The sequence below is a fragment of the Phyllobates terribilis genome, unplaced genomic scaffold (genome assembly GCF_046119375.1).
Source record: "Phyllobates terribilis strain yellow unplaced genomic scaffold, ASM4611937v1 Scaffold_5__5_contigs__length_657084704, whole genome shotgun sequence".
Lineage (NCBI taxonomy): Eukaryota > Metazoa > Chordata > Amphibia > Anura > Dendrobatidae > Phyllobates > Phyllobates terribilis.
Genome location: NW_027362765.1, coordinates 113,280,025 through 113,568,382, shown reverse-complemented (window position 1 = coordinate 113,568,382; position 288,358 = coordinate 113,280,025). Strand labels below are relative to the sequence as shown.

General features: G+C 46.1%; 2 protein-coding genes across 2 annotated transcripts; one reads left to right on the top strand and one right to left on the bottom strand.

Moving 5' to 3' along the window:
• Positions 1-11,447: 11,447 nt before the first annotated feature.
• Positions 11,448-17,927, bottom strand: MC3R (melanocortin 3 receptor). The gene has a single exon (XM_073682764.1). It carries the CDS (start codon positions 17,500-17,502, stop codon positions 16,531-16,533), a length of 972 nt encoding a protein of 323 aa, XP_073538865.1. The 5' UTR covers positions 17,503-17,927; the 3' UTR covers positions 11,448-16,530.
• An 84,784-nt stretch (positions 17,928-102,711) lies between these two features.
• Positions 102,712-259,886, top strand: LOC141272245 (uncharacterized). The gene is made up of 17 exons (XM_073682763.1): positions 102,712-103,348; positions 152,240-152,335; positions 157,274-157,357; positions 158,733-158,906; positions 181,142-181,290; positions 189,765-189,923; positions 193,547-193,982; positions 207,537-207,696; positions 208,802-208,913; positions 213,013-213,103; positions 213,810-213,896; positions 214,820-214,972; positions 224,707-224,836; positions 224,939-224,971; positions 252,934-253,037; positions 255,361-255,444; positions 259,504-259,886. The coding sequence occupies exons 1-17, from the start codon at positions 102,761-102,763 to the stop codon at positions 259,612-259,614; spliced, it is 2,751 nt and encodes a 916-aa protein (XP_073538864.1). The 5' UTR covers positions 102,712-102,760; the 3' UTR covers positions 259,615-259,886.
• Positions 259,887-288,358: the final 28,472 nt, after the last annotated feature.

Sequence of the window (288,358 nt, the reverse complement as noted above, 5' to 3'; positions counted from 1 at the left end):
GGTTTCTGCTGCTGGGTGTATATCAGTCCCCACAGCCTCGGACTCCTGGGTCCAGCTTTAGTATCTTCGTCCAGGGCGAACTCTGCTCAGCTCCAGCCCCTGGACTTCTGCTACTGCTCCTACAGAGCTCCTGTTCTTGTTTTCCCTGTGTCTGGAACTGTCTGCAGCTCCACTCTGACTCTGACTCTGTCTGCTCTAATCCCGCCCCAGACCCAGTTTAAAAGGGCAGATTCCTCCCCTCCCAGGTCTGGGCGGACCGTGTTGCATGCTTAGGGATCCTGACCAGAGAAACCTCCCACTTGCTCTCAGACATAATATCTCTATTACTGTGGCAACCAGACCCCTGGGGTGTCACAATTGCATGGCCTATAAGTCTAATTACACTGGCATGTCACTCTCCATAAGGAGAGACATTACCCCCACATAAGGAGAGAAACCCTGTCAATCACAGCAAATACTGCCCATAAATCCTTCAAGGTGGCTTCTAGAAATATAAGCGGTATCTAAATGCATTGAACTTGAATAGTTTAATAAGTAATGCTACAAGTCTGTAATCATGGAGACCAACCCCCAGAAGAATTTTAAAAAAGTAATATTTTTAGAACAATGGCCCTCATTTACTAATTCGGTCTAATAGACAATGAAAACTGATACCTGGTAATTATAAGAGTCACCAAATTCATCACAAGGTGCCTGCTGTGTGAGATTAACACATCTTGCAGAATGTTTGACACTTTCTCTAATTTATGACAACACTTTGCTTTACTTTAGACAATTAATTTACACCTAAAGACTGGCGCGTGGCAATCATAAATCGGACACACTTTTAGACTCTCCTAATCCATCAACGTTTTTCTAGCCACATTTGTAAAGTATCTAGTGAGAAGCAGACATCTGCTCTGTTTGGTGCAAATCAGTTATACATTTGTTTAAACTAAAATGTTGCAAATTACACCAGATTTATGATAAATGTGACCAATGTATAAGATGATATACAGGCTTTTATAGCACTCTTATGAAACTTGTAATAAAAATTAGTACTAGTCTAGCATGTATAAAAATTAAAAACATGAAAGAGGTACAAAGTTTTTTTTAATTTTTATAAAGAGTGATAAAATTCTGTATATCCTGCGGGGAGGAAGATGTGTGCTCTTTGGACATTCGCAAAACATATAATGAGGGCTGACAAGGTCTCCTAATGGCAGGGTTATATTGTATGTACTTTATTGTACAAAGTATGTCTGTATTATTATTTTCAGACCAATTGGGTTTTATTCCTGTTTGATGTTATTCCTTTGTGTGTATTATTATTAACAAATATTTTGATATTTGAAAGAGCACCTAAGGTATAAGTTTAAATCTATCATGTGCTATTTATTTATTTTATTTCTTTTTTTAACATATTGTATACTGTATAATCAAGTGAGCGAATCTTTGGAAATTTACCAAATTGTCCCATAAAATTCCATTGGCATTGAATACATTTTACATGAATTGCAATATTAAAAAGCCACATGGCATGAGAGAGTAGGGCGAATCTAGATTTTCCAGCGCCTGGTACAAAAATTCAGTGGGGTGACACCCTCCTATACACAGCTTAAGCAGTTTGAGTAGTCGTCATGTGACTGCTCATATGCGATTTGCACACTTGCAGTCACGTGCCGACTAGCTTCTCTTCCTGATTATCTTAATGTTCAGTGATAAACTACAGACCCTGCTTCACTCAGAGACCGCTGGAACTGGTAATCAGAGCCAACCCCCTGCCCATACTGTCTCCTCACACACATTCCCCTCCACCCATCAATATGCAGACAGTTCTCACAAATTACCTCCCCTGCCAATACTATATCCTCACACATTCTCGCCCCCCTGCCCATACTGTCTCCTAACACATTCCCCCTGCCCATACTGCCTTCTCATACATTTCCCATGCTTATACTATCTCCTCACACATTCCCAGCCCACTTGCCCATATTGTCTCCCCTGCCCATAATTTCCCCCTGCCCATACTGTCTACTCATACATTTCCCCTTGCCCATGCTGTCTCATCACACATTCACAGCCCACCTGCCCATACTATATTCTAACGCATTTCCAGCATCTCGCCCATACTGTCACCTCACAAATTCCCAGCCTCCTCCTGTGCCTACTGTCTCCTACCAAATTCTCCCTGCCTGTCCGGTCTCATCAAACATTCTCCCCTGCCTATATGGTCTCATCACACATTCACCCCCACCCATACTATCTCTTCACACATTTACAGCCCCCCTGCCCATACTGTCTCCTCATACATTCCCAGCCCCCCTGCCCATACTGCCTCCTCACACAATCCCAGCCCTCCTACCCATACTGTCTACTCACACAATCTCAGCCTTCCCTGCCCATACTGTTTCCTCACACATTCTCAGCCCCCTTGCCCATACTTTTTCCTTACACATAACCAGCCCCACCATCCATACTGTCTCCTAACACATTCCCCCTGCCCATATTGTTTCCTCACACATTCTCATACCCCTCCCCACACTGTCTCCTCACACAATCCCAGCCCCCTTCCCATTTTGTCTTTTCACATATCCCACCCTACCCCCTTAAGGCCATACTATCTTCTCACATATTCCACCCACCCCCTCTTGCCTATACTGTCTCTTGTCATACTCACCTTGCCACCAAACATGTTTTCTGTGATGCAAGAGTAATGTCAGTTGACTTTGGAAGTGTGGTCAGGAATTCAATTGTACTCATGCCGGAAAGACGCGAGTAGAATTGAATACTGGGAGCTAACGTTTTGTACCTTCTCTGAGCCAGCTGTCAGCTTGACAGCCGGCTCGAAGAATGGTAGAATCCCACGAATCCCACTCCAGGTGGGGGGGGTGGAAAAATGCCATCGCCTGAGAGACACTTTAGAACATCGCATCAGGGGGCTTCACAGTGCACCCGTGCTGACTACGCTAGGGGCAAATGTCCCACCTGCCCCCCCTTCCCCAGATATGACCCTGGAGAGAGAACGATAATATTTTTGCCACCCTCATGAATCAAATTGCAAAGTATGCAAATTAACAAGGACCTATGATTTTTTTTTTTTTTTTAGGAAATTTGACTCGAAGTTGATCCTCTGCAGATTGATCCACTCATCTCTATCGAGTGAACATCATTTTTGGTATTTGGCTGGCTTTTTATAGCCTTTGTAAATTCAGCTACAGGAGTCCACTCTACTCAGCCAAAAATTAAAGAGGCATATAATGAAAAGGGTTCAATGGTTCAACACTTCCCTGTTCTGATGATTCCTAGATCTCATCGGAGGTTGGGTGAGGGTTGCGGCTCTGCCCTTTTCTATAGGTGTGCGGGAGCAAAAGGAACACCGGGGCCCTCTAGTGGCTACCTAATGCTTGTGAACAGAGCTATTTTTACCATTAAAATATCTTTTGGCTGAATGTGAAAATTATCACCCTTGCAGTGATCAAGCAGATATACGAGGGTGAGCATGAATACAACTTATGGTCCTTTTAACACTAAGGACTTTTTTCTGTAAAGGCATCAAGCCAATTTATTTTGTGTTATAAAAATACTGAAGTTATCAGAGGAGGAAAGAAAACAAGAAATCCAATAAACAGGCAATTTCTTCAGTCCCTTAATTTCTCTGTCCCTGCGCTGTCACGCCACAAGATGAAGGAAAGGCTCTAGATCGGAGATGAGGTCAGATGGAGTCTCAGCCTCAATGTTTAAGCAAACCATAATGCATCAGACTGAGCACATCTGCAAACAGATGCCAAATGATAGAACGTAATTAATTTCCCCGAACACTGCAATTATTTTCACTTGATTCCTGCGTGTTAACACCACTGTTTGGGCATCATGATCATTTACAAAATAAATGAGACTGTTTTTAAATGCTTTTGGCCATCTGCATAAATTCAATACTCAAGCCCTCCAATTATTTTGTATCCTGTAATTGTGGATTTTTTGGTCATGCGTGAAAGGTATTTCTGAAAGTACATTGCGTCACGTGTCCAAATATATACACCGTCTAATACATTGGCCCCTGACAATTCAAAAAGCAGTTTGTCAGTTTTCTAGCGTAAAAACTGCTTGAATTATCGCAAAACGTTTGTGCAATCTTTAGCTGGGCAAAAATTTTGCAACTTTTGTATGCCAATCCCGGCCAGCAGTGCCAATTTGTTGAAAAGTGGTCAGACCTCTGGTGGAAGAGGGTAGGTCTGAGCAAATTCATCAGAATTTGCGCCAGAAAAAGTGTACCATAAATGATGGCAAAAAATGATGGTAAATTTTGTTACATTTTCAAAATGATGGTATATTTTTTACCATAAATTACAACATACATATCTTGCTGGAAAATATAACATGCTCCAAGTTCATTAATAGGCGAACGCCTCCTAAAGAATTTAGCTCAACTTACTCCACCGGACACTTCATCAAGATTGGCGGACAAAACGCCAGCCATGATGGATTGGGGCCATTATTTGGTTTTCATTATAACTTGTGTTATTCCTATGATAATGTGAAGGTATACAATGTATACAATTACAGCTAACAGCTTAAAGGCTTACATTATATTCAGTGATATCAGTAACAAGAAATGGGGCTGTGACAACCTCAGACATGACATAGCGCCTAGTTGTCAGCCGTAATAGTTGTTACTGTAGGGTAAGGCGTGAGAGCCTCATGTCTGATCACAGTGTAAGTAAATTACCATTATATTATATCACATCAATGATGTCAGTAACCAGGGACAGGGCTCTGACAACCTGTCAGACATGATATAGGTAATTTAGGTGGATATCTGTTGAGTTTGCGTTTCATGTCTGATCACAATGTAATTATATTATAGTATTACTAGAGATGAGCGAATAGATTTGACTGGAATTGGATTCTGCCCTAATATCATAAAAATTAGCTTTCGGGTAATTGCTGAATTTTTGTAATTCGCTTCTGCGAAGATTCAGCAAAATGACGTCCGCTGGCCAACAAAAGGTTAAAAAAACACTAATACTTAGCTCACCGCTGACCTCTCCGGCCACTCAGCTCCTCACAATCATTCGTCTGGTCCAACGTGCATTTTCTTATCATCACCACCAAGTGTGGAACCTCTGGCCTCTTCACACTAGGCCACGACTTCCAGCCCTGATGAGGCCAGGTATGTTACAGCACATACGGGTGCAGGGTCACAGAGCAATTTATGACATCATGACATTGCGCGTCCTTGCGCAAGAATATCCTGAGCCTCATCAGGGCTGCAAATTCCGGCCTAATGTGAAGAGGTCCGAGGATGCAGTGCTCCTTGGTGATAAAGAATTGAGCGGATGATGGTGAGGAGCGGAGGGGCCAGAGAGGTGAGCATAAGTGTTTTTTTTATTTTACATCTTACATTTATTGTACTCTAAGATTTGTAGAGTCTCAAGAGCATAATAAGGGACATTCATTTAGATAAGAATAACTTCTCTGTGTATCGAATTTCCTGGGAAAATCTGCGCGAACAGACAAATTAAGCTCATCTCTAGTGATGTCAGTAATAAGAGGCAGAGCTGTGACAACCTCTCAGACATGATATACTGTAAATGCTGGTTGTCAGCATTAACTTCATGAATACTTTATATGAAGTGGACCCTGGCAAGGAACTAACACAATAGCAGGTCTCCCGTGCCCCCAGAACCACCAGCAGTTGGGTCTGCATATATAAACACCCTGCCTAACAGTCCCTGTATTACATTGCACATATAATCAGATCTTTATAAAAAGTATGTCTAAAGTCCATTTGATATGCAAATGAGGCCTTTGACTAGTTGATGGGGCGTTAGTGACCCCAGACTAGTCGGACCACTTAGCATGTTATCACACCCCACCCCTGTCATCACCAGCGTTATACATTCCCGGTGCATGCACGCGGCTTCTTTCCCTCATTGCATTGATCCTCTGAAGCCGGGTGTATGCGTGTCGGCTTCACAGAGGTGCACTGGACATGATCGGAAGTACAGAAGACTTCCGATTATGCGCAGTGCGCCTCTCTGAGTCTGGCACGCATAAACCTGGCTTCAGAGGATCAATGCAGTGAGGGAAAGAAGCCGCGTGCATGCACCGGGAATGTATAACGCTGGTGATGACAGGGGTGGGGTGTGATAACATGCTAAGTGGTCCGACTAGTCTGGGGTCACTAACGCCCCATCAACTAGTCAAAGGCCTCATTTACATATCAAACGGACTTTAGACATACTTTTCATAAAGATCTGATTATGTATGTAATGTTATACAGGGACTGTTAGGCAAGGTGGTTAGCTATGTAGACACAACTGCTGGTGGTTCTGGGGACACAAGGGGTGGGGGGGGGGAGGACCTGACAGGTTCCCTTTAAAATGGACATGCCCTTTACAAAAACGGCAATACTATTTTGTATTCTTTTGCCGTTTTGAGTAGTTGTTTTTTTATTTTTTTTTTTACCATCTGTGAAGCTGCAGCAGAAACAATGTCCGCTCCGACAATGTGGAAAACTACTCCGCTTTTTGGAATTGCATGAACATGAAAAGTTCTAGAGAATTAACTCGATGTCAGGGCTCGATTTAGAAGTAATGATTTTGTTGTGCTGTAGCTTTGTAGTCTGTTCTTCGCCACTGATCTTTGAACTGGAACGCTGCGACTTACATTAGAGAAACGAGGATACGATTCAGAGTAATGGCTCAAAATACTGCGCAGACCGCACACCATCTGCAAACCCAATAACGGTAACTGCAAGGTTTTCTGTGTTTGCGTTACCTGGAGATTTTTTTTCTGTGTGCTGATCACAGCTAGAAGTCTATGCACGGAGGCAGTGCCAGGCAAATCTGGTGAAATACCAAAACACTATGGGCTTAAAGGGAATCAGTCAGTAAGATCAACCCTCAGAAGCCATGTATATAGTCACTAGCTATTGAGCCCATTCTACGCCCAGGTGGTGAGCATTTTTATTGGTATATGGTCTCCCATCCTGGTATTTGTGCTACCCCTCATCCCTATCCTGGTATGCATGGCCCCTCATATGAATCCTGGTATGAAAGGCACTCCTCATCCCCCAATCCTGGTATGCATGGTACCCCTCATCCCCCAATCCTGGTATGCATGGTACCCCTCATCCCCCAATCCTGGTATGCGTGGCCCCCTCATCCCTCAATTCTGGTATGCATGGTCCCCTCATCCCCCATTCCTGGTATGCATGGTCCCCTCATCTCTCAATCCTGGTATGCATGGTCCCCTCACTCCAACCAATCCTGGTATGCATGGTCCCCTCACCCCCCATTCCTGGTATGCATGTTCCGTTCATCCCCCCCATCCTGGTATGCGTGGCCCCCTCATCCCCCAATCCTGGTATGTATGGTACCCCTCATCCCCCAATCCTGGTATGTATGGTACCCCTCATCCCCCAATCCTGGTATCTGTGCTACCCCTCATCCCCCAATCCTGGTATGTGTGCTACCCCTCATCTCCCAATCCTGGTATGCGTGCTACCCCTCATCCCCCCCAATCCTGGTATGCATGGTACTCCTCATCCCCCAATCCTGGTATGTGTGTTACCCCTCATCCCCCAATCCTGGTATGCGTGCTACCCCTCATCCCCCAATCCTGGTATGTGTGCTACCCCTCATCCCCCAATCCTGGTATGCATGGTACCCTTCACCCACCAATCCTGGTATGCATGGTACCCCTCACCCACCAATCCTCGTATGCATGGCCCCCCCAGATCCCTATCCTGGTATGCATGGTACCCCTCATCCCCCAATCCTGGTATGCATTGTACCCCTCACCCCTCAATCCTTGTATGCATGGTACCCCTCACCCACCAATCCTAGTATGCATGGTACCCCTCACCCACCAATCCTGGTATGCATGGTACCCCTCATACCCCAATCCTGGTATGCATGGTACCCCTCATCCCCCAATCCTGGTATGCGTGGTACCCCTCATCCCCCTCATCCTGGTATGCATGGTATCCTCTGCACACATACAAAAAAAATAAACATTTATACTCACCTTTCTTCCCTGTACTCCAACACTTCTGTGTCCTCTTCTGCCAGAGGCCGAGGGAGGAGTGCGGCGCCGGAGCACCGCGCTGTCCGGCGCCATTTTGCTGAAGACACACTGTAAATATGTTTTCAGTAAAATGGCGCTGGATAGCGCTATACGCATGCGCCAATTTCGACACCTTCACTCCGCCCCCGGTCTCCGGCCAGAAGAGAGGCGCCGTGGCAACGCTCCTCTCGGTCAGGTATGTAAGTATGGTGCTGGAGATCGCGGTATGCGTTCAGTGTCTACGCACACCGCAATCTCCAGCGCCATACACTCCTCTTACCTGTAACGGCTCCATGTGTTCTTCTGTCTGGAGCCAGACTGCGCGTCGCGCATGTGCAGTCTATAGAGACTTCAGACAGAGGGACGCTTGGCCGGTTACATTATAGATGTAGGTAATAGAAAGCTGAATAAAATGATACCTTGATATCTGTGATCCGATGTCTTATTTCAGAAATATCCCCATGTTTTTATTAATATGTAAATGAACTGTTAAGATCTATGGGCTGAACATGGATCTCTCTGACAATTTACCTCCAGAGTTTTTTTTATATGAAAGAGGGAGTTCCCAGTGTGAGACATGTAGAACAGGAGAGCAGACTGTCAGTCATTACATGTCTCACACTGGTAATGCCTCCTTTCATTTAAAATAAGCTTTGACATTTTGCCATAGGTGCTGAGTGGGAAAGAAATGATCTGTCTATAAGGACAAAAGTAGAAAATGTGCTGTCTTTGTCATTCAGAACGTGGCTCTGTGGTTTTTCCTTGTCGCCTTGACACAAGCCTCCAGTTGTCAGCTGGTTTCTGATAAGTAACCCAGATTCCTATTGGTGCCAATCTTTGCTTTAAAAAACCAAAAGGACTCAATAATTTATTGCCCACTCGTTCCATTTTTCATCTCCTTCTAAAATTTGAGGAAACATTGACAAATGTAACAATGATTAAAAGAACAGTGACTTTATGGAGAAGCTCATACATGGATCACATACATAACAGACGCCGGATGCTACAGGGGGTCACATACTGGGCTCCTGAATGCAACCCTTCTGAGAATGTAGATATTAACACAGAGAAAAGTAATCATTTTTTTTTTAAATATTGTAATATAATAAAGGCCACTGTGGCTCAAGTCCTATACAGACATCACAAGTGGAGGGCAGCACAAACTTCACAAAAAAGCAAGAAAATATCGTAAAAGAAACACATATAGACAAGTGTGTACAAAGAGGTTGTAATTAAAACAGGCTCTCCCTGATGTTGTTTAACCCCTTTTACCACCTTGACCCTCTTTTTCTCTTTTTATTCGCTAACACGGCTGATCCTTACCAAGGTTTGCCCCACCCATGAGGAGCCAAGATAAGAATAAACTAAGGTTTTGTCTGCCATTGTAAAGCAGCAGTCTAAACTTTAAATGATCTTTCAAACGAGATGGAACAAAGATGAAAAATAAGGAAAAATAACTTGCAGGAAAATAGTGTAATGTGTCAGATATAACCGGGAGAAAGCTTTTATACAGCAATTTACCTGTAATTAGATACTAATTGCTTTAATGAACAGACTTGAAAGGATCTTGTGTTTTAAAATAGAATCTTCAGGTTTTTTTTGGTAAAGATTTCCATATTTCCAATCATCGCTGACATTACAATTACAGGAACAATAGACACTTATCTGTATTGAGTCTGCCGAATATCCTAGTATTATACATACTTCAGACTGTTCAACTGTTACATTTTGGCTCAATTTACATCCAAAAACACATCTGCTGAAAATACTCTGTGCTGCAGATATTCAGTTTGTTAGCAAGATTTCAAAAGGTATTCAACCTTCAGCTAATTCACCAATGTGGATATTACTTCTGGAATTGAAAGTACCTTACATAAATGATATTTATTTATATACACTGTGTTCCAAATTATTATGCAAATAATATTTTCTCAGATTTTCACAAATTACCTATATGAATTGCAGTCATTGTAATTTTCCAGTCAAATAACTATTAGAGTACAATTGAAAGGTTTTTGTACAAACTGCCTATGATAACAGGATATTTTTTAAAAAATAAAACACTCAAACTGCATTTTAATAAAGAACAAAAAAATGGTCATTTTTGAAATTATAAGCATTAGCAGGTTATTACAAACTGAAATCAAACAGTTTTCAACTCAAAACTTTATTCTAGGTGATGTTACATTTGCACATAGGACCCCTTGTTCGAAAGGAGCTTCTGAACTCTCTCGTCCATTGAATTTGTCAGGTTTTGGATGGTTTCTGCTTCAATTGTTTTGCATGAGGACAGAATACCCTCCCAGAGCTGTTGCTTAGATGTGAACTGCCTCCCACCATCATAGACACTCCTTTTGATGATGCTCCAGAGATTCTCAATGGGGTTGAGGTCAGGGGAGCATGGGGGCCACACCATAAGTTTGTCCCCTTTTATGCCCATAGCAGCCAGAGATGCAGATTTGTTATGTGCAGCATGAGACGGGGCATTATCATGCATGAAAATGATCTTGCTGCGGATTGCACGGTTCTTCTTATTGAGCCATGGAAGGAAGTGCTGTTTGAGAAACTCAACATACATTATGGAGTTCATATTTACCCCTTCAGGGATCCTAAAAGGGCCTACAATCTCTTTCCCCATGATTCCAGCCCAAAACATTACTCCACCTCCTCCTTGTTAGCGCCGTAGCGGTGTTTGCATGGGGTGTCCATCAACCAGCCATCCTCCACTCCATCCATCTGGACCATCGAGATCATTTCATGCATGATAATGCCCCATCTCATGCTGCACATAACACATCTGCATCTCTGGCTGCTATGGGCATAAAAGGGGACAAACTTATGGTGTGACCCCCATGCTCCCCTGACCTCAACCCCATTGAGAACCTCTGGAGCATCATTAAAAGGAGTGTCTATGATGGCGGGAGGCAGTTCACATCTAAGCAACAGCTCTGGGAGGGTATTCTGTCCTCATGCAAAACAATTGAAGCAGGAACCATCCAAAACCTGACAAATTCAATGGACGAGAGAGTTCAGAAGCTCCTTTCGAACAAGGGGTCCTATGTGAAAATGTAACATCACCTAGAATAAAGTTTTGAGTTGAAAACTGTTTGATTTCAGTTTGTAATAACCTGCTAATGCTTATAATTTCAAAAATGACCATTTTTTTGTTCTTTATTAAAATGAAAAGGTTGAAAACTCTGCTGTGCATAATAATTTGGAACATGCATTTTGAGTGCAGTTTGAGTTTTTTATTTTTTTTAAAATATACTGTTATCATAGGCAGTTTGTACAAAAACCTTTCAATTGTACTCTAATAGTTATTTGACTGGAAAATTACAATGACTGCAATTCATATAGGTAATTTGGGAAAATCTGAGAAAATATTATTTGCATAATAATTTGGAACACAGTGTAGATGTAGCAGAGTTGAGTTTGGGGTGGTGATATCAAACTACAGTAGCTGTTATTTTTCTGATAAATTATTGCAACTCAGGAAGTTTGCATGGAGCAAAAAAAATTAAAATAACAAATTCAGCTCTGCTACATCTAACCTTGACCCATTTAGATCCTACTGATCGATAGCTAAACCTTATTTATCCAAACTTAAAGGGGTTACCCAGGATTAGAAAAAACATAGCTGCTTTTTTTTCAGCGCTACAACAGGTTTATGGGTTGTGTCTAGTTTTGCAGTTCAACTCCACTGAAGTGCAGTGGCTGAACTGCAATACCTGGCACAACCTTTGGACATGTGTGGTGCTGTTTTTGGATGAAAACTGCCATGTTTTCCTAATCCTGTACAAACTCCTTTGATTCTGTCCATTGAAAGGATCCACAAAGAAGATGGGTAAACAAAATGACAAAACCATCTTTGCTGGGTGGAGATGACTTATAAGGACCTCAAGAATTTCTTATTAGTGTTGACTACATATGTGCTTTTGTATTGTTCATAATGGCGACTCCAAGTACAGGAAATTTTTCACATTATTTAACCATTCACATTTTTTTTTTACCTGTAATACCATGTGTGAACACATGTTGTGCTGTTGAGATATTAAGGGCCACAAAGGGAACAAAGTGCTTTCATTCAGGCACATGTAGTACATTACATTAAAGCTCCACCTAGTGGTAGAGATATGAAGTGCAGCTTTTTACATTTTTTCTGCAAAAACACAAATTACAGTAGAAGCTGTGATTAATTCCTTTTACAAAAATGTTGAGGTGAGTTGATGCATGTTACAAATGTGTATATACATAAATCCATAAATATATAGAATCGATTTAATTGGCTTTGCCCTTTTTTTGTAAACATAAATATAAATGTATTTATCCTGTTTCTTCTTTCCTTGTCATTTATCAAAATATTACAGTTTTCAGTCCAGGAGCCATATTTAAAAAAAATCCAACATTTCCAATGGTGGATTGGGTGGCAGTAGTAGATGCTGGTTCTTCTGGCTGTAAAAGGTCCACTCTTCCATTTAGTCCAGAATCCATCTACTTGCTATAGTGCATTAAACAGATGATGATAAGGTATATCACTTAGTTGTAACTTTGGAGGTCTGTAAAGAGATTCTTCGCCTCCTTTGCTGCCATCTATCACTTTTTCTGAAGATTTCTCTAGTTTTAGAGTCTACTGGTCCATAACTTTCTTTAGAGTCCCCACTTTCAATGCAAGTTTGTATATACCGTAATGATTTTATCTGTAGATGGTCAAAGTTTGTAGGACACTTTCTTCAGCACAGTGATATTTTGATAGTCATCCACTTATTTCACTCCATGGACTTCCCTTCCATTAGGAAAAAAAAATGAGTCTCTTCGGCAAAGAACCCATCAGTTATCCCCCTAATGAAACTTTTAGTCCTATGGTCAAATTCACACTTGAAGTTGTAAAGAGGTTCTTCTACTCCCTCGCTGACATCTATCACTTTTTTTTTCTGGAGATTTCTCTAGTTTTGGAGTCTACTGGTCCATAACTTTCTTTAGAGTCCCCACTTTCAATGCAAGTTTGTAGATAATGATTTTATCTGTAGGTGTTCAACACTTGTTGAACACCATCTTGAGCACAGGGATATTTTGATAATCATACATTTATTTCACTCCATTGACTTTCCATCAATTAGAAAAGACACGAGTTTCTTTGGCCAAGAATCCTTCAGTTTAACCCCTCATGAGACTTTTAGTCCTATGGTCAAATTCACACCTTGAGCTGGATACAGAAGACATATTACTTCCCAAGAACTTTCCAACCCAGCAATTTATTTGTAAGGCTTTTTCTTGACAAGTCCATGAAGGTGTGAGAGGTTATTATAGCCTGCAGCTCCCTGTTTCCAGTCATACAGAATTTTTTTTTTATACTTTCCCATATGATAATGTATTCCGAGAACCTTCTTTAAAGATGTGCAAGTTCCAGCATAAAATGCTATTCCCATATACTGTATGTATATATCAGTATTCCGGATCCATCGGAGGTCACCTCTATAGTGTGTAATTAACGGCTCATAGACCGGGGGGCTCGCCCATGTCAGGCACTTTTGCATTGGTAATCCTGCCTTATAAATATTTGAGTTGAGCATCAGCCTTACAAGTAGTTTATGAGCTCTGACTTGCCAGATACTATAGGCATGATAATATGCAATCACCAGGGAAAGATGTCTCCAGCGATTCAGTCTTTGCTTGATGAATAGGATTCAGATTCCTTAGAAAAGTGGAATTCGGGAGGGTGGCGGGTTAACTATCTAAGAAACAGTCTGCAAAATGTTTCCGAAAAGGCATTGGATGTTTCTTAGACAGAAGAAGAATTTCTTAAAGGGACACTAAATTCAAATTTATGAGGGTGCAATATATTGTTCCCTGTTATCAGCCTAGGGAAAGGCTATACATGGAGTTAAGCGTGAGGCTCATCTAAGGCAGGGTTCCCCAACTCCAGTCCTCAAGGCCCACCATGTTTTCAGGATTTCCTTAGTATTGCACAGGTGATGGAATTATTGCCTGTGCAGGTGATGGAATTATCACCTGTGCAATACTAAGGAAATCCTGAAAACATGACCTGTTGGTGGGCCTTGAGGACTGGAGTTGGGGAACCCTGATCTAAGGGGTCAGAATAAAGAGGCAAACATTTTTTGCTCACTTTGCCATATTTCCTTCATTTTGGGTTCAAACTCTCTATGATGTATCAGAAGAAAACTAAATGTAGAATTCCCCTTTAAAATAACTACATTAAATACTACAAAAAAGTACTGCCGAAAACCCTAGGACAGTGAATCATATAACCAAAGGCACTAGAAATTATTTTTAAATTCTTAGACCACTACTGGAGAGGAATCCTGAGATATTATCTCACAGCACTGACTATCTTCGAGCCCTATTACATTACCTAGAAGCACTGATATATTATCCCAGTGTGTGAAATGATAAGCCAGAGCTATGAGATAATAGTTTAGAAACTGAACCATATCATATCTTTATATTATTTTATCAGATCAAGCAATGTTGTCTCATAGCGCTGACCTAATATATTTAAGCTCTGAAATATCATCTCAATCTGACTTATTATCTCATAGTCTTAAATATTACCTAATAGCACTGATTTAACATCTCAAAGTCAAATATCTCAATGTACCGATCTGATTTAATATCTCAAAGTCAGTATCAGAGAACTGAAACAGTATCTCAGTTATTAACCTAGAGTCTAAAATATTAGCACATACTTATTGTCATTACCATAGCACTGACTTATTTTCTCAGAATCAGATATATCAAATCATGTCTCTTTATTTAAGCACTTTCACAGAACTGGCTTATTATCTGAGACCACATAATAAGATCTCATTGTCTGAGCTATTGTGTCAGACTCAGAAATATTATCTCATATCACAGTCTTATCACTTAGTTATATTATATTCTCATGGCACTCAAAAGATATGACTAACTGTCTCAGAGGACAGACTTATTGGCTCAAATCCTGTAATATTATCTAATAACGCTCATTTTGGATATAAAAGGGTTGAAATTTTCTGAATGTCTGATATCTCAAACTCTAAAATATTATTTCATAGAACATTTTATCTCAGAAGTTCAAATGTTATCTGGTGTAATATCAGAACTGACTTATCTTGGATCATGTAATATGTCGGAAAACTGATTTAAAATATCAAAGAACAGAAATATTATCTCACTATCTTACTTATTATCCCAGAGGCTTAAGTATCAAATAGCTCTGAGTTATCTTAGAGTCAGGTATAATTTCTCACACTGACTTATTATCTCATCGTAAGTCGTGACATATTATATCATTGCACTGATTTATTAACTCAAAGTCCAATATTATATCACTATCTGACTTATTATCTCATTGTATAAAATATTATTTTATAGCACTAACATTTCTCCTCAGCTCAATTATTAACTCATAGCAATGAATTACTGGTCCTGGAGCAGAAATATTACCATATCAGTGATTTATAGCAGAACCTGAAATATATTACAGCACTGAGCTATTATCTCAGAGTCAAATAGTTTCTTAATGTCAGACTTATCTCACAGCCTGTAATATTTTATTACAACGCTTGTTTAGCATTTCAGTCCTGACATATCTCACAGCATGACTTATTTCAGTACTTTATATATCTCACAACTTGGACTTATTATTTTACAGTGAAATAGTATCTCATTGCCTGACTTATTATCTCATAGCCTGCAATATTATATATTTCAGCATTAGTTTAGAATATCAGACCTAACATATCATCTTGCAGAACCTGATATATCTCACAGCAAGGACTTATTATCCCAGAGTCAAATATTATCTTAATATCAGACTTATTATCTCACAGCCTCCAATATTATCTCATAGCAATTGTTTAGAATATCAGACCAGATATACTATCTCACAGCATGGCGTATGTCAGAATCTGATATATATGACAGTAAGTACTTGTTATCTTAGAGTCAAGTACTTTTCAAATATCTGACTTATTATCTCACAGTTTGACATATTAATTCAGTATAATAATTAGAAAATATTAAAAACTGTGGACCTATTTTCTTACAGTCTTACTTATCTCTGAACCTTAAATATCTCAGCACTGAGTTACTATCTCAGCTTCAAACATATTTTGCACTGACTTACTATCTCATAGATGGAAATGTTGTTTCATTTTTTACTCGAAGATAGATTAAAAATGACAGTTTTATAAGATAAAATCTCAAGGTTCACTTTTTTAACTACTGAGCAGATATTCTGGAGGGATGTTTAATTACATCAAGCTGTGACCTAATAATATATAATGGCTGACTAGGAGCATTGATGATAGAACTTATCATGGGCAGGGAGTGGGTACAGGAGTCAGGTTTTCACAAAAAGTTCCAATTCCCCCCCTCTGTCTGCCCATTTTGTGTGTGTACTATAGCAAAGCAGCATTGAATAACATGAACTTCTGCCTAATGTGTTGTTACCAATGAGCTTTGTGAAACGTGTTGGGTTCAGCCACATTTTCCAAAATTCATCCCATAGCAGCAAATAATCTCCTTGAAAGTTTTGCGCATCTCGAGGCTGCGGAAAGCGTAGATCAGAGGGTCAATGACGGAGTTGCACATGATGAGGATTAGGTAAGTGTTAAAGTAGGCACCGTAGCAGACGCAGTAGGAGTTGGCAGGACAGGAGATGATAAGGATGAGGTGAAGGAAAAACGGCGCCCAACACACGACAAATACCCCCAAAAGAATGGTGATGGTGATGGCGCCTTTCATGCACGTCCGCTGCTGCACCACGCCATCCACCGGCAGTGCCGCAATCCGCTTTACATGGAGACGCGCGAAGAGGAACATGTGGACGTACATGGTGGCCATGAGGACAAGCATGGTGAAGAACATGGTGATGAGACACACAATGACCGTTTTGCTCTCGGAATAGACAATAAATACGATACCGCATATGATGCAGGACACCCAGATGACCATGATCAAGGCTAAGGCTTTCTTGACCGTCATGATGCTATGGTAGCGTAAAGCGTAAAATATGGTGATGTATCGGTCAATGGCAATAACCAAGAGGTTGCAGATAGAAGCTACCAGAGATATACAGATCAAAGAATCAAACACGTCATCCAACTGCTGCAGCAGCTTGTCCCCTATATCTAGATACTTATTCTGCACCGCAATGACAATAGTTTCCAAGGCATTCGAGACGCTGACCAACATGTCTGCAACTGCCAAACTGCAGAGGAAAAAGTACATGGGGGAGTGAAGGTTTTTGTTCTTCAGAATGGCCAGGATGACCAGGATGTTTTCCAGCAGGCTGATAATCCCCAGAGTCAAGAAAACCTCCGTCTTAATGAAGACCTGCTCGCAGAACCCAATGGTGCTTAGGTTGTTGGGCAGCAGGGTCTCATTGAAGTCCAGCGTCCCATTGAGCTGGAGGGAATGAATGAAGAACAGGTCATTGGACGCATTCATGTCTCAGGCTTTGTGAAGGGGCTCAAATAGCGTAGCACTGGGGGTGGTCACCTCCTCTCTTTCAGACAGATGAGCCTTCTTGTAGATAGTCCTACATCATCTCTCATTAGGATGGGACTCACACCTTGACTTTTCAAAGAGTTTGGTCAGAGGGACCCCCGACATGAAGACCAGGTAGCTTATCCTTCTAGATTTTCAGCTGCCTCCTTGGGTTTGCCTGCTTGTAGATGTTGGAGCACCTGCCTGCGCTTTGCTCTGCTTGCTGCAAGTCATCTGGACTTGATCAGTGTGTGGCAGCCGATATAAGGCAATCCTCGGATGGTTTGCATTCATTGATAGTTGCGACTCCTCCTCATTCTTCAGCATACCAGACTATCCACTTATAGAACAGGTACAGGGATGACTGACAGCCCTAGCTTCACTATGCACAGCAGCAGGTGGTATCGGAAAGTGCGGTGTCGGAGAATTAAGTGATATGGCGCCCTCCAATGGCAAGAGAGGGTAATAACACATCTATAATCGTGGGTTTATAAAATGCATTTCAGCTGCTGCAGAACCTCCTTTTAAAGAGAAAAGATTAACTTCTTGTCATCCATTGACATATTAATAGGAAATGGTTTCATGTTTTAGGAAAAAAAAATGGTCTGCAGCAGCTGAGGTCTGTGTTATGAGGTTCTGCAGCAGTTATTATGAGTATTTTCAGGTTGGACAGCAGCTGAGGAGTGCATTATGAGGCTCTTCAGCAGCTGTAATGTGTCTTATGTTGTTCTGCAGCAGTTGAGGTGTATGTTGTGAGGTTCTGCAGCAGCTAAGGTGTGTATTTTGAGGTTCTTACAGCAGCTGAGGTTTTGTATGATGAGGTTCTGCAGCAACTGAAGTGTGTAATACTATAGCACACAGCAGCTAAGGTGTGTTGCGATGTTCTGCAGCAGGTGTGGTGAGTATTATGATGTTCTGCAGCAGCTGATGTGTATTCTGAGGTTCTGCAGCAGCTAAGGTGCATATTATGAGGCTCTGAAGTAAGTGATGTACCTCTGGTAATGTTGATCAGCAGCTTGAGTTGTGTATTATGATTATGTATTGCAGGTAATATGTATATTATGAGGTTCTGCAGCAGCTGAGGTACAGTGCATGTACTGTGATGATGACGACTATCTATGAGGAAACAGAGGTGACACAAAAGGTAAAAAGTGCTTGTATTGTATGATCTAGCCATCAATTAAATAAATAAATGTATTCCTGTAAAGCTGCATGCAACGGTCACCCGCCAGTATATCTGTATTTCCAGATAAAGAAAAGTGCTACTGACTGCATGGAGGGTGGGGGGACAGATGATAGAAAGGACCAGGAGGAAAAATGTAGGGAGGGAGAGCAGACAGCAGTCAGATTAGTGAGGTGAGATGACAGACCTGCCTAAAGAGATGTGCTTTTAGTGTATACAATGTATTTCTCACTGTGTGTGTGCGGAGTCACAGGCTTCATGGCCGCAGCTAATACATCTGACAACAGGCAGCAGCAGCAGCTTCAGAAATGGCGTACAGATATACACACACACACATACAGTAGATAAAGAAAGGAAGAACAAAAACAATCAAACAATCCCAAATTATAGCATTTAATATACAAAACTTTATTCAATTTTTTTTAAAAAAAATATGTGTAAATGGAGGGAAGTGACAGGTAACTGTACATGTTGGAAAAAGAGACTTGAGTCCCACATAGGATAGAATCACATAATGCTATATATCACACAGAATATAGGCACCAAAATGTACCCCGAATCTAGTTTTGCCTTTTTGCAACAACCCATTTGGCCTAAAGGTATAAGCATAGTATTAGCATGATTTCATACCTAAGCATTTTGTCTAATCATAACTACCATTCAATAGTCGTACATCAAGAGCAGGTTTGTGCCTACAAAAAAGTCAAACCAAGGGGGCAAAAGATTCCCAGGATGGGCGCATGTCCTCCCCAACGCGCGTTTCAAGGGAGTCTTCTTCAGGCTATACATACAGATGTATAGACATGCACATATATAATATGTACACAAACTAAATATATATAAATATATAACAAGTATACAAGCAAAGAAACAATATATACATAAATAAGACACAGTGCACACATGTACATATATAATATGCTGACTATACATATAAAGCCAGAATGGTGACTCAGTGGTTAGCATTGGAGCCTTGCAGCGCTGGGGTCCTGGTATCAAGTCCCACCAAAGACAACATCTGCAAGGAGTTTGTATATTCTCCCTGTGTTTGCGTGGGTTTCCTCCGGATTGTCTGGTTTCCTCCCATACGCCAAATGCATACTGATAGGGAATTTAGATTGTGAGCACAAATGGGGACAATAGCTGTAAAGCGCTGTGGAATACCATGGTGCTCTAAAAGTAACCATAATAAAACTGTGGACACTGGGAACCAACGAGACTGTCTGCGGTAGTGCATTCCAGGAATCTGGTGCAGAATGAGAGACATTTTGGAGACGGAAGTGTGAGATTTGGATTATAGGGGATGTTAGTCTTGGATTATTAGTAGAATGGATAACATAGATAGGGGGGTAAACAGAGATAAGGGAGGAGATGTAGGGCGGTGGAGAGCTTTGTGGGTGAGCTTGATAAGTTTATGTTGTACTCTATAATACATGTGTTACCAGTTCAATGACTGGCACAGGATGGAGGCATCGGTGTATCAGTTGAACAGAAATACAACCCTGGCTGCTGCATTCAGGATGAATTGGAGAGGAGAAAGTTTGGTTAGAGGGAGGCCGTTCAGTAGAGTTGCAGTAGTCCAGACGACAATGAATAAGAGACAGTAAGAATTTTTGTAGTTTCAAAAGGTAAGAAAAAAGCGGATTGTGGAGATGTTTTGAGGTACATGTGTCATATGCAAGCGAGTGATTGGAATGGATATAGGGAGTGAGATACATGAAAAAACACTGCCACCTAGCTGTCAATTACGTAATATGAATGTACTGAAGAGCTGTTTAGTGGTAATACAGACAAAAATGAAAAATATTGGAGGGAATTTATCAAGAAGAGCCTTTTTTTAAGCTGTTTGATAAATTTGGTGCATCTTTAAATGTAAGACTCCTGTATAGAACTGATTCTCCAGTTTTTACACCAACCCCCTACTGGAATGATTTTATGACATTTTCAATGACATTTAAAAAAAAAAAAAAAAGCCTCCTTTGGCGAGTTCAAAATAAAAATGATGGACTTCTAAAAAGGCACACAACTTTTATAAATGTGTCTAACAACTAAAAAGTTGCATAAAATGGTCCAACATTCTGTTGCAAAACATGATAAGCTCCAACAACTGTAACCAGAGCAGATAATAAATATACAATGAAAAATTGTGTTTTCGTTTTAGACCAATTACGCCACCTAGTGGTCAAATATTCAATTGAAGGAGTTTTCTAGGAGTTTAATATTGATAATCTCGTCTTAAAGTGAGACATCAATATCAGATCAGTGGTGGGCCAACTCACAACACCTCCACTGATCAGCTGATTAGAGGCGCTGTGGCGTTTCTATAAATCCATTCAAACAGAGTCCAACACCCCCACTGCCACCTAGTGGACAGATGTTTTATGCTGCTTATGTGTCTGTATACCCTCTCTGTAGGAAGACATACAAGTAGAGATCATCCATTGAATATACAGAGATCTCTGCTAAGTAAATGTTATGTGACTTTTCTTTCAAAAACACCCAGAACCTTTCACAGATAAAAAATCTGCAGCATGAAAGGACGAGCTCCTGGGTATTCTTCGTGGACTGAGGACTGAATCCATAGGAGATTTGCTGTATTGATCCTGATTATGGAAATATATATTATTTATGGCTCCTCAAAGACAGCAGTGCCAGTTTCAACAAACTGAAGTGTAAGCCATTATAGCTATACCCACTGATTGCCCAATGGCTGCCCAGAATCACCACTAAGGCAATAAATGGGTACAAGTAGGGTTGGGTGGGTGATTTTTGGGTTTAGACATATCCATGTAACAAAAGACCAGTGCATTGGAAGTCATACTTTACCTACATATTCAGACCTGCTGCTATTTATTTAGCTACCGCCCCCCTCTCCCCTCCCCCCTTGGTATTATTATGGAGCTTGATAAGGATCACCCTTACAGCAAAACCAGTGGTGCCCCATGTAAACTTGTGCCCTTTTCCATTTCCAAAAATGCCTATATTTTATACAGCGCTTTTCCTGCTGGCACAATTCTGCTGCAAATCTTGATGTGTTGGCAGGAAAAACGCTGTATAAGGCTGTGTGCCCACTATGTGTTTTTTAAGCGTTTCTGCAACGGCAATTCCGCCGCAGAAACGCTTGGTAGAAGGCCTGCCATGTTCCCCAATGATAATCCGCACATGCTGTGCACATGCTGCGGAAATTTCCGCTGCGGATTATTATTGAGGAAAAATACGCAGCACTACCAATTATTTTGCGTAATCGCGGCGTTTTCGCCGCCATTGACTTGCATTGAATCGCTTAATATCCGCATGACTACATGTGCACATGCGGATATTAAGCGATTCAATGTGCGGATGGTACCCGGGTCTGGAGAAGAGAAGACTCTCCTCCAGACCCGGGTACCATTGTACCTGTAAAAAAAAAAGAATTTAAAATAAAAAAATACATTATACTCACCTTCTGATGGTCCCCGGTCTCCATATTGATGTGTCCGGGCTTCCCTGCGGCTCGCAATGGTCTAAAAGGACCTTCCATGACGTCATTTAGACATGTGACAGGTCATGCAACCGCTGACGTCGGTGGTCGCGTGACCTGTCACATGACTAAATGACGTCATGGAAGGTCCTTTTAGACCACCGCGAGCCGCCCAACACACCAGATGCACCGGAGGAGACCGGGGGCCATCGGAGGGTGAGTATAATGTTTATTTTTTACCATTCTTTTACTATAACTTGGTCACACTATATAAATCCATGCTGGTTGCATGAATTTATATAGTGTGACCAAGTTGTCAAGCACTTTTCCAAGTGATGCTAAAATCGATTGGAAAGCGCTTGTCAACCCGCATGCGGAAATGCATGTGTAGAACGCTTCACATCCGCATGTCCCTGGCAGGAAAACGCATGTACAATCCGCATGTACAATCCGCATGTACAATCCGCATGTACAATCCGCATGCGTTTTTTCTGCCAGGGAGATGCTCAGGAAAAAATCCGGAGCATTTCTGCATCGTGGGCACATAGCCTGAGACTTCAGGAATCTCCTTCAGTTTGCTGATGCTAGGAAATCCTTCAGGTTTTATGACAAAACTGCACACAAAAAAACGAAATGTGTGCACAGACCCTTAGAGTGAAAGCTAGAAAGCCTTACTTTCAGTGTCCTACAACAGCTTTTAGCCTTTTAAGAGTACTAGCCAACATAAGTGTGAAAACCAGTTCCCTATACCAGTGCATGCCTCATAACAGTCTCCTCCATTAACTGTGCCTCCATAGCAATCCCACTATTATACCCCATAAAAGTGCCGTCATAAGAGCCTTATAAGTTTCTCATCAGAGCCCCATCATTATATTACATAACAGTCCCATAGTAATTCCCCCATGACAATGCCCTCCTAAGACTCCCATAATATTGCTCCATAGCAGTGATCGGAATGCGATTGCAGGCTGATACATTGTAACAGCCCATCAGCTGTGTGAGCTGGATAGTTTCTACATTATATATATGGGCAGATTTACAGTTATACCGAGGATAAACCAGGTACGGACAGATCTTTGCAATCAGAGGAGGATGACGTACATACTTTTTTCAGAACTGACATAAATCAATGCAGACTGTTGGTGGATTAGGCCCCTGTCGGTTTGCGTTACGCAGGACGGAGCGCGGGGATTCTCCGCTGTGATTACGCCGTCTGCGGCATTCACATTCCTCCCAGCGACACTGAAATGTGTGCGGCTGAGGAAGCCATTTACATAGATTTCCTGTTAACGCGTCTCCTAAGCTAATAACAATGTCAATGATTGTATAAAACTCCGTATACGGTCGATTCCTGGAGACTGTAGTGTTATAGTCATATGAATGGATAATCTTACGGTCAACACTTGGTTTTATGCCCCCTCTTCACCATCATTGTGTGCTCTGCAGCGTTCTTTGTGTGGCTTCCTAGATCATGAATGCAATGCTAGAACTACAGTAAATACTGACAAAGAATGTAATCATCTAAACATTGCCACATTTATGAGCTAAATAGACACAAAGGCCAGAAGAGCCAATGAACTATTTATTTCCCTTGATATAGTGGGGAATTGTGGTAGTTACAGCAACAGTTAAAACAATATGAAACGGAATAATCAAAAGTGAATTATACAATACAGAATTCACTCTCAAACGTTATGGAAGTCTCCTGTCAGGGGCGGACATACCATTGGTGCAACCTGTGCAGTCACAGAGGGGCCCAAGGGTTACGGGGGCACATTTTGACCTCCAAAACATTTAGAAATGTGCGTTATAATGAGCTATTGGACTGCAAAGGGCCCATTCATTGTTCTTGCACCTCTTCTGTCTTGTCCACCAGTGTCTTCTGTTGATTGTTCTCTTAACCCTCTAACAAGGGTTGTACACAGGGGAGCTAACATGCTGGCTTCTCCTCTGGTAATAGTCCCAGCAGGGGTCGCAGGTTCCTCTCACTAGGCTCCAAATCTTCCTAACAAAGTCTAAAAGGACACGTTTGGCCTCCTTCACTTCAATCGACCCCCACCCTATCTGTTGTCCTAGCCCAGACCAACCCCTGCACCTTACGTCAGTGCTGGAAGCGATGGCCTGGCTCACTTGTGTCTCCTGTTCACTACCGCAGGTGCCTTCTTCTGGGCAGAGTCTCTTCACAGATCTTCGGTGCTTGACCAACAACGAGTGTCTCCCAGGTCTGGGGAAAAGAGGGCCGGGCTCTGGCTCCTGACTGGTGTGGCCTGGGCTCTGGGTCTTGACTGACACAGGTCTGGGATTTGGGCCTTGACTGGCGCAGGTCTTGGATTCGGGTCTTGACTACTGTGGTCTTTGCTCTGGGTCTTGATTGGCGTAGGTCTGGGATTCGGGCCTTGACGGGCGTAGTCTGGGCTTTGGATCTGACCTGGTGCCACTGGGGTCCTGTTTGTAACCCGTCAGCAGCCCGCTGGCACATGCTTCCTAATGAGGCCTGTCACTCCGGCTGCAGCGTCTACTCCTGTGCACGTCTGGCCCACTCTCTCCTGTGGCTCCATAAGCCTCTCCTGTGGCTCCATAAGCCGCTCCTGTTTGGCTTGCAGATCTTTTATACTGAAGAACTCCATCATCAATGGCACCTGACTAGGTATTACATCCAAACCCGTCCCTCCTTCACCTCTTCCTCTTCCAGTTAGCGCCGCATGGTCCCATCTGAATTGTAGATGGTAGCCTTAGTATTAGGAGTATTGTCACCTCCTCTTACACTGCAATTTTTTTCTCACGGACAGTCAAACCGAGAGAGAAATCGTTCATCTAGACAGCACTGTTGTATAACATGGGTCACGGTTCTGTCAGTGAGCTTTCCGATCTAGATTCGGACAGCAAAAATCTGATTTATATACTTCTCAGCATGAGGTCTTAGGCTGATGGGTAGAGCGCTCAGCCAAATAGGAGGCAGTCACCACCTATGTAATAGTGGGGAAGGATGCAGCCTTCCTTTGGCACTGAAGTAGTTAAAGAGAGTGTTCCTGTAGTCAGACCTCTCTGAACTGTTGGTAGGTCAAGCTAAGGGGTTAGCTTCAGTGGTCCAGTCAGTAGAGTAGAAGGGGAACTTAGTGCTCTGATCAAGCCTTGAGTGTTATAGAGCTTGTTCCTGGCATAATTCCTTGTGGGCTGCAGTACCTGTAACCATCCACAAGATGCCACTGTCCAGGGTGCAGATGTTAGGTTGGGTCTGCTAGCAGTGTTACAGACAGTGATGGGGTTAATGCTATGTGATGGCAGCCCACAGAGGGTGGGCACATTAGGAAAATCCCTGCTTAGTTTCCAGAAGCAGGAAGTGATGAATAGTAAGAGATAGGACTGTGAACTGTACAGGCAGCCTGTCTATATGGTGGCTGCTAGGGTAGACAGGAGCTCCATACCCTCAGACAGTGGGATCACCAGTGCAAAGGTCTCCCTGCGCAAAAGTCCTGTTAGCCGGCCGGAGAAACTCAATGGAGATATTGAGGACCCGGGGCACTTCTAGTCTACAGGAAGCAGAGGAAGATAAATAGGACTCCAGGCTAAGACGTGGGGGAGATATCAGATCCGGAACACTGTTGGTATTGCAGAAGAGTCTCTTGGGCTAGAGATAGAGTCACAGAGATGCTTCACTCAAAGAGGAAACCAGGGCTGTGAGTGAGATAATAACCTGTCGGGCCTTATCCATTATATCTGCCTATAAATATTGTACATATTCCTCTTCCCCAAGTAAAGTCCAAGTTCTGGTTAAGAACCTCGTGTCCTCTGAATTTATTGCTGCCCTGGTCCCAGAAGAGAAATGCCTGGAGACAGCCGCGATCGAATGGTTTGAAGTAAGTGGAGAACACCACATACACAGCCACACATCAGAGAGAGGACACGTATTGTCTGTAGGGTGTCAGAGCGAGCAATGGCTACAGCTCGCCCACGACTACCTCGCTGAGGCACCTTACACCTACAATAGTATACTACACAAAAAAAACTGACCAGCACCACCTGAATCCTACATGCCCTTTAAATTTGTAGGATTTTGTTCTGGGAGAGGCAGGTTTGATACATATTAGGTTTGGGGTCCCATCTTAGAAAGGTCACCTTGTATATTCTATATAGCAGTAATGCAGTCCAAATTTTATATATTCAATGTTTGCACATTACTTAGGCCACCTTCACATGTCCGTATAATAACGGTACTTGGAAAAAACAGTACTGGTATTATCAGTATTTTGGATCAGTGTGCCATTTGTTTTTTTCCAGTATGGCTTAAGAAAAATCAATTCCAAAGTTTCTCCTATGCTTTGCAATGTTAAACATGTACAGCACACGGATGACACATGGATGCCCATAGACTTGTATTGGCCCCTGTCATCTCTGCGGCTGGAAAAAATGGACATGTGAAGCTCACCAAACATAGGTTTTAATAGTTTACGTGTTGATATGTGTCTCCTGTTCATGTAAAAACGGATGACACATGTACCGGAAACCCGTACATGTGAAGGTGGCCTAAGCGCCTACAGATACTCTTTATCTATTTATCTATTTTTTTAAGATGTGGCTATGTGAACACCTTTATCTAACGAACTGTGCAGGACTGAGCAATTGCCTTGGTAGGGTAAGTTCACACAGTGCTCTTTTGCAAAGTTACAATACGCATGATTTTGATGCATTTTTAATGAGTTTTTTTATACATTTAATTGAATGGGTAAAAAAAATACAGCAAAAACATTTAAAAAATTGACATACTGCGTATTTTAAAAAAAAAGCACCGCAGCTCAAACAACGCAAAGAAAAAATAATGCACTGCGTGAAAGAGATTTTAGAAATTTATTTTATTTTGCTGCTACTGTAAAGTGCTGCATTTTTCCAATGCACATAAATACGCAGCAAAAATGCTATGTGTGAACCTACAATAACTGTCATGATATGTTATGTGTTTATAGGTAAGCTGCACTGCTTGTGTACATGAGAGATTGGGGATGTGTGCACCAATATATTTTGTGAAATTAATGTCCAGGATCTAACATTGGGCGGGTGACACTGAGCAGCAGACTGTAATGTCGAAAGTGATGAGTTCAGAACACAATGAGTTAACACACAGACCTGCTTGTGAAATACTGAAGGTATAAGCTGATCTGCCCAAGCCTTCTGAATGTGCACAGAGTGAGTTCTCATGTCCTGTGTTTTGCTTTTGATCTGAAGGATTTGCAGACAAACTGTAGGCAGAAGGAAAAGAGAAATACAGTGCCATGTTGGGCCAACCTAAGGAACTAGTTATTGCTAAAGTGGAGCATGTAGGAAGCTCCATCCAGCCCTGCAGTATTTGTAGTCTGACCTAGGAGGAAGAGATTAGCTGTCCTTGAATGAGAGATCCACTATTACAGATAGGTGAAGATTATACATAGAACGGGAGAATTGCCCCCACAGATGGGAGCTCAGAGGCTTATTATTGACTGTGAGGAGTGTAGGGGATCAGCCCTTACCAGACATTGAATACACTGTGGCTTTAAAGAAACCATGCTCCCCTCTGGGTTTTCTGCTTGTGGACTAGCCGCCCCCCACCTGCTTCTTGGTCTGTGCTGGGAGAGGGAAATGAACCAGGAAGCAGAGGGACCTCATGTGTGTGTGTGTCTGAGGGAACAGAGAGGCTCCTGCCTGTTCCTGATAAAGCGAGACTATAAAAAGCAACTGTAAAGGCCCCGTCACACTTAGCGACGCTGCAACGATCCCGACAACGATACGACCTGTCAGGGATCGTTGCTGCGTCGCTATGTGGTCGCTGGTGAGCTGTCAAACAGGCAGGCTCACCAACGATCAGGGGAGCAGCGACATCGTGGAAAGAATCTTTCCACGATGTCCTGCTCCTGGTTACGAGCCTGCTGAAGCAGGAGCAGGCTGGTAACTATGGTAAACATCGGGTTACTAGGGGCACACGCGCACCTAGTAACCCGCTATTTATCATGGTTACCACTCTGCTACAGTGAGCGGGAGGTTACCGCTCACTTTAGCAGGCTCGTAACCATGATAAACAACGGGTTACTAGGTGTGCGTGTGCCCCTAGTAACCCGATGTTTATCATGGTTACCAGCCTGATCGCTGCTCCCGCTGGTCACACACAGCGATGTGTGCTGACCAGCGGGAGAGCAACGACCAAAAAATGGTCCAGGACACTTTGCAGCGATCAGCGACCTCACAGCAGGGGCCTGATCGTTGCAAAGTGTCACACATAGCGACATCGCTGGTGAGGTCGCTGTTGCGTGACCAAAACCGTGACACAGCAGCAATCTCGCTAGCGATCTCGCTATGTGAGACGGGGGCTTAAATCTCTGGAAAGATAAGAGTGGTGGCTTTATCAAGATTTGTTGTCAGGACTGTGTCAAGAGTGGAGAAATCCTTCCCTTTTTGAAGAACGTTTTCCTTAAAGGCTGCTGACCTAAGGTAATACACAACACAGAGTACCAGCCATTTTACCTCAGTGAAAGTGAAGCAAGGTTTGCCTGCCTGCAGAAGATAGAGATCCAATATACAAATTAAAGGTCTCAAGTGACGTGATACTGTTCGGTTACACCATGAACAAGGCGGCCGCCATCTGCATCTGATTTGCACAACAGTGAGTGACGCACTGGTGGTGAACTGTGCTAGGGTTTAGTGTAGTTTTCTTTAGATAGGACGCTGTAACAGTGTGGCCCGATTAGCGGAAAGCCAGATAGGGAACTAGCCTAGAGTAGTATGTGGAACTTGATGTGTACTTTTGTATTTAGCTTTCATTGCCATAGCTGGAGCATAGCTTTGTGATTCGCTTCAGCTATTTCTTCCTGTATTCATGTTATTGATATTGTCATTGTAAATACTGTTATTCTCACTTCCTGGCATATAATCCCTTTGTACATAATAAAGCCGGAGTTTTGTTTCAGCCTTCTCGTCTACTGTGCTGTACTTGCTGTTCTTTGGACACTGCTACAGGAGTTCCACACATGAAGTGTCTGAGTGTTGAATCCTTAGTTGATACATCAGAGACAACCAGAGACAAGTGTCTTTGTGCAAGGAAATGTGACACAGTAATAAAGGAATAGGCCACAAAAGTGTGCAAATTACCATACAAAACCTACTGCAGCGTGCCCCTGACAAGAGAAGTGACTGTGAGAAGGGGCACATGACATGTACTATGGATGTGGGCTGCACTATACTGTGCAGAACACAAAGAGGATGTGTGCGTGTGAAGGAAGTGCTGCTGAAGTATTTACCAGCATACTGTCTCCATATATATGAGGAAAGTTTTGTTAGTGTCTGCTTCTTGCTGGATACAAACCTGCTACCGCGTTTGAAGACTGTTAAAGAGACTTTGTAATAATCAAGCACATTGTGTCCTATCTATTTAATTTACAGTCAAAGTGGTGGTCGCAAGTAAAACAATTGGGCACATTTTACAGCTCGTGGCCTTTTTCCTCTCTACACTTTTAAAAGACGTCCAGCAAGCAGTCAACATTTGTTGTTTTTTTGGCTCAAATTATTAATATGTCTATAATGATTTGCAACATAATTTGGGATCAAAATTGATAGTAAATTAGCACTACTGACTAGAAGAAGCACGACAATCACCTGCACTGAGAAAGTGTAGATAAAAACCCATCACCCTTATGTATTGTAAAAATTGTGAAAGAGAAATCTTATTCGGAAACTTCCAGAGATTAAATGACTCACTAATCTAAATCATAATGGACCCTAATTATTCAACTACTGTTAGTTTATAAAGCTTTGAGACCTTAAAAATGAATGGTTCATCTGTGTGATTAATAGGTCCAGCTTTAGAAATAACATTGGAAGCAATTTATCTTGCCTTTTGTATGTTTCCACCACTATCATAGCCTTAGCAGCTGCTGCCTGACACTGAGCACGATTCCTACTTTCCATTAGTAACATAGTAACATAGTCTTCCTTCAACCTTAAAAACTATGTTACTAAGTCCATCTAGTTCAACCCATAGCCTTACATGTTGATCCAGAGGAAGGCAAGAAAACCCCATGTGGCAAACACTAAGCTCCACATTGGGGAAAAAAATTCCTTCCTGACTCCATACGACAATCAGACTAGTTCCCTGGATCAACGCCCTATCAAGGAATCTAGTATATATAACCTGTAATATTATACTTTTGAAGAAAGGCATCCATGCCCTTCTTAAATTTTAGTAGTGAATCACTCATTACAACATCATGCGGCAGAGAGTTCCATAGTCTCACTGCTCTTACAGTAAAGAATCCGCGTCTGTGATTATGATTAAACCTTCTTTCCTCCAGACGTAGAAGTGACGCGCCCCCTGGGCCAGTGTTGTTTGGGGGATACCCGGAGCCGGATCAGATGGGGGTTGTAGTCTCCGAGTGGCGGTGACCCGGTCCGTGCCCAGGGTGTCAAGCTCAGTGTGTGGCAGTCCTACAGATGTTGCTGGATGTTCTTTAATGTCGACTACGCCACCCGTTGATTTGCGGTCACTACGGCCGCCGCTGCAGCAGGGTCCGCTGAGGCTGGTGGTGTGTGTGCAGCTCAGGTAGTATAACCCCCAACGGGAGGGGTATAGCCTCAGGGGGTCAGTTGCAGAGGATGGTGGTTGTGGTGGTGCAGTGAGAGTGGTAATAAGACTCCGAGTCGGCTTGTGCAGTTCAGGGTTTTACTTACTGCTTTTGTGTTGGTCACTCCGGCCTTGAGTGACCACCCGAGCCGTGCTGCGTCCACCAGGTCCTGGACTCGGCCAACCCCCAGGTGATTCTGGAGCGTGGTCCTGAGCTCCCTTTCTGACTTGTCCTTCTCTCTGGCCTTCCCCACCAGGGATCCACCTAAGTCCGGCTCCCTCGGGCCTCTTGTTGGTAAACCCTTGTCTCTGGGTTCCCTGACCCTATTCTTGGTGTGCCTTCCGGGTGGATTTAGTGGGTGGTCGTGGCAGATCCTGCCCACGACCTCCGGTCTTTGGCTAAAGATTAGGGCCCTCCACCAGCTTGGGATCCGGTACCCTTGTGCCAACTCTTCACCCTCTGGTCTAATTTTGGGTTCTTGGAGTTCCCTCTTCTTCCCACTACTGGGATGTTCCACCCCCCTCCCACTCCAGCCAGGGACAGACACTGTCGTACCTGCACATTTCTCTAGTGGGAGTACCATTGGTCTGTCCCCCGGAAATGGGATGTGTGTAGTGCATGCAGCCTACTGAGCTCAGTTCCACACTCCATCCTTACCCGGGAGTGGAATATCACACCTCTGGCTTGAGGTGCAATACCCCTGTAGCAGCCGAATCCTCAGGGTGCTACATTCCCCCCTGGTAAATCACAGCACGTCCTCGGGCTGTAAGATATAAAAACATCCAAAACATACATTTTTTTTTTTTTTTCATAAGACATAAACATATAAAACATCACATATATTATCAGCAATAACTTTTCATAAATAACCTCCTTGTAAACACTCTTGCTCCTCCGGCCACGGTGCAACTTGTGACCGGGAAAAGTGCGACAGTCTCTTCAAGAAAAACAACAGTTTCCTATAAAACCGGTAGGGGACGCCTTAGGAAGCGCAACTATATACAGGGGGAATATGGCCGCTCTCAGTCCTCGGCCAGGTAATGGGAATAGGGACACACGGGTTAACAGTTCACTCTTGTCCCAACGGGGACTTATTTAAGGCAGCAACAGTTCACTGTACCCCGATGGGTAACTATTTACAGTCTCTTTACCGTACTTTAACGACGGCGTCCTCCTGCTCCTCCTCACACCGCAACTCCTCCTCCGTCAGGCGATGTACATGGAGGGCGTAGGGTCCTTTGGCACACTTGTGCCGGGTGAAGGTGACCTCGTCCCCTACATACAGGTCACGACCTCTGTGTCCCTCCGGCAGATGGCTTTCTACGTCTCTGCGTGTGACAAAGACGTCGCCGGGGGTATGATGGTCTTTTATGAAGCCCCACCCATGCTGCAGATTGAATTTAATCACAGTCCCGGTGGTATGGGGACCATGAGCTGCACGGGGGTTCCTCCTGGTCCGGCTCTTCTGCTCCGCGCTCCTTATCTGTGCTTGCTGTTCCCGGACCCGCCTCTCTCTCCGCTCCTTCTCGAAGACCTCGAGCTGCTGGCGGCAGCACTCTGCACGCTCCGCTGCGGCCGCCCGAGTCTCCTGAGTGAACCCCATGAGGTCTTCTCCGGTGGGGTCCCACTCAAACTGTGCCTCCTCTAGCGGGGGCTGGGTCCTCCTGACGGGCTTCGGAACCGGAATCAGGGGTTCATCTAGGGGTCTTTCTTTCCGGAGTCGGGGATGGTGAAACTCCGGTGGCCATATGAAGGGCTGCCCATCCGGGCACGTATGCTGGGCGAACAGGTCCTCACCCAGGTGCGGTACTTTAGGTGTTATGGGCGCTGTGGTGGTAGCGGCGCCCGGGTTGACCAGGCCTTGTGACCAGGCTTGTGGCACGCTAAAGGAAAATGGCACCGTAAGAACGGCGGCGCCCGTGGTTACTCGGCCCTGCGACCAGGCTGGTGGCTCCGCGGAGGTAGGGGGCGCTGTTGGAATGGCGGCGCCCGGGTGTACTAGGCCTTGCGACCAGGCCGATGGTATTTCCTGCTTTGCCGCGCTCAGGGTCGAAGCGCGTGACGTCACAGGGGTCGCGGCCGCGGTTTCCGGTTGAGGCCTAGTCTGCGGCGGTGACGATGCAGCGACGGGCACGGCAGGGGGAATTTCGGGCTCTGCGAAGGGGAGCTGGGGCAGGTACGCGGTTTCCCGGCTCGGGGTAGAGACGTCCCCTTTACCTGCCTCCATTCGTTCGGCTCCCTTCTCGGCGCCGTCTCCGGCCTTGAGTCCTCCTGCACCATCCTCAGAGGCGGTCTGTCTCCTCGTCTCGGGTGGCGTGCTCCGCTGACGGGTTTCGGTCTGCTGGGCCATCTCTCGGCTCCACTCCGCCAACGTCTCTCGCTGCACCCGGGCCATCCTCCGTGCGAGGCCCTCCAGCGCAGTCTGTGCACACTCCCGGTCTCGGGGAAGCTGTGCCAGGACCTCCACTAAGCCTAGTGGGGTTGTGGCTTGTAGCAGGCTCCTGACCACTGGGTCGGTGCTGCCTGACTCTCCCTCCATCTCCGGGTAGGCTCTCTCTGGACTCCTCTCCAGACTTCTTGTCTCCGGGTGCGCTCTCTCCAGACTGCTCCAGGCGACACCCATCTTTGTTCTCTTGTTCTGTCTCCGCCCACATTGAAGGTGGTCCCGGGGCAACTTTGTGATTGTCAGTTCCAGGGGCAGTTCTCTCACGCTGATGGACACTTCCAGCATCACAGTCTCTGTTGGTGGGCGCGGTTTCCGCTTTTGGCGCCATTCTTCGACCTGGCCCACGATGGGAGGTGACTTCTTGCCACCCTCTGGCACGCCCATAATGGCGTCCGCTCTTCCAAGGCGGGAAATCTTTGGAAATGGCGGGAATCGTCTCCCAGTGGCGGGAAACTCCACGGATGGCGGGAAAAAGCTGCAAATGGCGGACAACCGGCGGGAAACGACCTGTGATGGGGTCCGTTGGCGGGGACCCTCCGGAACCGGCGGGAGACTTCTTTTTAAGGTAACGGTGAACTTTTCTTCAGGCACGCAGTACCCGGTTGTTGCGGGCACGTTATCCTGCCGACTACGCCAAAGTTGACGCGCCCCCTGGGCCAGTGTTGTTTGGGGGATACCCGGAGCCGGATCAGATGGGGGTTGTAGTCTCCGAGTGGCGGTGACCCGGTCCGTGCCCAGGGTGTCATGCTCAGTGTGTGGCAGTCCTACAGATGTTGCTGGATGTTCTTTAATGTCGACTACGCCACCCGTTGATTTGCGGTCACTACGGCCGCCGCTGCAGCAGGGTCCGCTGAGGCTGGTGGTGTGTGTGCAGCTCAGGTAGTATAACCCCCAACGGGAGGGGTATAGCCTCAGGGGGTCAGTTGCAGAGGATGGTGGTTGTGGTGGTGCAGTGAGAGTGGTAATAAGACTCCGAGTCGGCTTGTGCAGTTCAGGGTTTTACTTACTGCTTTTGTGTTGGTCACTCCGGCCTTGAGTGACCACCCGAGCCGTGCTGCGTCCACCAGGTCCTGGACTCGGCCAACCCCCAGGTGATTCTGGAGCGTGGTCCTGAGCTCCCTTTCTGACTTGTCCTTCTCTCTGGCCTTCCCCACCAGGGATCCACCTAAGTCCGGCTCCCTCGGGCCTCTTGTTGGTAAACCCTTGTCTCTGGGTTCCCTGACCCTATTCTTGGTGTGCCTTCCGGGTGGATTTAGTGGGTGGTCGTGGCAGATCCTGCCCACGACCTCCGGTCTCTGGCTAAGGATTAGGGCCCTCCACCAGCTTGGGATCCGGTACCCTTGTGCCAACTCTTCACCCTCTGGTCTAATTTTGGGTTCTTGGAGTTCCCTCTTCTCCCCCTCTGGGTCCTTCTTTCTCCTCTCTCTCTCTTTTGGCCTTGGGGCTGGCTGAGCTGCTCTGCTTCTCTGACTCAACTCTGACAGACTGACCCTGTTCTAAGATGGTTCCCACCTTATATACTCCCTCTATGTGTGAGCTCAGGTGACCAGCACCCAATGAGCTCCTAGCTTTACCCAGACTGCTCCCCCTATCTGCCCCTACACTACTGGGATGTTCCACCCCCCTCCCACTCCAGCCAGGGACAGACACTGTCGTACCTGCACATTTCTCTAGTGGGAGTACCATTGGTCTGTCCCCCGGAAATGGGATGTGTGTAGTGCATGCAGCCTACTGAGCTCAGTTCCACACTCCATCCTTACCCGGGAGTGGAATATCACACCTCTGGCTTGAGGTGCAATACCCCTGTAGCAGCCGAATCCTCAGGGTGCTACAGAAGATTCCCCCATTGTCCCCGTCTCTGGCCTCAGAGTAAAAAAGATAAGTAGAAAGGTCTTTGTACTGTCCCCTCATATACTTGTACATAGTATATGAGACCCCTAAGCCTTCATTTTTCTAAAGTAAATAACCCCAAGTGTAATAACCTGTCTTGGTATTGCAGACCCCCCAGTCCTCTAATAACCTTGGTCACTCTTCTCTGCACTCGCTCTAGTTCAGCTACAGTGCTGGCCAAAATTATTGGCACCCCTGCGATTCTGTCAGATAATACTGAGTTTCTTCCTGAAAATGATTGCAATCACAAATTCTTTGTTATTATTCTCTTCATTTAATTTGTCAATGAAAAAAACGCAAAAAGAATTGTCCTAAAGCCAAATTGGATATAATTCCACACCAAACCTAAAAAAGGGGGTGGACAAAAGTATTGGCACCCTTTGAAAAATCATGTGATGCTTCTCTAATTCGTGTAATTAACAGCACCTGTAACTTACCTGTGGCACCTAACAGGTGTTGGCAATAACTAAATCACACTTGCAGCCAGTTAACATGGATTAAAGTTGACTCAACCTCTGTCCTGTGTCCTTGTTTGTACCACATTGAGCATGGAGAAAAGAAAGAAGACCAAAGAACTGTCTGAGGACTTGAGAAACCAAATTGTGAGGAAGCATGAGCAATCTCAAGGCTACAAGTCCATCTCCAAAGACCTGAATGTTCCCGTGTCTTCCGTGCGCAGTGTCATCAAGAAGTTTAAAGCCCATGGCACTGTGGCTAACCCCCCTAGATGTGGATGGAAAAGAAAAATTGACGAGAGATTTCAACGCAAGATTGTGCGGATGGTGGATAAAGAACCTCGACTAACATCCAAACAAGTTCAAGCTGCCCTGCAGTCCGAGGGTACAACAGTGTCAACCCGTACTATCCGTCGGCGTCTGAATGAAAAGGGACTGTATGGTAGGATACCCAGGAAGACCCCACTTCTTACCCCGAGACATAAAAAAGCCAGGCTGGAGTTTGCCAAAACTTACCTGAGAAAGCCTAAAACGTTTTGGAAGAATGTTCTCTGGTCAGATGAGACAAAAGTAGAGCTTTTTGGGAAAAAGCATCAACATAGAGTGTACAGGAAAAAAAAAGAGGCATTCAAAGAAAAGAACACGGTCCCTACAGTCAAACATGTCGGAGGTTCCCTGATGTTTTGGGGTTGCTTTGCTGCCTCTGGCACTGGACTGCTTGACCGCGTGCATGGCATTATGAAGTCTGAAGACTACCAACAAATTTTGCAGCATAATGTAGGGCCCAGTGTGAGAAAGCTGGGTCTCCCTCAGAGGTCATGGGTCTTCCAGCAGGACAAGGACCCAAAACACACTTCCAAAAGCACTATAAAATGGTTTGAGAGAAAGCACTGGAGACTTCTAAGGTGGCCAGCAATGAGTCCAGACCTGAATCCCATAGAACACCTGTGGAGAGATCTCAACATGGCAGTTTGGAGAAGGCACCCTTCAAATATCAGGGACCTGGAGCAGTTTGCCAAAGAAGAATGGTCTACAATTCCAGCAGAGCATTGTAAAAAACTCATTGATGGTTACCGGAAGCGGTTGTTCGCAGTTATTTTGGCTAAAGGTTGTGCAACCAAGTATTAGGCTGAGGGTGCCAATACTTTTGTCTGGCCCATTTTTGGAGTTTTGTGTGAAATGATCAATGATTTGATTTTTGCTTCATTCTCTTTTGTGTTTTTTCCTTGCAAGCAAATTAAATGAAGATAATAATACCAAAGAATTTGTGATTGCAATCATTTTCAGGAAGAAACTGAGTATTATCTGACAGAACTGCAGGGGTGCCAATACTTTTGGCCAGCACTGTATATTTTCCCTTATCCCCATTGTTCTAATTTTATGTATCAACCTTTTGTGTGGAACCGTATCAAAAGCTTTTGAAAAGTCCATATACACAACATCCACTGCATTTCCTTGGTCCAGTCCGGAACTTGCCTCCTCATAAAAGCTGATCAGATTAGTTTGACAGGAACGGTCCCTCGTAAACCCATGTTGATATTGGGTCATGAGGTTATTCTTCTTCAGATACTCTAGTATAGCATCTCTTAGGAAACCCTCCAGGATTTTACCCACAGTAGAGGTTAAACTTACTGGCCTATAATTTCCAAGTTCAGTTTTTGTCCCCTTTTTGAATATTGGCACCACATTTGCTATACGCCAGTCCTGTGGTACAGACCCTGTTATTATGGAATCTTTAAAGATTAAAAATTATGGTCTATCTATGACGTTACTTAATTTCTGCAGTACTCGCAGGTGTATCCCATCCGGGCCCGGGGATTTGTCAACTTTAGTGATTTTTAGATGCCGCCGTACTTTCTGCTGGGTTAAGTAAGTGACATTTAATGGAGAATTTTTGTTATCACTAATTATGTTTTCTGTCAGGCGATTTTCTTGTGTAAATACGGTTGAAAAAAAATCATTTAGTATATTGGCTTTTTCCTCATCCTCATCCACCATTTCACCCAGACTATTTTTAAGGGGGTGAACACTATCATTTTTTAGTTTTTTACTATTTATGTAGTTAAAGAATATTTTGGGATTATTTTTACTTTCTCTGGCAATGAGTCTCTCTGTCTCAATCTTTGCTGCCTTGATTTGGTTTTTACAGAATTTATTTAATTTTCTGTATTTATTTAATGCCTCATCACTACCTACTTGCTTTAGTTCTCTAAATGCTTTCTTTTTGGCACTTATTGCGCCCCTTATAGCTCTATTTAGCCATAGTGGTTTCCTCCTATTTCTAGCATGTTTATTCCCATAGGGTATATATTGTGCACAGGTCCTATTCAGGATGCTAATAAATGTCTCCCATTTGCTTTGTGCAGTTTTATGTCTCAGGATATCGTCCCAGTTAATTGCACTAAGATCATTTCTCAACCGTTGGAAATTTGCCTTCCTGAAGTTTAGTATCCTTGTAACCCCTCTACTACACATCTTATTAAAGGATACATGAAAAGTGATCACTATTACCCAAGTGACCCCCAACTCATATATTTGATATGCGGTCTGGCCTGTTGGTTAATATTAGGTCTAGCAGTGCCCCCCTTCTTGTTGGGTCTCGAACCAGTTGTGAAAGTTAATTGTCTCTCATAGTTGTAAAAAACCTATTACCTTTGCTTGAACTACAGGTTTCTGTTCCCCAATGTATTTCAGGGTAGTTGAAGTCCCCCATAATAATGATCACTGCTTCATCTATTTGCTTTATGAGGATATTCTCCGCTGCTTCCATTATTTTTGGAGACTTATAACAAACCCCTATCAGTAATTTTTTTTTTTCCCCTCCCCTTATCTCCACCCACAGGGACTCTACATTTTCATTAGATTCACATATATTCTCACGCAAGACAGGTTTTAAGGATGATTTTACATATAAACACCCCCCCTCGCTTGTTTGTACGGTCATTTCTTAACAGACTATAGCCCTGTAAATTAACTGCCTGGTCATGGCTCTCGTACAGCCATGTCTCAGATATCCCCACCATGTCATAATTATTTTCCAACAAAATTAATTCTAATACCTCCATTTTGTTGGTAAGGCTTCTGGCATTAGTGTACATGCATTTTATGTATCTCTCTAACTCTATTCCTTCTTACTATATTGACTGTTCTAACCCCACTCCCAATTTCTTTATTTGTGCCCAGGTCACTATCTGCACTATCTTCCCCACCTATAAAATGAATACCCTCCCCCCCAAACCCTAGTTTAAACACTCCTCCAACCTTCTAGCCATTTTCTCCCCCAGCACAGCTGCATTCTCCCCATTGAGGTGCAGCCCATCCCTAGCGTAGAACCTGTCGCCAACTGAAAAGTCGGCCTAGTTCTCCAGGAACCCAAACCCCTCCTTCCTACACCAATTCCTGAGCCACTTATTTATCTCCCTAATCTCCCGTTGCCTCTCTGGCGTGGCACGTGGTACAGGCAGTATTTCAGAGAATACCACCTTGGAGGTCCTTGCTTTAAGCTTGCAGCCTAATTCCCTGAAATCATCTTTAAGGACCTTCCACCTACCTCTAACTTTTAATTTGTGCCAATGTGCACCATGACCGCTGGGTCCTCACCAGCCCCTCCCAGTAATCTGTCAACCCGATCAGCGATGTGCCGGACTCAAGCGCCAGGTAGGCAGCACACTGTTCGACGATACCTGTCTTTGTGACAGATTGCCCTATCTGTTCCCCTAATAATTGAGTTCCCCACTACCAGCACCTGCCTGGCCTGCCCTACTCTCCTATTTCCCCCCTTACTGGAGCTGACACTCCTCCGGCTTTCAGAGGACATGCCATGCTGCAGCAGTGCTACCTCTGTACCGACACCCCCCTCATCTGCCAACTTTGCAAACTTATTGGGGTGTGCCAGATCAGGACTATCCTCCCTGGCACTCTTCCCTATACCGCCCCTTCTAACTGTCACCCAGCTAGCTGCCTCACTGTCCTGCAGCTCCCGACTACCACCCTCCCCCACATCTACCCCAGTGAGCAGCAGACTCCTTTCCATATTGTCAATGGATCTCAGTGTTGCCAGCTGCTCATTTAGATCCAGTACCTGGGCTTCCAAATGCACAATGTGCACACATCTCGCACAGCAGTATGCACCCACGACCGGCTGTTCAAGGATTGCATGCATGTGGCAAGATGTACAATGGATAGCATTGTTAATAATGGAGCTCATTTCCTAATGGGGATTGCACTAGACAGAAATGTTAAGTAAAAAGAAATGTAAAGAATTAATAAAATACAGACAGCAATTCAGTCCAAATTCCTCCCTTCCAAACTCCCTGAATCCAAGTCACTGAAACACAAGTCACACACTTACTTCCGTTTGCACTTACGCTTCGGTCACACTCGCTAAGGAAGAAGATTTAAAGAGGTTTTTGTTTTTTTCCCTTTTAGCAGCAATCCAACCTACAGCTCAATGCACTTCCAAAAATTAGTGGCTCTGTAATCTATTGAGAATGTTATAAGAAATGTCTTAAAATGACAATGATGTATAAAATACATTAGTTCACATTTGGAAGAATTCTGGCTATGATGTATGTGTCTATGTTATTACTCCTCCGGTCGAAATAATATCTGCAGTCCAGGGTTTTTTCTGATGAGCAATAGGAAAAACGAATTTTTAGCAGATACAATCATCCAAGTTCTGCTTCACAATAATGAATTAATACATCAAAACAAAGACAACATAAGAACCAGAATAGAAATCATTCATCCTCCACTTCTCCCGAGAACAATACTATAATTTATAAACCTATTTGTCATGTTCTAGACACTGTGCTGACATATAATGTGTCACCTGAATTGATTATGACACAGTGTTAATGGTGGCAACAACTTACCGGTAACAGATTATTCCTGATCATTTATAATTCACAATCTTATTATTTTTTTTATATTAGTCTCGTTATCGGAGGGCTCATTTCCCTCAAGTTTCGATTTCAATAAGATGGGTGCGGCTTAGGGGAAAGAAGACTGGCTCTCCATAAAGTTTATCCAAGAATGTAATAAAATGGACCCTGTCACTTAATTGTCTGTATGCACGCTCATAGAGGAGCACTAATTTGTGCAATGAGTAAGGGGTCTCAGGATCCGGACCTCCACCAATCCGCAGGACATGTTCTGATGGGAGTAGATAGTAAATAAATAATAAAATCAGTGTCTTTGAACATGAAACTTCTATACATATTCTGTGCAGTGTGGGATCTCCTGTGTGATACAAGCACACGTCCCTTACCGCCTGACAGCTCCCTGGTGCCTCCTGTGTTGGGCAGCCAGTGATGGGAGACATGACAGGTCCAGGACCAGTGATGTTTTGTCAGGTTCTGCTATTCCTCATGAGTCTCTCCCTCTGTAGTTTGTGTATGATGGAAGATTGTCATGAACTGAGGCCATGAAATTCGGAGGCTGCGGCTCTTATTCTGCGCATTACTAAGCACAACCCTATATTAGGACCGCAGGGGTAAGGTAATTATTTCATCATGTCCAACGAAGTCATCTACTCCGTACAGGAAGTCACTGCAAGAAAATATCTACCTAGCAAAGGCAGTATCACACACGATGGGCTTAGATACGCATTTTAGTGGACTATAAAACCGATAATAGGCTAAGATACATCAATTCAGCGGATAGTATCACACAGGATTAACTTAGATACACATCTCAGGAAACCATACCACACATAACAGGCTTAGATACATCAAGTCAGCAGACAGTATCACACATGATTACTTAGATACACATTTCAGCAAACCATGCAACATAATAGGCTTAGATACATAAGCTCAGCAGACACTATCACACATGATTGGCTTAGGTACAACTATATCACACTTGACATGCTTAGATACATCAGCTCAGCAGCACTGTCTCTAGACATGGTGTTATGAACTACCGTGACATTACATGATGGGGGAATATTGTGCTGGAGGAGAAGTTCTGGTAAATGTTCCTCTTTCTATAATGAATGCTCTGAGCGCTTATTACGCCATCGATATTGTATATGATCCTGTATGAGCAGGTGGTGGCTGGGGTTTGTGGAGAGCTGTAATAATGTCTGTGCAGTGATCTCAGGCTCATTATGTGCTATTCATTTCCCTGTGAGAAATCCTTGAATGTACACAGTGCTCAGCAACTGGTAATAGCCCTGATCTATGAGCCGCATATGTAGATTCAGCAAGTACAGGATAAGGAGCAGTGGGGGCGTCCTTCAGATAGTCAAGGTTCCAGATGTAACCGTATAGATGCCAGGCATCCACCCTGATAACACAATCTCGTCCAATCAGTGGAAACCTCTCGTACGACCACAAAAGAAGATATTCAGTACATTATGAATTACGCACAAAATGCATTCATTTAAGAGATTAGCAGCTTCTCTAGTGCTGGCTCAGCTCATTTAACTCGCAAATTCACAATATTCCTGTTAACAGTATCACTGCACGCTGTAGAATGCCTGCTATGCTGACATCTAGTGGCCAATTTTTCTAATTTTTGTTTATTTTTTTTAAATCTTTAAGTGGTTCTCCAGGGATGTGATGAACATGGCCACAGTCACACATTTCAAACTGCAACTCACCCTAATCATGTGTCAGTGAGCAGATCAGGTATGTTTGTTCACGATCCTGCTCCTCTGACAGAGACATACAGGTGCATCTCACTAAATTAGAATATCATCAAAAAGTTAATTTATTTTAGTTCTTCAACACAAAAAGTGAAACTCATATATTATATAGAGTCATTACAAACAGAGTGATCTATTTCAAGTGTTTATTTCTGTTAATGTTGATGATTATGGCTTACAGCCAATGAAAACACAAAAGTCATTATCTCAGTAAATTAGAATACTTTATAACGAGCTTGAAAAATGTTTTTAAAATCTAAAATGTTGGCCTACTGAAATGTATGTTCAGTAAATGCACTCAATACTTGGTCGGGGCTCCTTTTGCATCAATTACTGCATCAATGCGGCGTGGCATGGAGGCGATCAGCCTGTGGCACTGCTGAGGTGTTATGGAAGCCCAGGTTGCTTTGATAGTAGCCTTCAGCTCATCTGCATTGTTGGGTCTGGTATCTCTCATCTTCCTCTTGACAATACCCCATAGATTGTCTATGGGGTTAAGGTCAGGCGAGTTTGCTGGCCAATCAAGCACAGTGATACCATTGTTTTTAAACCAGGCATTGGTACTTTTGGCAGTGTGGACAGGTGCCAAGTCCTGCTAGAGAATGAAATTTCCATCTCCAAAAAGCTTGTCGGCAGAGGGAAGCATGAAGTGCTCTAAAATTTCCTGGTAGACGGCTGCACTGACTTTGGTCTTGATAAAACACAGTGGACCTACACCAGCAGATAACATGGCTCCCCAAACCATCACTGATTGTGGAAACTTCACACTAGACCTCAAGCAGCTTGGATTGTGGCCTCTCCACTCTTCCTCCAGACTCTGGGACCTTGATTTCCAAATGAAATGCAAAATTTACTTTGCATTTACTTAGTGTCAATGACTGCCTTCTGGACATCTGTCAAGTCAGCAGTCTTCCCCATGATTGTGGAGCCTACTGAAACAGACTAAGGGACTTTTTTAAATGCTTAGGAAGCCTTTGCAGGTTTTTTTGTTAATTATTCCAATTTACTGAGATAATGACTTTTGTGTTTTCATTGGCTGTAAGCCATAATCATCAACACTAACAGAAATAAACACTGGAAATAGATCACTCTGTTTGTAATGACTCTATATAATATATGAGTTTCACCTTTTGTATTGAAGAACTGAAATAAATTAACTTTTTGATGATATTCTAATTTATTGAGATGCACCTGTACAGTATGTCTGGAGTTGAGTTTCTTCAAGTTGCAAACTGTCCTGACACTCGAGTAGAACAGGTTGCAGCTTGAAATATGTGATGGCGGCCATTTTTATCATGTTCTCGGAAAACCCCTTTGAAAGTTAACTTGTTGTCAGCATAAGCCCTCTTTCGGATAAGGCACTTTGTAAGAGGGACAAAAGTGGGTTTCCAACTGAACCTCATTGTTATGTGCTGAACTGTCAAGGACTAAGGTATCCTTTTATGGTAACTTTAGATTACAGATGCTATACATGTATTGTACCATCAATGTACTGTTGCTACATGGTATTATGTTTATGTCAGTTATATACACTAGGCTGTTATATTGCTACTAGATGGTGGCCCGATTCTAACGCATCGGGTATTCTAGAATATGTATGCGGCCGAACGGCCGCAATCAGCAGAGCGGTGTTTAAATTTGGTGCCAATATCGCTGATTGGTCGCGGCCGCGACCAATCAGTGAATCGTATTAGTGAGGACCGGGGAGCGGCGCTGCTTGTGCGGGTACTTCCGCTGCGAGCAACCGGGAGATGACCGACTGCTCGCAGCAGAAGTATCCCGTTTGCGGCAGCGCTCCTCGGTCCTCCCTTCACACTTGCCTTCGGGAGATCCGCGGCCCTAGCCGCTGATCTCCCGACGGTAGCCGCATGGAGGTCAGCGCCGCCGCCGGTCGGGGTACTTATGCTGCGAACAGCCGGGAAATCTGCATCGCCGCTGACCTCTGTGCGGCAGATGAGCCGCTAACGGCCGCCATCTTTTTCTGAAATCCCGCGGCGCTGATTGGCCGTGGCCGGACCAATCAGCGACGCGGGATTTCCTGGACAGAAGGACAGACAGACGGGATAAGACGATTATATATATTAGATGTGAGTTCTGCGACAAATGCAACAGATGTACCAAATGGGAGAATGCTTAAGCAAGATGGCACTGAGTAGTAGTGGTGTAATCTGAAGTGCAGCTAGGAGCGATTGTTGCGCTGCATTCTTTAAAGGGAACCTGTCGTGTTGAAAATGGCATCTGATCTCCAGGCCAGATTTTATACTGTAGAGCAGGAGGAGCAGGTCAGATTGATAGACATTTTTTGGAAAAGTTTCAGTAAAACTTGGATTATAGTCAATGAAATCCATGGTGTTTGTATGCATGAGTCTAGTGGGTGATCCTATTAAGTGCAAGGGAGTGTGTAGAGCTCATTAAAGATTCCCATTCCCCCCCCAGTATAGGTTAGACACAGCAGAGGGGATAGCAGAGTTGTGGAGCATAACAGATAAAGCCTGCATCACAGCTGTCTAGTAGTTGGGGTTGAGTAACACTTGCTGTTAAGATAAAATTTTAATGTAAGATGTAAAGAGCTGCTTGATGGTATAATTTGTATTACACAAAACTATAAGCAAGTACCCTGCAATAAGTAATTATTTGTACATGTAAATAACATAGTATCACCTATCTTATTCTTATTCACCTGTGGCTACATCCTCCTTGCACCCAACAGTACTGGGCAACTCTACTTAGACAGATACTGACTGATGACCATCTCATGCAGCTTTATATGAAAACCCCTATTTATTATGATGATGGCTGGACCGTACATGACAAGCACTTTCTACTTATTGTGCCCCCCTCCCCCATTTCCTTATTCATTGCAAGCCTGCGAGCTTAAATTATTATTATTTTAATAAAAAATAATGTAAAAGCCATTTCACAGTGGCAAGGTGTACCCAATCAGGATGGCCCCTAACTTTAGTACCTCACCTCTCTATGTGCCAGCAGGTCTCAAAATAGATGGGAATAGAGCAGGACCTAGACCTGACTATTGTGCACCTTCCCGTGGAAGGCCATTGTTGTGGTAGCCCTTCCAAGAAGAGCTAATTTGGATTGAGATATAATTATGTCCAATTCTGTCTGCCATTTTTGGTTCAAATAAATAAATACGATGCATCGGAGAAAGAAAATAACACACAGCCAGTGTCTGAGTGTACAATTCTTGTCTGCCCCCAGATGCCTGGTCGCAAGTTTTTATTACAAACCACAAAGACAAGGAAAATGGGAGTGGCTTATATTACGCTACCTAAAAAGGGAGATAAGTTGGGAACAACAAGTTCATAAATCATGGAAACTGTTAAATTCCTTGAAAATTGGTTCTACCCAGCTTTCTATGCCTTTTCTAACAAAGAAATTTAATACAAAGACATCTCTATATCAGACTTATAAAGCTTATATTAAAATACAAACTTATCAAAGATATATTGTCTAAAATAACAAAGCAAAGTATAATTTACCATAACACCATATAGACAAGATGCACAGCCCAAAATGGCCACTGTGAGAATGTGCACTTACACTTGTTTCTAATTTTTTCGGTTTTGCTGCAATTTGTACTAGGTAGATGAGATGAGCCCACCTACATGAGGGTACTGCCTTTACTGAGAGAGGGTCAGTAAGAGGCTTACTTCAGTAAGTGCATCAGTCATTAGAGCAAAGTTTAGTTACCAGAGGCTTTTCAAAAGCAGATGTAGGCTTATTCCTGACTATAGGAGTCTGAAGGCTGATGCCTGAGTGTAAAGACTAGGATTGCTCCACTACCTGGACAACTGCCTTTTAAATGAAGTAGTCGCCCTTATAAAAAAAAAAGACAACTTTACTCACAGGGAGGCATCTAGCTTGATGGTTGCAGAGTCTTACATTAGGCAAAAGACTTGAAAAAGGTAGACAACTAATCTCCAAGAAGAAGAAAGCTGACTCCAGCATCTAACTTAGCTCAGACAAATAACGCTGGAGTGCGTTCGAAACGCGTCGCTATTTTTACTCTGTGATATGGAATCCAATTTTATCCTTGCTCTTGCTTTTTAAGGAGTGGAATCTACTTTTCTTCTTCTTCAGGGATATACATTTGGTCACAACGAAATTCCCTGCTCCTAAACGCCTTGAGCAGGAACGGTGAGCTGGTTTCAAAAAACACTTTTCTTTTTTCGATATTTAGTCAACTAATAAATAGCAATGAGCTGACACTTGGCAGGCAATACAGGTAATCTAACCAAAACAAACTTAAAGGGGTCGTCCACTACCTAGACAACCCCTTTGTAAATGAAGTAGTCCTCCTTGTAAAATATAAAAAACAGATCATCACCTCTGGCACCGGGACCGTTCCAGCAATGTCGGACCTCGAATCTCCTGGGGTTCATGTAACAGTGTTATGCCTCATGAGAACTGCAGCAAATCAGTGGTCGCTATTGGTCTACGTTCTCACTTCCCGTGGATGAACCTCGGACAAGTGGAAGAAGTGTGAGCATATTTTCTGCAGGGCTCAATTGGCATAATTTTAGATACAGAAGACAAACGATGGCACACTTTCCTTGGCTTTTATCCTTATGTCCAGAACAGAACATATTGAATTTTTAATTGCATTCTTTCTGCACACAGTGTGCATCCGTGCCAAAATATTATCGGTATGAACTTTCTGATACAAATGACCGCCATAGTTTTCCAGATGTTCTACTCTCCAACTAACGACTGCAGTGATTAATTAACGAGTTCCATCTTAAAAGAAGTCAATGTCTTTTCTGCGGGAACATTGAAACATCTGCGCTTCCCGGCAGCTCCATAAGTGTAAGTCATGTGGTTCCCTATGGAGAAATCAAGAGCCAGATGACACAGGGAATGTGACTCACGGCATAAATGGGAATAGCCACAGGCTGCGTACCACAGGTGTGGCTTAAAGGGATGTGTTGTCAGAGTAAGATCTCAGAGATTCTGGCTAACTGCTTGTAGTAGGTGCCTCTTCAATATAATGCACTCATATAGCAATTAAGTGGTGCCCCTAGTGGCCAATTTCTAGCAGTATTTTTTTTTCTTTTCTTCAGACTACAATACTGAAAAGAGCCTCTATCAAGATAAGCAGAGATGTTTATATTGCAGCTGCTATGTGACACCTGGAGACATGGATCCTCGAAGCAATTGGTCTGGATGAGCAATTATATAGCTCAGACAGATAGCTTTGGTGCAGAAGGGCAACCCACAGAATAATTAAAGTAGGTTTGCTAGGAATGCAACAATAGTGACAGGTGCAGCAGAGCTGGGTTTGCAATAGAGTTCAGTAGCAAACCTGACATAATGATATGACAGGACTGAATAAGCAATGAAGAATGAGAGTACCAGAGCTGAGTCAGCAACAAATCCAGTGTATCAGAGCTGGCACAGTGAGGTAGCAAGACTAACTCAGTGCTAAAGAACCTAAATAGTAGAGCTGAGCTTCACAAAAGGTTCCAAGTTGCAGAGCTGGGGCAGTTATGTAGCAGAGCTAACTCATTGATGAAGAACCAGAGTAGCAGAGCCGAGTTAAAAAGTCCAATGTATTAGCGCTGGCTCAGTAATGCAGCCAAGAAATGTAAAAGCATCCTGTGTCAGGAGATCGGGCACTAAGGTATTTACCCCAACCCATTCTACTGCTTGTCTATGGTGTTTGTTGTTGGATTGAAAATGAACTGACACACAGCATGGTCTGACAAGCACATTGCAAACTCTGTGGGTCAGAGCACAGTCTCCAACACCATAGGAGATAAGCATTTTTTTGCAGTGCCATTTTTGGACACATTAATATACAGCTACAATGAATACACTCCCCATCGCCTGGTCCTCACAGTAAGGCCAAGTTCACACGACAGTACTTTCAGTCAGAGTGAGGTTAGTGAAAAAACTGACAACACTTGGACCAATGTTATTTAATAGGGCTGTTTTCTTTGTGGACCGAATCTGCACGTGAAAAGAAATCTCGACATGCACTAGTCTCCAGATGAGACTATGGAAGTGTAAGGTGCCCAAAATGAGGTAGTCGTGGGCAAGCTGTAGCCCCAGCTCGCTTTGGCACCCTACAGACAAAGTGTGTCCTCGCTCTTGTGTACTGCGGTGTATGTGGTGCTTCCCACTTACTTCTGGCCACCCGACCTCTTCTGACTCCAGGAATTCCTCTTCTGGAACCAGGGCAGCTATCAATTCAGAAGACACAGAGTTCTTAAAAACAATCAGAACTTTACTTGGTAACTGGCAGAATTTACAGTATTTACAGGCAGGTATAAAGGATAAGGCCCAACGTGTTGTCATCTTTCCCACAGGTACCAGATACAACTTCAGTCCTGGTTCCCGATCTAGATAAAGCATCTCTGTTACTTTCTTCTCTAGCCCTAGAGAATCTTCCTCACCAATGACAGTATATCTATATCCCAATTCACTCCACCTCCTAGAGCTTGAGTCCTGACTTCTTCTGCAGCCTCGCAGACAGAATGTGCCCCCAGGCACCTGATGTCTTTCTCGAGATTCCCAGGATGGTGAAGGGGACTCTTGTGGAGGGATTCTCTGGCGATCCACTGTCTGGGATACTAGGCTCTCGTCTACCCTAGCAGCCTTTACAGAGCCTGCTAACTTTCTGCAGTACTGCACACTATTCACTGAACTCTACTTCCTATTCCTGACTCTAACCAGAAATTCTCAAAGTGCCCACCCACTAGGGGCTGTCCTCACACTTAATTAACTCTTACACTGTCTCTGCAGGCGGTGTTACCGGGCAAAACGTCACCTTTCACCTATATTCTAGACAGTGACTTCTTGTGACCGTTAGCTAATACGACAGCACACAAGGAAACATTTCAGGAACAAAACATTATTCACATTCTATACTACAGCAACATTGATGTCTTCAGGGGGAATATGGCAGTTTGTCCATCTGCATACAGATAAACTATATAACATTAGATTTTTACGGATACCTTGCAATACTTAACATAGGAAACCATGGGCGTATCCAGGATCAAAACTAGGGGGGGGGGCAAGCCATGGTCATAGATATCGAAAAGAAATATATATATAGTACAATGCAAAGATTTCACTTCTTATATTACATGAGTGATATCTATTGTATATTCCACAATAGCTCAGAAACCAGCGAATCGCTCCACACAGTATACTGGCCCCTATAAAATGCTCCATACAGGATACTGGTCCCCATATAACGCTCCATACAGGATACTGGCCCCCATATAACGCTCCATACAGGATACTGGCCCCCATATAACGCTCCATACAGAATACTGGCCCCCATATAATGCTCCATACAGGATACTGGCCCCTATATAACGCTCCATACAGAATACTCGCCCCCATATAACGCTCCATGCAGGATACTGGCCCCCATATAACGCTCCATGCAGGATACTGGCCCCCATATAGCGCTCCATACAGAATACTGACCCCCATAAAATGCTCCATGCAGGCTGTTCCCCACACATAATGCCTCATGCAGGCTGTTCCCCCCACATAATGCCCCACGCAGGCTGTTCCCCCCACATAATGCCCCATGCAGGCTGTTCCCCCCCATATAATGCCCCATGTAGGATGTCACCCCCCCCTTATAATGCCCCATGCAGGATGACACCCCCCTTCCTTATAATGACTCATGCAGGATGTCACACACCCCCCTCCCTTATAATGCCCCATGCAGGATGTCACCCCCCCTCCCTTATAATGCCCCATGCAGGATGTCACACCCCCCCCTCCCTTATAATGCCCCATGCAGGATGTCACCCCCCCTCCCTTAAAATGCCCCATGCAGGATGTCACCCCTCCTTATAATGCCCCATGCAGGATGTCACCCCCCCCCCTTATAATGCCCCATGCAGGATGTCACCCCCCCTTATAATGCCCCATGCAGGATGTCACACCCCCCTCCCTTATAATGCCCCATGCAGGATGTCACACCCCCCCTCACTTATAATGCCCCATGCAGGATGTCACACCCTCCCTCCCTTATAATGCCCCATGCAGGATGTCACACACACCCCCCTCCCTTATAATGCCCCATGCAGGATGTCACCCCCCCTTATAATGCCCCATGCAGGATGTCACCCCCCCTTATAATGCCCCATGCAGGATGTCACCCCCCCTCCTTATAATGCCCCATGCAGGATGTCACCCCCCCTTATAATGCCCCATGCAGGATGTCACCCCCCCTCCTTATAATGCCCCATGCAGGATGTCACAAACCCCCACCTCACCCCCCTCCCTTATACTGCCACAGGCCTCCATACGATAAAAAAAAAAATCAAATACTCACCTCACGTCTCACCTGCTGCCGCTGCTCTGGACTCCAGCGTCGCCGGCGTCATCCTGCTCTGCACTGTGACTGCTCAGGAGAGAGCGCGGTGTAAAGACGTCACAGCGCCCTCTGACCTGAGACATCACAGTGCAGCAGCCGCGGAGGATGCAGGAGCTGCTGCGGAGGCACGGGGAGGGGTAAGTATTGTGCCGGGTGCCGGGGCCCTGAGCAAGCGGGGGGGAGTGAGCGCTGACACTGCTCACCTCCGCTCACGGGTCCCATAGCGCGCGGGGTGCCCGATGGTGAGGGGCCCCCCCGCCTGCTCAGGGCCCCGGCATTTGCCCGGGTGCTGACGCCGGCCCTGGTGTGCGGCGTGCGTCCCTGCTTCTAGGGGGGGAGGGGCAGCAGCCCCCCCTGCCCCACGGTGCGTACGCCCATGTAGGAAACTGTATTTGGCCTTTGCTGATGTATAAAAACAGATGCCAGGCGGATTACAATACAGAAGAAAATTGCCCCTTTTTTTCTGAATGAAAATCAAATGATTTTTAATACGCTCCTGTGTACTTAGCCTGAGAGTTCAATCACATGTTAATTTTTTATGGACGAGTGATAGCTGTATTTTTTAAGGATAGGACTCATACCTATAATAGCGAATGCGGCTATTCACATGTCTGTGATTTTTCACAGACTAAACGGTCTATATGAAATCGCGGAGATGATTATGTCTAATATTCATCCGAGTGTAGGACCAGAATCAACAAGGCAAGTCTATTAGTCTGTGGAAAAAAAAACAGAACGCACTAGGATGCCATCCAAATGCGGTCTGATTTTCACGGACTGTTACATAGGAAAAGGTGGAGAATTTTTTATTTTATTTTCACGTATGAAAAGAACGAATGGAACTCTTAGCAAACTCTGATAAAACTCTGTACAAAATCACTGATGAAACTTGGTCAGTTTTTCTCGTATGAGCCCTAATTGTGAGATTCCGAGTCTTTCTACAAAGAAGAAAAAAGTCAATCAAGGAGATAATTAATGGTTCTTATGTTCTGTACTTAGATAATACCGACCAATTAATACCGCGCTTCTCCCTAAAGACGAGTAGCAAGGACGTAAGTGCACTCAGCTGAGGTAGAGGTCTGGTATAGTTTTAACCTAATTTTGCATGGATGTAGGAGCGGGGAAGGTATCACTGCACTCAGCAATCAGGAATGCTGGGTGATATCCCCCACAAGAGCTGCAATGGTGGTCCTTTAATTGTCATGCAGCTTTCCCACTGTGCAGTGTCTATAAAAGTTTGAAGGTGTCCAAACTTTATCTCTTGTTTTATTTGAAACTCAGACTGCTGCAGTGTTTATCCTCCATGTTTTATACTGCAACTTTGCTCCATTACTAAAAGTACAGTCAAGGCCAAAAGTTTTGAGAATGACACCAAAATTATATTTTCACATGATCTGCTGGCCTCTGGTTTTTATTAGTGTTTGTCTGATGTTTATATCACATACAGAAATATAATTGCAATCATATTATGAGTACCAATAGGTTATATTGACAGTTAGAATGAGTTAATGCAGCAAGTCAATATTTGCAGTGTTGCCCCTTCTTCTTCAAGACCTCTGTAATTCTCCCTGGCATGCTCTCAATCAACTTTTGGACCAAATCCTGACTGATAGCAGTCCATTCTTGCATAATCAATGCTTGCATTTTGCCAGAATTTGTTGGTTTTTGTTTGTCCACCCGTCTCTTGATGATTGACCACAAGTTCTCAATGTGATTAAGATCTGGGGAGTTTCCAGGCCATGGACCCAAAATCTCTATGTTTTGTTCCATGAGCCATTTAGTTATCACCTTTGCTTTATGGCAAGGTGCTCCATCATGCTGGAAAAGGCATTGTTGGGCGCCAAACTGCTCTTGGACGGTTGGGAGAAGTTGCTCTTGGAGGACATTCTGGTACCATTCTTTATTCATGGCTGTGTTTTTAGGCAAGACTGTGAGTGAGCCGATTCCCTTGGCTGAGAAGCAACCCCACACATAAATGGTTTCAGGATGCTTTACAGTTGGCATGAGACAAGACTGGTGGTAGCGCTCACCTCTTCTTCTCCGAATAAGCTGTTTTCCAGATGTCCCAAACAATCAAAAAGGGGATTCATCAGAGAAAATGACTTTGCCCCAGTCCTCAGCAGTCCACTCCCTGTACCTTTTGCAGAATATCAGTCGGTCCCTGATGTTTTTTCTGGAGAGAAGTGGCTTCTTTGCTGCCCTCCTTGAAACCAGCCCTTGCTCAAAGAGTCTCCGCCTCACAGTGCGTGCAGAAGCACTCACACCAGCCTGCTGCCATTCCTGAGCAAGCTCGGCACTGCTGGTAGTCCGATCCCGCAGCTGAAACAGTTTTAAGATACGGTCCTGGCGCTTACTGGTCTTTCTTGGGCGCCCTGGAGCCTTTTTGACAACAATGGAAGCTCTCTCCTTGAAGTTCTTGATGATGCGATAGATTGTTGACTGAGGTGCAATCTTTGTAGCTGCGATACTCTTCCCTGTTAGGCCATTTTTGTGCAGTGCAATGATGGCTGCACGTGTTTCTTTAGAGATAACCATGGTTAACTGAAGAGAAACAATGATACTAAGAACCAGCCTCCTTTTAAAGTGTCCAGTGATGTCATTCTTACTTAATCATGACTGATTGATCGCCAGCCCTGTCCTCATCAACACCCACACCTGTGTTAATGGATCAATCACTAAAACGATGTTAGCTGCTCCTTTTAAGGCAGAACTGCAATGATGTTGAAATGTGTTTTGGGGGTTAAAGTTCATTTTCTGGGCAAATATTGACTTTGCAAATACAGTAATTGCTGTTAAGCTGATCACTCTTTGACATTCAGGAGTATATGCAAATTGCCATTACAAAAAATGAAGCAGTAAACTTTGGAAAAATTACTATTTGTCTCATTCTCAATACTTTTGGCCATGACTGTAGTTGCAATCAGAAGTTTTCATCCCCCCTTCCATCCATTGCAAATTTTGGGTTATTAGTAATAATTACAAACTTTCAGTTGCTAAAAGAAACTAAAGAACAATGTAAATAGCTCAGCCTACTGCAAAGATTTTCCTCCATGTTTTACACTGCAGCTCTGCTTTATTAAGGCATAGCAGCTTGTCAACAGTGATTCCAACTTAGCAACATTGTCTATTGAAGTCTGAGCTAGTCTGGTCTTCGCTTCCTATCACATCAGAAGTTTAAGTTTTTACTTTATTCTTTTCCTCATGCTTTATACTGCAGCTCTGCTCCATTAGGACATAGTGATGACTAGTTAAATCAGTTTAGTAATAACACTGAAGCTGAAGGGCTGGATCTGTTTAGTGAGTATAGCCATATTTTTGGAGTCGCTATCCTTTCAAGAAAACAAAAAAGAAAAATCAGAGCTGCAATACTAAACAGTGATCTTACTGGATGTAATGGCGTCAGATGAGATGAAGGCACCGGTGGTTGTTCAGCATGGAGAGTCCAGATGAGTCCCATCTGTAGTCAAGCACGGACTCCATAGATCATGCGGAGATGTGGAGGAAACGCTGTCTGCCCCTGGTGGCCTCTACCATTAGTGCAGAAATAGGGTCCAACGTAAAACAGGGATCAATGGATTTGTGCAGCAACGAGAAACCTGAAAACAATCATCTGATGTAAAACTGGGTTATCTGCAGAACCTTACTGCATCAGTGTGACTGAGGACACAATCCTTTCCTGAAATACAGTCATGGCCAAAAGTTTTGAGAATGACACCAAAATTATATTTTCACATGATCTGCTGGCCTCTGGTTTTTATTAGTGTTTGTCTGATGTTTAAATCACATACAGAAATATAATTGCAATCATATTATGAGTACCAATAGGTTATATTGACAGTTAGAATGAGTTAATGCAGCAAGTCAATATTTGCAGTGTTGCCCCTTCTTCTTCAAGACCTCTGTAATTCTCCCTGGCATGCTCTCAATCAACTTTTGGACCAAATCCTGACTGATAGCAGTCCATTCTTGCATAATCAATGCTTGCATTTTGCCAGAATTTGTTGGTTTTTGTTTGTCCACCCGTCTCTTGATGATTGACCACAAGTTCTCAATGGGATTAAGATCTGGGGAGTTTCCAGGCCATGGACCCAAAATCTCTATGTTTTGTTCCATGAGCCATTTAGTTACCACCTTTGCTTTATGGCAAGGTGCTCCATCATGCTGGAAAAGGCATTTTTGGGCGCCAAACTGCTCTTGGACGGTTGGGAGAAGTTGCTCTTGGAGGACATTCTGGTACCATTCTTTATTCATGGCTGTGTTTTTAGGCAAGACTGTGAGTGAGCCGATTCCCTTGGCTGAGAAGCAACCCCACACATGAATGGTTTCAGGATGCTTTACAGTTAGTTGGCATGAGACAAGACTGGTGGTAGCGCTCACCTCTTCTTCTCCGAATAAGCTGTTTTCCAGATGTCCCAAACAATCGAAAAGGGGATTCATCAGAGAAAATGACTTTGCCCCAGTCCTCAGCAGTCCACTCCCTGTACCTTTTGCAGAATATCAGTCGGTCCCTGATGTTTTTTCTGGAGAGAAGTGGCTTCTTTGCTGCCCTCCTTGAAACCAGCCCTTGCTCAAAGAGTCTCCGCCTCACAGTGCGTGCAGAAGCACTCACACCAGCCTGCTGCCATTCCTGAGCAAGCTCGGCACTGCTGGTAGTCCGATCCCGCAGCTGAAACAGTTTTAAGATACGGTCCTGGTGCTTGCTGGTCTTTCTTGGGCGCCCTGGAGCCTTTCAAAAGTCTCCTTAATTCCATACATATTAAAGACCCTTGTATAAAAGAAGCACTTCTACCTCTTATATCACTCCTCATGTCATGTCATTACTGACAGATTGTAAGATCTTGTGATCAGGGACGCCATTCTCAGTTTGAAAAAATATTCCTTTTCTTGAATTGAATAGAATTATGGAATAAGTTGTATGAAAATTATTATTATATTATTTTGTCTCACTCAAGATCAGAACTAGCGTCAAGCAAATCTGCCAAAATTCAAAATCGCTCTAATTAGACCGGGAAATTTAATTCACATTGACGTTATTTGATGTAAATCGAATGATTCTTATTGTGCTCTGAAGTGTTTCAAGATCCCAGAAAATAATAAACATAGTGTAAAAGATTAATATTCATATCTTTTCATCTCTGTCGCTCCTTCCCATCCAGTCCTCTTTTCTGGCATCTTTGGTTGGCTCCTACAGCTCTGACTTGATGACATCGCTGAGTGATGCACATTATGACGTTACAAGGCCTAGTAAGATATACTGAAGATGTTGGAAGAGAAGATTGGTCTGGAGGAAGCGACAGGTATACATGAAGAACGTAATTAACGGAAAGGTGCGGCAAGATGCATGAAGTGAAGAGCAGACCAGAGGAAGGCGACAGACTATGAATAAGAACTACCCAGTTCGAAACGCGTCATATCTACTGGAGTAACAGGGTACAGTTCCCGGGGACTGTCCCAATTTTTTCCTTTTTGCCTTTTAATGAATTTATAATAAAAAAATGTTGTTTTTAATCACACTCTCCCGGACTTGTTGCTGGATATTCACCTCTATTGCTTAGTCCTGCTGCCGACACAGCTGAATCCTTGCACTGCCGGAGGGCTCCTTTCACATTGGTGAGCTGGAAAAACTTTTTTCTTTGACAGAGGAAGCGACAGGTATACATGAAGAGAAGAGCAGACCAGAGGGAGCAACAGGATACATGAAGAGAAGAGTGGACCGGTGAAAGCAACAGAACACATGAAGAGAAGAGTGGACTGGAGGTAGCAGCATGCTGCATGAATAAAAGACACAAGAAGAGAAGAGCGGACCAGCAGGAGTGACATGACACATGAAGAGAAGAGCGGAGCGTCATCAGGACGCATGAAGAAAAGAGTGGACCAGTGAAAGCAACAGAACACATGAAGAGAAGAGTGGACCGGAGAGAGGGACACGACACATGAAGAGAAGAATGGACCGGTGGAAGCAACAGAACACAAGTAGAAAAGAGCGGACCAGAGGGAGCGACACAACACATGAGGAGAAGACCGGATTGGAGGGAGTGACAGGACACATGAAGAGAAGAGCGGACCGGAGTAAGCAACCGGACACATGAGGAGAAGAGCAGACTGGAGGAAGCGACTGGACACAAGGCAAGAAGACCGGATTGGAGAGAGTGACAGGACACATGAAGAGTGGACCGGAGTAAGCAACCGGACACATGAGGAGAAGAGCAGACTGGAGGAAGCGACTGGACACATGAGGAGAAGTCCAGATTGGAGGGAGTGACAGGACACATGAAGAGATGAGCGGACTGGAGTAAGCAACTGGACACATGAGGAGAAGAGCAGACTGGAGGAAGCGACCGGACACATGAGGAGAAGAGCAGACTGGAGGAAGCAACCAGACACATGAGGAGAAGAGCAGACTGGAGGAAGCGACTGGACACATGAGGAGAAGAGCAGATTGGAGGGAGTGACAGGACACATGAAGAGAAGAGCGGACCGGAGTAAGCAACCGGACACATGAGGAGAAGAGCAGACTGGAGGAAGCGACTGGACACATGAGGAGAAGTCCGGATTGGAGGAAGTGACAGGACTAGTGTTGAGCATTCCGATACTGAAATATCGGGTATCGGCCGATATTCGCGGTATCGGAATTCCGATACTTAATTCCGATACTATTGCAATATCGTATACCGGAATCGGAAGTTCCCATAATGCAATGAGACATTTTCATTTTATTCAGCCAATGAGGATCCTAAGAAGTGTGGGCACATCCTGTTAGGCATGTAGGCATCTTAACTAATGGCATGGCTGTGATTGGCTGCTGAAATGATGTCATGATGCACTATAAAAGCCACCGCCGCCATTTTGAGCTCACTCTGCTGTGAATTCAGTTAGGGATAGGACGCTGTTGTTCTGAGGGACAGTTTTAGCTACCTATTTGCTCTATACTGCTTTACCCAAGCTACTTTCTAAATCACTGTGCCTTGCAGTGCTAGTGCACAGTTCCCTGTGCTGTTCACCGCTATCTGCAAGGTCTGTGTGTGTGAGTGCAGCTCACCCTGTAGTGTGTGCTTCAGCCAAGTCTGGTTGTAGTGCACTCAGTGTGTGTCACTGCCTCATACATTGTCCTTTTTTGCCAATTCATAATTTTTCCTGATATCTCCTATTAGTGTGGTGGTTCCATCTGTATTCAGCTAAATTGGTTCCAAACACACTATATAGGAGTAGATAGAGAAATTTTTTTCCGTCTTGCAGCACTAGTGCACAGTGCTCTGCATCTGTACTGTTCACCGCTGTCTGCAAGGTCTGGTGTGTGAGTGCAGCTCACCCTGTAGTGTGTGCTTCAACCCCGTCTGGTTGTAGTGCACTCAGTGTGTGTCACTGCCTCATACATTGTCCTTTATTGCCAATTCATAATTTTTCCTGATATCTCCTATTAGTGTGGTGGTTCCATCTGTATTCAGCTAAATTGGTTCCAAACACACTATATAGGAGTAGATAGAGAATTTTTTTTCCGTCTTGCAGCACTAGTGCACAGTGCTCTGCATCTGTACTGTTCACCGCTGTCTGCAAGGTCTGGTGTGTGAGTGCAGCTCACCCTGTAGTGTGTGCTTCAACCCCGTCTGGTTGTAGTGCACTCAGTGTGTGTCACTGCCTCATACATTGTCCTTTATTGCCAATTCATAATTTTTCCTGATATCTCCTATTAGTGTGGTGGTTCCATCCATATTCAGCTAAATTGATTCCAAACACACTATATAGGAGTAGATAGAGGAGCCTTTCTGCAGCATTGGGCCCTGCAGCCCCAGCCAGATTAGTATTAGCCTATTTTTTGCAGCCTCATCTATTGCATTGTAGGTTACCTTCCTACATTGTAATAGCTACAAAAAGTTTGTGATACTATCGTTATTACATCTTTAGGCACATCCAGTGTCTTTTTGTGACAAAAAAAACCTAAATAAAGTTCACCAAACACTCCACTTTACAGTTGTGTAGGCCACATTAGCTCATATTAAAGTCTAGTCCACACTTTATAAAATTAGTGTTTCTTATACCTGTTAGCAGCTGTTCAGGAATAAGCACACTAAGCCCTTAGTACTTTTCTGCCTATCTTTATCAGTCTACCAAGATGAAGAAGGCAGGGAGTAAGGCATGTGGTCGTGGTCGTGGGCGTGGGCGTGGAGTTTCTGCAGGGAGAGGACGTGAGGATTCTGTGCCTGCAGGGAGAGGACGTGGGGATTCTGTGCCTGCTGCGGGCACCAGTGACTCAGCATCCCCCAGTTTTACCAGGGAACAGTCCTTTATGCGCAGCTTTGTAGGAGCTAGCCGTACCCCACTGCTGCGCGAGGACCAAATTGAAGCCGTTGTCGGATGGATGGCAGCTAACGCATCGACTTCAATTAGTTCCAGATCCTCTCAGGTCCTGAGCACTGAAGAGCACCCATCTGTCTCTTCACCACCTGCCAAATTGCCCAGGCAGTCAGAGAGCCCTGGACAGGAGCCATCTCTACTTCTGTTCTCTGAATCTCTTGGCTTGGAAAGAGGGGGCCAGCCAAGCAGAATTCGAGAATTTGAAGAAGAGGTAGTATGCAGTGATGCGCAACCGTTTTGTCTCTCTGAATCTGAAGAGGCGGGTGGGCCAGTGCCTATGGTCAGCAGCACACCTCAGTACGCATCTGATGATGAGACTCAGGTGCCACTTTCTGGTGCGTACTGTGCTGTCGAGACTACCCAGGAGAAGCAGTTGTTTGAAGAGGGTGGTGTAGATGATGAGGTCCTTGACCCATCATGGCGTGAGGGACAGGAAGGTGGTGGGAGCAGCTCTGAGGAAGAGATTCCCCGAACGGCCCAAAAAGGAGGGAGAGGGAGGGGGCAGACTTGGTTGCCTGTAGCCTCCACTTCGGCACCCATTAGGAGCATGGCTCTTCCAAAATCCAAAGCGGGCGCTCCCAAGACTTGCAGTGCCTGGTCCTTTTTTGACACAGTTGCAGATGACATTTGCTTTGTCAAATGCAAGCTGTGTAATCAGAAGGTGAAAAGAGGGAAAAGTGTCAGCAACCTCAATACCACAAATATGTGGAAACATGTGCGGACCAAGCACGTGGTGGAGTTACACAAACACACTGAAGACCTAGGCCAACCTACAGCGCCACCTACCACCTCTTCAGCTCGTGTTGTAGCCTCTTCCTCCAGCTCACACACAGCTGGTTCGGCTTCCTCACAGGATCGCCATGGAAGAATCTCTGGCACTGTTGTACAGAGACACAGTGTAATTCCACCCACAGCACCACTTTCCCAGTCATCCTCACACTCCCAGGCCAGTCTACAGCCATCGTTAGCACAGGCATGGGAGAAAAGGCGCCCATACTCGGCAAACCACCCCCGAGCACAGGCTCTGAATGCTGGCATTGCTAAACTACTGGCCCTTGAAATGCTATCATTCAGGCTGGTGGAGACTGACACATTCCGTAACTTTATGGCATTGGCAGTCCCACAATACAACGTGCCCAGCCGCTTTTATTTCAGCAGGCAAGCCGTCCCTGCCCTGCAACATCATGTGGAGGGAAAAATTAAACATGCGCTACAAAACGCCGTCAGTAGCAAGGTCCACCTGACCACTGATGCGTGGACCAGTAAGCATGGACAGGGACGATACCTTTCCCTCACTGCCCATTGGGTAAATGTTGTGGAGCCGGGTACAGATCTTGAGAGTGGCGCTGTACGTGTTCTGCCAACTCCAAGGATTGCAGGAATCCAGTCTGTACACATTGACTCCTCCTCATACTCCAGTTCCTCTGAATCAGCGCTGCAGGAGCCGTCACGGTCTACCTCCACATCGACCCGTGAACGGTTACCTGTTATGATGACCGATATGAGCACAGCCGTGGCCAAACGTCAACAGGCCGTATTAAAATTAATTTCTTTGGGGAATCGAAGCCACACAGCGCAGGAGCTCTGGAATGCCATCAAGCAGCAGAGTGACGTGTGGTTTGTGCCAGCGAATCTCCAGCCAGGCATGGTAGTGTGTGACAATGGCCGAAATCTGGTGGCAGCTCTGGGCCTAGGCAACCTCACTCACATCCCATGTCTGGCACATGTGCTCAACTTGGTCGTGCAGAGTTTTTTGAGGGACTATCCGGATCTTGATGCACTGCTTCACAAGGTCCGCATAGAGTGCGCTCACTTGCGGCGTTCCAGCAATGCAAGATCACGCATTGCAGCTCTGCAGCGCCGATTATGTCTTCCGGAACATCGCATCATATGTGACCTACCCACCAGGTGGAATTCAACGTTACATATGTTGGAGAGGTTGTGTGAGCAGCAGGCAGCAGTAATGGAGTACCAGCTGCAGCAGGCGCAAACAAGTCGCAGTGCGCGCCGTTCACACTTCACCACCACTGAGTGGGCCTCTATGAAGGACATTTGCCACGTTTTGCGTGCCTTCGATTATTCCACGCGGATGGCGAGTGCAGATGATGCACTAGTCAGCATGACTATCCCCCTTATCTGCCTGCTTGAAAAAACACTGCAAGCACTAAGGGACGAGGTTTTGGAAGAGGTGGAGGATGAGGAGTCACAAATGCCATCTGCTTCTCTACAGTCTGCGCAACGTGGTTCCTCACAAAGGCCTAGGCAGGGGACACTTTGTGAGGAGGATGAGGAGGAGTCAATGGATGAGGAAGACATCTGTCCAGAGGAGGGAGGTACACAATGCTCTAGTAGTCAGTATCTAGAGCGAGGGTGGGGTGATGCAGAGCAGGCAGAGATCACGCCTCAAGCAGGGGACAGCGTTTCTTGGCCAGTTGGCAGTCTGCAGCACATGGTTGATTTCATGCTGCAGTGCCTCAGAAACGACCGCCGCATCGCCCACATTCTCAACACGGCTGATTATTGGGTGTCCACCCTCCTAGATCCTCGCTACCGGGACAACTTACAAAGCCTCATAACACCATTGAACCGGGAGCGTAAAATGCGGAAGTACCAAGACGCACTGGTGCATTCCATCATGTTCTCCATTCCAACCGAGAGCAGTGCTGCTAGTGCTTTACAAAGCAGCTCAGTGCGTCGAGGCAGTGGAGGAAGCTCTGCACAAAGAGGGAGCAGAAGCAGCGCCTCAGCACAAGGCAAGACCAGTATGGCCGAAATGTGGCAAAGTTTTGTGTCCCCGCCGCCACAAATGTCTACACCATCACAGACAGCTCCAGTCAGCAGGAGGCAACGTTTCCGTCAGATGGTGACAGACTACATGTCTTGCCCTCTTAGTGTACTCCCAGACGGCTCTTCTCCCTTCAAGTTTTGGGTCTGTAAGCTGGATACATGGCCAGAGCTTAGTCAGTATGCACTGGAGGTGCTAGCTTGCCCTGCTGCTAGTGTATTATCGGAACGCGTCTTTAGTGCCGCAGGTGGTGTACTAACAGACCGTCGCATGCGACTATCCTCCGATAACGTTGACCGGCTTACTTTTCTCAAAATGAACAAGGCCTGGATCTCTCATGAATTTGCCAGTCCTCTTCCAGAATAAATAATTGGTTGGCAACAGTATCCAGGTCTCCTGTTCTGTTCATGTTTCTACCACCTGAACTGTAATCCCTGAGCTCCAACACCGCCAGTTGGCGCTCGGAAGTGCCGTCTGCACAGTCAACACTTGCTGCCGTGTTATTGGGGTTCAGTAACGTCAGCTGTTCTCCTGCTGTGCGGACGGCAATTTCTCCTGATTTGTCCACATCCACTGTACTACACATTTTAAAGTTGCTCCAATTACTCCTCTGGCTCCTCTGTTTTCATTCTTATCCCTGGGCTCCAGCACCGCCAGTTGGCGCTCGGAAGTGCTGTCTGCACAGTCAACACTTGCTGCCGTGTTATTGGGGTTCAGTAACGTCAGCTGTTCCCCTGCTGTGCGGACGGCAATTTCTCCTGCTCTGTCCACATTCTCACTACTACAGATTTTAAAGTTGCTCCAATTACACCTCTGGCTCCTCTGTTTTCATTCTTATCCCTGGGCTCCAGCACCGCCAGTTGGCGCTCGGAAGTGCTGTCTGCACAGTCAACACTTGCTACCATGTTATTGGGGTTCAGTAACGTCAGCTGTTCCCCTGCTGTGCGGACGGCAATTTCTCCTGCTCTGTCCACATTCTCACTACTACAGATTTTAAAGTTGCTCCAATTACACCTCTGGCTCCTCTATTTTCAGTATTATCCCTGAGCTCCAACACCGCCAGTTGGCGCACGGAAGTGCCGTCTGCACAGTCAACACTTGCTGCCGTGTTATTGGGGTTCAGTAACGTCAGCTGTTCTCCTGCTGTGCGGACGGCAATTTCTCCTGCTTTGTCCAAATCCACTGTACTACACATTTTAAAGTTGCTCGAATTACACCTCTGGCTCCTCTGTTTTCATTCTTATCCCTGGGCTCCAGCACCGCCAGTTGGCGCTCGGAAGTGCCGTCTGCACAGTCAACACTTGCTACCATGTTATTGGGGTTCAGTAACGTCAGCTGTTCCCCTGCTGTGTTCACGGCAATTTCTCCTGCTCTGTCCATATTCACTGTGCTACTTATTTAAAACTTGCTCCAATTACACCTCTGGCTCCTCCGTTTTTAGTATTTACCCTGGGCTCCAACACCGCCAGTTGGCGCTCGGAAGTGCTGTCTGCACAGTCAACACTTGCTGCCGTGTTATTGGGGTTCAGTAACGTCAGCTGTTCCCCTGCTGTGCGGACGGCAATTTCTCCTGCTCTGTCCACATTCTCACTACTACAGATTTTAAAGTTGCTCGAATTACACCTCTGGCTCCTCTGTTTTCATTCTTATCCCTGGGCTCCAGCACCGCCATTTGGCGCTCGGAAGTGCTGTCTGCACAGTCAACACTTGCTACCATGTTATTGGGGTTCAGAAACGTCAGCTGTTCCCCTGCTGTGCGGACGGCAATTTCTCCTGCTCTGTCCACATTCTCACTACTACAGATTTTAAAGTTGCTCCAATTACACCTCTGGCTCCTCTGTTTTCATTCTTATCCCTGGGCTCCAGCACCGCCAGTTGGCGCTCGGAAGTGCCGTCTGCACAGTCAACACTTGCTGCGGTGTTATTGGGGTTCGGTAACGTCAGCTGTTCCCCTGCTGTGTTCACGGCAATTTCTCCTGCTCTGTCCATATTCACTGTGCTACTTATTTAAAACTTGCTCCAATTACACCTCTGGCTCCTCCGTTTTTAGTATTTACCCTGGGCTCCAATACCGCTAGTTGCTGCTCAGAAGTGCCGTCTGCACAGTCAACGCTTGCTCCAGTGTTATTGGGATTCAGTAACGTCAGCTGATCCCCAGCTGTGTGTCCGGCAAATTCTCCTGCTTTGTCCACATCCACTGTAGTACGGATTTAAAACCTCCTCCAAATACACCTCTGGCTCTTCTGTTTTTAGTATTTACCCTGGGCTCCAGCACCGCCAGCTGGTTCTCGGCAGTTCCATTGGCTCTTGTACCTTCTGCTACCCATCCGGGTTCCAGTACCGTCAGCTGGTTCTCGGCAGTGTCTTTGGCACGGGTACTCCCTCCTGCCCAGCCTGGTTCCAGCACGCCAGCTGTTTCCGGGTAGTGTCAACGTCACTTTGCCTCCAATGCGTTGTCCTGTCGTGTTGCGGTCGGGTTAGCCGACTCTATGGTGCCTGCAGTTTAGGTGACTCCTATGTGGGCTGCGGGATCTGGCAATGAAGGCTGGTTCCATAGTGCCAATAGGACAAGCACCCTCTGTAGGACTGTGGGTTTTGGTAACTGCGGCCGGCTCGCGGCCTTGAACTTTTTTTTTACATGGGTACCTTCTGCTACCCATCCGGGTTCCAGTACCGTCAGCTGGTTCTCGGCAGTGCCTTTGGATTAGGTGCCTCCTTCTCGGTATCCAAGTTCCACCAACGTCTGCTGGTCCTTGGTAGTGCTTTCTGGCACAGGTACCTCCTGCTTAGTAACCGAGTTCCAGTAACATCAGCTGGTCCTCGGTAGTTCCATTGGCTCTTGTACCTTCTGCTACCCATCCGGGTTCCAGTACCGTCAGCTGGTCCTCGGTAGTTCCATTTGCTCTTGTATCTTCTGCTACCCATCCGGGTTCCAGTACCGTCAGCTGGTTCTCGGCAGTGTCTTTGGCACGGGTACTCCCTCCTGCCCAGCCTGGTTCCAGCACGCCAGCTGTTTCCGGGTAGTGTCAACGTCACTTTGCCTCCAATGCGTTGTCCTGTCGTGTTGCGGTCGGGTTAGCCGACTCTATGGTGCCTGCAGTTTAGGTGACTCCTATGTGGGCTGCGGGATCTGGCAATGAAGGCTGGTTCCATAGTGCCAATAGGACAAGCACCCTCTGTAGGACTGTGGGTTTTGGTAACTGCGGCCGGCTCGCGGCCTTGAACTTTTTTTTTACATGGGTACCTTCTGCTACCCATCCGGGTTCCAGTACCGTCAGCTGGTTCTCGGCAGTGCCTTTGGATTAGGTGCCTCCTTCTCGGTATCCAAGTTCCACCAACGTCTGCTGGTCCTTGGTAGTGCTTTCTGGCACAGGTACCTCCTGCTTAGTAACCGAGTTCCAGTAACATCAGCTGGTCCTCGGTAGTTCCATTGGCTCTTGTACCTTCTGCTACCCATCCGGGTTCCAGTAACATCAGCTGGTCCTCGGTAGTTCCATTGGCTCTTGTACCTTCTGCTACCCATCCGGGTTCCAGTACCGTCAGCTGGTTCTCGGCAGTGCCTTTGGATTAGGTGCCTCCTTCTCGGTATCCAAGTTCCACCAACGTCTGCTGGTCCTTGGTAGTGCTTTCTGGCACAGGTACCTCCTGCTTAGTAACCGAGTTCCAGTAACATCAGCTGGTCCTCGGTAGTTCCATTGGCTCTTGTACCTTCTGCTATCCATCCGGGTTCCAGTACCGTCAGCTGGTCCTCGGTAGTTCCTCAGCTTTCTTGTACCTTCTGCTACATTTCCAAGTTCAAGCTTTTTGAAATGGTTCTTGGTAATCACTCTGGATCTCCCTGACGAGGACCCTGAAGACGAGGACCCTGAAGACCAACCCTAAGAAGACGAGGACCCCGAAGACAATGACCCTGAAGACGAGGACCCTGAAGACCACCCCGAAGAAGACGAGGACCCTGAAGACCACCCCGAAGAAGACGAGGACCCTGAAGACCACCCCGAAGAAGACGAGGACCCCGAAGACGAGGACCCAGAAGACCAACCCGAAGAAGACGAGGACCCCGAAGACGAGGACCCCCGAAGACGACGACCCTGAAGACCACCCCGAAGAAGACCAAGAAGATGACCCTGAAGAAGTTGACCAAGAAGACAAAGAAGAGAAGACAAGCACCAAGATACAGAAAAACAAGAGACAGAAAACCAAGAAGCAGAAATACAAGAAGCTGCAGAACAAAAAGCGGAAGAACATTAAGCATAAGACTAAAAATCAGAGCAAAAGATAATATCTAAATTATAAGCAGAAGATGACTAAGCAGTGTATGGGGGTGAGTCCGTTCCTCCTCGTGGTGCCCCTGGAAAAGACCTGCTGCTGCAGGCCAAACTGAACGCGGACAAATCCTGTTGTAAATCTTTTGTGACGGGCAGAACGAAAGGTGTAATGTCCAACCTTTTATAGATAACAACTACAGGAATGCCTGTCACAAATAAGAATATGATGAAGAAGAAGAATATGAAGAAGATGAAGAAGTAGAATATGAAGAATGTAAAAAAAAGAATAATACGAAGAAGGTGAAGAAGAAGAAGGTGAAGAAGAAGTGGATGAAAAAGATGCTGAGGATGATGAAGGAGAAAGTGTGGGAGAAGTAAAAAAGAAGGTGAAGAGCATGGAAGTAGTGAAACATAAATATCTGACAAAATATAAAAATACTTAACATAGTTAATATTTCCGTAACTCAGAACATAATAAAAAAATATTAATTCCTGCTATTCCATTTGACTGGGCTAAACCTCTATGCCTTTATTGTCTCCCCCACCTCCCCCAATACATTCTACATTATTCTTAGTTGTTTTCCTTCATGTAGAAATAACCTACAAGGAAAGAAAGGGTTTATTTTAATTCCGATATTTATGTCCCATTGACTTGCATTGGTTTCCGGTATCGGAATCGGCGATATCCGATACTTTTTCGGTATCGGTCCGATCCAATCCGATCCGATATTTCCCGATATCGGAAGGTATCGCTCAACACTAGACAGGACACATGAAGAGATGAGCGGACCGGAGTAAGCAACTGGACACATGAGGAGAAGAGCAGACTGGAGGAAGCGACCGGACACGAGGAGAAGAGCAGACTGGAGGAAGCAACTAGACACATGAGGAGAAGAGCAGACTGGAGGAAACGACTGGACACATAAGGAGAAGACCGGATTGGAGTAAGCGACCAGACACATGAGGAGAAGACCAGAGGAAGCGACCAGACACGAGGAGAAGACCAGAGGAAGCGACCAGACACATGAAGAGAAGACCGGACCGGAGGGAGCGATAGGACACAAGAAGAGAAGAGCAGACCAGAGGGAGTGACCAGACACATGAAGAGAAGAGCAATGAAGACGACAGGTGAGAGCCAGAAAGAGGTATTATTTATTTTTTTTACCCCTTCCCGCACCTTAGAATCCGGCAAAATGGTTGTCAGACACTGTTTTTCTGGATTCATGAGAAGCAAATTACTGATTATTTGTATTCTGAATAATCCATTTTTTTATGAACTTTAAGGAGAATTCAATTAACATCAAATCAATTCTCTCATCTCTGAGCAGCACACTCCTCTTCAAAAATATTTTCTGTTATTGGGAACCCTGCCCCCAGTAAGGCTCTTCTGGTCCGTTTGCATCACATGTGTGACAGATCCATACTTCGCATGAATTCTATTTCCCTGGTCCTTGAATGGAACAAAGAAATGGAATTACAAAACGTAGCCTATGCGTCTGTTCACACTGAGTTTTCTTTTTTTTAATTGGATGTCTGTTTATGGAATAGTGCAACACACTATGCTATGACATATATTAATAAGTACTATACAAGCTATCCTGACATATACAAGCTGACAGGAGCCAAGAGTTCATTCCTTTGCTCTCTATAGTGTGTATGAGGCCCTTCTGGTGCATAAGCCACATGGACTGAGAAATGAGAAGTACTTACTGTAGGAGACTTACTTCATTGATTGCGCAGACTTTCCACCTGTTAGGTATATATGCGGGATGAAATTAGCATTGTCTGATTGAGGTTAATGTGACATTTTACTGTTATCCAGTGAAGTTTGTCTATTATACAGTTTATTGTTGTAGCTGAGCTTAATACATGGTAAATGGCGCCATCTTCTGTTCCTTGCTAGAATTGCATGACATCCATAAACCCCCATAAAATTTGTTTTAAATAAAACTTTCCTCTAAAAAAACCCCTTTATTTTTAGTGCTATTTCTGAAATTTCTATAGTGTCTAATTGAAGCAGTGCAAATTCTCCACTGCTGCTCGATTCACAAGGTGGTTGTGCTAGTATGGAGGAACTAGGGTCTAGTGATTTAGGGAGGATCCCAATGGTGCAGCAGCGATCAAACATATATTATCAATTCTATGGATGGATTATACAGTATATTAGATGTATGGGGAAAAAATGTTTTATGGGAAAACGCAAAAAAAGTCTTCACTAGTATTTCTGTCTTCTCTATTCTAATTATTTAAAAAAAATCCCTTTTATATATTTTTTGATTTTTGAGCTGTTTTTCACATTTTAAAAAGTGGTACTAGGGTTGTATACATGTTTCTTCAGTGTACATGAACCATCTCGCAGGAGCAGTACCTGCAGTTTCCATAGATTACCACCAGATGTCACTAAAACACTACACATTTTCCTTTTCAGAGATTGACTCAATTTTGTCTCTTGTTGGCAACTGCCATATTGAATTCCTTTTAAGTCCTGTCTGTATGGGAATAATGCTCTGTTTACATCAATGTTGTCGTTTCCAGTTACAAAGGAAGCAACTATGCTGTGCTAGATCAGATTGGCAACGCTGATGTCTGATAAACCCTATTGGCTTAAAGGGAATCTGTCAGTAGGATCAACCCCACTAAGCTGTCTATATAGGCATGTAGGTCATAGAAAGTTGATCTGTGATCTGATGTCTGATTCCAGACAAATCCACATTTTTCTTAACATGTAAATAAGCTGTTAAGATCTATGAGCCGGACATAGATCTCCCCGAGAATCTGCCTCCAGAGCTTATATTTCCAGTGTGAGACATGTAATGATGGACATTGCTCTCCTGATCTCACTGCAGAGCTGATTGTGATTACAACTCACACAGTACAGCAGAGCTGAGCTTCGGCTCACGTAGAGAGACAGCTGGAAAAATCCTGGATGGGAGATATGTGTCACCAAGTTAACTAGCCTCGGTGATGTAGGTCCCAGACACGAAGGCTCCAGCAGCAGTAACTTGCTGAGAGGTTTTTTTTTAATGGGCCTAGATTTTTGGTTCCGGGTTTTAGGAGCGACCAGAAGAGCTGGGTGGGACTGGCCACTCCCAAACCTACATACCAGGTTTTGATGGGACTATTTAAGGCAAATGAGCTGCCTCAGTGCTGTCTGTGGGCATACAACAGGAAAGACCTGTTGTATGCTGGTCAGTCTTTGCTAAAAACTAACTGAAAGTGGACAGTATGTTAAATGGGTGAATGCATTATCTGGTACAGATAACTGTTTATTTTTACCTTTGTGCCGAGGAAAGGCTGTTTTGTTTTCTTTGTGAGCTGTGACTGGTTATGGACACTTTAATAAACTGTTCACTGTTTAAATACAAGAACCGAATACTTGTGTGTTCTCTGACAGCTACCAAGGAGTGTGAATGCATACACTCAATACAAACAGCAACTGCAGCTGCAGTTGTCCTTTCACTGTGCTTCAGCTTCCATCTCACAGGCAGCAAGTGTGTGGGAAGGGCAGTACAGCAGAGTAGTGTTGAGCCACCCCCGTAGTGTTCGAGTTCGGTTCGGTTCGTCGAACACCCGTGTGTTCGCCGAACTGTTCGTCGAACTGTTCGTCGAACACCTTTGAACACCGTTAAAACCAATGGCAGGCAAACAAAAACACATAGAAACACATAGAAAACACCTTCAAAGGTGTCCAAAAGCTGACAAACTGCTCAGAAGACATAACTAACACATGGAAAAGTGACAAGTACATATAGTCATGCGAAAATAAAAGAGGTGGAGGAGTAAAAGGAGGGGGAGACACAGATATAGGCATGTCATGCCCTTCTAAAATCCAAAAAGTGAGAAGCCGACACGGCCAGTCCGCTCCTGCCCGTGCCACCTCCGTGTCGCCGGGTTTGTGCCAGAGCCGCGGTGAACCCTGATGGCCAGCCCCCCTCTCCCAATACTGGTGCCTGTCCGCTGGTGGGTCGAGCGAGCCCCCCTGTGGTGGAGGCAGCTCTAAGCTTTTTAATTTAAATTGTCTCTCTAATTTGAATGAATACACTTTAAATCCATTTACAAGGATCTATTGGAGGGCAAGTCTCATGCCAGCAGCCGCGTAATTCCAGCTCCAGTAGCGTCCACTAAAGCTGCTGCAGTTAAAAAGCTTTTATAAGGATCGAGCTCGGCTGTCCACCGCAAGGCATCCTACTGCCAGTCCCAGCCCCTATGCCTTGGGGTGCCTCCTGATGCTCTTCACTGAGTATCCCATGGTCCCGAAGCATTTCCTTTGAAAAAATTAAGTGTCTAAACTACAGGTGGTGTAGCTTGCTTAACAGCCGGGATAATCCGCTGACTAGCAGACACTGCTACTAGGCACAAAGTATTTCCTGGGCTAGATGCAGTTAAAAATTTGTAATTAGATACTCTCGTTGGATGCTGAGAAAGCATTCCATAGAGTCTCCTGGCACGCCATATATGATTCTCTTAAAAAGCTTGGGGTAGGGGTCTAGGGGACCCTTTTATAGCCAAAATCACGGCCCTGTATCACAATACGTCACCTAGGCTGAAGATAAATGGAACTGTAGCACCCTGAGGGCTCGGTTGCTACAGAGGTATTGCACCTCACCCAGAGGTGTGATATCTCACTCTCAGGTAAGGATGGAGTGTGGATCAGGACCCGACACCTGCATGCATTACACCACATTGCCTTGGGGCAGGGCGACCAATATGCCTCTGAGATGGGCACGACAGTCCCTGTCCCTGGCTGGAGTGGGGGGAGGGAACACTGAGGAAGGGGAACCCTGTAGTGCAGGAGCAGGGAGGAAGCAGTTCCTGGGTGCATTGAGAAGGGAGTATAAAAGGTGGGCACCATCTTAGTTCAGTGCAGAGAAGTCTGAGCAGAAGTGGCAGGGAGCAGGGGCTCTGCATGAGCTCTGCTCCGGAGGCGGGCCTAGTAACAGAGGCCCAGGCCTGGAAGAGGGAGAAGGAAGGAAGAGGAGCGGAGAAGGCTCCAGGAACGAGGAATGAAGGGATCCCAGGGGTGCGGACGGGCGAGTCGCCACCGCACGCCCGAATCCACCTGCGTGGAGGGGTCAGGCCAAAGGGGGAGACCGGTCCCCGAAACTAGTGGAGGCAGGAAACGACCCTCAGCTAGAAACCGGAGGCTGTGACATTTTATGTGGCGCAGCCCCTCGCTACACCCGCTAGGAAGGCACCACATAGGGTCAGGGAAACTGGCGCCAAGTTTACCAAGAGGAGGCCCGAGGCAGCCGGACAGAAGGGTTGGTAAGAAAGGCCAGACAAAGGACACACAAAGGGGGTCCTGTGAAGCGCTCCAAAGTTATCTGGGAGTTGTCTGAGCCCCTCACCTGGTGAGCACAGTACGACTTGGGCAGCCGTTACCTGCAGACGTGGTCTGGATAATAAGAACTGTGAGTAAAGGCCCTGGACTGCATCACTGACTCCGTGTCGTTACTGCTGCTGCCCTGCACCATCACCCCCATCCTCCGCATACACTGCCCTGAGGCTATACTCCTCCCGTGGGGAGTTATGCTACGCTCTGCTGCACCCACAACACCAGCCTCAGCGGTCTGCCCTGCAGCGGCGGTTCACTCTGACCGCAATCCACGGGTGGCGTAGTCGGACATTTAAACATCAAAACCACATAAATAGTTCCGCCACTGGTTTGACCACCCTGAGCCACGGAACCGGGTCGCCGCCACAAAGACTACAACCACCAGCATCCACCAAAAAGGGTCCGGCTCCGGGTGTCCCAAGGCCCAGGGGGTGCATCAGAACATTTTCATCACCTTTCACAATCACCAATGGGAAAAGGCAGGGATGTCCTCTGTCCCCTCTCTTATACATCCTAGTGACGGAGCACCTGCTCTCATCAATTCGCCATAACCCCAATATTAGGTGGATTGAGGTGGGAGGCACCGAGTACAAGTGCTCTCTATTTGCTGATGATGTCCTAGTATATATCACTCAATCACATATATCCATCCATGCTGTTATGGCTGAAATAGATCACTTTGTTACATGGTCAAATTTTAAAATCAATGCAGCGAAGTCTGAGGCCCTCGATGTCTCCCTCCCCAAATCCATATAGGATTCCATCCAGTCCAACTTTCCCTTTGCCTGGCCCTCACAGGGTATCAAATACTTAGGAATTCCTATTCATAGAGACCTCTCCCATCTATGTTATCTTAATTTTGGGCCCTTTATTGAACAACTCCATACAGACCACGGTTGGCAAGTTAGAACTGTAAGATTCACTACGTGAACCACTGGTGTTTTGTGGAAAAGCACATGTACACTGCGTTCAAAATTATTATGCAAAAAGTGTTTAGGAGTGATAAGGGAAGAATTTGTTTGTTTGTCAGTTAAACTCATTGATGGTGATGTGTGTCAGGGCTCTTTATATCACTGTAAGCAATTGCAGACACCTGTGCTAATTAGTTTGGCAGGTGTGTCCAATGAAAGGCAAGACTACTTAAGAAGGCTGTCTCACATTATTAAGCAGCCTACATTTTCTGCCAAAATGGGAAAGAAAAAGGATGTGTCGGCTGCTGAGAAGCAACAAATTGTGGAGTGTTTAGGTCAAGGCATGACTACAATCAACATTGTGCGATGATCAGGATGAAGTGTCTTGGCAATCAAGAAGTATGTAGCTGATTCACAGTACACACGTACACACGTGTGCGTGCTGATAAGGGCAAATTGAGGACTCTTTCCTACAGGCAATTACGTCAGGTTGAAAGAGCAGCGGCAAAAAAGCCTTGTCATAGCAGCAGACAAGTTTTTGAAGCTGCTTGTGCCTCCAACGTCCCCCGAACAACAAGATGCAGGGTCCTTCAGAGGTTTGCAGCTGTGCATACGCCATCCTGTCGACCTCCTCTATCCACTTCACACAAGCAGAAACGGCTCCAGTGGGCCAAACATTACATGAAGACTGATTTCAAAACTGTTTTGTTCACGGATGAGTGCCGTGCAGCGCTCGATGGTCCAGATGGATGGAGTGGAGGATGGCTGGTTGATGGACACCCCACGCAAACACGGCTACAGCGCCAACAAGGAGGAGGTGGAGTAATGTTTTGGGCTGGAATCATGGGGAGAGAGATTGTCGGCCCCTTTAGGATCCCTGAAGGCGCTAAAGATGAACTCCATAATGTATGTGGATTTTCTCAAACAGCACTTCCTGCCATGGTTCAAGAAGAAGAACCGTGTATTTCACAGCAAGATCATTTTTCTGCATGATAATGCACCATCTCATGCTGCACATAAAACATCTGCATCTCTGGCTGATATGGGCATAAAAGGGGACAAACTTATGGTGTGACCCCCATGCTCCTCTGACCTGTACCCCATTCAGAACCTTTGGAGCATCATTAAAAGGAGTGTCTATGATGGCGGGAGGCAGTTCACATCTAAGCAACAGCTCTGGGAGGGTATTCTGTCCTCATGCAAAACAATTGAAGCAGAAACCATCCAAAACCTGACAAATTCAATGGACGAGAGAGTTCAGAAGCTCCTTTCGAACAAGGGGTCCTATGTGAAAATGTGACATCACCTAGAATAAAGTTTTGAGTTGAAAACTGTTTGATTTCAGTTTCTAACAACCTGCTAATGCTTATAATTTCAAAAATGACCATTTTTTTGGTCTTTATTAAAATGAAAAGGTTGATCGAAAAGTTTGGGGGATCTAAGAGTGTGGCAATATGAGGGTCATGCTGCAGGTAGTGCAGCAAGAAGGCACTTATGTGTCTTGCGCATCTCGGAGCCCCAAAATTATTTTCCGGGCTAGATGCAGCTAAAAATTATTTTTAATTTTAAATCTGGTGAAGCTTTAGTATAGATGGCCTAATAGGATCAGTGCTGCACACTGCTACAAAGCCCAAATTATTTTCCAGCCAAGATACAGATAAACATGATTAGTAATTTGAAAGCTTAAAACGGTTGGTAGGGTGATTTTAACCAATCATCAAGCTTTTACTCTCCCCAGGATGACACAGGGGTAGAAAAGTCGTTTCGGATCCATGATTTGTTCATCTTTATGAACGTGAGTCTGTCTACATTATCAGTGGAGAGCCGCGTGCGCTTATCTGTCAGCACACCACCAGCAGCGCTGAACACACGTTCAGACAGAACGCTGGCTGCGGGGCATGACAAGATCTCCAAGGCGTAAGTGGCTAGCTCCGGCCATTTATCCAGATTGGAAGCCCAAAAAGAGCAAGGGTCCAGTGACACAGTCGTGGCTTCAATGTTTACTTGGAGATACTCCTGTACCATCGTCTCTAGGCGTTGACTATGTGTCAGACTTCTTGTCTCCTGTGGCCTTGCAAAGGATGGGCTAAAAAAGTGGTGAAATGATTCCGCAAAATTGATGTTACCAGCAGATACTGTGGTTCTGTTACGGTTTGAGTGCTGAACACTTGACGGTCCCACGGTTGGCAAGTTGGAACTGTGAGATTCACTACGTGCACCACTGGTATTTTGTGGAAAAGCACATGTAAGATTCTGCAACAGTCTCTGCTGATACTCCTGCATGCGTGCATCCCTTTCTATGGCAGGAATAATTTCTGCAAATTTACTTTTGTACCGGGGATCTAATAGTGTGGCAACCCAGTAGTCAGGATTATTTCTAATTCTCACAATTCGAGGGTCATGTTGCAGGTAGTGCAGCAAGAAGGCACTCATGTGTGTTGCGCATCCAGGAGCACCAAGTCCCTGTTGTGTTGGTGGCGAGGTAACAATCATGCTTCCTTCCTCTGTCCTCTGCCCCCAACCTCGCACACCAGAAATGTGATCAAGGTCTCCCTCATCTGATGAGTCTTCCATCAGTTCGTCCTCCACTTCTTCCTGGGCTCCTGCACCTTCCTCACTAGTTTGGCTGCTACCATGCGCCCTGGTAAAACCATCTCCCCCACCCTCACATGCCTGCCGCCTCGGTGCTGCCGACCGTCTGGACCTTGCAGATGTTAGCCCTTCCGCGTACAACTCCTCCTCCTCTACTTCCTCCACCTCCTCTTGTGCCACCACCTGACTCCGAATTCTGTTTAACATGTGCTCCAGCATGTAAATCACCGGAATAGTCATGCTGATAATGGCATCGTCAGCACTAAACATCTTCGTCGCCATTTCAAAACTGTGCAGAAGGGTGCATAGGTCCCTGATCTGAGACCACTCCTCCAGCGTGATTTGCCCCACCTCTGAATCTCGTTGGCCCAGGCTATACGTCAGAACGTATTGCACCAGGGCTTGTCGGTGCTGCCACAGTCGCTGCAACATGTGCAGAGTTGAATTCCACAGGGTAGGCACATCATATTTTAGCCGGTGAAGTGGCAGGCCCAACGACTTCTGTAGAGATGTAAGTCGCTGAGCTGCGGGATGCGAACGGCGGAAGTGAGCACACAGCGACCGTGCCCTCTGCAGAAGGCCATCTAGTCTGGGATAGTGGGCTAAAAATTGCTGGACAACCAGGTTCAACACGTGAGCCATACAAGGCACGTGTGTGACACTGCCCCGGCGAAGGGCCGCACCCAGGTTTGCAGCATTGTCGCACACGGCCTTCCCTGGTTTCAGGTCCAGTGGAGACAACCATTCATGAAATTGGTTCTCCAGAGCTGACCACAACTCCTCAGCTGTGTGACTCACATTTCCCAGACATTTCAATGTAAAAACCGCCTGATGACGTTGAGCCCTACTGCCAGCATAGTAAGGAGGTGTGCAGGATCCCTTCTGCGCAGTTAGAAAGCTTGTGGCATGACCAGACAGGCTTTGGGTGCAGGTGGAAGACCGAGAGGAGGTTGAGGAGGCAGAAGCAGTGGAGGAACTTTGACATAAAGAGGATTGACGCACAACTCGTGGGGACGGCAAGACTTGGACAACAGCCCCTTGTCCTGCTGTCACCATAGTTACCCAGTGCCCAGTCAGCGACATGTAACGCCCCTGTCCATGCCTACTCGTCCAAGTGTCTGTGGTGAAATGCACCCTGTCACACACAGAGTTTCTCAAAGAAGCGGTGATGTTGTGTGCGACATGCTGGTGGAGCGCAGGCACACCTTTCTTTGAGAAGTAGTGCCGACTGGGCATCTGGTACTGGGGCACTGCGACGGACATAAGGTCTCGAAAATCCTCTGTGTCCACCAGGCGGAAAGGCAGCATTTCTGTAGCCAAGAGCTTGCAGATGGTGAAATTCAACCTCTTAGCTTTCTCATGGCTAGGAGGAAATGGTCTTTTACTTGTCCACATCTGAGGGACCGAGGGCTGGCTATTGTGCTTAGACGGGGTTGATAAGGGTGTCCCCGGCAAACTGCCGGTCTGTGAGGAAGATGCAGGCGGACATGTTAGGTTGCCTTGATCCAAAGGTGGTGCTATCGATGTCGGACAGCGCTCAACACCAGCTGGTGTTACCACCTCCAAAGAAAATGATGACCTGCCAATCACGCTGGCTGTTGCGGGTAAAGAGGTGGCAGGTCTGCGCCCCAAAACAGGTGTGACTGCTGTCCCCCCAGTCACAGAGGATGAAGAGGCCGCGGATGCACAAGATATGGCAGACGGTGGTTGGCCCGGCCGGCTAGGCCGCATTGTAGCACACTGAGCTTCCCACTGCAACTTATGCTTCATGTCCATGTGCCGGTTCATGCATGAAGTACTCAAACTATGTATTTTTTGGCCTCTACTTAGCTTTTGCTGACAAATGTTACAGATAACACGAGTTGGGTCATCTTTATCGATCTGAAAAAATGCCCAGGCTATGCAAGGCTTAGCACCCATGCGACCTGAAGAGCCACCACGACTTGTGGTGAGAGGCAGAGTTGTGTTTGAGGATGCAGTTGTTGACGTGCTTCCAGTACTATGTCTCTGTCCAGGAAGGCGCAACCTGACCTCGTCGTCACTAGCATCTTCCTCCACCTCCTCTGCTGACCTCATCTCTTGGCTGACTGTGGGTTGACAGTAAGTGGGATCTCCGACCTCATCATCATCACCCTGTGCGTTATCACACCCGTCGTCCTCAGAGCCAACCTGTTCCTGCCCTGACAAAAAACTAAAGTTGTCGCTCCAATCAGGTATTTGAGTCTTATCATCGTCTTCCTCATTGTCTCCACCAACAGGAGTTACAGTTTGGGAATGAGGGTCTACATTATGGTCAGAACCTTCTGCGTCTGGTCCTGGATCCGACTCATAAAGATTCTGGGCATCAGTGCAGATCATTTCCTCGTCTGGATTCACAGAAGCGCTGGAGTCGACCTCTGATTCCCAGGCTATAGTATGAGTAAACAGCTCTGCAGACTCAACCATCTGTTCTACCTCATACTCAGAGGGGCAGCTGGAGATTTGGGAGCTGTGAGGAAGCAAGTGCGATTGGGGTGACACCTTTGAGGACTGGAGTATTTGTGATGTTGAAGTTGATGTGGAGGAGAGCCCACTTAAAGGAGCACTTGATATCCGTTGAAGCACCTGCTGTTTTTGTGCCTCATCTGGAATTTGTAGCGATTGGCGTGGCCGTAAGAAAGGGATCTTATCACATTGTCCGCTAAAAGAAGTAGACATTTTAGTTTGGCTGGAAGATGGTCTTTCTTCTGCAGATGTTACTGTTGCTTTAACACCTACCCCACGGACACAACCTTTTTTCCCCTTCCCAACACGCCTATTCCCCTTTCCACCAGCAGCAGGCCTTTTTCCACTCATTTTGGTGGTTAACTAATTCACAACTCTGGAGTTGTTTGCACAAAAAAACAATGGATGGGAACCGAGCAGAGCTGAGTGGCCAAACTGTGGTATTAGGCCAAAACTATTGGCTGGGTTAGATGCAGAAAAAAATTATATTCAATTTGCAACCTGATGGAGGTCTGTATAGATGGATTAATAGAACAAGTCCCACACACAGCTAGAAGCCCAATATTTTTTCAGAGGTAGATGCAGAAAAAAATATATTCAGTTTGCAACCTGATGGAGGTCAGTATAGATGGACTAATACAACAAGTCCCACACACAGCTAGAAGCCCAATATTTTTTCAGAGGTAGATGCAGAAAAAAATATATTCAGTTTGCAACCTGATGGAGGTCTGTATGGATGGATTAATAGAACAATTCCCACACACAGCTAGACGCCCAATATTTTTTCAGAGGTAGATGCAGAAAAAAATATATTCAGTTTGCAACCTGATGGAGGTCTGTATAGATGGATTAATAGAACAAGTCCCACACACAGCTAGAAGCCCAATATTTTTTCAGAGGTAGATGCAGAAAAAAATATATTCAGTTTGCAACCTGATGGAGGTCTGTATAGATGGATTAATAGAACAAGTCCCACACACAGCTAGAAGCCCAATATTTTTTCAGAGGTAGATGAAGAAAAAAATATATTCAGTTTGCAACCTGATGGAGGTCAGTATAGATGGACTAATACAACAAGTCCCACACACAGCTAGAAGCCCAATATTTTTTCAGAGGTAGATGCAGAAAAAAATATATTCAGTTTGCAACCTGATGGAGGTCAGTATAGATGGACTAATACAACAAGTCCCACACACAGCTAGAAGCCCAATATTTTTTCAGAGGTAGATGCAGAAAAAAATATATTCAGTTTGCAACCTGATGGAGGTCTGTATAGATGGATTAATAGAACAAGTCCCACACACAGCTAGAAGCCCAATATTTTTTCAGAGGTAGATGCAGAAAAAAATATATTCAGTTTGCAACCTGATGGAGGTCTGTATAGATGGATTAATAGAACAAGTCCCACACACAGCTAGAAGCCCAATATTTTTTCAGAGGTAGATGCAGAAAAAAATATATTCAGTTTGCAACCTGATGGAGGTCTGTATAGATGGATTAATAGAACAAGTCCCACACACAGCTAGAAGCCCAATATTTTTTCAGAGGTAGATGCAGAAAAAAATATATTCAGTTTGCAACCTGATGGAGGTCTGTATAGATGGATTAATAGAACAAGTCCCACACACAGCTAGAAGCCCAATATTTTTTCAGAGGTAGATGCAGAAAAAAATATATTCAGTTTGCAACCTGATGGAGGTCTGTATAGATGGATTAATAGAACAAGTCCCACACACAGCTAGAAGCCCAATATTTTTTCAGAGCTAGATGCAGAAAAAAATTATATTCAATTTGCAACCTGATGGAGGTCAGTATAGATGGACTAATAGAATGATGCTATGCCCAAAAGATTTTACTTCACTAGGTGCAGTAAAAAAATTGGTATTCTATACACAGGTGGTGTAGCTTGCAACACAGATAGGCTACTCCACTGACTAACACACTCTGCAATAGGCCAAAAAGGATTAGCTTTGCTAGATTCAGCCAAATGCTGTGAAAAAAAGTTGCACAGCACTGGCACAGACCTGCCTGGCAAAAACTGATAGGAACTGATGTAACCTAGTCCTGAAAAGGACTCCAATTACAATTAGTCTTTACTCCCACAATCTATCTATTTAAGAGCACAGACCTCCCTGATAAAAGTCGTAGGAAATGCTGTAACCTAGTCCTTAAAAGGACTGCAATCACAACTATTCCCTACTCCCAAGCTATCTGTAGATTTGTGCGAAAATTGGCTTGAAATTAACAAGGTATAGCGCACACAGGAACAGCGGTGCCGTCTAACACGCAGCTGCAACAGTGAGAAAATGGTGGCGACGGGGAAAATGGCTTGGTCTTATAGGGCAAGGACATGTGACATACACTGCCAATGACACATGCCCTTGCTTGTGTGAAAAAAAGCACTTCGCTCCGTGTGTGCGCTGCTGATAGGCTGACAGATTGCACCTCCCCACTGCAAATGCGGGAAAGAGAAAAAAAAATGGAGATCTTCATTGTTCCTGCAGAGATCCATCCCCCGCCCCTCCCCCCACCCCGCTGTACACTCAAACTGCGTATTAACATTAATTTTCATCATTACTGAGAAAAAATCCAGTTATGATTTTGGTGCACGAACAGTTATCGAACATAACCTCGAACAGCCGAATTTTTCTCAAATCGTTCGTGTTCGCCGAACGGCTCGAACACCGCCCAAAACAGCTCGAATTTGAGATTGGCGAACAGTTCGAGTAGAACAACGCTCATCTCTACAGCAGAGCAGAGCTGACAGGACTATGCCAGGACAACTGCAACTGTGTTTGCAATGAGACAAAGTTCAACTTTTTTTTTTACTCTGCCCCTTTTTGTTACTTATTGACTGCAGCATAAATGTAAAACTAACTTTAAACCTGAGCCCGTGCTCTGTAAATCGAGAGTGACTACTCGGGTGTGGAGGGGAGGGGCGTGTAAATTCCCCTGGAAAAATCCTCCCTCCCATTAAGTATGCATGTCTCATTGGGCATGAGTGACATGATTGCAAGTCCACGAAAAAATCAGACTGCACCCGGATGATGTCCAAGTGTCGTCCGATTTTCATGGACTGTCAGAAAGAAGAAGGTGGAGAAACTTTTTTTTAAATTTCTCCACGTATGAGAATAACGGATGACACTATGATCAAAGTCTGATCAGAATAATTGGTCCGTTTTTCTCGTACGTGTAAAAATCTGATGTGTGAATAAGGCCTAATTGTGTCACTGTAATCTGAGCTCTCACATTGCACTGCTTGCTGTAACAGGAAACCGACTTGATTTTGAATGCAGCTTTGGTCATGAATAGAGAAGAAATCCTTATAGCAGAAATTGAGATTTGGCTCCAGGTTTAAAGACGAACTGTCACTTGCAATAAATGTCATTTTTTTATTAATGTGGTGTAAATGCCGCTGTTCTCCTGAATCTGGTGATGTTCTTCTTTTCTTCCTGCGCATCTCCGATCCTGAGATACAGCTCATTCTTCCCTGTATATAAATCTAGTCTTTTCAGCCAACTGGGCATTGTCCTCAAAAACGACATCACAGGGTCATGTGTGGCGCCCCTGAGGGTTCGACCGCCACAGGGATGCTGCACTTCTCTAAATGGAGTGTGGTGTTCCTCCTCTGAGGTAAGAACAGTGTGATGGCCAGGACCCTACCTCCACATCCAACACCACACTTCTCCCACCAGAGGGGGCTAGAAGGCACTAGGTGCTGCCCCTACTGGCATTTGGGAGACTGGGGAACCAAAAGAGAGAGGAACCAGTTAGTGGGTGAGGGTCGAGGACTCACATTATAGTGACACCTTAAATTTCATATTTAATACACTGCCATCTTGGTTCTGGGTCTCTTGTATCGTGATTTCCCTCCCTGAGCGTGGATCCTGTGTGGACCTGCAGAGGATGGAGACACGGCCCACGTACCCTGGCCTTGGGACGAGGGGCAGGTTGCAGATAATGTATGTCTCAGCCCGGTCAAGGACCATGACCAAGAAGGCCCGGAGCCTAGGAGTGTAGCTCCACCACAAATGGGTCCCGGGGAGTATGCAGATGGAGCGGTATACGCCACCTGTCCTCGCTGTTATGTTCTGCTACCAGAGCTAAGGAAAGATAGGAGATCTGTCCCTACGATAGAACTCAGCTGAATCCCTACGATGTAACAGGGAACCTGATCCTGCGATCAGACCTGCTAAAGTCCTAAGCTAGTCTGTACGGAGACCTATAGATGTGGGGAAGGAATCCCTACAAGTACTAAGGACTGGGAGGAAAATGGGACACCTCCTAACAGAAATAGTAGCAGACAGACGAACAAACAAAATATATAGAACAAAGAGGCCCGTAGACCAAGCAAACTAACAGAGTTAGATACAGAGCACAGGCTAGCTAGAAAGTAGTTAAACAATGAAGTCCAGCAAAGCCAGAAGGGTGGAGCAGGATTAAATAGGCCAACAAGGTCATGTGACCAGCAAAGGAAAAAAAACCTAAGAGCAAGGTTCTAACAGTACCCCCCCTTCTAAGAGGATACTCCGGATCCCCTAGGACCAGGCTTATCAGGAAATCTCCTGTGAAACGCTCTGATAAGTCTGGACGCGGAAACATCATCCGACCTCACCCAAGAGTTATCCTCGGGTCCGAAACCTTTCCAGGCCACAAGAAACTGCAAACTACCTCTATACAGTCTAGAGTTAAGGATGCGAGAAATTTCATATTCCCCGTCCTCCACCACCGGAGGAACAGAGGCAGAGGCGTCACAATCCGATACAACAGCTTTTTTCAACAGAGAGACATGAAATACCGGATTAATTCTCCAGGAGGTAGGAACCTCCAACCTAACAGCAGATTGGTTGACAACCTGAAGCACCTTAAAGGGCCCTACAAACTTGGGACCCAATTTCTTAGAAGGAATCCTCAACCGCAGATTCCTAGAGGACAACCAAACCATGTCACCAACAGCGAACAATACCTCCTGTCGTTTCCTATCAAAGTAGTCCTTAGATTTTCTGTTGGCCTCCTGAAGATTACCACGCACATCCGTCCAAACTCTCTCCAAATCACCGGAAAAATTCTCCTCCTCAGGCACGGCAGATCCCAACTTGGAGAACGACCCAAACGACGGATGTCTCCCAGAACAACAAAAAAAAGGCGAACAACCAGCAGAAGAAGATGTATGATTGTTCAGAGCAAATTCAGCAAGTGGCAGAAACTCAGACCACCCCTCTTGATTGTCTGCCACAAAACAACGCAAGAACTGCTCAACATCCTGGTTTTTCCTTTCTGTCTGGCCATTAGATTCAGGATGATATCCGGACGAGAACGATAAATGAACTCCCAACCTGTCACAAAAGGCACGCCAAAAACGAGCCACGAACTGAGGACCCCTATCAGAAACAATGTCAGTAGGAACGCCATGAAGTCTGACAATTTCCTTGACAAAGGCCTTAGCGAGAGTTTTAGCGCAGGGCAGTTTGACGAAGGGAACCAAGTGACACATCTTGCTAAAACGGTCCACGACCACCCAGATGACAGTAAAACCCTCAGAGGGGGGAAGGTCAGTTATAAAGTCCATAGCCAAATGTGTCCAAGGAGCACTGGGAACCTCCAAAGGACAAAGCAACCCCGCAGCAGGAGTATGCGAGGACTTAGATCTAGCACATATAGTACATTGACGCACCCACTTAATGACTTCCTTCTGCCATCCAGGCCACCAAAAACTGCGACCCACCAGTCTCTTGGTCTCAGAGATTCCGGGATGACCTGCCAGCCGAGATTCGTGACACTCAACAAACAAATCTCTCCTAAAGGTCCCAGGCACAAACAACCTCCCATGAGGAGTGTTAGATGGGGCATTCTCCTGTGCTTTAAGAATCTCATCTTCCAAAACGGAGTCCAAAGCAGCTATCACAACACCTTCTTGTAAAATGTTCTCCTCTTTCTCAGCACCGACTATGGGAGAAAAACTGCGAGACAAGGCATCCGCCTTAACATTCTTAGTACCAGGGATGTAAGTAACGGAGAAATTAAACCGCGAGAAAAACAGTGCCCACCTAGCCTGACGGGCATTCAGGCGCTTGGCAGCATCAAGATATATCAGATTTTTATGATCCGTAAGAACCTGAACGGGAAATTCCGCACCTTCCAAGAAGTGGCGCCAGTGTTCAAATGCGAGTTTAATAGCCAATAATTCCCGATTACCAATATCGTAATTCAGTTCAGTCTCCGAAAATTTTTTTGAAAAAAAAGGCACAGGGATGTAATCCATCCCCGTTATCCTGAGACAATACTGCGCCAACCCCCACAGAGGAAGCATCAACCTCAACCAAAAACGGCTTAGTCACATCAGGCTGCATAAGGATGGGAGCAGAGGTGAACCTCTCCTTGAGATACACAAAAGCTTCAATGGCCTCAGAAGACCACTGAACCGCATCAGCACCTTTCCTGGTGAGATCGGTCAGCGGTTTGACAATACTAGAAAAAATTTTTATGAATTTTCTGTAATAATTGGCGAAACCTAAAAACCTCTGTATCGATTTCAAACCAATAGGCCTAGGCCATTCCTGTACAGCTTGAACTTTAACCGGGTCCATCTCAAAACCTTCGCTGGAGATAATGTAACCCAAAAAACTAATTCTCTGTACAGCGAACTCACATTTCTCCAGCTTAGCAAAAAGCGAATTGTCCATTAATAACTGTAATACCTCACGTACGCTCCGCCAATGAGACTCCAGATTCGGCGAATAAATCAAAATGTCATCCAAATACACAACCACATTTTTGCCGATCAAAGGTCTAAGGATGTCATTAATAAGATTCTGAAAAAATGCAGGAGCATTAGTAAGACCAAAGGGCATAACCAGATTCTCAAAATGACCCACAGGAGTGTTAAAAGCAGTCTTCCATTCGTCACCCTCCTTCATGCGCAACAGATTGTATGCCCCCTTAAGGTCAATTTTAGAGAACCACTTGGCCCCCATTAACTGGTTAAACAGATCAGGAATCAATGGCAGTGGGTAAGGATTGCGTACAGTAATTTTGTTAATCTCACGAAAATCCAGACAAGGACGTAAACCGCCGTCCTTTTTTTTTTACAAAAAAAAATCCAACCGCCACAGGAGACTTAGAAGGCCTAATGTGACCGGCGGCCAAGCTTGTCTGTATGTATTCCTCCAAAGCCTTCCTCTCAGGAATAGTAAGGTTAAATAAACGACTTTTAGGAAGAGTCGCTCCAGGGACAAATTCAATAGAACAATCATAGTCTCTATGGGGAGGCAAAACCTGCAATTCCTTAAACAATGAAGTCCAGCAAAGCCAGAAGGGCGGAGCAGGATTAAATAGGCCAACAAGGTCATGTGACCAGCAAAGGAAAAAAAACCTAAGAGCAAGGTTCTAACACTCGCCTACCTGATCTATTCAGAGGGATTCCGGCTGCAAGAGGGGTACCGGCCCCCGACACCTGACCTTGCTACTCTACGTCCTGGTCAGGGAAGCCCGGTAGGTCCTGAGGATCCCACCGGGTAACGGAGGGAATGGCGCTGCCACCCGTTCCCTTTTTCTGAGTGAAGTTCAGAGGGAGACCCGGCCTAACTACACACACACAGACAGGAAAGGACCCGGTCTGAAGTCTAGGAACACTCTGGTGCGGGGTCCTGATTTAACACTGGACTTACTCGGAGGTTGTCGGACCCCCTCGTCTCTGGTGACCGCAGAACTCCGCGAGGAGCAGGGAGAAGCCTTCCTACTGCCATCTCCATTGTGAGTAAACACCCTGGAAGTTAACCCCTATGGCCTCCGGACTCTTTATTCTGCACTACACTGCACTACGCATTTTCAGACCTCCTAGACTACTACCCCCTCCATCCTGCCCCTCTGCCCTGAGGCCCTGCTCCGCCTGTGGGGAGCAGTAACAACGACGGCTGCCATAACACCATGCCTCAGCGGACTGCAGCAGCACTGGTGGCCTTCACCAGGTGCCACAGGTGGCGTAGTCGAGATCAGCCACTCAACCCGGATAAGCCCGTCCCATCCTTTTTAATGTGACGGCCCTGGGCACGGAGCGGGTCCGGGCCACGGCTGCACCCCATCTACAACATCGGGACCCGGCTCCGAGTCCTCCATCTCCCAGGGTAGGGCTTCCGAACGCGAGGCGTCACACATGCCCACTTGGACAACAAGCCCAAGTTTACATGTAGAGAAGAGGGGGCTATATCTCAGGAACGGAGAGGCGCAGGAAGAAAAGAAGAACAATGCCGGATTCAGGAGAACAACAGCTTTTACACCAGGTAAAAATAATAGGATTTTTTGCATGTGACAGGTCCTCTTTAAAGAGGTTTTCATAAGCTTTAAAATTTATTCTCATGGGCCCCGAGTGGAGTAATAAAGATCCTATACTCACCTCCCTGACCATTGCTGATCATCTGCATTCTCTGTGTCCCCTGCCAGTCTTGGGATATCAACATTTGCAACCCTATGTAACTTTATTAACTGGTCTGTTATTTCCCCACTTCTATGGGCACACAAGGAGAATATACCACAGGTATTTTTCACGCAAAGGTTCAGGTTCACCAAAAAATTCACAATGTGACCCATATAAAGAGGGCGTGATCTCTGCAGGGAGGTAGTCAGTGCTCTGCAGTCATGCAGAACAGGATTTGTAACCCTGGAGAATTAGACCTAAGACAACAGGAATCAACCGCAGAGACAGTGCATAACCATACATACACCATGGAAAATACTTACGTAGCAATTTCCTAATATACTTTTTGAACCCAATTACTTGCTTTGTAGTGGTAAGAATCAAATGATAAATTAGGAAAAATTTTCCTTTGTGAAAAAAAAAACACTGTAGCTTCCCTATAGCCTGTGAGCAGATGTAGGATCTTAATTATTTTTCAATTTTTTTTTTAAGTCACTTTTCTTTTTTTGCCTTATATTTGCTAACATTTTTTCAGCAAAATCATCAAAAAGACGCACGCGGTTCATGAATTTTGCGCAAAATAAAAAATGCTCGTTATTTCTGTCTTTAACCTTTTCAATACAAAGAGCTGACTATTCCGCTAAAATGTTGTAAAATTTGCGCCAAAATTTTAAGTTTATGTAAAATCACTCCAAGGTGGAGGGGAAGACTGGAGGACATTTTTCAAAAATAATAATAAATGATGAATCAGTTTCAAACATCAGGAAAAACCCAAACTCTGCCCACAATAGCGAACCAAAAAAAACCCCAAAAGCAAGTAAAAAGAAAGCGCATAACACCAAAAACAGGCACAAATGAATTAAGAACGCCAAGCACAAAGGATAACAACAATAAAAAACCCAAACAGTTAAACTTATAATAAAGTGACTTTAAAAAAAGACGAAAATGGAAAGATGAATATGGTGCTAATGAAAAAAAAAACACAAAACCAGAAACTCGACTAAAACAGGCACAAATGCAATAATGAATTGGGAACTCCATACATAGTGGCAAACATAAAAATAGACCAACGTATAGAAAAAAGGTTCTTTAAAAAAAAAAAGCAAATGAAAAGAAGAATATGGTATATGTAACAAAAAGGCACAAAACACTAAAAACTCGCCACAAATGTAATATTGAACTATAGTTTATTTTATGACAACCAACAGGCTGCCATAGACAGCAGTTATTCTGCTAACAGATCCAGGCTGGATTTCCTCCACCCTTCAGCAGAATCTTTGCTGGGTCAGGCATGTAGACACAGGACTAGGGGCTCAAACTGAATAAAGAAAGACTGGCTACAGATCATTTCATTATGGAATTGCTATTCATGCGATTTCCCAGTTTATAGGTGCATGTCTCTTTAAAGCCTCCCCAGGTGCTCGGATTCTGCAGGTATTTTCTTTTGTGTGTGGGAAAGAAGAAACAAGGAAGTTGTTCTAGGAGGAAGTGCCCGACACAGAACCCTCCGTGTAACCGCTGCTCCTGATATGAGCTTCTAACCCATCTCCAGATCTCCAGGGTGTTGGGCGAGTGGACCGGTCATTGGGGTCATGGCTGACCATAAGAAACATCTGCCCACCCAGGTAAGTGCCCGTCCGCTGATCCCATCTCTGGGGTGTGGGGGGCAAAGTAACAGGTCAGAGGAAGATGAGGAATCTGAGCCTTCATTTGTGCCTTATTACTTCTGTATAACGCAATCGCATGGTTAGCAATTGCTCAATCCTCCCACTATAGATGTAGCCAAAGATGTAGCCAAAAGGGGATTGTCAAAGCTCATAAAGGCTATACACAACTACTTATCATCACTTCTCCCTACGCTGCCGGTATCATCACCAGCTGCTGTGGAGGGCATTTATTATTTTGGGAGTTGTTATTTTAGCCATTGACAACTCAGTGTTACATATTAAATGATATTCATCAGGAGTAGATGAAGATGGGAGGAAACAAGGATGTTTCCGATTACTGACAGAAAACTGAGATCTCGAAAATTATATGAATAATCCCTCACTGACTCCAACTCTACACACCATTTATCCAATCTGTAAATAGCACCTGGCAGCAGTTACCTAAAACTCGTCCTGGACATGGCATTGTCTCTCATACAATGTAAAGGTTACTATTATAACATGGTTTTATTAAGAGCACTTTAAAAGGGAGAATGTTTATTCAGGTGTGAGCAGGGGTGTCTGGCAATCCTGATCTCCACAGATCACTCCCCTCACTCTGTATGTAGAAATTACCTGATGATGATGATGATTGGAAGGAGATAGACATACTGCCCACAATCATCCTTAGAAGACATGAGAACTGTTATGATGAATAATGTGTGGTATGTGTTATTAGTGTTGGTGTTGTAATCTGCCCAGCAACAGGTAGTGAGCAGGCATCGATAGTTAAGAGTAGGGACTAGCCCAGAGAGGGAGGGACCATGTAACAAGTTTGGAGAGGACTTCTTGGTAGTGAGTTAGATACTGCACGCTGGGCCCTAAAAGCAGACCTATGGTCTGCCTAGTTAGTAGAGCCGCATGATGTGGGTGTCCCTGATGTGAGTGGAGACTGAGGCAGTGGATAGCGTGATTCTGAGTAAAGAGAGAAAGAATTAAGTGACCGAAGGACAGATCAATGCAATGGAGATGTACGGCCCAGAGTTTATAACTCAGAGAGGTAACTGACCAGGTTGGAATAGGGAACGTGAGATGAAGAGAATGCCTCGAGTGGGAGTTCCAAGGTGTCAGCAAGCTGAGAAGCTAAGGACCGACCATGTTGGCAAACTAGTTCTCTTAAGTGGGAAGAGGATGTACAACTGCGGGTTGAGAGTAGGACTCTTACTCATTGGACCGTAGTAATGTGCTGTGTTGTGGTGGAGGCAGGTGACCTAATGGAGACAGAAAACAAGTGAGTTAAGAGAAAGGAATTGAGACTGTGTGTGAAAATGCTCCGTGTGTTGAAGGAAATGTTCATTTAGCTGTGTACCCGCTATCTTTTGTACATAATCGCCACCAAATTATCATTCAGTAAAAAGTTTATTTTTGACTGGTGGTCTCTCTCATTGAAGTCCTCAACATCTGGTCCTGGCCTTCCAAAATCATCGGTAACATGCGGCCTGCAAGGATGTAGCGCGCCCATAGATGAAGTCCACACATCCAGCCAGGACCCACACCTTCAATGTGCCAGGGCATATAAGACGAGTACCTTGACCTCGACTACTGCCCGGTGCCACATTGCATGATGACTATCTCATTTGTGGTTTACAAATCATTCTGGAAAAGAGGAACTGTAGTGTAAGGCATGGAGAAGACCCTAAAGCTGGCCATAATAAAAATATAATACAACAACAATTGCGGAACGATCTTTTGGCCAACTGCTTTCTCTTTCATATAGGCTCTGGCAAAAATTAAGAGACCACTGCAAAATTTTCATTTTCTCTGATTTTTCTCTTTATAGGTATATTTTTGAGTAAAATGTACATTGTTGTTTTATTCTATAAACTACTGACAACGTGTCTCTGAAATTCAAAGCTAAAAATTTTGTATTTATTTGCAGCAAATGAGAAATCGTCAAAATAATAAAAAAGAAACATTGCTTTCAGACCTCAAATAATGCAAAGAAAACAAGTTCTTATTCATTTAGAAACAACAATACTCATGTTTTAACTCAGGAAGAGTTCAGAAATCAATATTTGGTGGAATAACCATGATTTTTAATCACAGCTTTCACGCGTCTTGGCATGATTTCCACCAGTCTTTCACACTGCTTTTGGGTGACCTTATGCCACTCCTGGCACAAAAATGTAAGCAGTTCTTCTTTGTTTGATGGCTTGTGACTATCCATCTTCCTCTTGATTTCATTCCAGAGGTTTTCAATGGGGTTCAGGTCTGGAGATTGATCTGGCCATGATAGGGTCTTCATGTGGTGCTCCTTCATCCACACATTGATTGACCTAGGTGTGTCATGGGGCATTGTCCTGCTGAAAAAAACAGTCCTCAGAGTTTGGGAACATTGCCTGAGCAGAAGGAAGCAAGTGTTTTTCAAGGATAACCTTGTATGCGGCTTGATTCATACGTCCGTCGCAAAGATTAACCAGCCCATTTCCAGCCTTGCTGAAGCATCCCCAGATCATCACCGATCCTCCACCAAATTTCACAGTGGGTGCAAGACACTGTGGCTTGTATGCCTCTCCAGGTCTCTGTCTATCCATTAGATGACCAGGTGTTGGGCAAAGCTGAAAATTAGACTCATCAGAGAACATTACCTTAGTCCAGTCCTCTATGGTCCAATCCTTATGGTCTTTGGCAAACTTCAGCCTGGCTCTCCTTTGCTTCTCATTGATGAAAGGCTTTTTTTCCAGCTTTACATGACTTGAGGCCTGCCTCTAGGAGCCTGTTACGAACTGTTCTTGCCATGCACTTCACGCCAGCTGCCATTTGCCATTCCTTTTGTAGGTCACTTGATGTCATCCTGTGGTTGCTGAGTGACATTCGAATAAGATGACGGTCATCCTGGTCAGTGGAGAGTCGCTTTCGCCTTCTGCCGGTCTGTAGCTTTGTTGTCCCCAATGTCTACTGCTTGACCATGTTGTAATGGACTGGCGTCTTCGAAATTTTAAGGATGGAGGCAACATGACTCTCACTGTATCCCTCTGCTAGTAAAGCCAGAATTGAGCCCTTCTTTTCCTCACTCAAGACTTTTCTTTTCAACTCCTTTGCCATGGATAAAAGTTATTTTTTCATTTAAATTACTTTTGGGCTATTCCTAGCACTTGTTTTGCCATCCAGCTTGTCCTATTGCAAGAGGATTGTGAAGGCCACAGCAGTGTTTTTTATACTTTCCCTGGTTACATAAGATTTGGTTCAGGTGATCACCTAATCACAAGCACATTAAGTAGAATGAGGTGGACTTTGGTTGGAATTCATCTGACACTGGAATGGAATGGCTGTCAGACATGTAGAGATGGTGATTTTTAGAAAACTGTGCAGTGGTCTCTTAATTTTTGCCAGAGCTGTACATGTATGTTAATCTCATGCACATACACCTAATGTAGCCATAGATGTGAACAGAGCTTTACTATCATTATTGTAATGTAAGAGAATAGAGCTACAGTGTAAAGCAAAGGTGGAGGGTAGCATCTGAAGCTTTTGCTGGGGCAGGAGTTGGATTTAAGACTCTCTTAGGAATTGCATTTAAGCTTGAGCCACTGACTACACTTATGCCAAAAGGAGCCTGAACAAATGGTTGTCACTTTGGTACATAACCCCTTGGAAGAGGGGGATGGACACGAGCATGTCTCATAGCAAAAAACAATCTGTTAGCACTTCCTGATGCTGGTTAACACCATGCCATAACTGAAGGGTCCACCACACTCCCATTGCATCTTTTAGGAGAGAAATGTGTGAACCTTGTAATGAATCAGGAAGCAGGGGTGGTGCTAACCTTCCTATGGGTCCCACCACAAAACGAGACCCATGAGAAGAAGGAAAATGTACAAATCCTGGTAATGGTTCTCGTAACTAAAACACACCAGGGCACCAATTTGCAGTTTTATCCTTTGTAGGAAAGGAGGAGGTATGTCCATCTGCAAGGTTAACCCCACCCATAAGGAAAGGGGTTCATGGTCATCCCACCCACTGGGAGCTTCAATGTTGCATGACTTTGCAAATGTCGGTGAGCTTTCTTGAAAAAAAAATATGTCTTTAATATTTCCTAGCTTCTCGGCCAAGGAAAAAAAAATTGAAACATTTGCAGAATCTTAAGCTTTCCTGATTGATTTGCGCAGAGATAATAATTGTATAATATGATTAATACCGAGGACGGAGTGCAAGACGTGGCCAAGCTTAATATTACAGTCTGGCAGCGGCCAAAGGGGAAATCTTCAAACTCTGAGACAGAAATGAGCCACAGTAAAGAGACTGGGCTTCTGCATGTGTAATTAGGGACTAAGGGGGAGGTGGTGATATACAAAGTCTCCATTGTCAAGGTCCAATCTGTCCTCCACTCTAAATGCTTTATTCAGTGACACAACTGTGGCACCCCAGGAGTCCAGTTGCCACAGTGGCATTGCCTCCCTCACAAGGGGTGATGCGATGCCTGGAAGCAAGGAGGGGTCCCCTAATCAGGTATACCAGCATACAACACTTTCCTGGCTCCAGACCAGAAAGGGGAGCTCCTCACCTTAACAACAGGAATCTGGAGGCGGGGTTAGTAAGAGTGAGTTGAAGAGAAGTTGGAGTCAGGCAGCGACGAGGAATCACCTGGGGAAGGGAGCTGTGTACAAGCTCGCCCCAGAGGAGAGAAGCGCAAGTGAATCGGACACCGGAGTCCGAGGTTGTTGGGCACTGAAGGCCCAGCAGCTAAATCCAGAGGGCAGGAGACTGCAGGTCTCCTGGCCCCACTAGACGCCAGGTGGCACAGCAGCACCATAGAGCCCAGCACCACCACGTGGGAGTGACACTTGAGGAAGGCCCGAGCTGCCTGCCATATGGGTGAGGAAAAAGACGTTTTACTCAGGGACGAGGGCCGCAGCATTGCTACAAGCAGCAGGGCCAAAGAGAATAGCGCAGAGGGAAGGCCTACAACTCCACCTGGCAAGGTGGATCCCCAACTTGCTTCTAGGTCGCCCGGACCTCTACTACCAGCTAGTACCCGTGCCCCGGTCTGCTCTGCCAAACCACAAGTAAATCTAAGAGGAAACCGCTATTAATGTGTTGTCTGTTCATTACCTGCGCCCTCAGCCCTGCACGACACTGCCCCGGAGCTTAGCTCAGCCTCTGGAGAGCTGAACCAACTCTGCTGCGTCACCATCAGCTCCAGGGGATGTGCACCGCAGCGGCGGCCCCTTATAGCCGCATATCACAGGTGGCGTCACAAACATTGTCTCTAAAAACTTTATTCCCCTATTACTTTCCCTTTAATTGAGGGGGTCACGGACCGGGTCACTGCCACCGTGACATCCCCCAGCATCGACCGGCCTGGCCACCGAGTACCCCACGACCCAGGAGGAGCGTCACAACCATTATAAAGCATCTGAGAGTTGCTGAGTCTTCTGGGAAATCTCTAAGATTTTTTTGAGTGATCTTGATTTCAAGTTTGCGTTCGCCACTAAAACTGCCCACAGTGGTGAACACCCAGCTTTCCACGGAAAATCTATTTGGTTAATCCCTTCTCTCTATATCATTGAATGTGTCAGTCTTCACTCTACTTCTGGTAATTTAATTGAATGCTGCCATGTATAGACTTGTGTGAAGGCAAAAAAAAAATATTTATTTGCTAATGTCATTTTCAACTTTTGAGTCTTACTTGATTAACATCCCAAACTGCATACATAATTTTGCATGCAGAATCTTTTCAAACAGTGGCTGTGGATGATGGTGGTGGGCCCCCTAAGGTATACAATTTGTTGTAGTGACAGTCGATCCACACTAAAGTATATACAAGTGCTTCTCACAAAATTTTAATATCATCAAAAATTTTATTTATTTCAGTTCTTCAATACAAAAAGTGAAACTCATATATTATATAGAGTCATTACAGACAGTGATCTATTTCAAGTGTTTATTTCTGTTAATGTTGATGATTATGGCTTACAGCCAATGAAAACACAAAAGTCATTATCTCAGTAAATTAGAATAATTAACCAAAAAACACCTGCAAAGGCTTCCTAAGCATTTAAAAAGGTCCCCTAGTCTGTTTCAGTAGGCTCCACAATCATGGGGAAGACTGCTGACTTGATAGATGTCCAGAAGGCAGTCATTGACACACTTCACAAGGAGGGTAAGCCACAAAAAGTCATTGGTAAAGAAATTGGCTGTTCAGAGTGCTGTATCCAAGCATAGTTACATAGTTACATAGTTACATAGTTTATAAGGCCAAAAAAAGACAAGCGTCCATCCAGTTCAGCCTATTTCTTGTGCACTGCAGCTATTCCGCAGCGTTGATCCAGGGGAAGGCAACAAAAAAACATGCGGTATAGGCCAATTTACATCATTGAGGAAAAATTCACTTCCCGACACCAATCTGGCAGTCAGATTAAATCCCTGGATTAATTAACTAAGCATAAGATGTAATTTTATTGTTCTCAAGAAAGGCGTCCAGGCCTCTCTTGAACTCATTAAGTGAGTTGGGCATCACCACTTCCTCTCCCAGAGAGTTCCAGAGTCTCAGGGCTCTGACCGTAAAGAATCCCCTTCTATGCTGGTGCAGGAACCTCCTTTCCTCCAGACGCATAGTGTGCCCCCTCGTCTTTGTCACCATCCTTGGTATAAACAGGTCTTGGGAGAGATCTCTGTACTGCCCCCTGATGTATTTATACATGTTTATGAGGTCTCCCCTAAGCCTTCTCTTTTCCAATGTAAATAGGCCTAATTTTGACAACCTCTCTGGGTATTCTAGTCCCTCCATTCCCTTTATTACCTTAGTCGCCCTCCTTTGTACCCTCTCTAGCTCCAATATGTCTTTCCTGAGCACCGGAGCCCAGAACTGTGCACAATATTCTAAGTGCGGCCTTACCAGCGCTTTATACAGAGGAAGAACAATGTTCTCATCATATGCCCCTATTCCTCTTCTGATGCATGCCATGACTCTATTTGCCTTCGCAGCTGCTGCCTGACACTGGGCACTCCAATTTAATATGCTATTAACCAAGACGCCCAGGTCCTTCTCCATGTCAGATTTCCCCAACGGTTTCCCATTTAATATGTATGGGTGACTGCTGTTTTTCTTTCCCATGTGCATGACCTTACATTTATCGGCATTGAACCCCATTTGCCATTTTTTGGCCCAACTCCCCAATTTATCTAAATCCTCCTGTAGCTGTGCCCTATCCTCATCTGTATTAACTACTTTACAAAGTTTAGTATCATCTGCAAATATTGCTATTTTACTATGCAACCCTTCCACTAGATCATTAATAAGTATATTAAATAATATAGGGCCCAAGACAGACCCTTGAGGCACCCCGCTAGTAACCCTGACACACCCTGAGCTTACTCCATTGATAACCACCCTCTGCTTTCTATCACTCAGCCAGCTACTTACCCACTTGCACACATTATCCCCCAGACCAAGCATTCTCATTTTATATACCAACCTTTTGTGTGGCACGGTATCAAACGCTTTGGAGAAGTCAAGGTATACAACATCCACTGACTCACCCCGGTCCAGCTGTGAGCTCACCTCCTCGTAGAAGGCGATCAGGTTTGTTTGGCAGGAGCGATCCCTCATGAATCCATGTTGATATGGAGTTAGACAGTTATTATCATTAAGATATTCTACAATAGCATCTCTAAGAAATCCTTCAAACAATTTACCCACAACAGACGTTAAGCTTACTGGTCTATAGTTCCCAGGGTCGCTTTTAGACCCCTTTTTGAATATTGGTACCACATTTGCTTGGCGCCAGTCTAGTGGGACAGTCCCTGTCCATAAAGAGTGCTTGAATATAAGATACAGCGGCCTGTCTATCACATTACTTAATTCTTTTAGAACCCGTGGGTGTATGCCATCTGGGCCTGGTGACTTGTCTATTTTGATATTATTTAGGCGTTTCTGAACTTCCTCCTGGGTTAGGAGGGTGATATTTAGCGGAGGGTTTACTTTATCACTCTGCATTTCCTCCGATAAATTGTTTTCTTTTGTGAAAACAGTGGAGAAGAAGCTATTGAGTAGGTTTGCTTTACCCTCATCGCCCTCTATGATTTTACCCAGGTTATTTTTCAATGGGCCAACTCCATCAGTTTTAATACTTTTACTGTTTATATAGTTAAAGAACAGTTTGGGATTCGTTTTACTTTCCTTGGCAATTAGTCTCTCTGTCTCCTCTTTTGCTATTCTTATTTGTTTCTTACAGATTTTGTTTTTTTCCCTATTAGATATTAGCGCTTCCTCGCTGCCTTCTTGTTTAAGTTTACCGAAAGCCCTTTTTTTGTTTTTCATTGCCCTCTTGACTTCCTTATTTAGCCACATTGGCTTCCTCCTATTCCTAGCCCTTTTATTCCCATAAGGTATGTACCTTCTACAGTGACTATGTAGGACTGTTTTGAAAATTTCCCATTTTCTATCCGTGCTCCTATTACTGAAGATACTATCCCAGTCTATAAGGTGAAGGGCATCTCTTAGCTGATCAAACTTTGCCCTCCTGAAGTTCAGTGTTTTTGTGACTCCCTTGCTGGGCACCCTACTGAAGCACATGTGGAATTGTATAATGTTGTGGTCACTATTTCCCAGGTGCCCCCCGACCTGCACCTCAGTTATTCTGTCTGGCCTGTTAGTTAATATTAAGTCTAAAAGGGCCGTCCCTCTAGTTGGTTCCTGCACAAGTTGTGACAAATAATTGTCTTTGATAATTGACAGAAACCTGTTTCCTTTCTGAGATCTACAGCTTTCGGTTTCCCAGTCTATATCGGGGTAGTTGAAGTCCCCCATAATAATCACCTCGTTATTTTTTGCTACTTCGTCTATTTGTCTCATTAATAGACTTTCCGTGGCTTCTGCTATATTTGGTGGTTTATAACAGACTCCTATGATAATTTTATTATTGTTTTTTGCCCCATGTATTTCCACCCATAAGGACTCGACCTCCTCATTTCCCTCCCATACATCCTCCCGTATTGTAGGCTTTAGACACGTCTTTACATATAGACAGACTCCACCCCCTTTCCGACTTCTTCGATCCCTTCTAAACAGACTGTAACCCTGTAAGTTAACTGCCCAGTCATAGCTTTCATCTAGCCATGTCTCGGTTATTCCCACTATGTCATAGTTACCTGTAGATATGTAGCATATTAATGGAAAGTTTAGTGGAAGGAAAAAGTGTGGTAGAAAGAGGTGCACAAGCAATCGGGATAACAGCAGCCTTGAAAGGATTGTTAAAAAAGGCCATTGAAAAATTTGGGGGAGATTCACAAGGAGTGGACCGCTGCTGGAGTCATTGTTTCAAGCGCCTCCACACACAGACATATCCAGGACATGGGCTACAAGTGTCGCATTCCTTGTGTCAAGCCACTCATGACCAATAGACAACACGAGAAGTGTTTTACATGGGCCAAGGAGAAAAAGACCTGGACTGTTGCTCAGTGGTCCAAGGTGTTTTCAGATGAAAGTAAATTTTGCATTTCTTTTGGAAATCAAGGTCCCAGAGTCTGAAGGAAGTGTGGAGAGTCACACAATCCAAACTGCTTGAGGTCTAGTGTGAAGTTTCCACAATCAGTGATGGTTTGGGGAGCCATGTCATCTGCTGATGTAGTGTAGTAGTAGAAAAAAAGCCTTCAGAAGAATTCTTGCAGGATGTGTCAAAGATGAGGAGAGATTCCATATGCTGGTCAGACACAATCAAACGGAACCAAGATATGTTAGAAAAGTTGAAGGGGGAGCAGATTTAGATGCTGGACCCGGTCAGATGACTTCCCGGAAGGATTTCCCGCATATAAAAGTCCAGCGCGCCAAGCCGGAGGCAGGATTGGCACCAAGCTGTAGAGAGGAGCAGACGTGCTCCCGATGTGCTGAGAAGCCCAGCGTGGCAGGCCTGAGCCAGAGGCCTGCAACACCTAACAGTCGGACGCCGGTGGATGAACTCTGGATTCCCCACAGAGGTGCCTCGAGTGCTGTGCCTGCTGAGGAGAGTCGAGACCTGTTTGCGGTGCTGAGTGAGTTTGCAAGACAGGACGTTGCCCACCAACAGACGATGTCTGGATCCCCCTACCCAAGGCTTGAGAGACTGCCTCCAACGGCCAAGCAAAGATTTGCTGGGAGAAGGCTGCGCCAAGAGAGTCACGCCAGCGGAAGCAGAGGAGCTGCACAAGTGAACAGGGCCGTCACTTCCACTGTTCACCTATGGTACCAGGGGAAGCTGGGTTTAGGATCTCAGGTTGGTAGGGGACCGGTTGGGGCAGGAGAACCTAAACTTGATTTGATAGACTTTGTCCGGAAAAGACTTGTGGCCTAGCGGGAATAACCGGTGACCCCCGCTAGAGCCATATACAGAGTTAAAGAACTAACATGGTGACTCCCACAATTGGGTGCATCACACTACCTTGAGAGACTTTGCATTATTACTTCAAATTACCCTTTGTTATCCCTGTTACCATTCCCTTGTTGAGAAAACCTGTTGCACATATATATAAACTGTTTATATTCATCCCTGACTGTCCTCGCCTTGTGTCTCTGTGCGTTATATTCCGGCACCTGCATTACAGTAGGTCCACTGTGTTTTATCAAGACCAAAGTCAGCGCAGCCGTCTACCAGGTAATTTTAGAGCACTTCATGCTTCCCTCTGCCGACAACTTTTTGGAGAAGGATATTTCATTCTTCAGCAGGACTTGGCCCCTGTCCACACTGCCAAAAGTACCAATACCTGGTTTACAAACAACAGTGTCACTGTGCTTGATTGGCCAGCAAACTTGCCTGACCTTAACCCCATAGAGAATCTATGGGGTATTGTCAAGAGGAAGATGAGAGACACCAGACCCAACAATGCAGACGAGCTGAAGGCTGCTATCAAAGCAACCTGGGCTTCCATAACACTTCAGCAGTGCCACAGGCTGATCGCCTCCATGCCACGCTGCATTGATGCAGTAATTGAAGCAAAACAAACCCCGACCAAGTATTGAGTGCATTTACTGAACATACATTTCAGTAGGCCAACATTTCGGATTTTAAAAACATTTTTCAAGCTGTTGTTATAAAGTATTCTAATTTACTGAGATAATGACTTTTGTGTTTTCATTGGCTGTAAGCCATAATCATCAACATTAACAGAAATAAACACTTGAAATAGATCACTCTGTTTGTAATGACTCTATATAATATGAGCTTCACTTTTTGCATTGAAGAACTGAAATAAATTACATTTTTGAGGATATTCGAATTTTGTGAGAAGCACCTGTAGTTGTACATAGATGTTGGTGCACTAATTTTACTCACAAGGAGGCGATGAGCTTGCTGGTTTCACAGTCTAGTCAAATAAAAAAGGTTGACTTGAACAGTGGTAGAAAGATGATGCAACAATTGGTTTACACTTATAAGGGCTCATGTGACGTCTGTGAAACTCGATATGAACTTGGACTGCAATCTATGGGCTGGCCACGAGTCTGCTGACCCAAACTCAGCAGCCTCATATACGCATATGAAGCTGCTGAATTTTGGTCAGTAGACCCTTGATCAGCCCTTGAATTGCGGTCCAAGTTTGAACCGAGATCCACAGACGTTTTGCATGAGCCTTAATTCTTGGCTGACACATGTTATGGTGACTCTTGTGATAGTCTGCTGGTTTTATCAGTACCGCCTCTGTCACTTTACGCCAGGTATTGCGTGCTACTTTTTTTCACCAGCTCTCTCAGTTCCTTGGAGCATCAGTTTGCCATGGCAACCTGATGCGTACTTCCACATCATTATCTCAGGCCTTTAAATATAGGTTAATTTGAAGAAATCTTGCCTGTGTATTCAGGTAGTTGGCGTGCGTGCTGATACCGTGGACTGCCTTCCTAGAGCCTACTGAGGCTCTGTGACAAATCCAGATCTGCTTCATCGCTGAGTAACTTTGTTAAACCACTGTTCAAATCAGCCTTAATCTGTGTGACAACTCTAGCTCTACTATGGGTAAATCTTCTACACTGCTACCCAGTTCTGCCTTTGACTGTGTGACCAACCTAGCTCTACTACTTTTGTTAACTTACAACCAGATCAACAGTGTGAGAAACCCAGCCCTATATTACTACTGAGTCTAATCTGTTGTACGGAGCCAAATTTGCATTGAACTGCATGACAAACTTAGTTCTGTTACATTACTGACTCAACTCTGCTGTACCACTATCAATTCTGCCTGGGACTTTGTGACAAACTCAACCTTGTTATATCATTTAGTCAGCTCAGCTTGTTTGTAACTCCACTTGTTCCTCATCACTGAGTGTTCTCTGCATCCTTATGGATTATAACTCTTTTATACCTACCTGCTGCCATAATCTCAATTTTGTTTCATCAGATCCCTAGATTCCTATTTGCTCCTCTGGTTGGCATTCTGCTACAATGACTTTGGTTCCTTCTGGATCTCTCAGCTGACTGCAGATCAGGCTGACACTTCTTTATCCTCTTCTGTGGGCTTCACAAATCCCTAGGGTGGCACAACTTAAAATATTGAGTGCTACTCATTCCCACTTGATAGCAAGCTATTGCGCAGGTGTTTCTCTTTGTGCTGTGCCACTTCACCTCAAGTAGAAATCAGACACAATCTGACAGCACCTGTCCATGATTTGTGTGTGTGTGTCTTAATGCATTGATTAGAGGTAGAATGAATGTATGTGCAGCCTAGAAAAGTCAACAACAACTCAGTGCACATTAACATTTATCAATTAGTGTAAAACACTTATTCCTATTAAAGGGTCTCTGTCAGCACAGAGTGACTATTCAAACCAAGTACAGGTGCATCATGGCGGGGCCAAACATTTAAATGCACCTTCCGGCCTTTTTGTTTTTTCAACTATCTCCACCTTTCTCTGGCTCTATGAAGCCAGAGCTGTCAGTCAAAGGGGGGAGGCGGAGATAAAGGGTAAAACAAGTAGGTGGGGAGGTGCACTTAAATGATTGACCCCGCCATGATGCACCGAGCGCCGGTACTTGGTTTGAATATTCGTGCTGTGCTTACATAGACCCTTTAATGGTAACTCATCATAACCACTACTTAGTATGGTATACTGCCTGGTGTAACACTACATCTCCAACAATGCAACACAGCACAGCATGTTTACACAGGAAAAGAAAAATGCACTGTATTTTAGAAAAATCTCATTTATTTTGCACCATGAAAAAAAACGCAGCAAAAGTGCTGTGTGAACAAGCCCTTATCCTGCTTGTGTAAAAGGGAACACTGTTATCTTTAACTCTTTTACAGCATGTGGTTGTCAGGAGGAAGCGCTGCATATTTTTACAATTTATTGCTTGCAAAGTAAATTTACACTAGGTCTAAAGTAATCATTATAAATTCTGTCACGCATCCAAGAATGACGCAGATTTCACAACTTATTGATACGGAGAGATTTTTAGAGATGGAGTGGTGCATTCCCATGTAAATCCCCGAACACCAACTGCTCGTATCACAATACAACCTTATAATCCAAAAATGTGTATCTAAGCCTGTTCTGGGTGATACGGTCTGCCGATCATCCATGTTTAAGCCTTTCATGTTGGATACGATCTGCTGAGTTGATGTATCTAAGCCTGTTATGACTTAGCTCCAGGAAATTTGGGTGGAATCCTGGAACTTGTAATGATAGTTTTAGGCATTAAAGTTTGTATTTGAGGGGCAGTGATGTCATCTAGTAAAAGTGTCACATAATGGCATGTATAGCTGTCAGTATGGGAGCATTATGGGACAACACCGCATGTTCTCCGCTGAATGTGACCGTCGCCTGGAATCTACTGAATATCTTAGTCTTTTACATCAGACGCATTTCAAGTCTTCAGAGAAAGTTGCCTCGAATGCAGAGAATTGATCCAAAGGCTGAAATGTTAGGTGTGAACTTATAACCTGAAGGTATTATGCTAAAAAGAGAGAAGGAGTATTACTACTTTTAAAGGGACAGTGACACTATTACTACGACACTAAAGCTGCACTTACACTGCAAGATAATTGTGAATGAGTGTTGCTAAAAACGCTGGTCTCACTAATATCTTACCACGAAAGCAGACTGCCGATCACCGATGAACAAAACGCTTGATATGATCTTCTGCACAGTGCAAAAACTCATCGTTCTAGGCCGTGCACCGACCTGTGTAAACAAGGCTTGCACTGCTGACAATGTGGACCGAGATCGCTCAGTCCACATTGTTTACTTCGGTGCCTGTGTAAGCATGCATATAAATGACCACCAATCAGTAAAAGTTTTGGCAGTCGTATTGTGCTGACGGTCGGTCCATTTAAACAGACTTTACGATATGCTAATACATATAGTGATTTATTTTGCAACAATGGACCAAATCACAAAAGAATGTAAGACTTGTAATAATAACCCCACCCAAAAGTAGGTGTTTTGGGTTGTACCTGATTGGGCTCTTAAATGGGCTGATTTTCTAAAAATGTATGTAAAATTTGTACAGGATAAGTAATGTAATGTACAGGATGTTCATAGTGATTCCACCAGCAGAATAGTGAGTGCAGCTCTGGAGTATAATACAGGATGTAACTCAGGATCAGTACAGGATAAGTAATGTAATGTATGTACACAGTGACTGCACCAGCAGAATAGAGAGTGCTGCTCTGGAGTATAATTCAGGATGTAACTCAGGATCAGTACAGGATAAGTAATGTAATGTTTATACACTGTGACTCCACCAGCAGAATAGTGAGTGCAGCTGTGGAGTATAATACAGGATGTAACTCGGGATAAGTGCAGGATAGGTAATGTAATGTATGTACACAGTGACTCCACCAGCAGAATAGTGAGTGCAGCTCTGGAGTATAATACAGGATGTAACTCAGGATCAGTACAGGATAAGTAATGTAATGTATGTGCACAGTGACTGCACCAGCATCATACTGGGTGCAGCTCTGATCAGCTGCTAGTCAGTGTGCTGATTACGGGTGTGGTGGCTGCAGATCCTGCTGTGAGCTCCTGATCTCTGAGAAACCAACACCTCTCCACCTGGGGACCTGCTCTCTCTCTTTCCCAGGGAGGGAGCTGGTTTCTGGGATGAGTGATGGAGCCAAGTCCCAGGCTTCTGCTTCCCGAACCAGGCCGGCGGGGGGCAGAAGAAACCAGCAACTGGCCTGCACATCAGAGGACTCGGGGGTGAGACGCTGCACCAGGAGTCGCAGCAATGTGGCTCCTACTCCCCCCGGGATTGTGGAGACCCCCAGAAGCCGCAAGGCTTCCAGCATGGAGGAAAAGCCTGACAGCGGCGTGCAAGATGGCGCTCCTTCCGGAGGAAAGCTGAGTGCTCACGGAGGTGAGGCCGACCTCCCTGAGGGGGAATGGGCGCTGCAGCGAACCCGGGAGTCTGTGTCCACCTATGCCTCCCGGGTCATGATCCGCCTCCGTGAGTATGAAGATGCCAGTAAGCTCATCAGGAGGCTCCGGGAGGAGCTGCGCTGCACAAGCGCCAAAGCTGCGGGGGCCTCCAAACCAAGGAAGGCAAAACTCCAAGCCGAGGTAAAAAGACTGAGCAGTGAAATTCAACGCCTGGAACTTAGGAAAGCCACCATCAGGGAGCAGAGTGGTCCTTTCAAAGAAAAACTTATAAATGAAGACCGCTACAGAGAAATGGCTGATACCAGAGAGCAAAGGCAGATGGGGCTGCAGCCTGAGAGCCAGGTGGATGATGAGAGTGATGATGACCAGCAGCAAGCCCCACCTGGCAGCCTGCAAAGTCACCCGCAGGCCACGTGCAGCGAGCTCCCTGCAGGACAAGCGACAGTGACATCCGGTCGCAGTTCTGCTGGCTCTGGGGAGGACAGTGACAGCAGCGGCCAGGGAGGGGCGCTAATGGCGGAGATTAAGCTCCTGGAGTCCCCAGTGTGCCTCCAAAACTTCCATCTTGGTGACGATCTACCAGAAGAGGCACCTGGGGGCCACAAAAAGGCAAAGAAGACCAAGCCAAAGCTGCAGGAAGCGGTAAGATACGTATATGCCCCCCTCCCTGTACCCCCTGAGTCGGCGGCAGGCTCAGCTCGCTGTATAAGCCCCGTTGCCCAGCCCAGCCCGGGTTCTGCTGTGGATCCGGTGCAAAGGCACGGGGAGATTACAGAGCGCGGTAGTGAGGCGCAGAGCTCCGTCTCTGCTTGTAGTAGTGGGGACGTAGCAGGAGGTGCATCAGCCGAGAGGCTGGACAGTGAGGGCGGCCCGGCGGCGGGCGTTCCATCAGGCCACGATGCTGTGGTGCGCTCCTCAGTGGGAGGGGGGAGCAGCCCGGTGTCGGGGGCAGCTCCGGTAGCCTCGGCGCCTCTGAATGCTGTTGCCGCTGATCACTTAGTTGAGAAGCGGCGGCAGTGTGAGGGGGCAGTTGGGGCTGAGCATTCCGGTCCTCCCACCAAAGTGCTATTTTGTGTTGGCGTCGCTGGTCCGGAAGATCCTGATGCTAAAGATCAGCGGCGCCTAACTGCAGCTAGAGATCAGCGGCACATTATACCAAATGCCAAACAGCGGAAATTACCGACCGATTATGTGGAGGGCACACATAAGACCGGGGGTGAGGTCGCCTCCTGTTCTATGGAGGTGACTGAGCCCCTTGTGCCTGATGCGGAGGTCAAAATGTCATCCGCCATTGTTACTGGTCCAGCAGGAATGAATGTGGTGGTGGGGGTGAATGAGGCTAATTCATTGTCTAGTGGTGTGGTTGCTGGTTTGGTGGAGGGTGAGATGGAGGTGGGTAATGGTGATACTGTTGGGGCTGATGTGGTCACTGGTCCGGTTGCCCCCCCGGGGGTGGCAACACCTGTCCAGAGTTATGCCAGTGTCACCTCCGGGGCAAATAGGGCATCCTCCTCGTCTCCGGGCTTTGGGGACGGCATGTTGCAACGGCGCCTTCTGGAGGCTCTAAAGAAGGGGGAGAGATCACTAATGGTAGAGGGTCGAGAGGTTGATCTATCCTTCTGGATAGAGAGGCATGGCCTCTGGGCCTTCCGAGAGCAAAAAGGGGGAGATACAGTGTGGTCCCTCCCAACAGCCGGGCCAGGCAGTGTGCGTAGGAATGTGGTCCGTCTTCGGTGGAGGGGCAGTGATGCATGTCCGCCAAGGTCTAAAGTTGTGGAGCTCCTGCTGAGGATGGGCTTCAAGGCGATTGACATCTACGCCTTGATACATCCCTATTCCACGCCTGAGTTTGATGTCAGCTTTGTTCGGCCGGAGGGGCTTGAGCTCTTCTGGGCGAATTATGAGTTGGCAAAAAATGAGCCCGGCTGGCGAGACTTTGCCGTTCAGGCAGTGTCTCGCCAAAACCAGATCAAGAAAGTGACCGTGATGACTCGTAACGAGTCGCTTTCTTGCTATGACATCATGACGTGGCTTGGTCGGTATGGAGAGGTGGTGGAGATGCCAAAGAAAAACCGCGACGAGTTTGGTATCTGGTCAGGGGCCTGGACGTTTATGGTAAAACTTAAGCCTTCAGGTGGTACGGTTGCCCACATTCCATCGTCTGCCTTCCTGGGTAGGGATCGTATCCTGGTCTTCTACCAGGGGCAACCGAAGCTCTGTCACAGGTGCGGCGACCCCACACACTTCAGTGCAAACTGCACCGTGCAGAAATGCGCGTTGTGTGGGGGTGTCGGCCATCTTGCCGCCTCTTGTGTGGAGATTAGGTGCCACCTGTGTGGTGAGTTAGGCCACCCATTCAGCCGTTGTCCTCGCTCCTTCGCTAATGCAGTCGAGACCCCGGTGGGAGTAAGCCGTGAGGCCGATTCTGCTGGAGAGGGGACTAGCAGGGGTGGGGGAGCTGAGGGGCCAGGGAAGAAAAGCAATAAAAAGACGCCTGCCCAGCTGAGGCGTCTAGACAAGCGCAGACAGGAGAGGGAGCGGGGCGAGCCCCAGACTACCGGGGCAGCCCCTGTCCTGGATGCCAGTGTTGCTGCTGAGGCCCCGAGGGATGATGAGTTGGATGAGGAGGTCAGGAGGATACACAGGGAGGAAACTGCCTCTGCTTCAGAATCCTCCCATTATGAAAGTATGGATGAGGATAATAAGCGGTGGCTAGAGCACAAGCGTAAGCTCGGCACCAAAAAGAGAAAGAAGGGAGATAAAACATCTTCTCCCGCTCTGACCAAGGTACCTAAGGAAGGTAAAACCGACTCCCCTCTAGTTGGTCTTTCTAACCAGTTCCAAGCCCTTGATAACATCTCTTCCTCTGAGTAGGAGGCTGAGGGTGAGGTTCCGGCTTCAGCGGAGCTTACAGGGGGCGCCGAGTCTCCTTCTCCTGGGGATGCAAGGTCCTTGGGGGGAGGGACTGGCCCAGAGTCCGGAGACGAGGACGAAAAAAGAAGGAAAAGTGTGGGAATGGACACCTCTGTGTCATTAAAGAGGGGGAAGGATTCCTCCTCTGAGGCAGAGGATAAGGGGAGTGGGAAGAAGAAAGCCATCTAACTCAATCACCAATGATGGCGGTACCCACTCCGTTGACGCTGGCGTCCATTAATGTCGCCAGCATTAAGTCAAACATGGCTAGATTTGCGGCCTTTGATTTTCTCAGCCGGGTTGAAGCTGACATTTTCTTTTTGCAAGAGACCAGGCTGCCAAATATGGCAGAGGTGTTTATAGCTAAGAGGGAGTGGAGACTCGGGCCCTCCTATTGGTCTCTTGCGGCCGAGCCGTATAGCGGAGTGGCGGTCCTTTTTACCGCACCGGTAGAATGCTGACGGGTTATGGAGTTAGAAATGGGGAGGTGCCTGATATTAGATGTCCTCATGAAGGGACAAGAGCTTCGGCTCATTAACATCTATGGTCCCCAATCTAAGTGGGACTGGAAGTGTCTCTTTACGAGGATCAAGCCCTACCTTTTTACGAGTCGGCAGGTCATCTTTGGAGGGGACTTCAACACTGTCACGAGGCCCCGGGATAGAGGAGGTTCCAGAGACAAGCTGACTTATGATAGCGTCGCCCTTAATAGTATAGCTAGTGAGGCTCGCCTGGTGGATGTCCACATCCGGCACACCGCAGGCCACGAGGGGTTCACCTATCATAGAGGTAACTGTAGGTCCAGGATAGACAGGTTTTATTGAAAGGAGGAAGCCGTGTCTTCAGCAGTATCTGTTGTTGAGGTGGAGTTCTCCGATCACTGTTTGATTTTGTTTTCCCTGAATGTTACAGAGACCCCCCGGATGGGAAGAGGCTTTTGGAGGCTCAATTCGTCTCTCTTGGAAGAAGCGGAGATAAGACAGTCCTTTGAGGATTTTCTTCAGAGCCAGGTACCCTTACTGGATCTTTGTAGTAGTAAGTCAGAGTGGTGGGAGATGTTTAAGAAAAGGGTGGCGAGATTCTTCCGCCAGCTCTCGAGCCTCAGGAGCCTGGACAGGTACCGCCTGTATCAGGGCCTGAGGAGGAAACTCGAGCATCTTGTCTCAACTGGAGGTAGCCACGAGGAGATCTCCAGAGTGAAATCTTTGCTAATGAGGTGTCAGTATGATAGACACGCATCTTTGGTTTTTGAGAGGGATTACGGGAAGTACCGCTCGCCCGACCCTTATAGAAACTGCAAGATGTCAGTGAATAGTAAAGTTGTTACAGGACTGGTTGACACTGCGGGGTCTCTGAAAAGATCCAGATCAGGGATCCTGGAGGTCGTCAGATCCTTCTACTTGCACCTCTTGGGGAAGAGGGATCTGGATTGGGATGAGATGTCGGCTTTTCTGGCTGAAGCCGTCCCCGAACCAGGGGTAGACCCCTCTCTTGGCGTTTTGACAGAGATGATCAGGGAAGAGGAAGTTAAGTTGGCGATTGAAGGGCTTGCCCTGAAGAAATCTCCCGGTCCGGATGGCTTAACATCTGAATTCTATAAGACCTTTAAGGACGCCTTGGTTCCCCTCTTGACTGAGGTATTCAATGAGTGTCTTTCCTCGGGCACTCTACCAAAGTCAATGAGGAGGTCTGCCCTGATCATCTTGTCAAAGGGTAAGGACCCATCTTGCATTGAGAATTGGCGTCCCATAGCGCTTCTCAATGCAGACAGGAAGGTTTTGGCAAAGGTGCTGTTTAATCGGCTGGTGAAATTTGCACCCCAGCTCCTTTCGGGGGCCCAGCATTGCTCTGTTCCGGGCCGCAGTACAATTAGTGCTGTACTCTGTGTCCGAGAGGCGGTGGAGCAGGGTAGGGCTGGCCGCTGGAAGGGGTACATGCTGTCATTGGACCAGGCAAAAGCGTTTGATCGGGTTAATCATGAGTACCTCTGGTCTGTCCTTCTGAGGTATGGCCTGCCGGGGGGGTTTGTTGATTGGCTTAAGACCTTGTACTCTGGGGCAGAGAGTTTCCCGCTTGTGAATGGTTGGATTGGCAGCTCTTTTGAGGTTGGGTGTGGTGTTCGCCAGGGTTGTCCCTTGAGCCCGCTACTGTACGTGTTTGCGATTGATCCACTTCTTAGGAGGGTGGAGCGTGGACCGTTGGCTGGGATCGGGATGGACCGGGCAGCACCGGAAGCCACTCTGAGAGTGGTGGCGTATGCCGATGACGTCACCGTTTTTGTTTCCTCTGATGGGGAGGCAGAATGGCTGATGTCAGAGGTAAATCGCTACTCGGAGGCATCCGGGTCTAAGATCAACCGGGATAAGTGTGAGAGTCTGGGAGGAGGAGATCCTGGTTTTGATCTCCCGGACACCCTTCCAGAACCCAAAGTCTCTGCAAAAGTTCTTGGCATCGAATTTGGCCAGGGGGATTACCCCAAACAAAATTGGGACAGCAGGCTAGAGATCGCCACTCAGAAGGTGAACCAATGGAAGGGTTGGTCTTTGACCCTAAGGGAAAGGGTAAACCTGATCAAAACTTACCTGCTCCCTTTGTTGATCTATCTGGGCAGTGTGTGCATCTTGCCAGAGCCTCTCTGGACTTGGGTCTACAGTTTGTTCTTTCAACTGTTATGGGGGAATAGACTGAACCTGGTCAAGAGGGAGGTTACTTACCGTACGAGGAGACTAGGAGGGTTGGGTATGGTCAACCCTGTGGTATTCCTTGTGAATACCTTCATTAAGATCAATATTGCAAACCTCTGGAAAGAGAGGGCTCCTCCGTGGGTATTCTCCTGTAAGGGATGGTTTCAGCCTTTCATCCAGGAATGGGAGACAGGAGGGCAAGTGAAGGATCTCAGCACACCGCATGGACATCTCCCGGCTTACGCTACCGTGGTTCTGAAGGTAATTCGCCGGTGGGGTCTGGGAATGTGGGAGGTCAGGACTCTGCCAAGGAAGCTCCTTGACAAAAGGGTTCTGTTGACCCATTTTCAGAGGCCTCTAGCGCTCAGGGATTGCCCAAGTCGGGATCTTGGGGTGGGTCTGCATCTTTTGAATTCTATCAGGATCCCCTCGAAGGTTTGGGACTTGGCTTGGCACTGCTTCCATGGGAAACTGTGTGTGAGGGACAATCTGAAGTGTAGGAGCTCTGAGGACAGGAACTGTCCTCGGGAGCATTGTGGTACCATGCTTGAAAGCATGGACCACTTCCTGCTTCGTTGTCCCTTTAACACAGAGGTGTACAACAGGGTGGGCGCCTCCATTGGCTGGCCCCGGCTGGCCGGTCTCTCTTATGTGGAATGAGCCTATGGAGCATTCGGGGACCTGGGTGGTCGGGACCGCTGCACCTTATTTCTAGTTAGCGCAGTGGTTAGGTATCACACGTGGAATGCACGGTGCTTAGTATCGACGCAGCGGAAAATCCTCCCAGTGGACGATGTGTTTAGGACCATACTCGGTGACCTGGTGAAGGTGCGTTCTCTGGAGTATGAGAGACTGGGTACACGGAGGGCCGCTCTCCTCTGGAGGGGCTTTTCTTTTAGTGTGCCCTAGTCTGGTCATCTCCTCTCCTGGTGGTGGGCTGCTGCTGACACCATAGATTTTTGTTTTATTGATCAGTAGACAGTGATGTAGGGCTGCAGGCGCCGAACTTGGGCTTTGTCAGTTGTGGTTATTGTATTGTTTGTTTCTGTATATATTGTATATATGGGTTTGGGTGTAGGTGTTAGGTTGGGTGGAGGGAAAAGGGGGGAGGTGGGTTCATCTTGTGGGACACTGGTTATTTGGGTGAATAACTGGCACTGCCTGATCTGGCCTATGGACGTTGGACATGGACTGAGGCATGAGACGCAGGACCAGCTCTCAGGTCAGTGCCGGGGAGGGACTGGTGGGCTCGAATGTGGGGGGTTTTGTTTTGTCTTGTATATATTTGTATAGTTAGTATTTATTTTATTTAAAAAAAAAAAAAAAAAAAGAATGTATATATTAGTTTGTATATAATTTGTCGGTTATTGTTTATTATATTGTTATTATTTGTTTGGTAACCGGACCAGATGTCATGGTGTAGGTAGTTATTATTGTGTATATATGTATAATATGTGTGTGAGGAGAGAGGGAGCGGCTGGACCAGTTTCATTACATTGTTTATTTTCTGGTTATTAATTTTGTTATGTTTATGTTATTATTATTGTTATGTTTTTCATTTTTATAATAAAAGATCTACAGGATGTAACTCAGGATCAGTACAGGATAAGTAATGTAATGTATGTACACAGTGACTGCACCAGCAGAATAGTGAGTGCAGCTCTGTAGTATAATACAGGATGTAACTCAGGATCAGTAGGATAAGTAATGTAATGTATGTACACAGTGACTCCACCAGCAGAATAGTGAGCGCAGTTCTGGAGTATAATACAGGATGTAACTCAGTATCAGTACAGGATAAGTAATGTAATGTATGTACACAGTGTCTCCACCAGCAGAATAGTGAGTGCAGCTCTGGAGTATAATACAGGATATAACTCAGGATCAGTACAGGATAAGTAATGTAATGTGTGTACACAGTGACTCCACCAGCAGAATAGTGAGTACAGCTCTGGAGTATAATACAGGATGTAACTCAGGATCAGTACAGGATAAGTAATGTAATGTATGTACACAGTGAATCCACCAGCAGAATAGTGAGTGCAGCTCTGGAGTATAATACAGGATATAACTCAGGATCAGTACAGGATAAGTAATGTAATGTATGTACACAGTGACTCCACCAGCATAATAGTGAGTGCAGCTCTGGAGTATAATACAGGATGTAACTCCGGATCAGTACAGGATAACTAATGTAATGTATGTACACAGTGACTCCACCAGCATAATAGTGAGTGCAGCTCTGGAGTATAATACAGGATGTAACTCCGGATCAGTACAGGATAAGTAATGTAATGTATGTATGACGCGCCCCCTGGGCCTGTGCTGCTGCTGCTGTGCAGGGGGAATACCCGGAGCCGGATCGCTGGGGGTTGTAGTTCTCCGTGGCGGTGACCCGGTCCGTGCCCAGGTCGGTCAAACCAGTGGCAGTCTAAATGTTGTAATAAGTGTCCGACTACGCCACCCGTGGATTGCGGTCAGTGGGGACCGCCGCTGCGCTGCCGACCGCTGAGGCTGATGTTGGTTGCGCAGCCGAGTATGGGATAACTCCCCACGGGAGGAGTATTGCCTCAGGGCAGCTAATGTGAGAGATGATGGGAGTGATGGTGTGAGCGTCCCAGTACTAATGGTGCTGGTGCGGCAAGGAATCACAGAGACGTGTGGTGCAGTTCAGGGTCTTTACTGATGGTACAAGGCAGACCCTCTCGGGAGTACTGGCTAGTATAAGGGGCCTGGTCAGTCTGCGAGCAAGCAGGAGTTCCCCTGGCCAGGTGGAGTTGTAGGCCTCCCCGTTTATCTGCACTCTTCCTGGCTACCTTGCTGTCAGCGGTTACAAGTAGCCCACGTCCCTGAGTATACCGTGTGGTGCTCACCCGTATGGCTGGTGACTTGGGGCCTTCTGTTAGCCTCCGCTCCTGGATGGCGGCGCTGGTCCCTTCTTTGTGACTGAGCCTCCGGGCTTCTATGGCCAGAGGACCTGGAATCCCCTGCCGGCTGGTTTCTGCTGCTGGGTGTATATCAGTCCCCACAGCTTCGGACTCCTGTGTCCGGCTTTAGTGTCTTCGTCCAGGGCGAACTCTGCTCAGCTCCAGCCCCTGGACTTCTGCTACTGCTCCTACAGAGCTCCTGTTCTTGCTTTCCCTGTGTCTGGAACTGTCTGCAGCTCCACTCTGACTCTGACTGCTCTAATCCCGCCCCAGACCCAGTTTATAAGGGCAGATTCCTCCCCTCCCAGGTCTGGGCGGACCGTGTTGCATGTTTAGGGATCCTGACCAGAGAAACCTCCCACTTGCTCTCAGACATAATATCTCTATTACTGTGGCAACCAGACCCCTGGGGTGTCACATTCCCCCCTAGTAAATTTTAGTACTCCGGGACTAAACACATTTTTTTAAAGAAACATAAATACAAGGTATAACAATAACAAGACAACATATTTACAAGAAGCTTTAGTCTGTAGAGGTCACGGCGTTTCCGTGACCGGGTGTCCATATCACCCAAGGTGAAGTTTATGAAACAAAGGGGGTGTCCATGTCACCCAACAAGGCGAAGTCTCGGCACAGAATAGGGGACCTGTCCAAAGCAAACCCCTTGCGTTGTCCTTGGGCATGGCTGCAAGGGTATACTAACTACTTTGGGCCGCAAGGAGGCCACGCCAGACAGGTTTTCTCTTCCGCAGCCGTCTTCACAAGAGGCACCAAGGTGCAACTATCTACAAAACTGTTCCGGTTATCCAGTGTCCATAACCTGTTAGTCCAAATAAATCTGCAGGGTAACTGAGAAACATAATTAATAACAGGCAACAAACATAAACCATAAACATTTTTCAATAAACAGTCAACTTTACAGTGCTCTGGTTTAGATTCTCCAGCGAGCGGGCATCTGACCTCTAGTGACTCTAGTGGACCTACGGAGCTCACTAACTGGTTCTGCACTACAGGGTGTAGGAGGTGTTATGGGCAAGCTGGGCAGCTTTCTGCGCACTCTTTGGCTCACTAGGGGCAAGGCAGGCTCACTACTAGCAGAGGGTTGATCCTCCTGTACTGCTGGTGTGGACTCTTCTGCCTCTTGGGCCGGCTGCTCTTCCAGCTCTACCTCTGTAGGCACTTGCGGGGCTGGCTGGAGAAAGGTGAGGACGGGTACCACGACAGCGCCGTTTACTTGTGTCCAAGACCGGGGGAAGTCTCCGAGTACGGTACTGATCATTTCTTCCCTTTCCTCTGCGGGTTGAGGGTTTTCTTGATCTTCTTCAGGGCTTTGCAGCTGCTCGGGACACTTCTTCAGGTGGTCTCTGTAGACAATGGCTGTGGTTTCTCCTCCATCCTTACTGATTACGCAGATTTTTGGGTTCTCATGGCTTGATGGCAGTACGGTGTACAGGTCCTTCTCCCACTGGTCGTCCAACTTGTGGAGCCGCCTCTTCCTCTTCAAGACCTGCTCTCCAGGTACCAGGGGAACAGCGGGAGCATACTGGTTATAAGCCTTCTCTTGCCTTTCTCTAGCTTGAGACAGACTTCGCTCGTCGCTCTCCTGTACTTCCGATACTGCTGCTGCCGTTCTGTATCCCAGTCTGCCTCTGGCGAGGTGTCCTCAGGCGTCAGGACTCCCATATCCAGGTCAATAGGCAGCTTACCAGGTCTTGCTCTCATTAGGTAAGCCGGGGTACAGTTGGTGGAACCTACAGGGATGTGGTTATACAGGTCCACCAGATCTGGCAGTTTCTCAGGCCACAGACTGCGTTCTTCCAGGGGCAATGTTTTTAGCAGATGTATCACCACCTGGTTCATCTTCTCGCAGAGTCCATTGGTTTGAGGGTGATAGGGCGTTGTTCTTATCTTCTTGCAGCCATACAGGTTGCAGAACTCCTGGAAGACCTCCGCTTTAAAGGCTGGTCCTTGGTCTGTCAACACTTGGTCCGGGTACCCGTGTGGATGGCAGAAGTGCTGCTGGAAGGCTCTAGCTGCTGTTTGAGACGTTAAGTCCTTGACCGGGACCACCACCAGGAACCGGGAGTAATGATCTACGATTGTGAGGGCGTAGACATACCCAGATCTGCTTGGAGCCAGTTTCACATGGTCCAGGGCTACCAGTTCCAGTGGCTGTCTGGTGATGATGGGCTGCAAGGGAGTCTTCTGGCTGGCACGGTCCTTTCTTCTCAGGTGGCACGGGCCACAGTCTCTGCACCACCTCTCGATGGCTCCTCTCATGCCTACCCAGTAGAACCGTTCACGCAACAAGAACTCCAGCTTCTTCCATCCGAAGTGTCCTGCTCCGTTGTGGTATGCCTCCAGAACCATAGCCGTGTCTCGTCTTGGGACCACTACCTGCCAGGTCAACTCATGTGTTCGAGAGTTAACCATTCTCCGGCACAGCTTCTCCCTGTAGAGGAACAGCTTACTTTTCTCCTTCCACAGTTGCTTGGTCTCCTCCGGAGCGTCTGGGTCAAGACAGGCATCGGCTTGGGTCAGCATTTCCTTCACCAAATGGACTGCGGGATCACTGTCTTGCGTCTCCGCCCAGTTGTAGTGGGGCAAGGGACTGAACGTCACGGAGCGCCTGTCCTTCACACGGTGGGAATACAGGGTAATCCCATGACGGTGGAACACAGGGAGCTCAACTTCTTCCAGATCTTCTGGATCTTCCCCTACGTCTGGTAAGTTCGGCATTCTAGACAGGGCATCCGCGTTGGCATTTCAGCGTCCTGCCCGGTATTTGATGGTGAATTCAAAGTTGGACAGGCGGGCCATCCATCTCTGTTCCAGGGCACCGAGCCTTGCAGTGTCCAGGTGTGTCAACGGGTTGTTATCCGTGTACACGGTAAATTTGGAGGAGGCAAGGTAATGCTTGAAACGTTCGGTCACTGCCCACACTACTGCCAGGAACTCCAGCTTGAATGAGCTATAATTCTCAGGGTTCCTCTCCGTGGGCCGTAGCTTTCGGCTGGCGTAAGCGATTACCCATTCTTTCCCCTGCTGGATCTGGGACAGTACGGCTCCTAGCCCGATGTTGCTTGCGTCCGTGTGGAGGATAAAGGGCTGGCTGTAGTCTGGATATGCCAGGATTTCATCCCCCGTGAGGGCCATCTTCAGCTGGCAAAAGGACTCCTCTTCCAGCTTTTCCCACCTGAAGGGCGGCTTCTGGTTTTTGGCTTTCCGAGATTGACTTATCAGGAGGTCCTGCATAGGGGCTGCCATTTTGGTGAAACCGGGAATGAATCTTCGGTAGTAGCCTACCAACCCGAGGAACTGCCGCACTTCCTTTATGCTGGAGGGTCTTGGCCAGTCCTTAATTACGGTGATCTTATCAGGGTCGGGAGCCACTCCGTCAGCACTCACCACGTGTCCCAGGTACTGCACCTTTGGTTTCAGGAGGTGACACTTGGAGGGTTTCACTTTTAGGCTGTAGTTTGCCAGAGCTTCAAACACTTCTGCCAGGTGTTTCAGGTGGTCCTCGTAGGTCTTGGAATAGACGATGACATCGTCCAGGTATAACAGGACCGTCTCGAAGTTCCGGTGTCCCAGACAGCATTCCATCAACCGTTGGAAGGTTCCTGGTGCGTTGCAGAGCCCGAACGGCATGCAGTTAAATTCACTGAGACCCATCGGGTTGGTGAATGCGGTCTTCTCCCGGTCCGCCTCTGCTACAGGAACCTGCCAGTACCCGCTAGTGAGATCCAAAGTAAAGAAGAAGTTAGCAGATTTTAATGCAGCTAAGGACTCTTCTATCCTTGGTAACGGGTACGCATCTTTGTGTGTGATACGGTTGACCTTCCTGTAGTCTACACACATTCTCATAGTGTTGTCTTTCTTTTTCACTAAGACTAGTGGAGCTGCCCAGGGGCTACAGCTGTCCCTGATTACCCCAGCCTCCTTCATGTCTCTAAGCATCCCCTTGGCGTGTTGATAGTGTGCAGGGGGTACGGGTCGATATCTCTCCTTTATGGGAGGATGGTCTCCCGTGGGGATGTGGTGTTCTACCCCCTTTACTCGCCCGAAGTCTAGCGGGTGTTTACTAAACACTCTCTCGTACTCTCGAACCACCCGATAGACTCCCTGTTTCTGGTGTGAGGGAGTGGAGTCAGTACCCAAATGCAGTTGCTGACACCAGTCCTCCATTGGTTTCTTAGAGCCGTTACCTTCCTCTGGTTGAGATGGAGGCAAGGGTTCCACGGCCTGTACAGAATTCTGGTTTATGGTGAACAATTTGGCTAGCGTGGCATACCGGGGCAGGTGTACTTCTCTCTCCCCGATATTTATGATGCGAACGGGCACCCTCCCATGGCATACATTGACCACCCCCCGTGCTGTCAAAATGGTGGGCCTACTGTCTGAGTAGACGGGTTCTACCATTGCTTGGTAGTCTCTACCTCTTAGACCAATAGCTGCCCGGCACCAAATCATCATCTCACTTTTTGGGGGCATGGCAATAGGGAACGGGTCACACATTCTCACGCTACCTATCTCACCACCAGATAGTTCCACCTGTTGCCGCTTCATCAGTGCCCGGATCTCTTTTTGGAGCACACGCTGCTGGCCGGAACTGGCGTTCTTGGCAACCTGCTGTAAAATGAGAATCACCTCTGCAAGACAATTTTCAATCACATTAGTTCCCAAGGTTATTCTAGGGTGACTCTCATGACGGTCTATGTCCACTATAATCAGTCCTTGTGCCGCCAGTTCGACTTTACCGATCTTAATGGTCACCTCTTTGAATCCCACCTGCGGCACGGGCTGACCGTTGCTGGCGATGATACTCAGGTCGTCATCTGGGTAGCGGGTTATGTCCGAGTCATTCCAGTACTGTTTAAAGAGTACGTACGGGATGGTGGTCACCTGTGACCCAGTGTCTAGTAGGGCACTCATAGGAATGCCATCCAGTACCACAGGCAAGATTGGACGTCCCCCTACGTATTTATCACGCCAGTTTGATGGGCCTGATGATCTTATGCCTGGGGGTTGGCCCTCTACCCCAGGTTGTGCCCGTTTAAATGACAGTACCTTGCCACATGTCCGGGTTGATTGCAGCGGCGGCAGATGGGTCGTCCGTCCTCGTTGTATCTGTCGCTGGGTCTTCCTCTAGCCGGTGGGGTCCTCCTCAGTCGGCGCCACGGGACGTCCTCCGGTCCGGATGCCAGCTGGATCTTTCCTGGAGAAGAGACCTGTAAAGACTGCACAGTTCTGGTTAGCGCGGCAACGCTCTTAGTCAGCTCTTGGACCTGATGGTGCAGGTCTGTAGCCGGGTCACTGTTTAAAGCCTGCGCATCAGCTCCCACAGGCCCTGCAGACAAGGGCGCCGTCTCCTGGTGGTAAGTGATAGCAGGGCGCCTGTGGGTCACAGCGCCACCTGGTGCCAATTCTCGGAGCACCCGGATGGCTCTGTCCTTGAACTGTGCAAAGTCCAGGTCAGGGTCCTGTAAGGCCATTGCCCGCAACTGGGTTCGGTGGGCATTGCACAATAGACCCTCAATAAATTGTTCAGTCAACAGCTTATCTTCATTTCCCACGCTGTCAGGGTCTGCCTGCTTAATGGCTCTCAGGGCCTCTTGTAGGTTTAGAGCATAGTCTCTTATACTCTCATGTGCCCGTTGTTTGCACCCATAAAATCTTAGTTTCATTTCGGCTGAGGTGCGGGTGTCAAATGTGTCTTTCAGCCGGGTTAGTATGTCTCTGACAGTCCTCTTCCTCCCAGGTGGCCAGGACTTTACCTCCCTTTGGGCTGCCCCGATTAATTGGGCCACCAGGATGCTCACTTTTTGCTCTTCTGTGAGGGGGTACACCTGGAAGAGGCTATCCAGTCTTTCTCTAAAGTCATTTAGAGTATGTGACTCCCCTGAGTACTGGGGTAGCCAGGTTGCCCCCGGGATATAGGGCATGGTGAATGGCATGACTGCTGCAGCGGTTGCGCTGGCGGTGGCTGTGGCAGTGGAGCTCCCCTCGGTATCCGGCATCCTCCTCCCCCCTAGTGGACCGTGGCCTACCTTGCGATGCTCTTCTTCCGTAGGCCGCGGCTCCGCAGTCGATCGTCGGGGTTGAGGACCTGGCGTCGCGCTCCGATGACGTCAGCGTCGCTCTTCCTCCCTTCCAGGACCTTGCGCAGCGTCAGAGCGTGGGGCGGAGCGTGGGGCGGAGCTTCGGATCTCGCGCGCTTTAGGCGTCCACGCCCCTCTTCTTCCCGTGCGGCGTCCCGAAGATGGCGTCCGAAGGCGGGAAGCAGCTGCGGATGGCGGGAAGAAGGCAGAAGACGGCGGGAAACGGTCCAAGATGGCGTCTGATGGCGGGAATCGGCTCCGGATGGCGGGAAACGACTCCGGACGGCGGGAAACTTCACCACAGGTAAGTATAAAAGTCTCTTTTTCAGGCACGCAGTACCCGGTGGTTGCGGGCACGAAATCCTGCTGACTACGCCAAAGTTGACGCGCCCCCTGGGCCTGTGCTGCTGCTGCTGTGCAGGGGGAATACCCGGAGCCGGATCGCTGGGGGTTGTAGTTCTCCGTGGCAGTGACCCGGTCCGTGCCCAGGGCGGTCAAACCAGTGGCAGTCTAAATGTTTTAATAAGTGTCCGACTACACCACCCGTGGATTGCGGTCAGTGGGGACCACCGCTGCGCTGCCGACCGCTGAGGCTGATGTTGGTTGCACAGCCGAGTATGGGATAACTCCCCACGGGAGGAGTATTGCCTCAGGGCAGCTAATGTGAGAGATGATGGTGACGCGCCCCCTGGGACATATTCCTTTTTGAGGGGAATACCCGGCACCGGATCAGATGGGGGGGGGTTGTAGTCTCCGAGCGGCTGTGACCCGGTCCCGTGCCCAGGGCGTCAAGCTCAGTGTTATGTGGCAGCTTTACAGATGTTACTAAAGTTCTTTTGTGTCGACTACGCCACCCGTTGTGATGCGGTCACTGTGGCCGCCGCTGCAGCAGGGTCCGCTGAGGCTGATGGTGGATGCGCAGCTTGGTGGGATAACCCCCAACGGGAGGGGTATAGCCTCAGAGGGGACAGGCGCAGAGGATGGGGGTTGTGGTGGTGCGGTGCAGCCGGCAATGAAGACAGACTCGGGTTGTGCAGTTAAGGGTGTTTACTTACTGCAGATGTTGTACTGGTCACTCCAGCTGCTAGTGACCACCCGAGCCGTGCTGCGTCCACCAGGTCCTGGATCCAGCCAACCCCCAAACAAGTCCGGAGCGTGGCCCTGAGCTCTCCCTCTGTCCTTTCTTCAGCCGTCCCCACCAGTGATTCACCTAGGTCCAGCTCCCTCGGGCCTTCTGTTGGGACACCCTTGGCCCTGGGTTCCCTGACCCTTCATGTGGTTTGCCTTCGGGGTGAATGTGGTGGGTGGCCGTGGCAGATGCTGCCCACGGCCTCCGGTCTCTGGCTGGGGATTGTTTTTACCCCCACCAGCTTGGGTTCCGGTACCCTGATGCTGACTCCTCACCCGGTGCTCCAATTTGGGTTCTTGGGTCCCTTCAGTCTTCCCCCTCTGGGTCTTTCTCTGCTCCACTCTCTCTCTCTCCAGGGCTGCTGTTTCCTTCTCTCTCCTCTCCAACTCACTTTCTGCGTCTGAACTTGTCCTCTGCAGCTGACTGACCCTGATCTAAGTTGGTGCCCTCCTTATATATCCCTCTATGTGTGAGCTCAGGTGACCAGCACCCAATGAGCTCCTATCACTACCCAGACTGCTCCCCCTATCTGCCCCTACACTACATGGGATGTACCACCCCCCTCCCACTCCAGCCAGGAACAGGCTCGGTTGTACCTGCACATTTCTAAGTGGGAGTACCGTCGGCCTGCTCCTCTGAAATGGGATGTATGTAGTGCATGCAGTCTATCTGAGCTCAGTTCCACACTCCATCCTTACCCGGGAGTGGAATATCACACCTCTGGGTTGAGGTGCAATACCCCTGTAGCAGCCGAATCCTCAGGGTGCTACATTCCCCCCTGGTAAATCACAGCACGTCCTCGGGCTGTAAAGACATAAAACACCAAAACATACAATTTTTTTCATATAAACATATAAAACATATAAAACATTATATATATAAAACTTTTTTATATAAACATTCTCGTAGACTTCTCTTGTTTCTGGTTCCTCCTCCGGACACTGTGCAACGTGTGTCCGGGAAAAGTGCGACAGTCTCTTTGAAAAACTGGTTTTTCCTATAAAACCGGTAGGGGGCGCTTTAGGAAGCGCAACTATATACAGGGAATGTTGGCCGCTCTCAGTCCTCGGCCAGGTAGAGGGAAGGGAATGGCTGCTCACAGTCCTCAGCCTGTAGGATGAAGGGGTTAACGGGTAAACAGTTCACTGGTCCCAACGGGGACTATTTTAGCAGCAACGGTTCACTGTGCCCCGACAGGCAACTATATACAGTCTCTACTCCCGTCCTCAACGACGGCTCCCTCCTGCTTTTTCTTAGTGATACGGTGTTGCTTCAGACCCGTCCGGGTCCTCTGGCTCCTCCCAGATGCGGCACTCTTGGTCTTATGGGCGCGGTGGTGGTGGCGCCCAGGTCGCCCAGGCCTTGCGGCCAGGCCTGGGGCACTTGGAACGTAAAGGGCACCGTTAATACGGCGGCGCCCTGGGCTACCTGGCCTTGCGACCAGGCCGGAGGCTCCGCAGAGGTAGGGGGCGCTGTTGGTGTTGCGGCGCCCGGGAATTCTAGGCCCTGCGACCAGGCTGGTGGTACTTCCTGCTTGGTCACGCTCGGGGTCGAGGCGTGTGACGTCACAGGGGTCGCGGCGGCGGCTTCCGGTTGGGGCCTAGTCTGCGTCAGTGACATGGCGGTTACGGGCACGGACGGGGGACTTTCGGGCTCTGCGACGGGGAACCGGGGCAGGTGGGCGGTCTCTCGGTATGGGGTATAAGCGTCCCCTTTACCTGCCTCCATGCGTTCGGCTCCCTCCTCGGCGCCGTCTCCGGCCTTGGGTCCTCCCGCGCCATCCTCAGAGGCGGTCTGCTTCCTCTTCCAGGGTAGCGTGCTCCGTTGACTGGTCTCTGCTTGCTGGGCCATCTCCCGGCTCCACTCCGCCAGTATCTCACGCTGTACCCGGGCCATCCTCCTTGCGAGGCCCTCCAGGGCAGTTTGTGCACACTCCCGGTCTCGGGGGAGCTGCGCTAAGATCTCCGCTAGACCTAGCGGGGTTGTGGACTCTAGCAGGCTCCTGACCATCGGGTCGGTGCTGCTCTGCTCTGCTCTCGGCAGGCTCCTGGCCAGCGGGCCGGTGCTGCTCTGCCCTCCTTCCTCGGTCTCTAGCAGACTCCTGGCCAGCGGGCCGGTGCTGTTCTGCTTTCTCTCCATCTCCGGGTGAGCTCCTTCGCTACTCCTCGTTAGACCTCTTGCCTCCGGGTGCGCTCGCTCCAGACTGCTCCAAGCGACACCCATCTTTTCTCTTCTCTTTCGTCTCCTCCCACCTCGAGGGCGGTCCCGGGGCAACTCGGTGACTGTCAGCTCCAGGGGGAGTTCTTTCACGCTGACAGACACCTCCAGCATCACAGTCTCTGTTGGTGGGGGCGGTTTCCACTTTTGGCGCCATTTTCTGTCCTGGCCCACGATGGGAGGTGGCCTCCTGCCCTCCTTTGGCACGCCCATAATGGCGTCCGCTGCTCTTCCAAGGCGGGAAATCTGCGGTTTTGGCGGGAAGCGTCGCCCAGTGGCGGGAAACTCTGCAGATGGCGGGAACAAGTTGGAAATGGCGGACAATCGGCGGGAAACGACTGGTGATGGAGTCCGATGGCGTGGACCCTCCGGAACCGGCGGGAGACTTCTTTCTGAGGTAAACTTGCACTTTTCTTCAGGCACGCAGTACCCGGGTGTTGCGGGCACGTAATCCTGCCGACTACGCCAAAGTTGACGCGCCCCCTGGGACATATTCCTTTTTGAGGGGAATACCCGGCACCGGATCAGATGGGGGGGGGTTGTAGTCTCCGAGCGGCTGTGACCCGGTCCCGTGCCCAGGGCGTCAAGCTCAGTGTTATGTGGCAGCTTTACAGATGTTACTAAAGTTCTTTTGTGTCGACTACGCCACCCGTTGTGATGCGGTCACTGTGGCCGCCGCTGCAGCAGGGTCCGCTGAGGCTGATGGTGGATGCGCAGCTTGGTGGGATAACCCCCAACGGGAGGGGTATAGCCTCAGAGGGGACAGGCGCAGAGGATGGGGGTTGTGGTGGTGCGGTGCAGCCGGCAATGAAGACAGACTCGGGTTGTGCAGTTAAGGGTGTTTACTTACTGCAGATGTTGTACTGGTCACTCCAGCTGCTAGTGACCACCCGAGCCGTGCTGCGTCCACCAGGTCCTGGATCCAGCCAACCCCCAAACAAGTCCGGAGCGTGGCCCTGAGCTCTCCCTCTGTCCTTTCTTCAGCCGTCCCCACCAGTGATTCACCTAGGTCCAGCTCCCTCGGGCCTTCTGTTGGGACACCCTTGGCCCTGGGTTCCCTGACCCTTCATGTGGTTTGCCTTCGGGGTGAATGTGGTGGGTGGCCGTGGCAGATGCTGCCCACGGCCTCCGGTCTCTGGCTGGGGATTGTTTTTACCCCCACCAGCTTGGGTTCCGGTACCCTGATGCTGACTCCTCACCCGGTGCTCCAATTTGGGTTCTTGGGTCCCTTCAGTCTTCCCCCTCTGGGTCTTTCTCTGCTCCACTCTCTCTCTCTCCAGGGCTGCTGTTTCCTTCTCTCTCCTCTCCAACTCACTTTCTGCGTCTGAACTTGTCCTCTGCAGCTGACTGACCCTGATCTAAGTTGGTGCCCTCCTTATATATCCCTCTATGTGTGAGCTCAGGTGACCAGCACCCAATGAGCTCCTATCACTACCCAGACTGCTCCCCCTATCTGCCCCTACACTACATGGGATGTACCACCCCCCTCCCACTCCAGCCAGGAACAGGCTCGGTTGTACCTGCACATTTCTAAGTGGGAGTACCGTCGGCCTGCTCCTCTGAAATGGGATGTATGTAGTGCATGCAGTCTATCTGAGCTCAGTTCCACACTCCATCCTTACCCGGGAGTGGAATATCACACCTCTGGGTTGAGGTGCAATACCCCTGTAGCAGCCGAATCCTCAGGGTGCTACATTGGGAGTGATGGTGTGAGCGTCCCAGTACTAATGGTGCTGGTGCGGCAAGGAATCACAGAGACGTGTGGTGCAGTTCAGGGTCTTTACTGATGGTACAAGGCAGACCCTCTCGGGAGTACTGGCTAGTATAAGGGGCCTGGCCAGTCTGCGAGCAAGCAGGAGTTCCCCTGGCCAGGTGGAGTTGTAGGCCTCCCCGTTTATCTGCACTCTTCCTGGCTACCTTGCTGTCAGCGGTTACAAGTAGCCCACGTCCCTGAGTATACCGTGTGGTGCTCACCCGTATGGCTGGTGACTTGGGGCCTTCTGTTAGCCTCCGCTCCTGGATGGCGGCGCTGGTCCCTTCTTTGTGACTGAGCCTCCGGGCTTCTATGGCCAGAGGACCTGGAATCCCCTGCCGGCTGGTTTCTGCTGCTGGGTGTATATCAGTCCCCACAGCCTTGGACTCCTGTGTCCGGCTTTAGTGTCTTCGTCCAGGGCGAACTCTGCTCAGCTCCAGCCCCTGGACTTCTGCTACTGCTCCTACAGAGCTCCTGTTCTTGCTTTCCCTGTGTCTGGAACTGTCTGCAGCTCCACTCTGACTCTGACTGCTCTAATCCCGCCCCAGACCCAGTTTATAAGGGCAGATTCCTCCCCTCCCAGGTCTGGGCGGACCGTGTTGCATGTTTAGGGATCCTGACCAGAGAAACCTCCCACTTGCTCTCAGACATAATATCTCTATTACTGTGGCAACCAGACCCCTGGGGTGTCACATGTACATGTGACCTTATGGCCATATATGGAAAGCAGGTTTGGTTTGTGAGCTCTTAACAACCTCCTGATAGTAGAACATAATAAATAAATCACTTTATGCATATATTAACTACTTCTATGTAGTGAATCCTCATGTACATTATCAAAGGGAAATGTGAACATTGTGCAGTCAAGGGGGGGGTTCTGGTTTGCCTCTCTAGCAATCCTACCTGCAGCTCTCACTGAAATTTTGCTTGGTCTTCCAGACCTTATCTTGACCTCCATTGTTCCTGATAACTGCCATTTCTTAATTACAATTCAAACTGAGGAAAGGTCAACTTGAAAACGCTTTGCTATCTTACAGACTTCTCCTGCTTTGTTGCCTCCACCATTTTCAGAGTGCTAGGCAGCTGCTTAGAAGAACCCAGGGCTGCTGTTTTTTAGCAAAAGGTTGCAGGAGGCTGGGTTTTTTATAAAGAAATTTGCATCACCTGGTCTTTCCTAACGATGATAGTGAACAAACCATAACCCTAACAGGCTAATTAAGGTCTGAAACCTTGGTTAAAGGAACTGCTCGGATCACATCTGCGGTGGTTTCTGCTGGGAATTGACTTTTAGCCTATTGTTCCTATGCAGTAGGAACCGATGCAGTAGGTTTTTGTCAATAAGATTAAACAGATTTCATCATTTGGGAAATTTGACTATCATTAATAAGTTACCGTGTGGTCGATATTCTCAATTCTATAATGTGTCTATGTGGTATTATATCCACATGGCGATTGACCTGCAGTGAGGATTTTGAACTCTGAGGGATATCAATTTCTATTAGAGATTTGATCTCTTAGGGTAGAGGAGTGAAATATACAACAAAATCTACAAGTTGTACATGTGCATTTTGCTGCAGATTAGAGACAAATTTGCAGCAGATTTGTCCCCTGCGTTTGCACCTACCCCAATATGTGTACTTCTATGAAAGCACTGTATGGAACTCAGGTTTATCGGATATTCACTCTATGAAAACTGGTCCAAAAATTACCCCATGGAATTCATAGTTTTGTAGCCTCTTGAAGTGTGGCGTATACACTTGAGGGAGAAGATATAGTAACCTGCAGACCTGAACAGCCTCATTGTGCAGATATTGTTCTACCAGTCTCATGCCAGGGAGTGACCAAATTTCTTGACTGCCTGAAGGACACAATTACAGGAGTCTGAGATGTTTACAGTTAAAATTCCAGGACACAGAGTCTCATTAGAAAGTGAACGGAGGGAGGAAAGTAAGTGTACAAGATATTTAGACTTAGGCTGGATTCACATAGCATTTTATCCTACGGTCAGTGGCTCCATTGGGGCTTAAAGGGGTTTTCCCATGAATAAAGTTAATTTAATCAATAGATCTTGGAATAATAATAATTTCCACAATTGATTGTGTTTTAAATAAAATGTTCCTGTGCTGAGATAATCTTATAAATGTGCCCCTGCTGTGTACTGTGTAATGGCTTTGTCTGACCGTACAGGAACATGGTCTGATCATACCACATCTCCTGGGCAGGAGAGGAAGCAAAAGAGTATACAGATATTACCGCATGAGATCACAAATAATTCTTTCTTTGAGGTAAAACATTTTTTAAAAACAGGCAGGGAAATGTTTTACTCACAAAAAGAATTGGCTGCCGTCCCCTGCTGTAATGTCTGTAGACTCTTTTGCTTCCCCCCCTGCCCAGGAGATGTGGTATTGTGGCACCCCAGGGGTCTGGTCTCCACAGTAATAGCAATGTTATGTCTGAGAGCAGGTGGGAGGTCTCTTGGTCAGGAATCCTATGCATGCCACACCTCCTGCCCAGTCCTGGGAGGGGAAGAACTTCCCCTATATAAAACTGGGGCTGAGGCAGGGTTAGAAGAGAAGAGAAGAGTTGAGAAGAAGAGAAGCAGCATAGGAAAGAAAGATCAGGAGCTCTGTGGGAGCAGGCTAAAAGGAATCAGGGGCTGGCAGCTGAAGAGCTCGCCCTGATTGAAGAGTTACTACCGGACCCGGAGTCCGAGGCTGTGGGGATTAACCCAGACCCAGCAGCAGAAACCGCCCGGCAGGGGATTTCAGGTCCTCTGGCCAAGAAACCCGAAGGCACGGTCACACGCGTGGGACCAGCACCGCCGTCGTGGAGCGGAAGCCACTAGAAGGCCCCGAGTCACCGGCCATACGGGTGAGCACCACACGGTACACTCAGGGACGTGGGCTACTTTTACCCGCCTCTAGCAAGGTAGCCAGAAGAGTACGATTAGTTGGGGAGGCCTACAACTCCGCCTGGCCAAGGGGGATCCCATCTGCTCAAGGACTGACCAGGCCCCGACCGCTAGCCAGTACTCCGGGAGGGTCTATCTTTGTCACCAGTAAAGACCCTGAACTACACCGCATCGTCTCTGAGTGGTTCCTGCTACCCCCATCATCCACGTCGGCTGCCCTGAGGCCATACCCCTCCCGTTGGGGGTTATACCATCTACGCTGCACTATCCTACCACCGGCCTCAGCGGTCTGCCCTGCAGCGGCAGCTCCATAGCTGCATTCAACGGGTGGCGTAGTCGTCCTACATCTACTGCTAATATACCGCCACTTAGTCTGACTCCCTGGGCACGGACCGGGTCTCCGCCACGAGACTACTACCCCCCAACAGGCCCGGCTCCGGGTAGTCCCCGCGTGCGCAACGCTACACCAAGTAGGCCCAGGGGTGCGTCAGCTTTTGGCGTAGTCGGCAGGATTTCGTGCCCGCAACCACCGGGTACTGCGTGCCTGAAAAAGACTGTTCAAACTTACCAGTGGTGAAGATTCCCGCCATCCGGCGCCATCTTCAGCCTTCTTCCCGCCATCGGTGAAGATTCCCGCCATCCGGCGCCATCTTCAGCCTTCTTCCCGCCATCGGTGAAGATTCCCGCCATCCGGCGCCATTTTCAGCCTTCTTCCCGCCTTCCGTGGAGTTTTCCCGCCGTTGGACGCCATCTTGAAGACGCCGCGCGGGAAGAAGAGGGGCGTGGACTCCAAAAGCGCGCGAGAACTGAAGCCCCGCCTCACGTCCAGACGTCGCGTAAGGTCCTGGAAGGAGCCCAGCAGACGCTGATGTCACAGGAGCGCGACGGAAGGTCCTCAACCCTGACGATCCACTGCGGAGCCGCGGCCTACGGAAGAGGATCATCGCAAGGTAGGCCACGGTCCACTAGGGGGGAGAAAGATGTCGGATACGGAGGAGAGCTTCACTGCCTCAACCCCCGCCAGCGCCACCGCTGCTGCAGTCATGCCTTTCACCATGCCCTATATCCCGGGAGCAGCCTGGCTACCCCAGTACTCAGGGGAGTCACATACCCTGAATGACTTTAAAGAAAAGCTGGATAGCCTCTTCCAGGTGTACCCCCTCACAGAGGAGCAAAAAGTGAGCATCCTGGTGGCCCAACTAACCGGGGCAGCCCAAAGGGAGGTAAAGTCCTGGCCACCTGGGAGGAAGACTGTCACGGGGATACTAACCCGGCTGAGGGACACCTTTGATACCCGCACCTCAGCCGAGATTAAGCTTAGATTCTATGGGTGCAAGCAGCGAGCACATGAGAGTATAAGGGACTATGCACTAAACCTACAAGAGGCCCTGAGAGCCATTAAGCAGACCGACCCTGACGGCGTGGGAAACGAGGACAGGCTGTTGACCGAACAATTTATAGAGGGACTATATTGCAATGCCCACCGAACCCAGTTGCGGGCAATGGCCTTACAGGATCCTCATCTGGACTTTGCACAGTTCAAGGACAGAGCCCTCCGGGTGCTCCGAGAACCGGCACCGGGTGGCGTTGTGACCCACAGGCGCCCAGTTATCACTTACCACCAGGAGGCGGCACCCTTGTCGGCAGGGCCTGTGGGGGCTGATGCGCAGGCTTTGAACAATGACCCGGCTCCAGACCTGCACCATCAGGTCCAAGAGCTAGCTAAAAGCGTTGCTGCGCTAACCCGAACTGTGCAGTCTTTACAGGTTTCCACTCCAGGGAAGATCCAGCTGGCATCCGGACCGGAGGACATCCCGTGGCGTCGACCAAGGAGGACCCCACCGGCCAGAGGAAGACCCAGCGACCGATACAACGAGGACGGACAACCCATCTGCCGCCGCTGCAATCAACCCGGACATATGGCAAGGTACTGTCCTTTAAACTGGCACAACCTGGGGTAGAGGGCCAACCCCCAGGAAAAAGATCACCAGGCCCATCGAGCTGGCGCGACAAATATGTGGGAGGACGTCCAGTCTTGCCTGTGGTACTGGATGGCATCCCTATGAGTGCCCTACTGGACACCGGGTCACAGGTCACCACCATCCCGTACGTGCTCTTCAAGCAGTACTGGAATGACTCGGATATAACCCGCTATCCAGACGACGACTTGAGTATCATCGCCAGTAATGGTCAGCCCGTGCCACAGATCGGATTTAAAGAAATGACCATTAAAATCGTTAGAGTCGAACTGGCAGCACAGGGACTGATCATTGTAGACATTGACAAGCGCGAGAGTCACCCAAAGATAACTCTAGGAACTAATGTGATTGAAAATTGTCTTGCAGAGGTGATTTTCATTTTACAGCAGGTTGCCAAGAACGCCAGCTCCAGCCAGCAGCGAGTGCTCCAGAAAGAGATCCGGGCACTGATGCGACGGCAACAAGTGGAACTCTCCGGCGGTGAGATTGGTAGCGTAAGAATGTGTGACCCTTTCCCTATTGCCATACCCCCGAAAAGTGAAATGATGATTTGGTGCCGGGCAGCTATTGGTCTGAGAGGTAGAGATTACCAGGCCATGGTAGAGCCAGTCTACTCAGACAGTAGGCCCACCATTTTGACAGCCCGGGGGGTAGTTGATGTACGCCATGGGAGGGTACCCGTTCGCATAATAAATATTGGGAAAAGGGAAGTATACCTGCCCCGGTATGCTACGCTAGCCAAATTATATACTATCAACCAAAATTCTATACAGTCTGTGGAACCCTTGCCTCCATCTCACCCGGAGGAAGGTAACTGCTCTACGAAAATAATGGAGGATTGGTGTCAGCAACTACATTTGGGTACTGACTCCACTCCCTCCCACCAGAAACAGGGAGTCTACCGGGTGGTTCAAGAGTACGAGAGAGTGTTTAGTAAACACCCGTTAGACTTCGGGCGAGTCAAGGGGGTAGAACACCACATCCCCACGGGAGACCATCCTCCCATAAAAGAGAGGTATCGACCCGTACCCCCTGCACACTACCAACACGCCAAGGGGATGCTTAGAGACATGAAGGAGGCCGGGGTAATCAGGGATAGCTGTAGCCCCTGGGCAGCTCCACTAGTCTTGGTCAAAAAGAAAGACAACACCATGAGAATGTGTGTAGATTACCGGAAAATTAACCGTATCACACACAAAGATGCGTACCCCTTACCAAGAATAGAGGAGTCTTTGGCTGCTTTAAAATCTGCTAACTTCTTCTCCACCTTGGATCTCACTAGCGGGTACTGGCAGGTTCCTGTAGCAGAGGCGGACCGGGAGAAGACCGCATTCACCACCCCGATGGGACTTAGCGAGTTTACCTGCATGCCGTTCGGACTCTGCAACGCACCAGGAACCTTCCAGCGATTGATGGAATGCTGTCTGGGACACCGGAACTTTGAGACATTATTTTTTAAGACAAATGCATTCACCGGGAAAAGTCATTTTAACATTTTACAACGTTATCTGGCAATGTGGTGTGTGACACATCATCAGACACATCCTGTTTTATTTATGTGGAGGGACTCTGAAAGTCATAAAGTCTATTTTTATAGGGCCATCAGACGGCCCTTACTATTCTTAAAAGGCCAGCAGTCAGCCCTAGCTATTGTTAGAGAGTCATCAGCCGGCTATGCTTTGTTGTTCCCATTATTAACAAGTGGGTCTCCTATACTGTTATTGCATATCCAGTGACTGCAAGGGCTGCCAAAAATTTGGACGCAACCCAATACCCCTTTGAAGAGACATAGAGGAGGGTCTCAGTAAAAAAAATGTTCCCATTATAAAGGAGCGGATGGTAATGCCCATGCTGTGACTGCAATGGCTGCCAAAATTTGGGAAAAACCCCACTAAGAATTTAAAGACACATAGAGCAGGACCACAGTAACGGCAAATTACATTTAGAAAGGAGAGAGTCTGCTATACAGTTATAGGGTATGCAGTGAGTCCAACGGCTGACAAATTTTAGGAAAAACCCCACTAAGAATTTAAAGACACACAGAGCAGGGCCACAGTAACAAGTACGACATGTTCCCATTAGAAAGGAGAGAGTCTCCCATAGTGTTGGCCTATGCAGTGAATGCAAGGGCTGCCAAAAATTTGGAGGCACTTCAAGGACCCTTGGAAGAGACTTGGAGGAGGGCCTCATAAAAAAATGTTCCCATTAGAAAGGAGCGGACCTCCTATACTTGTAATGCCCATGCACTAAGTTTATGGGCTGACAAACATTTACCCCTGGGGGGTATACATGAACATACTGTATAAAAAATTTTTTTTACGGGCATCATAAACACCCTTTCAAAAAATTATGTGGGTGTTGCATCACGGATCACAGTCACCCTGGTGATATGATGGTGGAGGATGAGGAGAAGGAGGAGGACAAGAGCAAATAGACAAAATCAGGAAGCGTATACCCATGTGTGGGTGTGAAAAGGTGCATGGGAATACAACTCCCAAGAAAAGACACTGGATTTGAGTTTATGTTACGCTGCTATCATTCGGTGGTGTTGATAAGTCTGGCCCAATCAAGCCCTTGTTCATTTTCATAAGAGTCAGTCTGTCAGCATTTTCAGTTGACAGGCAGATGCGCTTATCAGTTATAATTCCACCAGCAGCACTAAAAACCCGCTCTGATAAAACGCTGGCGGCTGGGTAGGCCAGGACCTCCAAAGCATAGAGAGCCAGTTCATTCCACGTATCCAGCTTGGATACCCAATGATTATAAGGCACAGCGGAATCACGGAGGACGTTGGTACTCCCTCAGCATCTTCCTAAACTTTGCACTCCTTGTGAGAGCACCCCGCACCTCAGGGCCTGTGCGATGGGAGGGTCTGAGAAAATTCTCCCAGAACTTTGACAGTGTTCCCCTGCCTCTGCTGGATTGAAGTTGTGTCTCTCTTGCCTATACTCCTTGGTTGTCCAACGAAGTGTGCCCTCTGCCACCAGCGTTTTCAGATGGGAATTTTTTTAATAGTTCCGCAACAAGGGCCTTCTGGTACAGCCCCATTTTTACAAATCACAAAGGTCAATATAAATGCTTCCCAAGTTCACAATACTTCACACACAAGCTCAAGCTATATCGGCTCAGCTTTTAAGGAAGATACATAAAACTGCGACTAAAAATTTAAGTTTATTTCAAATCTTAAAACCGACTGTAATAAAGGAAAAAAAAAAGCAGAGGCCTTCGGGTTCCATCCATCGAATATTTCATGTAATATTGACAAAGAACACAACTCGGTCACAGACCTGAATGAGGTTCCCAAATTAGCACAAGTATATTACAGAGCCCCATAAATTACTACATCAATTATAAAAAAGTGTACCAGCAAAGAGATCTCCAAAACAGAAAGAAGAAGAATAGCTCTTGCTACTATGCCCAAATTATGGACTGCTTAAAGATGCTGGATCTGATTGTCCCCCAAATAAATATGTAAAGTGCAAAGTGCATGTGTAAAAGAAATCTCTTGTCTTATATAGGGACAGTTAGATACACTGTGGTACGCGATGAATTAATGAGGGCTATGCATGTATACTTACATGAAAAGAACTGGTATGGAACCTGCCCCGACGACGCCGTATCGCAAATGCTTCTTCTGCTCACAAATCCTTCCCAACATCTGCAGTGTAGAGTTCCAACGCGTGGGGACATCACACACCAGTCTGTGAGCCGGAAGCTGCAAACGCTGCTGAAGCACGACAAGGGCGGCGGAAGCTGTAGCTGACTTTCTAAAATGGGCACACAGGCGGCGTACTTTAACAAGCAGATCCGGCAGCTCCGGGTAGGATTTGAGAAACCGCTGAACCATGAGGTGAAGCATATGGGCCAGGCATGGTACGTGTGTGAGCTCGCCTCAGAGCCGCCACCAGGTTCCGGCCATTGTCACACACGACCATGCCTGGCTGTAGGTTCAGCGGTGTGAGCCACAGATCTGCCTGCTCTTTCAGAGCTGTCCACAACTCTTCAGCATTGTGCGGTTTTTCAGCTAAGCATGTTAGCTTCAGCACAGCCTGTTGCTGCTTGGCTGAGGCAGTGCTGCAGTACTTCCAGCTTGTGACTGATGTGGTCATTTCGGATATGGAGGCTGAAGAGGGGGAGGAGGCTGAGGAGGAGGAGGAGGTGCAGGAGCTGTAGACCCTGGGGGTAACCCTGATTGACCTAGGGCCCGCAATCCCTGCCGTCGGGAGGATGTGTTCCGTCCCAAGGTCCGACTGGGTCCCGGCTTCCACTACGTTAACCCAGTGTGCCGTCAGCGAGATGTACTGTCCCTGCCCACAAGCACTTGTCCATGTGTCCGTGGTTAGGTGGACTTTACCGGTAACTGCGTTGTTGAGAACACGGCTAATGTTTTGGGACACGTGCTTGTATAATGCGGGGACGGCACAGCGGGAGAAATAGTGGCGGCTGGGGACCGAGTACCGAGGGACGGCTGCCGCTATCAGGTTGCGGAATGCTTCCGTCTCCACGAGCCTAAAAGGCAACATTTCGAGAGCAAGCTGTCGTGAAATGTGAGAATTTAGTAGTGTGGCCTGTGGGGCATTGGCTGCATATTTGCGCTTGTGTTCCAAGCTTGTGTATGGACAACTGAACGCTGCGCTGGGACAAGGACATGGACGTGCTTCCTGATGCTGCTACTTGAGAGTGTGCAATGACAGGTGCAGGGCAGGAGGCGTCTTTGCATGCACCATGGACAGGGGATTGGTTTGCATGCACAACAGCGGAAGAAGCAATGGTGCCACGAGCAGACACTGTTCCTGGACCCTGGGGTTCGGCCCACAAAGTCGGGTGCTTTGCTGCCATGTGCCTGATCATGCTGGTGGTGGTCAGGCTGCTAGTTTGCCACCCCTGCTGATGCTGGCCTGGCAGGTGGTGCAAATGGCCTTTTTGGGGTTATCGGCAGAGTCTTTAAAAAACAACCAGACTCGGGAAGACCTAACAGTTGTAGTGGCAACTTACTTTGTGTTGGTGTTACGGGGAACGGTTGCCTGCCTTCTGTCTGCGGCCACCACACTGCTTCTTCCTGCCTGTTGGGGTGCTCTGACTCACTCCCCCTGTGTGCGGCTGTCCTCGCTCTGCATGTCCTCCTGCCAGGTTGGGTCAGTTACTATATCATCCACCACCTCGTCTTCCGCACCCCTCCTCCTGACTTTCTGGCAATTGTGTCTCATCATCGTCCACCTCTTGTGACACTTTCCCACCGTCGCCTTCATGTGACTGTGGCTGCTCAAATATTTGGGCATCGCTACACGCGATCTCCTCTTGCCCCGCTTCAAGTGGACCGGGCGAGAGGCCCGAATCTATAAATGGAAAAGTGAACAGCTCTTCAGAGTGTCCCAAGTGTGGGATCAGTTGTCTCTGGGTACTGAGCATGGTGGGAGGAAGGAGGAAGGTCAGGCGAGAAGATGTGGGTGTTTGTTGTGGCACAATTTCGGCTTGCCCTTGGCCTTGTCCTCGGCCACTGCATGCACCATTACTATCACGTCCAGTTCCCCGTCCTTTGCCGCGTGCCTTGCCCATTTTAAATGGAGGACAGTATCTTCCACGCTCACTACAAATGACTGAGTTTGGAGCAAACTTACATGTGATCCGTGTGATGGAGAAAACAGAGTTTTAAATACCTGGCCTGCAGGTAAGTAGTTTGAACAGCAAACTGCTGTGAATTGCTTCAATGACACACTAAAGGAAATTTTTAATGGAGGCCAGAAATGGCAGTATTTTCTGAAAACGTATATGTGATCCGTGTGACGGAGAAAACACAGTTTTAAATAGCTGGATTTCTAGCGCTCTAATATGGAAAGGACCTGGCTGTATTCTGCAGTGCCAACAAGCAAATGGCGCAGAAAAAATGGTGTTCTCTGGATTGCTTTTTAAGCAAAAAATGAGGATTAAGATCCAAAGAAAAGTATTCCTGGTCCCTGAGACCTGGGCCTTTGTATAGAAATATCTAACAGCAGCAGAAGGCAGAATTGGAATGGAGCCTCTTGTGCTATATGCACTGCAGTCTGCTATATACACTGCCTGCCTATACACCCTGCCTGCCTGATATCTCTGCAGATGGATTAGTCCTCAGAAGGACTGTTTGTTAAGATGAATATGTGTAATGTGCTTTTTTTCTCCCTACACTACCTAATACACAATCAAATCTGTCCCTGACGCAGCAGCAGCTCTCCCTACACTGTCTGATCCGGAGTGACTGCAATGAGCATGGCGGCGCCAGGTCTGATATAGACCTGTTGACGCTGTGCGGCCAGCCAATCACTGTAATGCCCACAACCAACATGGCTACGGCATTACAGTGCATGGCAGGCAATCCCTGCATGTTCATTGGCTCGCTAAAGAGCGCCAAACATGCAGGGAGGGGACCCGAGTTCCTGCCTGAGCAACCCGGAAATACTCAGCAAGCACCGAGCATCTCGAGCAGTGAGATGCTCGGGTGAGCACCGAGCAGTAGCGAGCATGCTCAATCATCACTAGTAGGAGCACAAAAATGAAATGCTGTAGGGATCATACATCTGACTTTGATGCATTCTATTAAATCCGTATCCTTCTCTGTGTGCATGCTCAATCAGGAGCTGTGTGCTCCTGTCTCATGAGCTGTGCATATCTCGGGTAAGGGAGGGGTTTAAGTGACCAGTCTCTGGATCTGGACCCCCACTGATCTGCTTGTAATTATAAGGGTAATGAAACATAAAAACAAAGAAAGGTTTAGTTATGTTTCAATGCACTAGAAAGCAGCAGCAAAGCAGCACAATGTTTTTTACATAAAAAAATAATCTGAAATCAGTGTCAGCCAGAGATGGTGTGCTTGCTTGTCACAAGCGACTGTACCGAGTTTTTGCATTTCTTGAGAATCTTTTCATCATTCAAAGGGTAATAATTGTGTTTTTTTTTAAATATACAAACTAAAATTTACCCAAAATTGCTCTCTGATCTAGGAGAACCAAATATCCCACAAATAAAAAAAAGGACTGTAGCAGTCATATGTCACCTGCAACAAAGGCACAGCGACACCCAGCTTCTAAAGTAGAAACAGTGGGGACAGGAAGCATACATGTTATATTAACCCCCGTGTTATAAGGGGCCTCCGTACACATACCACCAGGCTTACCAGGGAAAGAGTGATGGAATTTTATAAGATTGTCAGCACTGATTATCCACAAACTGATCTCTTATCAGAGAAATCTGCTTCTTTCTCTTCCAAAATTGTTCAGCCATTATCAAAATTCTCAATTCTGAGGTAAAATCTGTATTCAGTGAAGACTGACTATCCCATTACTGAGATAGTAGATGGCAGCTGCTACTGATAAGATTCTATGTAGATGGAAGGAGGGAGAAGCTAGAGACAGAGATCCTCCTCTCTCTCTTATCTACAATTTTCATAATGGCTGATCAATTTTGGCAGAGAAAGAAGCAGATTTCTCTGATAAGATATATTACAAAGTTGCTTATTTTCACGTGTACTATTGATTTATGAAATAAAAATTAAAATGACGGCTACTCTTTAAGGTTTGACAGTTGGACAACACAGACAAAGGAACAAAATGACACTGTTTGCTATATCCAACAGAAGAATAAAGTCCATCTAGCTTGCCTAGGATTTAGTCTTTTGGTCAGTCAACAGTGATTTTATGTTTGGCACCATCGAGGAAGTGGCGGTATTCCTCGAAGGCCCCCATAATTGCCAACTATTCACGACTGCCTATACCATATTTTTTTTGGGCAAATGTTCGCGACAAGAAGGCACACAGCCGGAGTTGTGCGGCATCCACCTCCACTACAAAAAGACGTTTAGTTCAGCCTGGACAAATACAGGGTCAGATGAGAAATGCTCTTTTAACTCAGTGAAGGCACCAGTTGCCCCAAGCTTCTAGTTAGCTACATCTGCGCTCCTCTTGGTCAAGTCAGTCAGTGGTTTGGCAATCTTGGAAAAAGGGTGGTCAGAAAATGGGTTAAATCAGGAGACACAACAGGAGCAAGAACTAGAGCTATGGACCAGGTAAGCAAAACTTGTTCACTGGCAGTAAGTATAATTGGGGTCGTTGGTTTGTAGTGTGAGTACAGTCAATGCAGAAGGAGGGGACTGTGAGTATAATAAGTACGGTAGGAGTGTAGTGTGATTGTTATGGGTGTAATAGGAATCTAGTATTAGTGCAGTCAATGTAGATGGCTTGTAGTGTAAGTGTAGTCATTGTAGTGGGAGTGCAGTCAATGTAGTTGGGATGTAGTATGAACACAGATAATGTAGTTTGGGTGTAATGTGAGTACAGACAATGTAGTTGGGGTGAAATCTGAGTGCAGTTAATGTATTTGGGGTGTAGTGTGAGTGCCATCAATGTAGATGGGTTGTAGTGTTAGTGCAGTCATTGTAGTAGTGGTGTAGTTAGTGTAGCTGGGGTGTGTAGTATGAGATTAGTAAGTCTAGTTTGGGTATAGTGTGAATGCAGGCATTGTGGTAGCAGTGTAGTTGGGTTCTAATGTGAGTGTAGCTGCTCCCATGTAGCAATACGGGGGGTGTGTGCCAAGGAGAGGAAAAGTGAGAAATTTTAGATTCCTGAGACCAAAACAACAATGATTGTCCATAGATACTGATCATAGAGCTCTCCAGTCACAGTTAAGAGAAGATACATTTTCAGACTTCACCATACCATGGGGATGAGTCTTGTCACTGAAGATGAGCCATCCCTACATTACACAGTCAGGGGTTTGGGAAGGAAATCAAATGTTTGCAATAAAGGGGCTGCAACACCAGGAAATGACCCTGTTATGTCCATAAACATTAGTTACATGCAGATATAGGTTGTCTGCAGGTAAATAAAGTGTAAATAAAGTCTATGTGCATTACTGGAATAGCGGCTACAGGGAGAAAATGAACTTTTATCTTACCTGCAGCTGCTCATTTCCAGTCATCAGGACGGTGCAGGGAGCTGTTAAAGTCACTGCTCATTATACAATGGCCGAGCTGTAATCAATTCCCAGGACTTTGATTGACAGTCTGCTCTGCACAAGCACGCAGCAAACGTGCTGCAGAGCTGACTTTTAGGCCACGGCTCTGCTATTAGTATTTTGTCAGTATTCGGTCAGTATTTTTTCTTAGGGGTGTGAGCCAAAACCAGGTGAGGAACAATCAGAGAAAAGGTATAATAGAAACAAGTCACCAATTCTGCATTTATCACCCACTCCTGGTTTTGGCTTCCACTCCTGAGAAAAAATACTGACCGAATACTGACTAAATACTGATACTGGCGCTGTGGCCTTAGTTAATATGCCGGGAATTTATTACTGCACTGTCACTGTTTAGTGTGATTGTCATTGTTTCCTGCACCGACCCGATGACTGGAAGTGAGCAGCTGCAGGTGGGATAAAACGTAATTTTCTCCCTGTAGCCGCTGCACCAGTAAGCTGAATACACAGGGTTTTAACCTCATTAGCTTCCAGATTAACCCCATATCGGTAAATAGTGTTTCTGAATGTGACAGTTTCCCTTAAAAACACACTTCTATATCCCTCTCTACCGAGTTGAAGTTCCAGCATGCTGGGAGTTGCATTTTGAAATAATGGGAAATAATCATGGGTGGGAAGCAGGTCAGTCCTCTCTTGTTCATTTCAGCATTTAACTCCATGAAGTGTTAATGCCCTGATGACAGACAGTGTATACTTTTCCCACTGGGCTGGATTTGCTTTCTCTGATGCGCAGTTGATTTACTGTTAGAACCCTCCTGTTTGTTTTTTCTATCTTGTGGTTTGCGGTCACGTGACCATCTGCCTTTATATTCCAGCACCGCCCTCCTGGCTGTGTTGGACTTCAGTGTTTGACTGTTTCTCTAGACTGGTGCTTCTGTGCCTTTCTCTGTCAGTTCGCTTGGTCCTCTGGGACCTCTAGTACATTTTTGTCAGTTTGTCTTTTTGTGTTCTGCAACAACTTCTCTGTTTAGGAGGTGTCCCATTATTGTCCCAGTCCTTTTAGGGACCCCTCCCTTAATTCTATAGGTCTTCGTTCAGACTAGCCGAGGACTAAGGCGGGTCTGTTCACTAGGAACAGGCAGCCCGCTACATCGTACGGATTCAGCTTAGTCTTACTGTAGGGACAGCTTTCCCCTATCTTTCCTAAGTACTTGTTGCAGATCATAACAGTAAGTCCAGCCAAAAAAAAAAACCTAAAAGGAAAGAAATTCGGGGATCAGTATGGTTTCCGTCCAGGATTTGGCTCAACGCCTGCAGGGATTGTCTCTGGAGGTGGCCAAGCTTCAGCAACACGTGAGTAGTTGTCCTGGAGCGCATTTTGTCAAACCCAAGGTAGGACTGCCTAATGTTTTTTATGGTAAACAGCAAGATTTTTTTTCCTTTAAAAATGCTTGTTTGTTATATTTTCATTTGAGACCAAGATCCTCTGGGAATGAATCACAGCGCATTGGTTTTATTATGTCACTTTTGCGCAATGAACCACAGGGGTGGGCCTTTTCTCTCCAGCCTAATGATCCGTGTTTAAGGTCTGTTGAAGAATTTTTTTCTGCTATGGGGCTATTATATGACGATCCTGATCGAATCTCATCTGCTGAATCAGAAATTAGACGTTTAAATCAGGGGTCAGATGATGTTGAAAATTATTGCACACACTTCAGGAGATGGGCTTCAGAAGTTAAGTGGAATGATCCTGCGCTGAGATGTTTATTTCTTGCTGGTCTGAGTGAAAGGGTTAAGGATTTGCTAATTGCATTCCCTGCACCTGAGATTCTGCAGGATGCTATGCAGTTAGCTGTTCGTATAGACAGGAGACTGAGGTGCAGGCTCAATGAGGTAAAGACTCCTGTAATGCCAGGTCCTAGTCCCCAGAAAATCTGCTCTGACGGCGGGGAACCGATGGAGGTTGGGGGGATATCACTCCGCTCTCAGGAATGAGACCAGAGGTTCGCCGAGGGATTGTGTCTTTATTGTGGTAAAGCTGACCATTTGATTAAGTATTGTGAGCGTCGTTTAAGTAAAGAAAAAAGTCAGTTACGCCCGTATAGCTTGTTTACGCTCTGCAGAAGTATTTCTTTCTCGGAGTACTACTCTGCAGGGAGATTTGATTGAATTTCAGGTATTTGTGGATTGTGGTTCAACACTTAATGTGATTGATAAAGGGTTTTTGGAAAACCTTAAATTGAAATCCAAACCTTTGTCATCACCTATTTCTGTGGTTCCAATTGATAACACTCCTTTGAAATGTATTACTCACAAGACTGCTGCATTTCCCCTCACTATCAATGGAGTTCACCAATAAATTTTGGACTTGGTTGTTTTAGATAATTTACCCTCTCCAGATGTTCTAGGATTGCCTTGGTTAAAACTGCACAATCCTTTATTGGACTGGTCTACTAATGTAATTAAGTCTTGGAGTCCGAAGTGCTATAATAAATGTTGTAATGGTCGCATTGCGGCTGTGGAAAAAGGGGAATTACCGGTACCTATTCAAGATTTTTGGAGGGTTTTTTCGGAGGAGGAGTCGCAAGTTTTACCTCCTCATAGGGATTATGATTGCGCCATTGAGTTTGTTCCGGGTGCTACTCTTCCCAAGAGTCTCTTGTTTAATCTGACTATCACTGAAAGAAAGGCCTTGGAGGAGTACATAGAGACTAGCCTGGCTGCTGGTCACATTAGACCTTCTAAGTCGCCTGTGGCAGTTGGATTTTTCTTTGTTAAATAAAGGACGGGGGTTTACGTCCATGACTGGATTTTCGTGAAATTAATAAGATTACCGTATGCAATTCCAACCCATTGCCGTTAATTCCTGACTTGTTTAACCAGTTAGTGGGAGCCAAGTAGTTCTCCAAAATTGATCTCCGGGGGGCATACAATTTGTTACGTGTGAAGGAGGGTGATGAATGTAAAACTGCTTTTAACACTCCGGTAGGTCATTTTGAGAATCTGGTGATGCCTTTTGGTCTTACCAATGCACCTGCATTTTTTCAGAACCTTATTAACTCCTTAACAACATTTGACGTACTAATACGCGTCTGTGCCCTGGGACTTAAGAGCCAGACCCGTATTAGTACGTCATGGCGATCGCGCGCGCACACAGGCTGTGCGGGCGCGATCGCCGCCGGGTGTCAGCTGATTGTCACAGCTGACACCCGGTACTATGTGCAGGGAGCGGTCACGCTCCACTCCCAGCACATTAACCGCCGTGATGCTGCGATCGAAGTCGATCGCAGCATTGCGGAGGCAAGGGGAGGTGATCGCAGATACTCACCTCCTCTTCCGGCTTCCAGCGCTGTCTGCCGTGGCTTCCAGGATGTTGCCATGACGACCCGATGTCGTCATGACAACATCCGGGTCACCAGACAGCAGGAAGATTTTTTGGACATGCGCAGTGCATCTCCAAACAATCTTCTCCCTGTCCAGCGCTGACAGCCTGCATGACACAGGGATGGTGCTGCATTCCTGTGCCATGCAGGCGATCAGAGAAAAAAAAATGAAAGTCCCATAGTGGGACAAAGTAATAAAGTATAAAAACTATCAGAAAGTTAAAAAAAAAAAAATTGTAAAAATATAAAAAAAAATAATAAAAAAAATAATCCACCAAAAATAAAAATGTAATGTACCCATCAATAAATATTATTATAAAAAAAAACAAACAAAAAAAACAATAAAAGTACACATATTTGGTATCGCCGCGTCCGGAACAACCTGACCTATAAAACTGTCCCACTAGTTAACCCCTTCAGTGAACACGGTAAAAAAAAAAAAAAAAATGAACCAAAAAACAATGCTTTATCACCATACCGCCAAACAAAAAATGGAATAACACGCGATCAAAAAGACAAATATAAATAGAAATGGTAACACTGAAAACGTCATCTCGTCCCGCAAAAAACAAGCTGCCATACAGCTCCATCAGCTGAAAAATAAAAAAGTTATAGCTCTCAGAATAAAGCTATGCTAAAAAATAATTTTTTCTATAAAATTGCTTTTATTATGTAAAAGTGCAAAACATAGAAATACGATATAAATGTGGTACCACTGTAAACGTACTGACCCGAAGAATAAAGCTGCCTTATCAATTTTACCACACGCGGAACAGAATAAAAAAAAAAAAAAAAAAAAAACAATTCCTGAATTGTTGGTTTTTGTTTATTCTGCCTCCCAAAAATCTGAATAGAAAGCGATCAAAAAATGTCACGTGCCTGAAAATGGCACCAATAACAACGTGAACTCATCCCGCAAAAAACAAGCCGTCAAATGACTGTCTGCCAAAATCTGGAAAAATTATAGCTCTCAAAATATGGCGATGCAAAAACTAGATTTTACAAAAAATGCGTCTTATAGTGTGTGACAGCTGTCAGTCATAAAAACCCCACATGATTCTGGTATCGCTGTAGTCTCACCGACCCGAAGAATAAGGTCGTCTAATCACTTATACCGCATGAGGAGCGGCGTAAAAAATAAACTCTCAGGTTAGGGTTGTGCTAGGGTTAGGGTTGTGCTAGGGTTAGGGTTGTGCTAGGGTTAGGGTTGTGCTACGGTTAGGGTTGTGCTACGGTTAGGGTTGTGCTACGGTTAGGGTTGTGCTACGGTTAGGGTTGTGTTAGGGTTAGGGCTGGGGTTGGGGTTAGGGTTGGGGTTAGGGTTGTGATGGGGTTGGGATTTTTTTCAAAAGTAAGAAAAAAAGATGACGATATGGCGATTAGTGTTGAGCGCAAGTGCTCGCTACTTGAGTTTGCATCGGGTGTTCTGGTATGCATTGAGTATCGTGGGTATTTGAGTGACATGCTCGATTCTCCGCCCCATATGCTTCACGACCCAAAAAACTTTGCGGGGATTGCCTGGCATGCACGAGTGATCCCCGCATGTTTTTTTTTGGGTGTCTAATAACTGTGAAACATCCGGGCGGGGACTCGAGCATGTCACTCGAGCACACGCAGTACATGGTGCATACCTGAGTACCTGATGCAAACTCAAGTAGCGAGCACTTGCGCTCAAGACTAATGACAACTTATTCAATATGATGACTTAATGTTATCAAATTCTGTGTTGTACCTCTGGGTTCAAAATGTTCACTATACACCTTAATAAAATCCTTGAGGGGTATAGTTTCCAAAATGGGGTCACTTGTGGGGGAGTTCCACTGTTTAGGCACATCAGAGGCTCTCCAAACGCGACATGGTGTCCGCTAAAAAATTGAATGTAAAATCGGCTCAAATTGTTAGCGGATGCCATGTTGCGTTTGTAGATTCCCTGCGTGCCTAAACTTTGCAGCTCCCCCACAAGTGACCCCATTTTGGAAACTAGACCACCCAAGGCACCTATCTAGAAGCATAGTGAGCACTTGGAACCCTTAGGTGCTTCACAAATTGATTCGTAAAAATGGAAAAGTATTTTTTTTCCACTTTTTCATTTTTACGAATCAGTTTGTGAAGCACCTGGGGGTTCCAACTGCTCACTATGCATCTAGATAGGTGCCTTGGGGGGTCTAGTTTCCAAAATGGGGTCACTTGTGGGGGAGCTCCAATGTTTGGGCACACAGGGACTCTCCAAATGCAACATGGTGTCCGCTAACAAATTGGCGGCTCAAATTTGAGCCGATTTTCCATCCCTAACAAAAAAAAATTTTGGTTCCAAAATTGTGCTGATGTAAAGTAGACATGTGGGAAATGTTATTTATTAACTCTTTTGTGTGACATATCTCTCTGATTTAAGGGCATAAAAATTCAAATTTTGAAAATTGCAAAATTTTCAACATTTTCGCCAAATTTCCATTTTTTTCACAAATAAACGCAAGTGATATCGAAGAAATTTTACCACAATCATGAAGTACAATATGTCACGAAAAAACAATCTCAGAATCAGGGGGATCCGTTGAAGCGTTCCAGAGTAATTACCTCATAAAGTGACAGTGGTCAGAATTGTAAAAATTGGCCTGCTCATTAACGTGCAAACCACCCTCGGGGGTTAAGGGGTTAATGACATCCTGAGACCTTTGATTGGTAAGAATGTGGTTGTGTATTTGGATGACCTTTTGATTTATTCACCAGATCTAGAGTCCCATTGGCAGAGTGTATGTGAAGTTTTGCAGTTATTGAGTGATAATTCACTCTTTGCTAAGCTGGAGAAATGTGAGTTCGCTGTGCAGAAAATTAGTTTTTTGGGCTACATTGTCTCCAGCGAGGGCTTTGAGATGGACCCTGTGAAGGTTCAGGCTGTGCAGGAATGGTCTAGGCCTATTGGTTTGAAATCTATACAGAGATTTTTGGGCTTTGCCAATTATTACAGGAAATTCATTAAGAATTTTTCTGTAATTGTTAAACCTCTAACCGATCTCACCAGGAAAGGTGCTACTAAGGCCCAGTGGACTACTGAGGCCATTGAAGCGTTTAAGTATCTCAAAGAGAGGTTCAGTTCTGCCCCTATCCTTATGCAGCCTGATGAGACCAAGCCTTTTTTGGTCGAGGTCAATGCTTCATCGGTGGTGGTTGGAGCAGTTTTGTCTCAGGAGAACTTGTGCCTTCTTTTCGAAAAAAATTTCGGAAACCGAACTGAATTATGATGTTGGAAATCGGGAGTTGTTGGCTATTAAACTTGCGTTTGAACATTGGCGTCATTTTTTGGAAGGCGCTAGATTTCCTATTCAGGTTTTCACAGATCATAAGAATTTGATCTATCTGGATGCTGCCAAGCGCTTCAATGCCCGTCAAGCTAGGTGGGGACTTTTTTTTCTCGGTTTCATTTTTCTGTTACCTATATCCCTGGTACTAAGAATGTTAAAGCCGATGCTTTATCTCGCAGCTTCTCTCCTACGGTCGGTGCTGAGGAGGAGGAGAGCATTTTACAGAAAGGAGTTGTGGTGGTGGCTTTGGACTCCGTTTTGGAGAATGGGATTCTGAAAGCTCAAGATGATGCTCCATCTAACACTCCCCATGGGAGGTTGTTGGTGCCTAGAGCCTTTAGGAGAGATTTGTTTGTGGAGTGTCATGAGTCTCGGTTGGCAGGTCATCCAGGAATTTCGGAGACTAAGAGACTTATCAGTCGCAGCTTTTGGTGGCCTGGATGGCAGAAAGAAGTCATCAAGTGGGTGCGTCAATGTACTGTGTGTGCTAGGTCAAAGGCTTCACATACTCCTGCTGCGGGGTTGCTTTGCCCTCTGGAGGTTTCTAGTGCGCTTTGGACGCATCTCACTATGGATTTTATTACTGATCTTCCTGTGTCCGAGGGTTTTACTGTCATCTGGGTGGTTGTGGACCGTTTTAGTAAGATGTGTCATTTGGTTCCATTCATTAAGTTGCCCTGCGCCAAGACACTCGCTAAGGCGTTTGTTAAGGAGATTGTCAAGCTCCATGGCGTTCCCACGGATATTGTTTCTGATAGAGGACCTCAGTTTGTGGCTCGCTTTTGCCATGCTTTTTGTGACAGGTTGGGAGTCCATTTGTCATTTTCGTCTGGTTATCATCCTGAGTCTAATGGACAGACTGAAAGAAAGAACCAGGATGTTGAACAGTTTTCGCGTTGTTTTGTGGCGGACAATCAAGAGGTGTGGTCTGAGTTTCTGCCTCTCGCAGAATTTGCTCTTAACAATCATACAGTTATATGAAAAAGTTTGGGCACCCCTATTAATCTTAAGCTTAATGTTTTATAAAAATTGGTGTTTTTGCAACAGCTATTTCAGTTTGGTATATGTAATAATTGTTGGACACAGTAATGTTTCTGCCTTGAAATGAGGTTTATTGTACTAACAGAAAATGTGCAATCTGCATTCAAACAAAACTTGTATCTTGTATCCTGGAAGGGTTTCGGTCCTGAAGACAACTCCTGGGTAAGGACGGATGATGTCTCTGCTCCTAGGCTTGTTAAAGCTTTCCACAGGAGGTTTCCAGATAGGCCTGGGCCTGGAGGATCCGGAGGATCCTCATAAAAGAGGGGGTACTGTTAGAACCCTCCTGTTTGTTTTTTCTATCTTATGGTTTGCGGTCATGTGACCATCTGCCTTTATATTCCAGCTCCGCCCTCCTGGCTGTGTTGGACTTCAGTGTTTGACTGTTTCTCTAACCTGGTGCTTCTGTGCCTTTCTCTGTCAGTTCGCTTGGTTCTCTGGGACCTCTAGTACATTTTTGTCAGTTTGTCTTTTTGTGTTCTGCAACAACTTCTCTGTTTAGGAGGTGTCCCATTTTTGTCCCAGTCCTTAGTTCTTTTAGGGACCCCTCCCTTAATTCTATAGGTCTTCGTTCAGACTAGCCGAGGACTAAGGCGGGTCTGTTCACAAGGAACAGGCAGCCCGCTACATCGTAGGGATTCAGCTTAGTCTTACTGTAGGGACAGCTTTCCCCTATCTTTCCTTAGTACTTGTTGCAGATCATAACATTTACTGTAGTTCGAGGAATAGAAGCTGTAAAACAGTTAAAAAGCAGAAGTTCTATATTATCAGGGTTAACCTCTCCTTGTATCTGTGACATAACTCCTATTCTCTTAGTACATGTAATTAGACACCTTTAAGTAGAAAATATAATTCAAGTGATTAAAAAAAAAAAAAACTTGACAATGCAGCACCACTCATTGCCACCAGGTGGAAACTCTTACATTACATCACATTACATGTACAGGCCCGATTCACCATTGCCATTCTGTTCTGCATTCCAGTCTTGATGAAGGATGCGCTGGAGTAATATGCACCAAATTCATGAAGTCTTAATGAATTAGGATTATCTTTCAGTTGTCGTGTGCCATTGCCAGAAATGTTATAGAAACTGTATAAGGCTGTGTGCCCACGGTGCGTTTTTAATGCGTTTCCGCAGCGTTTTTGCAGCTGCGGAAACACATTAAAAACGCATGGTAGAAGGCCTGCCATGTTCCCCAATGATAATCCGCATGTGCTGTGCATATGCTACGGAAATTTCCGCTGCGGATTATCATTGCGGAAAAAAACGCAGCACTACCAATTATTTTGTGGAAGTGCTGCGTTTTCGCCGCCATTGACTTGCATTAGAACGCACCAATTCCGCAAGACTGCATCTGTACTTGCGTAGTTGGCGAGTTCTAATGTGCCGATGGTTCCCGGGTGTGGAGGACAGGAGACTCTCCTCCACACCCAGGTACCATAGAAACTGTAAAAACAAGAATAAAATAAAAAATAAAGATTATATTCACCTTCCGACGGCCCCCGGTCTCCTTCCCTGTGCTTGCGGGCAGGACTGAAGGACCTGCGGTGACGTCACAGTCATGTGACGGCAGGTCTTTCAGTGCAGTGTACCGCGATCAGCTGGCAGCCAGGAAGGAGCACAGCAACACACGCCGGGCCATCGGAAGGTAAGTATAGGTTTATTTTTTTATTTTTAACCATTCTCTCGGTCACACTATATAAATCCGTGCCGGTTGCATGGATTTATATAGTGTGACCAAGTTGTCAAGCACTTTCCAAGTGATGCTAAAATCTCTTGGAAAGCGCTTGTCAATCCGCATGCGGAAACGCATGTGAATCCGCATGTATTTCGCAGGAAAAACGCATGCACAATCCGCATGCACAATCTGCATGCGTTTTTTCTGCCAGGGAGATGCAGAAATGCTGCAGAAATTTTCTGCTTCATTTCTGCTTTGTGGGCACATAGCCTTTCACTGTATGAAGTACATTTCTATCAGTGGAGTAAATTATGATGAATTTTACACCTCTTTGTGGCCTTCTACTTGACAGAGCTGGCCAGGTCCGACCTAAAAATGTCAAAATCCGTGACATTTTTTGTGAATCTACAAGTTGCCCAAAATTTTGCAACAGTTTTACGCCAGAATTCTGGAAAAAGATATTTGATGAATTGGCTCAAAGGAATCCATTTACGAATGTAGAAACAGAAGCACTGCTGTTAATATGTCTTTAAATGTTTAGTTGGGGCGGATTAGAGCAAGCTTTTGTGGGATGAAAGGGTTAAGTGAGCTGTGTGTATGACACAGGTGACAGGTGTGGCAGCTAAATAACAGCTGCACTGTCCTCAATGTCACACATCATAGAGCATCATCTCCCTCTAGTGGTTAAACTACTTACTACACCCACACTATACATAACTGTGGACAATTGAGCACCAGTGGGTATTTACTTCTCTCCAGGATCCAGGGAGAAGTGATGTATTAGCTCAGGAATTGATGTAAAATGTGGAAAATCAGGCAGGATATTCAACTTCCACAATCAATTATTTATTGCAGGGTGGAAGGATTAAAATTAATCCTTTTTTCTGTCGGGAACTTTGGACTGGAATAACCAAACAAATTGGGTGACTTCGGCTTAGCTCATTGCTTGTTGCAGTCTTATATAGTCGAACATCCATCATTTATACCTTTATGGCTTAGGTTTTCTGGTCTGACTCTCCACCATGCTTTACATTGCAGCCTATTAAGATACAGCTATGATCAGTCACTGCAGTAATAATAATAATCTTTTTATTTATATAGCGCCAACATATTCCGCAGCACTTTACACACATTATCATCACTGTTCCCATTGGGGCTCACAATATAAATCTCCTATCAGTATGTCTTTGGAGTGTGGGAGGAAACCGGAAAACCCGGAGGAAACCCACACAAACACGGGGAGAACATACAGACTCCTTGCAGATGTTGTCCTTGGTGGGAATTTGACATTCACTTGTATTCACGGCCAGCCATAGCCCTGTGCAACCTGTGTGTGACCAGAATCCAGTGGGGGGCATTGGGTGTTAGAACAGCAAGCCAGTTTCAAATTGCCCCCCACAAGATGAGTTTACTGCAGGCGCCCCCTGTCACTCATGCTGCCCGCCAGAGAGAAGCATAGGCAGCGACCCTACCCTTGCTGCAGCTCACTATGCTGACTGCAACACTGCTCCGGTCAGCTGACTGTTCAGTAGACCGCTCTTCCTAGGTGGAGCAGTCATAACACAGCCAATCAGTGGTAAGGGGGTCTGGGCCCCCTTGGCTCTGCAGAATGGCTCATATAAGTAGCTGCGCAGTGACTGACAGATGTGTCTCTGCTTCCCCCCTTCAAATGCTGCATCTCCATCACTGGTTGGATCTGTTTACTGGCTGCAAAGCTGATGTCAAAATAGTGCACATGACCACTGCAGCCAATCACTGAGTTCGGAGGCTCCTGCTGAATACATTAGCAGAACCCAGTATATGGCCTAATGCCATGTGCGCTGTTGAATGTACTAGTAAACAATCAGCAGAGCATTGTTGGGGATGATTATTATATTACAAGGGTGAGCACTGCAGTAATTATTGCAAGGACAGAATGTGCTTATAGTTAGGGGGCTTATTTTACTGCAAGGCTTTTATTTGATTACACCTATGGGAAAGCCTCATGGTACAATTAAACTAATTTCACTGCAAGGTGCATATGTGATTATACCCTGCGGGGGGGGAGGGATTTTACTGCGAGGGGTTAGTGTGATTTTACATGTGTAAATCCGTGTCTATATGTTCATAAAATGTGCTGCTATCTCACTATGTATGTTTGTATCACACTGTAAAAGCCATAAGTAAAATTGTACGTGTGTGTTTTAATATGTACTCAAACAATTAGGACATGTTTACTAAATCTGTAACTTTAAGGGGTAGTCCACTACTCGGACAACCCCTTGTTGATCCCTATGTTTCCTCCTTGTAAAATAATAATACCTATACTCTCCTCTGGTGCCGGTACCATTCCAGCGATGTCGACACTGGCTTTCCCAGGGATTGCATGACAGTCTTACGTCACGCGATCCCTGTGACCAATCAGCGCTGGCTTCACTCTCCTCTCCTACAGACGTAATTGACATCCGGAGGAAGGCAGCCGCATTTCTGACTTCCTCCAAATGTTTTTATTTGTGCAAAGGAGGGAAAAGTGAAGCCAGTGCTGGTTGGCTGCAGGGATCATGTGACATAACATTGTCATACAATGTAAAGGAGAGCCAGTGCTGACACTGCTGGAACAGCACCGGTACCAGAGGTGAGTATAGTGTTATTATTTTACTGGAGGGAAACATAGGGATTCAGAAGGGGTTTTCCGAGTTGACAACTCCTTTATGGAGCAACTATCATTTTAATTTTATAAATCAGTAGTACACATGAAATTAACAAACTGTGTTATATATCTTATCAGAGAAATCTGCTTCTTTTATTCAGTGAATACAGACTTTGCCATTATTGAGATAGGAGATGACAGTTGGTGCTTGTAAAATTCTATGGAGGTGGAGGAGCTAGACGCTGACACAGACATTCTGCTGAAACAAAAGCTACAGTTCTCCATAGAACTTTATGAGCACCAACTGTCCTCTTCTATCTCAGTAATGGGAAAGTCTGTCTTCACTGAAAACCGATTTTACCCATGAATTGAGATTTCAAGAATGAATGATCAGCCCAGGAGGAGAAAGAAGCAGATTTCTATGATAAGATATATTACAAAGTTGCCTTTTTTTCACGTGTAATACTGATTTATGAAAAAAGGGATTAAAATGACGGTTACTCTTTAAATTAAGAAAATTTGGCACTGAGGGGCAATACTTGGCAAATAGGCATTTTTGGGTTTTCCATAGGTGTTTTTTTATTTCTCTGGGAATAGGTTTTTGTCAGGTTTCTTCCTATAGATTTCACTATCAGGATAAAAACACCAGAAAACAATATAAACCTATATCAAGTTTCTTAAGCTGCAAAAAGAAAGTCTTCTTCCAAGCATAAGTGAAAAAACAATGCAGAGGAGACAGCAAAGGGCAATTTTGCACAGGGCATCATTCAGCCTGAGGTCGGCCTGCTTGCAGAGTTGTTTCAGAGGCTCAGGCTGCTTCTTTGTCCTTCCTCCATGCTTTACACTGCAGATATTTTTTTTTAGATTCACAGTTATGTATAAATACAAGCTTAGTAGCAGCAATGATATGGAGGTGTGTGCACGTGTGTGGGTTACCCGGAGCCGGGTCTCTGGGGGTTGTAGTCTCCGTGGCGGTGACCCGGTCCGTGACTCAGGGTGGTCAGACCAGTGGCCATCTTTTATAAGGTTTTTATGATTTAATGTCCGACTACGCCACCCGTGGATTGCGGTCAGGGTGTACCGCCGCTGCGAGGCAGACCGCTGAGGCTGGTGTGGTGTGCGCAGCAGAGGATGGGACAACTCCCCACGGGAGGAGTATAGCCTCAGGGCAGTGAGTGTGGATGATGGGAGTGATGGTGCACGGGTGAAGCAGGAACGACTCAGAGTCTTTGCAGTGCAGTTCCCGGGTCTTTACTGATGATAAGGCAGACCCTCCCGGGAGTACTGGCTAGCATAAGGGGCCTGGTCAGTCTATGAACAAACAGGAGTTCCCCTGGCCAGGTGGAGTTGTAGGCCTCCCCGTCTATCTGCACTCTTCCTGGCTACCTTGCTGTAAGTGAGTGGAAGTAGCCCACGTCCCTGAGTATACCGTGTGGTGCTCACCCGTATGGCTGGTGACTTGGACCCTCAGGTAGCTTCCGCTCCTCGATGGCGATACCGGTCCCTTGTGTGTGTGACTGAGCCTCCGGGCTTCCTATGGCCAGAGGACCTGGAATCCCCTGCCAGCTGGTTTCTGCTGCTGGACTTAGAGATCCCCACAGCCTCGGACTCCGTTGTCCGGTTGTAGTGTCTTCAGCCAGGACGAGCAATATCTGCTTCCAGTCCCTGGCACTCAGCTCCTGCTCCTACAGAGTTCCTAGCTGTTGCTTTCTGTCTGGAACTTCACTCCAGGCTCTAACTGAACTAACCCCGCCCCAGATCCAGTTTATATAGGGCAGGTTCCTCCCCTATCTGGTCTGGGACAGGAGGTGTTGCATGTTCAAGGGCTCCTGACTAGGGAACCTCCCACTTGCTCTCAGATGTGATATTTCTATCACTGTGGCAACCAGACCCCTGGGGTGCCACAGAGGCAAATAGAGGAAATTACCCCAGACTTCAAAATTACAGTGCCACACCGTGTCAGGAAGAGAAGTGGCATAAAATCCTGCTCTGTGCACTGTATGGTGCTATTTATCTGGGCACCATGTGACACATTATACAATGAGCACAGAACAAAGCTCCGCCCACTGTACAGGGAATACAAAATTGGTGCTTCACCCATAAATAAATGAACCTTCCAGAACCCCTTTTATATAATATTTGCATTATATGACTCATCGTTAATCCCTGCATCCACCCTGATCTTATCAACCGTGATCGGAGTTCCCCTTTAATTCCATTTGTTTTAATTATCTCTGCTTTCCTTTAAAATTAACGTCATGAAGATGTTTCTCTCGGCTGCATTGATCAGCCCTGACTCTCAGCATTTTCCATTTTGAGCTTGCTGATTTTTGTGTTGGTCTGTCCCCGGCTCGGATACATAAAAAGCCAAGAAACAATTGATATTCTTGGCTCATACTGTGAAGAAAAAAAACAGAGAATGTAATTCCTGCCAAGTGGAGTTTGAAGATTGGGCAGTCAGCAAACATGGTGGACTCGAGCCCCTCCAGGTCTCCGGAGGCTTTATAAGGAGGGAGCGCAGTACAGCATCAAATATGGATGAGGCAATCAGAGCCGGGCTACTGGCTGCAGCAAAGACTGTCCCGTGTCTGGCCTCAGGAGCCCCCAAGATGCCAGGTATTGGGGGAGGAGATAGGAAAGTTTTGGTTTTGAACTTTTTTTTGTTTTAAGTATTCTGAGTCACCTGTGACTAAGCAACAGATCAAACAATGCAACATTCTACTAGTATTAATATTCTTACAAAACATCTAATTTTTAAGATCTATTCTTGCTGTCAATGAATAGAACTTCTTTTTGCACCAATATGTGAAAAACATGGAGAGACCTAATACTTCTTACAGCTGAAAATTTGCTACAATGTATCTTTGCATTTTCTTTAAAGATCTCTGGTCACTGTCAATGAATGAACCATTCTATTTTAAATGCAGAGACCAAAAATCTGTGCACACCTGATGCTTCCCACATTTGAAGGATTGTAACAATGTATCCACACACTGACAGGATAATAGCCAAAACCAAAACCTCAATTTGCAGACACTGTGTTTCAGGGTATTACCCCTCATCAGTGTAAAGTGTGAAATATGGTTTGACTAAGTGAGAGGCATCTGACCAGTATCCAAAGTGTAACGTTTTTCCTTGCGGAGAGTGACATGTTAGACATGTCAAGGTGAGGAGACTTTTAAGCCACAGTGCTCCTCTGGGAAATATGCAAATTGTCTCTTCAGAGAGGAAGAGAACTAGAACTCTACTGACACCTATAGGCGTTCTAGTTCTCTTTCTCTTTGAAGGAGAGAGAGGAGCATTGTGGCTTAAAAGTCTCCTCACCTTGACATGCTTAACATGTCACTCTCCGCAAGGAGAAATGTTACCCTCCTGTCCTGGTAATTTGATACAATGTATCAGTGCAGAATTTTCTAGACTGGGTACAGTTGTAGCAAACACTCAACTGTATATTAAAGAGCTGTCCAGGCTTGGGGTTTAAATCAGCAGTCACTCTAAAATCGTGTGCTGTCAGGATTCTCCGATGCCGGGAGCTGGTGGGCAATGGGCATACGTGTGGTCACATGCCAACTAGACATGCTAGTCAATTGAGTGAGACCGGACATGTCTAGTCGGAATGTGACTGTAAGTATGCAAATTGTATAGTTGCGGTCACGTGCCCACCGCTCCAGGTGCCAGCATTGGAGAATCCTGACAGCATGCATTGTGTGAGCTGTGAGGTTTCCAAAGTCTACAGTTGCAAAGAGTCACTGCAGAATTGAACCCCAGGCCTGGAAAACCCCTTTAAGCTTCTGGATGTGAATAAGATTATTTCCATCCACTGACACTTCAGATGCTAGGGCCCATTTGTTGATGCCCTCCTCCATTTAGTAAATATCACCACATTCTTAATTGCAGCTCTAATCTCAGAATTCACCTGTTAACCTTGATTTTTTTTAATTCTTTTAGCTAAGTCAAGAAGAACTCTTACAAATATTTCAGATGGTGAAGAAGAAGGAAATCAGCATTGAAGAAGCAATTGCTCGATCGGAAGAACGCGGGAAGGTAAAAAATGATGCCAATAACTTAACAAATATCTTGTATGGCTTCCCTATAGCCGTATCTGCTTGATTGACAGGTCTTTCCTTTTGGAGACCTGTCAATAAAGATGAGGGGAGCAAGGAGAAATCAGGGGAGATCCGCGCAGTCAAGATTTTTCTCCATATTTGACTTTGTTTTTAAACTATGTTTCCTCTGAAACACAGCAATATTTTATAGTAAAACCATATGTAGATCTAAATGTGGGGAACAGAGCGCACAATAGAGTGATACCCTATGGTGGGAGAGTATGAGAGTGCTGGTTACACTCACCTGACAGGCACAACTCCTATGAAGGCATGAAGAAAAAAAACAGCTGCTGCTGCCCCATGGCTGGTGGATAAATCCTCCAGGAGATATTGGATCAAGTTGGATGAACACATAAGTGGGCCGTGCTGCTGAAGTAAATCCGTTCTTCAGAGATGATGATGAAGACAAGGCTTTTTATTAACAACGCGTTTTAACGCCGTATCGGCGTCTTCATCAAGTAAAAAAAACAATTGTCAAGTAAAAAATCCAATAGTAAAACCATAGTTGCCTCTAGTGGAGAAACCTGTTGGTCCTTGGTCTGTCAGCACAGAATGACTGTTGATATCAAGTACAATTGTGCAGTGCACCCTTGGTGTAAAGAAACAGTTCAGTGCACCTTCCCACCTACTTGATTTATCTCTATTTCCACCCTTCCCTGATTCTATGAATCAAGAGCTGTCAATCAAAGAGGTGGGGAGGTGGAGATAGGGTAAAACAAACAGTTGGGAAGGGGCACTGAACTTTTTGGCCACACCAAGGGTGCACTGAGTGTCTGTACTTTTTTGAATAATTATTCCATGGTGACAGACTTAATTTAAAGGGGTTTTCCAGCTTTAGGGTACAAGTCTATGTGACTGCAGACTTGTGAATCCTCACATACTGCACGCTATGACAATTATGCAGTGGCGGCGCAGGGAGCGGCGGGCGCATGACCGCAAGTATGTGATTTCCATATATGCGGTCACATGCCAACTAGACGTGTAAGATCTCGCTCATTTCAAGTGTATTGAGCGAGGCCAGACATGTCCAGTCGGAGTGTTGCTAGAAGTATGCAAATTGTATACATTTGGTCATATGACCATCAACTCTGGAGAATCAATACAGTGCACACTGTGAGAATTCACAAGTCTGCATTCACATAGAGTGATTGCAGTCATGCAGCCTAAGGCCAGATAACCCCTTTAAGGTAGCATGAATTTCCTGAAAGCTTCCCTTTGAGATAGATAGTTGGTGGCCTAACGATTGTGTGGCTGATAAATAGGCATCTACCTGGACTTATCGCATAAATGTGCATGCTCAAGTCAGTCAAGTACATTTTAATTTAATTTTTTTTTAATATTTTTAATAGGGCAAATATTTAAATGGAGGGCGAGTTATTAATTTATTTTATAATTTGATAGATTGAACTTTTTCAAATGCAGCGATACCAAATACCAAATGCGTATTTTCATGTTTTTTTAATTATTCAAAATACCATTTTGGGGTAGATGCGATGTTTTGATCGCTTCTTATTTCAATGTTACTGCAGCCAAAACACGTAATTCTGGCGTTTTTTGATTTTCTATTTTTGTTTCTCCATTTATATTTTGATAGATTGGACTTTTTCTAGCATAGTGATACCAATTATGTGTATTTTTATGTTTTTTAAATTGCTTTATTTTTTTAAAAAAAATATTATTTTTTCATATTTTTAAAAACAGTTTTTGTTTTTTTTAAACTTTTTTTATTTAATAGTCCCCTTAGGGGACTTAAAGCCGTGATCGTCCAATTGCTTGTGCTCTACATAGCAGTGCATCAGCACTGCTATGCACAGCGAAAATCACGATCTATGAACGTCTGCTAAACGTTGGCTTTCACAAGAGAATCGTCATGACAAGCACAGAGGTCTTTAGCAGACCCCCGGCTGTCAGTGCCCTGCGATCACATCACAAACCCACCAATGGGCGCAAGAAATGATGCTCGCCTGCCAGAGATTGACAGCGACATTTAACATGTTAACAGCAGTGGACGGAGCTCCGCTCCGCTCCACATGTGCCTGTTAGAGGCAGATGATGGCTGAATAATTCAGCCATCATATGCCGGGAAAGATGCATGCTTGGCTTGCGAGCCGGCATCAAAGTCAGGGACCCGACATATGACATACAACTATAGAGCACTTTTCCTGTGTGTCCAAAGTTGTCACCTACAATTGTGTAGAGCCTTTTTTCTTGAACAGGCTCTGGCCCATTCATATTATCCATAATTTTGGTCAATGATTATGTCATGAAAATTCATAGGGAGATGTACAGCTATATTTCCAGTGACATGGCTGATAACAGGGAAGAATAAATTCACCTCTCCTACAGTCACCCTCTCCCAAGTATGAAACGACTGCAGACCACAATAAAATTGTACAAAAAAAAAAATTGAGAAAAATACCCAGCAGGGTTAATGTCTTTTTTTAAATGTACAGTGGTGAGATGGGAGGCTGTTCTAGTCTCAATGGGAGAAAGAATAATGATTTGTTTTTGCTTTTGATAAATAATAATAATAATTATAGTCACCTCAATGATTATAAAGTAATAATGATAATTATGTGTAATTGATGTAGTTGCAATCTTACTGTGCTCTCCAAGAAAATGTCTATTTATTGCCACATCCCAGTACAAACAGCACAGCGGGAGGTATGTTAGATTCCTCTAATAAGTGGCAGAACGTCATTAGAATAATCTACATGCTTTTGCTAATTTAAATACATAAGATTAATTCTATCACAGCACTTTAATATCTGAAGTAATACAAATTTCTATAGACCTGCCAGAAAGCGTAAAATAACCTATAAAGGTAATAATAAAGTCATTATAAGATGAACTTGTATAAAAGAGGCAGCATTATAGTAGTTATATTATTGAACACAGGGGGCAGTATTATAGTAGTTATATTCCTGTACATAGAGGGCAGTATTATAGTGCTTATATTCTTCTACATAGGGGGCAGTATTATAGTAGTTATATTCTTGTACATAGAGGCAGTATTATAGTAGTTATATTCTTCTACATAGGGGGCAGTATTATAGTAGTTATATTCTTGTACATAGGGGACAGTATTATAGTAGCTATATTCTTGTACATAGGGGCAATGTTATAATAGTTATATTCTTGTACATAGGGGGCAGTATTATAGTAGTTATATTCTTGTACATAGAAGACAGTATTATAGTAGTTATATTCTTGTACATAGGAAGCAGTATTATAGTAGTTATATTCTTGTACATAGAAGACAGTATTATAGTAGTTATATTCTTGTACATAGGAAGCAGTATTATAGTAGTTTTATTCTTGTACATAGAAGACAGTATTATAGTAGTTATATTCTTGTACATAGGAAGCAGTATTATAGTAGTTATATTCTTGTACATAGAAGACAGTATTATAGTAGTTATATTCTTGTACATAGGGAGCAGTATTATAGTAGTTTTATTCTTGTACATAGAAGACAGTATTATAGTAGTTATATTCTTGTACATAGAAGACAGTATTATAGTAGTTATATCCTTGTACATAGGGAGCAGTATTATAGTAGTTATATTCTTGTACATAGGAAGCAGTATTATAGTAGTTATATTCTTGTACATAGGGGGCAGTATTATAGTAGTTATATCCTTGTACATAGGGGAGCAGTATTATAGTAGTTTTATTCTTGTACATAGAAGACAGTATTATAGTAGTTATATTCTTGTACATAGGAAGCAGTATTAGAGTAGTTATATTCTTGTTCATAGGAAGCAGTATTATAGTAGTTATATCCTTGTACATAGGGAGCAGTATTATAGTAGTTTTATTCTTGTACATAGAAGACAGTATTATAGTAGTTATATTCTTGTACATAGGAAGCAGTATTATAGTAGTTATATTCTTGTACATAGGGGGCAGTATTATAGTAGTTATATTCTTGTATGTAGGGGGCAGTATTATAGTAGTTATATTCTTGTACATAGGGGGCAGTATTATAGTAGTAATATTCTTGTACATAGGGAGCAGTATTATAGTAGTTTTATTCTTGTACATAGAAGACAGTATTATAGTAGTTATATTCTTGTACATAGGAAGCAGTATTATAGTAGTTATATTCTTGTACATAGGGGGCAGTATTATAGTAGTTATATTCTTGTACATAGGGAGCAGTATTATAGTAGTTTTATTCTTGTACATAGAAGACAGTATTATAGTAGTTATATTCTTGTACATAGGAAGCAGTATTATAGTAGTTATATTCTTGTACATAGGGGGCAGTATTATAGTAGTTATATTCTTGTATTTAGGGGGCAGTATTATAGTAGTTATATTCTTGTACATAGGGGCAGTATTATAGCAGTTATATTCTTGTACATAGGGGCAGTATTATAGTAGTTATATTCTTGTACATAGGGGCACTGTTATAGTAGTTATATTCTTGTACATAGGGGCACTGTTATAGTAGTTATATTCTTGTACATTGGAGCAGTATTATAGCAGTTATATTATTGTACTTCATCATTTATTAGTTATATTCTTGTATGTGTGATTCCCTCTCTTACAAGTAAAAAGTAGTAAACAAATAAATTACTGTCTGGTGTCTTGGGCCTATAATATCAGCTCCCATTTTTCTCCTTTTTCATAGTAAATCTCCTTTGGGTGTTTGGTAAGTTTGAGTTGTTTCCCATTTCCCCTCTCTGGTTTCGAGCTCCTCGCAGCTCATTTCAGAGGAGTCTCACAGATGGGGATAATGTCTCGCAGTGTCAGACACGTTGAGGCTGAGCTTCCATTCATGAAGTATTCATCAGCCCGGTGGAAGGCGCTGCTGGGGATGACTCCACTAGCGTCCATTCTGGTAAAGCTATCTATTGCTTTCCTTTAGGAGACTTCAAACTCCCCCTCCAACCAACAGTACAACTTCAATGTCTACAAATTCCGGTACCGGTGGCAGAAGCGTATCTTGCAGGTAAGTTATCAAACTTTTACTGCTGCAGCTTAAATTTCTATTAGAGGATGGCGCTCACCGCTGCCGGGAACTGATGAAATATTTAAATCCTATAAATTATAGAGAAATTTCAAAGAAATTAAATATCGCATCTGAGCAGAGTTTTTTCCTGTTTCCTGAGACGTTACAAAAGCAACTCATTGTTCCTTGAAGATGATGACGTCAATTAATAGGCGCTGTACATTTAATGTGACCGAATTAATAAACAGCAAAATTGTTAGAATTCAGCATGAAAGTAATACCAAGAATCCGCGCCATGCTGGTTATGATGAAGCAGAATACTCCGCTAAGTCCTAAATTCTGTCCTCTGTTATTCTGACACAAATCTGCAAAGCCTCTGCTTAGACTTAGGGGGCAATTCATCATATTAATGTTTTTGGGTTTTTTTAAGTCACTTTTTTTTTTATTTTGCAGTATATATTGACTGGGTTTTTTTTGCACCAAACTCCTTACTATGATACACATGGGTTCATAAATGTTCTGCAGAAACAAACGTGTATGTATATATATATATATATATATATATAATATATATATATATAATTTTTTTTTTTTTTTTTTGCAGCTTTTTAAAGCAAAAAAGTCACATGCATGATCCGCTAAAAGTTTCAAAATGTGAAAAAAAAATCACTTCAGTGGGTAGGAAAGAAGACTGGTATACTTTTACATCAAAAATATTTCACCTTTTATTTAAAAAAAAAGTCGCATTTGGTGAATCGCCTGAAAATAATGAGGAAGCAAAAACTCCACCCACAATGCTGAACGTAAAAAAAACAAATAACAAGCAAATAAATATATAAAAATGTGCAAAGGCAATAAGGATTTGGCTCATAGTATATGATAACATTCTCTCTGATAGTTTTTACCACTAGAGGGAGCTGGCTGCATGCTGTTAATATTGAATCCAATGTTAACTGTATACATTAAGCTCCCTCTAGTGGTGGCTGGAAGCCATAATATCAACATATAACTATAGTTTTCAAGATCTCTGCTTGCTGCCATTCAATATCAATCTTGATGGTTTATCTACAGTCTAAAAAATGTTATTGAAACCTAGAGAGGAAATGATATATGCTGGAAAACTGTAGAAAAGTTCATTATAGAAAGAAGTAGCTATCTGGTCTAAATTATAACCTCACAGGTCTCCTTGACATTTTGGGGGAGTCCTACCTGTGGATTACCACTCTTACACTCATTAAGTTTGATGTCTGGTCCCATGAAGCTTGTCTATAAGGTCTGTCCAGCACATTAAGAGATGATGGTGAGATCTGTAGTTCCACAGCCTTTTAGTGGGCATTGTAGATAAATATATATCAATATCTTCCTTTTCTTTTAGATTGATTTCTATACACAGATGATTTTTAATATAGAGAAGGGAACACTGAAGAAACAATTCCCGTTCGAACAGGTCAAGTCATGTCAGGATAACGATGGCCTGAAATTTGTCATCTCCTTTCACGGCCACCAAGACTATGAGCTGGAGGCAGGATGTGCAGAGGATAAACAGGTTGTAAGTAAAAAAGCTGGTATAACCTGGGCATCTGGTATATAATTATATAACTTGGGTATATTCTGTATATAATTATATATGTTCAACTGGTATAAGTTATACATCTTCTGTATATAGTGATATGGAGCATGCTGGTATAACGTGGGTATATTCTGTATATAATTATATATGTACAGCTGGTATAAGTTATACATCTTCTGTAAATAGTGATATGGAGCATGCTGGTATAACCTGTGTATCTCCTGTATATAATTATATATGTACAGCTGGTATAAGTTATACATCTTCTGTATATAGTGATATGGAGCATGCTGGTATAACCTGGGCATCTTCTGTATATAATTATATATGTACAGCTGGTATAAGTTATACATCTTCTGTATATAGTGATATGGAGCATGCTGGTATAACCTGGGTATATTCTGTATATAATTATATATGCACAGCTGGTATAAGTTATACATCTTCCTGTATATAGTGATATGGAGCATCTAATATATATAATTGTCTTATCCCGTCTGTCTGTCTGTCCAGGAAATCCCACGTCGCTGATTGATCCGGTCACGGCCAATCAGCGACGCGGGATTTCAGAACAAGATGGCGGCCGTTAGCGGCTCACCCTCACACTCTCACCGTCACACGCTCACCCTCACCCGCTCACCCTCACCCGCTCACCCTCACATGCTTACCCGCACACGCTCACCCTCACACCCTCACACGGTCACCCACACATGCTCACACGATCACACGCACACCTCCACACGCACACCCTCACACGCACACCCTCACCCTCAAACGCTCACCCTAACACGCTCACCCTTACACCCTCACCCTCATGCTCACCCTCACATGCTCACCCTTACACGCTCACCCTCACACGCTCACCCTCACATGCTCACCCTCACATGCTCACCCTCACACGCTCGCCCTCACACGCTCACCCTCACACGCTCACCCTCACATGCTCAACCGCTCACCCTCAACCGCTCACCCGCTCATCCTCACACGTTCATCCTCACACGCTCATCCTTACACGCTCATCCTCACACGCTCTCATCCTCACACGCTCACCCTCACACGCTCTCACCCTCACATGCTCATTCTCACACACTCACCCTCACATGCTGACCCTCACACGCTCACACCCTCACACGCACACCCTCAAACGCACACCCTCACCCTCAAACTCTCACACGCTCACCCTCACACGCTCACCCTCACACGCTCACCCTCACACGGTCACCCTCACACGGTCACCCTCACATGCTCACATGCACACCTCCACACACTAACCCTCACCCGCTCACGCTCAAATGCTCACCCTCAAACGCTCACCCTCACGCTCACCCTCACATGCTCACCCTCAACCGCTCACCCTCACGCTCACCCTCACATGCTCACCCTCAACCGCTCACCCTCAACCGCTCACCCTCAACCGCTCACCCGTTCATCCTCACCCGCTCATCCTCACCCGCTCATCCTCACCCGCTCATCCTCACATGCTCATCCTCACACGCTCATCCTCACACGCTCACCCTCACACGCTCTCACCCTCACATGCTCATTCTCACACGCTCACCCTCACATGCTGACCCTCACACGCTCACCCTCACATGCTGACCCTCACACGCTCACACACTCACCCTCGCACGCACACCCTCAACCGCACACCCTCAGTCTCAAACGCTCACCCTCAAACTTTCAGACGCTCACCCTCAGACGCTCACACGCTCACCCTCACATGCTCACACGCTCACACGCACACCTCCACATGCACACGCTCACCCTCACCCACTCACCCTCACACGCTCACCCTCACACGCTCACCCTCACACGCTCACCCTCACACGCTCACCCTCAACCGCTCACCCTCACATGCTCATTCTCACACGCTCACACCCTCACACGCTCAACCTCACACGCTCACACCCTCACACGCTCACAACCTCACACGCACATCCTCACACGCACACCCTCAACCGCACACCCTCACTCTCAGACGCTCACACTCACATGCTCACCCTCACACGCACACCCTCACACGCTCACTCTCACATGCTCACCCTCACACGCTCACCCTCACACCCGCACGCGCTCACTCTCACACCCGCTCACCCTGACATGCTCACACGCTCATCCTCACACGCTCATCCTCACACGCTCTCATCCTCACACGCTCACCCTCACACGCTCTCACCCTCACATGCTCATTCTCACACACTCACCCTCACATGCTGACCCTCACACGCTCACACCCTCACACGCACACCCTCAAACGCACACCCTCACCCTCAAACTCTCACACGCTCACCCTCACACGCTCACCCTCACACGCTCACCCTCACACGGTCACCCTCACATGCTCACATGCACACCTCCACACACTAACCCTCACCCGCTCACGCTCAAATGCTCACCCTCAAACGCTCACCCTCACGCTCACCCTCACATGCTCACCCTCAACCGCTCACCCTCACGCTCACCCTCACATGCTCACCCTCAACCGCTCACCCTCAACCGCTCACCCTCAACCGCTCACCCGTTCATCCTCACCCGCTCATCCTCACCCGCTCATCCTCACACGCTCATCCTCACACGCTCATCCTCACACGCTCACCCTCACACGCTCTCACCCTCACATGCTCATTCTCACACGCTCACCCTCACATGCTGACCCTCACACGCTCACCCTCACATGCTGACCCTCACACGCTCACACACTCACCCTCGCACGCACACCCTCAACCGCACACCCTCAGTCTCAAACGCTCACCCTCAAACTTTCAGACGCTCACCCTCAGACGCTCACACGCTCACCCTCACATGCTCACACGCTCACACGCACACCTCCACATGCACACGCTCACCCTCACCCACTCACCCTCACACGCTCACCCTCACACGCTCACCCTCACACGCTCACCCTCACACGCTCACCCTCAACCGCTCACCCTCACATGCTCATTCTCACACGCTCACACCCTCACACGCTCAACCTCACACGCTCACACCCTCACACGCTCACAACCTCACACGCACATCCTCACACGCACACCCTCAACCGCACACCCTCACTCTCAGACGCTCACACTCACATGCTCACCCTCACACGCACACCCTCACACGCTCACTCTCACATGCTCACCCTCACACGCTCACCCTCACACCCGCACGCGCTCACTCTCACACCCGCTCACCCTGACATGCTCACACGCTCATCCTCACACGCTCATCCTCACACGCTCACCCTCACACGCTCTCACCCTCACATGCTCACCCTTACCCTCACACGCTCACCCTCACACGCACACCCTCACTCTCAGACGCTCACCCTCAGACGCTCACACGCTCACCCTCACACGCTCACACGCTCACCCTCACACCCGCACGCGCTCACCCTCACACCTGCACACGCTCACCCTGACATGCTCACACGCTCATCCTCACACGCTCATCCTCACACGCTCACGCTCACACGCTCTCACCCTCACACGCTCACCCTTACCCTCACACGCTCACCCTCACACGCTCACCCTCACACGCACACCCTCACACGCACACCCTCACTCTCAGACGCTCACCCTCAGACGCTCACACGCTCACCCTCACACGCTCACCCTCACATGCTCACACGCACACCTCCACACGCACACGCTCACCCTCACCCGCTCACCCTCAACTGCTCACCCGCTCATCCTCACACGCTCATCCTCACATGCTCACCCTCACACGCTCTCACCCTCACATGCTCATTCTCACACGCTCACCCTCACATGCTGACTCTCACACGCTCACACCCTCACACGCTCACCCTCAACCGCTCACCCACAACCGCTCACCCGCTCATCCTCACACGCTCATCCTCACACGCTCTCCCTCACACGCTCTCCCTCACACGCTCACCCTCACACGCTCACCCTCACACGCCCACCCTCACACGCTCACCCTGGCATGTACAACCTCACACGCACACCCTCAACCGCACACCCTCACTCTCAAACGCTCACCCTCAAACTCTCAGATGCTCACCCTCAGACGCTCACACGCTCACCCTCACACGCTCACCCTCACATGGTCACCCGCACACCTCAAAACGCATACGCTCACCCTCACCCGCTCACCCTCACACGCTCATCCTCACACGCTCACCCTCACACGCTCACCCTCAACCGCTCACCCTCAACCGCTCACACTCAACCGCTCACCCTCACATGCTCATTCTCACACGCTCACCCTCACACGCTCACACCCTCACCCTCACACATTCACCCTCATGCTCACCCTCACATGCTCACCCTTACACCCTCACCCTCATGCTCACCCTCACATGCTCACCCTCACACGCTCACACGCTCACCCTCACATGCTCACCCTCACACGCTCACCCTCAACCGTTCACCCTCAACAGCTCACCCGCTCATCCTCACCCGCTCATCCTCACACGCTCATCCTCACACGCTCATCCTCACACGCTCACCCTCACATGCTCTCACCCTCACATGCTCATTCTCACACGCTCACCCTCACATGCTGACCCTCACACACTCACACACTCACCCTCGCACGCACACCCTCACACGCACACCCTCAACCGCACACCCTCAGTCTCAAACGCTCACCCTCAAACTTTCAGACGCTCACCCTCAGATGCTCACACGCTCACCCTCACACGGTCACCCTCACATGCTCACACGCTCACCCTCACCCGCTCACCCTCACCCGCTCACCCTCACCCGCTCACCCTCACACGCTCACCCTCACACGCTCACCCTCACACGCTCACCCTCAACCGCTCATCCTCACATGCTCATTCTCACACGCTCACACCCTCACACGCTCACACCCTCACACCCTCACACGCTCAACCTCACACCCTCACACGCTCACAACCTCACACGCACACCCTCACACGCACACCCTCAACCGCACACCCTCACTCTCAGACGCTCACACGCTTACCCTCACATGCTCACCCTCACACGCACACCCTCACACGCTCACTCTCACCCTCACATGCTCACCCTCACATGCTCACCCTCACACCCGCACGCGCTCACCCTCACACCCGCACACGCTCACCCTGACATGCTCACATGCTCATCCTCACACGCTCTCACCCTCACATGCTCACGCTCACACCCTCACACGCTCACACCCTCACACGCTCACCCTCACACGCTCACCCTCACACGCTCACCCTCACACGCACACCCTCACATGATCACCCTCAGACGCTCACACGCTCACCCTCACACGCTCACCCTCACATGGTCACCCGCACACCTCAAAACGCATACGCTCACCCTCACCCGCTCACCCTCACACGCTCATCCTCACACGCTCATCCTCACACGCTCACCCTCACACGCTCACCCTCAACCGCTCACACTCACATGCTCATTCTCACACGCTCACCCTCACACGCTCACCCTCACATGGTCACCCGCACACCTCAAAACGCATACGCTCACCCTCACCCGCTCACCCTCACACGCTCACCCTCACACGCTCACCCTCACACGCTCACCCTCACATGCTCACACGCTCACACGAACACCTCCACACGCACACGCTCACCCTCACCCACTCACCCTCAACTGCTCACCCGCTCATCCTCACACGCTCACCCTCACACGCTCTCACCCTCACATGCTCATTCTCACACGCTCACCCTCACATGCTGACTCTCACACGCTCACACCCTCACACGCTCACCCTCAACCGCTCACCCACAACCGCTCACCCGCTCATCCTCACCCGCTCACCCTCACACGCTCATCCTCACACGCTCTCCCTCACACGCTCTCACCCTCACATGCTCACCCTCACACGCTCACCCTCACACGCTCACCCTGGCACGTACAACCTCACACGCACACCCTCACTCTCAAACGCTCACCCTCAAACTCTCAGATGCTCACCCTCAGACGCTCACACGCTCACCCTCACACGCTCACCCTCACATGGTCACCCGCACACCTCAACACGCACACGCTCACCCTCACCCTCACACACTCATCCTCACACGCTCACCCTCACACGCTCACCCTCAACCGCTCACACTCAACCGCTCACCCTCACATGCTCATTCTCACACGCTCACCCTCACACGCTCACACCCTCACCCTCACACGCTCACACCCTCACACGCTCACACCCTCACACGCTCACCCTCACACGCACACCCTCAACCGCACACCCTCACTCTCAGACGCTCGCCCTCACGCTCACCCTCAACCGCTCATTCTCACATGGTCACCCTCACACGCTCACACCCTCACCCTCACACGCTCACACCCTCACACGCTCTCACCCTCACACGCTCTCACCCTCACACGCTCTCACCCTCACATGCTCACCCTCAACCGCTCACCCTCAACCGCTCACCCGCTCATCCTCACACGGTCACCCTCACACGCTCACCCTCACACGCTCTCACCCTTGCACGCACATCCTCACACGCACACCCTCAACCGCACACCCTCACACGCTCACCCTCACACGCTCACCCTCAACCGCTCACCCGCTCATCCTCACACGCTCATCCTCACACGCTCATCCTCACACGCTCATCCTCACACGCTCATCCTCACACGCTCACCCTCACACGCTCTCACCCTCACATGCTCATTCTCACACGCTCTCACCCTCACACTCTCACCCTTGCACGCACATCCTCACACGCACACCCTCAACCGCACACCCTCACCCTCACACGCTCACCCTCACACGCTCACCCTCACACGCTCACCCTCACACGCTCACCCTCACATGCTCACCCTCAACCGCTCACCCTCAACCGCTCATTCTCACATGCTCATTCTCACAAGCTCACCCTCACACGCTCACACCCTCACACGTTCACACCCTCACCCTCGCACACACACCCTCAACCGCACACCCTCACTCTCAAACGCTCACCCTCAGACGCTCACACGCTCACCGTCACACGCTCACCCTCACATGGTCACCCTCACATGCTCACACGCACACGCTCACCCTCACACACTCATCCTCACACGCTCACCCTCACGCTCACCCTCACATGCTCATTCTCACACGCTCACCCTCACACGCTCACACCCTCACACGCACACCCTCAACCGCACACCCTCACTCTCAGACGCTCACACGCTCACCCTCACATGCTCACCCTCACACACTCACCCTCACTCTCACCCTCACATGCTCACCCTCACAAGCTCACCCTCACACCCGCACGCGCTCACCCTCACACCCGCACACGCTCACCCTCACATGCTCACACCCTAACATGCTGACCCTCACACGCTTACACCCTCACACGCTCACCCTCACACGCTCACACCCTCACACGCTCACCCTCACACGCTCACCCTCACACGCTCACCCTCACACGCTCACCCTCACACGCACACCCTCACACGCACACCCTCACTCTCAGACGCTCACCCTCACATGCTCACACGCTCACACGCACATCTCCACACGCACACGCTCACCCTCACCCACTCACCCTCAACTGCTCACCCGTTCATCCTCACACGCTCATCCTCACATGCTCATTCTCACACGCTCACCCTCACATGCTGACTCTCACACGCTCACCCTCAACCGCTCACCCACAACCGCTCACCTGCTCATCCTCACACGCTCACCCTCACACGCTCATCCTCACACGCTCTCACCCTCACATGCTCACCCTCACACGCTCACCCTCACACGCTCACCCTCACACGCTCACCCTGGCACGTACAACCTCACACGCACACCCTCAAACGCTCACCCTCAAACTCTCAGACGCTCACCCTCAGACGCTCACACGCTCACCCTCACACACTCACCCTCACACGCACACCCTCACACGCTCACTCTCACCCTCACATGCTCACCCTCACACGCTCACCCTCACACCCGCACACGCTCACCCTCACATGCTCACACGCTCATCCTCATTCGCTCAACCTAACATGCTGACCCTCACACGCTCACACCCTCACACGCTCACCCTCACACGCTCACCGTCGCACGCACATCCTCACACGCACACCCTCACTCTCAGACGCTCACCCTCAAACTTTCACACGCTCACCCTCAGACGCTCACACGCTCACCCTCACATGCTCACACGCACACCTCCACACGCACATGCTCACCCTCACCTGCTCACCCTCACACACTCACCCTCACCCGCTCACCCTCAAACATTCACCCTCACGCTCTCCCTCACACGATCACCCTCACACGCTCAGCCTCACACCCTCACACGCTCACACCCTCACACACTCACCCTCACACGCTCATACCCTCACACGCACACCCTCAACCGCGCACCCTCACTCTCAGACGCTCACCCTCAAACTCTCAGACCCTCACACGCTCACCCTCACACGGTCACCCTCACATGCTCACACGCACACCCTCACCCTCACACAGTCACCCTTACATGCTCACCCGCTCACCTTCAAACCCGTTCACCCTCAAACGCTCACCCTCACACGCTCACTCTCACACGCTCACCCTCAGACGCTCACACGCTCACCCTCACACGCTCACCCTCACATGCTCACACTCACACACTCTCACCCTCACACGCTCACTCTCACCCTCACATGCTCACCCTCACACGCTCACCCTCACACCCGCACACGCTCACCATCACATGCTCACACGCCCATCCTCACACGCCCATCCTCACACGCTCATCCTCACACGCTCACCCTCACACGCTCTCACCCTCACATGCTCATTCTCACACGCTCACCCTAACATGCTGACCCTCACACGCTCACACCCTCACACGCTCACCCTCACATGCTCACCCTCACACGCTCACCCTCACACGCTCACCCTCACACGCTCACCCTCGCACGCACACCCTCACACACTCATCCTCACACGCTCACCCTCACACGTTCACCCTCAACCGCTCACCCTCACATGCTCATTCTCACACGCTCACACTCTCACACGCTCACACCCTCACACGCTCACACGCTCACCCTCACACGCACACCCTCAACCGCACACCATCACTCTCAGACTCTCATCCTCACACGCTCACCCTCACACGCTCACCCTCAACCGCTCACCCTCACTTGCTCATTCTCACACGGTCACCCTCATACGCTCACACCCTCACCCTCACACACTCACACCCTTACACGCTCTCACCCTCACATGCTCACCCTCAACCGCTCACCCTCAACCGCTCACCCGCTCATCCTCACATGCTCATCCTCACCCGCTCATCCTCACACGCTCACCCTCACATGCTCATTCTCACACGCTCACCCTCACACGCTCACACCCTCACCCTTGCACGCACATCCTCAAACGCACACCCTCAAAAGCACACCCTCACCCTCACACGCTCACCCTCACATGCTCACCCTCACAAGCTCACCCTCAACCGCTCACCCTTAACCGCTCACTTTCAACCGCTCACCCTCACAAGCTCATTCTCACATGCTCACCCTCACACGCTCACACCCTCACCCTCGCACGCACACCCTCACTCTCAAACACTCACCCTCAAACTCTCAGACGCTCACACGCTCACCCTCACACGCTCACCCTCACACGCTCACCCTCACACGATCACCCTCACACGGTCACCCTCACATGGTCACCCTCACATGCTCACACGCACACCTCAACACGCACACGCTCACCCTCACCCGCTCACCCTCACCCGCTCATCCTCACCCGCTCACCCTCACACGCTCACCCTCACATGCTCATTCTCACACGCTCACCCTCACACGCTCACACCTTCACACGCTCACACCCTCACACGCACACCCCCACACGCACACCCTCAACCGCACACCCTCACTCTCAGACGCTCACCCTCACCCTCACATGCTCACCCTCACATGCTCACCCTCACATGCTCACCCTCACATGCTCACCCTCACATGCTCACCCTCACACGCTCACCCTCACACTCGCACATGCTCACCCTCACATGCTCACACGCTCATCCTCACACGCTCACCCTAACATGCTGACCCTCACACGCTCACACCCTCACACGCTCACCGTCGCACGCACACCCTTACACGCACACCCTCACACGCACACCCTCACTCTCAGACGTTCACCCTCAAACTTTCACACGCTCACCCTCACACGGTCACCCTCACATACTCACCCTCACACGCTCACCCTCAAACGTTCACCCTCACGCTCTACCTCACACGCTCACCCTCACATGATCACCCTCACACGCTCAGCCTCACACGTTCACACCCTCACACGCTCACACCCTCACACACTCACCCTCACACGCTCATACCCTCACACTCACACCCTCACACGCACACCCTCAACCGCGCACCCTCACTCTCAGACGCTCACCCTCAAACTCTCAGACCCTCACACGCTCACCCTCACACGTTCGCCCTCACACGGTCACCCTCACATGCTCACACGCTCACACGCACACCCTCCCCCTCACATGCTCACCAGCTCACCCTCAAACCCGTTCACCCTCAAACGCTCACCCTCACGCTCACCCTCACACACTCACCCTCACACGCTCACCCTCAAACGCTCACCCTCACACGCTCACCCTCACACGCTCACCCTCACACGCTCACCCTCACACGCTCACCCTCACACGCTCACCCTCAGACGCTCACACGCTCACCCTCACACGCTCACACTCACACACTCTCACCCTCACACGCTCACTCACCCTCACATGCTCACCCTCACACGCTCACCCTCACACCCGCACACGCTCACCCTCACATGCTCACACGCCCATCCTCACACGCTCACCCTCACATGCTCTCACCCTCACATGCTCATTCTCACACACTCACCCTAACATGCTGACCCTCACACCCTCACACGCTCACCCTCACATGCTCACCCTCACACGCTCACCCTCGCACGCACACCCTCACACGCACACCCTCAACCGCGCACCCTCACTCTCAGACGCTCACCCTCAAACTCTCAGACCCTCACACGCTCACCCTCACACGCTCACCCTCACATGCTCACACGCACACCCTCACCCTCACACAGTCACCCTCACATGCTCACCCTCAAACCCGTTCACCCTCAAACGCTCACCCTCACGCTTACCCTCACACATTCACCCTCACACGCTCACCCTCACACGCTCACCCTCAGACGCTCACACGCTCACCCTCAGACGCTCACCCTCACACGCTCACCCTCACACGCTCACACTCACACACTCTCACCCTCACACGCTCACTCTCACCCTCACATGCTCACCCTCACATGCTCACCCTCGCACACGCTCACCCTCACATGCTCACACGCCCATCCTCACACGCTCATCCTCACACGCTCACCCTCACACGCTCTCACCCTCACATGCTCATTCTCACACGCTCACCCTAACATGCTCACCCTCACACGCTCACACCCTCACACGCTCACCCTCACACGCTCACCCTCACACACTCACCCTCACATGCTCACCCTCGCACGCACACCCTCACACGCACACCCTCAACCACACACCCTCACTCTCAGACGCCCACCCTCAGACGCTCACACGCTCACCCTCACACGGTCACCCTCACATGCTCACACGCTCACACGCACACCTCCACACGCACACGCTCACCCTCACACGCTCACCCTCACACACTCACCCTCACACACTCACCCTCACACGCACACCCTCACACGCACACCCTCACTCTCAGACGCTAACCCTCAAACTTTCAGACGCTCACACGCTCACCCTCACACCCTCACACGGTCACCCTCACATGCTCACACGCACACCTCCACACGCACATGCTCACCCTCACCTGCTCACCCTCACACACTCACCCTCACACGCTCACCCGCTCACCCTCAAACGCTCACCCTCACACGCTCACCCTCACGCTCTCCCTCACACGCTCACCCTCACATGATCACCCTCACACGCTCAGCCTCACACCCTCACACGCGCACACCCTCACAGGCTCACCCTCACACGCTCACACCCTCACACGCACACCCTCAACCGCACACCCTCACTCTCAGATGCTCACACTCAAACTCTCAGACGCTCACCCTCAGACGCTCACCCTCACACGCTCACCCTCACACGGTCACCCTCACATGCTCACACGCTCACACGCACACCCTCACCCTCACACAGTCACCCTCACATGCTCACCCGCTCACCCTCAAACCTGTTCACCCTCAAACGCTCACCCTCAAACGCTCACCCTCACACGCTCACCCTCATGCTCACCCTCACACGCTCACCCTCACACGCTCACCCTCACACGCTCACCCTCACCCTCACATGCTCACACTCACACGCTCACACTCACACACTCACACTCACACACTCTCACCCTCACATGCTCACTCTCACCCTCACATGCTCACCCTCACACGCTCACCCTCACACCTGCTCACCCTCACATGCTCACACGCTCACATGCTCATTCTCACACGCTCACCCTAACATGCTTACCCTCACACGCTCACACCCTCACACGCTCACCCTCACACGTACACGCTCACCCTCACACGCACACCCTCACACGCACACCCTCACTCTCAGACGCTCACCCTCACACGCTCACACCCTCACACGGTCACACCCTCACACGCTCGCCCTCACATGCACACCCTCACACGCACACCCTCACACGCACACCCTCAACCGCACACCCTCAACCGCTCACCCTCAACCGCTCACCCTCAACCGCTCACCCTCACTTGCTCATTCTCACACGGTCACCCTCACACGCTCACACCCTCACCCTCACACGCTCACACCCTCACACGCTCTCACCCTCACACGCTCACCCTCACACGCTCATCCTCACCCGCTCATCCTCACACGCTCACCCTCACACGCTCTCACCCTCACATGCTCATTCTCACACGCTCACCCTCACACCCTCACCCTTGCACGCACATCCTCACACACACACCCTCAAAAGCACACCCTCACCCTCACACGCTCACCCTCACACGCTCACCCTCACATGCTCACCCTCAACCGCTCACCCTCAACCGCTCACCCTCACAAGCTCATTCTCACACGCTCACCCTCACACGCTCACACCCTCACCCTCGCACGCACACCATCTACCGCACACCCTCACTCTCAAACACTCACCCTCAAACTCTCAGACGCTCACCCTCAGACGCTCACACGCTCACCCTCACACGCACACCCTCACACGCTCACCCTCACTCGGTCACCCTCACACTGTCACCCTCACATGGTCACCCTCACATGCTCACACGCACACCTCAACACGCACACGCTCACCCTCTCACGCTCACCCTCACATGCTCATTCTCACACGCTCACCCTCACACGCTCACACACTCACCCTCACACGCACACCCCCACACGCACACCCTCAACAGCACACCCTCACTCTCAGACGCTCACCCTCAAACTCTCAGACGCTCACCCTCAGACGCTCACACGCTCACCCTCACACACTCACCCTCAAACGCACACCCTCACACGCTCACTCTCACCCTCACATGCTCACCCTCACATGCTCACCCTCACACGCTCACCCTCACACCCGCACACGCTCACCCTCACATGCTCACACGCTCATCCTCACACGCTCACCCTAACATGCTGACCCTCACACGCACACACCCTCACACGCACACACCCTCACACGCTCACCCTCACCGTCGCACGCACACCCTCACACGCACACCCTCACTCTCAGACGCTCACCCTCAAACTTTCACACGCTCACCCTCAGACGCTCACACGCTCACCCTCACATGCTCACACGCACACCTCCACACGCACATGCTCACCCTCACCCGCTCACCCTCAAACATTCACCCTCACGCTCTCTCTCACACGCTCACCCTCACATGATCACCCTCACACGTTCAGCCTCACACCCTCACACCCTCACACACTCACCCTCACACGCTCATACCCTCACATGCACACCCTCACACGCACACCCTCAACCACGCACCCTCACTTTCAGACGCTCACCCTCAAACTCTCAGACCCTCACACGCTCACCCTCACACGGTCACCCTCACACAGTCACCCTCACATGCTCACCCGCTCACCTTCAAACCCGTTCACCCTCACACGCTCACCCTCACACGCTCACCCTCACACGCTCACTCTCACACGCTCACCCTCAGACGCTCACACGCTCACCCTCACACGCTCACCCTCACATGCTCACCCTCACACACTCTCACCCTCACACGCTCACTCTCACCCTCACATGCTCACCCTCACACGCTCACCCTCACACCCGCACACGCTCACCCTCACATGCTCACACGCCCATCCTCACACGCTCATCCTCACACGCTCACCCTCACACGCTCTCACCCTCACATGCTCATTCTCACACGCTCACCCTAACATGCTGACCCTCACACGCTCACACCCTCACACGCTCACCCTCACATGCTCACCCTCACATGCTCACCCTCACACGCTCACCCTCACACGCTCACCCTCGCATGCACACCCTCACACACTCACCCTCACACGCTCACCCTCACACGTTCACCCTCAACCGCTCACCCTCACATGCTCATTCTCACACGCTCACCCTCACACGCTCACACTCTCACACGCTCACACCCTCACACGGTCACACGCTCACCCTCACACGCACACCCTCAACCGCACACCATCACTCTCAGACGCTCATCCTCACACGCTCATCCTCACACGCTCACCCTCACACGCTCACCCTCAACCGCTCACCCTCACTTGCTCATTCTCACACGGTCACCCTCACACGCTCACACCCTCACCCTCACACGCTCACACCCTTACACGCTCTCACCCTCACACCCTCACATGCTCACCCTCAACCGCTCACCCTCAACCGCTCACCCGCTCATCCTCACATGCTCATCCTCACCCGCTCATCCTCACACGCTCACCCTCACACGCTCTCACCCTCACATGCTCATTCTCACACGCTCACCCTCACACGCTCACACCCTCACCCTTGCACGCACATCCTCACACGCACACCCTCAAAAGCACACCCTCACCCTCACACGCTCACCCTCACATGCTCACCCTCACACGCTCACCCTCACATGCTCACCCTCAACCGCTCACCCTTAACCGCTCACCCTCAACCGCTCACCCTCACAAGCTCATTCTCACATGCTCACCCTCACACGCTCACACCCTCACCCTCGCACGCACACCCTCACTCTCAAACACTCACCCTCAAACTCTCAGACGCTCACCCTCAGACGCTCACACGCTCACCCTCACACGATCACCCTCACACGGTCACCCTCACATGGTCACCCTCACATGGTCACACGCACACCTCAACACGCACACGCTCACCCTCACCCGCTCACCCTCACACTCATCCTCACACGCTCACCCTCACACGCTCACCCTCACATGCTCATTCTCACACGCTCACCGTCACACGCTCACACCTTCACACGCTCACACCCTCACACGCACACCCCCACACGCACACCCTCAACCGCACACCCTCACTCTCAGACGCTCACCCTCAAACTCTCAGACGCTCACCCTCAGACGCTCACACGCTCACCCTCACACGCTCACCCTCACACGCTCACCCTCACATGCTCACCCTCACATGCTCACCCTCACATGCTCACCCTCACACGCTCACCCTCACACTCGCACACGCTCACCCTCACATGCTCACACGCTCATCCTCACACGCTCACCCTAACATGCTGACCCTCACACGCTCACACCCTCACACGCTCACCGTCGCACGCACACCCTTACACGCACACCCTCACTCTCAGACGTTCACCCTCAAACTTTCACACGCTCACCCTCACACGGTCACCCTCACATACTCACCCTCACACGCTCACCCGCTCACCCTCAAACGTTCACCCTCACACTCTACCTCACACGCTCACCCTCACATGATCACCCTCACACGCTCAGCCTCACACGTTCACACCCTCACACACTCACACCCTCACACACTCACCCTCACACGCTCATACCCTCACACTCACACCCTCACACGCACACCTTCAACCGCGCACCCTCAAACTCTCAGACCCTCACACGCTCACCCTCACACGGTCACCCTCACATGCTCACACGCTCACACGCACACCCTCACATGCTCACCCGCTCACCCTCAAACCCGTTCACCCTCAAACTCTCACCCTCACGCTCACCCTCACACACTCACCCTCACACGCTCACCCTCACACGCTCACCCTCACACGCTCACCCTCACACGCTCACACTCACACACTCACCCTCACACGCTCACTCTCACCCTCACATGCTCACCCTCACACGCTCACCCTCACACCCGCACACGCTCACCCTCACACGCTCATCCTCACACGCTCACCCTCACATGCTCTCACCCTCACATGCTCATTCTCACACACTCACCCTAACATGCTGACCCTCACACGCTCACCCTCACATGCTCACCCTCACACGCTCACCCTCGCACGCTCACCCTCGCACGCACACCCTCACACGCACACCCTCAACCGCGCACCCTCACTCTCAGACGCTCACCCTCAAACTCTCAGACCCTCACACGCTCACCCTCACACGCTCACCCTCACATGCTCACACGCACACCCTCACCCTCACACAGTCACCCTCACATGCTCACCCGCTCACCCTCAAACCCGTTCACCCTCAAACACTCACCCTCACGCTTACCCTCACACGCTCACCCTCACACGCTCACCCTCACACGCTCACCCTCACACGCTCACCCTCACACGCTCACCCTCAGACGCTCACACGCTCACCCTCACACGCTCACCCTCACACTCACATGCTCACACTCACACACTCTCACGCTCACTCTCACCCTCACATGCTCACCCTCACATGCTCACCCTCGCACACGCTCACCCTCACATGCTCACACGCCCGTCCTCACACGCTCACCCTCACACGCTCTCACCCTCACATGCTCATTCTCACACGCTCACCCTAACATGCTGACCCTCACACGCTCACACCCTCACACGCTCACCCTCACATGCTCACCCTCACACACTCACCCTCACATGCTCACCCTCGCATGCACACCCTCACACGCACACCCTCAACCACACACCCTCACTCTCAGACGCCCACCCTCAGATGCTCACACGCTCACCCTCACACGGTCACCCTCAGATGCTCACACGCTCACACGCACACCTCCACACGCACACGCTCACCCTCACACGCTCACCCTCACACACTCACCCTCACACGCACACCCTCACCCTCACACCCTCACACGGTCACCCTCACATGCTCACACGCACACCTCCACACGCACATGCTCACCCTCACACGGTCACCCTCACATGCTCACACGCACACCCTCACCCTCACACAGTCACCCTCACATGCTCACCCGCTCACCCTCAAACCCGTTCACCCTCAAACGCTCACCCTCATGCTCACCCTCACACACTCACCCTCACACGCTCACCCTCACACGCTCACCCTCACACGCTCACCCTCACACGCTCACACTCACACGCTCACACTCACACACTCTCACCGTCACACGCTCACTCTCACCCTCACATGCTCACCCTCACACGCTCACCCTCACATCCGCACACGCTCACCCTCACATGCTCACACGCTCATCCTCACACGCTCACCCTCACACGCTCTCACCCTCACATGCTCATTCTCACACGCTCACCCTAACATGCTGACCCTCACACGCTCACACCCTCACACGCTCACCCTCACATGCTCACCCTCACATGCTCACCCTCACACGCTCACCCTCGCACGCACACCCTTACATGCACACCCTCAACCACACACCCTCACTCTCAGACGCTCACCCTCAAACTTTCAGACGCTCACTCTCAGACGCTCACACGCTCACCCTCACACGGTCACCCTCACATGCTCACACGCTCACCTCCACATGCACACGCTCACCCTCACACGCTCACCCTCACACATTCACCCTCACACGCTCACCCTCACATTAACCCTCACCCTCACATGCTCACCCTCACATGCTCACCCTCACACGCTCACCCTCACACGCTCACCCTCACACGCTCACATGCTCACACCGTCAACCGCACACCCTCACTCTCAAACGCTCACCCTAAAACTCTCAGACGCTCACCCTCAGACGCTCACCCCCACCCGCTCACCCTCACACTGTCACCCTCACATGCTCATACGCTCACACGCACACCTCCACACGCACACGCTCACCCTCATCCGCTCACCCTCACCCTCACATGCTCACCCGCTCACCCTCAAATGCTCACCCTCAAACGCTTACCCTCACACGCTCACCCTCACACGCTCACCCTCACACGCTCACCCTCACACGCTCACCCTCACACGCTCATTCTCACACGCTCACCCTCACACGCTCACTCCCTCACACGCTAACACCCTCACACGCTCACCCTCACACCCTCACACTCGGACGCACACCCTCACACGCACACCCTCAACCGCACACCCTCACTCTCAGACGCTCACCCTCAAACTCTCAGACGCTCACCCTCACACGCTCACCCTCACACGCTCACCCTCACACGGTCACCCTCACATGCTCACACGCACACCTCCACACGCACACGCTCACCCTCACCCTCACATGCTCACCCGCTCACCCTCAAATGCTCACCCTCACACGCTCACCCTCACACGCTCACCCTCACACCCTCACACTCGGACGCACACCCTCACACGCACACCCTCAACCGCACACCCTCACCCTCACACCCTCACACGGTCACCCTCACATGCTCACACGCACACCTCCACACGCACATGCTCACCCTCACACGGTCACCCTCACATGCTTACCCTCACACGCTCACCCTCACATGCTCACACGCACACCTCCACACGCTCACCCTGACCTGCTCACCCTCACACATTCACCCTCACATGCTCACCCGCTCACCCTCAAACGCTCACCCTCAAATGCTCACCCTCAAATGCTCACCCTCACATGCTCACCTCCACACGCTCACCCTCACATGCTCACCCTCACACGCTCACCCTCAACCGCTCACCCTCACACGCTCACCCACATGCTCATTCTCACACGCTCACCCTCACACGCTCACCCTCACACGCTCACCCTCACATGCTCACCCTCACACGCTCACCCTCAACCGCTCACCCTCACATGCTCACCCACATGCTCATTCTCACACGCTCACCCTCACATGCTCACCCTCACACCCTCACACGCACACCCTCAACCGCACACCCTCACTCTCAGACGCTCACCCTCAAACTCTCAGACGCTCACCCTCACACGCTCACCCTCACACGGTCACCCTCACATGCTCACACGCACACCTCCACACGCACACGCTCACCCTCACCCTCACATGCTCACCCGCTCACCCTCAAATGCTCACCCTCACACGCTCACCCTCACATGCTCACCCTCACACGCTCACCCTCACATGCTCACCCTCACATGCTCACCCTCACACGCTCACCCTCACACGCTCACCCTCACACGCTCACCCTCAACCGCTCACCCTCACACGCTCACCCTCACACGCTCACCCTCAACCGCTCACCCTCAACCGCTCACCCTCACACGCTCACACCCTCACACGCACACCCTCACACGCACACCCTCACCCGCTCACCCTCACCCGCTCACCCTCAACCGCTCACCCTCAACCGCTCACCCTCAACCGCTCACCCTCAACCGCTCACCCTCACACGCTCACCCACATGCTCATTCTCACACGCTCACCCTCACACGCTCACCCTCACATGCTCACACCCTCACACGCTCACCCTCCCACGCTCACCCTCACACGCTCACACCCTCACACGCTCACCCTCACTCGCACGCACACCCTCACTCTCAGACGCTCACCCTCAAACTCTCAGACGCTCACACGCTCACCCTCACATGCTTACCCTCACACGCTCACCCTCACATGCTCACACGCACACCTCCACACGCTCACCCTGACCTGCTCACCCTCACACATTCACCCTCACATGCTCACCCGCTCACCCTCAAACGCTCACCCTCAAATGCTCACCCTCAAATGCTCACCCTCACATGCTCACCTCCACACGCTCACCCTCACATGCTCACCCTCACACGCTCACCCTCAACCGCTCACCCTCACACGCTCACCCACATGCTCATTCTCACACGCTCACCCTCACACGCTCACCCTCACACGCTCACCCTCACATGCTCACCCTCACACGCTCACCCTCAACCGCTCACCCTCACATGCTCACCCACATGCTCATTCTCACACGCTCACCCTCACATGCTCACCCTCACACCCTCACACGCACACCCTCAACCGCACACCCTCACTCTCAGACGCTCACCCTCAAACTCTCAGACGTTCACCCTCAGACGCTCACACGCTCACCCTCACATGCTCAACCTTCCACGCTCACCCTCACACCCGCACACGCTCACCCTCACACCCGCACACGCTCACCCTCACATGCTCACACGCTCACCCTCACACGCACACCTCCACACGCACACCCTCACACGCACACCGTCAACCGCTCACCCTCACACGCTCACTCTGTGCTAGCCAGTCATCTCCCTCACACGCTCACCCTGTGCTAGCCGGTCATCTCCCGGCTGCTCACAGCAGAAGTACCCCGACCGGCGGCTTCGCTCCCCGGTCCTCCAAAATTCATTAGGGGCCCCGGGGGGATACATTGGGGGGTTAATTTAAAGTAATGCACAACCCATTTAAATACTGCTTCGCTAACTAGTCGCGACCGGTTGGCCGCATACATATTCTAGAATACCCTATGCGTTAGAATCGGGCCACCATCTAGTGCTGATATAACCTGGGTATCTCCTGTATATAATTATATATGTACAGCGGGTATAAGTTATACATCTTCTGTATATAGTGATATGGAGCATGCTGCTATAACCTGGGTATGTCCCGTATATAATTGTATATGTACAGCCGGTATAAGTTATGTATCTTGTATATAGTGATATGGAGCATGCTAGTATAATCTGGGTATCTCCTGTATATAATTATATATGTACAGCTGGTATAAGTTATATATCTTGTATATAGTGATATGGAGCATGCTGGTATAATCTGGGTATCTCCTATATATAATTATATACAGTATATACAGCTGGTATAAGTTATACATCTTCTGTATATAGTGATATGGAACATGCTGGTATAATCTGGGTATCTCCTGTATATAATTATATATGTACAGCTGGTATAAGTTATACATCTTCTGTATATAGTGATATGGAGCATGCTGGTATAACCTGGGTATATTCTGTATATAATTATATATGTACAGCTGGTATAAGTTATACATCTTCTAGTATATAGTGACATGGAGCATGCTGGTATAACCTGAGTATCTTCTGTATATAATTATATATGTACCGCTGGTATAAGTTATACATCTTCTGTATATAGTTATATGGAGCATGCTGGTATAATCTGGGTATTTCCTGTATATAGCTGGTATAAGTTATAGATCTTCTTGTATATATTGATATGGAGCATGCTGGTATAACCTGGGTATATTCTGTATATAATTATATATGTACAGCTGGTATAAGTTATACATCTTCTGTATATAGTGATATGGAGCATGCTGGTATAACCTGGGTATATTCTGTATATAATTATATATGTACAGCTGGTATAAGTTATGCATCTTCTGTATATAGTGATATGAAGCATGCTGGTATAACCTGGGTATTTCCTGTATATAGCTGGTATAAGTTATATATCTTCTTGTATATAGTGATATGGAGTATGCTGGTATAACCTGGGTATATTCTGTATATAATTATATATGTACAGCTGATATAAGTTATACGTCTTCTGTATATAGTGACATGAAGCATGCTGGTATAACCTGGGTATATTCTGTATATAATTATATATGTACAGCTGGTATAAGTTATACATCTTCTGTATATAGTGATATGGAGCATGCTGGTATAACCTGGGTATCTTCTGTATATAATTATATATGTACAGCTGGTACAAGTTATACATCTTCTGTATATAGTGATATGGAGCATGCTGGTATAACCTGGGTATATTCTGTATATAATTATATATGTTCAGCTGGTATAAGTTATACATCTTCTGTATATAGTGATATGGAGCATGCTGGTATAACCTGGGTATATTCTGTATATAATTATATATGTACAGCTGGTATAAGTTATACATCTTCTGTATATAGTGACATGAAGCATGCTGGTATAACCTGGGCATTGTCTCATTGTTTTGTCTTATAGATCCTGAAGATTGTGAATGAGATTCTGCAGATGCAAGGGAATGGTCAGATGTCTGTTGTGAAAACATTTGTTAAAAAAAATGCTTTTTCTGATGTGGTCCTGGAAGGGCTCCTAGAACTTCTGGATAATCTGTCCAGCAAATGGGTGAAGTAAGCAAAAGCCTCAGATTCATGACTTATAATATTAGTTGTGGCCACCTCCGTCTACTTGTAGCTAGTACAGTTGTTGGAGAGAGAAGTTCTGCTTTTATTCTTGATATCCAAAAGCTAAGGAGATAAGACCATCCCTCTATGAGATGTAAACTAGGAGACGTCATCTTTATTTCCCAAATATTCCTGCTCTGTATCTCTACGTCCAGTCGGGGAGGGAGAACATATTGTGGAACATATTGCACAGGAATTGGTTTGATTACAGCGCTCACCGTTAGATTGTTGCCCTCTCATCCCGTCACTTCTGGTTTAGGACGTCTGGATGTTAATACCATGTAATTACAGACCAGGAAACAAGATACAAACTCTGCTGCCGGAAGATCCTTTCCCCCAACAATGAAAACAGCGCGTAAAATATTCATGGGGTTTTTGTTTCTCTGGGCAAAAAACGGTCTTAGAATTAATGAGGCGCTGGAGACGCAGAGCGGACGCTGAAGACTCAGATCTAGAAATTACATTTGTCATGTAGTTAATGATATCGGAGATTGTAAGACGATGCCGGCTAATTATAAATCCAGGCCGTGTTACTGACCTCCAGCCTTCTGGTGCAGAATGCAAACGTAGATTTTTTCTCAATATTTTTTGAAAAGTTTACATTTTTCTTTTCTTTTTTTTTTTGTTGCTCAAGTTGAGCATTTTATTATAGCAGTCATTGGAATGTCTAATGGGATGAATTTTGGGTTTACAGTATTACCCCAATAGGATATTTTATCATCCTTGCTACCTGGTGGTATATAGAAAAGTTTCTTCCTGACTGTTTTGTCTTCTTTTATTTTTGTCTTTTTTTTTTAATTAAATTTCCCAATTGCATTAATTTACTCTTAATTTTTTTTGAGACTTCACGATTTATATTTAGATCCATATGGTGCAGTTAAACATAAGTACAATACATCTGTCTTAAAGCATTTAGAGGTAGTTAATCGACAGTAAATTTAAGTGAAAAATTACTTTTGTGACTTGTAACGTATTTCAGTGACCATGGTGGGTTTTTCTTACTTTAACACCTTTCCAACATATCATTTACAGTCATATCCCGGCTCCCTGACTTTGATACAGGCTCAGGAACTGAGTTCACATCTTTCTTGGCAGATGATGGCTTTGATATTCAGCCATCATCTACCCCTAAAAGTTAGGAATGACTCGATCACGTGGCGCCTATTAGTTGCTTTTCATGACCGTACTTCTGTAAACGTCAGCTTCTGGCTGGTGTTCATAAGAGATTATAATTTTTGCCATATACAAAAGTACTGCGGTACTGCTGTAATAGTACAAGCGATCAGACAATTGCAGGTAAAAGTCCCCTAAGGGGACTAACAGATACAGTGAAAAGTAAAATAAAAAAAATATAAAAGCATAAAAAAAAATAAAGGTTCAAATCTGGTTCAAATTTGCCCCATTAAAAATAAATTTATAATAAAAAAATTAAAACATACACATATGTGGTATCGTTATGTCTATAAAAGTCCGATCTATCAAAATATAATAACCTATGCGATAGATGGCGTAATGACAAAAAAAAATCTATACGCCAGAATTACGATTTTTTGGTCTCCACAGCACTGCAATAAAATGCAATGTAAAATGTATTTGACCCATATTGGTATAAATAAAAATGTAAACTCAGAATGCACAAAATAAGCCCTTACCCAGCCTCATCAACCAAAAATCTAAAATATTACAGGTCTCGGAAAATGGCGACAAAAGTAAAAAAAATTTCAGAATTTTATTTTTACCACTTAAAAAAAAAACTATACATGTTTGGTATCTGCATAATTGTAATGATCTGGAGAATCATAATGCCAAGTAAGTTTTACAGTATAGTGAATATGGTAAATAAAATGACCAAAAACAATTGTGGAATTGTACTTTTTTTGCAATTTCACCGCAGATTGGAATTTTTTTCACACTTTCTAGTACATCACATGATTAAATGAATGGTGTCGTTAAAAAAAAAAACTCATCCCGCAAAAAAAAAAGCCCTCATATAGCTATGTCAACAGAAACAATATAAAAAAGTTATGGCTCTTGGAAGAAGTAAAGGAAAAAATTAAAGCACAAAAATGGAAAATAGCCCAGACATGAAGGGTTTAACAGAAGGGTAGCAATAATTTTCTCCACATCTGCATATACACAGTGGTGTGAAAAGTGTTTGTCCGCTTCCTGATTTCCAATTCTTTTGCATGTTTGTCACACTTAAATGTTTCAGATCACAAAACAAATTTAAATATTAGACAAAGAAAACACAAGTAAACCCAAAATGCAGTTTTTAAATTAAGGTCTTTTATTATTAAGGAAAAAGAAATCCAAACCTACAAGGCCCTGTGTGGAAAAGTGATTGCCCCCTAAACCTCATAACTGGTTGGGCCACCCTTAGCAGCAACAGCTACAATCAAGCATTTGCGATAACTGGCAATGAGTCTTTTACAATGCTCTGGAAGAATTTTTGCCCACTCATCTTTGCAAAATTGTTGTAATTCAGCCACATTGGAGGGTTTCTGAGCATGGACCGCCTTTTTAAGGTCATGCCACAGCATCTCAATTGGATTAAGGTCAGGACTTTGACTAGGCAACTCCAAAGTCTTAATTTTGTTTTTCTTAAGCCATTCAGAGGTGGACTTGCTGGTGCGTTTTAGATCATGTGCATAGCCCAAATGCACTTAAGCTTGAGGTCACGAACGGATGGCCGGACATTCTTCTTCGGAAATTTTGGTATACAGCAGAATTCATGGTTCCATTTTCCACAGTAAGTCTTCCATGTCCTAAAGCAGCAATACAGCCCCAGATCATCACACTACCACCTCCATATCTTACTGTTGGTATGATGTTCCTTTTCTGAAATGCTGTGTTACTTCTACGTCAGATGTAATGGGGCATAAACCTTCCAAAAAGTTCAACTTTTGTCTCGTCAGTCCAAAGTATTCTCCCAAAAGTCTTGGCGATCATCAGCATGCTTTCTGGCAAAACTCAGATGAGCCTTTATGTTCTTTTTGCTCAGTAGTGGTTTTCGTCTTGGAACTCTGCAGTGCATGCCATTTTTGCCCAGTGTCTTTCTTATGGTGGAGTCATGAACACTGACCTTAACTAAGGCAAGTGAGACCTGCAGTTCTTTGGATGTTGTTGTGGGGTCTTTTTTGACTTACTGGATGAGTGTTGTCTCTTGGGGTAATTTGGTCGGCTGGTCACTCTTGGGAAGCTTCACCATGTTTTCGCCATTTGTGGATAATGGATCTCACTGTGGTTCGCTGGAGTCCCAAAGCTTTAGAAATGGCTTTATAACCTGTTCCAGGCTGATAGATCTCAATTACTTAGTTTCTCATTTGTTCCTGAATTACTTTGGATGGCAGCAAGATGTCTAGCTTTTGAGGATCTTTTGGTCTACTTCACTTTGTCAGGCAGGTCTTATGTAAGTGATGTCTCTATTGAGAACATGTGTGGCAGTAATCAGGCCTGTGTGGCTAGGGAAATTGAACGTAGCTTCCCAAAGATGTGATAAACCAGTTAATTTATGTTTTAATGGGGGGGGGACAATTACTTTTTTACACAGGGTCCTGTAGGTTTGGATTTCTTTGTGTGCGTGCATATATATATATATATTTATTTATACAATTATTTTTTTTTCTATATTTCTGTTTTTTTTATATTTTTAGTTAGTTCCCTTTGGACTTAAACCTACAATCGATTGTTCATCTTTACAATACACTGCCATACTGTAGTAGTATGGCAGTGTACTGTATAATTATTGGTCTACAACAAAGCCTGAGCTTCACAATCTTTTGATGGAAAGAATGAATGGCACATTGCAAATGCTGCTGCAGGCTTGACAGTGGCATTTAAGAGATTAAAATGTTGCAAACTAGGAAAACTCTGACAGCATCAGTTATCAGTCAGATGTCTACTGCGTAAACCAGCCAGCACCTGTGGAGTATGGAGGGGGCTGAGTCCCTGAACCTGTATTATATAAGCTGTGCAGAATTTTGCCAAACAAAGTAACATGAAGGTTGCTTAAGGGTTAATATACTTTAACAGTCTGTTTTTCAGATAAAGAATCAATGCCCTGCATAGACAAAGAATTACATGATAAAATTTCGTCTTTTGTGTTTGGCTTTGACACTTTCAGCAAGCTCCTGTGCTCCCCCTAGTGGTGACTGCTAAAAGTTGTGATTTTCATGTTATTCTAGGTCTATAAAAGGAATTAAGAGTTTTGTATTGGAACAAAATTTCTGACCTCTATAATGATATATTAAAAAAAATATTTAAAAATGATGTAATATTAAAAGGTGGAGATAAATAGAAAATAATATGTTTATGGTTGGTTTGTAAAAGGTTTCTATGTTTTCTTTCTACTTTGGAGTGAACTCTAAGCCATTGGGAGACATCAGAGTAGGATTTATATTACTTTCAATAACAAATAAAATAGCTGCTGATTCAGTCTCTTCACCCCAGGACCAAGAAAAAACCTGAACAATAACTGTAGAAAAAAATTTAAACTATATTACATTGATTTTTTTAAACAATTAGCAGCATTAGAAAACTTTAACCGCTTCCCAACCGCCCACTGTACATAAACGTCGGCGCTGCCTGGGCTCTGTGCAGCGCCGACGTTTATGAACGGTCGTCGGTGGTCCCACAGCCCTCAGGACCCCCAGGGTCCTGCAAGTGCTGCAGTTGCGGTTCAGAGCGACAGCTCTGACAGGGGACATCATCGGGACCTGATTGGATCAGGTCCTAATGATGTTAACCCTTTCCTATCTTCTATATGCCGCGATCTATAGTGATCGTGGCATATAGAAGATAGTGGGAGGAGAGGGGGTCGTCCACTTACCTCTATGACGGTCCCCTGATGCCTTCCAGGACCTTCCGTTGTTATGGCAGCTGGAGGTCACATGACCGCCTCCAGATCTGCCATATATGGTGTCCTGCTGAGCTCAGCCTGCAGCTGAAGCCTAGCAGGAGACAGACAGTGTGAAACTGTCAGCAAACTTCTCATGCAATGCAATACATGTCTATTACATTGCATGAGAACAGTGATTAGAAAAACAAAAATTAATGTCCCATACAGGGACTAAGTAAAAATGTAAAAAAAAAAGTCTAAAAAATGTTTTCAAACTGTTAAAAAAAAAATCACAAAATAAATAAAAATAAATAAATAAAATATTAAACCAATAAATCCGTATATTTATGCAAAAACAAAAATAGTACACATATTTGGTATCGCCGCGTCCGAAACAACCCGATCTATAATACTGTCACACTAATTAACTCCTTCTGTGCACACTGTAATAAAAATAAATAAAAAACGGAGCAAAAAACGATGCTTTTTCATCATATCGCCAAACAAAAAGTGGAAAAAAATGCGATCAAAAAGCAAAATGGAAATAAAAATGGTACCGCTGAAAACTTCATCTTGTTCTGCAAAAAAAAGCCGCCATACAGCTTCATCAGCCAAAAAATAAAAAAGTTATAGCTCTCAGAATAAAGCGATGCAAAAAAAATATTTTTTCTATAAAATAGTTTTATTGTGTAAAAGCGCCAAAACATAAAAAAATATACAGTAAGTGTAGTATCGCTGTAAACGTACTGACCCGAAGAATAATGCTGCCTCTTAGTGTGTGACTGCTGTCAATCATAAAAACCCGATATAAATCTGGTATCTCTGTAATTGCACCGACCCGAAGAATAAAGTAAACTCATCACTTATACCGCACGAGGAACGGCGTAAAAAATAAATAAAACGAATTCTTCACCTGCTACTGATTTGATTATTATGTCTCCCAAAGATCGCAGTAAGGCTCTGCTCACATTTATCCTGCGCTCTGCGCTGAGCACTTACACCAGAGTTTCCGTGTAAATCTCTGAAATACGTGATTCAGATGGAACCCAAGATGGAAGATTCCCTGTAATGAGGCAGATAGAGGCCACTGTGGATGCCATCTGGCCTGTGATCCCACAATGTCATTTTTTTTAGGCGTGCATAAAAGTGCGGTTGGCCACAGTTTTGTGCACTTCTGAAAAAAAGGACACAGCTAAACAGAGGCCAGACAGAGTCCAGAGTAACTCAACTGCCTCATTATAGTGAATGGATCCTGCAGGGGTTTCATCTGAATTACATCACTTGGAAATTTAGATGGAAACCCCGATGTAAGTGCTCAGCCTAGAGCGCAGGATAAATGTTACGTAAAATGTTCCCAATAACAGCTTCAACTCGGTCCTCAAAAAAAAGCTAGTCCCCACTCAGGTCCGTCATCTGTTAAAAATATAAGGGACTTCCAAGTTACTGGTAGCAGAAAGGCTCTGGAAAAGAGAAATGGCCCTTGCCCCCTAAAAGAAATTCAGAAAATTTTGTGCTCCCAAATCCAAATGCCTATTCTACAATAATTTGTTCTCCAATTGTCCCTCCCAGATCTCGCCGTATGGCTAAGCGGTACGATACAGCCACATGTGGGGTATTGCCACTTTTAGAAGAAATTGTGTGACACATTTCGGCACCATTTTTACCCATTGCTCAGTGTGAAAATGTAAAATCTGAGGGTAAAACATTTTTTTGTGGTAAAAATATAATTATGTTTTCTTCACTGCCCAATGGTATAAATTTAAAAATTAAAAAATACTCACTACTTCCCTAGATGAATTCCTTGAGAGGTGTAGTTTACAAAATGGGTTCACTTGTGGGGGTTTCTGCTGTTTCGGCATGTCAGCGACTCTTCAAATGTGACATGGTGTCTGCAACCTATCCCAGCCAACATAGCACTCCTTTCTCTTCCGAACCCTGCCGTACACCAAAGCAGTGGTTTGCCCCTACATATGGGGTATCGGCGCGGCGTACTCAGGAGAAATTGCACAACAAATTTCATGGTACAATTTATCCTGTTACCCTTATGATAATGCAAAATTAGGGGATGAAAAACATTTTTTGTGGGAAAAATGTGAAAATTTTATTTTTACGGCTCAGTATTATAAACTTCTGTGAAGCACCTGGGGGTGCAAGGTGCGTGCTCACCACACATCTAGACAAGTTGCCTAAGGGGTCTAGTTTCCGAAATGGTGTCATTTGTGGAGGGTTTCCACTGTTTAGGCACATCAGGGGCTCCCCAAATGCAACATGGCGTCCGCTAATTATTCAAACAAATTTTACATTCAAAAAGTCAAATGGCGATCCTTCCCTTCCAAACCCTGCCGCGCGCCCAAACAATGGTTTTCCTCCATATATGGGGTATCTGCGTGTTCAGGAGAAATTGCACAACAAATTTCATGGTGCAATTTATCCTATTACCCTTATGATAATGCAAAATTAAGGGCTGAAAAATGTTTTTGTTAAAATTTGAAAATTGTATTTTTACGGCTCAATATTATAAACTTCTGTGAAGCACCTGGGGGTGCAAGGTGCTCACCACACATCTAGATAAGTTCCCTAAGGGGTCTAGTTTCCAAAATGGTGTCACTTGTGGGGGGTTTCCACTGTTTAGGCAAAAAGTCTAATGGCGCTCCTTCACTTCTGAACCCTGCAGTGCGCCCAAACAGTGGTTTTCCCTCACATATGAGGTATCAGCGCGGTAATGAGAAATTGCACTACAAATTGTGTATTCCATTTTTTCCTGTTACCCTTGTGAAAATAAAAAAATTGGGTCTAAAGTAACATTTTTGTGAAAAAAAGTTAAATGTTCATTGTTTTCTTCCACATTCCAAAAATTCCCGTGAAACACCTGAAGGGTTAATAAACTTCTTGAATGTGGTTTTGAGCACCTTGAGGGGTGCAGTTTTTAGAATGGTGTCACTTTTGGGTATTTTCTGTCATAAAGGCCCCTCAAAGTCACTTCAAATAAGATGTGGTCCCTGAAAAAATGTTTTTGTAAATTTTGTTGGAAAAATTAGAAATCGCTGGTCAACTTTTAACCCTTATAGCTTCCTAACAAAAAAAAATTTTGGTTCCAAAATTGTGCTGATGTAAAGTAGACATGTGGGAAATGTTATTTATTAACTATTTTGTGTGACATATCTCTCTGATTTAAGGGCATGAAAATTCAAAGTTTGAAAATTGCAAAATTTTCAAAATTTTCGCCAGATTTCAGATTTTTTCACAAATAAACGCAAGTGATATCGAAGAAATTTTACCACTATCATGAAGTACAATATGTCATGAAAAAACAATCTCAGAATCAGGGGGATCCGTTGAAGTGTTCCAGAGTAATTACTTCATAAAGTGACAGTGGTCAGAATTGAAAAAATTGGCCTGGTCACGAAGGCAAAAACAGGCTCTGGCGCGAAGTGGTTAAAGTAGTACAATTTCTTTCTGCATTAGACTCCAGTTATAAATTAGATAAACAGCACAAAAACACATAAACCTTTGGGGGGAAATGTGTTATTCTGTGTGGTGCTGGTACTGTGTAAATAAAATATTTCCCTGCATTGTTTTCCAGATATTTGGTAAAAGTGAAGAGAGATGAACTCATATTTTACTGCGCCCAGAAGCTATCGCCAGAAAAAATTAGTGTCAAGCTGTCTGATTGTGAAGTGTGTGTCGGAACATACAACTCCATGCCTACATTCTCCATCAACAGCACTGGAAATACATATGTGTAAGTGGAGAACCAATGCAAAACTACTACGGTACTGACCCTATGTACAAAAATATAACTACTATAATACTGCCCCTATGTACAAGAATATAACTACTATAATACTGCCCCTATGTACAAGAATATAACTACTATAATACTACCCCTATATACAAGAATATAACTACTATAATACTGCCTCTATGTACAAGAATATAACTACTATAATACTGTCTCCTAAGTACAAGAATATAACTACTATAATACTGCCCCTATGTACAAGAATATAACTACTATAATACTGCTCCTATGAACAAGAATATAACTACTATAATACTGCTCCCTATGTACAAGAATATTACTACTATAATACTGCCCCCTATGTACAAGAATATAGCTACTATAATATTACTCCTGGGCTTTCTAGGCTTGGGCTGAAAGTCTACAGTCACTCTGTGTCTATGGACTTCTGAATCCTCACAGTACACGCATCAGGCATGCTGTCAGGATTCTCCAGTGACGGTGGTGTGAGTAGACGGTCTCATGAATGTAAGTATCTGATTTTCATACATGTGGTCACGTGCTGACTAGACACTCTCGGCCTCTCTCAATTCACTTGTATACAATACACTTCCCTCAACCCATTTAAGCTTCTTCTCTGCCCTTCTACCATGCTTTATTGTGCATCTCAGTTTGCACAGATTGTCCTAGTAGGAAGGTAGTGCATGGAGCAAGAATAGAAGACTAAACTACATGTAACTAAACCGCCAAGAAAATGATGGGAGGAGCCTCTGCAAAGGGGAGGAGCCTTATTTTTAATTGCTTTAAATCAATGGTGTTGATGCTAATCACTAATTTATAGACCTTATGTCAAATCTGGTCATTTCATTTGCTGCAAAAATCTCAAGATCCATTATCCATTATTCGAGGAGTTCAGATAACTTTGTGCAAAGTTTAAAAAGTTCGGCAAAGGTCTAATAATCAGGAGCATTTAGAACGGGGCTGAGACCTTTCACCTGCGGCAGAACCCTCTGCAGGATCCAGGGGACATGCGGAGTCTTTCCTTTCTCCATGCAGAGCAGCTCAATGCACAAAGCACAGCCAAATCCTAACAAACCCTGGACTCCCCGGCTGCTACTATGTCAGCAATTAGTGCTGCCTGAAAATGTTAGACCCAGAGCTGCGCTTAGCCTGATGTGCATTCACATTAATAGATACACTGTAACATTTCTGTGCGCTGATACATTGTAGCAGATTGTTCTCGCCCCATATCCCCTCCACAGGATAATGAACTGCCACAATTAAATTACTGGGAAATATTCAGATAAATATAAGATTTTCCTTCTTAGTTAAATGACTCAAAAACAAAAACAATTTCTAGTAGCAGAAAATTCAAAAAGAAAATGGTATTTTCATTTAATTTAATTAAATCTTTGGAGCCGAATATGAGGAGAAGGTCATAGACCCAAGGCCGAATCATAAAGCCTGGCGCTGCGGCGTTAATTGTGATGAATGTGCCGTGTAGGCATCACCATGCCTCATCCTGCCCCTTCACCCCCTTTTTAGTAAAGCAGGAATAAAAACGTCAAAAGCTGTAAATCTTTTGTGATACCATTAGTCCAGAAATTTTTGGACAGTAACACAGGTTTTGGCATTTTTGATTTTTACCAAAATATATTCAGGATACATGATCCATATGGGTTTAAAGTGCAGACTCTCAGGTTTAATGTGAGGGTATTCACATCCTAATTTGGAGTAAGGGTTTAGGAATTACAGCTTTTTAATGTAGCTGTCTCTTTTTAAAGGGACCAAAAGTAATTTGTCAATTATCTCAAAAGCTCTTCAATGGGCTGCATGAGCTTTGCCCTCGTTAATCCATCATCAATTAAGCAGATAAAAGGTCGGCAGCTGATTCCAGGTGTGGCATTTGCATTTGGAAGCTGTTGCTGGGAACCCACAACTTGCAGTCAAAAGAGCTCTCAATGGAAGAGAAACAGAGAATCATTGGGCTAAAAAAAAATAGAAGAAATCCATCAGAGAGATACAAGAAATGTTAGGAGTGGCCAAATCAACAGTTTGGTTCATTCTGCAATAAAAAGAGAGCACTGGTGAGCTTGGGAGCTCAAAAAGGCCTGGACGTCCACAGAAGACAACAGTGGTGGATGATCGCAGAATCCTTTCCATGGTGAAGAAAATCCCCATCACAACATGCACCCAAGTGAAGAACACTCTACAGGAAGTCGGTGTTTCAGTTGTTTCATTTGAATTAAAAAATAGGGGCATTCAGAGCCTAAATCACGAAGATTCAGTAACTGTCCAAATATTCACATCATACATGCACACACAGACACATTAGAAATATTTTTAATATGGGGAAGCTGGCAACAAGCCTTGCTCATCCCCCCCCCCCACCTATCTCCTGTCCAGCTCCTGTCATGTGGCTGTGCAGGGTCCCCGGTGCGTGTTTGATAGCCCTCACTTTCACAGACATGGCCCTGGACCATCAGGGAGGCCCACTCGCTGTCGGGGCCCGGGCCACTCCCCCAGCTGCTGTGCAGGGCCACTGGCGCTGTTTGATGGGCTTCACTTTACCAGACATGGCCGTGCGCTGTGCGGCTGTGTCTGCTAGTAATGACGCGGCTGGGGCAACATACAAGCAAAATTAAAGTTTCAGTGCCGACTGAGCTGCGTCATTACTAGCAGACACAGCTGCACAGCGCACTGCGCGCGGCCATGTCTGGTAAAGTGATGCCCATCTAACAGCGCCAGCAGCCCTGCACAGCTGCAGGGAGAGCGGCCCAGGCCCAGACGGCAAGTGGGCCCCCCTGATGGTCCAGGGCCCCGGCACTTGACTGAGTGCACCGGGTGCTGACGGCATCCCTACATACCAGGCTCTCTCCTCCTCTTCAAATCCTTCATACTTCTATAGGGTAAGGGACCGTTGCCACCAAGGGTCCTTGTACACTTCTAACTTGGAAACCATACTGTTAATGCAAGACTAGTATTGAAGAAAACCCCCATAAAAACTTTTTTTTTTAACTAAATCAGGGTATATATGTATGTAGTGTAGTGTCAGTGTGTTAATATACTCACCTACCGCTGCCTTCTCCGGGATCCAGCGCCTTTCCACTCCTCTTCTCAGTGACATCACTGCTCTTCAGACTCTCTGGGTGGCACTGGGTGGCACTGCTCTGAGTGAGCCGGAAGTCTCTTTTACAATGAAAACCTATGTAGCTTTGTTCTGATGCTCCATAAACTTGCATTGTAAAAGCCACTTCTGGGTCACAGAGAATGCAGTGTGACCCAAAAGAGTCTGAAGAAAGGTGACATCACTGAGAAGAGGAGCAGAAAAGCGCTGGATCTTGGAGGAGGCGGTAGAGTTGATAAAAAAAAATCTTCCTAGGAGTGCTTCAATAACACAGTTTATGATTTGTAAAGGCTGGTGACAACAGATTGATCAGTCTACGGAACCTGCAGCTGTATAGGGGCCCTTAAATCAGAAAACCCTCAACACAGTCACCTTTTGCTTGTTTGCTTGCAAAACTCTGCTCTACTAATATTGAATGTTTTCTATGAAAATCTACTGAAATCACTGCTCTCTTCCTGTTCCATTGGTCACATGTATATTTTCTTTGTTATATTAGATTCCGGATACCATTAAATGAGCAGAATAAGATCCTGGAGAAAACAAAATCTATGCGAGACGACTGGGTATCCATCCTGGAGGAGCTCTGCCTGCAGAATCATCAACGTCCTCTGCCTGAAGGCAAATCAGCTGCCTCCGAGGATATGGAGATGGATAAGGATAAGGTGGTGTACAGTCAACCCCACTGCCACAGTCCATGTCTTAAGTTGGCTGATAGTCTCCAGATTTATGACGAAGTTAAATCACAGCCGGTAGCCCCTGGGAACCCGAACGGTTCAGAGGCAGTAGGTACAGATAAGAGACTCTGCTTCCCTAGTGCTCCTCAGATCCTGACTCCTGGTCCCTTCTTACCTCCTCCATTACCAGTCACTCTACGAACAGTGCTACAAATCAGAACCAAAGCCTTCCATTGGAACACTATATCCCAGGAAAAGGTAAGGGGCATCCTCCATAAACTGGATATCACACCATCATTGACATTCAGAGATTTGGCTAAAAGAAATTTCCAGGCCTCAACACAAAATCTGTACCTCCTCATGTGCCATTTATTATTCTGGGATCTTCTTCATGTGTTGAAATGTTCTTCACAGTTGATATGTTATTATATACAATCTATCACTATGGCCCATTAGAATCCTGATAAAAAAAACAGCAGAGATATTAATAATTATGGACCCCTAACCAATGTCCCTTAAAATTTATGGTTTGGTTTCATATGTCCACATTATAAGACTATAACTTGATGCCCTACTTGTATTAGAGGGGATAAATGATATCCTATTATTACACTGCATTAGGTCAAAGGTGTTTTTTTGACTTTTATGATGTCACTAAATTGTTGCTCTACACTATTACATTTTATTATAGACCATTTGTAGCTAAGCTATTATATAATTTGTTCTGGAGACAATAGATTACCACATTGTCTCAATTATGATAGCCGCCATTAATTTATGTCTATACCGGCAGCAGAGTTCATATGATAAATGTACTGCCGCAGTGTAGTTATATTGGCACATTAGTGAAACAAATTGTCATTGTGTGTGTGTCAATAGCATAGTGTTGTGCAGCCCGTTATTATAGCCGCCGAGTAACGACTGTAACGCAGTCATATATGAGTGTGTGTGAGATACGGCGATGCTATGAATGACTCTCTGATATGTCACCAAACGAGCTTCTTTTTTTTATAACTTGCAATAAATTAGGCTATGTGCCCACGATGCAGAAATGCTCCGGATTTTTCCTGAGCGTTTCTGCATCTTCCTGGCAGAAAAAACGCATGCAGATTGTACATGCGGATTGTACATGCGGATTGTACATGCGTTTTTCCTGCCAGGGACATGCGGATGTGAAGCATTCTTCACTTGCATTTAGGCATGCGGGTTGACAAGCGCTTTCCAAGCGATTTTAGCATCACTTGGAAAGTGCTTGACAACTTGGTCACACTATATAAATCCATGCAACCGGCATGGATTTATCTAGTGTGACCTTAAAGAATGGTAAAAAATAAAAAAATAAATATATACTTACCTTCTGATGGCCCCCGGAGTCCTTGTCTCTGTTTGCCAGCAGCTCGCGGTAGATTTAAGGACCTGCCGACGTCAGCGGTCGCGTGACCCGTCACATGACTAAATGACGTCAGCGCAGGTCCTTTAGTCTACCGTGAGCTCCCGGCAAGCCAAGACAAGCACACCGGAGGCCATCAGAAGGTAAGTATAATATTTATTTTTTATTTTATTCTTTTTTTAACAGGTTCTATGGCACCAGGGTCAAGAGGAGAGTCTCCTCTTCTCCAAACCCGGGTACCATCCGCACATTGAAACGCATGGATTCCGCATGTACAGATGCAGTGATGCAGATGACATGCGTTCCAATGCAAGTCAATGGCAGCGAAAACGCAGCGCTTCCGTAAAATAATTGGTAGTACTGCGTTTTTTTCCGCAATGATAACCCGCAGCGGAAATTTCCGCAGCATGTGCACAGCACATGCGGATTATCATTGGGGGACATGGCAGGCCTTCTACCAAGCGTTTTTTAAGCGTTTCTGCAGCAGAATTGCCGCTGCAGAAACGCTTAAAAAACGCATCGTGGACACACAGCCTTACAGTATTTTCTCTTCTAAACAAGGTATGGCCTACAACAGCCAACAATCACACATACAACTTATACAGCCTGAGAGATCCCAAGTCCCAGCTTCACAGTATGGAGAAGGACTACCCCCAGGCTATACCACTCCCAACCTTATCCAGTACAGGGCCTACCCGTAATTCTACCGTGACCGTGACACGTGGTCCTCTCAGGAGTACAATCTTACACCCGCCTCCCGTCTTAATTACAATAGATTCCCGGTACCCTGTTTTCCCCTTGATATATATACTGTATATATTGTAAGAGGGCCGCCGGACATGTCCTTGAGGGGAGATATGTGTCACTGAGGTTGACAGCTACAGTGATGTGAAACCGGGAAAGCATGCTCCAGCACACATAGTGCTGAGAGGGTTAATAGGGCATATCAGGGCCGTTTTTTTCGAGCAGTCATAAGAGATAGGGGGGATTGGCTGCTCACATATCCCCATCCCAGGGCGTGTGTATAAGATGGAGACCAAGAGTCTCATTCAGTGTCTGTGGCGGGAGGTGTGGAGACCTCCAGAGTGTTTGAGGGTAAAAAGACACTGACCGTGACCGTGTGAACCCGCCATATTGGATGGACTGTTTACTTTCTGTTTTGTTACACTGTGCCGGACAAGGTTTTCTTTTGTTTACTTCTGGAAGTGCGGTTTATGCAGCCTAATAAACCTGCCTTGGACATTTTTAAAGAGACAGTGTCCCGTGCTTACCTCTTACGCGGCTAAGTGAGTACTGAACCCCACATTTGGTGCTAGAAGCACGGGCACGAATCCCAAGGGGCAGTGTGACTGCTATAAGAAACAGTTTATGTCCTGGGTGAAGGCCGCCAGCCAGCAAGTGACGTCCGGCAATATGGAGGAGCTGATTAAGCAACTAGTGCAGGCTAACCTCCAGCAGCACCAACAGCAGCAGCAGCAGTGGCAACAGCAGCAGCAAGCACAGCAGTAGCAGTGGCAACAGCAGCAGCAGATGCAACAACTACAGCACAAGCAGCAGATGGAGCTCCTGGCCGAGGTGATCCGTGGCAGGGCAACCGCCCCACCCCCTACTCCAGGTGATGACTCACACGTCAGGAAGACGGTAAGGAGAGCGTTGCAAAAGATGACCCCGGGTGAAGATGTCGAGGCGTTCCTGACGGTCTTTGAGAGGGTGGCGGAATGGGAGAAATTGCCTCCGGAGCAGTGGGCAGAGGTGCTGGCACCATATTTAACAGGGGAGCCGCAGAAGGCCTATTATGACCTGGCCTTGCGGGACGCAAAGGAGTACGCCAAGTTGAAAAATGAGATTTTGGCGCGCTTGGGAGTGACTCTGACTGTCAAGGCGCAACAGGTGCACCACTGGGCCTATTGCAATGACAAACCACCCCGGTCCCAGATGTTCGACCTCCTACACCTGGTCCAAAAGTGGTTGCAACCTGAATCTTCCTCCCCTGCACAAATGGTTGAGAAAGTTGTCATGGACAGGTTCATACACTCCCTTCCGAGGTTGGTGCAATCCTGGGTTGCCCAGGGAGATCCCTGCAAAACCGATGACTTGGTGGAGTTGGTGGAAAGATACCAGGCGGTTGAGAGTTCCTTGGGGAAACAAGGAGTCGTAGCGTCTCCATACTGGGGTTTCCCAAAAGGGGGCGGACACCCAAATGAGGGGATCTAGAGCCACACTTGGGGGGCGTCCTAGAGCTCAGGAGGGGTCTGAGTTGCTGCCCAAGGTCCTGCCCCATAACGTAGTATGTTGGAGGTGTCATACCCCAGGTCACATAGCCGTCCCGTTGCCCCATGACCAACGAGCCAATGGACTGCAGCGCAGGACTGCACTGCTCGTACTTTGCATATCCTGCCTGCAGTGCTGTTCCTCAATCAGGCGAGGGACCGCAGGCATGCCTCGTGTCGGTGAATGGTATGCAAGTAACTGCTCTATTAGACTGGGGGCGTTTGGTAACCCTAATGAGGGCCGCAGTTCCTCATCAACTGGTTCTGGGGGAAAAGGTTGGTGTCCGCTGTATCCATGGGGACACTAAGAACTACCCTGTGGCACGAGTGGTCATATGGCCGACACCCCCGCGAACTCCTTGACGTGGCAAAGGAGACCTGGGAGGCGGAGTCTACACCCCACAAGAGTGTAATCGAACATGTGGCCCAGATGCAGGAGAGGATTGCAGAGGTGATGCCCATTGTGAAAGAACACTTCCTCAAAGCACAACAGGCACAGTCGAGAGTGTACAATAGATCAGCGAGGGTGAGATATTTCAACCCTGGGGATCGGGTACTAGTGCTGGTACCTACAGTGGAGAGCAAGTTCCTGGCCAAGTGGCAGGGCCCCTATGAAGTGATTCAAAAGGTTGGTGACGTCTATAGGGTCCACCAACCAGGGAGAAGGAAGCCCTACCAGATGTACCACGTCAACCTCATTAAGCCGAGGCGAGACAGGGAGCCTGTGGAAGCTCCGTGTTTGATACCAAAGACTGAAACCAATGTGGAGGAAGTCAAGGTGGCAGAGTCGCTGTCACGTGCCCAGAAGCAACAATGCCGGGAATTGCTACAGCTGAACAAGGACCTATTCTCGGAGCTACCGGGCTGTACTCCGGTCATAGAGCATGAGGTACTTACAGAGCCGCATGTCCGAGTGAATATGAAGCCATATCGGATTCTTGAAGCCCGCCAAGAGGTGATCTCGAGGTAGGTGAAGCGCATGCTGAATATGGGGGTAATCGAAGAGTCTAAGAGTGGCTGGTCCAGTCCCATAGTCTTAGTGCCGAAACCAGATGGAGAGTGGCGCTTCTGCAATGACCATAGGAAACTGAATGAAGTCTCTAAGTTTGATTCGCACCCAATGCCCAGGGTAGATGAACTAATTGAGAGGCTAGGGCCAGCCAAGTACATCACCACCCTTGACCTCACAAAAGGGTATTGGCAGATCCCTATGTCCCAAGAGGCCAAGGAGAAGACGGCCTTTTCAACATCAGATGGGTGTTTCCAATACACCAGAATGCCGTTTGGGTTGCTAGCTCCCCACAGGAAGTATGCAGTGGCCTACCTGGATGATATTGTGATCTACAGCCAGGATTGGGGTAGCCATCTGAGTAAAGTCCAGGCGATATTTGAAGCTCTTCGGAAGGTGGGGTTTTCCACCAACCTGAAGAAATGTGCCATGGGCATGGAGATAGCCAAGTATTTGGGCTATGTCGTAGGTAGAGGCGTGATCAAGCCCCAAATAAATAAAATTGACGCGTACCAGGGTTGGCCACAACCTCTCTCAAAAAAGCAGGTCAGAGCATTCCTGGGCATCGTGGGCTACTACCGCCGCTTCATCCCCAACTTCACCATGGTAGACCTCCTAAAAGGGACAAAGTCAGTTATGGCTAAGTGGTCTCCAGAAGCAGAGATGACTTTCCAGGAACTAAAGCAGGCTCTGTGTAAACAGCCAGTGCTGGTGGCTCTGGATTTTCTCAAAGGAATTTGTGGTCCAGACGGACGCGTCAGATGTCGGCCTGGGTGCTGTCCTATCACAAGAGGTGAATGAGGAGGAGCACCCCATAATGTATTTAAGCCGGAAGCTGACATCGTGTGAGAGAAATTACTTCATAGTGAAGAAGGAATGTTTGGCCATCAAGTGGGCTCTGGACACCCTAAGGTACTACCTCATAGGCAGGAAGTTCGGACTGGTATCAGACCATGCCCCACTAAGATGGATGAGCGAGAAAAAGGGGAACAGGTGGTTCCTAGCCCTTCAGGATTTTAGCTTCCGTGTAGAGCATAGGCCTGGGAAACTGCATGCAAATGCTGATGCATTGTCGAGGGTCCACTGTTTATTAGCGGAAGATGCCAAGCCCCCTGGCTTTTGGCAGAGGGGGGGGGTATGTAAGAGGGTCGCCGGACATGTCCTTGAGGGGAGATATGTGTCGCTGAGATTGGCAGCTTCAGTGATGTGAAACCGGGAAAGCATGCTCCAGCACACATAGTGCTGAGAGGGTTAATAGGGCGTATCAGGGCCGTTTTTTTTGAGCAGTCATAAGAGATGGGGGGGATTGGCTGCTCACATATCCCCACCCCAGGGCGTGTGTATAAGGTAGAGACCAAGAGTCTCATTCAGTGTCTGTGGCTGGAGGTGTGGAGACCTCCAGAGTGTTTGAGGGTAAAAAGACACTGACCGTGACTGAGTGAACCCGCCATATTGGATGGACTGTTTACTTTCTGTTTTGTTACACTGTGCCGGACAAGGTTTTCTTTTGTTTACTTCTGGAAGTGCGGTTTATGCAGCATAATAAACCTGCCTTGGACATTTTTAAAGAGACAGTGTCCCGTGCTTACCTCTAACGCGACCTAGTGAGTACCGAACCCCCCAATATATATATATATATATATATTTACACGACAATTACTTGAACCAACACTAAATGTACACAGTGCACTGTTCTCTTTGTGAGCACATAAGGTTATGATGACATCCAGCCACAAGATTTGATCAGCTTTCTAGGTCACCAATTTCTCTGTCACAGGAGCAGAAACCGTTTCAGATCAATCCCAGTATTATTTCATGGAGCTCTCCTATGGCTGGAGTTCACACAGTCCATCTATATTCTCATTAATAGCAATGTTCCTTGTGAAGCTGTGAATCCTATCAAGCTCTCCCTAACTAAACCGGTCACACATTAGAGTTTACTCACGGAGCCTCTCCCTCTGTATCACATCGTCCAATTTGGATCACTTTAGAGTCCCAGTCCTCCATGTCTCAACCGCAGGACCTCTCTTCAAAATCACCTCAGGGAAAACGACCATTTTTCTCTACTTCCTGTTTTCAGTCTTTTCTCCTCTTGTTCAAAGGTGACCTCTAGTGGCCGAACTAAGTTATTGCGGCATCATATCTTAAAACAGAAAACATTAACATACTACACCGACACTCCCCCACGCCATCCGCACATCTGTGTGTGTGGTCAGCAGGAGGGATCGTGTGCAGGTATGCCAAAGGCACACAGTGTCACGCAGCCCCGTATGTATAGCTGCCGACACTCTCCCACGCCACCCGCCAGCAAGAGACCATGTGCAGGTGTTACAGCTGTGCACGTGGTCTCCCCTATGGTGCCGGAATCTCGATCTCGCAGTATGCCCAATGTCCCCCCAGGCTCACATGTTACCGGGTGCACTGCGGATTAAGATGGCATAGAGACAAACAAACGGTGAGGTGTTACAAGTGGCACTTAATGTACTAGACAGCACACTATCCTTATCAAGACAGACATCCCTGGCGCGCGTTTTGCCGGGGGTATCAGCTTTTTCTAATTTTACCCTGCTGTGTCCTGCAGAGATTAGCTTCCCCGGCCTATCCCGTGCTAGCAGGCCTTCATTAGGCAGCTCTTCCTACTACTCCCTGCCCGAACGTTGGTTCTTACCCTGTTAGTCCACGTTTATGCTTGCATCCGTGTTCTCAGGGCCGGCTCCAGGTTTTCGTGGGCCCTGGGCGAAAGAGTCTCAGTGGACCCCTTTAACACATACCACAATTCATGATGCACAGATACCGCAGAGAAATATATATATAGTACAATGCCGAAGATTTCACTTACTTCTTACATTACATGAGTGATATCTATTGTCAATTCTACCACATCTCCGAAACCGGCGAATCCTCGCAGCGCACAGTGCAGACCGGACAATATAGTCCTCCATACAGTATTATGGGCACCATATAATGCTCCATACAGGATACTGACCCCCTTATAACGCTCCATACAGGATACTGGCTCCCATTTCGTGCTCCATGCAGGATACTGGCCCCCATATAATGCTCCATACAGGATACTGGCTCCCATATAATGCTCCATGCAGAATACTGGCCCCCATATAATGCTCCATGCAGAATACGGGCCCCCATATAATGCTCAATGCAGAATACAGGCCCCCATATAATGCTGCATGCAGAATACAGGCCCCCATATAATGCTCCATACAGAATACTGGCACCCTTGTAATGCTGTATGGATCCCATATAATGCTGCATGCTGTATGGCCCCCATATATTGCTCCATGCTATATGGCCCCCATATAATGCTGCATGCTGTATGGCCCCCATATATTGCTCCATGCTGTATGGCCCCCATATAATGCTGCATGCTGTGTGGCCCCCATATAAAGCTGCATGCTGTATGGCCCCCATATATTGCTGCATGCTGTATGGCCCCCATATAATGCTGCAGGCTGTATGGCCCCCATATAATGCTGCAGGCTGTATGGCCCCCATATATTGCTCCATGCTGTATGGGCCACATATGCTGTATGGCCCCCATATATTGCTCCATGCTGTATAGCCCCCCATATGCTGTAAGGTCCCCCATATGCTGTATGGCCCCCATATGCTGTATGGGTCCCCATATAATGCTGCAGGCTGTATGGCCCCCATATATTGCTCCATGCTGTATGGGCCACATATGCTGTATGGCCCCCATATATTGCTCCATGCCGTATGGCCCCCCATATGCTGTATGGCCTCCCATATGTTGTATGCCCCCCATATGCTGTATGGCCCCCATATATTGCTGCATGCTTCCATACATAAAAAAATAAAAAAATCAAATACTCACCTCACCTCTCCTGCTGCCGCTGCTCTGCTCCGGACTCCTCAGCGCCGCTGTCTTTCCAGTCTCTGCAATGTTACTGGCCCCCATATAATGCTCCATGCAGAATACTGGCCCCCATATAATGCTCCATGCAGAATACTGGCCCCCATATAATGCTGAATGCAGAATACAGGCCCCCATATAATGCTGCATGCAGAATACAGGCCCTCATATAATGATGCATGATGTATGGACCCCATATAATGCTGCATGCTGTATGGGCTCCATATAATGCTGCAGCCTGTATGGCCCCCATATATTGCTCCATGCTGTATGCCCCCCCATATGCTGTATGCCCCCCATATGCTGTATGGCCCCCATATACTCTAAACCCCCCCATATGCTGTATGGTCCCCATATATTGCTCCATGCTTCCATACATAAAAAAAATAAAAAAAATCAAATACGCACCTCACCTCTCCTGCTGCCGCTGCTCTGCTCCAGACTCCTCAGCATCGCTGTCTTTCCGCTCTCTGCAATGTGACTGCTTAGCAGAGGGCGCGCTGGAAAGATGTCATCGCGCCCTCTGACCTGAGACGTCGCAGTCAGGAGACGCGGAAGAGGCCAGAGCTGCAGGGAACGGGGAGAGGTAAGTATTGTGCCGGCCGGGGCCCTGAACAAGCGGGGGGGCCCACTCGCAGGCGCTGGCAACAGACTTCTTTGCTCACAGGCCACATAGCACGCTGAGGTGCCCGATGGCGAGTGGGACCCCTGCCTGCTCAGGGCCCCTGCACTTGCCGGGGTGCGCCGGGTGCTTACGCCGGGCCTGAGTGTTCTGCTTCCCATTACCGACCTGGCTAGTTTTCCGTCTTGCCTGACCTTTCCGCTTCTTACCTCGGATCATTTACTGATCCTTTGCTGCCTGTCCTGACCTCGGACCGTCTGACTACGCATCTGTTTCACCCCTCTCTACCTCATACTTACGGTCAGTTGCTGCAGTCCTGGAAACTGCCTTGGAGTGGTACCTGGTGACTACCGGTGGCCAAACCTGTCCTCACCATCAGAGGCTCTAGCCAACCCCCTCTAGTCAGTTAGTTATGCCCCTCCTAGGTAAGCCCAACCCGTGGCACAGTGAGTCCACACCTACCAACATTACACTACGGGGCCATGGATCCTGCTGACAAGTTTGGACCCAGAGATCCCAAGACGACTGTACGAGTGTTGTATAAGGAGGTCCGTTCTCAGCATGAATGTCAGGATCAGTTGATACAGGCCATCAGTGTGGTGGCAACCTAACTCTGCCCATCTAGATTCCGGCTCCGTGGGCAACTTCATTCATCTGGATCTCGTCCGTCATCCTCAGCTCCCTATGTAATGGCTGGATCATTCCCTGACTGTTGCCTCCATAGACTTCCGGTCAGATGCTGCAGACCTGGGGACAGGGGCGTACATAGGAATCATGGGGCCCCATAGCAGAAGTTCTAATTGGGCCCCCCCCCCAAAAAAAAAAAATGTAAATAATTGTCGTGGTCACACAAGAGCAGATCTCACAAGTTTCCATCCGTTACATAGTCATTTTCCCCCTGCTGTAGTCCTAGATTCCTCTTTCATTGCCCCATAAAGTGTCATGCCAACAAAAGTGTCCCCCAAACACAGTATGATACCCCCATGGTGAATTCCTCTACATGCGCAGTATAATGTCCCTATTGTACCCCACCTCAACTCCCAGGGCAAAGTATGGTGACCCCAACACAGTATGATCCCCCAACTGTGACCCCTTAGAGCTAGAGAGAATGATACGTAAAAAGGGAGGGTGTTACACAAAAAAAAGGTGAAACTATATAACTAACCACGGCGCTATACATAATAAGTGAGTACACTATATGCTGAGTATGCTATACATAATACGGCTACATTCCTGCATCTGTGTGCAGTGTCGGTGTGCTGCCCACTTTTACAGACGCATTGAGCATGTCCTATTCTGATCCTCAAAATCGGATCAGAACAGGACAGGCTCTGACCCTCACAGATTTCATTCTCAGATCCGTGATTTTCATGGATGTGTTATGTATCTATAAAACTCTACGAGTCCGTGGACCATACGATAAAAAAATCTGGCAGCACATGGACATTTCACACAAATGTGAGAATGCAGCCTAAGGGATTTTACAAATAACATTATCACACCAAGTCACACAGTGCAGATATTGAATAATATTTACATCCAGAAACTTACTGTTAACGTCTCATCTGATCAGAGTCAGTTTCTGCTGCTTCTTCTCCATCTGGTCAGACCTTCATATCGACATCTCCCAGCCACGAATCATCTTGTCACGATGATCAGTACAGCCCTAAAAATAACAAGGTCACATATATTGTATATATACTTGTGTCTCCCCCACACTGCGCCCCTTAATACAGATATGTACCCCACCATTAATATACTATTAGCCACTTAGTAATCAAAATACAAAGTGATCAGCAGCACTGTGCCCCCCATTAACTATAATCTCTGCCGCCCAATAATATAAATTATTCAGTCTCTGTGACTCTCCCCAATTAACTGTAAGGCTATGTGCACACGGAAAATATACAAGGCTTTGCAGTACAAGCAAAGTGAAACCCCCATCATTGCTCTCTACTAGCACCCCCATCATTGCTCTCTCCAGCCCCATCATTGCTCTCCCCATTGCCACCATCCCCATCATTGCTCTCCCCAGCCCCACCATCCCCATCATTGCTTTCCCCAGCCCTATCAGCCCCATCATTGCTCTCCCCAGTCCCACCATCCCCATCATTGCTCTCCCCAGTCCCATCAGCCCCATCATTGCTCTCTCCAGCTCCATCAGCCCCACCATTTCTCTCCCCAGCCCCACCATCCCCATAATTGCTCTCCCCAGCTCCATCATTGCTCTCCCCAGCCCCATCATCCCCATCATTGCTCTCCCCAGCCCCACCATCCACATCATTGATCTCCTCAGCCCCATTATTGCTCTCCCCATCGCCACCATCCCCATCATTGCTCTCCCCAGTCCCATCATCCCCATCATTGCTCTCCCCAGCTCCATTAGCCCCATCATTGCTCTCCCCAGCACCACCATCCCCATCATTGCTCTCTCCAGCTCAATCAGCCCCATCATTGCTCTCCCCAGACCCACCATCCCCATAATTGCTCTCCCCATCGCCACCATCCCCATCATTGCTCTCCCCAGCCCCACCATCCCCATCATTGCTCTCCCCAGCTCTATCAGCCCCAACATTGCTCTCCCCAGCCCTACATCCCCATCATTGCTCTCCCCAGCCCCATCATTGCTCCACCCAGTCCCATCATTGCTCTCCCCAGCACCACATCCCCATCATTGCTCTCCCCAGCCCCATCATCCCCATCATTTCTCTCCCCATCCCCCTCATTGCTCTCCCCAGCCCCACTATTGCTCTCCCCCACCTCCCCTCATTCTCCTGTTCCTCTCCCCAGCGTTTTAAGTAAAAAAAAAAAAATTACCTCTCAGCACGCTCTCCTGCAGCATCCTCCTAGTTGCTGGCAACTTTCTTCCTGACCCAGGCGAGTGCTGCATGATGATGTCATCAAGCTGCGCGCGTCTGTGTCAAGGAGGAAGCAGAGAACGGATCCCTCCAGCTCCGCTGCCATTTTCCTCCTGTCAGCAGCAGAGCTGCAGGGATCGCTCCATGCCCGCAGTGTGCAGGGAGCAGCTGCACCGGCGGCGGTATGTCCTCCCCTGGACTGCTATTGGGCCCCCTCGCGTCACGGGCCCCATAGCAGTCGCGTGGCCTGCCGCCATTGGCGGTAAATCACTGCCTGGGGACTGCCTTGGAGTGGTACCTGGTGACTACCGGTGGCCAAACCTGTCCTCACCATCAGAGGCTCTAGCGAACCCCCTCTAGTCACTTAGTTATGCCCCTCCTAGGTAAGCCCGACCCATGGCACAGTGAGTCCACACCTACCAACATTACACTACGGGGCCATGGACCCTGCTGACAAGTTTGGACCCAGAGATCCCAAGACGACTGTACGAGTGTTGTATAAGGAGGTCCGTTCTCAGCGTGAATATCAGGACCAGTTGATACAAGCCATCAGTGTGGTGGCAACCTAACTCTGCCCATCTAGATTCCGGCTCCGTGGGTAACTTCATTCATCTGAATCTTGTCTGTCGTCCTCAGCTCCCTATGCAATGGCTGGATCATTCCCTGACTGTTGTCTCCATAGACTGACAAATCCTGGATGAACCTGTTCGATTCATTGCGCTACCAGTTACGCTGTGGATCAGTGCGCTGCATACCAAGAGGATCTCCTTCTATGTGCTTTAAACCAACCTGCCCTGTCTGACCTCTCCACTCCTGACCTCAGCTTCATTTACTGATCCTGTGCTGCCTGACCTGACCTCGGACCACCTGACTATACCTCTGTTTCGCCCCTCTGTAGCTCATACCGTGCCTTTGACCTTCCGGTAAGTTGCTGCAGACCTGGGGACTGCCTTGGAGTGGTACCTGGTGACTACCGGTGGCCAAGCCTATCCTCACCATCAGTGGCTCTAGCCTGGTAGTCACTTAGTTATGTTCCTCCTAGGTAAGCCTGGCCCGCGGTGCAGTCAGTTCACACCCACCAGCAATAGATAATCTGCCTACCAGCAGAGACTCTGGGATGGTTTACAGGAGGAGAGGTGTCTCTCCGCTCTTGCAATCCTATCTAAATACAGGGAGGCCAGAGAGTGGGCATTAAGTTCAAGACAGTAATTGCCACAGTGGCAAGAGTAATGCATGCTGTAAAAGGAGATTTCTGAAAAGTGCTGGCAGAATGTTGATGAAGAGAAACCAACTACCAAAAAAGTAGAGAATGGCAAGTTAGAGAGTGTCAGAATCAGGACATTTCCTGGATATATTATTATGTGCATAAAAAGTCTTACCTTTTTCAGGGGAATGAGAGCAGCATGACCTTTTCTGTGTGAAAGTACTTGTACAATTCAAGTCCGGTTTCAAACTTTCATAATTCGAGGTATGATTGCGGGCCGCTATGTCAGGCCTGACCATCAGTCTCCTGACCTGAACTCAGCAGTCTCATAAATGCCTACGAGGCAGCTGAGTTCAGGTCATGAGACCCGCGGCAGGTCCTGACATCGTTGTCTGTACACAGGCTGTGAATGTCAAAAGTTGAAACCGGCTTAAGTCTTAATTAATAGAACATCCTCAACCTTGTTGCAAAGTCATCATGATTTGTAGATATCTGGGGGCACATACTTTTAGACATATAATGTTATTTTATGTCATGAATGTAACCAGTTGATATATATTTCCTCAGATTAGCAAATCCATATGGGGGCAGAACTCTGTCCAGAAGAAGATCGACACCCAAAGAATTCTCCATCAGTTCCAAACCAGCGACTCCTCTCCTGTTCTAGATTCAGACATCTCAAAGCACTCGAATATCCTGTTAGATGGGAAGATCGCACATAACTTTAGTAAGAGACCAAAGATCCCATCATAGGGAAAGGATTATTCACATTGCTATAGTGGGAAAGGGATCAAAGTGTGGTTTGCTTGACACTGATACCTGGTGAGAAACTATCAGTATAGGTGGGAAAATTGTCTTATTGATTTGTTCAGCTCACAGAGAAGCCCTTGTCATGTCATCCTGTTTAATAAATATGAATGGGACAACTACTATTAAAGTGACTGTGTCAGTAGGATCAACCCTCCAAAGCCGTCTATATGGGCATGTGGATCACAGGAAGCTGAATAAAATGATACTTTGATATCTTAGATCTGATGTTTTTATCTCTCAGAAATCCATGTTTTTCTTTATATATAAATGAGCTGTTAAGATCTATGGGCCAGACATAGCTCTCGCTGAGAATCTGCCTCCAGAGTTTATTGTAAATGAAAGGAGGCGTTACCAGTGTGAGACATGTAATGGCTGACAGTCTGCTCCTCTGATCTACATGTCTCAAAGTGATAATGTCCCCTTTCATTTAAAATAAATTCTGGAGGTAGATTCTCTGGGAGATCTATGTCCGGCCCATAGATCTTAACAGCTCATTTGCATGTTAAGAAAAACGTTGATTTCTCTGGAATAAGACATCAGATCACAGATATCAAGGTATCATTTTATTCAACTTCCCATCACCATAAAGACGGCTTGGGGGGGGGGGGGGGATTGATCCTACTAACTGATTCCCTTTAAGGACATGGTGATTTCCAGGAAATATAATACAGGATTTATATAGGATCAATACAGGATAAATAATATATTGAACTTAACTAAAAGAGTGAGTGCAGCTCTGGAGTATAATACAGGATGTAACTCAGGATCAGTACAGGATAAGTATTGTAATGTATGTACACAGTGACTCCACCAGCAGAATAGTGAGTGCAGCTCTGGAGTATAATACAGGATGTAACTCAGGACCAGTACAGGATAAGTAACGTAATGTATGTACACAGTGACTTCACCAGCAGAATAGTGAGTGCTGGTCTGCATTATAATACAGGTACTCGGGATCAGTACAGTATATGTAATACAATGTGTCCTATGTTTTCTTAGAATATCCTTCCTTCCCTTTTTAGATATCGTCTTAAAACGTTTTCACATGAAGCCAGAGCAGCTTCAGGAGAAGTTATTGATCCTATGGGAATGTGACGGAGGTTTATCTGATGAACATCTGACTAGCCTCAGAAGGTAAATCCAAGAATTAGATCAAACCGAGTCATATTGGGGTGTCCCTGTTTGAGTATTTTGCTAGAACAGTCCATACAACTTCTTTGGGGCCCTTCAGTAACAGGGCCCAACTCAGTCCAGCCTTAACCAACCCCTTCACAGCTTGGCTAGAAGAAAAGTGATGGGTTGGTCCAAGGGGTCTGATCAGTCCTCTCTGCTATAAAAGAAGCAAAGGAGGTGGGGTGGAAGGATATGAGCTCAGGCAGTATAGTGAGGTGTGATGGCCTAACCAGCAACAGGGCCCCATTTTGTTTTTTTCCTATTAGTCAGTCCTCCTCTTCCATATTGTGATTGAAGTTCAGAAAGTTTTTAGAATGTGAAACCATTGACTAGAAATATAGGAACCTGGAATTTACTGGACTGAACAGATCCCTGTCAGGGTGTAGAACCAATCACTCATTTCATGGGATCTTCTGACAAATTTCTATGTGTGGGCATCAGCAGATTCCACCAGATCACTATTGTTGGGGTAGAAGAGGATTGGCCTTGTTGGATTTAGTCTGGTCGTTCATTTTAATCATTGATCCAGGAGCCAATAACACTACGATTTTCTCTACGACCTCTTTAAATGCAATCCAGACTTCTTTTTGAGGATCCGTCATGGTATTGACAAACTCTTTATCAGCTATAAGCCTTCTAATGTCTGGTCCAATGAACACACCTTCCTTAAATTTTGCATCCGAGAGGCTTGGAAACTTTGTGACCAAGTATTTGAAGCATTCCCCATCTCTTGGGAGTAATTTTACAAATTGCTTCATCAAGCCCAATTTTATGTGGAGAGGTGGTAGAAGAACTTTATAGGGAGGTACCAAAGTTTCTCGGAGGACATTTTTTTCACCGACTGTGAGCACCCTCGGCTGCCAACTCTTCTTGGTCCAGTGATTTAGTCGTTCTCGACTGTCCCACAGACACAGAAAACAAGGGTATTTGTTATACCCAGCTCATTGCCCGAGCAGCATGCACAAGAACTTCAAATCCCCACACACTTGCCAACCATGGTCTTCATATTTAAGTTTACGAAGAATCGATTCCAAGTTCTAGTAGGTTGCCTTCAAGTGTACGGAATGACCTACAGGGATGGAAGCGTAAAAAACGCCGTTGTGGAGTAAGACTGCTGTGAGACTTCTTTTTGAAGAATCTATAAAAAGACGCTATTGCACTGAGTCACTCCATCATTACTTCATTATTAAAAAAGCCCTCTCTTGACCCTTCCTGCACAAACAACTACAGACCAGTCTCCAATCTTCCCTTCATCTCTAAACTCTTGGAGCGCCTGGTCTACTCCCGCCTTACCAGTTACCTCTCCACTCACTCTCTTCTAGACCCATCACAGTCCGGCTTCTGCCCCCTACATTCTACAGAAACTGCACGCATCAAAGTAACCAATGACATTCTGACAGCAAAACGTAATGGTGACCACTCTCTGCTCATTCTTCTTGACCTCTCTGCAGCCTTTGACACCGTTGACCACCACCTCCTACTCTCTATGCTCCACTCAATCAGCATAAAGGACACTGACTGTTCTCTCCTGGTTCTCCTCCTACCTTTCTGACTGCTCTTTCAGTGTATCGTTCGCTGGCTCCACTTCTTCCCCTCTTCTTCTCACTATTGGGGTTCCTCAGGGTTCAGTCCTTGGCCCTCTTCTCTTCTCCCTCTACACAGCCCCAATTGGACAGACCATCAGCAAATTTGGTTTTCAGTACCATCTTTATGCTGGTGGCACACAACTATACACCTCATCCCCAGACCTTACCCCCGCTGTACTACAGAACACCAGTGACTGTCTGGCCGCAGTTTCTAACATAATGTCCGCTCTCTACCTGAAACTCAACCTTTCCAAAACTGAACTTCTTCTGCTCCCGCCGTCTACTCACCTCTCGAAATCTGACATCTCTCTCTCCGTGCGTGGCACCACAATAATGCCGAGCCAGCTGGCGCGTTATCTGGGCATTGTGTTTGACACCAATCTCTCCTTCACCTTCCACAAACAATCTCTTGCCCGCTCTTGTCGCTTGCACCTGAAGAACATCTCTAGAATTCGCCCCTTTCTCACCTTGGAAACAACAAAAACCCTCACTGTTGCCCTGATCCACTTCCGCCTCGACTACTGTGACTCTGTATTAATTGGCCTCCCCCTCACTCGACTTTCCCTCCTCCAGTCCATCCTTAATGGTGCAGCCAGGGTCATCTATTTGGCTAACCGTTACTTAGACTCCTCCGCTCTGTGCCAGTCATTGCACTGGCTGCCTATGAATTATAGGATCCAATTTAAATTGCTTGTTCTCACCCACAAAGCTCTCCACAGTGTGGCACCCCCCTACATCTCTTCCCTCATTTCTGTTTATCGGCCTACCCGTTCTCTACGCTCCGCAAGCGACTTTTGACTAACATCCACACTAATCCGTACCTCCCACTCCCGGCTTCAAGACTTCTCCCGAGCTGCACCTATTCTTTGGAGTGCTCTACCCCAAGAAATTAGGATGAACCACAATTTACACAGGTTTAGGCGCTCCCTAAAAACACACCTGTTTAGGGCAGCCTATCACCTTCCCTAATCGAAGTCCTTTTATATTCTTATATCCCATCCCTTAGTTCTCCACACATAACTCTTCACCGAACCAAAAAGCACCACAAATACTGGCTGGTGATGAGCTCATGCAACCTTTATCTATCCCTCATTCCCTCAAGATGGCTGGACCATCCTTGTAAATAAGCCATTTTACTTTGTGTCAACCGCTCCTCATTGTAGATTGTAAGCTCTTACGAGCAGGGTCGCCATTATTTTTGCTGTAATTATTGTATTATCTTTAGCTATGTTACTTATGACTGTTGTATATGAACCTGTGAATTGTTAAGCGCTGCGGAATATGTTGGCGCTATATAAATAAAGATTATTTATTATTATTGTATTTTGAATTGACCCATCAAACCTTCGACATCTATGCAATAAACCAACTTGTCTTCCTGGGCAAAGTAAGGAACGAACTCCTTTTCACAATGTCTGAACCATGAAAAACACACTCCTGGTAACAATAAATTCCTGCTTTTGAGCCTTGATCCGATTAACTCAGCGGTATCTTTGGGATGATTCAAGTCTCTTACTAAATCCTTCATTTCCTCCTGGGAAAAAAAATTCAAAATTTTCAAAGTCAGAACTTGATTCGTCATCTGGTTCAGGTATGATTCCACATTCATAGTTCATTGGAGGTAGGTATCTCTTCCAAGGTAGCAGGGGCCTTGGGTACTGGTATATCTGTGCCATGGGGGATGGGACGAATTGCTGAGTGAAGATTGGGGTATGAAATGGAATGCTTCCATTTGGAATTATACCCTTTCACATTGCATGAACAAAAGAAACAGTCGTCACTATGGTTCTTTTGCTCTCGCCATACCATAGGAATCCCATAACAGAAAGCTTTTTTCTTACCCTTGAACCAATTTTGGAGGTCCTCAACACACCGTTTGCACACTTTATGAGGCGCCCAAACTTTATCTTGATCTCTAAGTTTTAGTCCGAAGTATGAGAAGTATACTTTTTTCACAAAGTCTGTAATATTCAGCTGTTGATTCAACACTGTATATTCACCACAAATGAAACAGAAATAGTCAGGCGAATTAATACACTTCCGCAAAGCCATAACGCTAATATGGGGAAACATAGTTGATGGATGAAATTCCAATGCAAGTTTCTTGAAAGTATAAGGACCTTTCATTATGTCACTAACCACCTGACTGCCACCAGCCAATCATGCAGTTCCTATTGATGTTAATGGGAAAAGAAAATAAGCTGCCTGCCGATGATTCACACCAGAGTTTGCAGAAGAACCTATAGGTTTGTGGCAAGTCCTGACGTTTCGGATTTTTTTTCAATATTTTTTTCGTTATCAAAACGCCAAAATACATGGAAATTATATGAAAATAATCAAACAGCTTTTTAGTCGCAGACCTATGTAATCTATGTTCACCATGCCCACCCCACACCCCCACTCTCACCAACTGAAAATAAGCTTTGGCCCCTTTAAATATCTGGCAATGTAATGTAATTTTTGCTTTCTTACAGATATGGTCCAACTGTAAAAGATAGAACCATGTACTTGGCTTATAAAGGTTCTCCGGCAGAGCTGCACATTGTGGATCAGTTTATGCTGCAGGTACAGAACTATTTATACATTACGCATCTATTATAACAGAGGAGGTAAGCAATACCTGCTTGCTGCCTGTGAATGGGACTATCCTCGCTTGCATAAACAGACTAAAAATGCAAAAAGGCTTTAGGTCTGATTCATTATTGCATTTATGTTTTTTTTTATCTACTTTTTTGTGTTTTTCGCCTGTTTTTCATTTAGTTTGCACCTTTTATATAGTCTATTTTATATGTGTTCATCTATATTTTCTTATTTTCCACATTTTTGAAGGCATTTGGGGTTTCCAGATTGTTTTGGTTGATTTATCAATTGCGACTTTTTAAAAGTTTGTATACCCCATTTGGAGCGATTTATGTTTGCCAGATCTTTTTGCACTATTTTGCAAAACTTGCATTTTTTTGCATTAAAAGTCATCAAACAAGTCAAAGACAAAAATAAAGACCATTTTGACTATGCACAAATTCATATACTATTTTGAAAAATTTGGAGTAAAAGAACAGCAATGAATATCCCAAGGCATAAAAGAAAAGTGACTTTAAAAAGATGCAAATAATGAATTGGTTCCTTAGTCCTTGCAATAATTAAGGTACCTACTGTAGCCCATAAATGTTTCTGACATTAGCCCCCTGTAACATTACTGGGTAGGCATAGCCATATTAGTAGCCATTCCTTGAAGTTTGCCTTTCCAAATACCTCTGTCTGTTTCTTACAGATGTGCAAAATCCCAGATCTGTGCCCCCGACTTGATACTTTACTAACAATAAGAGAGCTGCCCGTGTATATGAAAGACATACTGCCGGTAAGTGCGGTTAGCAACAGTGGCATTGATACCCCATCTGCTGTCACAATGGGACCCAGAAGAGAAGGGAGCCCCTGTGTACAGGGAGCCACACGTCCGTTACTAATAGTTTGGTGCCCCTGTCCCACGTGACTAGTAGTTTGGTGTTCCAGCCCCACATTATTAGTAGTTTGGTGCTACAGCCCCACATTATTAGTAGTTTGGTGTTCCAGTCCCACGTGACTAGTAGTTTGGTGCTCCAGCCCCACATTATTAGTAGTTTGGTGCTCCAGTCCCACGTGACTAGTAGTTTGGTGCTCCAGCCCCACATTATTAGTAGTTTAATGCTCCACTCCCACATGACTAGTATTTTGTTTCTCCAATCTCATGTTAATAGTAGTTGGGTGCCCCAATCCCACAAGTCTAGTACTTTGGTGCTCCAATCCCACGTGGCTAATAGTTTGTTGCCCCAGTCTTTGGTGAATAGCAGCTTGGTGCTGACCCATATTAATAGCAGTTTGGTGCCGCAGTCCCACGTGATTAATAGTTTGGTGCTCAGTCCATCGTTACTAGTTGCCTGGTGCCCAAGTCCTATGCTACTAAGAGTTTGATGACCAGTTCCCTGTCACTAATATTTTGGGTCTCCAGTCCCCAGACTTTGGTTGAATGATCAATTTTAAAGTCAAGTGAGACCTCCAGGCCCTCAGTGTTTTACACTTCTGTCAAATTCTTGTTCAGTCCTTCAGGTGTACTTTTGCCTGGTCCCCCACCACCTTTTCCTTTCTCCCACACTTTCTTCTCATGTATACATATCATTATTGATCTTGTGTTACCTTTACTCCAGCTGATTCCATGATATCTTTAATGTACAAAAAATGAGACATATAAGACATATTTTGTGATATATGATGAATGAAAGGAAAACAGAGTATTTTTGCTTGCAGCTCACATCACAGAAGATCAAAGCTTGTAAGCAGCTGCTCCAGAGCCAGGCCTTCCCCGCAGTGCTCGCTTACATCCTGGCCATGGGCAACTGTCTTAACGAGACTACGGGCAAAGAAAAAGCCAAGGGGTTCCACCTTTCTACCCTGACAAAAGTGTGTATTATACCTGCACTTTTAATCTCTTGGTATTTTGTATTTTTTTCTGTTCCTCTGACTGTCATATTTTGTAACTCCAGAACTGTTGTTGAAACCGATTGGGTTATATGTGGTCCCTTTATCCTCTTTTTTTGACCATAAACAAATTTGGTTATTACTAGGGAAAAGCAAATTAACTGCAGGATTTTTTCCAGCGGCCATGTCCGTATTCTTGCCTCAGTTTTTAAAGGGAAATTTCTCTTACCCTCCAGAGACCCGTGTCCATACTCTTCATAGGTGTATATGGTGGTCAGGTCAGTAAAAGTTGCCAGTGAAGGACAACTCCAATTGATAGCACACATGGTAACCCAATCATTTTCTACATGTACTTGTACATGTTTTTCCAGTGTCGTACACAGGTCTGTGATTTAATTCATCTTGGTGACATTATTGTCCAGTTTTATGAATAAATTTGAGGCAAATTCATCTACAGACCAGAGAAATGCACAAAATTCCACTTTCATGGACACGCGTTTAATACATTTTAAAGAAGCTTAGGTATATAGTCAATACGTGATTTATGGCTACGAGACCATCGCATTTGAGTGCATCCAGAACCTCTGTGGTATCAGAGCTAACACCTCATTCATCAATGAGAGAAATGCCGAGCAAATCATATTTTACCACTGCTCTTCCCGGTGGAGTTACCACACAATCATTAAAACACCCAGGATTAAAGAACATCACAATATGTAACATCAAATCTGCAGAAGGTCAGCAGCTCAGCACGAATATTCCCAATGTAAAGTTCAGACGTCATCTGCAAAATATTACTGCTCTGAATCATCAATGATACAACCGCTGTGTATACTAAAGCTACGTATGATTGTCCATTATAGAAATATGCCAGACTGATATTAAAAGTATCTCAAATATAGTATTATAGTAGTTATATTCTTGTACATAGGGGCAGTATTATAGTAGTTATATCCTTGTATATAGGAGGCAGTATTATAGTAGTTATATTCTTGTATATAGAGGCAGTATTATAGTAGTTATATTCTTGTACATAGGGGCAGTATTATAGTAGTTATATTCTTGTACATAGGGGCAGTATTATAGTAGTTATATTCTTGTACATAGGGGCAGTATTATAGTAGTTATATCCTTGTATATAGGAGGCAGTATTATAGTAGTTATATTCTTGTATATAGAGGCAGTATTATAGTAGTTATATTCTTGTACATAGGGAGCAGTATTATAGTAGTTATATTCTTGTACATAGGGGCAGTATTATAGTAGTTATATTCTTGTACATAGGGGCAGTATTATAGTAGTTATATTCTTGTACATAGGGGCAGTATTATAGTAGTTATATTCTTGTACATAGAGAGCAGTATTATAGTAGTTATATTCTTGTACATAGGGGCAGTATTATAGTAGTTATATTCTTGTACATAGGGGCAGTATTATAGTAGTTATATCCTTGTATATAGGAGGCAGTATTATAGTAGTTATATTCTTGTATATAGAGGCAGTATTATAGTAGTTATATTCTTGTACATAGGGGGCGGTATTATAGTAGTTATATTCTTGTACATAGGGCCAGTAGTATAGTAGTTACAGTATATTTTTGTACATAAGGTGCAGTATTATAGTAGCTATGTTCTTGTATATAGGGGCAGTATTATAGTAGTTATATTCTTGTACATAGGAGGCAGTATTATAGTAGTTATATTTTTGTACATAGGGGCAGTATTATGGTAGTTATATTCTTGTACATGGGTGTCGATATTATAGTAGTTATAGTCTTGTACATAGGGGCAGTATAATAGTAGTTATATTCTTGTACATAGGAACAGTATTATAGTAGTTATATTCTTGTACATAGGAACAGTATTATAGTAGTTATATTCTTGTACATAGGGGGCAGTATTATAAAAGTTATATTTTAGTCCATAAGGGACAGTTGTATAGTTGTTATATTCTAGTCCATAGGAGGTAGCATTTTAGTAGTTGTATTCTTGTACATAGGGAAAGTATTATAGTAATTATATTCTTAAACATAGGAGCAGTATTATAGTAGTTATATTCTTGTACATAGGGGGCGGTAATATAGTATTTATATTCTTGTACATAGGGGGCAGTATTATAGTAGTTATATTATTGCACATAGAGGAGCAGTATTATACTAGTTACATTTCTTTACAGTGGAGCAGCATTATAGTAATTATATTATTATACATAGGAGCAGTATTATAGTATTTATATTCTTGTACATAGGGGGCAGTATTATAGTAGCTATATTTTTGTACATAGGGGCAGCATTATAGTAGTAATATACTTGTGTAGAGTGGAATCTTATTAATATAGTTATATTCTTGTACATACTGTAGGAGCAGTATTATAGCAGTTGTATTGTTGTACATATTGGGCAGTATTATAGCAGTTATATTGTTGTACATATTGGGCAGTATTATAGTAGTCATATTCTTGTACATAGGAGCAGTATTATAGTAGTTTTATTCTTGTATGAAGGAGGCAGTATTATAGTAGTTATATTCTTGTACACAGGAGCAGTATTATAGTAGTTATATTCTTGTACATAGTGGCAGTATTATAGTAGTTATATTCTTGTACATACTGTAGGAGCAGTGTTATAGTAGTTATATTGTTGTACATATTGGGCAGTATTATAGTAGTTATATTGTTGTACATAGGAGACAGTATTATAGTAGTTATATTCTTGTACATACTGTAGGAGCAGTGTTATAGTAGTTATATTGTTGTACATATTGGGCAGTATTATAGTAGTTATATTCTTGTACATAGGGGGCAGTATTATAGTAGTAATATTCTTGTACATAAGGGGCAGTATTATAGCAGTTATATTCTTATACATAGGAGACAGTATTATATTAGTTATATTCTTGTACATAGGGGCAGCATTATAGTAGTAATATACTTGTACAGAGTGGAGTCTTATTAATGTAGTTAAATTCTTGTACATACTGTAGGAGCAGTATTATAGCAGTTTTATTGTTGTACATATTAGGCAGTATTATAGTAGGTAAAAGTTTATGAGAAACTTATAAGCTTCCATACAGAACATGGCATAAATCCAGTACCCCACCTGTAGATATGTTTCAGATTTGGCATGTACAGTGGTGGCCAAAAGTATTGGCACCCCTGCAATTCTGTCAGATAATACTCAGTTTCTTCCTGAAAATGATTGCAATCACAAATTCTTTGGTATTATTATCTTCATTTAATTTGCTTGCAAGGAAAAAACACAAAAGAGAATGAAGCAAAAATGGAATCATTGATCATTTCACACAAAACTCCAAAAATGGGCCGGACAAAAGTATTGGCACCCTCAGCCTAATAGTTGGTTGCACAACCTTTAGCCAAAATAACTGCGAACAACCGCTTCTGGTAACCATCAATGAGTTTCTTACAATGCTCTGCTGGAATTGTAGACCATTCTTCTTTGGCAAACTGCTCCAGGTCCCTGATATTTGAAGGGTGCCTTCTCCAAACTGCCATTTTGAGATCTCTCCACAGGTGTTCTATGGGATTCAGGTCTGGACTCATTGCTGGTCACCTTAGAAGTCTCCAGTGCTTTCTCTCAAACCATTTTATAGTGCTTTTGGAAGTGTGTTTTGGGTCATTGTCCTGCTGGAAGACCCATGACCTCTGAGGGAGACCCAGCTTTCTCACACTGGGCCCTACATTATGCTGCAAAATTTGTTGGTAGTCTTCAGACTTCATAATGCCATGCACACGGTCAAGCAGTCCAGTGCCAGAGACAACAAAGCAACCCCAAAACATCAGGGAACCTCCGCCATGTTTGACTGTAGGGACCGTGTTCTTTTCTTTGAATGCCTCTTTTTTTTTCCTGTACACTATATGTTCTTCCAAAACATTTTAGGCTTTCTCAGGTAAGTTTTGGCATACTCCAGCCTGGCTTTTTTATGTCTCGGGGTAAGAAGTGGGGTCTTCCTGGGTATCCTATCATACAGTCCCTTTTCATTCAGACGCCGACGGATAGTACGGGTTGACACTGTTGTACCCTCGGACTGCAGGGCAGCTTGAACTTGTTTGGATGCTAGTTGAGGTTCTTTATCCACCATCCGCACAATCTTGCATTGAAATCTCTCGTCAATTTTTCTTTTCCGTCCACATCTAGGGAGGTTAGCCACAGTGCCATGGGCTTTAAACTTCTTGATGACACTGCGCACGGAAGACACAGGAACATTCAGGTCTTTGGAGATGGACTTGTAGCCTTGAGATTGCTCATGCTTCCTCACAATTTGGTTTCTCAAGTCCTCAGACAGTTCTTTGGTCTTCTTTCTTTTCTCCATGCTCAGTGTGGGACACACAAGGACACAGGACAGAGGTTGAGTCAACTTTAATCCATGTTAACTGGCTGCAAGTGTGATTTAGTTATTGCCAACACCTGTTAGGTGCCACAGGTAAGTTACAGGTGCTGTTAATTACACGAATTAGAGAAGCATCACATGATTTTTCAAACAGTGCCAATACTTTTGTCCACCCCCTTTTTTAGGTTTAGTGTGGAATTATATCCAATTTGGCTTTAGGACAATTCTTTTTGTGTGTTTTCATTGAAGACAAATTAAATGAAGATAATAATACCAAAGAATTTGTGATTTCAATCATTTTCAGGAAGAAACTGAGTATTATCTGACAGAATTGCACGGGTGCCATTACTTTTGGCCACCACTGTAGGTCTTGACTTGATTCATTAACAATTGGTGAGTGCCTCATGCCTCCATTGACAGATGTTTGGATACCAGAATATTGATAGATGTGTGAGGTGATCTGAGTGCTGGTTCCTTATATCCTTATCTAACAGAAATGTGAAAAGATAGTAAGAACGCACTTCAAACAATCTCAGGAGTGGGAGCGCTGCATTGTTAAAAGGTAATTAAGCATAAATTATTTTCACAACAAGGCTTCAGTCAGCGGGAGGCGATGTCTTTCATTATGATGACAGGAAAATTAACGTTTAGCAAATATTTCATTCTGGTCCATTCCTCAACTAAAAAACTCAGGCCAGGTAAAATCAGGACACGTTAGAGTATGTGTACGGCATCTTTTTCAGGCAGGCGAACCAAAGGTTTAATAGGAAGACACTTGAGGAATCGGTGGAGGTTTTTTTTTACCTTAAGCATCTTTTTTTAACTTTTTTTTTTTATCTCTTTCTGGCCGTTTTTTCGACATTTTTCGCAGCTTTTATGATCATTTTTCCAGTGTTTTTAAAGCATCTTTTTTATTGGCATTTTATGGATGTTTTTTAATTCTAATAATGAAGAAACCACTAATGGTTTTTAAAGTATTTAGTTGCTCAAAAAGATGCCAAGGTGTCTTCCAGGAGTCTTTTGAACCTTTCTATTGACTTGTATTGTAAAGTAATTGCACATCTTCAGAGTCGAAAATACCTGAAGAATAGCTGGCTTAGTTCTTTTAAATGCTTGGTGTTTTTGGAAACCTGAAGAGGTTAAAAGATACTGAAAAAACTGAACATGTGAACAGCAAGTGACTTTTACATAGACATTTCTATGTTGATTCTTTTGAGTGTTTTGTAGGCACTTTTTCTTGTTAGTACCAGAGGGGATCTGCCTAAAAAAGACATCATATCGACATATCCTAAGATGGACATCAGCAATCAGTTTCGGTTTATCGTAGGCTTTACCATAAACATAGCTGGCTATTAACATGTGGCAAGCTTTAAAACTGTCCTTGTGGACAAGAATATAACCACTATAATACTGCCCCCTATGTAGAAGAATATAACTACTATAATACTGCCTCCTATGTACAAGAATACAACTACTATAATACTGCCCCCTATGTACAAGAATATAACTACTATAATACTGCCTCCTATGTACAAGAATATAACTACTATAATACTGCCCTCTAGGTACAAGACTATAGCTACTATAATACTGCCCCCAATGTACGAGAATATAACTACTCTAATATTGCTCCTATGTTCAAGAATATGACTACTATAATACTGCCCCTATGTACAAGAATATAACTACTATAATGCTGCACCCTATGTACAAGAATATAACTACTATAATACTGCCTCCTATGTACAAGAATATAACTACTATAATACTGTCCCTTATGTACAAGAATATAACTACTATAATACTGCTCCTATGTACAAAAATATAACTATGTTACTACCTCCTATGTACAAGAATATAACTACTATAATACTGCTCATATGTACAAGAATATAACTATTATAATACTGCTCCTATGTACAAGAATATAACTACTATAATACTGCCCCCTATCTACAAGAATATAACTATTATACTGCCTCCTACATATAAGAATATAAGTACTATAATACTGCCCAGTGTACAAGAATATAACTATACTGTTCCTACTTACAAGTATATAACTTCTATAATACTGCTCCTATGTACAAAAATATGACTACTATAATACTGCTTCCTATGTACAAGAATATAATTACTATAATACTGCTTCCCATGTACATGAATATAACTGCTATAATATTGTTCCCCGTGTACAAGAATATAACTGATATAATACTGCTCCTATGTACAATAATATAACTATTATATTACTGCTTCCTATGTACAAGAATATAACTACTATATTACTACCTCCTATGTACAAGAATATAACTACTATAATACTGCCCATATGTACAAGAATATGACTACTATAATACTGCCCCTATGTACAAGAATATAACTACTATAATACTGCTCCTATGTACAAGAATATAACTACTATAATACTGTCCCCTATGTACAAGAATATAACTACTATAATACTGCTCCCATGTACAAGAATATAGCTACTATAATATTGCCCAGATGTACAAGAATATAACTACTATAATATTGTCCCCTATGTACAAGAATGTAACTACTACAATACTGCTCCTATGTACAAGAATATAACTACTATAATACTGACCCTATATACCAAAATATAACTACTATAATACTGCCCCTATGTACAAGAATTTTACTGCTATAATACTGCTCCTATGTACAAGAATATAACTACTATAATACTGCTTCCTATGTACAAGAATATAACTACTATAATGCTGCCCCTATATACAACAATATAACTGCTATAATACTGCTTCCTATGTACAAGAATATAACTACTATAATGCTGCCCCTATATACAAGAACATAACTACTATAATACTGCCTCTATATACAAGAACATAACTACTATAATACTGCCCCTATATACAAGAACATAACTACTATAATACTGCCCCTATATACAAGAATATAATTACTATAATACTGCCCTCTATGTACAAGAATATAGCTTCTATAACACTGCTTCCTATGTACAAGAATATAACTACTATAATACTGTTTCCTATGTACAAGAATATAATTACTATAATACTGCTTCCCATGTACATGAATATAACTGCTATAATATTGTTCCCTGTATACAAGAATATAACTGATATAATACTGCTCCTTTGTACAATAATATAACTATTACATTACTGCCTCCTATGTACAAAAATATAACTACTATAATGCTGCCTCCTATGTATAAGAATATAACTACTATAATACTGCCCAGATGTCCAAGAATATAACTACTATAATATTGTCCCCTATGTACAAGAATATAGCTACTATAATATTGTCCCCTATGTACAAGAATATAACTACTATAATACTGGTCCCATGTACAAGAATATAACTACTATAATACTGTCCAGATGTACGAGAATATAACTACTATAATACTGCCCTCTATGTACAAGAATATAGCTTCTATAATACTGCTTCCTATGTACAAGAATATAACTACTATAATACTGTTTCCTATGTACAAGAATATAATTACTATAATACTGCTTCCCATGTACATGAATATAACTGCTATAATATTGTTCCCTGTATACAAGAATATAACTGATATAATACTGCTCCTATGTACAAGAATATAACTACTATAATATTGACCCTATATACAAGAATATAACTACTATAATACTGCTTCCTATGTACAAGAATATAACTACTATAATGCTGCCCCTATATACAAGAATATAACTACTATAATACTGCCCCTATATACAAGAACATAACTACTATAATACTGCCCCTATATACAAGAATATAACTACTGTAATACTGCCCTCTATGTACAAGAATATAGCTTCTATAATACTGCTTCCTATGTACTAGAATATGACTACTATAAGGCTATATGCCCACGATGCAGAAATGCTCCGGATTTTTCCTGAGCGTTTCTGCATCTCCCTGGCATCAGAAGGTAAGTATAATATTTATTTTTTATTTTTTTATTTTTTTTACAGTTTTTTATGGTACCCGGGTCCGGAGGAGAGTCTCCTCTCCTCTAGACCTGAGTACCAACCGCACATTGAATGCATGGATTCCGCATGTGCTTATCTAGTGAAGCGGAATACATGCGTTCTAATGCAAGTCAATGGCGGCAAAAACGCAGCACTTCTGCAAAATAATTGGTAGTGCTGCGTTTTTTTCCGCAATGATAATCCGCAGCGGTAATTTCCGCAGCATGTGCACAGCACATGCGGATTATCATTGGGGAACATGGCAGACCTTCTACCATGCGTTTTTTAAGTGTTTCTGCAGCGTTTTTGCCGCTGCGGAAACGCTTAAAAAATGCATCGTGGGCACACAGCCTAATACTGCTCCCTATGTACAAAAATATAACTACTATAATACTGCCTCCCATGTACATAAATATAACTATTATAATATTGTCCATTGTATTCAAGAATATAACTACTGTAATACTGCCCCCTATGTCCAAGACTATAACTATTATACTGCCTCCTAGATATAAGAATATAACTACTATAATACTGTCCAGTGTACAAGAATATAACTATGCTGTTCCTACTTACAAGTATTTAACTTTTATAATACTGCCCCTATGTACAAGAATATAACTACTATAATACTGCCCCCTATGTATAAGAATATAACTACTATAATACTGCTCCTATCTACAAGAATGTGACTACTATATTACTCCCTCCTATAGACAAGTTTACCAATGTTACTGCCCTATATAGGTAATTATTAGTGTTGAGCGAGTATGTTCTGTTCCGAGTATGCTCGGGCCGAGCTCCGAGTATTTACAGCTGCTCGGTGATATGGTTGAATCGCTCCCATGTGCATGATTTGTGACTGTTTGACAGTTTTATTACATGTGAGGAATATGTAAGAAATAGACATTCCTCCCATGTAATAAAACTGTCAAACAGTTGCAAATCATGCACAGGGAGCGAATCAACCATATCACCGAGCAGCTATAAATACTCGGAGCTCAGCCCGAGCATACTCGCCGAAAGGGTTAATAGAACATACTCGCTCAACACTAGTAATTATATGAAAGTGAACATGTGGCGGTCTGTTTGTTTGATTACTCTTTCCTATAACTGCAGTATGAATATTAATATTATATTGTCCTTTATTTTCCGCTTATTGTGATATGTATATAGTGTATAATGACACTTTATATCCTTCTTATAATATTCAGAGTGATAGGTAGTGGCTCTGAGGATGTATAGATCAGAGTTAGCAGAGGTCTTCTACCTGTCATGATGTTCTATAATTGATGGATGCAATCTCCTTTAATACTTGCATTACTTGTGGATTGATTGCCCGGCTTGTCATATTACCTCTGTATTCTGTCTGTAGATGTCCCAGTTGGTGAGTAAGGAGAAGAGCTTCACCTTCCTACATGCCCTTGTGGAGCAGATCTCATTACATGAGCCTGATTTGGCGAAATTTTCTCAGGAGTTGACAGAATTTGAAGCCATTCCTGGTGGTAAGCAGACAGAAAACATTATTCAATCGCATTCATAAAATCTCGGGCCAAGTACAAAGTGCATTGATTTAATGCCCCTCTCTGTATTCATTTCTCCTCCAGCTTCCGTCAAGGGCCTGAACGCTGAGGTGGATGGTATGTAAATACAGGCGGCTGGTGATTTCCTCCTGGCAATTATCCATGCAAAATAATTGTCAAATAACTGGTGGTCAAGGGTTGCATTAAAGATCTGCAACCCAACTTGAGGGGTGTACATAAAGAAAAGGGGACCCCGTGGTAAATATTAAAATGGGCCACCTTCTGCAGCGGCCTGAAGCCACCATCGCCCTTACCCCTCAGTGGTGGTTGACTTCCCCTATCTTCCCTTCTCTGAGTCTTGGGTTGATCTCCTGCACCCTTATTTGCCAATACTCCAGTTCTTATCACCCATTAAAGAAGGATTCCAAATCTAGTGGTACTTCCACTCTCCAGGGAAAACGTAGCAGCAGCCTGGGTGACCTCTATGGTATATACATTTCTGCTTCCACCCAAAATCAAAATACGGTAATGTAAAAAAAATCAAATCTCCCTAAACTGGTTACAAGGTGGCACCGCATGGAAATTAACTACTAGGTGGCAATGCAAAAGCAGCAACTTAATGAGGCCTCTATACAAATACATTAAAAACCTTTCATGAAATGGACATACTACTACTTTCCAGTTGTGATCACTAAAGAACCTCCATAGGATGGAAATGTCCTGCTGATGTTGAAGGCACAGTAATTGTATTTGCACTATCACCAGGAGCTACAAGGGCCTCTGATCTTCCTTGTCCTTGGGCCAGAATGATTCAGTGTGAAAGGGACTTTGATCAGTGCTGATGACCTTTGGCCAAAGCTTAGCGGTCTTGCCTCTGGCCAAAGTCTAAACTCATCAGTAAAATAGGCCATATAAATGCATGGGGGGAGGTCTGTGATACCCATAAACATACCCTATGTGAAATTAAGAGATCATCAATAAGGATGTTGCACTCCAACCAAAAGACCAGAATTATAAGTATTTTTAAGGATAATTCCAAAAAAATGAAGTTATCCTCTATCCTTATGATAGGGAATAACTTACTGGTCGCTGAGGGGGGCTGACCACTTTGACTCCCATTGATTTCAAAATGGGCCCTAGAACCCGCAATGAATAGAGCGCAGGTCTGCTCTTTTCAGAATGGGGCTCTGCAGAGCCCTTTTCTCAGGTTTCAGAACACCCAATCTAGGGATCACTGGTAGGATCTCAATGGTCAGATCCCCATCCCCATGGATAGGTGATACCTTAATTTTTCGATTAACCCTTATAACACAAAGAAGTAAATGGATCTGAGATTAATGCAAAGTGCTTTTACGGAATATTATCATATAGTTGTGAGTTTTGGGCATGCTGAGAGTCACTTTACATCAGTACAGTCAGACTTCACATATGCACTAGGACTTAATGATCCCTACACTAAATTATTAGCTGTATCTACCATTGAGAAGAAAAGACGCCACACTCAATCCTGAACACTTCATCCCGTCATACAGTAACAACATGGCCACTTTATTTGCCGTGAGAACCAAAATAGAAACACTTTCAAGATCCTGTCCCTTCCCAGTGGACTTTGTCCTAATCTTATAAAAATCCAGAGAGATGGAGCAGAAGGAAGAGATCATGTCGCACTCGGGGGATGAAGCACATTATTTATCCATGAGATTTAGTTGACCTGATTACATAAAGGATATTTTTAGTCTTGTCTTATCATAGACCTTGTGGGGAGCGTTTCTTACTCTATCAAATGTGTTATTTTCCCACATTCTTAACATTTTGTATCAATATCTATCTAATTATCTATCTATCCATCTATCTCTATGTATTACCTATTTATCCATCTATCCATCTATCTATCTATCTATCTATCTATTATCTACAGTCATATGAAAAAGTTTGGGCACCCCTATTAATCTTAAGCTTAATGTTTTATAAAAATTGGTGTTTTTGCAACAGCTATTTCAGTTTGATATATGTAATAACTGTTGGACACAGTAATGTTTCTGCCTTGAAATGAGGTTTATTGTGCTAACAGAAAATGTGCAATCTGCATTCAAACAAAATTTGACCGGTGCATAAGTATGGGCACCCTTATCATTTTCTTGTTTAAAATACTCCTGCCTACTTTTTACTGACTTACTAAAGCACTTTTTTTGGTTTTGTAACCTCATTGAGCTTTGAACTTTATAGCCAGGTGTATGCAATCATGAGAAAAGCTACTTAAAGTGGCCACTTGCAAGTTGTTCTCCTGTTTGAATCTCCTCTGAAGAGTGGCATCATGGGCTCCTCAAAACAACTGTCAAATGATCTGAAAACAAAGATTATTCAACATAGTTGTTCAGGGGAAGGATACAAAAAGCTGTCTCAGAGATTTAACCTGTCAGTTTCCACTGTGAGGAACATAGTAAGGAAATGGAAGAACATAGGGACAGTTCTTGTTAAGGCCAGAAGTGTCAGGACAAGAAAAACATCAGAAAGGCAGAGAAGAAGAATGGTGAGATCAGTCAAGGACAATCCTCAGACCACCTCCAGAGAGCTGCAGCATCAACTTGCTGCAGATGGTGTCACTGTGCATCGGTCAACTATACAACGCACTTTGCACAAGGAGAAGCTGTATGGGAGAGTGATGCGAAAGAAGCCGTTTCTGCAAGTACGCACAAACAGAGTCGGCTGAGGTATGCAAAAGCACATTTGAAGAAGCCTATTTCTTTTTGGAAGAAGGTCCTGTGGACTGATGAAACCAAGATTGAGTTGTTTGGTCATACAAAAAGGCGTTATGCATGGTTGCAAAAAAACACAGCATTCCAAGAAAAACACTTGCTACACACAGTAAAATTTGGTGGAGGTTCCATCATGCTTTGGGGCTGTGTGGTCAATGCCGGCACTGGGAATCTTGTTAAAGTTGAGGGACGCATGGATTCCACTCAGTATCAGCAGATTCTTGGCAATAGTGTTCAAGAATCAGTGATAAAGTTGAAGTTACGCAGTGGATGGATCTTTCAGCAAGACAATGATCCAAAACACCGCTCCAAATCTACTCAGGCATTCATGCAGAGGAACAATTACAATGTTCTGGAATGGCCATCCCAGTCCCAAGACCTGAATATCATTGAACATCTGTGGGATCATTTGAAGAGGCTGTCCATGCTCGGCGACCATCAAACTTAACTGAACTGGAATTGTTTTGTAAAGAGGAATGGTCAAAAATACCTTCATCCAGGAACTCATTAAAAGCTACAGGAAGCGACTAGAGGCTGTTATTTTTGCAAAAGGAGGATCTACTAAATATTAATGTCACTTTTCTGGTGAGGTGCCCATACTTATGCACCTGTCAAATTTTGTTTGAATGCAGATTGCACATTTTCTGTTAGTACAATAAACCTCATTTCAAGGCAGAAACATTACTGTATCCAACAGTTATTACATATATCAAACTGAAATAGCTGTTGCAAAAACACCAATTTTTATAAAACATTAAGCTTAAGATTAATAGGGGTGCCCAAACTTTTTCATATGACTGTATCTAATAATAAGTATTCAACACGTCAACATTTTTTTAAGTAAATATGTTTCTAAAGGTGCTATTGGCATGAAATTCTCACCAGATGTCAGTAACAACCCACCCAATCCACACAGGCAAAAAAAATCAAACCATAGCTGTCCATAAATTAAGTTATATGTAATAATGAGAAATGACACAGGGAAAAAATATTGAAAACGCTTACTGAAATATATTTAATACTTCGTACAGAAGCCTTTGTTGGTGATGACAGTTTCAAGACGTGTCCTATATGGAGAAACTAGTCGCATGCATTGCCCAGGTGTTATTTTGGCTCATTCTTTCACACACTCTTCAAATCCTGAAGGTCCTGTGGGCTCCTATGAATTCTGAGTTTTAGTTCCTTCCATACATTTTCTATTGGATTCAGGTCAGGTGATTGACTGGGCCATTCTAGCAGCTTTATTTTCTTTCTCTGAAACCAATTGAGAGTTTCCTTGGATGTGTGTTTGGGATTATTGTCTTGTTGAAATGTCCACACTATGATGTTCCCACCTCCAAACTTTACTGTGGCTATGGTGTTTTTGGGGTGGTTACAGTGCTTTTTGGCCTCCAAACATGGTGTGTATTATGGCTTCCAATTTTAGTCTCACCTGACCAGACTATATTCTCATAATATTTCACAGACTTGTCTAAATGTTCTTGAGCAAACTTTAAATGTGCTTGAACATGATTTTTGCTCAGCAATGGAGTCTTGTGTGCTGAGCGTGCATACAGGCCATGGAGGTTGAGTGCATTACTTATAGCTTTCTTTGAAACAATTGTACATGCTGATTCCACGTCTTTCTGTAGCTCTCCACAGGTGGTCCTTGGCTCTTGGACAACTCTTCTGATTCTTTTCACTCCTCTGACTGAAATCTTGCGGGGAGCACTTGGTAGTGGCTGGTTTATGGTGAAATGATGTTGTTTGCACTTCCAGATTATGGCCCCTACAGTGCTCACTGGAGCCTTCAATAGTTTAGCAATTCTTCTGTAACCAATGCCATCAGTATGTTTTGCAACAATAAGGTTGCGAAGATCTTGAGACAGCTTACTGGTTTTACCTATCATGAGATGTTTCTTGTGTGGCACTTTAGTAATGACACAACTTTTTATAGGCCATCAGTTGAACCAGCTGATATTATTTTTCACTAAGTGGCAGGGTTGCTTTCTAATTATTGATAGACTTCAGCTGGTGTCATGACTTTCCATGGCTTTTTGCACCTCTCTTTCTTCATGTGTTCAATACTGTTTCCCTGTGTCATTTCTCATTATTACACATAACTTAATTTATCAATGATTTGATTTCGTTGCCAGTGTGGATTGGATGGGTTTTTACTAGTGATGGGAGAGCAGTAAAATGCTCGGGTGCTCAATGCTCGGGTCGAGCAAATTGAAATGCTCGGTGCTCGACCCGAGCAACGAGCCCAATGTAAGTTGTAAGGTGGCGGTGTTCACACCGTGCAGTAACCGAGGTTGTGACCCAAGCAAGTCCAACATAAGCAGCTTTTATTCAGCAACTCACGGGTAAACAGAAAGTCCTCTGATTCGCTGCTGGGTTAACATAAGTCCATAAACAACGGTTGCCATGGGCAACGGCCGCGCCGGGCCACTCAGCCTGATGGGTGCAGAGCCTTCCCAGGCGTGGGTTCAGCTACTCACAGATCCGCCGAGCTTTCCTGCTATGCTCTTATCAGGTCCCAACACTGAACTACACTAATCCTTAATGCAGGGTTTTTAAAGGACCTGTGGCAAGAGCCACTGGAAAACCCGGGTTGGAGGGAGGAGGCCGACCCACTGCCTTCCTGTAGCGTCCCCCAAGAAATGAAGGCCCTGCCGGGTTTTACTTAATCTGCCTTAGCCATATAGCCTGAACAGGTTAATGCTCACCTTCATTCCTGCATTGCAGCCGCAGCTGTGTTTGTGACTGCAATGCACTCCAATGGGTTTATAGGTCTCTGTACACATTCTGAGGGATATATAACGTCCCTCGTATACGATCCCAGTCACTGCCTCACATATCCCCCCTCTCTGTTCAAACTTGTGGGGTTGAACATTTGTCACCATACAGGGTGCCCGGGACAGGGCATCCGCGTTTGCCTGCGACTTCCCAGGGCGATGTTCTACAGAGAAACTGAAATTTTGCAGTGACAGAAACCACCTGGTGACTCGCGCATTTCTCTCCTTGGAGTTCCTCATCCATACCAAGGGTGGGTGGTCCGTCACCAAGCGGAACTGACGCCCGAGTAAATACTAAGGTAGCGATTCCAAGGCCCACTTAATAGCCAAACGCTCCTTCTCTACCACGCTATAGTTTTTCTCTGCCAGGATAAGCTTTCTACTCAAGTAGGTGACCGGGTATAGCAAAATTAGGTATAAACCGGCAGTAATACCCAAGGATGCCAAGGAACGCCCTCACCTGCTTTGTACTTGACGGTTTAGGCCAGTTTTTTATGGCCTCAACTTTATTGATTTGGGGCTTGATAATTCCTCGGCTAATCACATACCCCAAATATCGGGCTTCCTCTAGCCCTATCGCACATTTTTTTGGGTTTGCCATTAACCCCGCGGCTCTGAGAGAATCCAGCACCACTTGTACCTGGGATAGGTGTGTATGCCAGTCGGTGCTAAAGATGATAATATAATCTAGATACGCGGACACGTACTCCTAATGAGGCTTGAATACTATGTTCATCAGCCTCTGGAATGTAGCCGGGGCCCCATGTAACCCAAAAGGTAAGACCATATCGTGATATAGACCCTCCGGAGTTATGAAGGCAGTCTTTTCCTTCGCCGATTCCGTGAGAGGTACCTGCCAGTAACCCTTGGTGAGATCGAGCGTTGTAAAGTACTGGGCCTGCCCCAGTCTCTTAATCAGCTCATCCACCCTGGGGATTGGATAAATGTCAAATTTCGACACTTCATTCAATTTCCGAAAACCGTTACAAAAGCGTAATGATCCGTCTGGTTCTGGAATCAGTACGATGGGACTAGCCCACTCACTGTGTGATTCCTCGATGATGCCTAACTGGAGCATTTGTTTTACCTCAGCCGTGATGGCTTGCCTCCGGGTACCCAGTACGGTCTCACTCGTACCTTTACCCCAGGTTCTGTGACAATGTCATGTTGGAGAACCCTAGTCCTACCCGGTAGCTCTGAGAACACGTCGGCATTCTGCTGCACCAGCGAGCAAGCCTCCTGTCACTGCTGTTTAGTGAGAGCATCCCTTATCCTGACCTCTCCCCCGGATGCATCCCTGGCTGAAGGTAGAGAACTCTCTGGCGGCATGCCCGGAGTGATGTCTGTAACTAAACACTCTCGATCTTTCCAAGGTTTTAGCAGGTTTACATGATAAAGCTGCTCAGGTTTCCTCCTTCCGGGCTGATACGCCTGGTAATTTACCTCCCCCACCTTTTATCGAACTTCATATGGCCCTTGCCACTTGGCCATGAGCTTACTTTCGGCTGTGGGTACCAGTACTAACACCCGATCGCCCTTGTTAAAAGACCTGACCATGGCTCTTTTATTATATATACGCCTCTGTGCTGCCTGGGCATCTAACAGATGTTCTTTCACGATGGGCATGACCGCCGCGATCCGGTCCTGCATACTATCCACGTGTTCAATTATACACCTATGTGGATTCGGCTCTTGTTCCCACGTCTCTTTGGCTACGTCCAACAGACCCCTAGGGTGTCTGCCGTACAGTAACTCAAAGGGAGCGAACCCTGTGGAAGCCTGGGGTACCTCACGAACGGCGAACATCAAATGGGGTAGCAACATGTTCCAATCCCTTTCGTTCGTAGAAACCACCTTTTTTAACATGGACTTGAGGGTTTTATTGAACCGTTCTACTAGCCCGTCGGGTGGTACACCGAGGGTGGTACACCGAGGTGCGCAATTGTTTTATTTTTAGCAGTTTGCACAGTTCCCTCGTCACCTTGGACATAAAAGGGGTCCCTTGATCCGTCAGGATCTCCTTAGGTAGCCCAAGGCGACAGAACATGGCAAACAGCTCCCGTGCAATCAGTTTCGCCGAGGTGTGGCGTAGCGCTACAGCCTCCGGGTACCGGGTGGCATAGTCGACGACCACAAGTATATGTTAGTGACCACGAGCGGATTTTACAATGGGCCCTACTAAGTCCATTGCAATCCATTCAAATGGTACCTCTATCACTGGCAGAGGTACCAATGGGCTAAGGAAACTGGCGGTGGGTATGGTCATTAGACATTCGGGGCAGGATTCGCAGTACTTTTGGACCTCCGCGTCATAGACTCAGACTGGAGCCACCTCTTTACCAGCTGCAAAAGGTCATAAGCCTGAGACTGGGTGGGTCGAGTCTCCACATAGGCCCATGAAAATACGCGCTGGTAATCCTGGGCGTCCTCCCGACTGAGGTCGAAGTAAGCCTTCTGGGCATCGCCGACCAAAAACGGAGCCACCACTTCCGCCCACTGGCCGGCTGGTAGGTTTTCCCGCTCTGCTGTACGTCCATAGATGGTCAGAAAGGCTTCCACGTTGTCCTCTGGTCCCATCTTCCTCAACGCTGACCGAACCTTGTCCCAGGCTTCTGGACGTTCTGGACTCGGCGTCGTAGCCGTTTCCCGCAGTGCAGCAATCTGTTGCAGCAACAGTTCATTTGTTTTTTGCTGCTGCTGGTACAGTAGCTGCTGCTGATTGTGCTGCTGTTCCCGATCCTGCTGTTGCTGCTGTTGCCGCTGAGACTGCAGCTGCTGCTGATTGTGCTGTTGTTCCCGCTCCTGCTGTTGCTGTAGGAGATTTTGGTGCTGCTCCAGCACTTGCCGCTGAGACTGCAGCTGCTGCTGCTGGGTGAGTACCAACTGCTTTAACAGCTCCTCCATTTTGTCCATGGAGTGGGGCTGAAAGGTGGCAGGACGGATTGTGGTCATGCAGTGGGGGTATGCCTCAGTCACATTGCCCGCATTCTCCACCAAGCTGTAAGGCGGCAGTGTTCACACCGTGCAGTAACTGAGGCAGTGACCCAAGCAAGTCCAACATAAGCAGCTTTTATTCAGCAACTCACGGGTAAACAGAAAGTCCTCCGGTTTTCAGCCGTGTTAACATAAGTCCTTAAACAACGGCTGCGCAGGGCCGCTCAGAGCCTGACGGGTGCAGAGCCTTCCCAGGCGTGGGTTCAGCTACTCACAGATGCGCCGAGTTTTCCTGCTATGCTCTTATGAGGTCCCAACACTGAACAACACTAATCCTTAGTGCAGGGTTTTTAAAGGACCTGTGGCAAGAGCCACTGGAAAACCCGGGTTGGAGGGGGGAGGCCGACCCACTGCCTTCCTGTAGCCTCCCCCAAGAAATGAAGGCCCTGCCGGGTTTTACTTAATCTGCCTTAGCGAGATAGCCTGAACTGGTCAATGCTCACCTTCATTCCTACGTTGCAGCCGCAGCTGTGTCTGTGACTGCCATGCACTCCAATGGGTTTAATAGGTCTCTGTACACATTCTGAGGGATATATAACGTCCCTTGTATACGATCCCAGTCACTGCCCCACAAAGTCTATGGGAAACTCGAGCATTTTTCAGACGGCTCCCCCCGGCGGTCTGCAGAGGGCCTAAAAATTGCCCAAATCGATAGGAACAGTGCTCAAATGACATGGGAACAGCATGGGGAAGACCCCTGGAAGCATTTCTGACTCCCAGGTCACTGCTGTCAACAACATTGTCAGAGGTATTACGCCACTTTTACGGACTCACAATAAAACATACAAAAACAAAAACAAAAATGGATTTTCCTGGGAAATATGTTAAGGAACATCCTTTCCAGGGTAATGACTTGTATATAAGGCAAAATAAATAATCAAAACCAGAAATACTCCTCCACACCTTGGGCTATGTTCGCACATAGCGTTTTTGATGTGTTTTTGCACTTTTGCATTGCTTTCAACCAAGACAAATGCATTCACTGGGAAATGTCATTTTAACATTTTACAACCTTATCTGGCCATGTGGTGTGTGACACATCATCAGACACATGCATACAGTGCTGAAAAGACATGGGAACAGCATGGAGAAGACCCCTGGAAGCATCTCTGACTCCCAGGTCACTGCCTAAAAGTGTGCCCATCATAAGTGATCCTTGGTGCATGCGAAGATGCCTCCCGCCATGCACCTGTCGTTGCAGACTTGCAACAATCACCGTCCACGTCCTTGTCTCAGTGCAGCGCTCAGTTGTCCCTACCCCATTCCTTGGAATGCAAGCACAAGTATGCAGCCAGCCACCCACCCACCTACAGGCTGCAATACTATACTGCCAAATTTTTGACAGCTGCTTGCGCTTGAAATGTTGCCTTTTAGGCTCGTGGAGGCGGAAACTGTCCACAATCTTATGGCGGCGGTGGCCGGGTGTCCATACTCTGTCCCCAGCCACCACTATTTCTCTGCCTTCCACAAGCACGGGTCCCACAAAATTACCCGTGCCCTCCCCAGTACACTTACTGGGAAGGACCGCCTAACCACAAACACATGGACAGGTGAATGTGGCCAGGGATGGTACGGAGCCAGTCCACATTAAAAATGCAGCCATAGAGTGTCCGGTAACCTTCCCACACACTTTTCTTAGCCAGGGCTGCTTCTCAGCAAGGTTGGACGGACCCACCAGAGAATGCTCAGGTGGGCCCTGGCTTCTCGATCAGGAGAGTTCATGATAGGCGCAAACTTTGCAGCTGCTATGGGGTTCTTCAGCGGGGGAGAAAGGTGGGCTTTCAGAATCAAATCCTCTGGTGGGCCCAATGTTTTTCAGTCCGACACTGCTTCTAAGTGAGAGTTGTATTTCACCACAGCCATATTCTTTAGCTCGGTGAAAGGACTGGCATAGAGGGAAACCGTATCTACTCTGGGTGTCATTTCTCCGTCACCAGGTTCTGCCCATTGTTACACACGACCATGACTGGCTGTGTGTTCAGCGGTGAGAGCCACAGATCAGGCTGCTGTGTTACAGCTTTCAACAACTCTGCAGTGCTGGGCGGTTTGTCACCTAAACATTAAGCATGTTATCTTCAGCACAGCCTGTTACCGCTTGGCCAAGGCAGTGCTGCAGTGCTTTCAGCTTGTGACTGATGTGGTCATTTCAGAGATGGAGGAGGAGGTGTAGGAGCTGAACAATGTGATTACATTGAGGTTACATTGGCGACTCTGTTTTTTATACTAAAGAAAGATCCTACAGTTTTTCTTTTTTACGTTATTTTTTAAAACAAATGCATTCACTGGGAAGTGTCATTTTAACATTTTACAACCTTACCTGGCAATGTGGTGTGTGACACAACATCAGACACATCCGGTTTCATTTATGATGGAGGGACTCTGAAAGTCACAAAGCCTATTTTTATAGGGCCATCAGGCGGCCCTTACTATTCTTAAAGAGCCAGCAGTCGGCCCTCGATATTGTTAGAGAGCCATCAGCCGGCTATGCTTTGTTGTTCCCATTATTAACAAGTGGGTCTCCTATATTGCATATGCAGTGAAGCAATGGCTGCCAAAAATTTGGAGGAACTCCAATGCCCCTTGGAAGAGACGTAGAGGGCCTGATGAAAAAATGTTCCCATTATTAGGAAGTGGGTCTCCCATAGTGTTGGCCTACACAGTAAATGCAAGGGCTGCCAAAAATTGGGAGGCACTCCAATGCCCCTTGGAAGAGACGTAGAGGGCCTCATGAAAAAATGTTCCCATTATTAGGAAGTGAGTCTCCCATAGTGTTGGCCTATGCAGTGAATTCAAGGGCTGCCATAAATTGGGAGGCACTCCAATGTCCCTTGGAAGAGACGTGGAGGAGGGCCTCATAAAAAAATGTTCCCATTAGAAAGGAGCGAGTCTCCTATACTTGTAATGCCCATGCACTAAGTGTATGGGCTGACAAACATTTACACCTGGTGGGTATACATGAACATAATGTATACAAAAATTATTTAACGGGCATCATAAAGACCCTTTAAAAAAAATATGTGGGTGTTGCATCACGGACCACAGTCACCCTGGTGATATGGAGGTGGAGGATGAGGATGAGGAGAAGGAGGAGGACAAGAGCAAATAGACAAAATCAGGAAGCATGGTGTTGAGAAGTCTGGCCCAATTCAGCCCTTGTTCATTTTTATAAGAGTCAGCCTGTCAGCATTTTCAGTTGACAGGCGCATGCGCTTATCAGTTATAATTCCACCAGCGGCACTAAAAACCCGCTCTGATAAAACGCTAGCGGCAGGGCAGGCCAGGACCTCCAAGGCGTAGAGAGCCAGTTCATTCCACTTATACAGCTTGGATACCCAATAATTATAAGGCACAGAGGAATCACGGAGGACGTTGGTACGGTCGGCAAGGTACTCCCTCAGCATCTTCCCAAACTTTGCACTCCTTGTGAGAGTACCCCGCACCTCAGGGCCTGTGTGATGGGAGGGGCTGAGAAAATTCTCCCAGAACTTTGACAGTGTTCTCCTGCCTCTGATGGATTGGAATTGTGTCTCTCTCACGCCTGTAGTCCTTGGTTGTCCAACGAACTGTGACCTCTGCCGCCAGCGTTTCCAGATGGGAATTTTTTTAATAGTTCCGCAACAAGGGCCTTCTGGTACTGCCCCATTTTTGTAGACGTGTCCGCCTTAGGAATAAGAGATATAAAGTTCTCCTTGTAGTGTGGGTCTAGAAGTGTCACCAACCAGTAATGACTGTCACCCAAAATTTTGAGAACACGAGGGTCATGGGAATGGCAGAGTAACATAAACTCAGCCATGCGTGCCAGACTGCTAACAGGCGGATTATAATGAGGTCAATCCGGGCTACCGCCCGGGGCCCTGGGCTGCCATGGGGCCCGGGGCTCCCAGGGGCCTGTGGCCGGATTGACCTCATTATAATGTGTGACAGGAGGGCCCGGGAGTCGGAAGATGAAATCTGCTCTGCTGTGTCCCGCGACGCTGCGAGGATGACTCACCAGCTGCTGACTGTATAAGTGCAGGAGAGGAGGCTCCGCCCACCCGCTCCGGCCTCCAACAGAGCACAGAGCCAGCTTACAGCATGGCCACTGCTCTCCCTGCTCCTTACCCGGGACTGAATGTTACCTCTCCGCTCTCCCCCTCCTACCCTGCAATTACACCAGAGCTCTGCAGTCGGGCCTCAAGAGGAGGGGAGGCTGCCCCACAGAGAAGATGGAAGAACCTGCATCATGTACAGAAAGGGTAAGTCCATGTGCAGTGTGTGTGCGTTATATATATATATATATATATATATATATATATATATATATGTGTGTATGTATGTATGTATATGTGTGTGTATGTATCTACAGTCATATGAAAAAGTTTGGGCACCCCTATTAATCTTAAGCTTAATGTTTTATAAAAATTGGTGTTTTTGCAACAGCTATTTCAGTTTGATATATGTAATAACTGTTGGACACAGTAATGTTTCTGCCTTGAAATGAGGTTTATTGTGCTAACAGAAAATGTGCAATCTGCATTCAAACAAAATTTGACCGGTGCATAAGTATGGGCACCCTTATCATTTTCTTGTTTAAAATACTCCTGCCTACTTTTTACTGACTTACTAAAGCACTTTTTTTGGTTTTGTAACCTCATTGAGCTTTGAACTTTATAGCCAGGTGTATGCAATCATGAGAAAAGCTACTTAAAGTGGCCACTTGCAAGTTGTTCTCCTGTTTGAATCTCCTCTGAAGAGTGGCATCATGGGCTCCTCAAAACAACTGTCAAATGATCTGAAAACAAAGATTATTCAACATAGTTGTTCAGGGGAAGGATACAAAAAGCTGTCTCAGAGATTTAACCTGTCAGTTTCCACTGTGAGGAACATAGTAAGGAAATGGAAGAACATAGGGACAGTTCTTGTTAAGGCCAGAAGTGTCAGGACAAGAAAAACATCAGAAAGGCAGAGAAGAAGAATGGTGAGATCAGTCAAGGACAATCCTCAGACCACCTCCAGAGAGCTGCAGCATCAACTTGCTGCAGATGGTGTCACTGTGCATCGGTCAACTATACAACGCACTTTGCACAAGGAGAAGCTGTATGGGAGAGTGATGCGAAAGAAGCCGTTTCTGCAAGTACGCACAAACAGAGTCGGCTGAGGTATGCAAAAGCACATTTGAAGAAGCCTATTTCTTTTTGGAAGAAGGTCCTGTGGACTGATGAAACCAAGATTGAGTTGTTTGGTCATACAAAAAGGCGTTATGCATGGTTGCAAAAAAACACAGCATTCCAAGAAAAACACTTGCTACACACAGTAAAATTTGGTGGAGGTTCCATCATGCTTTGGGGCTGTGTGGTCAATGCCGGCACTGGGAATCTTGTTAAAGTTGAGGGACGCATGGATTCCACTCAGTATCAGCAGATTCTTGGCAATAGTGTTCAAGAATCAGTGATAAAGTTGAAGTTACGCAGTGGATGGATCTTTCAGCAAGACAATGATCCAAAACACCGCTCCAAATCTACTCAGGCATTCATGCAGAGGAACAATTACAATGTTCTGGAATGGCCATCCCAGTCCCCAGACCTGAATATCATTGAACATCTGTGGGATCATTTGAAGAGGCTGTCCATGCTCGGCGACCATCAAACTTAACTGAACTGGAATTGTTTTGTAAAGAGGAATGGTCAAAAATACCTTCATCCAGGAACTCATTAAAAGCTACAGGAAGCGACTAGAGGCTGTTATTTTTGCAAAAGGAGGATCTACTAAATATTAATGTCACTTTTCTGGTGAGGTGCCCATACTTATGCACCTGTCAAATTTTGTTTGAATGCAGATTGCACATTTTCTGTTAGTACAATAAACCTCATTTCAAGGCAGAAACATTACTGTATCCAACAGTTATTACATATATCAAACTGAAATAGCTGTTGCAAAAACACCAATTTTTATAAAACATTAAGCTTAAGATTAATAGGGGTGCCCAAACTTTTTCATATGACTGTATATCTATGTATTTGTGGACCATAAGAGGGGCTCACTCGCTGTCGTGGCCCAGGCTGCTTCCCCTGTGCAGGACCGCTGGCACTTCACCTGACATGGCCGTGAGCTGTGCAGCTGTGTCTGGTATTAATGACACGGCAGGGGCGACACTGCGCCTATAATTGTGCTTGTGTATTGCCCCTGCCGCGCCATTACTACCAGACACAACCGCACAGCGCACAGCCATGTCAGGTGAAGTGCTGGCAATCAAGCAGCGCCAGAGTTCCTATACAGATGCTGTAGAAGCAGCCCAGGCCCCAACGGTGAGTGGGCCCCTCTGATGGTCCAGGGCCATGTCTGTGACATGCCGGCGGCCCTGCACTGAGACATGCATGAGGAGCTGCTGGACAGGACAGTTTTATGTGTTTATAAGATATGTACGTATGCATGTGTCTGTGCGCATATCTGCATATCGTGCGTGCGCAAGTGTGCTGGCCCGGCCGCATCACAGCTAGAAGACACGGCCCTGTATGCGGCAGTGTCTGCTACCGTGACGTCATGCAGTGTGCCCTGCACTGCTTCTTACTACCATAGAGGAGCTGGACGACTGGAGCCGAGCAGGGGGACGGTGAGTGATGTGTCAGTGTGTGCAGATATCATTGTGTGATATGTCTGTTTATATGTATTTTTGTGTTTCAAATGTGTTTATGGCTATGTGCCCACGATGCAGAAATGCTGCAGATTTTTTCCGCTTCTCCCTTGCAGGAAAAACACATGCAGATTTTACATGCTTTTTTCCCGCCAGTTAGAAGCGTTTGTCAAGCGTTTTTGCATGCATTTCTGCATGCGGGTTGACAAGCGCTTTTCCAAACGATTTTAGCATCACTTGGAAAGTGCTTGACAACTTGGTCACACTATATAAATCCATGCAACCAGCATATATAGTGTGACCAAGTAATAGTTAAAAAAAAGAATAAGAATGGTAAAAAGTAAAGATACTTACCTTCCGATGGCCCCCGGTCTCCTCAGCGATGCGTCCGGTGTGTTGAGCGGCTCACGGTGGTGTGAAAGGACCTTTCATGACGTCATTTAGTCATGTGACAGGTCACGCGACAGCCGATATCAGCTGTCATATGACCTGTCGCATGACTAAATGACGTCATGGCAGGTCCTTTCACACCACCGCAACGCATACAACAGACCAGACGTATCGCTGAGGAGACCAGGGGCCATCGGAAGGTGAGTATAATCTTTATTTTTTTTATTTTAAATTCTTTTTTTTACAGGTACTATGGTACCCGGGTCTGGATGAGAGTATCCTCTTCTCCAGACCCGGGTACCATCCGCACATTGAAACGCTTCATATCCGCGTGTGCACATGTAGTCATGCGGATATTAAGCGATTCAATGCAAGTCAATGGCGGCAATTACGCTGCGTGTCCACAAAATTAATGGACATTTTTCTGCAATGATAATCCGCATTGGAAATTTCCGCAGCATGTGCACAGCACATGCGGATTATCATTGGGGAACATGGGGCACGTATTACCAAGCGTTTTTTCAGCGTTTTCGCTGCGGAAATTCCGTGGCAAAAACGCTTGAAAAACGCACAGTGGGCACGCAGCCTATGCGTGTATGTATTTGTCTTTGTATATGTTTGTTTGTGTGTGTGCGGCCTCCTGCTGTATCTGGGGGGGGCGCCGTGCATCCTCCGGCTGTATCTGGGGGGGGGGGCACCGTGCGTCCTCCGGCTGTATCTGGGGGGGGGCGCCGTGCGGCCTCCGGCTGTATCTGGGGGGGGCACCGTGCGTCCTCCGGCTGTATCTGGGGGGGTGGCGCCGTGCGTCCTCCGGCTGTATCTGGGGGGGGGCACCGTGCGTCCTCCGGCTGTATCTGGGGGGGCGCCGTGCGGCCTCCTGCTGTGTATAGGAGGATTATGTGAAAGCTCATATTATACAGTATGAGACCCTACATACATAGGGGGATGTCCGCATACTTAATTGTGCTCAATATTAAGTCATACAATTAATATAAAAAAATAATTATAATTAATACGTTAATATTGTGCAGAATTAATTTCACGTGAACTATCACATGATCTATCAAAGGGGGATCACGTGACAAGTCATGTGATACATCAGGTGTGTGTGTGGGGGGGCCCATGCCGTCTAAACTGCCCGGGGCCCTTGCTACTCTTAATCCACCCCTGATAGCGCATGAAACTAGCTCCTGTTCTTCCTCCTCTTTCTCATTGTCACAAAAGCCACGTTGGGATGAGATGAGGCTGGGCTGCGTGTAATCACCCTTTATGGTTCCTTGCTCCATCTCATCGTGCTCTGCCTGCAATTCATCCTCTTTGATTGTGAGCAGAGAGCATTTCAGAAGACAAAGAAGTGGAATGGTGACGCTAATTAAGGCATCATCGCCGCTCACCATGTTGGTGGAGTCCTCAAAGTTTTGGAGGATGGTACATATGTCTGACATCCATGTTCACTCCTGAGGTCTTATCTGTGCAGTCTGAACTGAATACCGACAGCCTTGTTGATGCTGCTACTCAACAACTGCCCTCTTCTGCTCACAAATCCTTCCCAACATCTGCAGTGTAGAGTTCCAACGCCTGGGGACATCACACACCAGTCTGTCAGCCGGAAGCTGCAAACGCTGTGTTATGTTCTGCTACCAGAGCTAAGGAAAGAGAGGAAATCTTTCCCTACGATAGAACTCAGCTGAATCCCTACGATGTAACAGGGAACCTGATCCTGCGATCAGACCTGCTAAAGTCCTAAGCTAGTCTGTACGGAGACCTATAGATGTGGGGAAGGAATCCCTACAAGCACTAAGGACTGGGAGGAAAATGGGACACCTCCTAACAGAAATAGTAGCTGACAGACAAACAAACAAAATATATAGAACACTGAGGTCCGTAGACCAAGCAAACTAACAGAGTTAGATACAGAGCACAGGCTAGCTAGAAAGTAGTTATACAATGAAGTCCAGCAAAGCCAGAAGGGCGGAGCAGGATTAAATAGGCCAACGAGGTCATGTGACCAGCAAAGGAAAAAACCTAAGAGCAAGGTTCTAACAGTACCCCCCCTTCTAAGAGGATCCTCCGGATCCCCTAGGACCAGGCTTATCAGGAAATCTCCTGTGAAACGCTCTGATAAGTCTGGACGCGGAAACATCATCTGACCACCCACTTAATGACTTCCTTCTGCCATCCAGGCCACCAAAAACTGCGACCCACCAGTCTCTTGGTCTCAGAGATTCCGGGATGACCTGCCAACCGAGATTCGTGACACTCAACAAACAAATCTCTCCTAAAGGTCCCAGGCACAAACAACCTCCCATGAGGAGTGTTAGATGGGGCATTCTCCTGTGCTTTAAGAATCTCATCTTCCAAAACGGAGTCCAAAGCAGCTATCACAACACCTTCTTGTAAAATGTTCTCCTCTTTCTCAGCACCGACTATGGGAGAAAAACTGCGAGACAAGGCATCCGCCTTAACATTCTTAGTACCAGGGATGTAAGTAACGGAGAAATTAAACCGCGAGAAAAACAGTGCCCACCTAGCCTGACGGGCATTCAGGCGCTTGGCAGCATCAAGATATATCAGATTTTTATGATCCGTAAGAACCTGAACGGGAAATTCCGCACCTTCCAAGAAGTGGCGCCAGTGTTCAAATGCGAGTTTAATAGCCAATAATTCCCGATTACCAATATCGTAATTCAGTTCAGTCTCCGAAAATTTTTTTGAAAAAAAGGCACAGGGATGTAATCCATCCCCGTTATCCTGAGACAATACTGCGCCAACCCCCACCGAAGAAGCATCAACCTCAACCAAAAACGGCTTAGTCACATCAGGCTGCATAAGGATGGGAGCAGAGGTGAACCTCTCCTTGAGATACACAAAAGCTTCAATGGCCTCAGAAGACCACTGAACCGCATCAGCACCTTTCCTGGTGAGATCGGTCAGAGGTTTGACAATACTAGAAAAAATTTTTATGAATTTTCTGTAATAATTGGCGAAACCTAAAAACCTCTGTATCGATTTCAAACCAATAGGCCTAGGCCATTCCTGTACAGCTTGAACTTTAACCGGGTCCATCTCAAAACCTTCGCTGGAGATAATGTAACCCAAAAAACTAATTCTCTGTACAGCGAACTCACATTTCTCCAGCTTAGCAAAAAGCGAATTGTCCATTAACAATTGTAATACCTCACGTACGCTCCGCCAATGAGACTCCAGATCTGGCGAATAAATCAAAATGTCATCCAAATACACAACCACATTTTTGCCGATCAAAGGTCTAAGGATGTCATTAATAAGGTTCTGAAAAAATGCAGGAGCATTAGTAAGACCAAAAGGCATAACCAGATTCTCAAAATGACCCACAGGAGTGTTAAAAGCAGTCTTCCATTCGTCACCCTCCTTCATGCGCAACAGATTGTATGCCCCCTTAAGGTCAATTTTAGAGAACCACTTGGCCCCCATTAACTGGTTAAACAGATCAGGAATCAATGGCAGTGGGTAAGGATTGCGTACAGTAATTTTGTTAATCTCACGAAAATCCAGACAAGGACGTAGACCGCCGTCCTTTTTTTTTACAAAAAAAAATCCAACCGCCACAGGAGACTTAGAGGGCCTAATGTGACCGGCGGTCAAACTTGTCTGTATGTATTCATCCAAAGCCTTCCTCTCAGGAATAGTAAGGTTAAATAAACGACTTTTAGGAAGAGTCGCTCCAGGGACAAATTCAATAGAACAATCATAGTCTCTATGGGGAGGCAAAACCTGCGATTCCTTCTCAGAAAAAACTCTCCAAAAATCCTGAATAGGAACAGGCAATTCTCCCCTATTCAAAGCTGCAATACGCCCGTTACAACACTTGTCATAACATTTATGGCTCCAGGATTTAATTTCTTTGGTAGACCAATCCAGTACAGGATTGTGAAATTTTAACCAGGGCAATCCCAATATTACTGGAGAAGGCAAGTTATTCAAAACTACCAAATCCAATTTCTCATGGTGAACACCATTAATAGTGAGAGGAAATTCACAGACCTTGAGAGTAATATTCTTCAAAGGGGAACCATCCACAGAAACCACAGCAATGGGGGATGATAAAGGTTCGGGTTTTAAATTGAGTCTTTCCAAGAATCCCCCATCAATTACATTCAGAGTAGATCCACAATCAACAAACACCCGAAATTCCATTAATTTTTCCTGAGCAATCGTGGAAGCAGCTAAAAATACACCCTTGGAATTTAAACAGGCAATACGGGCATGACTGACCATTTTTTTTTCTTTCTTCATACGAAGCTCACAGCCTTTAATCAAATGACCAGATTTTCCGCAATAGAAACACAAGCCTTCAGAAAATCGACGGTCTTTTTCTTGAGAGCGAGGTGCCACCGATCCAATCTCCATCGATTCACCACTGTTAGTACACACATTCTCATAACCAGAAACTGACATAGCAGAGGATTTGCTCTCATTAACCCTTGCACGCAGTCTCCTATCCACCCGTATAGCTAATTGCATAGCCTGTTGCAAATCTTCAGGTGTAGGATAAGCAATTAGCAGGTCTTTAACCCTTTCATTGAGCCCAGCAAGAAATAGACTTTTCAGAGCAGAATCGTTCCACCCTGTTTGAGTAGACCAACGACGGAAATGAGTACAATATTTTTCCACATTACCTGATCCCTGTCTCAAACGTCTTAACTCAGTCTCAGCTGATGCGACACGGTCAGGATCATCATATAATAGTCCCAAAGCAGAAAAAAAACTATCCACTGATCTGAAGCATGTATCACTAGGTTGCAAAGAAAAGGCCCACTCCTGAGGCTCTTTGCGCAAAAGTGACATTATGAACCCTATGCGCTGGGATTCATCCCCAGAGGACTTGGGTCTCAAACGAAAATACAATAAGCAAGCATTTTTAAATGAAAAAAATTCTCGGTGTTCACCAAAAAATAAATCCGGCAAACATACCTTAGGCTCCAAGAAATGTGCTCCAGGACAGTTACTCACGTGCTGACGGAGCTCGACCACCTCCAGAGAGAGTCCCTGCAGGCCATGAGCCAAATCCTGAACCGACACCATGATGGAACAGAAAAATCTTTCCTTAGAGAATTTGCAGGCTGGACTTACTGTTATGTTCTGCTACCAGAGCTAAGGAAAGAGAGGAAATCTGTCCCTACGATAGAACTCAGCTGAATCCCTACTATGTAACAGGGAACCTGATCCTGCGATCAGACCTGCTAAAGTCCTAAGCTAGTCTGTACGGAGACCTATAGATGTGGGGAAGGAATCCCTACAAGCACTAAGGACTGGGAGGAAAATGGAACACCTCCTAACAGAAATAGTAGCGGACAGACAAACAAACAAAATATATAGAACACTGAGGTCCGTAGACCAAGCAAACTAACAGAGTTAGATACAGAGCACAGGCTAGCTAGAAAGTAGTTATACAATGAAGTCCAGCAAAGCCAGAAGGGCGGAGCAGGATTAAATAGGCCAACGAGGTCATGTGACCAGCAAAGGAAAAAACCTAAGAGCAAGGTTCTAACACGCTGCTGAAACACGGCAAGGGCGGTGGAAGCTGTAGGTGACTTTCTAAAATGGGCACACAGGTGGCATACTTTAACAAGCTGATCTGGCAGCTTCGGGTAGGTTTTGAGAAATGGGCCAGGCATGGTATGTGTGTGAGCTCACCTTGCCTCAGAGACGCCACCAGGTTCCGGCCATTGTCACACACAACCATGCCTGGCTGTAGGTTCAGTGGTGTGAGCCACAGTTCTGCTTGCTCTTCAGCATTGTGCAGTTTGTCACCTAAGCATATTAGCTTCAACACAGCCTGTTGCCGCTTGGCCGAGGCAGTGCTGCAGTGCTTCCAGCTTGTGACTGATGTGGTCATTTTGGAGATGGAGGCTGAAGAGGAGGAGGAGGCTGAGGAGGATGAGGTGCAGGAGCTGTAGACTGTGAGGGCAACCCTGATTGACATAGGGCCTGCGATCCTTGGCGTCGGGAGGACGTGTTGCGTCCCAAGGTCCGACTGGGTCCCAGCTTCCACAATGTTAACCCAGTGTGCCGTCAGCGAGATGTACCGTCCCTGTCCACAAGCACTTGTCCACGTGTCCATGGTTAGGTTGGCTTTCCCGGTAACTGCGTTGTTGAGGGCACGGCTAATGTTTTGGGACACGTGTTTGTGTAATGCGGGGACGGCACACCGGGAGAAATAGTGGCGGCTGGGGACCGAGTACCGAGGAATGCTTCAGTCTCCACGAGCCTAAAAGGCAACATTTCAAGCGCAAGCAGTCGCGAATTGTGGGAATTTAGTAGTGTGGCCTGTGGGGCGTTGGCTGCGTATTTGCACTTGCGTTCCAAGGACTGGAGTATGGACAACTGAACGCTGAGCTGGGACAAGGACGTGGACGTGCTTCCTGATGCTGCTACTTGAGTGTGCAATGACAGGTGCAGGGCAGGAGGCATCTTCGCATGCACCATGGACAGGGGATTGGCTTGCATGCACAACAGCTGAAGAGGCAGTGGTGCCACCCGCAGACACTGTTGCTGGACCCTGGGGTTCGGCCCACAAAGTCGGGTGCTTTGCTGCCATGTGCCTGATCATGCTGGTGGTGGTCAGGCTGGTAGTTTTGTCACCCCTGTTGATGCTGGCCTGGCAGGTGGTGCAAATGGCCTTTTTGGGGTTATCGGCAGAGTCTTTAAAAAGCAACCAGACTCGGGAAGACCTAACAGTTGTAATGGCAACTTCCGTCGTGTTGGTGTTGCGGGAATGTGTGCCTGCCTTCTGTCTGTGGCCACCACACTGCTTCTTCCTGCCTGTTGGGGTGCTCGTCCTCCTTCCCCCTGTGTGCTGCTCTCCTCGCTCTGTATGTCCTTCTGCCAGGTTGGGTCAGTTACTATATCATCCACCACCTCGTCTTCCACTTCCGCACCCTCGTCCTCCTCCTGACTTTCTGGCAATTGTGTCTCATCATCGTCCACCTCTTGTGACACTTTCCCACCGTTGCCTTCGTGTGACCTTGGCTGCTTAAATATTTGGGCATCGCTACATGCAATCTCCTCTTGCCCCACTTCAAGTGGACTGGTTGAGAGGCCCGATTTTATAAATGGAAAAGTGAACAGCTCTTCGGAGTATCCATGTGTGGGATCAGTTGTCTCTGGGCACTCGGCATGGTGGGAAGAAGGAGGTTCAGGGTGAGGAATATGCTTTCCAGACTCACAGCTACTGAGACTTGACCGTGTGGAAGACAGGGTGGTGGTGTTGGTGGCTAAGTGACTGGAAGCATTATCTGCTATCCAACCAATAACCTTTTCACACTGCTCTGTGTTCAATAGTGGTGTTCTGTGGTCCCCTATTAATTGGGACAGGAAAGTCGAGTGAGAAGATGTGGGTGTTTGTTGTGGCACAATTTCAGCTTGCCCATGGCCTCGGCCTCTGCATGCACCATCACCATCACGTCCAGTTCCCCGTCCCTTGCCACGCGCCTTGCTAATTTTAAATGGCGGACAATATCTTCCACGCTCACTACAAATGGCTGAATTTGGAGCGAACTTATATGTGATCCGTGTGACGGACAAACCACAGTTTTAAATACCTGGCCTGTAGGTAACTAGTTTGAACAGCAAACTGCTGTGAATTGCTTCACTGACACACTGAAACAAATTTTTAATGGAGGCCAGAAATGGCAGTATTTTCAGCTCAATTATATGTGATCTGTGTAATGGACAAACCACAGTTTTAAATAGCTGGATTTTTAGTGCTGTAATATGGAAAGGACCTGGCTGTATTCTGCAGTGCCAACAAGCAAATGGCGCAGAAAAACGGTGTTCTCTGGATTGCTTTTTAAGTAAATAATGAGGATTAAGATCCAAAAAATAATTATTCCTGAGACCTGGGCCTATGTCTAGAAATATCTAACAGCAGCAGCTGACAGAACTGGAATGGAGCCTCTTGTGCTATGTGCACTGCAGTCTGCTATATACCCTGCCTGCCTATATACACTGCCTGCCTGATATCTCTGCAGATGGATTAGTCCTCAGAAGGACTGTTTGTTGAGATGGACATGTGTCTCTAATATAGTTTGGTACACCTACACTAACTAGAAACTAGCAAATCTCTCCCTAACTCAGCAGCAGCTCTCCCTATACTGTCTGATTCCAGAGTGACTGTGACGAGCATGGTGGCGCCAGGTCTGATATAGACCTGATGACGCTGTGCGGCCAGCCAATCACTGTAATGCCACAAACAACATGGCTGTGGCATTACAGTGAGTGGCAGGCAATCCCTGCATGTTCATTGGCTCTGTAAAGAGCGCCAAACATGCAGGGAGGGGACCCGAGCTCCTGCCAAGCAACCCCGGAAACCCTCGCCGAGCGGCGAGCATCTCGAGCAGTGAGATGATCGGGTGAGCACCGAGCAGTAGCGAGCATGCTCGCTCATCACTAGTTTTTACCAACATCTGGTGAGAATTTCATCTCAATAGCACCTTTAGAAATATATTCACTTAGAAAATTGGTGATCTATCTATTATTATTATTATAAAGATGATAATTTAATAGATAAAAATGTCAGTTTAAGCCAAGAAAATTTTATATTTTTGTCTTGTTATATTTATTTGTGATTTTTTTTTTTAAATATTGATATAGGCTTCATAAAGATAGTACATTTATTGTATATGCAAGAATGTTATGACTTTGTAGCCTATTAAAGTTAAATTATTATACATTTTCTAATGAAAAAAATACATTGTGAGAATGTAACACGGGCACTTTAGATGCAGCGACACAGAAACACAGAGCAGCCAATACGGGGTTAATAAACAGGGGAAGTTTATAATAACAGGGTAAATCTCCACGCAGGGAGTAACAGGGGAAAATATGGGGGAAAGACAAGGGAAAAGCAGGTAGAAGTCTATCACTGACAGTTCACAGTTTAACTGGATGTAGCAGAGTCAAACCGGTTATAATCAACAGTTTTTTTCACTTAGCTGACTCTCGCTCCTCACAAGGCAGATGCACGCTGATGCCGGTTTGGATTTTTCATGCGTCCCCGCCCAAACAATGCTCCGTCTTCTGGCGGTAGCGGGCGGTCTCCAGTTTTACCCGCTGAGCCCCTAGTCCATAACACGGCACCTCACGTGCCCGGCTCCACTGACCCTGCGTCTCTTCTCTAGTCGGCTTGACTCCTCCGGTCCACTGCACTCGGCTCTTGCTCCCAGTCCTGGAGCCAGAAGCCTGGACCCTCTCACGCTGCTCTGCTGCGCAGGACCCAGCTCCGCTTTCCTGCGCAAAACGTACTCGTCTCTTCCTCCCTCTAGTCACACCAGGAGTCCCTCTGTCACCTGACCTTCCAGCTCCCTCTCTCGACACACCCCCTGCTTCCCTGTCACATGACTCCTCTGCTTGCAGTCTGTCTTCCCCCTGCAACAAGAGGTACGGCCCCGGCAGTTCCGGATCCCTTGCTCTGAAAGTACTTACACCCCGGTCTTCCCCCTTACAAGAAGAATAATCCAATAACAGCCAAAATATATACTGAGAGATTACTGTGAAAAGTGTACAGTGCAGCGGGGTGTGCGTGATTTATGGTAGCTTCAATGTATAGGAGTTAATGCTAAAGAAAATATTAATAGACTGATGTCTAGGAAGAGATGTAATACAGCTCCTTAGACAGAAGCCAGAGCTAGTAAGGAGAGCTACATCCTGAGATGATCTGTGTAGTGTCACTATCCTGCATTATTTGTCCACAACAGCACATACATCAGTCATTATATCCCCCACCCGATAATGTTCATGACTCTGCGGACCCCCTACTAATGATAATATTATATGTTTCCTAAGGCTCTGTTCACATGTCCAGTAGCTATTTATGCTTTTAAATAGAATAATACAATACAGGATCCATTAATTTGAATGGGGACTGAAATGTCCTAAAATGCATCATAATGGATGGTCATTTATTATGATATGTAATGGATGCAATTTTTGGCCCTGTGCACACGTTCAGGATTTGCACCAAAAAATGTTGCTGCTAATCCTGATGTGGTAGCAGGAGCAACACAGAGTAAAATATGTGCATTTTTGCCTTGCATTATTGTTGCGGATTTTGCCCCACTCATTAGTATGGGTGAAATCTGAACAATCAAAAATCAATCAATCAGTCGAAACCACTGAAAGAATTGTAGATTTAGCTCTGCTGCCAATCTGCAAGGAAAAGCAATAAGCAATGTGTGCAGGAGACTTTAGGAATCTCATTCACTTTTCTGGGTGACAAAAACGGCACAGAAAAAAAGCAAAAAGTGCACATACCCTTAACCTCTTACATGCAGCTGTCAATTGATGACAGCGACATTTAAGTGCCGTGAGCTGGCACGGACGCAGTCTCACAGAGCCGATGGGTTGCTTTGACAGCCGGCAGCCAGCTGAAAATCCTTCTGAATGACTTTACTGACTATGCCCTCAAATGATACTAAGCTGACCCTGCCGACCAGACCCTCGAATGATAATGAGATTACTCTGGTGACCCTCTTTTAGTTCTATACAGACTGAGATATGAGCAGAACCCAAGAAATGTCAGTCTATTGTGTGTGATTTGGTAGTCAGTTAATGATATAGAGATGGCTGTGCTGACTCTGTCCTGATCTATACGGCAAAGCTGTGTGAGCTGCAGAAAGCAAAACGTGTCAGCCTCTTGAGCTTACTGTGTGTGCTCCAGTAACTAGTACTGATCCTGGAATATTTCATTGCCTAGAGTAGTCCTGTCCCTGTGCTAATATGTACAACTACAGTGTTATAGGCAGATCAGGTAACAGGGACACAAGTCATTAATGAAGTGTACATCTGGGATCCGAGGCGCACATGATGGGTCTCATTACATCTAATTACACTGGAATTTCTTCTAGTAATTAATCAGGAGTCCATATGGAGGGGGAGAGATGGAGTTCTGCAGATGAATGGGCTTTATAGAGCCCCATAAGTAACTGGTGAAGCTGTGAGAGCTCGGATTCATTGTTATTCCTCAGTCTCCGTCTCGTAGAGCCGAGCGCGGACTGCGGGCATAAAAAGACTTCTATTGATTCCTCGCTGTTTAGCCGTAATCGATGCACTCCGCTGTTACTGAGCCGGACGACTCGTCACTTTAAGGCCTGTTTGCTAAACAGACAACAGTCAACTATAATATAATTACTCCTCAGGAGCTTCGCCAGGTTGTTCAAACGTGGCTCATCCGGAGACATGCAAAAAAGTTAAGGCACTCAGTGATTTTATTATTTATTTCGGCAACTTGAAAGTCTACAAACAATAGTAAGGGGCACATAATTTTATTATGTTATGAAAATAATCCCTTTTTATCCCTAGATGACATGATGATCACATATTGTCCTGCTGCTAAGATCGCCAGCAATCCGCTGTATACTGATGTTGCTCAGTTTCCCTGCAGCGCCACCACAGGAGAATTTAAGCATTACACTGCTCTCGCTAAAATGATACAATGACGGCATGGTCTTCCAAAGATCCCCTTTAATCCTTTTACAACTTTTATGTACTTCCTGTAATCTTTCTGATACAAAATATGAGCCAAAAGGATCTCTAGTGATTGTGATCAGAATCGGAGAATATTCTTCCATAGAAGGACACATGGGTGGTGCTACCTTTTATCAGCAGCCTTGTAGTCACCGGGGCTGACGGTTTTATACTGACGGCTCCTAGATGAGGATTAGGGTTATCCTTTATTAAATTGGATTTGGAAAAAACTCTGTCCAAACGATCCTTTACTTACCCTTCCCAGGTCCGGCACTATGTATCTGCCACTGCTGATGTCGTCTGTTTTTTTGCTGCGGGGCTTAAATCACGTGAATACCACTGCAGCCAATCACTGAGCTCAGTAGTTCTGCCCGAGTTGATGAAACGCCCCACTCAGAGTCACTGAACTCACTGATTGGCTGCAGTGATGTAGACTTGACATCAGCATTGCTGCCAATACCAGACAAAGGGAGCAGAAGCAGTGACTCAGTGTTGGACCTGGGGAGAGTGAGTAAAGTAAAATTGGGGTTTTTTATAGAACAATCTGCAGCTATGGGCTAGGAGTTTTCCAAAACTCAAAAAAATACATCTTTTAACAGCAAAAAAAGCATCATTTAATAAAAATCTGAATACAAGGAGTTTTCTCAAAATCACAAGTCATCCATTGGATACTGGATAACTTTCTGACTGCTAGGGGTCTGACTGCTTGGACCCCCAGCAGTCCCAACGAATGAAACTCCGGGAGAACTTGAATGGGGCTGTGCAGAACTTGATCTTAATTGCAGCGCACGTGCGCATGCTCGGCCTCCGCTCCATCCATCCTTTATGAGGCTACGAGAAAGAGACAAGTAAAGCGCTCTGCTATTTTGGGCAGTCCCATTGACTTTCCAGTTATGGGAAAACCCCCTTAATTTACAGAATTTTTTTCGATGTAACTTATTTTAGCAACTTTTTGAAAGTTTAATTTTTATTATGATTATTCCTACTTTTTGCCACTTTTTTCCCGTTGTTATTATTATGTATCAATGAAAATCTATTTCTTGGCAGTTTTAGCGAAGCAGTTAGAAAGTATTGACCAGTACCGGAAATCTTTCAAGAGTAAACACCCCAAACCATCGCCAAGTGAAGAGCTGTTTATGAAGCAGCTGAAGGTAAGTACTTTTCCTTGTTATTACTGCATCAGATGTGCGCTATATTACATGTGGACTTTTATGGGGTGGAGAGGAAAGAACCTAGAATATTGCAGAGATTTTTCAGCCACATAAAACAGTTGTTTTAATGTTTTTAAAGTATAAATTAATTACGATTACTAAAATACCCAAAATTGGCGCCATTCCACATCAGGCACAGCAACGAGCATGCTTCACACTCTGTTAGCATGCGACTAATGATGGAATGGCTGAATAACTCACTTCATTCCATAAGCCAGCCCACTTTACCAATATGGATGATACAGAGAAAGAGAAGGGGGCTGTCTGGTCCAGTTCATTTGCTAAGCCATGCCCCTTCTCCATCACAGATCATGCAAAGACAGAGAAGGGGGCTGTATGGCTTAATTCATTAACTAAGTCATCCCCCTTTGCCATTATGGCTGATGCAGAGAAAGAGAATGGGGCTAGCTGTATGACTCAATTCATTAGCTAAGCCAAGCTCCTTCTCCATCACAGATCATGCAGAGACAGCTAATGAACTAAGCCAAACAGCCAGCCCCATTCTCTGTCTCTGCATGATCTATGACGGATAAAGCCCCCGTCTCACATAGCGAGATCGCTAGCGAGATCGCTGCTGTGTCACGGTTTTGGTGACGCAACAGCGACCTCACCAGCGATGTCGCTATGTGTGACACTTTGCAGCGATCAGGCCCCTGCTGTGAGGTCGCTGATCGCTGCAAAGTGTCCTGCACCATTTTTTGGTCGTTGCCCTCCCGCTGGTCAGCACACATCGCTGTGTGTGACCAGCGGGAGCAGCGATCAGGCTGGTAACCATGATAAACATCGGGTTACTAGGGGCACACGCGCACCTAGTAACCCGTTTATCATGGTTACGAGCCTGCTAAAGTGAGCGGTAACCTCCCGCTCACCGTAGCAGAGTGGTAACCATGATAAACAACGGGTTACTAGGTGCGCGTGTGCCCCTAGTAACCCGATGTTTATCATGGTTACGAGCCTGCTAAAGTGAGCGGTAACCTCCCGCTCACCGTAGCAGAGTGGTAACCATGATAAACAACGGGTTACTAGGTGCGCGTGTGCCCCTAGTAACCCGATGTTTACCATAGTTACCAGCCTGCTCCTGCTTCAGCAGGCTGGTAACCAGGAGCAGGACATCGTGGAAAGATTCTTTCCACGATGTCGCTGCTCCCCTGATCGTTGGTGAGCCTGCCTGTTTGACAGCTCACCAGCGACCACATAGCGACGCAGCAACGATCCCTGACAGGTCGTATCGTTGTCGGGATCGTTGCAGCATCGCTAAGTGTGATGGGGCCTTTAGCTAATGAACTAAACCTTACAGCAAACCCCATTTTCTAAGTCCTCCTCCTTTGCCATTACTCCTGATGCATAGACAAGTAGGGGTGCCCATTTCATTAGCCAAGCCAAGTCCATTCTCCATTAAAGCTAAGGCAGAGACAGAGAATGATACAGACTGCATAACTCAGTTTATTAGCTATGTCATCCCCCTTCTCTATTACCGCTGATGGACAGCCATAAAAGGCCGCTGTCTGGCTCAGTTCATTAGCCTAGCCAGCCCCCTTCTCCTTTCCAGCTAATGCAGCGACAGATATCAGGGCTTGTTCAGCTAAAGAACTGAGTCTCACAGCCATCCTTCTCCGTCTGAGCATCAGCTGTAATAAAGATGGGAGCTGGCTGGCAGTTCATTAGCCAGGCCAGCTCCCTTCTCTATTATAATGCCGACACAGGAAAGGGGAAGAAGCTTAATTTCTGTGGTGGAACAACCCTGAAGAACTTTTTTTTATAGCTGGACAACCCCTTGAAGACAATGAATATACAGTATGTGGCTACAAATATTTAGTTGAGCCAGAGATTTGCCCACAATATAATACAGCCATAGTTCATTATTTTTAAAGGGCACCTCCAATATGACTGGGGCATAGACTGATTACAGCTTAGGTTCATGTGATTCTGAAAGATCATGTGGTGGAGATGAGACATCCAGTGACCCTGGAAATACCTTTCAGGCCACGGCCCCACTATCAGTATTTGGTCAGTATTTCTCAGGAGTGGGAGCCAAACCAGAAGTGGGAGATAAATGCAGAATTGGTGACTTGTTTCTATTCTACCTTTTCTCTGATTGTTCCTCACTTGGTTTTGGCTCCCACTCCTGAGGAAAAATACTGACCGAATACTGACCAAATACTGAGAGTGGGGCCGTGGCCTTAAAGATAATGCACTAATCACTATGAAGTTATACAAAAGTATGATCTTTATCCTTACACCAAACTCACATTATTCATCCTAGGAAACAGTCGAAGTTTACAGCGCCCAGTATGCCGAGCTTACCAAGAAAGCGGCTGAGATGAAGAAGCTGTACTCTGAGGTTTCGGTAAATATCACACAGAATATAATATATGTGAGGTTATTATAGAAATGCCCGATCCGGGGGAAATATTCATATGTGGTGCTGTTTTTTTAGGGAAAACTTCTCCATCCCAACAAACCCCCAATAGCCTGAAGTTCTCCACTTGTGATGAAACTACAAAGTCAAAGATGGAAAATCCCCATCTGACTTTCTCTCTTGTGGGCATGCTTTCATGGAAGCTTCCATGCTTCTTTCTTCCTTAGTCCACAGCCTCAATATCAGTATGTGGTCAGTATTCAGTCAGTATTTTTCTCAGGAGTGGGAGACAAAACCAGGTGAGATACAATCAGAGAAAAGGTATAATAGAAACAAGTCACCAATTTTGCATTTATCACCCACTCCTGATTTTGGCTCCCACTCCTGAGAAAAAATACTGATCGAATACTGACCAAATACTGATAGTGGGGCCATGGTCTTAGAGCAGTTCTCACTAAAGATTGAGCACAAGCTGATCACGGGTATCACACCGCTTATTGACCAGCTGTAATCTATGGAGGCAACCAGGGGTTTGATTCTTCTGAAGTGCCACCACAGTAAAAATAAAGTATTGCATTGTACCTGATTGAAATCAGTGTACTGCCTATGCAAAACGTGGTGCTAGAGTTCAAGTTCTCTTCCTCTCTGAAGAGAATATTTGCATATTTCAATTTTCAGAAGAGCATTGCATGGCCTATTAGTCTCCTTACACCAGCTTGGCACTTTCCACAATGGCCCCCCATAGACTCTAATTTGGGGCATCTCACCTACCCAAAGTGGACCTTCTGTTTTGCACTTAAGTAAGGTGCCTCAGCAAGGTAGTCGTGGGCAAGCTGTAGCCCCTGCTCGCTCTGGAACCCTACAGACAATACGTGCCCTCCCTCTGATGTGTGGCTGTGTATGTGGTGCTCTCCACTTACTTCAGACCATCCGATCGTGGCTGTCTCCAGGCATTTCGCTTCTGGGACCAGGGCAGCAATAAATTCAGAGGATACGAGGTTCTTAACCATAACTTGGACTTTACTTGGAGAAGAGTAATATATCCAGTATTTACAGGCAGATATAATGGATAAGGCCCAACAGGTTGTCATCTCCCTCACAGGCGCTGGAAACATCTTCAGCCCTGGTTCCCTCTTTAAGTGAAACATCTCTATGACTCTATTCTCTAGCCCAAGAGAATCTTCCTTACCAGTGACAGTATATCCGGATCCTATATCTCCCCCACGTCTTAGCCTGGAGTCCTATCTGCTCCTGCTGCCTGCAGAAAAAAGTGCCCCGGGTCCTCAATACCTCCGTTGAGTTTCTCCGGCCGGCTAACAGGACTCTTGCGTAGGGAGATCTTCACACTGGTGATCCCACTGCCTGAGGGTGCAGAGCTCCCGTCTACCCTAGCAGCCACCATATAATTTAACTGCCCGTACAGTTCTCTGTCCAAACTCTCACTGACTGTTTCTGGAAACTCACCACAGATTTCCTAGAGTGCCCACCCTCTATGGGCTGTCCTTTTACTCAATTAACTCCTCACTATCACCTTGCTAGTAGACTCTTACTAACAGCTGTACCCGACAGTGGCATCTTGTGGCTGGTTACAAGTACTGCAGCCCATAAGAAATTATGTTAAACTAAGATCTAGACATACTCAATGTCTGACCATGGCACCAAGTTCCCCATCTACTCTACGGACTGGACCACTGAAGCTAACCCCTTAGCTTGGCCTAATAACAGTTCAGAGAGGTCTAACTACGGGAACATTTTCTTTAACTGCTTCAGGGCCAAAGGAAGGTTATATCCTTCCTCACTATTACACTTATGAGGAGCAAACAGCCGGAAAAACATGTCTGCAAATGGAGTGTCTGGTTTGGCTTTTTATTCCAAGTCATCTGGCAAGGGTCATCGGGGGCGCTAGAGTTCTTGTCATCTTCCAACCTGAAGAAGTTATGTGCATACTTATCTGCACATGTAATGCATGGATGTGCCTAGAATACAAGATGCCATAGCCTGAGCAACAACTACATGCCAATTTCATATCCCTGTCACTTACAACCAATTTTTGACATGCTCTATTTTCCTTTAAGCCCAGTCATGTCATCCCCCTTGCAATTTTTTTTTTTTTTTCAATGGGGCCTGCAGGCATAAAATCCCCCCTCATCTACAGATTTATATAGAGCGCCTCTTGATAAAGATAGGCGAAACGCGCGTCGGGGCGTGTCCCTTACCGGCAGCACTTCCTGGGGCTCTCCGGCATCCGCGGGCTCTCCTTCATTTGTGTTAATTTATGCTGGGTGAGTAATTCTAATCATATTTTGGGTACCTATTAGACATTGCATCTTATGCAGATATGGTGTAAGATATGTACTGTATATACCTAACTTAAGACTTGAACTTCATCTCGGCTACTATTTATTACCTGCAATTTGCACATGATACCTATCTATTTTTATTTTTACCGAGTAGATTTCTGTCTTATAATGGGGTAATTTCTCCACTGATGGATTGTCTATACTCCCTTCATTTATTTATTCATATATCTATATCTTACTCCATTGTTTTTATATATCAATACCTATATGTACCCATAAGGGTTGGACTGCCCTGCGTTGATTCCCAGGGAATGCCTCGTCTCTGGCACCTCCTTCCCTCATTCCCTTGCTTTGTCATTTTTTGTATAACTTTTATCACTTTGATAATTTATTATTAATAAAGATTTCGTCTCTTTGCCACATTACTCCTTTGTTCTCCTTTCTTGCAGATTTATATAGAAGTGTTTCTTTTTTTAAGAAAATAAAAATATGAAAAACTTTTTTTCACGTTTATTGTGACATCACAGATCTCTTCACTTATGCATCAAGTATATGAATCTGCTGATCTGTCTGTAGCGCTACCATTTACTGTGAGTGTTTCCACCTCGCAGCTGACTCCGGGCATCTTTCTACATCATATCCCCTATTTATTGCCTTTATGTATAAATAGAGCGAGGAATCATCCGATGTTTTCCTGCGCATTATCTGGTTAACATGGAAACAGCAGAGGATCGCAGGAGAGCAGCATATTACACAAGCAAGGCATTAACGGGGCTGGAGATCTCCCAGTGGCTTCATCTACAGATGTCTATAGATAGTAAAGGTGGCAAAATACATATATTTACTGAGTGCCGACACCATCTTATCACTAAGCGTTGTCATCTACCTCCTCCGCAGAGGCACTTTACCATTCTTTACCAGTAGCAAAAGGGTTAAAAATAATTCAAAATAAATAACTTAATTGAAGTAGCAGCTGCAGAAAAAATGAACAGCTCTTTCCATGTATTACTTGGTCTATACTTTATGTAATACCACATTTCTCCTGTAGTGGCCGCTGCAGGGAAAGTGAGCAGGTCTGTCCATGTATTACTTGGTCTATCATTCATGTAATGCCACATTTCTCCTGTAGTGGCCACCACTGAGAAAATGAGCAGGTCTGTCCATGTATTACTTGGTCTATACTTTATGTAATACCACATTTCTCCAGTCGTGGCCACTGCTGGAAAAATGAGCAGGTCTGTCAATGTATTACTTGGTCTATCATTTATGTAATGCCAGATTTCTCCTGTAGTGGCCACCACTGAGAAAATGAGCAGGTCTGTCCATGTATTACTTGGCCTTTCATTCATGTAATGCCAGATTTCTCCTGTAGTGGCCACTGGTGAGAAAATGAACAGCAAAAAGCAATCTCCTCTGCTGCTGGTTTTTGGGATTTCAGGAGCTGAACCTGATCACCATGGCAATTATCTTTTTCAACATTAATAATAATAATAAAGTTAGTATATATTACAATATATCTACAGCAAAGGATAAACGCTCCAAAAACTGCCAGACGTCAGGCAGGAAAGTATCACAGATTCCTATAGGCGGAAAATACCATAAAAAAAACACACAAAAGTGCATAAATTGGACATCCTCCAGGATTATCGCAGGTTCTGCCTTTTATAGGTTGGATCTGGTATCAACCATGATGTGCTACTCCCATTGCTTATGATTACCACCATTTTGTTTTTTCGTTGTCTTTCAGCAAAGGTTTGGAGAAGCAGAAGACCAAGATTCACAAGAGCTGTTTGGCTGGATTTCGTCTTTCATGAAAGAGTTTCAGAATGCGTACCTGGATATAAGAGTGTCTCACTGACAATACTCCTGTGTAGTACCAAGGCCAGGGTATCATGTCCTACACAATGAAGCCACTGTCTGGACTGTAGGGAACTTCTACCATGTGCTCTTCAAGTTTCATCTTCTGGTGATCATAGACTGAGTTTGTAGATGAAGGGCTGTTATGGTGCCCACAGTGTGGCTATACCAATGCTGCCCTAGAATAGACCACAAACTACATTAGATAAAGTGGATTTTGTAATACATATGTATTGATCAGGTTAAGAATTCGGCTTAAAGGGAAAGTGTTTTCAAGATCACCAGGCTGTATACTAATAAGCGCTGAGTGGTCCGGTGAGCGTTCATGCTCAGCACCTGATGTGATCCAGCTAACACCACACCTCTGCTTTTGATTGTTGTGGATGATGTCTCCTACATCATCCTCTCAGCCTTATCTATTGCTTGCTCTGCTGCTCAAAAGATCAGCGCACACGCAACTTGATCTTTCCTATTCAGGACAGTGGGATCACTTGACTTCTCCAGTGGCCAGTATGAAAATAACTATATATATATATATATATATATATATATATATATATATATATATATATATATATATATATATATATATATATATATATATTTTTTTTTTTTTAAATATCAGGATTTGAAAAAAACGAAAACATGGCATTTTCATTTTTTTTAATACATGTAACACAAAAACAATGACTTGAGAACAAATTGATGACTCTGAAGGGCACTTGACCTCACCCCTTTTAGCTGAGCTTCACCTACTTTACAAAAAAATTGCTTTCCAGTCATAAAGATGTCGTCAAAAGTTGTAAAACTTTTTTAAAAAAATGTACATTTTTTGCACAATTACAATTTGTGTAAAAAATTTTTTTGCATAATTTCAAGCATTTTATATCAGAAAACTGGCAGCAACTGTTTGATGAATTGGCCCATAGTCTCTTTTCTGTATGAGCTTTCTGCAGTGTTAAATTCCAGCTATGCACCAAACAATGATATTAGTTGCTGTGAATACAAATAACTGTATTTCCTCATTATATTAATGCAGAGATCTGAATGTGTGATCACGGCGGCTCCTGTATATGGACTCATTGTAAATCTCTGCATGTTTCATGTATTTATTGAAAAGATGATCGCATTTCTAATGAGTTTTGGAAAATAAATTGTGTTTCTATATAGCGGACACATTGTATTAACTGCCAACCCCAATACTATGCTGTAAATGCAGATCCAGGAATGATGACATCTTGGCTGAGGGAAACTAGGCTTGTGTAAAGGGCATATTGAATATGGGGCACTAAAGAAATACGACACTGAAACACTGACATTTACTTCCATGGAGATAATGAATGTGAGGGTGTTTTGTAATAAGTATTGTATGTGCCGGGAGTACAATTGTTTATTCATGATGGGTTTTTTTTTTATACTGCTTTCTACAAGGCTGACTGGCATTGAGTGCACTTAAAAAAATGTGTTTTTTATTTTCAAGATTAAAAATTAAAAAAGTTTTCCTATAAAAGACATTTATTATCTATCCAATGAATAGGTTGGATTGATGGGGAGCCATCACGAATATGAAAACAGGAAAGGTTGAGCAATTGTGGTGCTGCTCCATTCAAAGTCTATGAGACTAATGTAGACCCCCATTATAGTGATCAATGGGGACTCAAAAATGGGTCCCCAACACTTAGACAATTACCTCTTATCCTGTGCCTGGGTGATAAATATCTATTCTGGGGGAAAAAATACTTTCATGGATGTAATATAACATCTCACTAGATGCAGAAGTAATGAATTCATAACGGGCAGAATTCCTGTAATTTTCTTAATTTCCTTTAGTTGTTTGAACACCGTTTGCTACTTTTTTTTTTGATAATACGTTTTTCTGTGTGAAATATGTAATCTCTGGATTTATTGTAATAATTGGTAAATGAAGCTCTTCATAATAAAGTCTATATTTTAACTTAAAGGTGTTTTTCCCATTGCTATTGAATAGATTAATTTTATTAAAAGGGTCAATGGTAGGGTCAAGACATTTAGGGCATGATTCATCAAAGCTTTTACGCCAGTATTCTGGCCTAAAAAGCTATGAAAAGTCACATAATTTTGACTCAATTATCCTTGCATATGATTATTATTTCCTTTTTTTGCCTCTCTATAAATGTTGTTTTACGTTTTCATTATTGTTGATGAAAGCTTGGGATGGGCCAAAACGCGTCCTATTGATTTACTGAATTAAAGACAACTTCATAGAAACATGAGTGCTGGGAATTTATTGAATTTACATAACTATGGCACAACTAGATTGTGACAATGTAGGAGAAGATGGGGCGGGGTGGAGATGACCCTCGCTCGTCAAATTCATGACGGCATTAGTTTTGTTACTCCAGCAGGAACAGTATACGCTGATCCTCTAGTTTCCTTGAGAGACGTATGCCTCTCAGTGAATCAGGAGCGTCTGACTCCAGCCCAACTTCTCATCAAGACCGGCGTGAATGACGCTGGTCTTGATGAATCAGGCCAATTATCTACACTGTGTCCCTGATTCATCATTGCTTTTTGTCCACTTTTCTTTAGTAATGTGTTTCACACACGCCGCTAGGTTCAGATAGGGGTGAGACAGGTTACATGAATTCTTTGGAATCCTGGGGGAACTGTTACTCAGGGCGACCATAGACCATGTGCTGCAGCTTCTCTCAGGCACACAGGGGTATTGACCCTCAGGCACAGACACATAGGTTGTTTCACTTGCTGACCAGACACACTTGACAAGAGTTCTCATAAACGGTAGAATAGTAGCATTTAATAAGAAGCTGCACTGCCAGTGCAAGTTAAGTCTTATGAGCAACAGGCTCCAGTAACAAACAGTATAGTTTCCTTAGCAGCACAGCAGTTCACGGTCTTCCCAGTAGTACAGGACAGCACAGTTCTAAAGTAAAGGCACATTAATGAACACCGCATTCTTCACAGCACAGTGAGATGGAGGAGGGGGGAGGGATTGCTGAGGGAGATGATCCCTGTGATATCATTTCTTCCAGTCCTTATCTTTCTGCCTGACAATAGTCTGCACTGCTAGTTCAGGAACTCTACCTGACCTGTGCTTAGCTTCACTTCTCACTTGAATCCTTTTCACTTGCATGGGTGCCTTTGTGAGATACAGAACACACACACCACCTTTCTCTTCGGCTCCAGCCAGACAGTAAACAACTTCCCCACAATCCCCTTGGGGCTCTGCTAAAACCCTCCCTGTCTGCTGTGACTGTGTTAACCCCTCTAGTTGCTGGATGCTTTAAAAGCAACAGCGCTACTTCTGCATGTCACACTGTCCTCTTTTTCAGTGTCTACAGTGTCTGCACCTTATCGTCTATACATTTTGCGCCACTTTATAAGTTGTCTTTCTCTTTTAAACCTTTTTTTAATCTTTCTTCGACAACTTTAGTTATCCAGATGTTTTAGACAGATTCATGAAATGCGTCTTTAACCAAATGTCGGCGCATTTCACTCCATTCCCTCCGTGGAGTAAGATTACTGGAGGAGTTTTTCAAGTTGGAACATTTTTGAGACTTTTTAAAGGATTTTTGGTGCTAATAAGTTGCAAAAATTGGTGAAAGATAAAAAATAAAGAGCATTCTATATTTTGCACCAAATCATCCATTTTGAACCACATGTGCCAATTGGAAGAATATCGTGCAAAAACCATCTGCAAACAGACAAAAAAAAAAAAATTGACTGAAATAAATCACAAATGAAAAATTTGTCCCTGTGAGTTGAAGGTTTAGTTTTTTTTCTTTTTTGCTTCTTTCTTTTTTGTTTCTCTATGCAAAAGAAATTGTCAAAGACAAAGCAGTAATAAAAGAAAATTACATTACAAAATAAAATCAAAAAGATAGCAACAATAACCAAAAAAAAGAAAAATAAGACAAAAGGTATGAGAAAATAACGTAAAATAAAGTTGAAACTTATAGCCCTAAAGAAAAAAAATATACAAATTTTAATAAAAATATATACAGATAATAAAAATAAAAAAAGAAAAAAAAAGAAATCCAAATTATAACACTTGATTAAAAAGGAAACACTCTCTTTGGATGTTTTTAGCATTATAATAGCTTTAAATTATGTGAAAAAAATAATAATTTATTCTTAGAATAAATCATTTCCAGTTTGTGATTTTTTTTTCTTACAGATTTGAAGTTTTTTTTAAATTTCATGTTTTGGATAACCAATAGTTTTGGGTTAAGAATTACATTTCTCTTGATATTTTTCCTTTTTTTGTTGTTGCTTTTTTTGAGCTTTATTTTTGGTCCATAAAATAAATATGTGAACATTTTTTGTTCTCTTTAGGATGAAGTTTTCGGATAAAATTCACTTGAACACTCCGGGCATTTGTTAAGAACCTGCTATCAGTTTTTATTTTTGCTTGTTTACCTTTAATTATTAATAGCGTCATATAATTAAGCCTATCACCAGCAGATAGCTTTCTTACTTATCTTGGCTGCAGGATAAACTGGAATTCAGCTTCCCTTGTGACAGTTCCCTCCAGCAGGTAAACATCGAAATTTAGAAAATTACATTCCACCGCAGATGGGACTTTGCTTTTCTGCTGCACATCTGATAATTGCTATTAATGACTGTTATACATGCAGCTCATTTACCAAGGGCATGCACCATAGATGAAAATGCCCTACTTCCACCTGGTTCATGGCACAACACTGATCCAACCTCAATTATTCACAATTCCCCTTCTTTTCCCATAGGATTGCTCATTCATTCTGCATTAGGAAAACATCAGCCGTAAATACATTGCCAATCGCAATATATGTTGTATATGTAGATTTGTAGGAGGCTGACTGCATTGATATGTAACCCGAATAGTAAACGTTGTAAAGAGAAAAATAAAATCTAAATGTTCAATGTACCCCAAGATGAATTAAAGGGCATCTGTCAGTCAACCCTCCTAAGCCGTCTATATGGGCATGTAGGTCATGGTTATTTGAATAAAATCATACCTTGATATCTGCAATCTGATGTCTTATTCCAGAGAAATCCACATTTTTTTTAAATATATAAATTAACATTTCAAATCTATGGATTGAACATAGATCTCCCTGAGAATCAACCCTCCTAAGCCATCTATATGGGCATATAGGTCATAGGAAGCTGAATAAAATGATACCTTGATATCTGTGATCCGATGTCTTATACAAGAGAAATCCACGTTTTTCCTAATATGTAAATGAGCTGTTAAGATCTATGGGCCAGACATAGATCTCCCTGAGAATTTGCCTTCAGAACTGATCGTGAATGAAAGGGGGAGTTACCAGTGTGAAACATGTAATGACTGACAGCGCTTCTGATCTACATGTTTCACATTGGTAACACCTCCTTTTATTTAAAATAAGCTCTGCAGGCAGATTCTCAGGGAGATCTATGTCCGGCCCATTGATCTTAACAGCTCATTTACATACATATGGATTTCTCTAGTATAAGACATCGGATTGCAGAGATCAAGGTATGAATTGATTCAGCTTCCTATGACCTATATGCCCATATAGATGGCTTAGGAGGGTTGATCCTAGTGATGGATTCTCTTTAAAACGATAGCTTGACACACATACAACAATTACTCAAGACCATAGCCGGAAAATTGAAAAAAGTTACAGGTCTCAGAAAACAGTGACTAAATGTATTTATTGTTTTCCAAAGATCTCAATTGGTTTAACCATTGAAATACTAAAAAAAGAAACTATTGTAATTGTACTAATGACCTGGAAAACCATGTTATCAGGTCATTTTACCATACAATGAACAGCCTATAAAACACTAAAAAACAATGGCAGGAATTGCATTATGCACCATTTAATCCCACTTAGAATTTTTTTTTCTGTTTATCAGCAGTTTATACGGTTAATTGAATGGTGTCATTCATAAGCACAGCTCCAAAAAAAAGACCAATTACAGCTAATTCGATGAAAAAATAAAAAAGTTATGGCTCTTGGAAAAAACTAAAGTGCAAAAATGAAAAATTGCTCTGCACTAATGGGGTTAAATGGAATCTGTCAGCGGGTTTTTGCTATGTAATCTGAAGACAGCATGAGTTAGGGGTTAAAAACAGAATTCAACGATGTTTCACTGAGGCTGTGTGCTATTGATTACTTACACTGAAGGTTATATCACCTCGTGATTATCATTGCTATGACTAGCTGGCATGTGCTTGCAAATCCGATTCCGCCCCCTTCTCTGATATGCAGCTCACTGTCTATAATTAATGTACACAGAAAGCTGTGGTTGTGCGCGGGGCTAGCTTTATCAGCTCTGCTGCATTGCTAAATATAAAAACTCTGATTGTGTCAGAACCACTAAACCCAGTAAACTAAGTGATACATCATTGGATTCAGCATCTCTTTGCCTACATTATGCTGCTCTCATATGAGGTAGCAAAAACTTGCTGACAGATTCCCTTTAATATATATAGCAATCATATCATCAAAGGTATGTGTCACGCCAGGTGTGTGGAAGACTTAGTGCAACACAGAGGGAAAAGGGAAAGGGAGAACAGACACTAGGGAAAGGGAGGAGGTGGAGACCCCCTAGTCTGGTCTAGCGTCACCCTGTTTCAACTATCGTCCCTATATTGCCTCCTCAGCAATCGCCGCACGCGTGCCTCGCCCTACTCTCCCTGGCATATGGCTACGGCTAGGGATGGAAGGAGACGAGCACTAGTCAACCTCCACTAAACTCTATAGACAACAAGGGTGAAAAAAACAGGGGAGATGGCTTAGCTTTAGATGAACTCCAAATAAGCACACGGCCTCAAGCTCCAGAGAGGACAAAGTACTGCTCCTGCTAAGCTTCACAAGTAGAAATAGATATAGCCAGTGACTCCCTCTCAAACACACCAGGTATATATACACCCAGGCTAGAGAGCTAATTAGCAAGAGAGAGTTAGCCGCTCGGTCCTAAAGACAGCTTCTTAACTAAGAAACTGTCTGCAATGCCAAACGTAGATCCCCTGCAACCCACTGCAGGGTGACTGTCTGTCACCTCTGACACACCCATGACAGTATGGTGGAAACAATTTTGTATTAATTTCATTGAAGAGTTGACAAGAAAATCACTGAATAACTATGCCTGCAACTTGTAGAATTGTCCTTTAAGACCTCATTCAGATGCCTGTTTTGCATGGATAGAACACAAACACATTATAATCTATGGAGCAGTTCACCTATCAGTTTAGGGACTGTGAATCTGCAAAAAAATCATGGACACATCCAATTTTAATTGTAGTCACTGAGCTAACTATGCAGTAGCACAGTTCTCTCTCCTCCAGCCAACACTGATTAATTTGATTGATGCAGGGCAGAAGAGGAAACTACTAGCATCACAGATGCTGTAGGTCCTGACTAGCTGAAAGTCTTTTTTAGGTCATGTGATCAGTCACATGCCCGGAAGGAACTTAAAAATGTGGTATTGTATGCACAGTGTGTGTTTTGAAGATGAAGCTGAGCCCTGTGTATTGATGTGTATTACCCCTAGAAGCTCATCAAGAGAATGCCAAGAGTGTGCAAAGCAGTCATCAAAGCAAAAGGTGGCTACTTTGAAGAACCTAGAATATAAGACATATTTTCAGTTGTTTCACACTTTTTTGTTAAGTATATAATTCCACATGTGTTAATTCATAGTTTTGATGCCTTCAGTGTGAATGTACAATTTTCATAGTCATGAAAATACAGAAAAATCTTTAAATGAGGTGTGTCCAAACTTTTGGTCTGTACTGTATGTAGCAGAGCTGTGTGTGTTTAATACACATGTTGTAGATACACGCAAAGAATAGATCTACTACCTCCATATTCTACCCCAGTGCCTTAAAATTAGTGCTTTTGACCCTTCCACTTCTCTACATCATTTTAATTAGTAGGAAATAAGTTGTTCCTATTTTTCTGCTATTTAATCCTTGGGTTCATTTTATAGTAAGGTGCAGCCCATAGTGCAAAAAATACAGTATATGTTGTAAGGCTCGTCTAAATGACAGCGGCTGGTGCTGATAGGGAGCAGGAAAGTCTTTACCAGCATGTTATTTCCTTTGTCTTTCAGAAGGATTCTTAGAAGATCAGATAGAAAGGAAAAGTGTATTTTTTTTCTAACGATCTTGGGTTTCAGCATCGGGCACCTTGTCATTTGCTCCCTTAATGCACTTGAACTGGCGGCTGTGGATGCACTTTGCAGAACGAGGCGTTCCCCTGGAAGATCGCTATCCTGCAGATGCTGTAATTCTTAGATTACAGTTCAGAAGGGCGAAAATCCCAGAAGAAAATAAAACACCATAAAGACAAATGGCTTCTGATAAATTCTCTTTACTTCTTGATTTCTCTTCTTTTATTGCCTCTTTGTGTCCTGTATCTCTTTGCAATCTCGCTCATCCAGCCGTGTAGCCTCCGAGTGCTGGAGCCTTTACCACCAATAAGAAAATATATATGGATGGCCAAGTGCGGCTGGAGAGATACGACTCCGAGGTGATAAAATGGATTTTTCATTGCGATTTTAGCTCATTATTCATCTCTTGCTGCCATATTTATTAATAACGGAGCAGGATCGCTTATCCCACATACCTGCGCTCTTTATGCTGGCCCTTGTGTTTCAAGATGGCTCTAATGGAGTACTAGAAACTTTATTTAGAGTAGATATGTGAAAGCCATATAGAAGTAGTATTGCAGAGTGGAGCCGGCAAGAAATGAAGACCTGGGGGTTATGAATTTAACTTTAACTTGTGCACAGGGCTTGTTTTATAGAATATAGGACCCTGGGCGACCAAAGAAGTAGCCCCTGCTTTCCATTAAAAAATTATTATAAGATAATGTCGAATACCAGAATTCTAATTAATAGTATCATATAGTGCCCACATAACAGTGGCATATATCACCCACTCAACACTGCCATTTAGTTCTCAAATAATACTCCCATACATTGTCCAAATAATACTCCCATACAGTGTTCACATAATTTTGTCTTTCAGTGCCTAAATAAAACTGCTAGTGTCCAAATAATACTACCACATAGTGCCCACATAACAATGCCAATCAGTGTCCAAATAAAGTGCTAAATAGCTCCTACATAACATTAGTATATATAATGCAAATGCAAGAATACCATTCAGTACCCAAATAAAACTGCTATTCAGTGTCCAAATAATATTACCATATAGTGCTTACAAAACACAATGCCCAAATAAAATTGCCATAGTGTCCAAATAATGCAAATACATAGTTCACACATAACTGTGCTCTTCTGTCCCTGAATAAGACTGCCACAGTGTCTAAATAATAGTATAATATAGTGCCTATATAACAGTGGCATATTGTATCCATTCCGTATGCAAATTAACTGGCCACAGTCTCTAAATAATATTGCCAAATATTGCCCACATAACACTGCCATTCAGTGCCTGAATAAAATTATCAAAGTGTCCAAATAATACTACTATTTAGTGTCCACATAATGCTGTTCAGTGCCCAAATCAAACTGCCATATAATTCCGACATAGCAGTGGTATATATTGCCCATGCAACATTTTCATTCAGTACCCAAACACAACTGCTATTAAGTGTCCAAATAATATCACCATTAGTGTTGAGCCACCCCCGTAGTGTTCGAGTTTGGTTCGGTTCGTCGAACACCCGTGTGTTCGCCGAACTGTTCGTCGAACTGTTCGTCGAACTGTTCGTCGAACACCTTCGAACACCGTTAAAACCAATGGCAGGCAAACAAAAACACATAGAAACACATAGAAAACACCTTCAAAGGTGTCCAAAAGCTGACAAACTGCTCAGAAGACACAACTAACACATGGAAAAGTGACAAGTACATATAGTCATGCGAAAATAAAAGAGGTGGAGGAGTAAAAGGAGGGGGAGACACAGATATAGGCATGTCATGCCCTTCTAAAATCCAAAAAGTGAGAAGCCGACACGGCCAGTCCGCTCCTGCCCGTGCCACCTCCGTGTCGCCGGGTTTGTGCCAGAGCCGCGGTGAACCCTGATGGCCAGCCCCCCTCTCCCAATACTGGTGCCTGTCCGCTGGTGGGTCGAGCGAGCCCCCCTGTGGTGGAGGCAGCTCTAAGCTTTTTAATTTAAATTGTCTCTCTAATTTGAATGAATACACTTTAAATCCTTTTACAAGGATCTATTGGAGGGCAAGTCTCATGCCAGCAGCCGCGTAATTCCAGCTCCAGTAGCGTCCACTAAAGCTGCTGCAGTTAAAAAGCTTTTATAAGGATCGAGCTCGGCTGTCCACCGCAAGGCATCCTACTGCCAGTCCCAGCCCCTATGCCTTGGGGTGCCTCCTGATGCTCTTCACTGAGTATCCCATGGTCCCGAAGCATTTCCTTTGAAAAAATTAAGTGTCTAAACTACAGGTGGTGTAGCTTGCTTAACAGCCGGGATAATCCGCTGACTAGCAGACACTGCTACTAGGCACAAAGTATTTCCTGGGCTAGATGCAGTTAAAAATTTATAATTAGATACTCTCGTTGGATGCTGAGAAAGCATTCCATAGAGTCTCCTGGCACGCCATATATGATTCTCTTAAAAAGCTTGGGGTAGGGGTCTAGGGGACCCTTTTATAGCCAAAATCACGGCCCTGTATCGCAATACGTCACCTAGGCTGAAGATAAATGGAACTGTAGCACCCTGAGGGCTCGGTTGCTACAGACGTATTGCACCTCACCCAGAGGTGTGATATCTCACTCTCAGGTAAGGATGGAGTGTGGATCAGGACCCGACACCTGCATGCATTACACCACATTGCCATGGGGCAGGGCGACCAATATGCACCTGAGATGGGCACGACAGTCCCTGTCCCTGGCTGGAGTGGGGGGAGGGAACACTGAGGAAGGGGAACCCTGTAGTGCAGGAGCAGGGAGGAAGCAGTTCCTGGGTGCATTGAGAAGGGAGTATAAAAGGTGGGCACCATCTTAGTTCAGTGCAGAGAAGTCTGAGCAGAAGTGGCAGGGAGCAGGGGCTCTGCATGAGCTCTGCTCCGGAGGCGGGCCTAGTAACAGAGGCCCAGGCCTGGAAGAGGGAGAAGGAAGAAAGAGGAGCGGAGAAGGCTCCAGGAACGAGGAATGAAGGGATCCCAGGGGTGCGGACGGGCGAGTCGCCATCGCACGCCCGAATCCACCTGCGTGGAGGGGTCAGGCCAAAGGGGGAGACCGGTCCCCGAACTAGTGGAGGCAGGAAACGACCCTCAGCTAGAAACCGGAGGCTCTGACATTTTATGTGGCGCAGCCCCTCGCTACACCCGCTAGGAAGGCACCACATAGGGTCAGGGAAACTGGCGCCATGTTTACCAAGAGGAGGCCCGAGGCAGCCGGACAGAAGTGTTGGTAAGAAAGGCCAGACAAAGGACACACAAAAGGGGTCCTGTGAAGTGCTCCAAAGTTATCTGGGAGTTGTCTGAGCCCCTCACCTGGTGAACACAGTACGACGTGGGCAGCCATTACCTGCAGACGTGGTCTGGATAATAAGAACTGTGAGTAAAGGCCCTGGACTGCATCACTGACTCCGTGTCGTTACTGCTGCTGCCCTGCACCATCACCCCCATCCTCCGCATACACTGCCCTGAGGCTATACTCCTCCCGTGGGGAGTTATGCTACGCTCTGCTGCGCCCACAACACCAGCCTCAGCGGTCTGCCCTGTAGCGGCGGTTCACTCTGACCGCAATCCACGGGTGGCGTAGTCGGACATTTAAACATCAAAACCACATAAATAGTTCCGCCACTGGTTTGACCGCCCTGAGCCACGGAACCGGGTCGCCGCCACGAAGACTACAACCACCAGCATCCACCAAAAAGGGTCCGGCTCCGGGTGTCCCAAGGCCCAGGGGGTGCGTCAGAACATTTTCATCACCTTTCACAATCACCAATGGGACAAGGCAGGGATGTCCTCTGTCCCCTCTCTTATACATCCTAGTGACGGAGCACCTGCTCTCATCAATTCGCCATAACCCCAATATTAGGTGGATTGAGGTGGGAGGCACCGAGTACAAGTGCTCTCTATTTGCTGATGATGTCCTAGTATATATCACTCAATCACATATATCCATCCATGCTGTTATGGCTGAAATAGATCACTTTGTTACATGGTAAAATTTTAAAATCAATGCAGCGAAGTCTGAGGCCCTCGATGTCTCCCTCCCCAAATCCATATAGGATTCCATCCAGTCCAACTTTCCCTTTGCCTGGCTCTCACAGGGTATCAAATACTTAGGAATTCCTATTCATAGAGACCTCTCCCATCTATGTTATCTTAATTTTGGGCCCTTTATTGAACAATTCCATACAGACCACGGTTGGCAAGTTAGAACTGTAAGATTCACTACGTGAACCGCTGGTGTTTTGTGGAAAAGCACATGTACACCGCGTTCCAAATTATTATGCAAAAAGTGTTTAGGAGTGATAAGGGAAGAATTTGTTTGTTTGTCAGTTAAACTCATTGATGGTGATGTGTGTCAGGGCTCTTTATATCACTGTAAGCAATTGCAGACACCTGTGCTAATTAGTTTGGCAGGTGTGTCCAATGAAAGGCAAGACTACTTAAGAAGGCTCTCTCACATTATTAAGCAGCCTACATTTTCTGCCAAAATGGGAAAGAAAAAGGATGTGTCGGCTGCTGAGAAGCAACAAATTGTGGAGTGTTTAGGTCAAGGCATGACTACAATCAACATTGTGCGATGATCAGGATGAAGTGTCTTGACAATCAAGAAGTATGTAGCTGATTCACAGTACACACGTGTGCGTGCTGATAAGGGAAAATTGAGGACTCTTTCCTACAGGCAATTACGTCAGGTTGAAAGAGCAGCGGCAAAAAAGCCTTGTCATAGCAGCAGACAAGTTTTTGAAGCTGCTTGTGCCTCCAACGTCCCCCGAACAACAAGATGCAGGGTCCTTCAGAGGTTTGCAGCTGTGCATACGCCATCCTGTCGACCTCCTCTATCCACTTCACACAAGCAGAAACGGCTCCAGTGGGCCAAACATTACATGAAGACTGATTTCAAAACTGTTTTGTTCACGGATGAGTGCCGTGCAGCGCTCGATGGTCCAGATGGATGGAGTGGAGGATGGCTGGTTGATGGACACCCCACGCAAACACGGCTACAGCGCCAACAAGGAGGAGGTGGAGTAATGTTTTGGGCTGGAATCATGGGGAGAGAGATTGTCGGCCCCTTTAGGATCCCTAAAGGCGCTAAAGATGAACTCCATAATGTATGTGGATTTTCTCAAACAGCACTTCCTGCCATGGTTCAAGAAGAAGAACCGTGTATTTCACAGCAAGATCATTTTTCTGCATGATAATGCACCATCTCATGCTGCACATAAAACATCTGCATCTCTGGCTGATATGGGCATAAAAGGGGACAAACTTATGGTGTGACCCCCATGCTCCCCTGTCCTCTACCCCATTCAGAACCTTTGGAGCATCATTAAAAGGAGTGTCTATGATGGCGGGAGGCAGTTCACATCTAAGCAACAGCTCTGGGAGGGTATTCTGTCCTCATGCAAAACAATTGAAGCAGAAACCATCCGAAACCTGACAAATTCAATGGACGAGAGAGTTCAGAAGCTCCTTTCGAACAAGGGGTCCTATGTGAAAATGTAACATCACCTAGAATAAAGTTTTGAGTTGAAAACTGTTTGATTTCAGTTTCTAACAACCTGCTAATGCTTATAATTTCAAAAATGACCATTTTTTGGTCTTTATTAAAATGAAAAGGTTGATCGAAAAGTTTGGGGGATCTAAGAGTGTGGCAACCCAGTAGTCATGATTACTTCGAATTCTGACAATATGAGGGTCATGCTGCAGGTAGTGCAGCAAGAAGGCACTTATGTGTCTTGCGCATCTCGGAGCCCCAAAATTATTTTCCGGGCTAGATGCAGCTAAAAATTATTTTTAATTTTAAATCTGGTGGAGCTTATTATAGATGGCCTAATAGGATCAGTGCTGCACACTGCTACAAAGCCCAAATTATTTTCCAGTCAAGATACAGATAAACATGATTAGTAATTTGAAAGCTTAAAACGTTTGGTAGGGTGATTTTAACCAATCATCAAGCTTTTACTCTCCCCAGGATGACACAGGGGTAGAAAAGTCGTTTCGGATCCATGATTTGTTCATCTTTATGAACGTGAGTCTGTCTACATTATCAGTGGAGAGCCGCGTGCGCTTATCTGTCAGCACACCACCAGCAGCGCTGAACACACGTTCAGACAGAACGCTGGCTGCGGGGCATGACAAGATCTCCAAGGCGTAAGTGGCTAGCTCCGGCCATTTATCCAGATTGGAAGCCCAAAAAGAGCAAGGGTCCAGTGACACAGTCGTGGCTTCAATGTTTACTTGGAGATACTCCTGTACCATCGTCTCTAGGCGTTGACTATGTGTCAGACTTCTTGTCTCCTGTGGCCTTGCAAAGGATGGGCTAAAAAAGTGGTGAAATGATTCCGCAAAATTGATGTTACCAGCAGATACTGTGGTTCTGTTACGGTTTGAGTGCTGAACACTTGACGGTCCCACGGTTGGCAAGTTGGAACTGTGAGATTCACTACGTGCACCACTGGTATTTTGTGGAAAAGCACATGTAAGATTCTGCAACAGTCTCTGCTGATACTCCTGCATGCGTGCATCCCTTTCTATGGCAGGAATAATTTCTGCAAATTTACTTTTGTACCGGGGATCTAACAGTGTGGCAACCCAGTAGTCAGGATTATTTCTAATTCTCACAATTCGAGGGTCATGTTGCAGGTAGTGCAGCAAGAAGGCACTCATGTGTGTTGCGCATCCAGGAGCACCAAGTCCCTGTTGTGTTGGTGGCGAGGTAACAATCATGCTTCCTTCCTCTGTCCTCTCCCCCCAACCTCGCACAACAGAAATGTGATCAAGGTCTCCCTCATCTGATGAGTCTTCCATCAGTTCGTCCTCCACTTCTTCCTGGGCTCCTGCACCTTCCTCACTAGTTTGGCTGCTACCATGCGCCCTGGTAAAACCATCTCCCCCACCCTCACATGCCTGCCGCCTTGGTGCTGCCGACCTTCTGGACCTTGCAGATGTTAGCCCTTCCGCATACAACTCCTCCTCCTCTACTTCCTCCACCTCCTCTTGTGCCACCACCTGACTCCGAATTCTGTTTAACATGTGCTCCAGCATGTAAATCACCGGAATAGTCATGCTGATAATGGCATCGTCAGCACTAAACATCTTCGTCGCCATTTCAAAACTGTGCAGAAGGGTGCATAGGTCCCTGATCTGAGACCACTCCTCCAGCGTGATTTGCCCCACCTCTGAATCTCGTTGGCCCAGGCTATACGTCAGAACGTATTGCACCAGGGCTTGTCGGTGCTGCCACAGTCGCTGCAACATGTGCAGAGTTGAATTCCACCGGGTAGGCACATCGCATTTTAGCCGGTGAAGTGGCAGGCCCAACGACTTCTGTAGAGATGTAAGTCGCTGAGCTGCGGGATGCGAACGGCGGAAGTGAGCACACAGCGACCGTGCCCTCTGCAGAAGGCCATCTAGTCTGGGATAGTGGGCTAAAAATTGCTGGACAACCAGGTTCAACACGTGAGCCATACAAGGCACGTGTGTGACATTGCCCCGGCGAAGGGCCGCACCCAGGTTTGCAGCATTGTCGCACACGGCCTTCCCTGGTTTCAGGTCCAGTGGAGACAACCATTCATGAAATTGGTTCTCCAGAGCTGACCACAACTCCTCAGCTGTGTGACTCACATTTCCCAGACATTTCAATGTAAAAACCGCCTGATGACGTTGAGCCCTACTGCCAGCATAGTAAGGAGGTGTGCAGGATCCCTTCTGCGCAGTTAGAAAGCTTGTGGCATGACCAGACAGGCTTTGGGTGCAGGTGGAAGACCGAGAGGAGGTTGAGGAGGCAGAAGCAGTGGAGGAACTTTGACATAAAGAGGATTGACGCACAACTCGTGGGGACGGCAAGACTTGGACAGCAGCCCCTTGTCCTGCTGTCACCATAGTTACCCAGTGCCCAGTCAGCGACATGTAACGCCCCTGTCCATGCCTACTCGTCCAAGTGTCTGTGGTGAAATGCACCCTGTCACACACAGAGTTTCTCAAAGAAGCGGTGATGTTGTGTGCGACATGCTGGTGGAGCGCAGGCACACCTTTCTTTGAGAAGTAGTGCCGACTGGGCATCTGGTACTGGGGCACTGCGACGGACATAAGGTCTCGAAAATCCTCTGTGTCCACCAGGCGGAAAGGCAGCATTTCTGTAGCCAAGAGCTTGCAGATGGTGAAATTCAACCTCTTAGCTTTCTCATGGCTAGGAGGAAATGGTCTTTTACTTGTCCACATCTGAGGGACCGAGGGCTGGCTATTGTGCTTAGACGGGGTTGATAAGGGTGTCCCCGGCAAACTGCCGGTCTGTGAGGAAGATGCAGGCGGACATGTTAGGTTGCCTTGATCCAAAGGTGGTGCTATCGATGTCGGACAGCGCTCAAGACCAGCTGGTGTTACCACCTCCAAAGAAAATGATGACCTGCCAATCACGCTGGCTGTTGCGGGTAAAGAGGTGGCAGGTCTGCGCCCCAAAACAGGTGTGACTGCTGTCCCCCCAGTCACAGAGGATGAAGAGGCCGCGGATGCACAAGATATGGCAGACGGTGGTTGGCCCGGCCGGCTAGGCCGCATTGTAGCACACTGAGCTTCCCACTGCAACTTATGCTTCATGTCCATGTGCCGGTTCATGCATGAAGTACTCAAACTATGTATTTTTTGGCCTCTACTTAGCTTTTGCTGACAAATGTTACAGATAACACGAGTTGGGTCATCTTTATCGATCTGAAAAAATGCCCAGGCTATGCAAGGCTTAGCACCCATGCGACCTGAAGAGCCACCACGACTTGTGGTGAGAGGCAGAGTTGTGTTTGAGGATGCAGTTGTTGACGTGCTTCCAGTACTACGTCTCTGTCCAGGAAGGCGCAACCTGACCTCGTCGTCACTAGCATCTTCCTCCACCTCCTCTGCTGACCTCATCTCTTGGCTGACTGTGGGTTGACAGTAAGTGGGATCTCCGACCTCATCATCATCACCCTGTGCGTTATCACACCCGTCGTCCTCAGAGCCAACCTGTTCCTGCCCTGACAAAAAACTAAAGTTGTCGCTCCAATCAGGTATTTGAGTCTTATCATCGTCTTCCTCATTGTCTCCACCAACAGGAGTTACAGTTTGGGAACGAGGGTCTACATTATGGTCAGAACCTTCTGCGTCTGGTCCTGGATCCGACTCATAAAGATTCTGGGCATCAGTGCAGATCATTTCCTCGTCTGGATTCACAGAAGCGCTGGAGTCGACCTCTGATTCCCAGGCTATAGTATGAGTAAACAGCTCTGCAGACTCAACCATCTGTTCTACCTCATACTCAGACGGGCAGCTGGAGATTTGGGAGCTGTGAGGAAGCAAGTGCGATTTGGGTGACACCTTTGAGGACTGGAGTATTTGTGATGTTGAAGTTGATGTGGAGGAGAGCCCACTTAAAGGAGCACTTGATATCCGTTGAAGCACCTGCTGTTTTTGTGCCTCATCTGGAATTTGTAGCGATTGGCGTGGCCGTAAGAAAGGGATCTTATCACATTGTCCGCTAAAAGAAGTAGACATTTTAGTTTGGCTGGAAGATGGTCTTTCTTCTGCAGATGTTACTGTTGCTTTAACACCTACCCCACGGACACAACCTTTTTTCCCCTTCCCAACACGCCTATTCCCCTTTCCACCAGCAGCAGGCCTTTTTCCACTCATTTTGGTGGTTAACTAATTCACAACTCTGGAGTTGTTTGCACAAAAAAACAATGGATGGTAACCGAGCAGAGCTGAGTGGCAAAACTGTGGTATTAGGCCAAAACTATTGGCTGGGTTAGATGCAGAAAAAAATTATTTTGAATTTGCAACCTGATGGAGGTCAGTATAGATGGACTAATAGAGAAAGTCAGACACACTACTAGAAGGCCAAATATTTTTTCAGAGGTAGATGCAGAAAAAAATATATTCAGTTTGCAACCTGATGGAGGTCAGTATAGATGGATTAATAGAACAAGACCCACACACAGCTAGAAGCCCAATATTTTTTCAGAGGTAGATGCAGAAAAAAATATATTCAGTTTGCAACCTGATGGAGGTCAGTATAGATGGACTAATAGAACAAGTCCCACACACTGCTAGAAGCCCAAATATTTTTTCAGAGGTACTGTAGATGCAGATAAAAATTAGTTTTAATTTGCAACCTGATGGAGGTCAGTATAGATGGACTAATAGAGAAAGTCCGACACACTACTAGAAGGCCAAATATTTTTTCAGAGGTAGATGCAGAAAAAAATATATTCAGTTTGCAACCTGATGGAGGTCAGTATAGATGGACTAATACAACAAGTCCCGCACACAGCTAGAAGCCCAAATATTTTTTCAGAGGTACTGTAGATGCAGATAAAAATTATTTTTAATTTGCAACCTGATATAGGTCAGTATAGATGGGCTAATAGAGAAAGTCAGACACACTACTAGAAGGCCAAATATTTTTTCAGAGGTAGATGCAGAAAAAAATATATTCAGTTTGCAACGTGATGGAGGTCAGTATAGATGGACTAATACAACAAGTCCCACACACAGCTAGAAGCCCAAATATTTTTTCAGAGGTACTGTAGATGCAGATAAAAATTAGTTTTAATTTGCAACCTGATGGAGGTCAGTATAGATGGACTAATAGAGAAAGTCCGACACACTACTAGAAGGCCAAAAATTTTTTCAGAGCTAGATGCAGAAAAAAATTATATTCAGTTTGCAACCTGATGGAGGTCAGTATAGATGGATTAATAGAACAAGACCCACACACAGCTAGAAGCCCAATATTTTTTCAGAGGTAGATGCAGAAAAAAATATATTCAGTTTGCAACCTGATGGAGGTCAGTATAGATGGACTAATAGAACAAGTCCCACACACTGCTAGAAGCCCAAATATTTTTTCAGAGGTACTGTAGATGCAGATAAAAATTAGTTTTAATTTGCAACCTGATGGAGGTCAGTATAGATGGACTAATAGAGAAAGTCCGACACACTACTAGAAGGCCAAATATTTTTTCAGAGCTAGATGCAGAAAAAAATTATATTCAGTTTGCAACCTGATGGAGGTCAGTATAGATGGACTAATAGAGAAAGTCCGACACACTACTAGAAGGCCAAATATTTTTTCAGAGGTAGATGCAGAAAAAAATATATTCAGTTTGCAACCTGATGGAGGTCAGTATAGATGGATTAATAGAACAAGACCCACACACAGCTAGAAGCCCAATATTTTTTCAGAGGTAGATGCAGTAAAAACTATATTCAGTTTGCAACCTGATGGAGGTCAGTATAGATGGACTAATAGAACAAGTCCCACACACTGCTAGAAGCCCAAATATTTTTTCAGAGGTACTGTAGATGCAGATAAAAATTAGTTTTAATTTGCAACCTGATGGAGGTCAGTATAGATGGACTAATAGAGAAAGTCCGACACACTACTAGAAGGCCAAATATTTTTTCAGAGGTAGATGCAGAAAAAAATATATTCAGTTTGCAACCTGATGGAGGTCAGTATAGATGGATTAATAGAACAAGACCCACACACAGCTAGAAGCCCAATATTTTTTCAGAGGTAGATGCAGAAAAAAATATATTCAGTTTGCAACCTGATGGAGGTCAGTATAGATGGACTAATAGAACAAGTCCCACACACTGCTAGAAGCCCAAATATTTTTTCAGAGGTACTGTAGATGCAGATAAAAATTAGTTTTAATTTGCAACCTGATGGAGGTCAGTATAGATGGACTAATAGAGAAAGTCCGACACACTACTAGAAGGCCAAATATTTTTTCAGAGGTAGATGCAGAAAAAAATATATTCAGTTTGCAACCTGATGGAGGTCAGTATAGATGGATTAATAGAACAAGACCCACACACAGCTAGAAGCCCAATATTTTTTCAGAGGTAGATGCAGAAAAAAATATATTCAGTTTGCAACCTGATGGAGGTCAGTATAGATGGACTAATAGAACAAGTCCCACACACTGCTAGAAGCCCAAATATTTTTTCAGAGGTACTGTAGATGCAGATAAAAATTAGTTTTAATTTGCAACCTGATGGAGGTCAGTATAGATGGACTAATAGAATGATGCTATGCCCAAAAGATTTTACTTCACTAGGTGCAGTAAAAAAATTGGTATTCTATACACAGGTGGTGTAGCTTGCAACACAGATAGGCTACTCCACTGACTAACACACTCTGCAATAGGCCAAAAAGGATTAGCTTTGCTAGATTCAGCCAAATGCTGTGAAAAAAACTTGCACAGCACTGGCACAGACCTGCCTGGCAAAAACTGATAGGAACTCATGTAACCTAGTCCTGAAAAGGACTGCAATTACAATTAGTCTTTACTCCCACAACCGATCTATTTAAGAGCACAGACCTCCCTGATAAAAGTCGTAGGAAATGCTGTAACCTAGTCCTTAAAAGGACTGCAATCACAACTATTCCCTACTCCCAAGCTATCTGTATATTTGTGCGAAAATTGGCTTGAAATTAACAAGGTATAGCGCACACAGCAACAGCGGTGCCGTCTAACACGCAGCTGCAGCAGTGAGAAAATGGTGGCGACGGGGAAAATGGCTTGGTCTTATAGGGCAAGGACATGTGACATACACTGCCAATGACACATGCCCTTGCTTGTGTGAAAAAAAGCACTTCGCTCCGTGTGTGCGCTGCTGATAGGCTGACAGATTGCACCTCCCCACTGCAAATGCGGGAAAGAGAAAAAAAAATGGAGATCTTCATTGTTCCTGCAGAGATCCATCCCCTGCCCCTCCCCCCACCCCGCTGTACACTCAAACTGCGTATTAACATTAATTTTCATCATTACTGAGAAAAAATCCAGTTATGATTTTGGTGCACGAACAGTTATCGAACATAACCTCGAACAGCCAAATTTTTCTCAAATTGTTCGTGTTCGCCGAACGGCTCGAACACCGCCCAAAACAGCTCGAATTTGAGATTGGCGAACAGTTCGAGTAGAACAACGCTCATCTCTAATCACCATATAGTGCTCACAAAACGCTATCTTCCAGTGACCAAAAAAACCTGCCCTGGTGTCCAAATAATACTATCCTTTAGTGCACACATAATGTTGCCAATTCCATACCCAAATAAAACTGCCATAGTGTTTAATATTACAATATAGTACCCATATAACAGTGGCATAGTGTGCCCATGCAACACTTCCATTCAGTACCCAAATAAAACTGACAGTGTCCAAATATTACTATTGTATAGTACGCACATAACAGTGGTATACAGTATATTCCCAAACAACACTGCCATACAATGCCCAAATGAAACTGTCATTCAGCGCCTAAATAATACACCTGTGCAGTGTTCATAGGGTAGAGCATTTTAATCCTACGTAATACCACCATACAGATCAGTAGGAGGCAGCAAGCACTGTGTGGTTGTGATTTTCCAGGTGCCTAATTCACTGTATTGTTGGGTATGATGCTTGGTATATAAACGCGCTTCCCGAGTCCTCGCCACTGGAGCTGACGGTGGAGCACAATTTTTTATTTAGCTCTTTATTAGAATTATAGAATCATAGAATGGTAGAGTTGGAAGGGACCTCCTGGGTCATCTGGTCCAACCCCCTGCTCAAAGCAGGATTCACTAGATCATCTCAGACAGATGTCTGTCCAGCCTCTGTTTGAAGACGTCCATTGAAGGAGAACTCGCCACCTCTCGTGGCAGCCTGTTCCACTCATTAATCACCCTCACTGTCAAAAAGTTTTTTCTAATATCTAATCTGTATCTTCTCCCTTTCAATTTCATTTCATTGTTTCTCGTGTTTCCATGTGCAAATGAGAATAAAGATGATCCCCCTATACTGTGACATCACTTCAGATATTTGTAGATTTGTAGACAGCTATTAAGTCTCCTCTCAGTCTTCTTTTTTGCAAGCTTAACATTCCCAGATCCTTTAACCGTTCCTCGTAGGACATAGACTGCAGTCCACTCACCATCCTAGTAACTCTTCTCTGAACTTGCTCCAGTTTTTCAATGTCTTTTTTAAGATGTGGTGCCCAGAACAAGACACAGTATTCCAGATCGGGTCTGACCAAGGAGGAGTAGAGGGGGATAATTACTTCATGTGATCTAGACTGTATGCTTCTGTTAATACATCCCAGAACTGTCTTTGCCTTTTTTGCTGCTGCATCTCACTGTTGACTCATATTAGTATACCCAAGTCTTTTTCACATGTGACGTTGCTTAGTTCTATTCCTCCCATTCTGTAAATGTAGTTTTCATTTTTCTTGCCCTGATGTAGAATCTTGCATTTCTCCCTGTTAAATACCATTCTATTAGTTGCTGCCCATTGTTCAAGCTTATCTAGGTCCTTCTGAATCCTTTCTCTGTCTTCTCTAGTGTTCGCTATCCCTCCTAGCTTTGAATTGCCTGAAAATGTATTAGTTTACCTTCAGTTCCCTTATCTAGATCATTTCTAAAAATGTTGAACAACACTGGGGCCAGGACAGAGCCTTGTGGTACCCCACTTGAAACACTCTTCCAATTGGATGTGCAACCATTTATTACCACTCTTTGAGTACAATCACTGAGCCAGTTATGAATCCACCTAACCGTAGCCTTGTCAATCCCATACTTGGTCATTTTTTCAGTAATGATAGTGACGCGCCCCTGGGCCTGTGTCGCGCTGCGTTGCGCACGCGGGAGCTTACCCGGAGCCGGATCTCTTGAGGGTTGTAGTCTCGTGGCGGTGACCCGGTCCGTGCCCAGGGAGTCAAACTGAGCGGCGATGTAACAGCGGTACATGCAGGACGACTACGCCACCCGTTGAATGCAGCTATGGAGCTGCCGCTGCAGGACAGTCCGCTGAGGCCGGTGGATGGATGGTGCAGCGTAGATGGTATAACCCCCAACGGGAGGGGTATGGCCTCAGGGCAGCAGATGTGGATGATGGGGGTAGCAGGAACCACTCAGAGACGGTGCGGTGTAATTCAGGGTCTTTACTGGTAACAACGATAGACCCTCCCGGAGTACTTGCTAGTGAACGGGGCCTGGTCAGTCCTTGAGCAGATGGGATCTCCCCTGGCCAGGCGGAGTTGTAGGCCTCCCAAACTGACTGTACTCTTCTGGCTACCTTGCTAGAAGCGGATATAAGTAGCCCACGTCCCTGAGTGTACCGTGTGGTGCTCACCCGTATGGCCGGTGACTCGGGGCCTTCTAATGGCTTCCGCTCCACGATGGCGGTGCTGGTCCCACGCGTGTGACCGTGCCTTCGGGTTTCTGGGCCTGAGGACCTGAAATCCCCTGCCGGTCGGCTTCTGCTGCTGGGTAAGAGTTAGTCCCCACAGCCTCGGACGCCGGGTCCGGTAAGAAAGCTTCTCAGTCAGGGCGAGCTCTGCAGCTGCCAGCCCCTGACTTGTAGTAGTATTGCTCCCACTGAGCTTCTGCTGTTTCTTCCTGTGACTGTTTCTTGTCTCTACTCTCCTTGACTGCTAACCCTGCTTCAGCCCCGGGTTTATATAGGGGAAGTTCTTCCCCTCCCAAGACTGGGCAGGAGGTGTGGCATGCCAGGATCCCTGACCAAAGGACCTCCCACCTGCTCTCAGACATAATATCTCTATCACTGTGGCAACCAGACCCCTGGGGTGTCACATTCCCCCCTAGTGAAATTTAGTACTCCGGGACTAAACATATTTTAGAAAAACATAACAAGATATAACAATAACAATACAATAAGAAACACATAAAGGTGGTCACGGCATGTCCGTAACCGGGTGCAGTCTTTGAAGAAGCAAGGTGTCCATTTCACCAAAACAGGGAGACGTAACCAGGTAGGGGTCTGTCCTACCCCGAGTCCTTAACAGTCTCTAGGCCATCCTGGGTTACGCTCCAACTATGCACAAGGATTCCCGGTAAATCCACCAAGGATTCCTAAAAATAACTGGAAACACAAAATTATACACAAGCAACAATACACAGATAAACATAAATAAAACAATTTATACACTTCAAATCCTCCAGCGTGCGGGTAACTGGCCTCTAGTGGCCCTAGTGGACCTACGGAGCTGACTGTCTGGCCCTGAACTACAGGGTGTAGGAGCTGTCAAGGGTAAACTGGGCAGCTGTCTACCGGCTCTTTGTCTCACTAGGGGTACGGCAGGCTCACTATAAGCAGAGGGTTGATCCTCCTGTTCTGCTTGTGTGGAGTCTTCTGCCTCCTGGACCGGCTGTTCTTCCAGCTCTACCTGTTGCTCCGTAGGTGCTTGGGATGCTGGTTGGAGGAAGGTGAGTACGGGTACCACAACTGCACCATTGACTTGAGTCCAAGACCGAGGGAAGTCCCCGAGCACAGTACTAACCATATCTTCCCTTTCCTCTACGGGTCGATGGTCTTCTTGTTCCTCTTCAGGGTTCCTCAGTTGTTCGGGACACTTCTTCAGGTGGTCCCGGGATACAATGGCGGTGGTTTCCCCTCCGTCTTTACTGATGGTACAAACCTTCGGGTTCTCGTGGCTTGAGGGCAGTACGGTGTACGGGTCCTTCTCCCACTGGTCATCCAACTTGTGGAGCCGTCTCTTCCTCTTCAAGACCTGCTCTCCGGGTACCAGGGGAACAGCGGGAGCATACTGGTTGTAAGTTTTCTCTTGTCTTTCCCTAGCCTGACAGAGACTTCGCTCCACGCTCTCCTGTACTCTCCGGTACTGCTGCTGCCTCTCTGTGTCCCAGTCTGTTTCTGGTGAAGTGTCCTCGGGTGTCAGGACTCCCATTTCCAGGTCAACAGGTAACTTACCAGGTCTTGCCCTCATTAGGTAAGCCGGGGTACAGTTGGTGGAACCTACCGGGATGTGGTTGTATAGGTCCACCAGATCGGGCAACTTCTCAGGCCACAGACTGCGTTCTTCCAGGGGCAACGTTTTTAGAAGATCCATTACCACCTGGTTCATTTTCTCACAAAGTCCATTAGTTTGCGGATGGTAGGGTGTCGTCCTTATCTTCCGGCAGCCATACAGATTGCAGAATTCCTGGAAGACCTCCGCTTCAAAGGCAGGTCCCTGGTCCGTCAGCACTTGGTCCGGGTACCCGTGTGGACGGCAAAAGTGCTGCTGGAAGGCTCTAGCTGCTGTTTGAGCCGTTAAGTCCTTGACGGGGACGACAACCAGAAACCGGGAGTAATGATCCACGATGGTTAACGCGTAGACGAAGCCACTTCTGCTTGGGGTCAGTTTTACATGATCCAAGGCTACCAGTTCCAACGGTTGCCGGGTGACGATGGACTGCAGGGGAGTCTTCTGGCTGGCACGGTCCTTCCTTCTCAGGTTGCACGGGCCACAGTCTCTGCACCACTTCTCAATGGTTCCCCTCATGCCTACCCAGTGGAACCGCTCGCGCAGCAGGAACTCCAGCTTCTTCCACCCGAAGTGCCCAGCTCCGTCGTGGTATGCCTCCATCACCATGGCTGCGTCCCTTCGTGGCACCACTACTTGCCAGAGTAATTCATGCGTCCGGGAGTTAACCATTCTGCGGCACAACTTCCCTTTGTAAAGGAACAGTCGACTCTTCTCTGCCCATAGTTGTTTGGCTTCCTCCGGAGCGTCTGGTTCAAGGCGAGCCTCCGGCCGAGTCAGCATCTCCTTCACCAGTCGGACGGCAGGGTCGCTGTCTTGCGTTTCCGCCCAGTTGTAGTGAGGTAAGGGGTTCAACGTAGCAGCCTGCTTACTCCTTACCTGGTGGGAATACTGAATAGTCCCATGACGGTGGAACGCAGGGAGTTCAACTTCTTCTAGTCCCTCCGGATCTTCTCCTCCGTCCGGCAGGTTGGGCATCCTGGACAGGGCGTCCGCATTGGTATTGGAGCGTCCTGCCCGGTATTTGATTGTGAACTCGTAGTTGGACAGACGGGCCATCCACCTCTGCTCCAGGGCACCGAGTCTTGCCGTGTCCAGGTGTGTCAACGGGTTGTTATCCGTGTACACGGTGAACCGGGAAGAAGCGAGGTAATGCTTAAAGCGCTCGGTGACTGCCCATACTACGGCCAGGAACTCTAGCTTAAATGAGCTGTAATTCTCGGGGTTCCTTTCGGTGGGTCGCAGTTTTCGGCTGGCGTAGGCGATTACTCGTTCCTTCCCCTGCTGGATCTGGGACAGTACGGCTCCTAGCCCGATGTTACTGGCGTCGGTGTAGAGGATAAAGGGCTGGCTATAATCCGGGTACGCCAGGATTTCGTCCCCCGTGAGGGCCATCTTCAGCTGGCGGAAGGACTCTTCTTCCAGCTCCTCCCATTTGAAGGGCGGCTTCTGGTTCTTGGCCTTCCGGGACTGGCCTATCAGGAGGTCCTGCATAGGTGCTGCCTTTTTGGTGAAACCGGGAATAAACCTTCGGTAGTAGCCTACCAACCCGAGGAACTGCCGCACTTCTTTTACGCTGGAGGGGCTTGGCCATTCCTTAATTGCGGTGATCTTATCAGGGTCGGGAGCCACTCCGTCAGCGCTCACCACGTGTCCCAGGTACTGCACCTTTGGTTTCAGGAGGTGACACTTGGAGGGTTTCACCTTTAGGCCGTAACTTGCCAGAGCTTCGAACACTTCCGCCAGGTGTTTCAGGTGGTCCTCATACGTCTTGGAATATACGATGACATCGTCCAGGTACAACAGGACCGTCTCGAAGTTTCTGTGGCCCAGACAACACTCCATTAGTCGTTGGAAGGTTCCCGGTGCGTTGCAGAGTCCGAACGGCATGCAGGTGAACTCGCTAAGTCCCATCGGGGTGGTGAATGCGGTCTTCTCCCGGTCCGCCTCTGCTACAGGAACCTGCCAGTACCCGCTAGTGAGATCCAAGGTAGAGAAGAAGTTAGCAGATCTTAAAGCAGCCAATGACTCCTCTATCCTTGGTAAGGGGTACGCATCCTTGTGTGTGATACGATTGATTTTCCGGTAATCTACACACATCCTCATGGTGTTGTCTTTCTTTCGGACTAAGACTAGTGGAGCTGCCCAGGGGCTACAGCTATCCCTGATCACCCCAGCCTCCTTCATGTCTCTAAGCATCCCCTTGGCGTGTTGGTAGTGTGCAGGGGGTACGGGTCGATACCTCTCTTTTATGGGAGGATGGTCTCCCGTGGGGATGTGGTGTTCTACCCCCTTGACTCGCCCGAAGTCTAACGGGTGTTTACTAAACACTCTCTCGTACTCTTGAACCACCCGATAGACTCCCTCTTTCTGATGTGAGGGAGTGGAGTCAGTACCCAAATGTAGTTGCTGACACCAGTCCTCCTTTGTTTTCTTAGAGCCGTTACCTTCCTCCGGGTGAGATGGAGGCAAGGGTTCCACAGATTGTATAGCATTTTGGTTAATGGTATATAATTTGGCTAGCGTGGCATACCGGGGCAGGTACACTTCCCTCTCCCCGATATTGATTATGCGAACGGGCACCCTCCCATGGCGTACATTGACCACCCCCCGTGCTGTCAAAATGGTGGGCCTACTGTCTGAGTAAACTGGTTCTACCATTGCCTGGTAATCTCTACCTCTCAGACCAATAGCTGCCCGGCACCAAATCATCATTTCACTTTTTGGGGGCATGGCAATAGGAAAAGGGTCACACATTCTTACGCTACCAATCTCACCGCCGGAGAGTTCCACCTGTTGCCGTCGCATCAGTGCCCGGATCTCTTTCTGGAGCACCCGCTGCTCGCCGGAGCTGGCGTTCTTGGCAACCTGCTGTAAAAGGAAAATCACCTCTGCAAGACAATTTTCAATTACATTAGTTCCTAGAGTTATTTTTGGGTGACTCTCATGTTTGTCAATATCTACAATGATCAGTCCCTGTGCTGCCAGTTCGACTCTACCGATTTTGATGGTCACCTCTTTAAATCCGATCTGTGGCACGGGCTGGCCATTGCTGGCGATGATACTCAAGTCGTCGTCAGGGTAGCGGGTAATATCCGAGTCATTCCAGTACTGCTTAAAGAGCACGTACGGGATGGTGGTGACCTGTGACCCGGTGTCCAGTAGGGCACTCATGGGAATGCCATCCAGTACCACAGGCAAGACTGGACGTCCTCCCACATATCTGTCGCGCCAGTTCGATGGGCCTGGTGATCTTTTTCCTGGGGGTTGGCCCTCTACCCCAGGTTGTGCCCGTTTAAAGAACAGTACCTTGCCATATGTCCAGGTTGATTGCAGCGGCGGCAGATGGGTCGTCCGTCCTCGCTGTATCGGTCACTGGGTCTTCCTCTGGCCGGTGGGGTCCTCCTTGGTCGACGCCACGGGATGTCCTCCGGTCCGGATGCCAGCTGGATCTTCCCTGGGGTGGAAGCCTGTAAAGACTGCACAGTTCGGGTTAGCGCAGCAACGCTCTTAGCTAGCTCTTGGACCTGATGGTGTAGGTCTGGAGCCGGGTCATTGTCCAAAGCCTGCGCATCAGCTCCCACAGGCCCTGCCGACAAGGGCGCCGCCTCCTGGTGGTAAGTGATAGCAGGGCGCTTGTGGGTCACAACGCCACCCGGTGCCGGTTCTCGGAGCACCCGGATGGCTCTGTCCTTGAACTGTGCAAAGCCCAGATGGGGATCCTGTAAGGCCATTGCCCGCAACTGGGTTCGGTGGGTATTACAATACAGTCCCTCTATAAACTGTTCGGTCAACAGCCTGTC

What these genes read in the sequence shown, in the direction of transcription:
- MC3R (XM_073682764.1), bottom strand. Translation starts at nt 17,502, where the DNA reads ATGAATGCGTCCAATGACCTGTTCTTCATTCATTCCCTCCAGCTCAAT.
- LOC141272245 (XM_073682763.1), top strand. Translation starts at nt 102,761, where the DNA reads ATGATCCGCCTCCGTGAGTATGAAGATGCCAGTAAGCTCATCAGGAGG. An exon ending in GAAGATCGCACATAACTTTA is followed by an intron (nt 207,697 to 208,801) that starts GTAAGAGACCAA and finishes TTCCCTTTTTAG; the next exon opens with ATATCGTCTTAAAACGTTTT. An exon ending in ACCTTTCTACCCTGACAAAA is followed by an intron (nt 214,973 to 224,706) that starts GTGTGTATTATA and finishes TTCTGTCTGTAG; the next exon opens with ATGTCCCAGTTGGTGAGTAA.